Here is a 256772-nt window from a genome sequence, read left to right as displayed (position 1 = left end):
GGCTGGCCTCTTTCACCACAGGAGAGCTTGCAAACTTGACAAAAAACAGCTCAAGTGCTCCATTTTTTTAATACACAGAGTTCATTCAGTTAGGCATTTTCAGACATTTATCTAGAACAATAACAACCATCCTGCACTTTGTAAACATACAGCCCAAGGAGGGTGCCCTTCCAGGGTGACGGGCAGGTGACTAGGGCACAAATGCACAAGGGTGGCTGGGTGGCCCAGGACATGTGAGCATGCAGGGCAACACTGGACCCAAAGGAGGCCACTCCACTTTCTTCCAGGGCACTTGGTCCTCAGCCCTCATGAGCTTATAGCCTTTCTCTCCTGGGTGGTGCTGAGTGCATGAGGAGGGGCCAATCCACACCCAGGCTCAGGAGAGTTTAGGGCAGGGGGGCCCCGGCAGGTCACCTCATCCTAGAAGCAGTTGTGAGGGGTGGCAGAGGGGTGGGGGAGCGACCTGGCACAGCCCCACCACCTCTCAGGACCATGCAGCTGGGCAAGCAGCTGGCGTGTTCTGCATCTCCACATCTGCCTGCTCTGTCCTGTCAGGACTCCTGACACGGAGTCAGGTCCTGGGTGAACAAGCAGGTATTTACTGAGCCAGGATCCAGGCGAGTCACAAACCTTTGGGGTGTCGCGAAGGGCAGCTGGGGTGGCCACGGGGCTGGTGGGATGAAGGACCTCCCCATGAGGCCCCATCACAGCAGGTTCCGACTGTTCACGAGTGCCCGCCCCAGGACTGAGGCTCCTGTGTCTCCCCTGGTCCTGGACAGCTCATAGTGACCACCTCGGTCCTGGCTGTGGCTGTTCCTGAATCAAACACGGTGGGGGGCTTGGGAGGAAGAGGCCTTGTGGGGTCTCCAGCCCACGGGGGCTGCGTCTGCAGACACGTACAAGTGAGGCAGGTTTCGGAAGGAGGCCAAGGGCCGGGTGTGCCAGGTGTGCCAGGTGTGCCAGGCAGGTGAGAGCCTCGCTGGGCCTGGGTGGGCAATGGGGCAGGGGCTCCACCTCTTTCTCCCTCTTCCTTTTTCTCTTTGGATAAATAAGAATCTAAAACCTGAGGTTCTATATAAATCCCATGCAGGCCCATTCCCAAGGTCCTGTAGCCCCCTAGAGCCCTCGACTGGGCAAGGCTATGAACACAGGCTTATCATTTCCAGAAAGTTCTCAGCCCACCGTGCTAAGAGCCCCCAGCGTCCCCGTCCTGGTCCAGGCTGGGGTCAAGAGAAAAGCTTGGGGGGCAGGTGTGGAGGCCTCCCAAGCTTGGTGAGGGGTCTGCCTGCCAGAGACGCCCATGGTGAGTGTGGCTCCAGATGGACCCAGGGCAGATTCAGGGGACCCAGGGCCCCTGTCCCAGAGCTCCTTCAACCTGGGGAACTTGGCAACGTGCCCTCAGGTTGGGATGGGGCTCAGCCACCAGGCTGGGCTCTGTTGGTCCTGGGAGTGAGTCGGGAGGGACCCCCATGAGGCAGTGCCCTGCCCTCTGCAGCCCCTTCTCCTGGCTCAGTGTGGTCTGAGTGCAGTGGCAGCTGGGCAGGGCCTGGGGTCTCCAGATGTCTATCCCCCCATGTGCACGCCCCCACGGGGTCTTCTGCGGCTAGGTGGACAGAGGCCCTCCCCACGTAGGGGCAGCCACCAAAACGTGGCTGGCATGTGAGCAGAGGCTACCCGGTCACACCTAGGTTGCAGTTATTTCTATTAAAGTCACTCTTTTTTATTGCTAAACCTCAATGCATAAGAACTGGGAGAGGAAAATCAGACCCACCAGAAACCCCCCTTCTCGGCCTCCCCTGCCTTCTTCTTGGGGAGTACCCCACAACCTCACCCTGCCATGCTCACTCAAGGGTGTGTCTGGCATACTCCTGTCAGGTTTACAGTGGGCTTTAGCAGGGGTAGCATGCTTCATCCAATGGCCGTCTGTAGTTAGAGCCTTTGCTGTTGTACATGTGGAGATTTCCAGTTCCGCACTATAGAAGCAGCGCTGGAGAGAAGAGTCCTGTACACCGTCTTTTTCCACTCGTGCAATTGTCTTCCTAGGGAAGGGATCAAAGGGCCCATGTTGTAACTTAGGGATTTGTTACCAAGGTGCCACACACAAAGGTGGGCCAGTTTCCCTCCACCAGCAGGATGCATGTGTTTCCTACACCTCTCGCTGAGAACACCATCATACCTCTTGCTTTCTCTGGCTGTCTTGAGGGAGAATTGCACGTGTGTGTGTGTGTGTGTGTGTGTGTGTGTGTGTGTGTGTGTGTGTGTTATTCTGCACTTCTCTGATGGTTGGTAAAATCGAACATCTCTTTTTATATTTGCTACAGGATGCCTTTCCTCCTGTGTGAATCAAGTGTGTGCAGAATTCTCTTGTGCTGTTTATATTCTTACTGATTTGTGTGAGCTCTTTATTTATTGTAGTTTTATACTCGTGCCAAATTTACATTTTTTATGTGGCAAAACCTGCCTTGTAACTTTTTTTTTTAATAGCACCAAATGGGGTTTTAACACAGAAAACAGGGCCATGTTTCTCCTTTCAAATGCAAATTTTTACATTAGAATATGTTTACAAATCATAGTTGTTTTTCCTTTTGATTCATCCCTTCTCCCTCCAGTAACAGGAGCCCCAGGAACCTGGAGAGCGTGTGCATTACTAACCAGATACACAATCAAGCCGCCCCTCCAGACTGGAATCTGATTACTCATGGACTAGACTCAGGGCTGCCCCAAGGGAGCGGAAGCAGTAGTTACGCTCTCAGGAGAGTGGGCACTGAGGATGCCACCAGTCAGTTGAGTGTGGCGCACCGGGTCCAGGATGACCTGCACACCGTGCTCACCATGCAGTTTCCAACCACCACGGGCAGGACAATCTTGGAACACCAGTCTTACTCGGTGATGCCGCACGTCTGTGCTCACATCGAAAGCAAACAGGGTACATATCATTCCTGTGATGACTGGAAGGAAGGTGAAGTCAGCGGTGGTGACCTGCGGAGGCAGCAGGCTGGTCTATGCTGCTGTGAGTGTCTTCGTCCCGAATGGGAGGCTGCACTCCCCCCAAACGCTTGCTCTTTAACCTAAGGGACTGTTTTTGGACTTGAAGTTGAATTCCCATGTTGGTTCCTGTCTGTTCCCAACAAGCTTTCTGCACCAGAAAAGTAAGCATTTGGAATTCTTTAATGCGCTGGGAGTGCTCCCTGGAACGGCCGGAGGCTTGGAGTTTTGAGCAGCAAGCGGCTCACAGGTATGGTAGAGAGCAGATCACACGCACCCGAGACGGTGCAGCTTCTCCATCGACTCTGCTCGTAGGCGTGAAGGCAGAGAAGCATCCAGCGTGCGGTGCCTTGGGTACCACCTGGTCCAAAAGGCAGCAGTGCAAGTGACAGTCCAGGCATTCTTATAAGTCAGGGGAAAATTCACGATGTCCTCAGGATGGACGTAGCAGGACAGATATCCATGGGACCCCCCACTCCTCCAGCCCCGTCCGGGTCTTCTTTGTGCCTCTTGCTTTTGTTTTGTACTGGACACAGCTCAGCGCCCTCACGAACGCTTTCCTCCTGGGCGTCCATCTCGTCGCTGCTGTCTCATGCCACAGGGCTCGCCAGACCCAGAGAGAGCTTCCTCAGCAGGAGGCTGGGAGGCTTCCAAGCACAGAGAGATGTTACTTCCTGCTGAACAGTGTTGCTAACTGCTTTCTTGACCCGTCTAGACCTCACGACTGCCGGATCCGAGCTGGCATAATCCGCCTCGGTCACTCGACCGAAGCAGGGGTCGTGGGCCCGGAACGTGAGTCGCTTCCCTCTCTCGGGCATGGCGACTGTCAGGGCGAGGCCGGCCTAGCGGGCTGGGACCCCCCGGCCGCGTCTCGGGCCAAAGAGGTGGCCCTGGGAGCCACAGGACACTGGCTCCGTGGCTGTCCTGCACCCCGTCTTGTGACTTCTGATTGGACATTATGTTTAGAAAGATCTTCTCTACCCCCAAATTATAAAAATATTCTTCAGCACAGGTTCTGTTATTTTATTTTTAAGTTTAGCTCTGAGTTCAGGTGGAATTTATTGGGGCACGGCGTGAAATAACAATATAGACTTTAGTTTTTTTTACTGAGGCACGACGTGCACACAGTGAAATGTGCGGATCTCAAGGGCGCCGCACGGTGAGTTTGCACAAGTTCCTCCACCACGGAGCCCCCGGTCAGCACAGAGCGTCTCAGCCCAGGAAGGGCTCTTCCCTTCCCAGCCGGTCCCTGCCCCCAAGCAGCACCCTGCTCCGGTTTCTTTCACCGCAAATCAGCTGTGCCTGTTCCAGGACCTGGTGTGAGTGGGACTGTGCAGGGGTTATTCTCTCTGTGTCCGCCTCCCTGGCTCAGCCCCGTTTCCTCCTGTCTTGGAGCATATCGGAGATCAGTGCTTTCCTAGGGCCGAAGGGAATCGCGTGGTAGGAACATGCAAAGTCTAGTTATTCGTCATCCTGTGCGCCTGCGTTGCCGTTGTCCCGGCTTTTGGCTATTGTCAATACAGCAGCTCTGAGCACTTTTGTACAGGCCTTCTCGTGTCTGTACGTGTCTGTCTGTCTCGGGTGAGTTGCTACAAACGGACTTGCTGAGTCGTGTGCCCACTGTGCGGCCCTACTGTGTGCTGCACGCCCCAGCCACGGGCGAGTGCACAGCAGTCCTCACGACCTGTCCTCACGACCAAGTTCAATTTACCCTTTTTCCTCTTTTTTGATTAGTACTTTCTCTAGCCTAAGGTATCTTTGCTATAATGCTTTAGAAGATATTTCCCTGCTTTCTTCTAAAGCATTACAGTTTTAGATTTTATGTTTTGGTGTGTGATCCATCTTAAATCATTTTTGTCAAGATCGAGGGCTCAGATTCCTGTACTGGCCAGCTGCTAAATAATAATGATAATAATAAAATGCACTTTTGTGAATGCAGTTAGGTAGAGGTCAAGATACTTTTTCCCCACAGGCACCCGGTTCTTCCAGTCTCACATGTTGGTTTCTTAGAGACTTTTCTTTCCCCATCGAATTGCTTTGGCTCCTTACTGAAGTGTCATGTGAGCTCTTTATTTCTGGACTATTCTCTTCCACTGATCTATTATCTATATGTCAATACCATGCTGTCTTCATTACTGTAGCTTTATTTTAAGCATCAGAATCACGAGGATGGAAGCCCGCCAGCTTTGTTCTTACTCTCAAAGATGGTTAGTTGACTCTTTTGGCTATTCTAGATTCTTTATATTTTTATATACATTTTAGAATTGGCATGTTGATTCCTACAAAAGAGCCTGGTGGGATTTTTTAACCTTATAAGTCTGCTTCATTGAGGTCATTTATGTATCATCAATTGTACCCATTTTGAGTGTCTGACGGGTTTTGCGAATAGATATGCCCGTGTAACTACCACCACGATCTACACATAAAGAGCATCTTCATTACCCCGGGAAGTTCCCTGGTGTCTCCCACCCGTGAGCCCCAGGAGACCTGACCCACTCTCGTCTCTGTAAACACTTCCTGTTACAGAATTTCCTGTCATTGGAATCACACGGCTTGTCCTTCACGATCTCTGGCTTTGTGGCTTAACATGTGTTTTCAAATTGTGACACAATCTCACAATTACAGAAGAGACACAAGTGCAGAGGAGGGACAGACCGCCAGCCTGATGCCCGTCACTGCCGCATGCTCACGTGCGTGTTTCCCTCAGACAAGGGCCTGAGCTGTGCGACCGCGGCCGCCCTCGTCATCAGGGCCACCTGTCTCTGCCGTCCAGCCCCAGGCCCCAGGCAGCATCGTGCGTCGTGTTCAGTTGTCACGTCTCTTTGGTCGTCTTCAATCAGGAACAGTTCTCAGTCTCTCCTTCATTTTTACGCCCTTGACACTTGGAAGATGACCGGTCAGTTATCTCGTAGCACGTCCTCGGTGCGGGCTTGTCTGTTTCCTGGGGCCACAGTCAGGCCGGGCACCGCTGGCAGGAGCAGCCGTTTCTCCGGGTGCTCTGCTGGGTGGCCCACGTGCGGAGTGGGTCCGTTGACCGAAGACGTGGCCTTGGACCTTTTCCTCAGGACGGCGTGTGCTGTGTCAGTTCCCCGTGTCGTTAGTGAATCCTCTGTGGGGAAGAGCCCGTCCCTCACCGAGCCGTCCGTGCATCCGTGTGACCGTGGGCTCGTGGCTTTCTGTCTTATTCGACGGGTCACCCTCTGTTACTATCATTACTTATTTAGGTGCTGGAAACGTCAACGATTTGACGAGCGGGCACCTTCGAGACGACGCGTCTCCCTACTGTCCGGCCCGATGGAACGTTCCGGGCTCCTCTGCCCTCCTGGGCCCGGGGCCGGGGCTGGCGCGTTCCCCGGCGGCGGGTCCACGGGGCTGCGTTCGTCCCACCAGCTCTTCTCCTCCTCTCCTGCCGTCGTCTGTCCCGATGGAGCACGCGTCCATCAGCCGTTGTCCCTCCTCCGCTGGCTCATTAGCTGCAGCCTGGTTTTGTTTTCAGTGGTTGCTCTGGGATTTACAATGTGCGTCTTACCTACCACAGTCCACCCGCAGATGACACCACACACTTTACGTCGGATGTGAGAGCATCGCGACAGAACGCTCCCGTCCCCAGATGACATTGTGGTATACGTTACTCCACATGCTGGTATACCCCCAAGACATTGCCATTGTTTTTGCTTTAAATAGCTAATGATGGTTGTTATTTTAAATCTGGAGCTTGTCTACTCATTTCGTGGCCAGTTCCCTTCTTTTTTTTTTTTTTTGGGAACAGCTTTATTGAGATATAATCACACGTGCCACGGTTCACCCAGTTACATGGCGCCGCTCAGTGTTTTTAGTATATTCACAGTCATGTGCAGCCATCATCACAGCCAATTTTAGAACATTGTCATTGCCCCCAAAGAAATCCCGTACCCACTGGCAGGTGTTTCTCACCGAGCACCCCAGCCCTAAGCAGCTAGTCCTCTGTCCCTCTGGGTGCATCTGTCCCAGACGTTCTCTATAATACTGAGGTCTTTTGGGAGCAGCTTCTTCCACTTAGCATGTTTTTAGGTTTATCCATGTGGCTGCACATATCAGTACCTCATTTTTATGGCCAAATAATACTCCATTGAATGCACATATCACATCTTAATCCGTTCATCAGTCGACAGACATTGGGGTTGTCTCCTTCTTTGGGCCTTTATGAGTCATGCTGCTGTGAACGATCATACGCAGGTTTTCGTGTGGACACGTGTTTTTCTTTCTCTTGGACGTGTACACACCTAGAATTGGAATCGCTGGGTCCCAGGGCAGCTCTGGCCATAGCCGTTTGAGGAGCCGCCAGGGCATCGCCGGGCAGCGCGGCCGCGCCCGCAGCGTGGAAGTCGCCCTTCTCCACCCCTGACGCCGTCGCCGTTTGTCTTTTTGTTACAGCCGCCTCCTGGGTGTGACGTGTGTCTCGTTGTGGTTTTGACCTGCATTTCCTCGCTGATAGTGTTGTCAAGCATTTCTTTGTGCACTTATTGGCCATCGATATATTTTCTTTGGAGAAATGTCCGTTCAAGCCCCTCTCCCGTTTTTAAGTCTGGTTGTCTTCTCGTTGAGCTGTAAGACTCCTTATATGTCCCAGGTCCAGGTCTCTTAGGTATATGATGTGCAGACATTTTCTCCCATCCCATAGGTTGTCTTTTCACTTTTGATGGTGTCTTTTGAAGCACAAAAGATTTTAATTTTTATGAAGTCCGATTATCTATTTTCATCTTTTGTTGCTTGTGCTTATGGTGCCATGTTTAAGAAACCGTTGCCTAGCCCCAGGTCACACCTTAGTGTCCTCCTCAGGGTCTTACAGTTTTAGCTCTTACTACTGGTTTAGGTCTTCGGCCTGTTCCGAGGTCGTCCCCACGCACGGTGCGGGGCAGGCTCAGCCTCACCCTTTTGCGTGACTGGAGGTTCACTGGTGTCAGCACGTTGGGGGAGGTCCTGGCACCCTTGTGGAAAGTCACTTGGCCACACGATGAGCACGTGGAAGGATGTTCAGCATCGCCAGTTACCAGGGAAACGCAAATAAAAACTGCAGTGGGATCTTCCTCACACCCATGAGGACGGCTGCTGTAAAAACAAAGACAAAAGCAAGTGTTAGCGAGGATGTGAAGAAACTGGAGCCCGGGCACCGTTGGTGGGACTGCAGAATAGCTGCAGCCACATGGAAAACAGTGTGGCGGTTTGTCAAAAAATTAAAAATTGAATTACCGTATAATCCATCAAGTCCACTCTGGGTATACACCCGAAAGAATTGAGAGCAGATTCTCAGAGCTGTGTCCACCGCGCTTGCCCCCGCCTTGCTGCAGCCCCGCTCACAACGACGAATGGCGCGAACAGCCCACGTGTCCATCAGCAGAGGAACGGCAAGCGAAATGTGGCTACACACTCGGTGCAGTGTCACTCAGCCTTAAGAAGGAAGGGAACCCTGACACACGCGACAGCACGGGTAACCACGGGGGCTTTATGCTAAGTGAAATAAGCCAGTCACAAAAGGACAAACTGTATGATGCTTCCCGTGTGAGTTACTTGGAGCAGTCAAAACCGTAGAGACAGAAAGTAGGAGGGCGGGCGCCAGGGCCTGGGGCGCGTGGGGAGCTGGTGTTTCCTGGGAACAGAGTTTTCAGTCTTACCAGGTGAAGAGCATTCTGGAGGGGGCCGGTGGTGACGGCTGCACGTCATGAACGCACAGAGCACCACCACGTCGTTCACTGAAAACTGGCTGAGATGGCAAGTTTTCTGTTATGTGTATTTTAACACAATAAAAGTTTGGGAAAAAATAGTGAACTGGGTTTTCCAAATTTAAAACCAGTAACAAAGTGTCTCTTCACTTGTCCGTAAAACCACCTGGTCCTGACCCCTCTACAGCCATTTAGATTGTGTTTCGATTTAGAACGTGTGAACTGAGATTATGTTCTTGAGTTTGATCATGTAAAGCATGGTCTGAGTAAAAAGCCTTGTTTAAATATAAAAATAAATTAAACTTAGGAGAAGAAAAGAAAAGACAGTTGGCCACAGACGTTTATTTCTGGACTCTCAATTCTCTTCCGCTGGTTTCTGTGTGCGTGTCCCCAGCCAGAACCTTGTTGTTTTGATCATGTAGCTTTGAGGGTAGTTTGAAAGGGGCAAGTGCGAGTCCTCCATCTTTGCTACTAAAGATTCTTTTGGCTGCTCTGGTTCCCTTAGTTTCCATATGAATTTCAGGATCAGTTTGTCAGTTTGTACAAAGAAGCCAGCTGGGATTCTGATGGAAATTGTGTTGAATATGGCAAATCGCACTTTTTAAAATAGACTTTTTAAAAGAGTATTCTAGATTTACAGAAAAATTGAGATGATAGTGCAGAGAATTTCCACATGCCCCCCTCCCCTGTTAACGTCTTACTTTAGTGTGGTATATTAAATAAGTCATGAATAAATGTTGATACAGCATTATTAACTAAACCCCCTAGTTTGACCAGACTTCCTGAGATTTTACCTCGTTTCTTCTCCTTTCCAAGACGCCATCCAGGATGCCACACTGTGCTGAGCTGTCAGGTCCCTCAGGCTCCTGTGGCACTTTCTTGGACTTTGCTTATTTTCGATGGCCCTGACAGGTCAGGGGATGGTCAGATACTTCTTAGGATGCCCCCTGTTGGGATTTGTCTGGTGTTTTTCTCATCACGAGACTGGAGTTGTGGGTTGTCAGGAGGAAGACCACAGAGGCCATTGTCACATGTCCAGAAGAGAGACTCAATGTGATCTACTATGGCCGATGCTGACCTCGACCGCCCGGCCGCGGTGGCGTTTGTCAGTTTTCTCCGTCGTAAACTCACTCTGCCCCTTTCCACACTCGCTGGCACAGCGCCCTGCGGGGCGGGAGGCCTGCCACCCTCCTTTGGGTACAGCGTCTCCATACTTCATTTGGAATCCTTCTGCACTGGAGATCGGTCTTTCCTGCCCCACTTATCAACTTTGGTCATTTATTTTTATCATTACGGGCTCGTAAACGCGCATTTCACACTTTGGGTTATGATCCATGTACTTCTTTGCTCGTTTGTCTCCTTCCTCAAATCATTTGAGCTTTAGCCGTCAGGAGCTCTTTAGTTGGCTCCTGTGTCCCTTTGACACACCCGTCAACTTGCATGTGCGTGTGCACGTGTGTTGACACGTCCTTTCTTTCTGACACTTCAAGGTGCTCCAGGCTTGTTTTGTATGTTTCCTGACCCACTCCTCGAATCAGCCATTTCTCCAGGAGCCCTGGCTCCTTTCGTTGGAGAGTGGGCTAGAAACCAGGACCTGGGTGCTGGATGTGCTTGTCGATACTGAGGTGTCATTTCTTTGAGGCCCTCTTAGCTGACAGAGCAAATAAATACGTGTGTGTGCACATAACCCATGCACGTGCACACATCCCAGTGTGCCCGTCTGTGTCTGCATTAGGGTGCATGCAAGTTCCTACTGATGTCTTCAACCCTGGGCGTCAGCACACGGGTCGTTCTAGCCTCCTCTTCAGTAAATTATCTCTATGTTCCCACTCCGCTAGTGAGAGACCTGGCTCCACTATCTGCCATCTCTCTACTTAATTGCTCAGGTTAAGTCCACACTTAGCTGTAGAGAACCGCTGGCCCGCGCTCCTGTGGGAGACCCTTCCCTGACCAGAGCTCAGGGCTCCTGTGCGTGCCTTTTGCCTCGAGTCTTACAGCCCACGCGTTTCCACGGTCCCCTGGACCAGCATCTTCTCCCCCCTCGGCAAGGTTGCCTTCTGCACTGTCGCAGCCAGACTCTTGTCACTCTCTACGCTCCTTCTCGGGATCCCATCACTTCCTAAGTGATTTTCTTAATCACTTTCATATGGTAAGGCCCGCTCTAAGTGCTGTTCATTCTGTGGGTTTCGACAAGTGCACCATGGTAGGTATCAACCACCGCAGGACACAGAATAGTTTTACTGCCCTAAAAATCCTGTTACTCACCTGTTCTTCACCTCCCACTTGCCCTGAACCATCGGTCATTTTGCTGTGTCTGTAGTTTTGCATCTTCCAGAATGGAAATTGGAAAACTGGAATCACACAGGTGCAGGCTTTCACACGGCTTCTTTCATGTAGCAGTTTGCATTTAAGGTTCCTCTGTGTCTTTTTGTGGCTGGACAGCTCCTTTCCTTACTGTCCATTGTCTGGATCTGCCTTGGTCTGGTTTTCCACTCACCCACCGGAGGGCATCTGGGTTGTGTGCAGTTTTTACAGTAACGGATAGAGCTGCTGTGAACACTTGTGTAGACATAAATTTTCAAATCAGCTGGGGCAGTGCCTGGGAGTGTGAATGCGGGACCATGCGCTGCGCCTCTGCTCAGCTTTGGAAGGAACCGACAGACGGACTCTCAGAAGCCGCGTCCACCTGCTCTGCGCCCGCAGCTGCTGCCGTTCTCACCAGAGCTCGGAACGTCAGTTTTGCGTTTGTTTTTTAAGCTATTCTAACAGGTGCAGAGTGTTAGCTCGTTGTTTTAATTTACGATCCCTGATGACAAGCGATGCTGAAGACCTTTTCACCCGTGTATCTTCTTTGCTGAGGGATCTGTTCGGATCCGTTGCCATTTCTTCATTGTTTTCTTATTGCTGAGTTTTAAGAGTTCTTTGTACATTTTTGGGTGCGAGTCCTTCATCAGATATGTGGGTGGCAAATATTCTGTCCTAGTCTGTGACTTGCCTTTTGATTCTCTTAACAGTGTCTTTAGGGCTGGCCATTTGGCTCAGTTTGTTAGAGCACAGCCTTCTAACAGCAGGGTCGTGGGTTCGGGTCCTGGTACTGGCCAGCCGCCAAAAAGTAAATGAACAAACCCCAGTGTCTTGTAGAGCAGAAGTTCTCAGTTTTTAAAAATTGAATCGTAATTGATTATACAGAGTTGACTACCGATGCTGTGTATAATGTGTGATGATCAAATCAGGATAGTTAACATACCCATCACTACAAAACAACCATTCTTTGTATCTGAAGTTTTTGTTTTTTGTAATTCTGTGTGGTTTATTCTGACTTTTTTTGGTAGTTTTTTATTATTTTATCATTTTTTATTTTATTTTGTATTGAATCATAATTGATTATACATATTTTTGGGATTCAATGTTGACATCTGTTGATCAAATCAATATTACTAGCATATATATTGTTACAAATCGTACTTATTCTTTATGCCCCTTGTCCGATCTCTCCCCATCCCCCTCGCCCCTCCCCCTCTCCCCTCCCCCTCTAATTGCCCTAGATTTCTTCTCTCCTTCTGAAAGAGTAATGGTTACTCTGTTGATTTGTTGCCTAGATGATCTGTCCAATGCTGAGAGATGTGTTCATGTCCCCCAATATTACTATAGAGCAGATGCTTCTTCTGTCACTCTGGAATGGGCTTTGTAGAGAGAGACGTCCTTTCCTTTTCTTTGTCTCTGCTGGTGACTCTCCTTGTGTCAATGCACTCCAGTGGCTGGTGGGCCTTCTGCGTGGTGGTTGTGGTGTCTAGCCACTTTCACAGCAGCCATGGTTACTGTGGTGGCTGTGGTGGGCCACCCACATGGAGGTGATGTTTTTGGCATGCTCCTTGGTGCTGGTGGTGTGCCTGGTTGTGGGTGGGGGGTTCAGTCCCAGGCTCCATACCCTGGGCCCCTGGGCAGGCCCCAAGGCACTGGCAGTGTGCCTGGGTGTGGGCAGTGGGGTCTAGTCCCCAGCTCCGCACCTCAGGTCCCTTGGCGGCCTGAGGCACTGGTTCTGTGCCTGGGCTGGAATTTTTTGTCCTTTGCTTCTAACACGGGGGAATTCCCTGTGGGAACCAGTACTTGAGCTGTGTGGTTGTTTAAATTGCTGCTTTGCTGCTGTTTCCATAGGGAAGGCTTTTTGTGCAGCTCAGGGTTTAATGGTTGACCTTTTAGGTACTTCCGGCTCTCCAGATACTCGGCAGATCTGTGTTCTGTAGAATCTCTGATCTGGGCCTGAGTCTTTTCATCAAACTGCACCCCATGCAATTCTGCATTCCCGACCAATCTCCTCTGAATGGTCCTGTGCTGACTGGGGGGCAGATCAGCTGTCCTTCCTGTGTCCCTGTGTTCTCCTGGTGGGCCCGTCTCCCCCACTGCCCATGCTGCAAACACTTCCAATGGGAAGGGCCCTGCTCTGGTCCCTTGAAATGACTCCCTGGCCTCTGAATGGCTCCCCTTTTCCAGCTGTTCTGGCTCCTCGCTCCTGCATATGTCTATGGGAATCCTCTTAGTGGTCTTGCTGTCCTGGGGGCCACTGAGGCCCTCTTCTCCCCTGCTGCCTCCCAGCAACTCTGTCCAAAGGGCACAGCTGTGGCTTCTGCCGGCTTCTGCTGCATGCGCTCAGCAGCTCCAGCCTTACAGTGGCCACAGCCTGAAATGCTCCGAGCAGCTTTTTCATTCTCTCACCATGGGTTCTCCCACCTTCATGAACTCCGTAGGTCTCTCCTGCTCTTCCCCTGAGCTCCAGGAGCCCCAGCTTGGCTGATGTTACATTTTTATAGTTGTAAATTGGTTGATTTGTGGGAGAGAGTGACGCTGGGGACTGTCTATTTGCCATCTTGACTGGAACCATGTCTGAAGTTTTAAAAGTCTAATTTATCCCTTTTTTAATGTACTGTGTACTTGCTGCTATATGTAAAAATCTCATCACCAAACCCAAAGCCACATAGACTTTCTCCTATGTTCTTATCTAATCTAAATTAAATATTGTATGTTTCCTTCTAGAAGTTTTATAGGATTGCATTTTATATGTAGGTCTATGATCCATTGTGAGTTAATTTTGTGAAAGGTGTAAGATCTGTGTCTAGTTTGGCTTTGCTTTTGCTTACAGATGTCCAGTTCTTCCAGCACCGTTTGTTGAAAAGACTGCTGTTTCCGTCGAGTTGCCTTTGCTCCTTTGTCAGAGGTCAGTTGACTGTGTTTGTCTGAGTCTGTGTCTGGGCTCTCTGTTCTGTTCCACTGATTTGTGCATCGACGTTGCTCACTGTGGCTTTCCAGTAGATCTTAAAGTTGGGTAGGATCACTTCTTTGCTCTCCCTCAGTGTTATGTTGGCTATTCTGGCTCTTGCCTTTCCATAACTCTCGAATCAGTTTGAGAAGAATTGACATCTTAACTACATTGAGTCTTACAATCCACGAATGTGGAATATTTCATCATTTTAATTTCAAATTCCAGTCATTAATTACCCTTGTCCTGGGTTTCACTTCCCACAGTTTTGGGTCACCTGCAGTACAGTACAATAAGATAATTTGAGAGAGAAAGAGGAAGACCACATTCACGTGACTTTTATTACAGTGATTTGTTATAATTGTTCCATTTATTATTAGTTGTTGTTAATCTCTTACTGAGCCTAATTTATAAATTAAGCTTTATCATAGGTTTGTATGTGTAGGAAAAAGCATAGTGTATGTGGGCTTCAGTACTATCCACAGTTTCAGGCATCCACTGGGGGTCTTTGAATGTGTCCCCCCAGATGAGAGTGGACTCCCGTATATAGAAGAGTGATCGACTTTTGTATATTAACCTTGTGTCTTGCAACCTTGTTATAATCACTTATTAGTTCCAGGAGGGTTTTTTAAAAAAAATCTTTTGCTCAATTCTTTGGGATCTTTTACATAGAAAAATCACATCATCCGTGACAAAGACAGTTTTCATTTCTTTCTTTCTAATCTGTACAACTCCAACTTCCTTTCCTTTTCTTATTGAACTAGCTAAGACTTCCTGCAATGTTGAGTAAGAGGGGGAAGGGGACATCCTTGCCTTATTTCTCATTTTAGGGGGAAAGCTTTCAGTTTTTCATCATTGAGTATAATGTTAGCTATAGATTTTTTTTAGATGTCCTTTTCAAGTTGAGGAAGTTCTAAGTTCCCCTCTATTCTTACTTTCCTGAGAGTTTTTAAAATCATGAGTGTGTATGGGTGTTGGATTTTGTCAAATGCTTTTCTACACTAGTTGAGATGACACATGATTTTTCTTCTTTAGCTTGTTGATGTGGTGGATTACATTAATTGATTTTTGAATGTTGAGCAAGGCTTATATATCTGGACTAAATCCCACTTGACTATGGTGTGTGATTTTTTTATACAATGTTGGGTTCAATTTGCTAATATGTTATTGAGGATTTTTGCATGTGTATTCATGAGAGATGTTGGCCTGTAGTTTTACTTTCTTGTAATATCTTTACTGGTTTTGGTATTAGGTAATGTTGGCCTCATAGAATGATTTAGGAAGTGGTCCATCTGCTTCTATTCTCTGGATGAGATTGTAGAGACTTGGTATCATTACACACCAGCTTTTGGTTTTCTTAATTTTCTCCATTTCTTTCCTGCTTCCAATTTCATTCATTTCTGCTCTAAATTTTATTAATTCTGTTCTTCAGCTTGATTTAGGCTTAAAATGATCTTCTTTCTGTAGTTCCTAAGGTTAAAGCTTAGATAATTGATTTTAAATCTTATGCTACGTATTTTCCTGTGAGTACTACTTTTGTTGCATTCCACAGATTTTGGTAAGTTGTACTTTTATTTTCAGTTTGTTTAAAATAGTCTAAAATTTTACTTGAAACTTCTTTTTTGACCCAGGTGTTAGTGATGTGCTGTTTAATCTCCAAATATTTTGGGATTTCCCAGCTGTCTTTCTGTTATTGGTTTCTAGTTTAATTCTGTTGTAGCCTAAGAACATACTTTGTATGATTTTGATTCTTTTAAGTTCATTCAGGTGTGTTTTATATGGTCTACAATGGTGAATGTTCCATGTAAGCTGGAGAAGAACATGTGTTTTGCTGTTGTTGAATGAAGTGTTCTTCAGTGTCAACATAGTCAAGTTAACTGATGGTGGTGTTTGGGTTGACTGCTTGTGTGCCCTCACTGGTTTCTGCCTGCTGGATCTGTCAGTTACTGATAAGGGGTGTTGAAGTCTCCCACTATAATAGTTGGGTTGTCTATTTCTCCTTACAGTTCTATCATATTTTGCCTCACATATTTTTGATGTGTTGGTGTTAGGTGTGTACATGTTAGGGATTGTTATGTCACCTTGGAGAACTGACCCTTTTTTTCATTATGTAATGCTCCTCTTTTTTCCTGATATTTTTTTTCTTCCGAAGGCTGCTTTCTCTGAATTTACTATAGCTACTCCAGCTTTTTTTGATTGGTGTTAGCATGGTATATCTTTCTCCATTGGTTTACTTTTAAACTATCTGTCTTTGTATTTAAAATGGGTTTCTTGTAGACAACATATAGATGGGTCCTTTAAAAGTCCATCCTGGTAATCTGTATCTTTTAATTAGTGTATCTAGACTATTCACATTTGAAGTGATTGTCCTGTAACCGGATTAATACCTACTGTATCTGTAACTGTTTCTATTTGTTGTACTTGTTCTTTGTATTCCCCCCACCCCCACTGCCTTTCTGGTTTTAATTGAGCATGTTATATAATTCCATCTCTCCTCTCTGAGGATATCAATTATACTTCCTTTAACAAATTTTAGTGATTGCACTAGAGTTTTTTTTTTTTTTTTTTTTTTTTGTCGTTTTTTCGTGACTGGCACTCAGCCAGTGAGTGCACCGGTCATTCCTATATAGGATCTGAACCCGCGGCGGGAGCGTCGCCGCGCTCCCAGCGCAGCACTCTACCGAGTGTGCCACGGGCTCGGCCCTGCACTAGAGTTTTTAATATACACTTATAACTAATCTAAGTCCACTTTCATATAATACTGCTGCTTCACAGGTCATGCAGGTACCTTATAGCAGAGTATTCCCAACTTCATCTTCCCATTCCTTACTACTTTGCTGTTGTTCATTCATTTCACATACATTTCACTATTGTTTATTTGAACAGACATCCATCTACTATATCCATTAAGAATAAGGAAATGAAAAGATTTTATTTTCCCTCTGTTTATTCCTTCTCCTGCACTCTTCCTTTCTTTATGTAGATCTGAGTTTCTGATATGTATCATTTTCCTTCTCTCTGAAGAACTTCTTTTAATATTTATTGTATGAAGGTCTGCTGGTGATGAATTCCTTTTGTTTTTGTTTGTCTGAGAACTTTCTCCTTCACTTTTTCACTGGATGCAAAATTCTAGGTTGGTGGGTTTTTTCCCTTCAACACTCTAAATGTTTACTCTCCGTACTTGCATGATTTCTGATGAGAACTGTGATGTATTCTTGTATTTGTTCCTCTGTAGATATGGGGTTCCTCCCACCCCTCATATAGCTACTTTAAAATTTCTCTCTTTGTTTCATTTTCTGCAGTTAGATTATACCTAGATGTGGTTTTTTTGGCTTGTGTTCTCTGAGCTCCCTGGATCTGTGGTTTAGTGTCTGTCATTAATTTTGGAACATTCTCAGTCATCATCACTTCAAATTTTTCTTCTACTTTATTCTTGTTTCCTTGTTTTAGTTCCCTGTTGTCTTTGCATTCCCTTAAAATCTCCTTTTTTTTTTTTTTTTTTTTTTTTTACAATGTGGAGTATGAGTTTGAGGGCATGCAATGGGTTCAGGAGGGCATGGTAAAAATGTATTGCCACAATATAGGTGAGAGGTGGAGTTGCTGAGAGAATTGGTAGCAGGGTTTGGGGAGAAGATGAGCTCAAGAGATGTTTCAGAAATTGGAGGAACCATCAGGCTTCCCCCATATCCTTGGGCCTGACTCTTGGTCTCAGACAACTAATGTACCATACCAGAATTAACTATCAGCCCATCCGTAAAAGAGAGAAATCTGATGATCCTGTTCACACTAATATATCAATGACTGGTAACAGCTCAATGTCCTTTCTCAGAGGACTTTGAATTTAAAAGAGGATGCCTGGAATGGGCAATGAGGGTGTTGAATGATGGAATCTCAGATGCTTTGGATCTTGATAGGGAGGTAAATACTGGGTGGGGGGAAGTTAAGAAAAAAGAGACTTACTCCTTCCTCTAAATCAGTGGTTCTCCACTGGGGACAATTTTGTCCCCCCCCCCCCCCGGTGGACATTTGGCAATGTCTGAAGACACTTTTGGCTGTTATAACTTAGGGAGGAAGTGCTAGAGGTTGGAGATGAGTGATTCTGCTGAATGTCCTACAATGAGCAGGACAGCCCCCTGCCAGCAAAGAACTATCTAGCCCAATACAACAATAGTGATGAAGTTGAGAAGGCCTGTCTTAAATCATTACGTGAGTAGCTCTGCATGAAGTCTTGCCTTGTCTCTAAGTCTTAACCTGATTATTAGGTTGAACAATCATAACTTGAGGGATGAAACCATAAAGTAACTTCTATTCCGATCTTCAACTGTTCCTTTAAAACAGTTCTGTGGGGCTTGTTCTTGCCCTGTTCTTGGATGAAAACTTGTACAGACCTATGGATTTTCTGAACACTGTTATACAATGAAAAAAAGCCCTATATTCATTTTAAGCCACAGAGTACAATCTCAATTCAATAATTAAAATGTCTAGTCCCTTATAATAATCAAAACTCCAAACCTGATTTAAAGCTGAGCCTCTCCCTTTGCCTGGCCTGGGGATGAATCTTCTTAAATAGAATCTGCACCTTGTTGCTGTTTTAGCTGTAATCCAGTTATGACACTGGAGCCTCATTGACGTAGTGGTAATGTGTAGGAAAAGGGGAAGTATTCTGTAATCGTGTGATTAAGTGTCTTCTTGCAAGCCTGTGTTCCTGGGCTGTGTCAGCTTTTTCTCCCCCTTACATGAGATGGGAAGACTAAAAGGGGCTAGAGCTATGTAATTCCCTTCCCCCACATATGATACAGCTCTGATAACATCTTTTCCCTGCTGAGTGGGGCTTTGCTATAAAGAACATTCTGAGCATATTTTGAAATAGTTACTTTTCCCCTCCCCTTGCCAGAAACATGAGGGTTTTCTCTTGGCTCTTTAGTGTTAGATCTGGTGGCATTCCAGGATGTAAAACACACAGAAGTGTGTGGGGTCTTCCTAAACTGAGGCCCTCAGGAATTTGTCACTCTCATGGTAGTCCATACTCTGCCTCCGGCAATTTGTCAAAGTTACTGCTTTTGTGTTCCTACCAGTTCACAGCTCCAGCACCTTCTGCTCCAGGTAAGCTGGTCCCAGCTGTGATTCTCTGTTCTTGCCTGTCTTTCCATATTTTGAGGTGGCAGTTTGTCCTATGACCTCAATTCTCTGATAGGTCCAAGAAAAGTAATTGATTTTCAATTTGTTAAGATTTTTCTTATTGTAAATAATAGGAATGATGACTTCTGAACTCAAGAAATTAGAGAATGAGAAAAAAGGTATTTTATATTTATATACCTATTTACAATTTCTGGTGCTCTTTGTTCCTTTTTGTAGATCCAAATTTCCAACTTATTTCCTTTTTTCTTCAGCCCAGAGAACTTTTAAAAAATATTTCTTCAAGCACAGATTTCCTGGCAATGAATTATCTCATTTTTTTGTTTGTTCAAATGTATATTTGTTTCACCTTAATTTTTAAGGTTATTTAAAAATAGAATTCTAGGTTGACCATTTGTTTCCTTCTTTCAGCTTTAAAGATGTGGTTCCATTGCTTTTTGGACAGCCTCATTTCTGATGAGAAATCAATGGATGTTCTGCAGAGTCATATTTTCTATTAAACCCATCCAGTGAAGTTTTTTTTAGAAATAATAATTTTCAGGTCTAGACATTCCTTTTTTTTTTTTATAGCTTCAACTTCTCTTTTAAGAGTCACTGTCTGTTACTTCATTATGTTCATGTTTTCCTTTAAAATCTTTGAACATATTTCTAATAGCTCTTTTCATTCTTTGTATGTTCATCTGTCATCTCTGTCATATCTGGTTTTGTTTCTGTTGACTGCTTTTTCACTGATTATGTTATATTTTTCTACTTCTTTGCATGTCTAGCAATTTTTAATTGACTGCTGGACAGTATGAATGCCATGTGATTAAATGTCTGGACTTGGTTGTCTTCCTTTGAAGAGTATTGAGTTTTGTTTTGGCACATAGTTACTTGCAGATAAACTTGATCATTTCAAGTCTTCTTATAAAGCACTGTTAAGAAATGTCTAAAGGAACCTTTACTCTAGGGCTACTTTAGCTCTGCACTTAAGGCATGGCCTTTCTGCTGAATGGCCAGGGTATTCAACAAGGTTTCTCCGCTCTGGTTTGTCAGGACTCAGACGTCTCCCAGTCCTGTGTGAGCTCTGGTGACTGTTCAGGGCACAGCTCCTCTATAATTTTTCTTTGCTCCACTTTGTAGCATCTCACTTTACACATGCACAGCTTCATGTTTAGCCAAAGACTCAAAGGGGTTCCTTTGCAGATTTCTGGAGCTCTTTCACTGTGTGGCTCCTTCTTTCCTGGTACTTTGCTCCTGAAATTCCAGCATCCTTTGCTTCACCAAACTCTGGCCTCTGTCTTGTAATCTCAACAGGAGGACAAGGCTGTCCTTGGTTTCTTCCTCCTTATGCTATGGTTGGAAAGTTGTCCCCAGCTAGAGATCCAGACAGGGGACTGTGAACAAAATGTGTTTTGTTTTTCTTTTTTTAGGGATCAGTGTCTTAAATTTCCTGTTGTCCAATGCCTGAGAAGTTTCATATACTTCTGCCCAGTTTTATGGTTTATGGCAGGATGGTTATACAGTACCAACAAAAAATATATAATTTTATTTTCTTCCAAATCAAAAGCCAGTACCATTTGTGGAATAATTTTTCTTTTTCTTTTTTTTTTTTTTTCTGACCGGTAAGGATATCGCAACCCTTGGCATGGTGTCGTCTGCACCACGCTCAGCCAGTGAGTGCACCGGCCATCCCTATATGGGATCTGAACCCTCGGTGCTACCAGTGCCGCACTCTCCCGAGTGAGCCACGGGGCAGGCCCCTGTGGAATAATCTTTCTATTCCCCTCAAATCTTAAATCTCATCTACTAAATTTGTGTATACACACAGACACCCATTTTTCTGCACGATTCTATGGTTTATTCCTCTCATACATGTATCTTATTTCTTTATGATTTGATGTTTTAAATTTGAAAAGTCCATTGTATATACAATACAGAAAGGAAAAACTCCACTCATTTCCAATGCTTTCCTTAGATTAGTCACTGTTAAGTGTTTCATGAATACTCTTCCAAACATTTTATACAATAAGAACATTACCTAACATTTATTAAGCGCTTACTGTTTGTTTAACAAACATAGTGTCCGGGCAGTTCTAAGTGCTTTACAAATATGAGCTCCCTTAATTCTCACAATAACTCTACGTGGTGGGGATTATCCCCCCAACAGGCGATGACACACGTTAAGGGTATGTCCAGGGTCACGTGTGATTTGGACCCCAGGCACCCAGCCTCCCGCTGCCACACCACCCTCACCTGTGGCCTCACTGGGTACATAAAACGTCTAAGCTGCTGCCTTTCTGGAACGCTGTCTTGTTGTGTAACTGCCGTTCTCTCACCGTCGTGCAGGCCTTTCCCTGTAAGGCAACTTTTTATGCCCTTTGCCTATTTTCAGTTGAATTACTAATCTTTTTATTGCTGATCTTAAAGAGGTCTTTGAATATCAAGAAAATTTATTCATTGTCTTACGGATTGCTAATACTTCAAATGCATTTATTTACTTCATTTACCATGTTTTGTTTTGTTTGGTTTTTAAAGCTTTTGAGCACGTTTTTGCTCCTGCTTCAAGAGGTTCAACTTCTTCCGTCGTCCAGTCGATCGGTCTTTTCCATTTAGTGGCAGCTCCCAGCCCAGGCGTGGTCAGGAGAGGCGCTGGTCCCTTAGCAGCTGCCGGGTGTCCATTGCAGCCGCAGAGAGGGTGTGGGTTTGGTGTCTCACCTGGGCTTCCTCCACTTTGAGGTAATGAGATTATTAACCCTTTTTGCTCTCCGGGTGATTTTACTTAGCATTTGCATCAACCTGCCTAGAATTCCCATCGAGCGTCTGCGCAGCCCGCCCTGGTGACCGTGGGTCACGGCTCTTGGGAGTCTTGCGGCGTCAGTCCTCTCTTTACTGTTTCTTCCTGCGTCGTCCTCATCATTTCATTCCTCTGCTCTTCCAGATTAGCTTTGTTATAAATCTGTCAATTTCCTTCCACCCATCTTTTAAAAAATCCCCATTCTTCAGAGGGAAATGTCTAGAAACAAATGGATCCTCAGGACTCAGGAGAGAAACCTGCACTGGAGCTGTGGATTAGGAAACTCCCCGGACAGAGCAGTGGTTCTCAGCTTGGGACAGTTTAGCCCCCAGGAGACATTTGAAGGTTGGAGACAGTATTGGTTCTCACAACTGAGGGAATGCCATGGCCTCTGGTGACAGTGCACAGGCAGCCCCCACAGTTACCTGACCCCAATGTCAGTGGACCTGAGGTTGACAAGCCCTGGGACGAGCCTGTGGGCTGGGTGGGTGGCGGGAACGTCTGAGGGAGGCACCAGGGAGCACAGTGTCTAGGAGAGTCCCCAGTCAAGCCACCGATTCTGGGGAAGGGGTGGGAGAGGGGCTGACCTGCCGCACCTCACAAGCCTGTCCAGGGGCTGGGATTTGAGAGTGACCGGGAGAGAGATGTGGTCAGAGCTGCGCTTGGGAAAGTCCACTGTGGATGCCGAGGCCGGTGGTGCCGTGGCTGCGTGTGGAGAGGAGCGGGGGAAGGAGCGACTCTGAAGTCAGAACCCAGGACAGGGCAGTGAGCTGGACACAGGGAGGGAGCAGCGGCCAGCAGCCTGCAGGAACACCCCTCACAGGGTGCCGGTGCCCCGGTGCACTCGACACTCCCATCTCCTGGGCTCCTGCCAGGGTGCTAACCCCTGTGCCCTGGGAACGTGCACCTCCCCAGCGAACCCATCCAGCCTTGCACCTGGCCCCCTTGTCCTCTCAGTCTGATTCCAGGACCCTGTCTGGCTCCAGCTCGCTGTACCAGCTAGTTCTAGCAGTTGCCTGGCTGGATAGTCACTTTTTCCCCCTCCCCAGGTTCAGCAGCACACCCCAGCTGGTTTACAGTGGGGTCTGACCCCAGCTGTTGACCTGCCAGCCGGGTGTGCCAGCTCCTGAGAAGATGCCTTCTTCCTCATGAGGAGGGTGCTTCTGCAAAACCCTCCAGCACAGTAGACGTGCTTGTCTTTGGGGGTGGGGACACCTCTGCACTCCCAGAGGTTCCAGAGGGGCTTGTGGAGGCATGTCCCTGTGCCTTCGTCCCAGTGTTCAGAAGCCCTGGTCTCCCCATGGAATTCTGACCTCACAGAGCAGAAGCTGCCTTGGCTGCTTCCAGGCCGGGTAGCGAGAGCCCATGGTGCCCTGTCCTTGTAGGACTGGTCCCCCTCCCCAGGGAATTTCAAATGCCTGCATCACCCCACCCACCACAGCATCCCCTCCACTGGGATCTTCCCAGGCCACCACTCAGGGAGCCCCCACATTGTGACAGGGACTAATGCATCTTCTGCACCCATTGCTGGACTGGGCCAGCCAGTCCCAAGTCCTCTCTGGATGCCACTCATGTCAGTCCAGGTCTTCCAAGATGCAGAGGGGATTAAATGTATAAGGATCTTGTCAGAGTTTATCAGATGATAATCAGAGATTGTTATTAGTAGAGACAGAACAGGGAGGGAGCTGGGAAGGGCTGGGCGAGCCATCAACTCTGACTTCTAGTGTGGAAAAGGGAAGAAAGGTTGGGCAGGAGTGACCTCCATCGCTGAACAGTCGAGGAAGGTTCCAGAAAGCTGCCAGGGGCAGAAAAATATAACTGAACTAACACTGACTCAAGAGGAAATAGAGAACTTAAATAGTCATATAACTCTTAAAGAAATAGAATTAGTAATTAAATCACAAAGAAAACATCAGGCCCAGTCAGGGAGTTCCACTGAACTTTTGAAATATAAATTCCCTGTAGAATTTTTCCCTAATTGTTTACAAGGTAGCACAACCTGGATAAAAACAATGCAATACACAGCTGTAAAAACTCTAGACAGGTTATCAGTAAACCAGATCTTAATAGAAATAAAGACGATACTCAATCACACTCAAGTCTGATTTACCCCAGGAATGCGAGGTTGGCTCCACTTTAGGAAATCGGTCAATGTGAGCCGTCATCTTAGCATACAGAAGGAGAAAAGTCAGATGAATGTCTCAGTGTAGAGAGAGCATTCAACAGAATTTATCACCTATTCACGATAATTCCTAGAAATCAAGACAAGAAGCGAATTTTATAACCCAACAAAGGGTATCTATTTTTTAAAAGATCACAGCAAACATCACACTTAATGGCAAAAAGTTGAAAGTATTTTCTTGAAGTTGAGGAGCAGGGCAGGGCTCCCACCTTCACGTTGTGTACATCATTGTTCCAGTTAGCAGAGTAAATCCCAGTTCACACAGGAAGATAAGAAAAAGAAATAAAACATATAAGAATTGGGGAAAAACGAAACATTCTTCAATATATCTATGTAGAAAATGTAAACAAATCTAACAATATTCTAATTAATATTTAGCAATGTTTCTGTATATAAAATTAATATACAAAGAGAACTGCATTTCTAAATATGAGCAACACAGGGCTGGCCCGTGGCTCACGTGGGAGAGTGTGGTGCTGACGACAGCAAGGCCACGGGTTTGGATCCTGTATAGGGCCGGCCCGTGGCTCACGTGGGAGGGCGTGGTGCTGACGACACCAAGTCAAGGGTTGAGCTCCCCTTACCGGTCATCTTTTAAAAAAATAAGTATGAGGAACACAAAATGTAACTTTAGAAATGGAATTCTTTATTATATATGAAAGTATGTAAAATACCTGTGAATAAACATCTTCTAAATGTGCAGGACCTTGATGGAGAAAATTATAAAACTTCATTGAAATAAACTAAAAATGACCCTAATAAATGGACATACATATTGTTTATGGCTTGGAAACCTCAATATCAAAGAGATGTATATTTGCCCCAAATTGGTCTGTTGATTATACAATCCTGCCGAAAGCCCACTATGTATGTTTATAACCTGACAAGTTGATTCTAAAAATTATAAAGGCAAATAAAATTCTCCTGAAGAAGAAAGCCAGGTGGGGTGTTCACCTCTTCACAAAGGTTTAGTGACTAGCGTGGTGTGGAGCCAGCCCAGAGGTCGACAGCGGGCACCTGAGCAGCTGGGGAGCCAGACACCGGGGACCTTCCCATGGATGGTGATGTGACAATTTGGTTATAAATGAATCCCTGCCTCACATCACACAGAAAAATCAGTTGCAAGTGGTTTAAAATGGAGAAAGCAAAACTGCGTGCATTTTAGAAGAGGCTGTAGGAGGATATGTCCTCAACAGGCCGAAGAACAAGCAAAGGGTGTCTTCACGACAATGAGCCGAGGAAGAAATTCCTGGGGTGCAGAAAGCACAGAACATAAAGGAGAAGTTGGACATATTTCGATTACACTAGAGCACAGAACTCCTGTGTAACAGCAGAACCACGAACTAAGCAAGAGACAGACCACAGACCGACCGCGAACACCCGCGGCAGATTTGGACCCAGCACGTGAGAACCTCTGCACGTGCACGGGAAGGAGAGAAGTGGCTCAGTTGGGAAGTGGATGAAAGGCTTGAGCGGGCACCTGACAAAGCACGAGACGCAAATGGGTGGTAAATACACGAGAAGACGCTCAACTCCACCAGTCATCAGGGAAAAGCAGGTAAAAGCCAGAGCGAGGCGCTCGCAATACCCAGCAGGTCGACAAGAGCAGGGAGGTGGGCGATCCAGGCTGCCGGGCGGGCGCGAGACCGGCTGGGGCTGGCGTGGTGCGGTGGCGCCCGTCGGTGCACGCCGGGCCCCGCGGCGAGCTCTGCAGGAGCGCCCGTCACACGCTCATGGAGAACGGTTGGAAATAGCGGCAAAGGGGGAGCAGCACGAGTCCCACCAGAACAGTGGACAAACAGATCGTCACACAGCAGCCCGACACGCATGGTCTGATCCACAGTGGCACGCGGTGACATGGGGGCGTCGCAGCAGAGCGTGCAGCGTGGCCCTGTTCACGCGGGTTCACAGCCCGTGACGCTGCACAGTGTCCCCTGCATGCGCGGAGCAGGCGGTGGCCAGTGCGGGATTCAGGACAGCACTGGCCTCTGAGCCGCGGGGTCTGGGGTGGCCGCACAGTGTCTGCATGTGAAGGGGTGGCACAAGCTGGAGGTACAGGGACCCTCTGCCCCCTCCACAGAGCCACCAGCACCCTTTATTATTTTAAAAATTAGACGTTAATTATATACGAAACAAATCCTCATTTCTCCCTCTTCACCTCTTCATAAAGGGACCCGACACAGGGGCAGAGGCGGGACTGAGAAGGGGGAGACATCTGGGGATGCCGGAGCGTGCCAGGCCTGCAGGTGCAGCGGCGGAGTGGAGAGTGGCGGGGGCTGGGCTGTGAGGACAGAGGGCATGACGACGACCATCGTTGCCCAGCACAAGGGCAGTCACCAACTCGGGACCCCGGGAGGACTTCCTGGAGGACTGTGGGTGACATCAATCTTCCCAGCACGTGACTTTCTCCAGCGGCTGGAGCCTGGTGGGTGTGTCACTGGAGCTCCAAAGTGGGAACTGTGCCAGGTGAATAGGGCAGAGGGACCAAAGACACTGAGGTCACAAGAGGGAGGGTGGGGGGGGACGCGGGTCTGAGCGAGGGGAGGGTCGCGAGGTGCGAGGCCTCCTCTGGGTGTCCCGGTGACTGGCACCAGCCTCTGGCCCCGCTCACTTGCAGGGCCCCGGCCTCCCGCTCCCGGCCGCTCGGTGCCGCCTGTCAGCTCTGCCTGTCACACTCCTCTAGCGTTTAAAACCCTGTCCTCCCTCTGCCACCCTGCAATGTCCCCTCCTCAGCCTCAGTTGATTATCTTTTTTCTTGATTCACTGAGAAAGTAGAGCCGTTGAAAGAAAGTCCTCGTCCACCCACGCTGGCCTGCCAGCCCACCTGTGCCTGCAGGCCTGTGACCTGTCTTCCCTTCTGCTACAGTGGCGGAGCTGTCCTGAGCCCTGTGAGCACTTGCCTAGGCTGGCCAGTGGTCACCACGCAGAGCCCAGTGATATCCCCGTCTTTAAAGACACACACACGCCCTCAATGCTGCTTCTCTGTCTAGCTGTTGTCCCTTGTCTCTGCTCCCGTTTGCAGGAAAACTCGTTGAACAAGCTGTCTACACCTGCTGATGCACTTCCTCATGACTCAGTCTCCTTGATACACTCCTGTGTGGACACTGCCTTTGTCACGGTAACGGGCATCTGTCGTCCCGCTGTCATGGTTGGATGCTGGCCCCTCACTCACCTGCTTGGTTCTGGTGCCTCCAGCACCCTCTCTCTGTCCACACTTACTCCCTTGGTGGTGATGACTTCTGTCTCAGGCAGCGTGACGCACTTGTGGGGACTGTCTCCTGTGACTTGCACAGGGTGCAGCAAAACCTCAAGGGGTGACTCGTGATGCCTCAGTTGCCCCCCCAGGCCTGCAGAAACAAGGGGAAGGAGGCGGACTGGAACCTGGGGAGAGAGATGGAGGGTGGGGGGCTTGCTGATCAGGGCGCGGCCTTCCCTGGAGGCTCACATGCCCTGACCACACTCTTCTTCCCGCAAGTGACTATGGGTGCTCCCTTAGAACAAGCCCAACCAGGGGCCACAGGTCAAGGGCACAAGCTGACCTGGCCTGCATAGGTCCGCCCAATGGCACAGAGCAGAGTGCAGAGGGACAAACTGGAGGCGTGAACACAGCCTCACACCCACGTCTCCGGCTCTGGATCCTCTGGGCACCTTGAGGCATCCAGCTGCCTGCAGAACATCTCCGCTTCTGTGACAAATGTGTGACTCTTCACCTGTGACTAGCAAGTTCTCCCGTCTTCCCCATCTCAGTAAAGGGTACTAGCACCACAAAGTTGCTCAGGCCCCAAACTAAGAGCCTTGCTTTCTGTCTTTCTTTGAGCCTCACATCTGATGCGTCAGCAGCTCTAGAATGGAGCCGCCACTCACGACCCCCACCCAGCCCACCACCTCTACTGGCTGCTGGTAAAGCCCACCTGGTCTCCCTGTTTCTCTCCACAACTGACCCATCGGCAGCCTCCCCTATAGCCTTCCCCCTACTTCCCAGCTAAGTGACCCTGAGTTTGTTTGGGGTGACTGTGTGCCCCCCTCAGTGGCGATGGCAGTCCCGGTCCACTTTGCCATAGTTCACTTTCCATCCTCTTAAAGCCAGGAGAGGCCACACGGCCCAGGTCTGCCTGGTGGATGTCAGAGAAGTTTGCTGAGAAGCTTCTGAGAAACTTTCCTTTGTTATAAAAGGACGCTGTAAATTAATTTTAGAAACGGGTATCCCGTTTATGCCTGCCCCTTTCTGTCTGTCTGAGATGTGATGCTCTGTGCCTTGGCAGCCACCTTGGGCCAGAGGCAAAAAGCGTACCTGGTGGTCACGGGGCAAGGAGGGATGGAAACCGCACACTCCACGCCTTCTTACTAAGCAAGGCTAAGGCTGTGCGTCCAGGCTGCTGCCAGCTGGCGTTGGTTACTTGCATCTGAACGTGCCCCGAATGCTGCACGCGCTGGCCTGGTGCAGTCCGCGCTCCACACAGCAGCCAGAGGGGTCCTTCAGAGCATGAGTCAGGTGACAACAGGACGGCGCAGACCTCTCTGGAGCCCCGATGCCTGCTGAAGCCTCTGCACTGGCTGTCTCCTCTGCCTGGTCTCACTTTGCACCTCTCTACAACCTTCGGGTCCACTCGAGGACCCCTTGTCTCCGGACAGAGGTGTTCCCCGACCCTGGCGCAGAAGAGCCTCCTCCAGCATCGCTGACAACATCGTCTCCTTGTTTCGTGTCCCCGCACCGAGGGCGCCTGCCGCTGTGTGTGCCCCGTGTTTGCTCTCCGGGAGCTGGTGAGGGGCGCGGGGTTTGGGCCCTGAGTTCCGCCCCCTTTGCCTGTCACCAGGAGCGTGACCAGGGAAGGCCTCTTAGAAGGTTGTGCGGGTCGACGAGCAAACGGTGTGAACCGCAGCGCGTCGCACAAAGCAAGCGCTGTGCAAATGCTCGCTGTCCTGTGCGTAACACTGTCACCTCCGTGGGCCGGAGCTGCAGGCCGAGGCGTGACAGGTGCTCAGTGAGGGGTCCTTGGGTGGCTGGAAGGACGGCAGCGCGTGACAACATGTTGTCCTCAAACGTTATGGAATGCGTGGCGGGACAAAGGAATCTGAATTGAGAGCTTGGAGCTGATTCCGTGTGTGGTGACAGCGAGGTCCTGGGTGTGACCGGGGCCGCGGGGCCCCACGGCAGGGTGGTCCATCTGAAAACCCGAGAGGCCGGGGAGCGGGAAGCACCGTCCACCAAGACGGCAGGAGAGGGCCCGGGAGCCCGCACGTCCCCGGGGGGAGCGCGGTCCCCAGCGCGGGGAACCGGGGTGCTGACGTCCCGCTTTGCGCCGGAGCACCTCGCGGCTGCGGAGGTCTCCCGGCGGGAACGCGGGGTCCTGCAGGGCGGGCTCTGGGGACGGCCCCGCCCCGGCCCCTCCGCGGCAGGCGCGGCCGTCGGGGACCCCCGGGCGCGGCGTCCGGCGGCGCGCGGGGCGGGGCGCGCGGAGGGCGGGTGGCCGGGGCGGGGCCGGCGCGGGTTGGCTGCGCCGCGCCGCGTGACCGGCGCCTTATAGGGCGTGGCGCGGGGCCGCGGAGCCGGGTGCGGCGGCGGCCGGCCGGGGAGGTGCGGCGCGTCCCGGCTGCTCGGCGGCGGCTCCGCTCCGCGCCCTCCGTGCCGGGGCCGCCGGGCCGGGGATGCGCGCGGCGCCCGGGCGCCATGGTCCGCTTCGGGGACGAGCTGGGCGGCCGCTATGGGGGCGCCGGCGGCGGGGAGCGGGCTCGGGGCGGCGGGGCCGGCGGGGCGGGCGGCCCGGGCCCCGGGGGGCTGCCCGCGGGCCAGCGCGTGCTGTACAAGCAGTCGATCGCGCAGCGCGCGCGGACCATGGCGCTGTACAACCCCATCCCGGTCAAGCAGAACTGCTTCACCGTCAACCGCTCGCTCTTCGTCTTCAGCGAGGACAACGTCGTCCGCAAATACGCCAAGCGCATCACCGAGTGGCCATATCCTTCCCGGCGGAGGAGGGCGCGCCCGGGCGGAGGCGCTGGAGGGGGCGGGGCGGGGCCGCGGGCGCGCGCGGGTGTGCGCGTGCGTGCGGGTGCGCGCGCGCCTGTGTTAGCGTTAGTGCATGTGCATGTGCGTGTGTGTATGTTGGTGCATGTGCATGTGCATGTGCGTGTGTGTTGGTGCGTGTGCGTGTGTGTGTGTTGGTGCGTGTGCGTGTGTTAGTGCACGCGCGTGTGGTCGCGGCGGCCGCGGGGTAGACGCCGGGCGGGGCCCTCTGCCCAGGGCTCGTCTCCCCCCGGCTCTGTCTCGGGCGCCTGTCGCGGTGCGTCCCTGCGGGTGGGACCCCGTGTGGACGCCGCCCGCGCGGGCCTGGCTGCAGGTGCTGCGCGTGCGTGCGCGCTGGGTTCAGTACATGTATGTTCACGTGCCTGTGTAGGTGCATGTGGCTGCGTGTGCCCTTAGACACGAGTGTGCGCCTGCGCGGGGTCCTCGCTGCAGCCGGGCTCGGGGGGCGCAGCCACCGCCCCTGGGACACGGGAGCCGGGCGTGCGCTGTCCGCGGTGCTGACGGCCGCTCGGGCGTGCGGAGGGCGGGGACCCAGGGGGGAGGGGTGGGCGCAGGTCCCCGTCCTTGTCAGCCACTCCGGCGCCTCCCGGCCAGTCCTTAACCCGCGCACTCCGTTCGAGTACATGATTCTGGCCACCATCATCGCCAACTGCATCGTGCTGGCGCTGGAGCAGCACCTCCCCGATGGGGACAAGACGCCCATGTCCGAGCGGCTGGTGAGTGTGGGCGGCCCGGAGCCTGGGGCCGGGGCTGGGGCGGAGGCAGCCCTCGGAGTCCCCTCTGAGTCCCCTCTGAGTCCTCATCGGTGCCCGAGCTCTGCTTCCTCGGCAAGGAGACTTCAGCCGAGGAAAGGGATAGAGCTTGGGCCCCTGATGCTCCCCACAAGGGCTAGGACAGCTGGGGAGGCCGGCTCAGGCCCTGCTGCGAGGCCAGGTCAGCCCCCAGCTGGCCCGCCCTGTGCCAGGAGCCACCCTACACCCCAAACGGGCCACTGAGGCCTGTGTCGCTGGCCTCGGTCTAAGCGTTCATCACAGTGTAGTCAGGAATGTCAGGCTCTAGGAGTGCCCAGTGAGCGCTGGGCTGGCCGCCACCCTTGCCTGCAGGGCTTTGACAGCCTTTGGTTCCTGTGGTGCTGCCATGAATCTAGAGACCGTGAACCTCTCCTTTGGAGTTACCTTCTGTGGCCCTGCTTGAATCCCTTGCCCCATGGGGGCCATCCCTTCCCGTGGGGACCATTCCTTTGCAGACGTTCTGAATCATTCCTGCCCACCCTTAGCTTCCTGCCAAGGGCTCCCCAGGCCCCTGTGGTATCCCCTGTTGAAGCATAGAACCCGTGAGAGTGGGGGGGTCTCTGTAGGGTGGTGGGACCATGGTCCTCCTGGCCCAGAAGGAGGCAGACTTGAAGGACAACCGTGGGGTCTCTGGAGGGACTGGGTCAGAGGGAAAGGTGACATTTCAGGTGATGAGCACCATTTCAAAGCTGAGGCATGTACCCTGTCCCACACATCTCCCCTGCTGCTTTGGCCCCCTTGCCTGGGCTCAGTGTGGACTTAACATAGGCTGAGGAACAGCAAGCATGGGTGTCCAGTGAGCAGCCTGTGTCCTGAGGTCCCCGAGGACATGGCTTCTCTTGGGGGCATCCAGAGGCTGCTCCTTCTTGCCTTGAACCCTGACTCTGCTTCCCTAACTCCAACTGGAGATGAGGACTAATGAGATGAGGCCTGTTGGGTGCTTAGCACGGGACCTGGCCCAGTGGTGCAGAAGCGGTGATGGGTGAGGCTGACCTGGAGGTGCCTATGAGTGGGTGGGGCACTGGGAGTAGGCAGGGAAGTAGACAGCCAGGGTGGACAGCCAGGGGACAGGGAGGTTTCATGGAGCACAACCCAAAAGGCCACCTGGGGTTTGGGTCTTGGGAGTCAGGGGACGAGTGGTGTGAGGGACAGCCCAGCCAGCCACACCACAAAGTGAAAGGTGAGTCGTGGTCCCTGTGGGGGAATCGGGCATGGAGCCTGATGGGCTTGCTCGCCTTCTCTGGGCCTCAGGCTCCTACTGGTGATGTGGGTCCTCTGGCCACTTTGTCCCGGGAGTCAGCATCCACCCCAGAGCCTAGGAAGAGGGTGAAAGTGGGAGGAAACTGGGGTTACGGCAGGTGGCCTTGAATGTTAGGCCATAGGGTGCATGCATATCTCCAAGGACGTCTGGCAGGAGTAGGGACAGAGGGGCACACAGCCTAGGGGTCAGACCAGGGTTGGGGGCAGGGAGGCTGGTGTGCAGTGGTCAGGGTCAGGCCTGTGCTGCCCTGCTGGGTGGCAGGTGTGACGGAGGCATGGAGAAGCCTGATGTTTGGGCTCCTGCCTGGCAGATGTGGGAGGGTTTGCTTTGTGGCCATGGGTGGGAGGGATGCACTTTTAGGAGTTGGGGGCCAAGGTGTCGGGCCCTGGACCTGGCCTGAAGGTCTGAGGAGCTCTTGGCTCACCTCAGTCCAATGTGCAGGCGCAGCCCTCGAAGGCCCTTAGAATGGACGGAAGGTCGGCGGTGCTGCTGGGAGACAGGCCGAGGGCTGGCTGGTGCAGAGGCGTCTCTCAGCTGTTCGCTAGCCACACCCTAGGTGGGGCCTCCCTGGCTCCCTGGCTCTGGGGGCTCCACTCCCCACCCGCCCACCAACTTCCTGAGCTGCCTTTAGCAGGAACCCCCAGCTTGCAACACCACCCACTCCCGTGGCTGCGGCCACCCACCCCTGCCAGCCCGCCCTCAGCTGCCTGCCGGTCACGGGTGGGGCTGGGAGAAGGGTCTGGGTGGCGCCTCCGGCCCAGCTGCCGGCTCTGGAGTCTGGCCGGCTCCTCTCTTTTCTATCCAGAAACTTACTGTGAAAACCGGTGCTGGCCGGGGCTCAGCTGCTCCCCGGGGCAGGTGGTCGGCAGCCCCTTCCTTTGGGGAGAGGAGGCCCCTCAACTAAACTAGACCAAAAGGTTCAAGGCCAAGAGAGGCGCGTCCTCCTCAGGAGCCTCACCCGTCATGAGTCGGTGTCAGGACAGCAGGGTGAGGGGCCTGGCCCGACGGACACTCGGCTGCCCAGGCCCCCTGGGGAGGAAGGCACAGGCTGTGGGACAGGCACCCCCACCACGCCTGGTGGCTCTTCGGGGCCAGTCCCGGGCCCTGTTGCCCTGGCCGCTCCCTGGCAGGGCAGTGCAGCTTTCTGAAGGGCAGGTCCTCCTATGGCTTCCACGGTCGTGGGGGCAAACCCTCAGGGGAGGCCCTTGCAGCTGGCTGCCTCCAACCAGCCCTTCATCTGCTTCTTGAGACAGCAGTCCGAGGGCCCACCCTCCGGGCCCAGCTCCCCAGGGCTCGCCTGTGCCCAGAGGCTCTCTCTCGCCTCCCTCCCGCCGGCACTTGCCACGCCGCGTCTTCACGTGGCATCCTCCACCCCAAGCTCCACAGCACGTGCTCTCTGCTCAGCGCTGGAAGGGCCTGGCCCCACTCGGAGCTCAGTAACTGTTCGCTGCGGTGCAGCCTGGAGTGCAGGAAGGGACTTTTGTCTTCATTCCTCTGGTCACATCGTTACCTCCACCCTGAGCTCCTTTCCTCAAGCTCTAGCTGTGGAAGCCTTGCTCCCAGCTGGGCACCACGCGTCCCCGAGGCCTGGCGGCATCTTGGTCTAAGCTGGTGTTTGAGCCCGCCCCACGGGTCTCAGGCATGGCCCGGACTGTGCCGTGGCGCTGCCCTGGGGCCCTCACAGACGTGAGCCCTCATCGCTCCAGCACCCTCGGAGCTGCAGCTCTTGCTTCTCTGTTTCTGTTTTTCCAACATAAGCGCATAAGAGGAGTCCGGGAAGTTTGAGCTTTATCGAGGCCACCTTGCACTGTGGCCAGAGCCCAGGGTCAGACCCACAGGCTACGGGGTTTGAGCCCGGTTCTGCCACAGGTGAGCTGTGGTCTCTGCCCAGCTCCTCGGCTTCTCTGGGTCCTACCTCCTCCTTAGGATGGGATGACCCCACAGGGGTGTTAAAGGGTTACCTTTGTTAACACAGGAGCTTACGTTATAAACACCACAGTAGTACTGTCTTCCCATAAGCAAAGCCTGCTGTGCGCTTCTGGCAGGGAAGGTCTTGGCTGCTCTGTGAAGTGGGTCAGAGGCTGAGATACTGGGGTGGGCAGCAGAAGGCACGTTCCGGCGTTGCTGGGACCTTGCTGCTGTGTGAACAGTAGCACATACCGTTAGGGGAACGTGCACAGACCAGCAAACACAGTCTCAGTGATGCAAATGCTGAATTGGAGACATCTGCGGGTGTCGTGGCAGGGCCAGGAGGGTCAGACTCCGGACGGGGGCCGTGGCCATCACACAGGGAGGGTGGCGTCCCCACTGCCGTCCTGGCCACCGCTGCACTGGGTGGGGGAAGTAGTGACCGCTGTTCTGTGCTTCTAGGATGACACGGAACCCTATTTCATCGGGATCTTTTGCTTCGAGGCCGGCATCAAGATCATCGCTCTGGGCTTTGTTTTCCACAAGGGCTCATACCTGCGGAATGGCTGGAACGTCATGGACTTTGTGGTGGTCCTTACGGGGTAGGTGGCTGGGTTCTGGGGTGTACCTGTGCATGCAGGCTGTGGTGCGTGCTGTCTGCCCGGGTGCGGGACAGGCTGCAGTGTCCATGCTGGTGATCCCCCACGGCCCCGCCTGAGGTGGACGAGGGTAGGGAAGTCTCTGATTGCCATCCGTGTGCGATGGGGGATCGCTTCTCTCTGAGAGGTGTCTGTGCTGCATTCTTTGCTGAAAGGCAGACATGCAGTAATCTGTCCTCAGGGGAGTTTGCTTATAGGGCCCACAGGCAAGTGGCCACCAGGTCCCGGTGACCTGGCGTGAGCCAGCCAGCTGCCTCTGGATCGTGGTCTGCCTTGGTGAGGAACTTTCCCTGGAGGTGGGGCTCAGCCTGTGCCCTAGGAGGGTCCTTGGTACTTTGAGCCTCGTTCCCTGCTGAGGAGGTCGCCTGGAAACCTCTACCTCAGAGTGTGGGGCTGCCCTTGGGTGGGGCCCTGTGTGTTGCCTGTGTCCAGCTTCTAGCCCCTGGAAGGGGCTTACTCAGCATGTCCTCCCACCACTTTCCTCCTCAAATGGATCCTGGTGACTACCAGCTTGTGACTCCTAGAACAACCTAGAACAACCTGCAGGTGGGCGGGCGGGGCTGAGGCTGGAGTGCACCTGCCCTTCTGGGCCTCGTTTGCTGCAGCTGTCTGATGAGTGCTGGAGGCCCCTTCCCTGTTTCTCTGGCCAGAGGCTGACAGCTGGGGCTGGCTGCTCTGGGGGAGGGAGTGACAGCGTGGGGAGTTTGCTCCCACAGAACCTGTTTGCATGACCCAAATCCCAGAGGCCCCTTCCTGGGCCAAGGATGGCAGCCAGTTCTTCCCTGGGGGCCTTGTGGTCCCCAGGAGGCTCAGAGCCCAGATTGGGGAGGAGAGAGTGGGCCCCACTTCAGGCCAGAACACTGCTTCCCAGGGAGTGGTGCTAGTGGCCGGGGCCTCCATCTGCTACCCAGTGACCGCCCAGGGCTGCCTGGTGCATGTGTGGAGAGGGGCTTGGGGCTGATGGTACGGAGGAAGCAGGCAACTGTGGAAGCCTCTGGGTCAGGGGCTCAAGCCTCCATGGGCTCCCTGCATGTGGGGAAGAATCAGTCGGCTCAGTGGAGCTGGCCTCCTGAATACGGCCCTCAGAGTGAGTCCTGGGGGGCCTGCCCCCCACCTGCTCTTGCTGCTGAAGCAGCCTGTGGACCGGCCCCTGCTGGTGGGGGCAGTGCTCTCAGGACGAGGCTTGGGGAAGGGCCTTCCGAAGGCTGGGCCCGGAGCCGTCTGTGGCACACCCAGCATGCCAGCATCAGGCAGCTTCCGAGCCCTTCTGGGTGCAGCGATGCCGTCATATGTTTGGCATTGGGGCGGAATCTATGGAAAGCCCTCTGTGGCCCTGTGGAGACCTGTGTTCCACCCCACTGGTGACTCCCACCCGTGGGGGCTAGAGTGGGGGAGGCTGGTAGAGAGTGTCCCTCGGAGGATGGGCAGCTCCCTAGTTCCCCACTCCCAGGGGTGTCCAGGAGCCACTGTAGCTGTTTACATCTCTCTCCCTCTAGACTCAAGTCCCTGAGGACATGAACAGTGCCTTATTTTTCAGGGTGTCCCCAGAGCCTAGCTTGGGGCGGGCACCCAGGAGGGGGTGGTGAGCATCTGGTGAGTCAGTGGTTTGTTGACGCTTAAGTGGTGTCAACTGGACCCAATGGGAGCTGGTGGCGGAGGCGGGACCCTGCCTTGGGGGTGCTGTCCACGGTGCTGAGCGTCTGGGCCGCTTGGGGGCAGGGAGGGAAGGCGGCAGCAGCCCGCGCCAAGCCCTGGGCGGGGCCCTGGGTCTTTCAGCACCTGCCGGCTCCAGGTCCCCCACTGGGAGCAGGAGAGGCCTCATGAGGGTGGGCACGCTGGGCCGATGCCTCTGCCCGGCTGGTCACACTCCTGGGCAGAGGTGAGGTTAGGGTGGGCTCACCTCCCTGGGAGCCCCAGTGAGAGAATCCCAGGGGTCCCGAGACCTGCCTGTCTGTCTCCTTCCCGCTTCTCCAGCCCCCTGCCCTGTTGCTTCTGTCTTCTCTTCGTCGACGCTCGTGTCCCTTCCTCTCCGCTTCGTTCTCTGTCTCTCTGCCTCTCCACGTCTCTGTTTCTCTGCGTCTTTCTGCCTTGCCCTGTGTCTCTCTCTGTGTCTGCAGGAGGAGAGCTGGTGTTGGTGCTGAAGGTTTCCAGCCTCCTTCTCGCTCCGCATCTCACCCCTGGAGGTGACGCTGGGTTGTGAGGGGAACCTCCAGGTGGGGGAGACCTGCGTCCCCCGGGCTCACATGCAGGCCCGGAGTCACACAGGAGAGCCACTGTGCTGCTCCTGTGTGGGGCCCATGGGGACATGGGAACCTGTGAGTGTGCAAGGGGGAACCCAGGGAAGAGCCCTCGCCCTGACCCTCCTGAGCTGCGGTCCCAGGGGGAGCGGGCCGGGGTGGGGGTTGCTAGTTACTTTGTTGTTTTGAATCAGGATTTAATTGGTGCTCAGAGGGCTGGAGGCTGGGGTTGCGGGGGCAGGCGACACCCTGGCCTGTTGCCTGGTGAGGGCCAACTCCTCTGCAGAGGCTGGCAGGGCCCCTCTGCTGCTGAGGCCAGTGTGGGGGCAGTGGAGATGTGCAGGGCTGGACCCAGGCTCCGCCCTGCCCTGGGAAGCCCCTTCACCTCAGTAGGCTGGCCTGGGCACCCTCTTGTCTCTGCCCTGCCTGCTTAGGACTCAGGACCTGTATTAGTGAGTCTGGGGTGTGTCTGGGTCTGCGATCGGCTCTAACTTTGTGGGCACCTGCAGCCCTGGGGAGGCAGGTGTAAGGTATGGGGTGGGTCTTAACCGCCCGGGCTGGAGGGTCCTACACAAATCAGAGGGGTGCCTCTGAGGGACCCTGTAGACCTCTGAGAGATGTTGGCACTTCCTGGGGCATGGCAGCTGGTAGAGGTGTGCCTGCCCTCGTGGGCCCATCTGTGCCATGGGGGAGCCCAGACCCTCAGCTATGAACACTGCTCCCAGCTGGGTCAGTCCACGGGTGACCACCCAGGACTTTCTGTTGTTCTCTTGGGTCGGGGTGAGGTCCTGGCCCACTCCTGTGCCTCACAGGGTAGTTTGCCCAAGAGAGATTCTGGTCCCAGGAGTCGGGCTGTATGGGTCGGGGGCTTTGCCTGCTCCCCGCAGAGTGGGCCTGGGGTGCAGAGTGCTTTGATGTGGGGAGTCCCAGGGACTCACCCCAGCCTGAGCCCAGCTCACTGCTAGGACGAGGCTCAAAGGGTCTCAGGCCATGTAGAGAAGAAGGGTAGGGCGGCTGCTCATCCTGCCTGCCGTCCCTCTCTCCATCCTCCTACCCACGCACCTGCTGGCCCATCCGTCATCTGCCCTTCTGTGCATACGTCTGTCTGTACGTCTGTCTAGCCCTTCTTCCAAGGCTCCCTCCACTGACCCACTATTCGCTACTCGCTCATTTATTTGTTGAGCCTCTGCCAGGTGCTGAGGACACACGAGTGAACACACTGGCCCTGCCCCGGGCTGAGTTCTGCTGGGGACGCCTGGGCGGCTTCCCTGGCCCTCTGTCTCTTCTTCTGGTGGGTCCACACTTCACTCAGGTGTGCTGCTTGTTGCATGGTCCGTCCCTGTGTCCTACACAGCTGCACCGCGGGGCTGATCAGCATGGGGACCCGGCACGTGAGCGAGTGTGGCGATGAGCACTGGGATTTGCTTCCTGCATAGGAAACGGGGCGAGCAGTGCAGAGTGCGGCTTAGGGCGGCTGTGCTGCGTAGGGTGGTCAGAGAAGGCCTCAGCATTAAGTTTACTTTTGAGCGGGGGCCTGAAGGACGTGATCTCTGAGAAGAGGCCGTGGCTGGAGGTGCCGCTTGAGGGACACAGGAGTGTCGAGACCTTCAGGGCCTGAGACCAGACAGAACCCACAGGGTATGGGGAGAGTGGGAGAGAAGGTGCCCACGACTGAGCCCAGGGCACCCCGGAGTTGGCAGGTGGTGGCTAGCCAGCGAGCTGGGTGGGTCAGCAGCGTGCCCTCAGCGTAGACTGTGTTTCAGGAGGGAGGCGATGTCCCCCCACAGCAGCGACTTGAGCATGGACGGCAGCGGGGGTTGTGGCTGGGCGTGTGGCAGGGGACGTCTGGCGAGTACCTGCAGGCACCTCTTTCATCTTTTAGGGAGTTTCGCAGCAAAGTGGGTCAGAGAAATGGGACAGTGGCAGGAGGGAGGTGGAAGGCTGTTGTTTTAGTCCATTTCTGTTGCTTATAACAAAATGCACAGAGCTCAGTGTTTTATAAAGAAAAAATTTATTGCTTATAGTTTCTGAGGCTGGGAAGTCCAGAGTCCATCTGGTGGTGGTGACAGTGACCCAGAGGTCTCACATTGCAAGATGGTGGAAGCAGAGAGAGACATGACAGACTCTCTTCTTCTTTTAAAGCTCAGAACCACGCTCCTGAGCACCATTTTTAATCCATTCGCTACTGCACGGTCCTGCAACCCAATCACCTCTTCAAGGCTCCACCTTTCAATGACCATAATAGGATTTCCCACCTCTTAACAGTCACAGGGGGGCTAAGTTTCTAATATGTAAAACCTGGGGGACACAATTCAAGCTCCAGTGAGTTTTGTGGGGACATAATTCAATTCACTGCATTCTACCACTGGTCCCCCAAAACTCATGTCCCTTTTCACATGCAAATGCGTTCATTTCATCCCCAAAGTCTTAACTTGTTTCAACTTAAAATTTCAAAGTCCCATCTGTTACATCAATACAAGTTACCTACTTCTAAGACACAATGGTGGGACAAACGTAGGGTACGCATTCCCATTCCAAAAGAGAAATCGGCAAAAAGAAAGGGATGACAGGTCCCAAACAAGTCTGAAACCCAGCAGGGCAGGCATCAAATCCCAAAGCTGGTGAATCAGGTACCTTGACTCCATGTTCCATGTCCTCTGCAAACTGGTGTGAGGTGGGTCCTAAGTCCTTGGGCAGCTCTGCTCCTGTGGCTTTTCTGGTCTCAGGCCACACGTCACCTCTCCCAGGCTGGGGTTCCACTCTGGTAGCTCCACAGGTCTGGGGTCTCCATGGCGGTCCTGCTCTTACAGATCCACTAGACATGGCGCTTATGGGGTTTTTCTGCTGCAACTCTGACCCCACGTTTCCACTCGGCATTGCTCTAGTGAAGGCTGTCTGTGGTGACTCTGCACCTGTGACAGATCTCTTCCTGGGCCCCCAGACTTTTCCATACATCCTTTGAAATCTGGGTGGAGGCTCCCAAGCCTTCTGAGCTCTGGCATTCTGTGAGCCTAAAGACCTAACACCATGAGGACTCTGCCAAAGCTTCTGGCTTGTAGCTTCCCAAAGTGCAAGTCCAGCCACATCTGGGGCAATTTAGCCACAGCTAGGGCAGCGAAAGTAGCTGCGGTGGTGGTGCGAGGATCAGTTTCCTGAGGTGGCCCTGGGCAGTGAGCCCACGGAGGGTGCCTCAGGCCAGTTCCCCAAGACCATTCTGTCTCCCTAGGCCTTTGGGCCTGAAATGGAAGGGTTGGCCACAGAGGCTTCTGCAATGCCTTCAGGGCCTTTTCTCGTTCTCTTGATAATCCCTTTCCTTTTTACTAATCTTCTTAGCAGCATCGGATTTTTCTTCTGAAAATGCTCTCTGCTTCTCTACCACATGGCCAAACTGCAAATTTTCCAAGTCTTTACAGTCTGCTTCCCTTTTAAATTCTGGCTTTATGTTGTGCCTTTGCTGCCATAACTCAGCATAAGCTGTCACAAGTAGCCATGCAGCTTCCTGAATGCTTTGCTGCTTAGACATTTCCTCTGCCAAATACTCTGGTTCACAGCTCTTAAGTTCCAACTTCCACACAGTCCCAGGGCATGGACAAATGCAGCCAAGTTCTTTGCCAGTTCACAGCAAGGGTGAGCTTTGCCCCAGTTTCCAATAAACCTGCTCGCCACCATGTAACCAGTCTCTAAGACATTGCAAACTTTCCCTCATCTCTTTGTCTTCTTCTGAGTCCTCCAAACTCCTCCAACCTTCCCTCAACACTCAGTTCCAAAGCTGCTTCCACATTTTCAAGTATCTGTTATAAGCAACACCCCACTTCTCTGTTACCAGTTTTCTGTTTTAGTCCATTTCTGTTGCTTATAACAAAATATATGGAACTGGGTATTTTATAAAGAAAACAAAATTTATTGCTTACAGTTTCTGAGGCTGGGAAGTCCAAAGTCCATCTGATAGTGGTGACAGTGACCCACGGGTCTCACATTGCAAGATGGTGGAAGCAGAGAGAGCAGAGAGAGACAGACAGACTCTCCTTTCTCTTGTTTTAAAGCCCTCAGAACCATGCCCCTGACCACCATTTTTAACCCATTCCCTACTGCACGGTCCTACAGTCCAATCACCTCTTCAAGGCTCCGCCTTTCAATCACCATAACAGGATTTCCCACCTTTTACCAGTCACAGTGGGGGCTAAGTTTCTAATACATAAAACCCGGAGGACACAATTCAAGCTTCAGTGAGTTTTGTGGGGACATAATTCAATATACTACAGTTGTATTAGTCCATTTTCTGTTACTTACAATAGAATATATGAAACTGGATAATTTATAAAGAATGAAATTTATTTCTTACAGTTTGGAGGCTGGGAAGTCCACAGTCAGGGGCACATCTGGTGAGGGCCTTCTGGGTGGGAACTCTGCAGGGTCCCGGGGTGACCAGGGTGTCACGTGGCGAGAATGGGCTGAGCTGGTGAGCTAACCTTGTCACTTGCTCTCCTGCTAAAGCCATCAGAACCAACGCCCACTACTCCATGAATGGGTCAGTCCATTCACGAGGGCACAGTCCTCATGTTCCAGCCACTGCTTAAAGGCCCCACCTGTCAAATACCATAATTGGATTTCCCACCCTCTTAGCACTGTTACTATGAGGGTCAAGCTTCAATGAGTTTTGGGGGGACATTCAGTCCACAGCATTCTGCCCCTGGCCCTTTTCACATACACATGCATTCATTTCGTCCCTATAGCCCCAACATCTTAACTTGTCCCAGCAGCAACGCAATGTATCTACTTCCAAGATACAGTGGTGGGACAGGCATAGGGTACATATTTCCTTTCAAAAAGGGAGAAATATGCCAAAAAAAGGGATACAGGTCCTGAACAAGTCTGAAACCCAGTAGAGCAGGCATTAAATCTTAAAGCTGGAAAACAATCTTCCTTGACTCCATTTGTGGTGTCCTCCGCACACTGGAATAGGGGTTGGGTCCCCAAGTTCTCGGGCAGCTCTGCTTCTATGGCTTTCCTGGGCTCAGCCCATGCTTCAGCTGTCCCAGACTGGCGTTGCATGCTGGTAGCTCTACAGTTCTGGGGTCTCCATGGTGGTCCTGCTCCCACAGCTCCACTAGGCATGGCGCTGGTGGAGATTTCTTGTTGTGACCCCACATTTCTGTTTAGCATTGCTCTAGCAAAGGCTCCCTGCAGTGACTTCAACCATGTGACAAATCTTTTTTGAGTCTTCAGGCTTTCCATACATCTTTGGAATTGGGATTCTACAGCTCTGGCATTCTGTGAGCCTGCAGACTTAATACCATGTGGATGCCACCAAGGCTTCCAGCTTGTATCTTCCAAAGCACCAGGTCCAGTTGGCACCTGGCGCCAGTTCACCCATGGCTGGTGCTGCCTGAGTAGCCAAGGTGTGGGGAGCAGCATCCTGAGGTGGCCTTGAGCAGTGAGCCTGTGATGGGAGGGGATGCCTAGAAGAACTCTGAAATGTCCTCAGGGTCTTTCTTCCATGCTTTCGACGACCCCCTCCTTCTGTCCTGATCTCCTTAGCAACTGCTCACTGGGCTACACCCTTAGTTTCCTCTACTGAACATGCTTTTTTACTCTTTGAATGGCCAGGCTGAGAATTTTCCAGTTTTTTACCCTATGCTTCCCTTTTAATTTTAAGTTCTGGCTTTCTGTCATGCCTTTGCTGCTATAACTCAGCATAGGCTGTTACAAGTGGTCTTGTAGCTACCTGAATGCTTTGCTGCTTAAAAATTTCTTTCACCAAATACCCTGGATCATCACTTTTAAGTTCTACATTCCATAAAACTTGTGGGCATGAACAAATGCAGCCAAGTTCTTTGCAACTCTGTAACGAGGATGACTCTTGCTCTGGTTTCCAATAAGCTCTTCCTATTTCCATCTGAGACCTGCTCAGAATGGCATTTACTGTCCATATTTCTATCAGCATTCTGTTTACCACCATTTAACCAGTCTTTAAGAAGTTCCAATCTTTCCCTGTTCTTCTTGTCTTCTTAACTCTCCCCAGCTTCTAGGCTTTTCCTAGCCTGCTCCTCCGTATTCTTCCAGCCTCTGCCCATCACCCAGTTCCAAAGCTGCTTTCACATTTTCAGGTATTTGCTATAAGGAACACCCCACTCCTAGTACCAATTTTCTGTATTAGTCCATTTTCTGTTGCTAATAACAGAATACCTGAAACTGAATAACTTATAAAGAAATGAAATGTATTTCTTACAGTTTTGGAGACTGGGAAGTCCACAGTCTAGGGGGCACATCTGGTGAGGACCTTCTTCTGGGTGGGAACTCTCTAGAGAGTCCTGTGGCAACTTAGGTGTCACATGGCAAGATAAGTGGGCTGAGTAAGAGAGCTAACTTTCTCACTTGCTCTCCTTTTAAAGTCATCAGAACCACGCCCACTACTCCATGAATGGATCAATCCATTCACGAGGGCACAGTCCTTGCAATCCAATCACCTCTTAAAGGTCTCACCTTTCAAACACCCTATTGGATTTCACACCTTAAAACTGTTACAATGGGGTCAAGCTTCAATGAGTTTTGGGGGACATTCAATCCACAGCAAGGATTAAGAGGGTTTTCTTAAGTCTGGGTTCATAGCCTGACTGTGTGCTGGTGGGCCCAATCCAGGAGGGAAGGACACATGGATGAAGTAGGCAGAAAGGGGAAAGCACTGGAGTGATGAGGAAGATGGGGTCCAGGGCTGGGCATCCATAACAGGGAAACTGGGGCATGCATGTGAGTTTGCTTGGATCAGCTGAGTGGGGACAGACAGGGTGGAGGTCCTCCTCTGACTGTGTTTCCTTTGACTTTGGAGGCAAGTGCATCAGCTGAGGCATAGTGTGGGAAGAAGATGAGCCAGGAGAGAGTATGAGATAGAAATATAGGGGAGAGAGGTGGGGAGGGGGCAGTAGGGGAGAGGGAGAGGGTGCATGAGTGGATTGGGATCTCCTCTGGCCACTGTCCCAGCCTCTCACCTTCTCCCTGCTCCCCCCATACACCATCCCTCCTTCACCTGTTGGCCACCTGGTCTTCCAGTCACTTGTTCATCTGGAAGGAGTTTGTCGAGTGCACCTGCTACCTTCCAGTCACTGTTGTAGCTGCTGGGGACAAAAAACAGATATGTCCCTGCCCTCCTGGAGGCCACATCCTCAGGGGAGACAGACAGTGCACCGTGAAGGTAGTGAAGGTGCAGGGTGGTCAGAGGGAAGTGTGTCCTTTCACTAGGGTTGAGGAGGTCCCTGGGAAGCGGCTCCAGCAGATGAGCTGTGAGGACAGCGAGGGGCAGGTGCAGTCCCATTAGCTGGGAGGCCACAAAGAGCCTTGGCTCTGAGTGGGGGCAACCGGACTGGGCTCTCTGGGTACTGGGTGGAGAACAGGCAGTCAGAATGAGGGCGGAAGCTGCAGAGTGCGGTAGTTCAGGTGCAGGCGATGGGGACTTGGACCAGGGGTGGAGCCAGAGAGGACACACGTCCCACTGGACATCCTGAGAAGATGGATCCCACAGGAAACCCTCTGGCTCCTCCAGGGATTGGCACCCACTTCCCAGGCCGCCTTTTCCTTCCTGTGCCCTGGCTGTTCCTGTGACTATACCCACGTGTGTCTGTTCTCCTGTGCTGCCCCCATGTCACTGTCCCCAAGCCCCAGGTCCCTCAAGAAGCCTCCATCACACCCTTTGGCCCTGAGAAGTTGGTTTTATCTGGGGGTCAGGGCAGGGTCAGATGCTCAGGTCAGGGCCCCCAGAACCCCAAAGCCCTGCGAGTCCTCACCGTCATTGTGGCCCCCGCCTGGCACTTTCCTTCATGATCCTTGGGGACAGCAGAGGAATGTGTCCTGGCTCAGCAGGTGGATCCCCGAGGGGACATTTTCAACTACAGCTTCTCATTTTACTCCAAATTAAACTGGGATTTCTTTCTAAGACATGTAATTAGAGCTCAGATTCCTTCTTCCCTGGACTAAGGCCTCCTGTGGGAAGAGGAGCAGACCTGTGGCCGCTGCGCAGGGAGGGATGTCAGCGGAGCTCAGAGGTCATGGCCACCAGCCCAGGCCACCCTGACCCCGAGCCTCCTGAGCTTGGCCCTGGTGCTGGGTGCTGTTGCTGCCTCCTCTCTTTTTGGGCACAGGGACACAGGCCTGATGCAGGAGACGGCAGGTGCTTCCTGGGTGAGGGAGGCCTGGCTTAAAGAGAGATGGTGGAAGGAGGCCGAGAACAGGCCAGCAGATGGGCACTATGACGTCCCCCATGGGCAAGGGGGGCCACCCAGGTGAGCAGTGGCCCGTGTCCAAGTGCAGTGCCCAGGGACACTGAGCCTCCCCATGGTGACCCAAGACATTGTGTCTGAACACAGGTGACAGGAGACACTGTGCTAGAGAGACCAGTAACACTGGGTTTGAATGTGGGCTGACCAGTGTGTGTCTGAGCAGTGACCAGAACCAGCTCCACGATAGGCTGTTCCTCAGCCCTCAGGCCCTGCGACTATGGTCCTGCAGGGGGTCTCCGGTGCCCTGTCAGGTGGGGTTTGCTGGACTTCCTCTCCCTTTCTCCACCAGAGGGTGGAAATGGCCTTCACAGGCCCTGACCCCACCCATGCCCCCAGTGTGGCTGGAACCAGTGGGCTGGGGGCTGAGTTCTGACAAGTGGCCCCTGGTGCAGTGGAGGGAGGCCCCATGTTCTAGGGCCTGGGGTTAGGGTCCCTCCAGGCATCATCCATGGGCACAACCAGTGACTCAGCACGGGCCTGGCCCGTGGCTCTGCAGCCCCACTGGTCCTGTCGTATCACTGGGAACTCGCTGTGTGCATGCGGGGACCAGATTGGTGAGGGGGTGGCTGATCCAGGACCCTGCACCCAGTCCTCAGGCAGCGCCCCTGGCAGTGGCTGCCCACCGGGCCTCAGCATCCCTGGGGACAGGCCTGGTGCCCCGCGCTGGCTTATGTAACACCCAGGACGTGCCGCCCTGGCAGGGTGGAATCCCGGCCTCCATCTTCCCACACGCCCCCGTGCTGGGTATTTATGGAGGGCCCGGCTCAGCCCCTGCTCTCTGTCTGCCCCCCCAGTTCTCCTGTTTCAGGAGGCTTTGCACTCAGCTGCATTGGGGGACAGCAGCAGGCCCCTCCTGGCCACAGACCCCCGTCCGCACGTGTGGAGGGGCTCAAGCCCCTCTCGGAGCCCCAAAGGTCTCCTGATCCTGGGCAGGGCAGGGGCCTCAGTTCTGGTCCCAAAGAGTCCTCTCAGGTCTTGGTATCCCCATGCGTGGCGTGGGGTCAGGGAGGGGCCACCTGTCACATGCCTGTCGGACACAGCAGCCCCGAGGGACGACCAGTCCCTCTACAAACCTGCTGCCATGGGGCCCAGATGGGAGAAGGAGCCCAGGCCCTGGGCTGCCCTCAGATGTCACAGGCTTTCCCAGGGGACAGAGGTCTGGGCTGCTTGTCCTGAGCCAGGTGGGGTTGGACTGGGCCACAAGGTCGTGTGGCGTGTGGTCAGGCAGATCTGAGCTGCCCCGTCCTGGGCCTGAGGCTGGTGGGCTAAGGGGGCACGGCTGGAGTTTTGAGGTGGGGTCTAAATTAGTTGTCGACATTTAAGAAGAATGAGCTTTCACATAAAAGCCCACATTTCTATCTTGCTTGGGAGGAGTCCCCTGGAGCCTGTACTCCCTCAGGAAGAGCCACCTTTAGGTCTGGGCAGCCAGCCTGGAAGGCAGTGCCTGGCCGGCCCCCCGCAGAGCTGCCCCACTCCTTCTGTGGCCTCCTCTGCAGGCTCAGGCCTGGGGCTCTGTTCCCTGGGGCTGCTGCACTCTGTGCCCACAGGGGCCCAGGCCTGGTGTGCCTCAGCGCAGGCTGTAGCTGGTGTGGCCTGGTGGCAGAGGGGCACACTCCTGCCTCCTGTGTGGGTGCACCCACAGAGGTCACAGGAGTTCAAGTTCATGCCCAGTGAGGGTGGGGCCTTGCTCCTGCTGTTCGGGGAGCTGGTGTGTGTGGGTGCATGGGTGGTGGGTGCACCTGCAGCTGCCCTGCTCACACTGGAGCCTAGAGCTGCAAATGTGCACTGAGGTGGGAATGGCTGCTGATGGCTTCCCGTGTAGTAGGTCTGGAGCTGGTCCCTGGGCTGAGAAGGGGGTGGGAGAGCAGGTGCTGGACTGTAGCCTGGTTAGGGGGCTCCTGGGCCCTTCTCGGGCTGTGTGAGGGGCAGGGCCGCTGGGGAGTGCAGGGCAGGGCCTCCCTCTGCCAAGCTTGCAGCTTTGCTGGCTCCGAGCCTTTCTCCACTCCGACCTGCCGCTGGGTGTACAGTTCTAGAACACACATTGCCAGTAAGTCGCCTGTAGGCCTCTCCCACCAGCTCCACCCGGCCAGCCCCCTGCCGCTCAGTGCTGCTCTACTGTGAGAACTGGGGAGGCCATTCTGGGAGCCCCCATCACACCAGACAATGTCACCCTGTCTGTCTCCCCCAAGAGCACATAAGCCCCGTTGGAAAGGATCCTGCACCTTTGGTCCCCTGCATGCCAGCCTGGGAGCAGTGCTGGCCCAGTGGTCCTCGCTTTGTGTGTCTTCTCTCCACCTCCCACACCCTCCTGCCCAGGCTGGCCTCTCTTTGCCCTTCTCTCCCCAAGAGGCTTCCCTGCCTGGATCTCTTCACGTCATGAAGTCCTGTCTCTGTGGATGGGCTCGTTCCCTTGGACTGTGCGTGAGTCTGCTCCAGCTGCCATAACAAAGCGACAGAGATGGGGCAGCTTAAGCAACAGACACTTTCTCATCACAGTTCTGGAGGCAGGATGTCCAAGATCACAGTGTCAGCAGGGCTGGTTTCTGGTGAGATCTGTCCTCCTGGCTTGCAGACAGCCATCTTCTCGTGGTGGGCACAGAGTGCGATGTGATGGACGTGGACTCTAGGCCTTGGGGCAGTGGGGTGCAGGGCCAGGCCTCTAGGCATTGTGTGACGTCTACAACGCCCCCATGCTCAACCCCACAGCACCCCAGGCCCAAGTCTGCTGTTGCTGGTGCACCGTAGGCCCCGGCTAGATGTTTGTGGAATCCAGCAGCATTTCCCCCTCTGCTGGCCTTTCTCACACCTCCCTCTCCTAAGCTCCTGGGCCTGACAGCGCCACAGCAGCATGGAGCAGCAGGTACCCAGCGTGGGCCAAGGGCAGGACTCCCCTGCCCACTCCAGGGCCCTCCCCAGATGCAGGGATGGTGGGTACTGCTAAGACTGTAGGCGGTGGGGGGATCCCCTAGGTACAGTGCAGCCTCCTGTCTGAGGATGGGGATTCCTGCGGGAGCCTCCAGCACTGCCTCCTGCTCTGGCCGCAGGCCCCTGCTGCTCCTGCTGTCTCAGACCCTTGTTCTGGGAGTACCGTGGCAGGGGAGGGATGGCCTCCTGAGGAGCAGGAAGGAGAGCTTCCTTCTTCTGATCGCTGGCCTAGTTAATACTGGGGTGGAATTGAACCCTGCAGGCAGACAGGGAGAGACTGGAGACCGGAAGCGACAAGCAGGAGTGGCCACAGTGGGTGCCGTTGAGACTGACAAGCCCCCGCACCACCCAGACAGGTGCAGGGGCACAGGAGGGCAGCGCTGCTCTGTGTCTAGCCTGGTGCTGGCTGCACACGTCTCCAGTGAGGGAAAGGCCTGCTTGATGGTGGTCTGCTCCCTGTCCTGGCCGGGTCCCCAGCCTGCGAGTGCGGGCAGGACGGGTGCAGGCCTGGGCACGGCGCTGGTAGGAAGGGCAGTGTAGGCAGGGCGGGCTCCTGAGACATGAAAAGGTAAATAAGAAATAAAAGCTTACTGTTCCGTGAGGTTCCTTATGTACTGGCTGCTGCTCTAATATAATTCTACAGATCTCACGAGCTAGATGTTAATATTAACACCCCTTTTTAAAAAAAAATCAGAGTTTTTATTTTGAGCTAATTGTAGATTTGTAGTATGCAGTTGTCATAAACGATAGAGAGCGGTGTATCCTTTACCCGGTTCCCCAATGGTAACGTCTGATGAAACTATAGTACAGTGTCCCTGCCGGGATATCAATATCGACAGAGGCAGGACACAGAACATTCCATCACCACGAGGATCCCTCCTGAAAGCCGCACACACCTCTCTCCAGCCTCACCCCCTCCTTAACCTCTGGCAACCACTAATCCATTCTCCATTTCTATAATTTTGCCATTTCAAGAGTATTATATAAATGGAATCATGACTTTGCAATGGCTTTTTTTTCACTCAGAATAATTCTCTGAAGATGGAACCAGCCTGTTGTGCGTATCAACAATAGTTTGTTTCTTTTCGCCGTGGAGTCATCCTGCACCGTGTGGAGGCCCCGTGGCTTCCTTAACCATGTGCCTGTCAAAAGACATCTGGGTTGTTTTCAGTTTTTGAAATATTGTGAGCAAAGCTGCTACGCACATTCATGTCCAGGTTTTTGTGTGTACATAATTTTCATTTCTCTGGGATAAATGACCAAGAATACAATTATTAGGCTGTACTATAGTTGCGTGCTTAGTTTTCTAAGAAACTGCCAAACTTACCGCAAGTGGATGTGCCGCTGCGCATTTTTCACGTTCCCACCGGTGATGTCTCAGTGGTCCAGTTTCTCTGCGTCTTCACCAGCATTCCATGTGGTCACTATTTTTCATTTTAGCCATTCTGATAGGTGTATGGTGATATGCCACTGTGGTTCTGATTGCATTTCCAGTACGGCCAATGCTACTGGACGCATTTTTCTGTGCTTTCCTGCTGTCTGTATATCCCTTTTGGTGAAATGTCTCTTCATGTATTTTGCTCATATTCTAGTTGGATTGTTCAGCACTAGTCTACTGTTAGACATGTGTTTGTCAGATGTTTCCTCCCAGTCTGTAGCTTCCCCACCATGTTCTCAACAGGAACTTTTGCAGAGCAAAACGATGAGGTCCAGTCTATCCATTCCTCCTCCCGTGATTAGGCTGCGGTGTGAAGTGCAAGGACTCTCTGAAGCCCTACATCATGAAGATTTCCTCCTATAATATTTTTCTAAAAGTTTTCTTGTTGTACATTTTACATGTAAGTCTGTGATCCATTTTGAGTTAATTTCTGTATCGGGTGTGAGATTTGGGTTGAGGGTTTTGTTTTTTGTCGATGGACGTCCTCCAGTTGCTCCCGTGTCCTTTTTGAAAAGGCTGTGTGTTGTTTGTTAAACTGTTTTGTACCTTTGCCAAAAATCAATTGGGCATATTTGTATGGGTCTATTTCTGGATTCTTTGTTCTGTCCCATTGATATGTGTGTCTGTCCCTCCACCAGTACCACACAGTCTCGATTGCTGTGGTTGTGTAATAAGAATTGAAATTGGATGCACTTACTCCTCCCACTTTATTCTTTTTTCCCCCCAATTGTTTCAGCTATTCTAGTCTCTTTGCTTTCCGTATAAATTTTAGAACAATCTTGTTAATATATACCAAAAACTTGTGAGTAATTGTATAAGACCTGTGTGTTAACTTGGAGAGAGCTGACGTCTTTCCTGTGTTAAGTCTTCTAGTCTGTGAACGTAGCAGATCTCCCCGTTTATGTGCACCTTCTTTGATTTCTTTCAGCAGCATTTTGTAGTTTTCAGGACACAACTCCTGTGCATGTTTTGTTAGATTTACACCTAAGTATTTCTTTAATTTTTGCATGATTATAAATGGTATAGTATTTTTAATTTTGGTACTCTTATGTCCATTGCTAGTATATAGAAAAACCATAGATTTTTATTTTTTATTTTTTAAAAAGATGACTGGTAAGGGGATCCTAACCCTTGGCTTGGTGTTGTCAGCACACGCTCAGCCAGTGAGCTAACCGGCCATCCCTATATAGGATCTGAACCCGTGGCCTTGGTGTTATCAGCACCACACTCTCCCAAGTGAGCCACGGGCCGGCCCAGATTTTTATGTGTTTATATTTGAATCCTGCAACCTTGCTGAACTCACTCACTAGTTCTAGGAGATTTATTTATTTATTTATTTTGTAGATTCCCTGGAATTGTCTATGTGACAAACATGTCATCTGCAAATAGGGCCAGTTTTATTTCTTCCTTTCAAATCTGTATGCCTTTTCTTGCTTTGTTGCATTGACTAGAACTTCCAGTATTATGTTGAATGAGAGGGTGAGAGTGGACATGTTTGCTGTGCTCCTGATTTTAGGAGGAAAACATTCAGACTTTCACCATTAAGTGTAATACTAACTGTAGGTTTTTTAGATGCTCTTTGTTGAGCTGAGGCATTCCCCCTTTATTCCAGTTTCTGAGAGTTTTTATCATAAGTGGATGTTGGATTTTGTCAAATGTATTTTCTACATAGGTATGATCTTGTGATTTTTCTTCTTTAGGATATTAATATGGTGGATCACAATGATTGATTTTAGGGTGTTGAACCACCCTGCCTCCCTGGAATAGACATAGTCATGGTATATAATTCTTTTTATATTGCTGAATTCTATTTGCTAAAATTTTGCTAAGGATTTTTACATCTATATTCATAAGGGCTCTCGGTCTGCAGTTTTGTTTGTTTGTTTTTGTTTTTGGTACTGTCTTTGTCAGGTTTTGATACCAGAGTAATACAAGCTTCATAAAGTTAATTTGAAAATATTTTCCTTCTATTTTCTAAAAGCCGTTGTGTGGAAATGGTGTTAGTTCTTCTTTAAATGTTTTAGTAGAATTCTATGATAAAGCCGATCGGCCCTGGAGAGTTTTTTTGGTGGGGTGTGGGGGAGTTTGAATATTATGGATCCAATTTCCTTAATCGTGATGGATATGTCCAAATTAGCTGTTTAATGTTGGGTAAGGTGTGGTAGTTTGTGTTTTTGAGGAAGTGGTCATTTACTCCAAATTGTCAAATTTCCGTGCGCCGTGCTGTTCACAGTGTCCTCTCTTTACCCTTCTGGTGTCTGCAGGGTTCGTAAAGGTGTCCCTTGTTTCATTCCTTGTATTGGTATTTGTGTCTGTTCTTGTTTTCATTTTTGTCAGTCTTGCTAGAGGTTTGTCAATTTTATCAATCTTTTCAAAGAACCAGCTCTTTGTTTGATTGATTTTCTCTTTTTTTTGTTTTCAATTTTATTTCCTCCCTTATTTTATTATTTCCTTCATTCTGTTTGCTTTGCGTTCATTTTACTCTTTTTTCCCTCAGTCCTTATGGTAAGGGCTTAGATTAGTGATTTGAGACCCTTCCTCTCTTCTAACGTATGCATACAGTGCTATGAATTTGCCTCTAACTGCTGATTTATCTGTATACCACACATTTTAATACATTGTATTTTCAGTTTAATTCATTTCCATGTATTTTTAAATTTTACTTTAGACTCACTCTTCGATCTATGGATTGTTTAGAAGTGTGTTGTTTAGTTTCTGAGTGTTTAGGAATTTTCAAGTATCTTTTTGTTATTGATTTCTAGTTTGATTTCATTGTACTTAAGGAACACACTCTATGATTTTGATTACGTAAAAATGTTTAAGGTTTATTTTAGGCCCAGATTATGGTTTATCTTGGTATGCATTTCATGAGCACTTGAAAAGGGTGTACTTACTGCTGTTATTGTGTGGAGTGTTCTACAAATGTGGATTAGTTCCTATTTGCTGAAGGTGTTACAGAATTCTTCAATATCTTTGCTGATTTTTTGTCTACTTCTTTTACCAATTGTTGACATAGGGGTGTTGAAGTATCCAACTATACTTTGAGTTTGTCTATTTCTGCTTTCAGATCTATTAGTTTTTGCTTTACATATTTTGCAGCTCTGCTGTTTGGAATATACACTGCTGTGGTTTGAATGTTTGTATCCCTTCCAAAATTCATGCTAAAACTTTATCCCCAGTGCAACAGTATTAAGAGGTGGGACCTTTAGGTAGTGGTGAGGCCATGAGGGTTCCACGCTCATTGATGGGATTAGGGTGTTATAAAGGGTTGGAGGGAACTAGCTATGCCCTTTTGCCTTTCCATCTTCTTGCCCATGTGAGGACATAGCATTCTTTCCCTCCAGAGGACACGACAACTAGGCACCGTCTTGGAAGCAGAGACTAGGTTCTCACTGGACACTGAACTTGGCACCTTGATCTTGGACTTCCCAACCTCCAGAACTGTCAGGAATAAATTCCTATTATGTATAAATTACTCAGTCTCAGGTATTTTGTTATAGCAGCACAAAAGGACGAAGACATACACATATAGCATTGCTGTCTCCTCTTGAAATATTCATTTGCATATGTCCGTCTGTGTCTCTGGTAATTTTATTTGCTCTGAAGTCTACTTTATCTGATGTAAATATAGTCATTGCTGCTTTTCTTTGATTAATATTTGCATGATATATCTTTTTCCATCCTTGTAATTTTAACTTGCCCACATCATTATATTTGAAGTGAGTTTTTTGTAGACAGCATATAGTTGAATCATGTTTTGTAGTCCACTATACCAATTCTGTCTTTTATTTGGTTTATTTAGATCATTTTAATTTAATGTGATTATTGATGTGTTAGGACTTAGATCTGCTGTTTAATTTTTTGTTTTCTACTTGATCTCTGTTTTCATTTTCACTGGTTTCTTTTTCCTGCATTTCTGTGGGTTACTTGAACATATTTTAGAATTCTATTTCGATTTATCTATAGTATTTTTGATTATATATCTTGTACAGGATTTTTAGTGGTTGCTTATATATACATAATTATATATACATAACTATCCCCGTCTCCTGGTGTTGTTATTTTACCAGTTCAGGTGAAGTGTAGAGATCTTACTTACCTTATGCCCCATTATTCTCCTATTTGTGATGCAATTATTACATGTTTAAATATTTCCTTTGCATGTATTTAGAACCACATCAGAGTGTGCTGTAATTCTTGCTTTAACCATCAAACATAATTCAGAAAACTCAAAAGGAGAAAGAAATTGTATTATTTCTATCCATAGTTTTACTCTTTCCTTTGTTCTTTCTTCCTAATAGTCAATGATTTTTTTTTTTAATTATACTCTTTCTGTTTAGAGAAATTTCTTCTTTTGGGATAGGTCTGCTGGTGACAAATTCTCTTAGTATTTATTTACCTGAGAATGTCCTGTTTTTTCTTCATTCCTGAAAGGTGTTTTTGCTAGATGTCTGGGTTGACAATTCTTTTCTTTTCAGCACCTGAAAATGTTGTGCCACTTCCTTCCAGCCTCCTTGCTTTATGACGAGAAATCTGCTGTCGGATGAGTTGCTTTCCCTTACAGACAAGGTGTTGTGTTTCTCTGTCTGCTTTCAAGATTTTTTGCTCGTTTTAGTTTTCAGGAGTTTGACTATGGTGTATATTGTTTGAACATCTTTGAGCTGATCCTGTGTGGGCTTCACTCAGCTTCTTGATTCTGTAGGTTTATGTCTCTTACCAGATTTGAGGAGTTTCCACCATTGTATCACTAAGTGATGTCTCAGCCCTGCCTTCTCTCTCCTTTCCTTCTGGAACTCCAGTGATATCAACATGACACCTGTAGGCCCTTCAGGCTCTGTTGTTGTTGTTCTTTTTCTGTTTTCTTAAGTCTATTTTCTCTCTGTTCATGGTGGGCAGCTTCTATTTCTATCATTCATTCATTGATTCTTCCCTTTGTCCCTCTATTGTGCTGTCGAGCCCATCCACTTAGTTTTCCATTTTGATTATTATATTTTTCAGTGATATGATTTTCATTGGATTCTTCTTTTATCTTCTGTTTTGTTGATGATACTTCATAATTTTTGGTTTGTTTTAAGTATGTTTGTCATTGTTTGTGGAAGCATTTTAATCATAATTGCTTTAAAATCTTTGTCAGATAATTCTAATATGTCTGTGACCTCAGTGCTAGCATCTGTTGATTGTCTTCTTTAATTCAGGTTGAGATTTTCCTGGTTTTTTGCATGACGAGTAATTTTTCACTTAAACTTGGACATTTCTACACTATTTTCTGAAACTCTGGATCTTAAGCCTTCTGTTTTAGCTGGGCTTCTCTGAGCCTCATCTTAAAGGGGCAGGGTGTGCTGCCTCGTTACTGCCAGGTGGGGGTAGAACTCCAGGCCCTGGCATGACCTCCGTTGAAAGGGCTCCTTGTTACTACAAGGGAGTGGTGACACCCTATATACAGACTGGAACTGAGAGGAGGTCAGAAGTTGGCCCAATGTCATGCAGATAGAAAGTCACAAGCCAGAGTGGGTATTCCAGCTATACTGAGCTAGAGTCCATGCTCCTAACCACTAAGCTGCCCTGGTTCTCAGAGATGTAAGAATAGTAAATTTACCCTAAAAAGAGGGGTGTGGTGGAGAGCCATGGAGTGTCCTGGATCATGGTGACCTCACTGGTCAGAGCTACCAAAGTAGTAGGCCTCTTCCAGGCTGGACAGAGCACTCCAGCCTGGGTACACGGTGTTCTAGCAGAGGTGGGTGGCAAGAGTGAGGAGGTCAGCTGAGGGCTGGAGAGTGTGTCCCTGCAAGGGTCACCCAACTTGCCCTGGAGGAGTTACTTCGGGCATGGAGGCCACCTTGTCCATTCTGTGGAGTCCCCATTCTGTAGCCCCTTTCTAGGGGAGGGATGGGAGGAGGACTGCATGTGGCTGGAAACTTTTCTGTGCTCTGGGCAGGAACTGTGACACTGCTGTGTGGGGGGCTGACCTCAGGGGGTGTTGCCGTCTGGGGTGTGAGGAAGTAGGGTTGTGCCACTGCAGTTCTGGGACCTCCCGGGTCACAGATGCAGGTCCAGGCCCAGCTCCACCAGTTCCTAGTTGTGAGCCTGGATGCGTTGGATGTGCTCCTGAACCTCAGTTTCCTCCCCTGTAAGAAGAGTGTAGAGGCACCAACCTCTGAGGGTGTCATGAGAGCCCTGGGATGCAGTAGACAGCCCATGGTGTTTGTGTTTGAATGAGGTGCGAGTATTTTCTGTTGTCAGGTGTATTCTCAGGGACGGGGGTCTGCCTGTGCCAGGCCCATCTCTTCTTTTGGCCTCTCTGAGGTCTCCTGGGTTTGGAGCAGGCTAGAGACCTCTCGTGCAGGGAGGTGGGGCCTGGGGAGCCCTGTCGGAATAGGGATTGGGGCGGGGAGGCCGGGAGAAGGCGGCGTGTCTTTGTCTGTCTCCATGTCAACCGCCGGCAGCCTGTTGGGTGAGGACCGGCTCCTGGACAGTCAGTGACAAAGCAGTTCCTGGAGATGTTGCTGCCTGCTGTGCATCTGCCAGCTCAGCTCCCTTGTCAGTCCAGCCTTGGAACAGCAAGCTCTCTCCTGGGGTTGGGGCTTGACTGTCACCCTGCCTGCCCTGGCCTGGCGACCCCCTCACCTGCACAGTGTGAGCCAGCGCTGGGACCTGCAGGTGCAGACGGCTTCTCCTGGGCAGAGCACCCCTGACCTCCTGTGAGCTTCCGACACCTCCTTGTCCCTCACTTTGCTGGCGGCAGCAGTAACAGTTGTCAGGACATGGTGCTGGCACTTCTGTCACAGAGTGTGGAGGGTGCCATGCACATCTCAGGGCAGCCCCACTTCACACCATGGGCCCCTCACACTGGTCCCTCTGCATCAGAGATGAAGGGCTGGACACTCAGGCTAGGCGTCTTCCCTAAGTCCAACAGCCAAGAAGACACAAGCTCCAATGTGAATCCTGGTCACCTGGATCCCAGGGTTTTGGTTCTGGGAGCCCAGGGCTCAGGTTCCTCTGGGCATGGCCCGCTGAGCCTAGGGTGTGAGTCAGGTCAGGATAGAGAGGGTGTCCCTGGCCCCCTGGCCTTAGCAAGGCCTGAGCTTTCCAAAAGGGGCTGAGTAGTGCCCCTAAAATGTCCCCACCCTGGCCCCCAGCAGGGACAGGGGATTTGGCCGGAGTCACCGTTGCTGGAGTCTCAGCATGTCCGAGAGGGTGGAGTGGGCACCTGCTCTCCAGACCGTTCTTGCTATTTTATTGTCCAAACTGAGATGTTTTTGAGAGTCAGAGGGGATGCCTGTAACAATTGTGCTGGGACAGTTTAGAGCTATCCTGGGCAGCTGGGGACACATGGTCACCCTTTGTCTCTGCTCTCTCTGCTGGGATTGGACGGAATGGGAGCCTGGCTAGGCCAGGGTGGGGCAGAGGATAGCCCCCCTGCTGTAAATGGGGTGACAACTGCCCCTCTCCGAAGGGACAAGCATGAGGACTCAGTTGGCTCTGTGTGTGCCTAGCAGGGCAGGGGCCCCATTCAGACCATCCTTGCCATCCTTGCTGTGGCTTTGATGGCTGTCCCCAAACAGTGCTGGGGCATACGCACATGGGCTTGGGGACTACTGGCCATGTGTGCTGCCCCAGGCTCAGCACAGATCCTCTGGGGGGCTGCCACAGGTGGATGGGCAAGGGTAGGGCTCTGCCTCACGGGGAACAGCAATAAGCATGGACGGAGGTGTGGGACACGCAAGGGATGGCCATGCAGGTGCAGGGGCCTGGGCACTAGTAGTTTCTCATGGACAAACTATAGCTATGTGTTCCCAGGCACTTCTGGCAGCTCTTGGTGTTTTCAGAAAGGGGTGGCCCCGTGGGGTGTGGCTGGGCTGTGAAGGGTGGAGGTAGGTAGACCAGGTCTGGCCCAGATGTGTCCCAGACGCTCCTGCACAAGAAGCTGTCGAAAGACAGGGTAACCTCCTAGCCAGCGCTTAGGATATGTAGTGATAAAGGCTTAGCTGGGACCCCAGAGTCCGGAGGATTGGGGGTGAGTTCCTGGGTCAGGGTTAGGGGGCCCGGGCCAAGGCTGCAGCTGTGTGGTCCTGTCCCTCCACTCTGCTGTGGCTGGGAGCACGCCCCCACCTTGGGTGCCAGTGTGAGAGTGCGACTTTACAAGGGGGCTGCTGGTGTGTCCTTGTGTCCCTGTGTCTGTGCCATGTGTCCATGCATTGCCATGTCCACGCCTTGTCTGTCTGTGCTGCTGCTGATGCACATGCAGAGGAGGCCTGGGCCCAGGATGGCCCGGCGGCAGTCACAGCTGGGTGTGTGTGCTCTGAGGGCCTGCAGCCCTGTGTGTTTTATATAGTTGTAATCATAATTGACGTAAACATTTTCATTTTACCTTTTTCCTTTTTTATAACAACTTATTGAGGTAAATATGTTCACGCTTTTGCAGCGCACAAGGCAGTGGTTTTAGTCTGCTCGCGGAGTTGTGCGGCCATCGCCCGCCTACGTTTAGAATGTTTCCATCAGCCCCAAAAGAAACCTGTGCCTGTGAGCAGTCAGCCCTCGTCTCGCTCCCTCCGGGCCCCGGGCAACCCCTGATCTACCTTCTGTTGGATTTGTAGGTCTGGGACATTCCGTGTAAGGAAATCCCACAGTGTCTGGCCCTTTGCGTCTGACTGCTTTCACGTGGTGTGATGTGGTTTCATGCACGTCGCACACGTGTCAGTTCATCTCTCTCTTTCACGGCACATCACAGACGCGCTTGGTTCTGCATGTTGTTGCTGTTCCGTGGCTGCACCCGTTCCCTGCTGCTTGCCCCTGAAATGGTCTGGTTGGGGTTAGCGATCACCGTACTGTGATGAGCGTCTTTGTGACTGAAACTTCTTAAGTTTGCGTTATTTCCATGGGACGGACTCCCAGAGTGGCCTTGGTGCAAGTGTTTTTAACACTTCATGGCTCCTCATACATTCTGCCGAGTTGTTTTCCAAACGGAATGTATGGGTTTATTGACATCTCCACCAGTTCTGTTTAAATCATTAGTTTGAACGTCGACTTTGCCACCACTGGGTACTACATTTTCAAAGCTCTTGCTCATTTATCGGGTGCAGACCTGTGCCTTGTAGCTGTTTTCCTTCTCAGTTTTCATTACCTGTAAGCTTGAGCCTGTTCGCACGTGACTAAGTTGCTTTTTCTTTGATAAGTTATCTGGGGGCTGCTTTGTTGTTTAGCTGCGGGATCTCAGTGCGTCACCAACACTGGTTGAGGGTGTACCAGGCACCGTACTGGGAAGGAAGACACTGGCCCATCCCGGAGAAGGGGAAGTGGGGTGAAGTGAGGGACCCCACTGACTCCCGAGGCTCCCCCGACCCTCCTGCCCAAGGCTGCTGTCTCCTTAGGTTCCAGAAGGATTCCTCTAGAGCCTGAGACTTCAGGACACAGAAGTACACGGAGGTGCTCGTCGGGCGCATGGGTGTGCGCTGTGATTACTTCTTGTTATTGCTGTTAATATAAACCTTCAAAGTTCCTCAAAGTTGTCCTTTGTATTTTTTTATTTCAGTGGAAGATAAAGTTTTCTTTTCTGTATAACTAAGAAAATATTGATTTTTTGACTTTCAAATCCTCGTCATAGGAAGGAGTAAAAAACAACGACCCACCATCCTGGGATAACCACAGTTACTGGTGTGAGCTGCTCCCTTTCTTCCAAGCTCTCTTTCTGTGCAGGTTTTTAAATACACCATCGGCGTCTTACCCCAGGGATCCTGGAGGCAGCCTGCTCCTGTCCTGGGCTTGCTGACAGGATGCGTGTGAGGGTCACCCCGCTGCACACAGAGGCCCCGTGTGAGGGTCACCCCACAGTACCGAGTGTCCTCGGATGAGACCGTGGTGCCGTGGGGCAGACCTCAGTCATATCCCTACCGTCAAGATTTGGCTTATTTCCGAGTTTGCTTTTATAGGTAAAACCAGAAAACGTACATATATCTTTGCCACACCTCTGATTATTTCCTAGGGACAAATGGGGCCTAGAAGTTGGATGACCTTTTACTTACTCTGTAAATTATAACATTAAAACCTCTTTACCTTCCCATCGTGTGGTTACGCTGCCTTACAACACATGCGAGTGGTTTTGGGTATAACAATCTCCGTTTCTGTGTTTTGATTTGGACCCATGGGTGGTCTCTCCCAGTGCTGGTCCTTGTGACCTCGTTGCTTAGCTCAAAGTAATGGTTTAATATCTGAACCCTCCTTTAATGTTTTGACTACTTAGTTTTCCAGGTAATTTTGAGATAATTTTGTTGTAGTCCCCAGAATTCCTATGGGAATATTTTTCATTTATCAGAATCTATAAATTTGATTTGGGGAGAACCAAGTTTAGAAATATACATTTGATCTGTTCTTCCAGGAATACAGTTTATTATGTCTTAACATTTATTCAGTTCTCCCCCTTTTGTAGATAAGATTTTGTAGTTCTCTCTCTCTCTCTTTCTCTTTTTTTTTTTTTTTTTACTTTGTGTAAACAGCTCTTTAAAAAAATGTTTACTCTGTCGTTTTCTTTATAAAGGTCACCTGTACTTTTAAAGTTATTCCTAAATGGTTATATTCACCTATCCATTGTGATTGAATTGTTTTTATCTCGTGTTTCTAACTGGTCATATCTGGCATCACCGTTCACTTTTGATCCTTTGTTTGCACTTGTCACCTACTGGGCTTGGTGCGCGCTTTTGAGCAGAGCTTCACAGCTCTTTGCTGATGACGGGTGTGGAGCTAAGTTTTGATGTTTTATTTCAGCCCAAATGTCTTAGTGCACGTGTAATTACCGTACCTAAAGGTTTTGCTTTTTTTGCCTGTTTTGTTTGTTTGTTTGTTGCCTTTCATTGCTTTGTTCTCATGGCGCTGGGCTTCTCTTTTGAGCTTTTTGCTGCTTCCTGTCTTTGGTGGATGTGACTGGGTGCGCAGCAAACCGGTGCAGGCTATTCAGGGTTGTGCTCTGGACTCGGCCTCAGGACTTGAGCGTGCGTCAGAATCCCCAGCAGGGTGCAGGTGCAGGGCATGTTAAAGTCGGGGTGCTGCGCCCCACCCTCAGAAATTCTGATTTGGAAGGTGTGGGAGTGGCTGAGAATTTGCATTTCTTTTTTTTTTTTTTTTTTTTTTTAAATTTTTTTTTTTTTTAAAAGATGACCGGTAAGGGGATCTTAACCCTTGACTTGGTGTTGTGAGCACCACGCTCAGCCAGTGAGCGAACCGGCCATCCGTATATGGGATCCGAACCCGGGGCCTTGGTGTTCTCAGCACCACACTCTACCGAGTGAGCCACGGGCCAGCCCCAGAATTTGCATTTCTAATAATTTCCCAGGTGCTGCTGAGGCTGCTGGTCCGAGGACACCACCTGAGAACTTCTGTTCTTCACAAGTTCCTGGGAGTTTTCTCATTGCGTGCCAGCAGGAATTGTGTCTGTTCCTTTCCTCATTTCTTATTTGTGTTCAAGTATATTGGTCAGAACTGTTGAAACAATATTAGATGAGAATTATAGTGGCAATTCTTATTTTGTTATCTGATTTTAAGGAAAATCCTTCATGATAAAGGTGGTGGGTCTGTTGGCACTCTTGAGAGTGCATTTTGTGCCTAGAAAGATTTTTCAGGAACTAGTTTCTAAAACTCAATATTCAAATTATTAATGTTAGAAATCCAAAAATTTAATTCTTTTTAAAACTTTAGATTCAGTTTATGAAAAATTCTATTTATACATTTAGCAATTTTTAATGATCACTTTGAAAGAGACTCAGTAATGTTTTATCCCATTTTGTTTCCAGCTTGCCCTCTTGCACTAAACAAATGAGCTGAAAGTCCAAAAGTTGGTTCAAGGATTGGAAGGTTTGTTCAGATAACTGGCATCTGGGGGATGACCAGGCTAAAATCACACGACCTTCTGATGCCTGTTCCTGGGTTATAAAGGGGAAGAGGCGGGAAGGTGAGGTAAGGGTTTTGTCCTGCTGGCAAAGGGCGAGGCTGGTCATGGGATCAGCAGAGGGTCTGAGCCAGACGTCAGGGTCCCATGATGGACTGGGTGCTTTGGTGTTGCGGAGTCTGCAGTTGGTGGACTGGTCAGCCTCAAACCCTTGGTGTTATTTCGGGGCTGGAGTCCTCATCTCCTAGGGAGAGCTCAAAGACAACCTCAGGCAAGCACCACTGGAACAGCAAAATACCTGACTCTAACTAATGTCTACCTCTAATTAATAAGAAACTACCCCTAACTAATGTGGATGCAGTTTTCCCTTAAGGAAGGAGGTGAGTTAATAATCAATTAGGGTGCTTTGCTTTTCTCTTGGAATTCGTTTGTTTGCAGTTGATTAGGAAAGTTAAGGAAAACAAGAAAACTTAGTTTCATTTCTTAATTTCAGGTGCACAACATCTAAAGTAAATCAACACAAGAGGGTGTAATGGGAGATAAACAGAAATAACCTTTTGAGAGAGATTCTTTTGGGGCATGATTTCATCCCTGGGCAGTTTCAGCCATACGGTCATTCCCTCAATTCCTTTGCTAACCTCAAGGAATTGATATTATCAGTTCCTAAGTTAGGGGCTGACTGAAATTTTCTGCTTGGTCTTAGTTACCCCAAAGAGGGTCATTTTCTGGCTAAGGTCCCTTTCAATTTTATAAGCATACTTCATGTCAAACATTTAAAATTCCATTTATAAATTTTCTATAGCCAGACATTCCTAAGAACTTAAATATTATATATTGAGTGAATCAAAGTGTAAATATGTTTGTCTTAGCCTATTTCTGTTGCTTATAACAAAATACCTGGAATTTGGTGATTTATAAGAAAGCGAAATTTATTGCTTACAGTTTTGGAGGCTAGGGAGTCCAAAGTCCAGGGAACACCTCTGGTGAGGGTCTTTGGTGGTGGCTCTACAGCAGTGCAGGGGTGTCACATGGCAGAAAATGACAGGGGGGGGAGAGAGAGAGACAAGAGAGAGAGAGAGAGAGAGAGAGAGAGAGAGAGAGAGATATCCCCATGCTCTCTCCTTTCTAAGCCCTCAGAACCACACCCATGGTCCTACAGTCCAATTATCTCTTCAAAGGCCCTGCCTTTCAATTACCTATTCAATTAAGTAATAAGACTTCCCACCCTCTTTACACTGGCACAGTGAGGACTAAGTTTTGGGGGAACATTCAACCCCAGGCACTGGTGAATCATAAAGTTGCTTAAATGTCCTAATGCTTGTTACGAACTTATTAAGTTTTCAACTTAAAATCACACATCTAAATCAATTATTTTATTACATATTTTAAATTTGAATCACAGTGCTAACGTGTTGCTAAATGTGGTTGCATGTGTTCTGGTAAATTCTCTTAATCATAACTCAAAAAATATTATGGGTGGATTTTGTGTTTTTATGGTTTGTAAAACTGTAGATATATGCATTTCAGTCTGGGTGTAAACACCTTCGAATCCCTGTCCCAGAGGACCACAGCAGCCCTTACGTGTTCAAATGAATTTCTGTATATTCTGTGTCTTTGCTCGCAGCACAACTTTTAAGGCCATTTTACAGACATCTCAGGGTTTCTCAGTGTCATGATTCTTGGTAGAAAGGAAGGCTGTAAGGTGAAGGAAGAAATTGCTTTATCCTTGTGTGTGATTTGTCTCTTTTTGGAAATGGCATTGGAGCCTTTCAGGAGCCCATTCACTGTCTGGATCATGTGGGTCTTACGTGGTCTAGATTTTGCCAACTGCTGCCGTGTGTTATTTTAACATTCTGGTCCCCTCACTTGTATTTCCCTGTAAATTGGCAGTTAGCTTGGGAGCTTTTTCTTAGAGAAATAAACATTACAGATATGGTTAAAGTCTTCTGAATACAATTCCTAATCAAATTCTCTCTCTTTCTCTTTGACCTTCCAGTGGTCGTAACGTTTCCAATCTGTGTTTATCCTTCCGGCGTGTGTGCATTGGGGGTGTTCCAACTTTCACCATATATGTCTGTATCAATAAATAATACACATTATCGTTTGCATGGCTTTGAACTGTATCGGTGTGCATGTGTATTTACACATGGATATACAATTATTTCATAACTTGCCTTTTTACCTCTCAGCATTGTTTTGAGCGTTTTCCCATTTAGTGTGTAGACGTATTTAGTTTCACACGCTCACCCATTTCTCACCGTAGAGTGCTGTTCCATTGTACGTGTAGACCACGATTCATCTTCCCTCTCTCCTTTTGATGAGCAGCAGGTTATCTCCAGTTTTCACCGTAACAAACGGTGCTGTGAACATGCCTGTGCGCGTTGTCCAGCACGTAGTCAGAAGCGGTTTCTCGATCACAGGGATGCTCGTGACACTGTTTGCTACACTGAGGATGCAAAGTGGCCTCTCTTTGTTATTTTAACCTGAATTTCCCTGACTGGCAGTGCTTTCGAGCAGCGGCTTTCCTCTTGTGATCTGTGGATTTTTCTGATGGGTTATTTGTACTTTTCATATGAATCTGTAGGAATTCTCTATATATCATGGAAGCAAATTCTTTGTCAGTTACGTGCATTGCAAATATCTTCTTTCCGTTTCCTCTGCAATATCTTTTGTGGCATAGTTTAAATTTCATTGCAGTCGGGTTTATCAATCCGTTACTTTATGGCTTGTGATATTTATGTCTTCTTCAGACATCCTTCCCTTCTTTACGATCATAGAGCTGTTTCCTTGTGTTTTTTCAAAGTTCTTTTATCTTCCCTTTTCTTTCTTTCTTCTTTCTTTCCCCCCCCCAAAGCTTTTAAGTTTGCTTTCCATACGTCGGTCTTGGGGTCTTGGATCCACCTGGAAGGTTTTTGTGAGCGGAGCTTTATCTTTGTGCACGTGGATGTCCAGGTTAGCGACATGTTTGGAAGCTGCGTCATCTGCGACCCCTGGTGTGTGGTGGCTCTTCCACCTTTGTCAAGTACCAGGTTTCTGTATAATTCACATGCCATGCAATTTTCCCATTTAAAGTGTACAAGTCAATGGTTTTTGGCGTATTACATTATTAACTTTTTAAAATTGTGGCAAAATATTTGTAACCTGAAATTTGCCATTTCAGCTGTTTCAAGTGTGCCATTGAATGCGTTAACTACATTCACAAGGTAATTCACCCCAAACAGAAGCCCTGTTCTCTTCCCTCACCTCAGCCTTTTGTAACTTCTAATCCACTTTCTGCCTCTCTGAATTTGCACACTCTAGGGACCTCAAGAGTGGAGTTATACGCTGTTCGTCCTTTCGTGTCTGAATTATGTCATTTGGAATAATATTTCCAAAGTTCATCCATGTTGTAGCAAATGTAGCGTTAGAACGTTATTCCTTTTTATGGCCGAGTGATAGTCCCTTGCGTGTATATGCCACGTGTTGTTTGTCCACTAGTGTATTGATGGCCATTTGGGCCGTTTCCGTCTTTGGCTGTTGTGAGCGGTGCTGCTGCGAGCATTGCTGCCCTCGGCTGTCCTGGGTAAACACCTAGCAGTGGAATTGCCGTGTCATGCGGTGCTCTGGGTCAGCTTGGTGAGGAACTGTGAGACTGTCCTCCACAGACGCTGCACGGCTTTACATTCCCACCAGCAGGGGACAAGGGTTCCAGTGGCTCCACATTCCTGCCAGCATTGGTGGTTTTCTGTTTACTTTTGATCGTAGCCGGCCTTGTGGGTAGGAAGTGGAGTGTCATTGTGGCTTTGACCTGCATTTCCCTAACGATCAGTGGTGTTTAGCATCTTTCCATGTACTGAGGGGCCATTTGTATATCTTCTTTGGAGAAATGTCCATTCGAGTCCTTTGCCCGTTTTCAAATTGGGTTGTTGTTATTGTTTTTGAGTTTTAGGAGTTCCTTATATTTTCTGGATATTAATCCCTTATTAGATATATGATTTGCAAATATTTCTCCCACTTAGTAGGTTGTCTTTTCACTCTGTGTTAGTGTTCTTTGATGCACAAAAGTTTTACATTTTGATGAAGTTCAATTTATTTTTTCTTTTGTTGCCTGTGCTTTTGGGTTATATCCAAGAAATCATTGCCAAATCCAATGTCATGAATATTTTCTCCTATTTTTTTAAAAGAGTTTTTTATTTTTAGGTCTTAAATTTAGATATTTGATCCATTTTGAGTTACTTTTTATATGTGATGTAAGGTAAGGATATCTAGGTTTGCGTGTGGATCTCTAGGTTTCCCAGCATGATTTGTTGCAAAGACTATTCTTTGCCCATTCAATGGTTTTGGTACCCTTGTAGAAAACCAATTGACCATACATATGAAGGTTTATTTCTGGGATATTATTCTATTCCATTGGTCTATCTGTCTGTGCTTTTGCCAGTCCCACACTGTTTTGATAACTGTAGCTTTTTAGTGGGTTTTGAAATCAGGAAGTGTGCGTCTTTCAACTTTGTTCTTTTTCAAAATTGTTTTGGCTATTCGGGGACCCTTGGGATTCCATATGAATTTTAGGATGGGTTTTTCTATTTGTGTAAAAAACGCAGCCGGGATTTTGATAATGAGTGCATTAAATCTATAAATCATTTTGAGTAGTGTTGTCATCTTAGCAATATTAAGTTTTCCAATCCACAAACCTGTGATACCTTTCCGTTTGTTCTTTAATTTCTGTCAGCAATGTTTCACAGTTTGTAGTATATGGGTCTTTTGCCTTCTTGGCTAATTTGTTCCTAAGTATTTTATTCTCTTTTTATGCTATTGTAAATTGATTTAGAAAAATGTCCTTTTGGATTGTTCATTGCAACTGTTGCGAAGTACGACTTATTTTTTGTGTTGATTTTGTATGCTGTGACTTGCTGAATTCATTAGTTCTAGCATATAGTGTATGTGTGTGTATGTGTGTGTGGACATTTTAGGGTTTTCTGCATATAAGATCTGTTGAGACTTTGATTGGAATTGCATTGAATTTATAGGTAAATTTGAGAAAAAGGATGTCTGCATGATACTGAGCTGTCCATCTGTTAACATGCTTGTCTCTCTCATGTCCTTGTCCTTTAGGATTGCTTTATGGTTTTCATCTCAAGGTGTTGCACTTGTTTTATTGCATTTCTTTCTAGAGGTGTCATAAATTTTGTTGCTATTATAAATAATATTTTTGTAATAGCTTTCATTGGGATATAATTTATCCACCATAAAATTCACCCTTTTAAAGTATACAATTCAGTAATTTACTTTCATTATATTCATGGACTTGCGTAACCATTACCACCATCTAAATTTTGAACATTTTCATCACCCCAGAAGGGAATCCCATAGTCATTAGAACAATATCTTTTTTGGGCCGAGCCTGTGGCGCACTCGGGAGAGTGCGGCACTGGGAGCGCAGCGATGCTCCCACCGTGGGTTCAGATCCTATATAGGAATGGCCGGTGCGCTCACTGGCTGAGTACCAGTCATGAAGAAGACAAAAAAAAAAAAAAAAAAAAAGAACAATATCTTTTTAAAAACGTATTTTCTAATTGAAAATAAAAACAATTTATTTTTGTCTATTTATTTGGAATTACATAACCTTGCTGAACTTTCTATTTAGTTCTAATAGTTTGTGTATAATTTTGGGTTCTCTATGTAAAAATCACATTATCTGTGAAGAAGACCATTTGTTTCCTTCTTTATAATCTTTATATATTTTATTTCTTTTTCTTGTCTTATTGCCTTGGCTAGAATCTTCATATCGTATAATTTGTATGTGTGTATTATCTCTAAATTTAAAGAGAAATGCTCTAAATGGTTTTTAGTAGATACTGTTTCTCAGTTTTAGGAATTTTTCTTCTATTTCTGGTTCTTTTGATTATGAATGATATTGAAATTGAAATTTTATTACATATGTTTTCTGCACTTCTGATCATATATATAGTTGCTATTTTAATGTTTTCATGTGGTGAACTACATTAACAGTCATTCTAATATTGAACACAAGGCTGAAATCAAGGTGTCAACCAGTTACATCCTTATCTGGAGGTGAAACTAGGGAAAGAGGTACTTTCCCGCCCCCCTTGGGTTGTCTGCAGAATTCATTTCCTTGCAGTAGGAATGGGGTCCCATTGTCTTGCCATCATCTGGGGACTTTCCTCAGCTCTTAGAGGGCACTTTCAGGTCCTTGCTACCAGGGCCCCACAATAGTACCTCTTAAACTTCCAAACTTTCTGACTTCTGAAGGGCCCAGTTCCTTTAAGGGGTTCACCTGGTTTGTTTCAGGTATGTCTTTTGTAAGTAGCATACAGTTGGACTTTTAAAAAACCCAATGTAATAATCTTTATCCTTTATTAGGAGATTAAAATTGATTTATATTTCTTGTGATTACTGGTATATTTGGACTTAATTCTATAATCCTAGTGTATTCTCTATATCCTTTCTTTGCCTGTTTTTTGGGTCTTTTCCTGACTTCTGTAGATCGACAAAATGGTCTGTATTACCTGTTTCCCACACACATTTTTCCTTTCTTCTGGTTTTTAAATACATTATATTTACATCTATTTACTGGATATCCTTAACATTTTAAACATATATCTGTAACTATGCATTTGTCTAACACAGCAGTCAGCAGACTCTAGGCCATTCTACTGGCTACCTGTTTTTGTAAATAAAGTTTTATTGGAACACAGCCTTACCAATTCATGCACATATTAGCCGTGGCTATTTTAGTGCTACAACAGCAGAGCTGAGTGGTTATGATAGAGACCTTATGGCCCACAAAGCCTAAATATTTACTAACTGGCCCCTCACAGAAAATACTTGCCGTCTTCTGGTCTCGCACAATGAAGAGCGACTTAGCCGTTCTAACATAATTTGGTGAAACGACACGCAGAACCATCCCTCTGTGAATATTTTTATTATTGACTAGCTTGTTAGTTTAATATGAAAAAAATAAACACCCACACAAAATGCTGAAGAATTGAATAGCATCATTTTTAAAAACAAGCAATGATTAATTGAAGTTAACTACTTAAAAATTATTTTCTGCCTACCATTATTTTTCTTGTATGCTATGCATTATGTTTGGGTTTAGTTTCCTGTTGTTTTTTTGAGGTTCTGGGATGGTGACTCATTTTTCACCTAAAAATATGTTTATTTTGCCCTCAGTCTTCACTGACAGTTTAGCTGGATATGATGTTCTAAGATGACTTATTTTCCTGCTGCTCTTTGAATGTGTTACTCAATTATCCTCTAGAATATATGTTTGCAAAGGTGAAGTTTCCTCTTCTTTTAAGTGTTTTATTTTTCCCCCTGGATATTCTGTCTTTTCTTTCTGGTAGTTTTTAAGACTTTCTTTTTGTGTTTGGTGTTCTGCAGTTCCTCACACTGTTTCTAGCTATGGGTTGATTTTATCTATCAGATTGGTGCTTGAAGCATACTTTTAGTCTGAGAATTGATGTCTTTAATTCTGGAAATGTTTCATCTGGAAATTATATCTTTTACTGCTGCTTCTTCACCATTCCTTCTATGGTCTTTTTCTGAAACTCACATCTGATGTGTGTTAGAGCAGAGATCTATACACACGTATGACATTGCACACTCTACTCTGTATCGCTAACTCGTCTCTCATTTTTTCCCTTTGTTCTGATGTCTCTGGGTGGATTCCTTAGTTCTAGCCTGAGTGCGGTCTTCTAAATCACCTCCAAGTGTTAAACCGTCTCCAACCTAAACTATGATTTATTGATTATTATTATTGATATTATTTCAATAATTACGTTAATAATTGCTTATTGCCAGGACTTCTAACTAGTTTTTAAATTTTTCTACCTGTTTCTACCTATTTTTGATGAATAATTTGTTGATTTCGTCTGAACAAAGTTCATCTCTCAATAGTTGATTCTGCTGAATGTCTCTCTTAGCACTGGATTTCCTCACATGCTATGGCATTCTGGTTTCAATAGGAGGATTTCTTGTTTCCCTTCTTTTCTTTTCCTTTGAGAGATTTATCTTATTACTATTATTTTTGACCGGTAAGGGGATTGCAACAGTGTGGTCTGCACCACGCTCAGCCAGTGAGAGCACCAGCCATCCCTATATAGGATCTGAACCTGTGGCCTTGGCACTACCAGCACCGCACTCTCCCGAGTGAGCCACGGGGCTGGCCCAAGGTTTATCTTATTTTTGACTGCAGCTCTGTCTCAAATTTTGTCTCTCACTGCCATGTATGTGAAGTGGGAAGACACAAAGTCTTCTTTACCAGGAATTCAACAGGATTGTTGGTCGACTGGATGTGAACTAAGAAAGAAAGAGAGAGGAGTTAGGGATAAAGCCTTGGTTTTGATTTAAACAGGAAACTAGTGCTATTTACTGAGGGGGATGAGTGTGGGGGAAGGAGCAAGATTGGGAGTGAAAATCAAAAGTTCTTCAATCACCATGATATAACAATTCCAAACAAAAGAAAGTACATGTTTTAATACTCATGTTAAGGTTAAAAAAATAAAGATCTTTAGTTGTATAATGTTGGATATATTTCATTGTTTAATGTTTTGATACACACACGCACACATGCACACGCAGGCACACGCACACACGTGTGCACACGCACACGCACACACAGATATATAGCCAAATGGAACTGTTAGAGAATACAGTTGGCTATATGAGCTTGGAGCTCCAGGTCTGGATTAAAGATATTAACTTGGGAGTAATAGGCATAGGATGGTATTCAAAGCTATTGGGTACGTCCTTTATGGGATGAGCCCTGGGGCATCCAAGTTTTGACTTTGGTAGAAGAGGCAAAGCTGGCAAAAGGGACCTAGAAGGAGCACCCAGGGCGTTGGAGGAAAACAGGAAAGGGGTGACCAAAGGGCAGGAGATGACACATTTAAAGGAGACTTGACCATTAAAATTGACAAGAGACAGGCTCGACACAGCATTTCAGTGGAGAGATGGGCGTGAGAACCTGGTTGGAGAAGGCTGAAGAGAGACTGAAAGGTAAGGAAGTGGGGAGACGGAGGACTGACACTTTCAGTGAGTGTTGATGTGAAGGGAGGAGGTGCATGTGGGATCTTTAGTTTTGTTTTGCTTTTAAGATGGGAGACATTGGGGTATGTGTTTATGGTGATGGAACTGACCATGATGGCTTTTCTGAGTTCCCTGTCCCCCTATTCCACCTCCTGAGTGTGCCACTTCCCTGTCCTCTGAGATGAGATGAAGGGTGGACTGTGGTGCTGGCTCAGGAGTCCCTCAGGCTCCATCTTACTCCTGCTCTCAGTCACTGCCACCTCTCTGGAGGCAGCTTGGAGTGTAGTTGGGGTTGGTTTGGGGATATAGTTCAGGCTGGGACTCAGTTGGAGGATCGATTGACTGGCAGGCCCGGGGCCTGGTGTCCACTCAGAGATGGCATCTTTGAACTGGAGGGATGGTTATGCGGGTAAAAGTCATTGCCCTTATTTCCATGAGCGCTTCTGGATTCTGTTCCTGCTTCCCCTTGTGTGGCAAGCCCCGCTCCCTGTGCTGGCTCTGTGGGTGTACAGTGGAGGACACAGGCATGAAGTGGTCACTGTTCTTGGGAAAAGGACGTAGGTGCTGGGAGGAGTATATTCTCCTCCAGACTCAATGCGGAAACCCTTGCTTCCTTTGTTTCTGCCAGGATTCTTGCCACAGCTGGAACTGACTTCGACCTGCGAACACTGAGGGCGGTGCGTGTGCTGAGGCCCCTGAAGCTGGTGTCTGGTATTCCAAGTAAGTCCCGCTGAGACAGCCAGGCCCAAGCCTACCAGGAACATCACCCGCCCCACCACAGCCACAGCCACAGCCACAGCCACGCCCCTGACTAGTGGGCCCTTTGGTTTTGGTGACTCTGAGCTTGTCACTTTTGACCCTAGGGAACCAGATGGGAGGAGGGGAGGAATGGGCCTTTTCCAGCCTGTCCCACTCGCCACAAAAGCCCACAGGGTGGCCCTGTCATTTTGTTCTGACTTGGCTTCCCTAGTTGGAAGCTTTGTTCCTTTTCACACACTCTGGTGTATTTCCAGCTCTTTGCTTCTTTTTCTGGTGTTAAAGAATGGCCGGGCAGGATGCCTGAGAAAGTAGTCAAAGGCTGCAAAGAGCCACCAGTCTTGACTGAGGCTGGGCAGGGCCACTGGGGACTGAGACTGGCCTTAATACATGCTCCTGGAGTGGGCTGCTCGAGGAGTCAACCACGGGCAGGAGAATGGCCAGGACGACCTTGCGAGCGAGTGACAACCCCGGCCCATTTCTCCAGTCCAGCGGAAGTTTGGTTTTAGGTTTCCCAAGGGCCCGAGTGGGCAGGCACCTGGAGGTTTTCCTGTGCCCGCTACAGGAAGACCATCGTTTGGCTCCCTGTTCTGCCCTGAGACCCTGGCAGACAAGGAGCTGGGGCCAGGCTGGAAGTGGGGAGGTCATGGGGATACAGCTTCTTGACGAACTCGTGCCCTATGGCCAGTGGCAGAACACGCCCCAGGGGCAGAACCTCCTGCCTCACTTTCCCCAAGGAGTTGGGTCTGTTAGGAACCCCTGTTCATCCCTCCCTGGATTTCCTGCTCTCTCCTCCCGGGATCCCTTGTTCCCTGCTCTCAGTGTTCCCTGCTCTTCGCTCCCAGCATTCTCTGCTGCTCCTTCCCTGGATTCCCTGTTCTTCCCTCCGTCAGGACTCTGTGCTCTTGCCCACCTGGCGCCCTCCAGGTCCACGGGTGGCGCCAGCCTCCCCCTCCTCAGACTTCCTGCTCTGACACCCTTGGTCCTGCTCCTATCCCAGAGCCCCTGCCCTGGACACTCTATGCTTTGTCCCTGAGAACTCTCAGCTCTGCCCCACAGAAGCTTTCCCTGCTCTGTCCTCCTTGAGGGTCATCGGCTCTGCCCCGTGGTCCCATAAACCCTCATGCTCGGCGCCTTGGCCGGGACTCTCGGTGTCGCCCCTCCCGGGCTCTTGCCACTCCCTCGTGCCCCGCCACTCCCTCGTGCCCCGCCACTCCCTCGTGCCCCGCCACTCCCTCGTGCCCCGCCACTCCCTCGTGCCCCGCCACTCCCTCGTGCCCCGCCACTCCCTCGTGCCCCGCCCCCACCCGCTCTGCTTTCCGCCCCGCCCCCACCCGCTCTGCTTTCCGCCCCGCCCCCACCCGCTCTGCTCTCCGCCCCGCCCCCACCCGCTCTGCTCTCCACCCCGCCCCCACCCGCTCTGCTCTCCACCCCGCCCCCACCCGCTCTGCTCTCCACCCCGCCCCCACCCGCTCTGCTCTCCACCCCGCCCCTGCCCTGCTCTCTGCCCGATCCCTGTCCCACCCACTCTGCTCTCCGCCCCGCCCGCTCTGCTCCGCTCTCCGCCCCGCCCACTCTGCTCTCTGCCCCGCCCCCTCTGCTCCGCTCTCCGCCCCGCCCACTCTGCTCTCCATCCCGCCCACTCTGCTCTCTGCCCCGCCCCCTCTGCTCCGCTCTCCACCCCTCCCGCTCTGCTCTCCATCCCGCCCACTCTACTCTCCGCCCCGCCCGCTCTGCTCTCTGCCCCTCCCGCTCTGCTCTCTGCCCCGCCCGCTCTGCTCTCTGCCCCGCCCCCTCTGCTCCGCTCTCCACCCCGCCCGCTCTGCTCTCCACCCCGCCCGCTCTGCTCTCCATCCCGCCCGCTCTGCTCTCCGCCCCGCCCGCTCTGCTCTCCGCCCCGCCCGCTCTGCTCTCTGCCCCGCCTGCTCCGCTCTGCTCTCCGCCCCGCCTGCTCCGCTCTGCTCTCCGCCCCGCCCGCTCCGCCCTGCGCCCCGCCCACTCCGCCCTGCGCCCCGCCCACTCCGCTCTCCGCCCCGCCCACTCCGCTTTCTGACCTGCCCCGCCCGCCCTGCTCTCCGCCCCGCCCACTCCGCTCTCCACCCCGCCCACTCCGCTCTCTGACCCGCCCCGCCCACTCTGCTCTCCGCCCCGCCCGCTCTGCTCTCCGCCCCGCCCACTCCGCTCTCCGCCCCGCCCACTCCGCTCTCTGACCCGCCTGCCCCGCCTGCTCTGGCCCCAGGTTTGCAGGTGGTGCTCAAGTCCATCATGAAGGCCATGGTTCCGCTGCTGCAGATCGGGCTGCTTCTCTTCTTCGCCATCCTCATGTTCGCCATCATCGGCCTCGAGTTCTACATGGGCAAATTCCACAAGGCCTGTTTTCCCAACAGCACAGGTGAGGCCCGGCAGCACCCCTGGAGCTCAGACGAGGACCGCAGATTCGTTCATGCAGGACACAGGCACTGTTTTAGGTGCTAGAGGGGCCTTCGAGGTGCCGGGCGAATGAGGTGGGCACGTGTTCGAGTGGCGGACACAGGCAATAAACAAACACATGCATAAAACGATTACAGATTAGGGTGACTTCTAGGAAGGAAACAAAAAATGTACGTGAGGTAGAATAATTTGGGGCCTGCTTTGCAGCGGGCGGCCAGGGGAGGCCTCGTGCTAAGGCGGCCATTGAACACTGATCTGAGTGCGGTGAGAAGCAGGGCCGTGTGGCCGCCTGGCCCGAGGGTTTCGGGGACAGGGAGCAGCCAGGACACAGAGAAAGCAGGCGGGTTTCCTGGCCGTGGAGAGAACTCCGAGTCTGACTCCGGGAGAAACGGGAAGACCGTGGAGGTGTGAGCAAGGCGTGACACGGTCCGGTCCGTGCGGCTGCTCGAAGGAGGCAAAGGCAGGAACAGGGTCGAGGAGGAGACTGCCTCAGTCCAGGGAGATGATGGTGCCGAGGGCCGGGCTGTTTTGGTAGAAAACCCATATCATTATCCCTCAGACGCAGAAAACGTTTTTACTCAAGCTTAAATCATTCAAGATCTTTAAAACTTTTTTTATCAGACTGGAAATAAAAGGGAATCTTCTTAAATTCCCTAAAATTTCCTGCAAGCGTCATACTTCATTGTAAGTCTTGAGAGCTTACCCTTTAAAGTCGAGAACAGAATAAGGACACACGGTCACTCCTGACCCGCGCAGCACTGTAGCCGTGACCCGTGCTATGAGACAAGTGAAAGAAGAAATCCCGTATTGATCCATCACTGAAGAGAGGAAATAAAACTGTCGCTGTGCACCGAGATCGCCGCCAGCTGCACACTGGCCAGCGGCGGCTCCTGATCTTCTTTACCAGCATTTTCCGAGATACTTGCAGGGAGGCGGACAAACCCCTGTGGCCGGTTTCACCTTCTAAACCTGGCAGCAGCTGCTTCCCATCCTAGCAATTCCTCAAAACTTCTCCTATGTCGATAGGAGGGATCTTCACTGTGCTACATTTAAAAAAAAATTTTCTCTGCCCTTTCATTGGGATTTTCGGAGCGGAGCGAGTAAACGTGCTGCTCGCCGTCCTGCTCTGGAGACCAGCAGTGGTTTCCGGTGCTGCTTTCCCCCGTGTGGTCCCCGGCTGCGCCAGGCTGCAGGCCAGTGGAAGGGTGTCCACTCTGCAGGGGCCGGTGCAGCGACGCCCAGGCCAGGAGGTCCGGCCACTCTCTGGGCACATGCTGGGTTTGCTGCAGGTTGTCCGGCCTGCGAGCACTCGACGGTGTAGTGGCTGAGTCCAGTTTGGTGCTGACCAAGGGCCTTGCTGGCTGCAGAGTGACAGTCAGATCTGCACGTCAGGAGAATCTTGCTGGCAGCCTGGCTGTGAGGGAGGAGAAATTAGGGCAGTAGTGCTAAGGATTGGAGGTTAGGAGTTCATCATTTTTGATTTTAAGGTTAATGGATCCCGAGCATGTTTAAAAGATGACGGGCAGGTTCCAGGAGAGAAGGAGAGGGTGACCAGTGGCTCCTGAGAGGGCAGGTCCTGAGCACAGGTGGAGGCAAGTGGGGGGTGGGGAGAGGCCCGTGCAGGTGCAAGGAGGGGCGCTGGAAGCTGGCGGAGGGTCTCTGCGGGTGACTGGCTCCTGGCCCCCGTGGTGAGTTCTCTGGAGCACGGGCATCCCAGTGCAGGTCGCAGGGCTTGGTGTTTCTGAGCTCAGGGTCTGCTTCCTTCTCCTCTTCACAGAGGCAGAGCCTGTGGGCGACTTCCCCTGTGGCAAGGAGGCCCCAGCCCGGCTGTGTGAGGGGGACACTGAGTGCCGGGAGTACTGGCCAGGACCCAACTTTGGTATCACCAACTTTGACAACATCCTGTTTGCCATCTTGACAGTGTTCCAGTGCATCACCATGGAGGGCTGGACCGACATCCTCTACAATGTGAGTCGCATCTTGTCCCTGGGCCTGGTGGGGCTGGAGCTCCTGGGCTGGAACCTCTGGGGGTCCATTTAGGGGGGCATCTGTGACCTAGGAGCCACGGCCCAGCCCTAGGCTCCTTTCTCCAGAAGCTCCACCCAAGGGCCCACCACGGTCGATCTCAAGTCATACTCTTGACCTGGGTCCTGCTGGGGTCTCCACGGCAGTCTCCCTTATGAAAGTGCAAAGGGCTGTGTGGTAAAAGTTGGAAGAAAAACCCCAGAGAAGATGCTACCGCTGCTGATGGGGAAGGAGGCCATGGCACTGCCAGTTACGCTCACTGCACGCTTGCTCCAAGTTAGGCCCCGTGTGAAGCATTTTATCCCTGTTAACTCATTGAATCGTCTCGGGAACCCCACTGTACAGATGATGAAACTGAGCCATGAAAGAGCTAGTTCATTTGCCCAAGCCCTGCGCTGGTAGGCGGCTCACTGCTCACTGCTAGCTACGCCATCCCTGCTGGGGTCTGCTGGACGGCGTCAAGGGACAGGGAGGCCTGCCAGGCCTCTTCTGGCCCCCATCCTTCCCAGTGGAGATGGTGAGGAGCAGGGCAGGGGTTTCTGGCTGCAGTGAGCCGAGGCCCAGGAAGACTTCCCTGGTTGCGCCGGGTTCCTGGGCAGGGAGCCTGGATCTCGTGCGTTCGTTCCCTTCACGCCGAGCCTGTCTGGTACTGTTTCCCCTGTGGTCTCCCTGCTCTCCCTGGGATGCCAGCCCGTCTCAGCAGTTCAGGGCAGTCTGGATTCGTTGGCCATGACAGAAGTCGATTATGAGGCCCTCGGGGGTGCCTGGTGACCAGCTCACCCCCATTTTCCCTCCATCTGGGGCTCTTCTTGGTGGACTCTATCATTGACCGCTGAACGGACCTTAGTCTCTCTTTTTTTAATATGAAGCTTCCTCCTGCTACCTTCTGTCCCCCTCTGTAAGTGTCCTGTGAGCCACCAGGACATGAGAACTGTTAAATTAGTGCCTCAGGAGCTTTGGGAAGTGGAGGAGGAAGGTGCACACGAGCTAGGAATCAGGGAAGTTGTGACTGGTGGACTGTCAAATTTTGGGTCACCACAGGCTGTGTTCTGCTCAGGTGCAGAGGGGGTAGGGCGGCTGTAGCACGAGGTTCTGCCACCTGGGGCCTGTCATTAGTGCATTGAGGGTGGGCCTCGGGCCACATGTCTCTGGGACCCTTCACCTCCTCCCCAGCCCCTAGAAGCTGTGTCCATAAGTACTGGTGGCATGATGGTGGACAGAAGGAAAGGGAGAGACTGGGACCCTCTGCTCTGAGCCTCCCCCATCGGTTCATGGGGACCCAGGCCAAGCACAGGGCTAAGCATTGAGCAGGTGCTCGATACTTGCTCGTTGAGCTGGCAGGTGGCAGATGAGGAGTTAAGGAAAAGCTGGCCAAGGGTCTGTTGAGCCGCATTCCTCCCTGAGTGGGAGTTGTGTCTGATGGCAGGCGCTGTTTGATCGAGGGAACACAAGGCGGTGATGAGGAGCTTGGCTGTCCTCTCCCTGTAGCCAATCAAGGAACAGTGTCCACAAAGACAAACACTGAAAATAGCTCTGAGCTGGCCACATTCCTGCCAGCACCACCACATGAAGGGCCGTGTGACCAGGGCTCTGCAGCCCTCAGTGTCCCTGGGGAGGGCGTGGGCAGGAAGCAGACCCCGGGGAGGGAGGTGCTGCTGAGGAAGGGCCATAGAGGTAACCCGCTGGGCTCTGGGCACTGCTCATGCAGTGGTGAGCAGGAGGCAGCAATGGTGAGGATCGTGACACCTGCTGTGAAGAAAACGAGGGACGAGGAGTATGGAGTGGCGAGTCAGAGGACACTGGGAGCACAAGGCCTGGCAAGGTCTAGAAAGCAGGTGCTGTGGGATGCTGCCTTGGAAGTTTGGCTGGGGCACCAGGGTGCAATAGCAGCAGTGAGTTGTGAGGCTGGTACCAGGAAGACCCCAGGGCAGGGGGCCGAGTACCGGCAGGACCCACTCTCCACACTACGGGCATACAGGACCGGTCACTGGAGATTAGACAGAATTTTTTAAAAGGGTTCTTTGGGGAGAGAGCATGCTCCTCAGTGCCAACCCAGTGAAAGGGGCTTTTGTGGCACCCTCAGATGTATGTTCCTTTAAGTGACAAACAGAAGCCATTGGCCTGCAGCAGGGGTGGAGGCGGGGAGTTGGGAGCAGGGGGAGGATGCGTGCGAGTGTCTCGTGTACCAGCCATAGTCAGGCAAGAGTGGGCAGCCAGGACCAGGGCTGAGGATGGGGTCTCAACAGAGAGCCTCTGTTCAGAGTGGACTGCTGCAAAGCTGGTGGCAGTGGGCAGGGACGGGGGAGGCTCTCCAACTGGAGGAGAAATGCTGGCCTGTTTTGTGGAAAGTGTGTGGAGTTGAGCAGAGCTGCAGAAGAGCACACACAAGGTCTGTGAGACATGAGTCAGCAGTAAATTCCCGTCCAGCCCAGAGAGATGAGGTGATCTCAGGACAGTGGCACACAAGGAGGAGCCTGTCTGCCCCCTTCCTTCCCCTCCTCTGCTTTGACAGTGTCAGGGTCAGCAGCCTCCACAGCAGCTGACGAAGGAGGAGCAGTGCTAGGTGTGGAGGACACCGAGGGGCCACGCCTTCCTCCCCCACTGACAGCAGCCAGCTGTGGCAGGGCAGATTAGGGCAGTGGGCATTGCTGGCATGGAGCATGTCAGTTCGATTACCAGCTGGGACTGGACACTTGATTACTGAATTAAGGCTGTTTTTAACTTGAAGTAATTGTAGAACTTTCTGTTACCCGAGAGTTATTAGAAAGCCATGGTGTGTGTGTGTGTGTGTGTGTGTGTGTGTGTGTGTGTGTGTCCAAATTGTCATCTGTGGGCATGGGAACGGTTGTTCCACTGACCATATTCAAAGGAACAGTGGGAGGTAAATAATGTTGGTTTATGGTTATACACATATGATTTTGCTGATGTTCATTGTACTAGTTACATGCAGATGTTAGGAAAGAGTGGTCAGATAGTATGGGTGCAAAGGCCATACTCTGCGATTAACACCAACAGGACCTGCTCATAGATTGCGAGAGGAAAAGAAGAATCAAAGGTATGACTCGAACCACTGGGGAAAGTGGTGCCATTTACTTAGAAGGGCAAAGTCAGGGGCAAGGTGTTTGCTTAGTTCTGTTTTAGTGGAGGATGGTGGTGGAAATCAAGAATTGTGTTTTGGCTCTGTAGACAACTATCTTCATCCAAGTGGAGATGTTGGATATGCAGTTGGGTATATGAGAGAGACGTCAGAGGGGACAGCAGGGCTGAGGATTATGTTTGAAGACAGCGATGCAGAGATGTGTTTAAAATTCAACAGGTCTCGGTTCTGTTCAAGATGGCAGAATAGACAGTTCCTAGCATCACTCTCTCCCACAAATCAACCAATTTACAACTATTAAAAAGCAACAACAGGAGGCCCAAGAGCCATGCCCGAACAGGCAGGAGTCATGTGCCTCAGGATCCCCAATCCAGGCCAGTCCTTGCCACTCAGAGAGACCTGAGAGCTGCTGGGACCACATGTCCTGAGTCAGCCAGGCCAGAACAGGCAGGTGCTCTGAGACCCCCCAGCTCAGGCTAGCCCCACCACCCAGAATTGGCAGTCCCTTCAGGATCCAGGCCAGACATCAGGGTGGAATGAGTGGACTGTGATACCCCCTGCCACAATGACAAAATACCAAAGGAAAGATACCAGAAATATGAAAAATCAAGAAAGTATGACACCACCAAAGGAAAATAATAACTCTCAAGCTCTAGATCTTATAGAACAGGAAGTCCTTGAAATGACTGACAAGGAATTTCGACCAACAATTCCAAGGAAACTAAATGAGATACAAGAAAGCTCAGTTAGAAAACACAATGAAATGAGAAAAAATATACAGGACCTGAAAGAAGAAATGTACAAAGAAATCAGTGCTCTGAAAAAGAATGTAGCAGAGCTTGTGGAGCTGAAGGATTCATTCAACAAAATAAAAAACACAACAGAGAGTTTAACCAGCAGGCTAGAACAAGCAGACTAGAAAATTTCTGACCTTGAAGATGGGCTGTTTGAATTAACACAGGTGGACCAAAAAAAAAAAAAAAAAAAAAAAGGATTTAAAAAATTGAAGAAAATCTGAGAGATAACAGACAACCTTAAGCACTCACATATCCAAATCATGGGTATTCCAGAAGGGGAAGAAAAAGGAAATGGCATTGAAAACATATTTAATGAAATAATAGCAGAAAACTTTCCAGGTGTAGAGAAAGTCACAGATCTCCAGATTCAGGAGTCCCAAAGATCCCCAAACATATTCAACCCAAAAAGGTCCTCTCCAAGACATCTTACAATCAAACCGGCAAAACTCAAAGACAAAGAGAGAATCTTAAAAGCTGCAACAGAGAAGCATCAAGTCACTTATAAAGGAGCCCCAATCAGACTAACATCAGACTTTTCATCAGAAACACTAAAATCCAGAAAAGAATGGGATGATATATTCAAAATATTAAAACACAAAATTTGCCAGCCAAGAATACTTTACTCAGCAAGGCTATCCTTCTGAAATGAAGGACAGATAGTATATTTCTCAAACAAAAACTACAGGAGTTCACTACCACATGACCAGCCTTACAAGAAATTCTCAAGGGAATACTGGGTTTGGTACCTGAAAAACAGCCATCACTGCCATGAATACACAAGAAAGAACAAAACCCGCCAAAAATGCTAACAATAAAGAGAAAAAATAGTTTATCTACCACCTCAAGAAACCAACAAACACAGAAGACAAATGGAAAATCAGAAAGAAAGGAACAAAAGATACTTAAGACATCTAAACAAAAATGAATAAAATTCTAGGAGTAAACCAACACCTTTCAATAATAACTCTAAATGTAAAAGGATTAAATTCCTCCCTCAAAAGATGCAGATTGACTGACTGGATTAAAAAGATGAACCCAAAAATATACTCCTTCAAGAGACACACCTCACCTGTAAAGACACACATAGACTAAATGTGAAAGGACGGAAAAAGGTATACAGTAGAAATGAAAAACGAGCTGGAGTAGCTATTCTTATATCAGAAAAAATAGACTTTAAACCAAAAACCATAAAAAGAGATAAAGAAGGCCACTGTATAATGATAAAAGGGTCTATCCATCAAGAAGACATAACAATCATAAATATATATGCACCCAACATTGGAGCAGTCAGATTTATAAAGCAAACACTATTAGATGTAAAAAATGAGATAGACACTAATACCATAATAGTGGGGGACCTGAACACCCCACTCTCAACATTGGACAGATCATCTAGGCAAAAAATCAATAGAGAAACACAAGATCTAAACAGCACTTTAGACCAATTGGACTTCACAGATGTCTACAGAACATTCCATCCAACAACCTCAGCATATTCATTCTTCTCATCACCACATGGAACATTCTCCAGGATAGACCACATGTTAGGTCACAAATCATGTCTCAACAAATTCAAAAAAATTGGACTTATTCCATGTATTTTTTCAAATCACAATGGATTAAAATTAGAAATTAATAACAAACAAAACTCTGGAAACTATACAAACACATGTAAATTAAACAATATTCTACTTAATGACATATGGGCCCAAGAAGAAATTAAACAGGAAATCAAAAAAATTATTGAAACTAATGAAAATAATACTTCATACCAAAACCTGTGGGATACTGCAAAAGCAGTACTAAGGAGGAAATTTATCACATTAAATGCTTACTTCAGAAGAAAGGAAAGATGGCAAGTAAACAACCTAATACTTCACCTTAAAGAACTAGAAAACCAAGAACAATCTAAACTTAAAGTGAGTAGATGGAAGAAATAATTAAGATCAGAGCAGAACTAAATGAAATAGAAACCTGAAAGATGGTACTAAAGATCAAGGAAACAAAAAGTTGGTTTTTTGAAAAGATAAATAAAATTTACAAACCTTTAGCAAGGCAAATTATGAAAAGGAGAGAGAAGATCCAAATAACAAAAATTAGAAATGAAAAAAGTGATATTACAACTGATACCTCAGAAATACAAAGAATCATTAGAGACTACAATAAATAACTATATGCCAACAAATTTGAAAATCTGGAGGAAATGGATAAATTTCTGGACACATACAAACTACCAAAACTGAGTCAAGAAGATATAGTAAATCTGAACAGACCAATAACAATAAAAGAGATTGAAGCTGTTATCAGAAGTCTCCCAACAAAGAAAAGCCCAAGACCAGATGGATTCACTGCAGAATTCCACCAAATCTTCAAAGAGGAATTGATACCAATTCTCTACAAACTATTCCAAAAGATTGAAACAGAGGCCATTCTCCCAAACTCATTCTGTGAGGCAAACATCACTCTGATACCAAAACCAGACAAAGATACAGCAAAAAAGAAAATTACAGGCCAATATCCTTGATGGATATAGATGCAAAAATCCTCAATAACATACTAGCTAACAGAATACAGCAACACATACACAAAATTATACACCATGATCAAGTGGGATTCATCCCAGGGATGCAAGGTTGGTTCAACAAATGCAAATCAATAAATGTGATACACCACATCAATAAAATCAAAGACAAAAACCATATGATCATCTTTATAGATTTTGAAAAGCATTTGAAAAAATTCAACATCGTTCGTGATAAAGACTCTCTACAAGTTAGGTATAGAAGGAAAGTATCTCAGCAGAATTAAAGCCATATATATTAAGCCAACTGCCAGTATCAACCTGAATGGGGAAAAGCTTTTAGCTATTCCCTTAAGAACAGGAACTAGACAAGGATGCCCACTCTCACCACTCCTATTCAACATAGTGTTGCAAGTACTAGCCAGAGCAATCAGAGAAGAGAAGGAAATAAAGGGCATCCAGATTGGAAAAGATGAGGTCAAACTGTCCCTGTTTGCAGATGACATGATCCTATATGTCAAACAGCCTAAAGCCTCTACAAAAAACCTCTTAGAGTTGATAAATGATTTCAGCAAATTAGCAGGATACAAAATCAACACACAAAAATCAGTAGCATTTCTATACTCCAACAGTGAATGTACAGAAAAAGAAATCAAGAAAGCTAGCCTATTTGCAATAGCCACCAAAAAAAAAAAAAAAAAAAAAAAATTTAGGAATAAAGTTAACCAAGGATGTGAAAAATCTTCCTGAAGAGAATTACAAACCACTGTTGAGAGAAATTAGAGAGGACACAAGAGGATGGAAAGATATCCCATGCTCTTGGATCAGAAGAATTAATATTGTGAAAATGTCCATATTACCAAAAGGAATCTACAGATTCAATGCAATCCCCATCAAAATTCCAATGACAGTTTTCTCAGAAATGGAAAAAAATTATCCAGACACTGATATGGAATAACAAAAGACCACGCATAGCCAAAGCAATCCTGAGCAAAAAAAATAAAAGCTGGAGGCATAACACTACCTGACTTTAAACTATACTACAAAGCTAGAGTAACCAAAACAGCATTAAAACAGACACACGGATCAATGGAATAGAATAGAGAATCCAGAAATCAACCCACACACCTACAGCCATCTGATCTTTGACAAAGACACCAAGTCTACACACTGGGGAAGAGACTGCTTCTTCAGAAAATGGTGCTGAGATAACTGGATATCCATATGCAGGAGAATGAAACTAGACCCATACCTCTCACCATATACCAAAATCAATTCAAAATGGATTAAAGAATTAAATATACATCCTGAAACAATAAAACTCCTTCAAGAAAACATAGGGAAAACACTCCAGGAAGTAGGAGTGGGTACAGAATTCATGAATATGACCCAAAAAGCATAGGCAACCAAAGGAAAAATAAACAAATGGGATTATATCAAATTAAAAAGCTTCTCCACAGCAAAAGAAACAATCAACAGAGTGAAAAGACAACCAACAGAGTGGGAGAAAATATTTGCAAAATAAACATCTGACAAAGGATTAATATCCAGAATATACAAGGAACTCAAACAACTTTACAGCAAAAAAACAAATAACCCGATTAAAAAATGGGCAAAGGAACTGAATAGGCATTTCTCAAAGGAAGATACACGAATGGGCAACAGACACATGAAAGAATGCTCAACATCACTCAGCATTCGGGAAATGCAAATCAAAACCACACTGAGATACCATCTCACCCCAGTTAGAATGGCTAAAATCCAAAAGACTCTGAATGATAAATGCTGGCGAGGTTGTGGAGAAAAAGGAACTCTCATACCCTGTTGGTGGGACTGCAAAATGATGCAGCCTTTATGGAAAATTATATGGAAATTCCTCAAACAATTACAGGTAGATCTACCATATGACCCAGCTATGCCACTGTTGGGAATATACCCAGAGGAATGGAAATCATCATGCCAAAGAGATACCTGTACTCCCCTGTTTATTGCAGCACTATTTACAATAGCCAAGAGTTGGAACCAGCCCAAATGTCCATCATCAGATGAGTGGATAAGGAAACTGTGGTACATCTACACAATGGAATACTACTCAGCTATAAAAAAGAATGAAATACTGCCATTCGCAGCAATATAGATGGACTTAGAGAAAATTATATTAAGTGAAACAAGTCAGGCACAGAAAGAGAAATACCACGTGTTCTCACTTATTTGTGGGAGCTAAAAATAAATAAATAAATATACAAACAAATAAATGTGGGGGTGGAAAGAAGACACAACAATCACAACAATTCCTTGAACTTGTTAAGACAAGTGACCAGACATGATAATATGATGTAAATAGGGGGTAGGGAGAGGGAGGGGGAAAGAAGAGCGGGTAAAGGGACATGAAAATCAACTACATTGTATATTGAGAAGTTCAAATAAAAATAAATAAATAAAATAAATAAATAAAATTCAACGGGTGAGTGGTTCAATAAACTGTAGTGCGTCCATCCATAGAGTACTACTCAGTGATGAAAAGGGACAGACTGCTGACACTCAGTAATCTGGATGAGTCTCCAGAGAATGGTACTTCAGTGAAAACAGCCAGTACCAAAAGGTTACGTACGGTATGGTTTCATCTGTATGACATTCTTGAAATTACTAAAGTATAGATATGGCAAACAGATTAGTGGTTGCCAGGTATTAGGAGGGGTGAGGTTGAGGGAAGTGGGTATGACTAGAAAAGGGCAGCATGAGGGATCCTCATGGTGATGGAATGTTCTGTGTCAATATCAATATCCCATTTGTGATTCTGATTATAGGTTTGCTGGTTGTTACCATTGGGAGAAACAGGGTAAAGGATACATGTGATATTTCTGTATTATTTCTTACAACTGCATGTGAATCTACAATTATCTCAAGATAAAAAGTCTACTTAAGAAAAAAAGCCAGTTCCCTTTACCCCATATCTCCCTGCAGTTACTTCCCACTTCTCTGCTCCTTGAAGGACTAGTCCATCCTTGCTGCGCTCACTTCCTTACCTCTTTCTCCCTGTAACCCACACATTCCAGTGTTTTCTCCCCACCCCCGAGACTGCTCTTGTCAAGGTTACCAACAGCTTTCTTCTTACCGACTGCAACGGTCAGGGTTTCTCTTCTCATCTTCCTTGACCTCTCAGCAACATCTGGCCTGGTTGATCACTTTCTTGAAACTCTTCACTCTGCTTCTCAGGCACAGTACGCTCGTGGTGTTGGAGGACATCTGGTTGTTTCCAGTCTTGTGTTATGTATAAACTTGCATTTGTCTGGGATAAATGCCCAAGAGTGCCAATTTCTGGGTTGTATGGTAGTTGCATGTTTACTTTTTAAGAAACTAAAACTTTTCCAGTTTTATATTCCCATTAGCAGTGTATGAATAACAAGTTTTTCTGCATCCTTGTCAGCACTTGGTGATGTCACTGTTTTTGAACTTTAGCCATTCTGATAGATACATAGTGATATGCCATTGTGGTTTTGATCTGCATATCCTTATGGCTAATGATGTCGAGCATCTTTTCATGTTTATTTGCCGTCTGTATATCTTCTTCAGTAAAATGTCTCTTCATATCTTTTGCTTGTGTTCTGTTTAGATTGTTCTTTCACTGTAGAATTTTTAGAGTTCTTTATATATTCTAGGTACTAGTTCTTTGTCAGGCATTTGCTTCCAAATATTTTATCCCAGTCAGTAGCTTGTCTTTTCATACTCTTTACTTGGTCTTTTGCAGAACATTTTTAATTTTGATGGAGTCCAGTTTATCAATTTTTCCTTTTGCTGACTGGGCTTTTGTGACAATCCTTTCCATCCCATGTCCCCTCCGTTCTGTTGTTGTACCTTTCCATTGAGGTTTTTATTTTTAGTATTGTATTTTTCAGTTCTAAATTTTCCATTTGGTTATTCTTTATATCTTCTACTTATTTGCTGAGGCTGTTTCTTTATTGAGACTTTCTATTTTTTCATCTGTTTCCAATGGTGTTCAGAATTGCTTATTGATGCATTTTGTGATGGCTGATTTAAAATCTTTATAACATACTTCTGTCATCTCTTATCTTAGTGTTGGCATCTGTATTAGTCAGTGTTATCCAGACAAACAGAAACAATAGGGTGTGTGTGTGTGTGTGTGTGTGTGTGTGTGTGTGTGTTTATCATAGGGATTGGCTGACATGATTATAGAGGCTGGCAAGTCCAAGTCTGCAGTTTAGGCCAGCAAGCTGGAGACCCAGGAGAGCCAGGGGTGCAGTTACGGTTCAAGGCCAGCCGGCAGAGATGAAACCCAAAAGCAGTCTGTTGGGAAATTTCCTCTTCCTTGGAGGAGGGTTGGTCTTTTTGCTTTATTCAACACTGCAACTAGTCGGAAGGCCCACCCGCATTGTGGAGAGCAATCTGCTTAATTCTATCAATTAAAATGTTCATCTTATCCCAAAACACTGTTTCAGAAACACCCAGAATAATTTCTAACCAAATATCTGGGCGCCCCATTGGCCCCATCAAGCTGACACACAAAATTAGCCGTCACAGCATGTGTATGGGTTGTCTTTTCTCGATCAGTTTGTGCTTTCTCTGGTTCCTGGTGTGATGAATGAGTTTCAGTTGAAAACTGGACATTTCTGGTATTATGTCATGAGGCCCTGGATCCCAAACTTCTGTTTTATCTGGCTTCCTCTGTCACTACTGTCAGGGGAAGGGGGATACTGTCTGGTTACAGGTGAGTATAGGAGTCTGGGTTCCCCACTTGGCCTCCATTGATTCATGGAAGGGGCCTTTTCCTTAGCACCGGGCAGGGGTGGCAGGTCCAGTTCTCCACTGTACCTCCAGGAAACTTCCCTGGTTGGGAGGATCAGGTGTGCCTGATCCACCCTCCTTCCTGCTGGATGGTGGTAAAAGCCTGGTTCTCCCTGCTCCCCTCTGACAGCACCCTAGCAGGGCCGGGGGGGGGGCCCCACTGCTGAGTGTGGGGGTAGAAGTCTAGGCCTTCCACGTGATCTCCACTAATACCACGGACATGGGCTGGGATGAGGAGGCCTCATTAACCCCTTGTTGAGGAGAGAACTTCCAGCTCCCTACTAGGCCTTTTCTGACAGCATCCCAGTTTGGGGGGTGGGTGGGTTGGGCGCCTCACCGCAGTCTAGGCCCTTTACTGGGTCTTTGCTGGGAGGGCGGAGGCGGCATCACGGTCTTCCGTGGTGCTCAGCTGGAGCAGTGTGATGACTGTCTACGCTTTCTGTCTTGCTAGGCTGCTGCTCTCCTGCCCCTTTGGTTAGACAGCTGGCTTTTGCATTTTTTGTCTGTACCTGTTTTTGCATTTCCAAGTTGCAGGCTTCTTCAGCTCCAAGTCTGGGATGTATGAGGCAGAAATAAAACCCAGGGACCCTTAGGTCCTAGCTGGTCTGCCTTCTTTTCTCCACCTTTCAGAGTCTTCTTACGTTTGCTTTACATATAATGTTCAGAATATTAATTATATTTAGCGGGAGGTATAGAGAAGAGTGTGTTTACTCCATCTTCACAGAAGTGGAAGTCCTTGCTTGCTTCGTCTTTGTTTTTTAAGATGAGAGCAGTTCGGGTGACGTGGCTGCGATGGGAATGACCCCTCAGAGACGGGAGATTGCAGGAGCCAAGAGCTCTAGTGGGGGAGGGCCTGAGACTGCAGCAGTGACTTCTCGCCTTCTTCCCAAGAAGGAAGCACACTTTGAGGGTGCACTTGCAGGCAGGTTGGTGGCCTTGGTGGCCATCTAGTCTACAGGTCTGAGTTGCATGTGAGACTGAGCAAGGTGTGGTCAGGGAACGTGAACCGCAGTTAGAGTTGGGATTCTGAAGGTCATTCCTGGGTTAGGGTCCAGGGATCTCAGGGGCCAGCCTGGAATCAGTGTCTAGGGATCAGAAGCCACAAGCTGCAGTCCATCCACGAGACCCAGGACTTTCCAGGGGTTGTGTCTGCAAATCTTGCCAGGGCTGGCAGATACTGGAGCGCAGGAATACTGACAACAGCACCTAGAGATTGGCACCAGCTGCACGGCAGTTCCCAGGTCATCCTCCGGCCTCTGTCCTACTTGGGGCCCTGGCCTGTGACGTATGAACTACCTTTGGAGAGCAAAGTGAAGGGGCCGTCTCCCTCCTGGCCTGCCTGTAGCACTGGACTTGCATGGAGAGTGAGTTTCTCCACCCCTTAGTCAAGTCTACTGGGGACCCATAAGAATAAAACAACTGTGGAATTAAATTATATTCAAAGGAGCTCACCCTTTTGTGGGCTGTGCTATAAAAAGCACAAGACCTGGGGGAGATGGCCCGTCTTTGCTTTCAGATACTCAGGTAACACCTGAGTGCTGGGTTCTGTCTTGGCAAGGCTGGTGGTGAGAACTGTCCGCTGGGGACAAGTGGAGAAGGCGCAGCACAGAGGCCCCCTGCTGCTGCTGCGCGGTGGGAGCTGCTGCTGCGCGGTGGGAGCTGCTGCTGAACAAGGTTAGACATGAAGCTTGGGGCCTGTGGGGTTCCATTCAGGAGGAAATGTCTCTGGAGCTGCTCAGGGTACCTGGCAGCCTGGGGAGGGCTGAGTGTCCCTGCCCCTCTGGAGCCATAGCCCGGAGAGAGCTCTGCTGTGCAAGGCTCAGGTGTGCTTGGACCTCTGGCTCCACCTGGATTCCCCCAGACTGGCCTCGCCCTGCCTGGACCCTGCCAGGTGTTTGCTTCTGAAAAGAAGCTTGATCGGGGCTGTGTGTCTTGTCTGTCTGTCTTAACCCCTTCCTTCTTGCTTCCAGACAAACGATGCGGCTGGCAACACCTGGAACTGGCTGTACTTCATCCCCCTCATCATCATTGGCTCCTTCTTCATGCTCAACCTGGTGCTGGGTGTGCTCTCGGGGTAAGAGGCCACGCGGGCCTGACCTGGGCACCCTCTGTGTTCTCAGGCTGAGGCGCAGCAGGCTGTGGAGACAGACGTGGGTCCATGTGACATGGCGGGTGGGCTGGGCCTGGCTCATGGGCCTCGCTCGGTGGCAGTTGCTCCCAATGTCCTCGGCTCTGGTGGCCTTTCCTCTGGGCCACTGTCCTGACCTGTCCCTTGACCATCCCCTGGCCTCCTTCCTCTGTCACCCCCTTAGCCTTTGCCCTGGCCTCTGCCACGGAAGGGGCTGCTGCAGATCGTGTCTGGTGTGGCCTGTGCTGGGGTTTCTGGGCAGCCTCAGAGAGCAGCTCTGCTACTGCAGTGAACGAGTGGAATGACCCTCTGAGTCTTGGCTCCAGTGACCACTAGGCTCTTTACCCCAGCCCTGACCCCTGTGTGCCCTCTCCTGTCAGGTCAGCTCTTTGTGCCAGGCTACTCCAGAGCGAGGGTGCAGGGCTGGGAGTCCCTCACAGAGCAGGATTCTTCCTGAGCCCTCGGGGGAGTAAGATGTCGCAGGCTAGCGTGGCCAGGCCTAGCCTGGGGACAGCAGCACTCTCCTGTGCTGCCCTGTGGCTGAGAGCTGAGGAAGTGCAGTGTGCTGAGGGGCACAGTTTGGCCCCCCTTCCACAGAGCTGAGGAGGCTGTGCTGGAAGGAGGCAGAGAGTGTTAGACTTGGCCTGCCCCTGTGCCCCCACCTTGGCATCCAGCTCCCTGTGAAGCTGGAGGGGAATCCATTCTGCCCACCCTGAAGATTCCTGCTCAGGCCCAGGAATCCTGCGGTGAGCTGGGGACAGCGTCTTTGATACAGTCTGGTGGACCCAAGGGGTGGCTGCCACACTGGCCTGAAAAGGAGCAGCCACAGAGAGGACAGTGGCTGGGGGCCATGGCTTCTGTGCTCTGGATGGAGTCCTTAGCCTTGGTCCCCTCCTGTAAGGGATATGATTATCACTAGCATGTCATTCCTAGCGTTTCCAAAGGGACCAGGTAGGGCCATAGCACAGGGGATGGACGTAGAACTCCTGGTCTGGTGGAGAAGCCAGGGGAGGCTTGGGGCTCAGAGAAGGCAGCTGGGGGTGGAGCCAGGCGAAAGAGGACAGAGAACCTTCCAGGAAGAGGACAGGCGGGTGGAGACTCAGCGGTGCGGAGGGGCGTGGCGTGTGTGCCGCAGGGATGCTCAGAGCTGGAGCCGGAGGGTGCAGTGCAGAGGGGGTGCCCGGACTGGCAGGGGGCTGGCGGTAACCAGACTTGTGAGGAGTGTAGGCTCTGTGCTGAGGACAATGCACAGTGGCAAGACTGGCAGAAACACGGGTGGGTTCCCAGGGAGGCAAGAGAGCAGCCTGCTCAGGGTTGCTTTGTGGGTCTTGCTCTGGAGAACGTGCAGACAGGACTCGGGGCAGGAGAGGGGCTGGAGGGCAGGGGCTGCATGATGGGGTCATGGGCCTCGTGTCTCCCCGGCTCCTCCCTCAGCTGTGAGCATCCTGGCCCTTGGGTGCAGGAGGATATGGGGTGATTTCCTAATGAGCCCAGCCGAGCCCTCCGTTAGGCACCCTGGCAGGCACGGTCCATGAGCTTGGGGTCAGTCCCGGTCAGAGCCAAGCTTTCCCTCTCACTGTGGCTGTGTGTGCAGGAGTCAGGCCTCTGAGACCCACTCCTCTGGGAAGCTTGTTTCATGTATGTGTGCCTGCGTGCGTGTGTGGACTTGTGCGTGTGTGGACTCGTGTGTGCGTGTGCGTGTGCGTGTGTGGACTCGTGTGTCCGTGTGCGTGTGCGTGTGTGTGTGAGTGTGTGTGAGTGATGGCTTCCTTCTGGCACCGTGAGCCGAAAAGCTCAGCTGGAAGCCTGGGGCCGGGGTGGGTGCTGGCTGGAAGGGCAGGTGTTCTCTGCAGGTCACCACATGTGTGCAGTGTCAGGAGGGGCCGGGGTGGGTGCTGGCTGGAAGGGCAATAGGTCTCTTCTTTCCTGCTCCTCATGAGCCTCAGAGGTTTGGTTGAGGCTCCATGGACCCTACGATGTTTTCCTTCTGCCTCTGGCCTGCCCGGATCAGTCCCTTCTTCCCCCGTTCCAGTCTGTCCTTTTTCCTTCTAGCAATGGTTTTGCATCTGAACTAAGTGAACATATTTCTCTGGCGAATTCCTGCCCAGAAGCTCTTTGTAGGACAGCAGATAACAGGCCTGGCACTTGGTGGGCTGCATGCCTAGGCCTGCTCTGTGAGCCGCACGGTGCTCTGTGGCGCTCGGGCTAGAAGAGCCAGGTGGTAGGAGCCCAGCCGGAGGGGCGGCCTGGGCCCGCGTGTCCCCTCCCGGCCTTGTCCCGGTCGCGTGGTCGCGGGTGTGCGTGCCCTCGCCTGACGTCGCGTTTCTGGCCCTGCTGGCACAGAGAGTTCGCCAAGGAGCGGGAGCGGGTGGAGAGCAGGCGCGCCTTCCTGAAGCTGCGCCGGCAGCAGCAGATCGAGCGCGAGCTCAACGGCTACCTCGAGTGGATCTTCAAAGCCGGTGAGCGGGGGCGGCGGCCACCTCTGTCGCCTGTCCCCAAGTCCCCTCTGCTGCCGGCCGGGGTCCTGGGGCTCTGGGGGAGTTGAAGAGGGGATCGCTGAGCCGGCCTGGAGGGGCCCTGTAGTGAAAAGGGCCCAGGCTCCTGGCACCGGTGGCCATGTGCCTCTGAGGACGGTGGCCTTTGTACTTGAGGGTTCCACGTGGCCCGGCCTAACTCGTGCCCGTCCCCGTTAGATCCAAGCAGCCTGGCTCTGCCTGGCTCCCCTCCCGCAGCCCAGCCCGGTGGTCCCCTCCACGCGGGACCGCGTTGGCCTGCAGAGGTTTCACAGGTGCCTCGTCTGTGACGGATTCACCCAGAGGGACCACGGCTATCAGGGCAGGGTGGTGTGTGCATGGGGCACAGGAGACGGGGGCAGCGGGGCCTCTTCACGGGGCACTGCCAGCTTCTGGAGGCGCAAGAGCTGAGAGGCGGCGTCCCCCAGACAGAGGCGCCCTTGTCCGGGCTTTTCCTGGGGATGGGCCTGTCGGGGACGGGGAGAGGAAGGCTCTGACCTGAGGCTGTGTCCCCTCACAGAGGAGGTCATGCTGGCAGAAGAGGACAAGAATGCAGAGGAGAAGTCCCCCTTGGATGGTAGGTGACTCTTGGTGGCAGTCCTCGTGGGGTGAGAGAGCTCGGCTGGCCACGGGGACAGTGACACGCGTGCACACCCGCGTGCTTCTCTCTGCGGTGCCGGGCACCTGCACACCTGCCACTTTAACACAGACCTGGGGCTGTAGAGGCCAGCCCTAGACTTTGTGACACATGCACACTTGTCACCGTAGGAAGCTCCGTCGAGCAGTGCTGCTTCTAGAAGCTTTAAAACTGTGGGTTCAAACCCAGCTGTATCTGTCCCCAGGGCTTCGGGTAATGCTGCTCCCAAAGCTGTGGAAAGACTCCTGGCACAGCCGGGGGCCACCGAGGTGAGGGTGAGGGCCACCACTCCTGTGGGCTCAGCTGTCCCACACCCGAGGCTCTGAGCAGGCTTGTGCCGGCTCCTCTCTGCAGCCCTGGCCGTGCCCCAGATGGATGTTTCCTGGTCTCTCCGGTGGCCCTGTCTCTCCACTGACCTCATTTTGGAGGGAAAGAAAAGTGGAGACCCCCCTCCAAATTCCTGTCCCTTTTGCTCTGAGAACTGAGGGGTCCCAAGGGGACCAGGTGTTGTCCTGCCTCAGCCTTAGCTCCAGCTTCAGGGTAGGAGCTCAGGAATGTCACTAGTTCCAGGGGAAGGGTGATCCCTGTGCGGCTGGAGGAAACCCCGAGCCCTGAGCAGGTTGCCCGAGGGCTGCAGCTCACGGGCTGTCTCCCACCCTTTGTTTAAAGCAGTGTTGAAGCGAGCGGCCACCAAGAAGAGCAGAAACGACCTGATCCACGCAGAGGAGGGGGATGACCGGTTTGCAGACCTCTGTGCTGTCGGTGAGTCTCACGGGTCCTGGCTCTGTGAGCTTGTGACTGGACAGACAGTGTGCCCCCAGCTTCCTCCTGGGCACCGAGCCACTCCTGGAGCCTTGTCCTTGCCCAAACGCCTGCTCATTCATCTCAGTGCGCTCTGCTGGCTGCTGGCTGCTGTGGGGTGTGCCATCCCCATGTGGACACAGAGTCCTCAGCCATCTCCCAAGGCTGGAGGGCTGTGTGTGTCTCTCTCCATAGCCCCTGACTATCTTCTGCCTTCCTGGGGCTGCTGCCTTTGAGCCCCTTGCTGCATCTCCTTCTTCTCAAACAGTAAAAGGGAAATTCTGTTTAATTTTAGTTCCGTTCCTCTTGGTCTGGTACCAGACTTCTGGGCGCGTCCCCACCAGATGGCCAGTCATTGTGCATTCTCGTGTGAAGGAGGACTCAGCCCTGGTCTCCACCTTTAGCTGCGTGGGAGAGGCACAGGCACTTGGCAGTGACAGCTTTTCATTTCGAAATACAAAGTCGAATCCAATGTGCACTTCATTGCTCTCGATCAGTCTGTGCGTGGACCAGCGTTGAAGGCCTGTTTCCCATCACACGGTTACATCCATGAGCTGGAATGCTTTAATTAAATGGCATGCACATACATTTATGCTTCCCCTCTTCTGTCCTCACCCAGGCCCAGGAAACCCATGTTAACCACTTACAGTGTGCCCTTCCTTACTGCTCCGTGCTCCTCTGGGATAGCACATGTAGGCACACACATACACATGCATGCACATGCGCACGTTCAAATGTGTGTGTGTGTAGAACTTCGGTGGGCTTTTCCTGTTACAAGGTGATTTCATACAAACTGTTCTCATCAATATGTTTTGGAAACCCCTCCCCATAAATGAGTGTAATTCTGATTCACTCTTGTCAGTGGCTACACGGGTTCCGTGGTGTGCACTCACCATAATTTGCTCAGCTGCTCCCCCACTGATGGCCTCACTTACTTCTAGTGTCCCCCATCCTTGTAAACACCTGCCCTTCCGTGTCAGTGCTTCTGTCTCTTTGGGGTACGTTTCCAGGAGCAGGTTGCTGGGGCTAAAGTGTGTTTGCACTTTTAGGGCCGGCCCGTGGCCCACTTGGGAGAGCGTGGTGCTGACAACACCAAGTCAAGGGTTAAGATCCCCTTACTGGTCACCTTTAAAAAAAAAAAAAAAAGTGTGTTTGCACTTTTCATGGTTCTGTGACTTCACATTCCATCAACAGCCAAGAAAGACGTGTGCCCGTCCCCTTGGCTAGGTGTCACAGCTGATTTTGATTTTTGCCAGTTTAATGCTAGTTTGATGAGTACAAAGAAATGTTTCATGGGAACTATGATTCCCACTTTACTTGCTACTGTCGATTTTGAATCTCTTTTTAAATATTTGTTTCCCATTTGGATTGGATTTGGGAGACTCTTCACATATCCTACCCATTTTTTCTATTGGGTTTATTTATTGTAAATTACTTTGTATTTATTTTGTCAATAATAAGAGACCAATGTATATGACAGGTCTGAGTCCTTTGTCATCTCATTATAGTTTTTAAAAAGTTATCATATGACTCTTATATTTAAGTAGTTTCCTTCTATTCCTATTTTACCTAGGCCTTTTATTATGATTTTGTAAAATGAATTAAAGAATTGGAGAGTTTTTAAATAGTCTTTTTCTATGGCTTGGAATCATTTAAATAGCCACAACTAGGTGAGATAAAACTGTGAAACTATATGGTACGAAAATTTTAAAGAAGAACTCAGAGCAGATTTGTAATTTATACCTTGTTAGGAAGTCTTTCATTTCCTCGGGCGTTGGAGCTTGTCTCTGCAGAGCTGCGTGTGTACTTTCTAACAGCTCTTTTAACCTCTCCTGCATTCAGTCCCTAGTTTATTCATTCATTCAACAAATACTTACTAAGTCCCAGTGCATGGCAGTAACCGACTGAGGCATCGGGGCTGCCCAGTGGGCAAAACAATGAAGGCCTCATCTTTTGGAGTGTCCGTTCCAGACAGCAAATGAGATAATAAGTAAAATACCCTTGTACGGCACGTCAGGTAGAGTCCCTTGAGAAGGAGGAGACAGGAGGGAAGGCAGGGCGTCTGAAGGGTCTGGGAGGTTAGGGTTTGGCCATAGAAGGCCTCAGGCAAAGGCTGCCGTTGAGTGAAGAGCTGGGGGAAGGGAGGGGATCAGCCTAAGGGACACCTGGGAAAAGAACAACATGGGTGACAGGTGCCAAGATCGGGAGGCAGGAATGTGCCTGGCCTGTGTAAGGAGCATTAAGGAGGCCAGTGTGGCGGGAGTGGAGCGATGAGGGCCTGGGGGAGCAGGAAGGGGGTCGTGGCAGGCAGGTCCCAGCAAGGACTCCGGGCAGTGGTGGAGGGGTTTGCAGAGGGGTGACATCAATCATCTGGCTGTCCTTGTGTCGGGATCCCTCTGGCTGCTGTGCTGGGGATACACCGAAGTGGAAAAGGGCAGTGTGGAAAAGGGCAGAAGCAGGAGACCAGTGTGGAGGCTGCTGTAAAAATCCAACAGATGGCGGCTCAGACCTGGAGGTCGCCACGAAGGGGATGTTAAGTGGTTGGATTCCAGGTCTGTTTTGAAGATAAGGCCACAGGATTTCCTGATCAACTGGACATGGGTGGGAGAGAGAGACATTAAGGACAGCTGCATAGGTTTCGCCTGAGCTGTTGGAAGGACAGGGCAGCTCTGACTGCGAGGACAGGACTGTGGAATAAGTGGGTTCCGTGGGCGGTGATGCCCAGCTCTGGTTTGGGACGTGCTGAGTTTGCGGTGTGCATGGGAGACCCAGTGCACACGTCGCAGGCATTTCGTATGCTGAGATCTGGTGTCCGGGCCAAAGACAAAACAGCGTTACTGTCGTGGAAGATACGGAGCCTCTGAGACGAGTAGAGGCCGTGCTAACTTTATTTTGCCTTTTCTAGTTCTTAGTATGTTCATCTTTGCTTTCTCTGTATTTTCTTAATTAGGATCATATGGGGTTAATGTGTATATTAATGATCACTTTAAATAACCAGATTTTAGATTTCCTTCTATTTTTTTTCAATTTTATTATTTTTATTTTTATTAAGTTTATCTTTCTACATTTTTTGTTTTACTTTATGATTTTTCTAATTTCTTAGAATGTGTGACTTGTTCCTCTTTTTTTTCTTTCACAGTGAAGGCATTTTAGGCCACACACTTTCCTGCAATATACATTGCAGTGGATCTTCGTGTCCCTTTACCCGTTCCTCTTCTCCCCACCCCCCACTACATCATATCTGCTCACTTGTCTTAACAAGTTCAAGGAATTGTGATTGTTGTATGTTCTTCCCCCACCTTTTTTGTTTGTATATTTATTTATATTTAGCTCCCACAAATAAGTGAGAACATGTGGTATTTCTCTTTCTGAGCCTGACTCGTTTCACTTAATATAATTCTCTCTAGGTCCATCCACGTTGTTGCAAATGGCAGTATTTCATTCGTTTTTATAGCTGAGTAGTATTCCATTGTGTAGATGTACCACATTTTCCGTATCCACTCATCTGATGATGGACATTTGGGCTGGTTCCAACTCTTGGCTATTGTAAAGAGTGCTGCGATGAGCATTGGGGAACAGGTATACCTTCGACTTGATGATTTCCATTCCTCTGGGTATATTCCCAGCTGTGGGATAGCTGGGTCGTATGGTAGATCTATCTGCAATTGTTTGAGGAACCTCCATACCATTTTCCATAGAGGCTGCACCGTTTTGCAGTCCCACCAACAATGTATGAGAGTTTCTTTTTCTCCGCAACCTCGCCAGCATTTATCATTCAGAGTCTTTTGGATTTTAGCCATCCTAACTGGGGTCAGATGGTATCTCAGTGTGGTTTTGATTTGTATTTCCTGAATGCTGAGTGATGTTGAGCATTTTTTCATATGTCTGTTGGCCATTCATATATCTTCTTTTGAGAAATGCCTATTCAGTTCCTTTGCCCATTTTTAAATTGGGTTATTTGTTTTTTTGCTGTAAAGTTGTTTGAGTTCCTTGTTTAATCTTGTTATTAATCCTTTGTCAGATGTATATTTTGCAAATATTTTTTCCCACCTGTTGGTTGTCTTTTAACTCTGTTAATTGTTTCTTTTGCTGTGCAGAAGCTTTTTAGTTTGATATAATCCCATTTGTTTATTTTTCCTTTGGTTGCCCGTGCTTTTAGGGTCATATTCATGAAGTCTGTGTCCAGTCCTACTTCCTGAAGTGTTTCTCCTCTGTTTTCTTTGAGAAATTTTATTGCTTCAGGGTGTATATCTAGTTCTTTAATCCATTTTGAGTTGACTTTAGTGTATGGTGAAAGGTATGGGTCTAGTTTCATTCTCCTGCATGTTGATATCCAGTTCTCCCAGCACTATTTGCTGAAGAGGCAGTCCCTTCCCCAGTGTGTAGAGTTGGTGCCTTTGTCAAAGATCAGATGGCTGTAGGTGTGTGGGTTGATTTCTGGATTCTCTATTCTATTCCATTGATCAGTGTGTCTGTTTTTATGCCAATACCATGCTGTTTTGGTTATTATAGCTTTGTAGTATAGTTTAAAGTCAGTTATGCCTCCAGCTTTATTTATTTATTTATTTTTTGCTCAAGATTGCTTTGGCTATGCGTGGTCTTTTGTTATTCCATATCAGTGTCTGGATAATTTTTTTCCATTTCTGAGAAAACCATCATTGGAATTTTGATGGGGATTGCATTGAATCTGTAGATCACTTTGGGTAGTATGGGCATTTTTCACAACATTAATTCTTCCGATCCAAGAGCATGAGATATCTTTCCATTTCTTGTTTCCTCTTTAATTTCTCTCAACAGTGGTTTGTAATTCTCATTGTAGAGATCTTTCACATCCTTGGTTAACTTTATTCTAAGTATTTTATTTTTTTGGTGGCTATTGTAAATGAGCAAGCTTTCTTGATTTCTTTTCTGTACATTCACTGTTGGAGTATAGAAATGCTACTGATTTTTGTGTGTTGATTTTGTATCCTGCTAATTTGCTGAAATCATTAATTAACTCTAAGAGTTTTTTTGTAGAGGCTTTAGGCTATTTGATATATTGGATCATGTCATCTGCAAACAGGGACAGTTTGACTTCATCTTTTCCAATCTGGATGCCCTTTATTTCCTTCTCTTCTCTGATTGCTCTGGCTAGTACTTCCAACACTATGTTGAATAGGAGTGGTGAGAGTGGGCATCCTTGTCTGGTTCCTGTTCTTAAAGGAAAAGCTTTCAGCTTTTCCCCATTCGATGATATTGGCAGTGGGTTTATCATATATGGCTTTTATTATTTTGAGATACTTTTCATGTGTACCTAACTTGTAGAGAGTCTTCAAATTCTAAGCTCATGACTGATTTTAAAAAGTGTCATTAACATAAACAAAAAGTGTATGTCCTATATTTGAGAGATATCAGATTGTAGGTACAATTTTTAAAATCAATTTTATTGATCATATTTTCTGGTTCTTTATGTCTTTGTTTTTCATCTACTACATTTTTCCAGTTCTGGAAGAGATATTCTGAACATTCCTGGTTCATTTTATTTTTTATGAATTTCCTCTTGAATTTCCAGTGGCTTTTGTTTATATATTTAGCTACTAAGTAGTTTGGTCAATATAAAATTTACAATTGTTATGTCTTCTTTATAACTTATGCTTTATTTCCTCACGCAGTGTGTTTTTTTTTCCAATCTGCTTTGTCCCTCTGTTGGATGGTTCCGCCTTGTCTGACATGAAGCACAGCTACTACTCTTTGCTGCCATCGTTGTTTTTTGTTTTAGTTGGCATTTGCCTGGTGCCTTCTTTCCCTTTCATTTTCAGTTCTTCATCATTTTAAATGTTCTCATAAATCATATTTATCTGGGTTTTGCTTTTTTCTTTTTAAACCCGGCCTTACGGTTTCTGTTTCTAGAGGGAGAATTCTGTCTGTCTGTATTTAGCATTGTGTTTGACATACCTGATTTTGTCCCTTCCTCATTACTCCATATTTATTATTTATGTTCCATTACCGTTGTCTTTACTCCTCATCCTTACTTTGCTGCTTTGGTGAAGTCGCCATCTGTCGTTCCTCTCTGACTTGTTACTTTCCAGTCCCCAGTTCATCTGTTCCACATATTATCTTCCCTTCCCTGCTCTCATCATTAGAAACATACCTCTTTACTATTTCAGTTTGTTTCTTTACCATCAAGGTGCATTATTTCCATCACTAAATTGCTCGACTTCCCTTTATTCTGCCCCGTACCCAAACCCCAAAAGACGTGACCATCACAGTATTGCCCCCTCTCCTCCATTCCCACTCCTGGCTTGAGACTGTGGAGTGCTTTTAGTTGTGGACGTATCAGTCCCTCCAGTTGCCTGCACCTGCCGGGGCTCAGGCGCCGGCTCGGCCCTTCCGTCCACACTCCCGGAGGCCCACCCTTGCCCACTCAGGTTTCCTTTAAGATTTTCTCTCCTCTCCAGTCATTGCTCCCCACAGGACTGTTCCTCGGTTTCACCTCTGCTCTGCCGGCTGGTTAATTTCCCCTCAGACGGGGCACGTAGGTGGCAGACCTCCAGTTCTCGCGTTCATCCAAGTATCCCTCCTTGGTTCTCACCAGCGAATGACACCTCGGCTGCTGCGGACGTTTTCTGTGTCTTCTGGTTCCCTGTTGCAGCCGAAGCTCAGGACAGGGTCGGGTTCCTGTCCTTTGTCAGGAACCCGTTCTCTGCTTGTCTAGTGCGGGCTCGGGCCTGCCTTCGGTGAGGAACGTTTTCTTGCACTTGTCTAACTATTGCATCTCCTTTACTTGTTCTCTGCGCCCTGGAGCTCCTGCCTCTTGTGTGACAGCTGTGCGTTGCTCCTGTCGGTCTCTCACCCTCTCCTCGTGACTTCCCTGCTTACGTTGTCCCTCGGTGTTGGGGATATTGCTTGGGCTTCACTTCCAGCTGCCAGTTTGGGTTTCAAGAGTGAGTTTCCCCTCCTTTCACCTGCTTAGTGGTATCAGAAAGGAATTTTGTTTTTTCTCTGAAAAGTTTCTCTCTCTCTCTCTCTCTGTTTTGTTTTATTTTGATTTGTTTGGTGTTCTACCTGAATCCTTGGAACTTTGTTGACTTTTACTCCTGGGTCCCCAGCAGAGCCTAGGCGTTCACTTGCACTCAGGTCCCACAGTGCTCAGCAGTTGTTGGTTCAGGGCTGGATTGGGGCTTGGGATAGTTCCAGGTTCACGGTCCCCAGCAGAGCCTAGGCGTTCACTTGCACTCAGGTCCCACAGTGCTCAGCAGTTGTTGGTTCAGGGCTGGATTGGGGCTTGGGATAGTTCCAGGTTCCCAGCACCCCGCGGCCCCCCTCGCTGCTGAGGTCGGGCTGTGTCCCTGGCCCTGGACTTGCACGTAGCCATTGTCCTCCCTACATTTACTCTGCACTCATCAAGCTGTTGGTCGAGCCCTGATGTGCTAGGCTGTGCGTTGTTCCACTTAATGCCGCACAACGCTGTGGGGCACGGGTCACCTGTGCTCTATGTTCAAGTGAGGAATGTCCAGACTATGTGACATGTGCAGGGCCACGCCCCTAGGACAAGGGTGATGACATCTTGGGTCTATATCTGCTTGTTCCTTAGCCCCACATCAGTTTGTCACTCCGCTCAGGTGAGTGCAACAGCTAAGCCAGAAGGAAACTCACACTTTCTTTTCTGTCCCCTCACCGGCCGTAGGAAGGGTCGTTGAGGGACGGGGTCCTCGTCATCCTGTGTTGTCTGTGCCCTGTTCAGGGCCTGGCACCAACAGTCTGCACACGTTTGTTTAACAAATGGTATTAACCAGGACTAGCGAAGACGTTCTGTTTACCAGTGAGCCCTCCTCAGGTCACGGCACGGATAAATCCAAACACCCGATGCAGCCGCACATCCTTCTCACTAATACTCAACTCCATTCTCATTCGTAGGTTAATTTAATTCCTGATTTTCCCCTCGCCTGATGATGCATTTTTTTTTTATTGAAATAAGCTTTTTCATTATGAAGACTATATGCTGATTAAGCTAAATCTGGAAAATGCAGAAAGCTGAGAAGAAGTAGTCCCAGTCTCTCATGGTTCCCCCACCCGAAGCTGTGATTCTGGACGTGACATGTTTCTACACTGACTGCAGAATCCACAGTAAATTTCTACATGGACTGTAGCTTTTACCAGAGAGCTGGTCTGAAGCCACTGTCCAGAGCAGATGTGAGCACAGGGCAGCTGTTGCTGGGAATTGCTGTCCTCGGCGACCTACGCTCCTGCCTCCAGAGATCCAGGGCCCAGAATGCCCCAGAGGCCCTGGGTGCTCTGCTGAAATGTTGGCCTGGCTGTCCCTGTTTCCTGAGTGGGCTGAGGAGGCTGGCAAGTCTCTGTCCATGGTGCTGCTGGGCTGCTGCCCTGCGCTGTGAGTGGAAGCGCCCAGCCCTCCTCCAGGGCCTGAGGAGCTGGAGTCCCAGGGCTTCAGCCCCCCTGGCATCCCTCGGAGTGCATGTTTGCAGCTAGGAGTTGGTGGGGCTTTAAGGACCACATGGGGAAAGTGTGGTTTTGTGCAAGTATGGCTGTTGGTGCGATTTTGTGGTTGCACCTGTGACAGGTGAGGCTGTGTGCGGCTGTGTGTGTGTCGTGTGGTCACACGGACAGTTGTGAAAGTCAGCATCTGTGAGGCCTTTCTCTCTGCAGGGCTGACTGGCTCTCACCTGCATGGCCAGTGAGCCAGCTGGGGACAGTCATGGAGTCTCCCTGGGAGAACTGGCTGCTTATCTCACTGGCCATGTGTTTGTGCACATACGGCTTACGTGAGTCACATGTCCTCTTTACCCTTCTTCCCAGAGTGGCCCTGTGTGTGTCCATGGGTGTGTGCTGGTATGTGTGCCGAGGAGCATGTCTGTGCGAGCTTCTGGCTTGGTCTTCAAGAGTGAGCATGGTCAGGGCTGATGTATGCTGCTGAGCTTGTGTGTGTGTGATGCTGATGTTTCTAAGTGACTGTGTCAGTGTGTGGGATCACTCCACGGGTCTGCGTGGCTCTGCATGCGTGTCTCCCTCCAGTCCTTCCTCCCTGCCCCACTCTGTGTGTCTGCACACGGCTCTGGGTGTGCATTGCACGGGTGCCTCCCTCCCTGCCCCATCGGCAGGTGTGTGCACGGCTCTGGGTGTGCATTGCACGGGTGCCTCCCTCCCTGCCCCATCAGCAGGTGTGTGCACGGCTCTGGATGTGCACTGCGTGCTTGCCTCCCTTCCTGCCTCACCTGCTGTCACTTGGGAGATAGGGGGTGTGCCTGACAGTGGTACTGGTAGTTCTCAGCCTTCAGCAGGGCTGGCCAAGAGGTTTCGCTGTGTGATCCAGCTCTGACTAATTGGCAGGGCTGCCTGAGTGGTGTCTAGACATGGACTGTGAGTCTATGTCCCTGCTTAGTGGGAAGGAGGGCTGTGATGCAGTCATCCATGGGTGTGGGTGGGTGTGGTGTCCAGAGTGCCATAAATTTGCTAGTAGGCCCTGCGACATCATCCACTGGCTGACAGATGCTCTTCTTTGGACCCCCGTTGGGCCCTGGGGCTGTGTGTGGCAGCGTCTCCCTGTCTGTCTGATGCAGCTGCTCAGCTTGAAGACCAGTCCCTCCAAAGGCCTCAGGGACCTGTCTTCATCCCAGTGAATCCAAGAGGACACCAGCCTGATGATGCTGTTAGTGTGCCACTGAGAGCCTGGGTGTGCACATGCATGCCTATGTGTGCAAACATGCAAAAAGTGCACATAACATACATGCTCACACACACTCCACATCCCTACACATGGGCCTCATGCCCAAGCCCAGAGGTTCAAAGCCCACTGAGAGACCCATGGTGGGGGCACAGCTGTGCCCTCTCTCCAAGGACACACTCAGAGAGGGACACACATGCCCAGGTCCTTATCATACAACCTAGAGAAACTCTTACACAGGCACAGGTGTGCAGTCCTGCAGAGATACAGGGATGTCTCATAGACATGGATGCGGCCTGGTCCTGTGCAGATACATGCATACCCGGCACCTCCACGCTCCCATGAAGACCTCTCACTCATTCGTCAAGCATTTTTGGCTGCTCTCAGTGTGAGGGGCTCAGTGCTAAAGAAGACAGAACAGCTCCTGTCTTCACGGAGTTTATCACCTGGTCTGGGAGCTGGGCGCAGAGCAGATCAACAAACACAGTGACAGATGGTGATGAGGTTATGATTATTGTTGGGGGGTGGGCTGAGGACCCGATTTTAAGTGAAGTGCCCCTAGCAGAGTGCTCTGTGTAAGTGACATTGAAGCCAAGGCCTGAAGCTGAGAAGGAGCTGGCCTGGAAAGGAGCCTGAGGGGACACTTCCCGCCCGGGAGACCATGTGAAGGGCTGGGCAGGGCAGAAGCGGTGTGTGCACGGAGGCCAGAGAAGGCGCTTGGTCTGGGTGGTGTGTGGGGTGAGAAGCAGGGTCAGGTCAGTGCCAAGCTGGCACTTTCCAGAGACTGAGTGTTGTGGGCTTTGTAGCAGGACAGTGGGCACGGAGTGCGCACAGATGAACGAGCTTGGCCGCGTTCTAGGGAAACAGCTTCACAGACTGGTGGCAATGGTTGCTGACCCTGTGTCAGCGAGGGAGGGTGGGCGGATGCCATGGGACTCCCCAGGTCACCCTGAGGAGGAGGCATTGTGAAGGCACTGACTCGGTCAGACTTATATCTTTGGGACAAAGCTCGGAGTGGCTTGGGAGCATCAAGACTGTGCTCCTGGAAGGTGGCTGAGGTGCTGGGGACCGGAGACAGTGAGGACGGGTCATCCATTTCCAGTCCAGCACTCCCATCTGGCACCCAGTCACCATGGAGACCACTAAGGCCTTTGGTTCCCTCATCCGTGACATGGAGGTGGAGCCAGAACCCACTGCACGGGGTAGCAGGGGTGATGGGCACAATTGCCTGTGACTGGCTGTGCTGCAGGCAAGTGTCCCTGAGGGTGTGTCCAGGGCTGGGGGTGCATCCATGGGGGAGTGTCCGAGGGTGGGGTGGGCTTGTGTCCTGGAGGCCCTCTGCTCCCTGCGCCCTCAGAAAGCCCCCTGTCCCCCCAGGATCCCCCTTTGCCCGCGCCAGCCTCAAGAGTGGAAAGGCAGAGAGCTCGTCATACTTCCGGAGGAAGGAGAAGCTGTTCCGGTTCTTCGTCCGGCGCATGGTGAAGGCGCAGAGCTTCTACTGGGTGGTGCTGTGCGTGGTGGCCCTGAACACGCTGTGCGTGGCCATGGTGCACCACAACCAGCCGCAGCGGCTCACCACGGCGCTGTGTACGTACCGCGAGCCCAGGCCTCCCCCGCCCCACTCCACCACCTCTGCTCTGCAGCCTGGAAACCCTGGCCCGTGCCCCTTTCTGCCTTGGGACACCCTGGGTGGGACCCCATGCTTCCCAAAGTGCCCACAGACCTGGTCAGTCCCCGTGGGGCTCTTCTGGGGGCCTGGGCTGTGTCCAGGGCCTGAGGGTGGCCCAGGCCCTGTGGACCTCGGCCCGGGTTCAGGAGGCCCAGCTGACCCGGGTAGATCCGTATCTGTCAGTGTAGCATGAAGTGAGTTGAGGGGTCCTGGGAGCTCAGGGGAGGAAGTGTGTGGGATGACAAGAGCAGGCCAGCCCAGATGGACCCCTGTCCTCCCGGTGAGGACCTCAGACCCACAGACCAGGGGACTTAGCTCCATGCCTCTTTCTGCCACGAGGGCTGCTGCTCCTGCCCTGGATTCCTGAAGAGAAAGAGCCTTGGCTTCTAGCACTCTCCCAGGGCTTTCCTGGTCGTTTTTGTTTTTCTTTACAATTGGTTGCATCTGGGTGTGTCCAGGACCATCCGTGACCACAGCCGACCTGCAATCCTGCGTCCATGAGCCTCGGGACAGGTCACAGGGATCTGAGTGGTGACTTGTCTTGGCCCTGTCTACAGTTCAGCGGAGGCAAAGAGGAAGATAACCGGGTGGTTGGGGCTTCACCAGGGACTGTCCTTCATCTCCTAGGACTCTGCGGGTCGTGTGGAACGTACAGTCTTGGTCTGTCGTTGGACCTCACAAAGAGGATTAAAAACAAAGAATCCACGAATGTTTTCTGTCCCGCATAAGTGATTTGGCCTTTGCATTCCCCAGGGGTCAGCTGCACTCACCCTGCTTGGTGTCTGCAGCTGATCTGGGGGACAGGGTCTGCTTTGGGCTCCCATGGGGGCCCTGTGTGGCAAGAGCCACCCAAGGCACCCGGGAGAGCCTTTCCTGACTCCAGAGAAGAACCTTCCTGGCTCCTAGTCCTGGCCGGCTGTCAGCGTGTTTTGCTGTGATAGTGGCCTCACCAGGGCCCCAGTGGGCTGGCCACGCTCCCCTTCTGCGGACCTCTGAGCTTGCTCAGCTCCTGAAGTGTGTTTGTGCACTGCAGACTGACAGCTCCACAGCAGGAGGGCCAGGGCCACAGGTCACCTGAAAACATAGGGGCAGGAGGCTGTGTTGGGGACGGGATTCTAGGCTGCAGTGTCCCAAGTTTTTATAGTGAATCTGTTACTCGCATGACTCGGGTGGGGTGAAGAGGCAGCAGAAGCAGGAGCCAGGGAGCTTCCAGCAGACAGCCTGGCTCAGGTCCCCGGGGGCACAGGGGAGGAGCAGTCCCTGTGCCTCGAGCTGCCTGCTCCGGCCCCTGATCTGTGTGTCTTGGGCCAGCAGTTTGGTATCTTGGGACTTTGCTCGAGACTAAGTCCCGTGTCTCCCTTGAGTCCTCAGGCCACAGATTCCCCACCCTTGGGGGTTGGGTGGTGTCCGGTTCAAATCGGAGGTGGTGAGTAACAAGGGGAGCCCGGCAGTGGGTTCGAGGCGGGCTTTAATGGGGGCGCTCCCGGGCAAGGTCCCGCGGCCTGCAAGGGAGTGAGGCCGGGGAAGGCGCGCCCAGGGTGGACACGAGCGGGTATTTACAGGGAGGCTGCTGGTGGGTTTTTTGCCCATACATGGTGTGGAATTGAGCGGGGCTCGGTTTCCAGTTCCCACCTGTCGGGGGTGATGTGGCCCTGGGCCGTTACCCCGCGGCGGGTCCAGGTGGCGGGGAGTCACACGTTGGAGGCTCCATTGCCACTTGGTTGCCGCTTTCCGGTCCTCCTGATCCCGCTGGCCCACCATTCCGACCTGTTTTTGTTGTAGGGCAGCGGCTCGGATCTGGCTACTTCCTGCTGAATGCGGGGCATCGTGGGGCTGTCGGAAGTGGGCGTGGGAGGCGTGGGGCAGGAGCTGCTTGACGGTGCCCGAGACACCTCTCGAGTTTGTTCGTGAATGAAGGGAAGGAGACACGGCCGCGGTCAGCAGGAGCCCGAGGATCAGGAGGGGGCTTAGTGGGGGGGGCCGTGTGGTTAGTGGCTTTGCCACCACCGATGTGAGGTGGGGTCTCCCGGGCAGTACCGGGTCTGAAGGGACTCACGGACTTTGGCGAGTGTGGAGGTTGGTTTCGACCACACCTGTTGCGTTGATGTAGCGACAGCGTTCCTCGTTGAGGAACGTGCAGGCGCCGCCGCTGTCTGCAGTGAGGGGTCCAGGGTGCGTCGGCTTTGGAGGGCTACCTGGGCTGCTGAGGTGATCTGGTGCTGCAGGGAGGCCAGAGACTCCTCTGAGGCCTTGATAGCCACCCAGAGCCTTTTGGAAAGGTCTCTGGTGGAGTCTACAGAGTAAGTAAGTGTCCCTGTGCCCAGCCCTGTGGCCAACAGGGAGGAGGTCAGGGAGACCCCAAGGGCTAGGGGGAGAAAAGCTGTACGTTTTTGTTTTTCTGGGGGATTAACTAGGGCAATAATTTTGGCCTGGCTATAAATGGTAAGCTGGGGGACCAATGAAACAGGCAGGCAGAGGAGGGAGGCAGAGGTGTTGAGAGACTTGGAGAGGGTGCCATTGCACCAAAAGAAACCTCCAACGGGGGCGTGTTGGCTGGTGGCCTTGGTTGGGTTGTATTGCAAAGAGAGGAATTGGAGAAAAGTAGCAGAAGGGCAATATTGGAACTTGGGGGTTAGTAACAAGGCAGTGTTTTGGAGAAAGGGCAAAACCCCTGAGGAGTTGGAGCAGGGGTGGATAGACTAAGTTGGCCAGGAAGGGGGACAGCCATCAATGGGGACTTACCTAAGGCAGCACACAGAAAGCAGTGGGACAAGTTACCCATGCCGGAGAGGCTGGCGATGGTGGCGCCCTGCCAAATGAGTTTTACCCAGGAGAAGGCTCATTCATGACCTAGATGGGAGCCGATCTGCAGGTGTTCTTGGAGGAGCTGCTCCTGTGCCTGGATAACACTAGTCTGGTCACTGAGAACAGGAAAGACCTGAGGGATGGCCCGTGTGTGGGCCCTGTTCATGTTAAGGGAAGCAGCGGGGTAAAACTGGAAGGGCCAGCCGTACAGTTTGGCATCGACTCTAGTGGCCCAGCGGTCGTCCCAGGGGTCTGGGTTAAGTAATAAGTGTTTTTTCCATTAGAGGTGAGGCGGTATTGGGCCTGTTTGGTGCCTGCAGTATCTAACTGGGTGGTGTGCAGTATACAATAATGATAAGGGCAACTGCTGTTAGTTGAACCCAGTAAGTGCGGCAGTTGTAATGTGTGTGGTCATAAACAAAACAGATAGTGGGGTTTGAGCTTCCTCGCAGGGCAGAGTTAAAAACGGGGATAGAGAAAGTAACTGAGGCCTGGCATCCCTGCGGTTGGCAATCGGTGGTAGAAATAAGTCTGGCATGGGTTTGATGATTGGTTGTCCAGGTTTCTGTTAACTAAAATCTCCATCTGTATCCTGAATCAGCAGCGGTGGGACTACGAGACAGAGTCAGGAGAATGGTGACGTGAGAGCTGAACCCGGGTAGGCCCCAAGGGCTGTGCCGTCCACCTGGGCTGTAGGGTTTTCGGATGTAGTTCTTTCAGTAAGATGCTATCCTCTGGGGTTAAAGCCTGGGGAGTATCCGCGGTGGGGTCCTCGGGGGTGGGGGTAACAGAGTCAGCATGGACCCAGAAAAGGACCCTTAAAAGGGTTAGGTAGGGTAGGTAGGATAAAAGGGGAGGGGGTGAGGTTGGAAAGTTGTGGGTCAGCAGGAAGGGCCATCCGTAGAGGAGCTCAAAAGGGCTGAGGCCTGATGGTCCCCTAGGGGTGGCCCTAAGCTTTGTAAGTGCCAACGGGAGGAGGGTTGGCCAAGATAAGTGGATCTCGAGGGAAAGTTTAGTAAGATGTTCCTTGAGGAGGCCATTGGCTCACTCAACCTTACCCAAGGATTGGGGCTGGTAAGGGATGTGGAGTTTCCAGGTGACGTTCAGACTTTTGCAGACCTGCTGGGTGACACTGGAGGTGAAGGCTGGGCCATTGTCAGATTGTCGGGTCCATGGGAGGCCAAACCTTGGGATGATATATGTTCAATGAATACAGTGGCCACCACATCTGCTGTTTCTCGAGCTGTGGGGTAAGCCTCATCCATCCTGTAAAGGTGTCCACCAAAGTTAGTAAGTAAGGATAGGTTTTGTGACGTGGCATGTGGGTGAAATCAAGCTGCCAGTCCTCCCCCGGTTGATGGCCTCGGAGTTGATGGTTATGTCCTACCCTGCGAATTCCCCCTTGAGAGTGAACAGCAGAACAGGTATTGCAAGACTGATGAACCTCCTCAATGAGCTTTCAGAGGTGTGGGTTATGGACAAGGGGCTCTAGGAACCGATATAAAGCTTTTGGGCCAGTGTGGAGGGATTGGCGGACATCTGTAATGATGCTGCGGGCTAGGTGGCCCGGGAGGACGACCTTATTTTGGATAAAAGCCCAACCCTTGTCCCTGATAATTCCCCCCAACGTTTGAGGGTCTGAGTTTCTTCTTTGGTATATGAGGGGGAACAGGGTGTGTTGAGGAAAAGGAGAGGAGCTGGGGTGGAGCCTAGAGCCGTAGCCTGGGCTGTGGAATCGGCTTTGTCATTGCCCTTAGATATAGGGTCTTTAGAGGACTGGCGGCCACAGCAGTGAACGATAGCCACCTCAGTTGGGAGGCTAAGGGCCTCAAGTAGCTTTGAGATGAGGGGCCCACTGATTATTGGGGTCCCTTTAGAAGTGAGGAATCCTCATTCTTGCTAGAGGACAGAATGAGTATGGGTGATGAGGAAAGCATACCTGGAATCTGTGTATACAGTGACCCGTTGTCCCTTGGACAGGTGGAGGGCCTGAGTGAGGGCTATCAGATCCGCCTTTTGAGAGGTTGTTCCGAGGGGAAGGGGCACAGCCTCTAAGGTGGCGTCTAGAGTAATGACAGCAGAAGCTGCATGCCTTTGGCCATCCGGGGCAATGAAAAAACTACCATCTCTGAAAAGCACACGGTCAGGATTAGATAGGGGCTGGTCAGAGAGCCCTGGATGTGAGGGAATAAAGTCCTCTAAAAGTTGAGGACAGGAATGTAAAGGGTCAGGAGTAGGCAGAAGGGTCGTGGGGTTTAAGCGGGGGGGAGGTGGATAAAGAAATCGGGGGATTTTCAACAAAAAGGAGGTGGTACAGTTTGATTCTGGAAGGAGTCAAATGGGCGAGGGATTTGTGGCTGAGCAGGTCCCCCAAGTAATGGGAGGAAAAGATAGTGAGAGGTTGGCCCAAAGTAAGCTTGAGAGCTTCCTTGGTCAGGGAGGCAGCAGCTGCTAATGCCCTGAGACATGGCTGCCATCCCTGGACCATGACATCTAGCTGTTTTGATAGGTATGCCACTGCCCAATAGGCTGGTCGTGCAGGCTGGGCCAGGAGGCCAGTAGCCAAGCCAGAATGCTCATCCATAAATAGATGAAAGGGCTTTGAAGGATCCGGGAGATCCAGAGTGGGTCCTGCCGTGAGACAATCCTGTAGCCTAGAGAAAAGGTGTTTAACAGTGGTGGGGTCAGTTAATGGTCTGTGCGGGGTGTCCTTAGCTGCCTTGTATAGGGGTCACACTAGGAGGGTGAAGTTGGGGATCCACTGTCGGAAGAAACCCGCAAGGCCCAGAAAGGAGAGGATGTCATCGGCACTCTGGGGAGGTTGGAGAGCCCAGAGGAGGTGGATACTGTCCCCTGTAAGGGACTTGGAAGTGGGGGTTAGGGATATGCCTAGGTAAGTAACTGTGGGGGTGCAAAGTTGAGCCTTGGAAGGAGTGACCCGATAACCCCTAGACCCAAGGAAATTGAGAAGGGTGGCATTATCCTCTTGGGAAGAGGATCATGAGGGACTGCAAAGAAGGAGGTCGTCCACATATTGGAGGAGGGTGCTGTACTTTAGAGTGCAAAGATTAAGATCTTTGGCTAAAGTCTGGCCAAAAAGGTGGGGACTATCTCTAAAGCCTTGTGGCAAAACAGTCCAGGTAAGTTGTTGCAAAGTATGTGTGGCAGGGTCCTCTCAAGTGAAGGCAAAAGGAAATAAGAGTCTGGATGAAGGGGGACAGAGAAGAAAGCATCTTTGAGGTTCAAAATGGAAAAGTGGGAAGTGGTAGGGGGAACACTGGAGAGCAGGGTATATGGGTTGGAAACAACTGGATGGAGTGGGACGATGGCGTCATTAATAAGTCTTAAATCCTGCACTAGGCGGTAGGCTCTGGTGGGCTTTTTTACAGGGAGGATGGGGGTGTTGAAGGGGGAGCTAATGGGTATAAGGAGTCCCTGCCGGCGGAGCCGATCTGTGATGGGTTTGAGTCCTCGTTGGTGGGTTTCTGAAATGGGGAATTGAGGACAGGAAGGAAAGGTGGTTTGATCTTTTAATTGTATTTTTGCTGGGGAACAGTGAGAAGCTACTATTGGCTTAGAACCTGGGGGTCCACCGACAATGGGAAGTGGGGCGGTTGGGAAAGGTCGGGTGAAACTAGGGCCAAAATCAGGTGGGTGGAAACAGTGGGTGACGGGGAAAGACGAATGGTGGCCTGGAGCTTGTGAAGGATATCCCGGCTGACGAGGGGGATGGGGCAGGAGGAGATTATTAGGAAAGAATGAGAGAAGGGAAACCCATCCAGGCTACAGGAAAGGGGTGGGGTGGTCCGTGGATTAGAAGAGGTGCCATCAATTCCCATGACCACCACTGGGCAGGGGAAGCTCGTGCCCAAGTAGGAAGGCAGAACAGAGTAGGTAGCTCCCGTGTCCAACAGGAAGGAAATGGACTTACCTGCTACCTGGAGCATGACCCTGGGCTCGGCGTGGGTGAGAGGGGATTCTGAGTCTGGGCCCCGTCAGTCGTCATCCAGGCCAAGGAGCTGGAAGGCGGGACTTACTGGCTCGGAGTTTCCTCTGCATGGAGGCACCAGGGACCCTCCGATGCTGGGGCAGTCAGACCTCCAGTGGCCCCTCCTCTGACATTGAGGACATGGGTGTGTTGGTACCCTGGGATTTGGACATTGGTGGGCCCAGTGTCCGTCAGTGCCACACCTGAAGCAGGCCCCTGGGGGGGTGCGCTGGGTTACCCCTTTCCATGGGCTCCTGGAGCCAGCTGGCCGCAGGGCTGTTACCAAGGCTTGGGTTTGGAGTTGGACCTTCTGCTGGACCTGGGCTTGATGTTTAAGTTCGGCCGTTTCCTCCCGGGCATTAAAAACTTTAAATGCCAGTCTCACCAGGTCGGGAATGGGAGTTTGAGGGCCCGGCTCAGCCTTTTTCATTTTTTTGTGAATATTGGGGGCTGACTGGTAGATGAAATGTGTGGGCAGGACAGTGGCTCCTGCTGGGGTGGAGGGGTGTAGGCGGGTATACTGGAGTAGGACCCCAGTGAGTCTATTAAGACAAACAGTGGGATTTGTGTCCGGATTTTGGGTGATTTCCTGCAGTTTGTCATAACTGACAGCCTTATTAGCAGCTGCCCGCATTCCGGTGATGAGGCACTGAACCATGCGGTCGTGGCGTCAGTGGCCATCTTGGCCACTCTGATAGTCCCCCCCAGGGTCTGCAGCAGGAACCACCTGAGCCCCTATTGGCATGGTTGGGTCAGTTAAATGGACCTGAGCTGCGTGTTCTCGGGCAGCAGCCTGGATGTGTTCCCTTTCCTCTGCTGTGAGGGTTGTAGTCTGGACAACATGTAAGTCATGCCATGTTAGGTCATATGCTTGGGCTAAATATCAGAGCTCTTTGGTATAGTTTCCCAGGTTGGCAGAGTAGGGACCCAGCTGCTTTTCAATTTGGGAGAGGTCCTGGAGCGAGAAGGGGGCATGAACTCACCCACTCCCTCGGTGCCAGCGACCTCCCTTAAGGGGCAGACCAGGTCGGGGGGAGGTGGGATTACTCAGGACTGTGTCCAGGCAGAGATGGGAGGTGAGCCAGGGGCGAAGGTGCCGGGGGTGAAGGTGCTGGGGTGAAGGTGTTGGGGGTGAAGGGGTTGGGGGTGAAGGTGCTGGGGGTGAAGGTGCTGGGTCAGTGTGAGGCACCGGGGCAGGTGCTGGAGGAGCAGGGCAAGGGGTGAAGAGGCTCTGGATAGGGAAGGGAAGTTGCCCCCGAGCCGGCGGGCTGGCCAGGTTTTCAGGGGGTTCGGACAGAGGGGAAGGGGGGAAGGATTCAGGAGTTTTAGGGGCAGATGGAGCCGGCATGGTCCGAGTGAGGACAACTTGGGAAATGGAGCAGCGGGTGTGGAGGGAGGGGCGAGAGCACAGGTACCAAGAAGCCTGTCCGTCAGGGACTTTGGACCATCTGCCTTGGCATCTGCAAAAGTTGTCCAAATCTGTGAGGACCTGATAGTCAAAGGTGCCCTCGAGAGGCGATCGACACTGACTGTCCATTGGTATTGGGGTCAGGCCACCAAATAGTGATGGGTAAGGTAGCATGTTCTCAGGTCTAGTGAGAGCCCCAAAGCCTGGAGATCGGCCAGCAGGCAGCCCAGAGGGGGTTTGGGGTCTGATTCGGACTGGGCAGTTCCCACGATTCCTGCCGGGCAGTCCGGGGATTCAAGCAGGCGTCCACGTTTGGAATCCCGGGCTGGCGTCGGATTAAAAGAGGCTGCCGTGAGGGTGTAGGCATCTCCCGATCCTCAGGTGCCCAACGAGAGTCACCTGGTGACTCGGTGGCGTCGCCCTGACGTGGCCACGTTTTTAGGCAGGACCACCTGGATCGGGGCGTGGAATCGGGGGAACTCACCCGGTGTCTCGAGGCGTGGGGTTCAGATGAGGTCCTGGTAATGAGAGGACGGAGGCTCCTACCGGAGCGGGTTTCGGCACCAGGTGTCCGGTTCGAATCGGTGGTGGTGAAGGAGGAGCCCGGCAGTGGGTTCGAGGTGGGCTTTAATGGGGGCGCTCCAGGGCGAGGTCCCACGGCCCACAAGGGAGTGAGGCCGGGAAAGGCCACCCAGGGTGGACACAAGCGGGTATTTACAGGGGAGGCTGCTGGTGGCTTTTGCCCATATATGGCAGTGGACTTGAGCAGGGCTCGGTTTCCGGTTCCCGCCTGTCGGGGGTGGCGTGGATCCGGGGCGGGTACGGGGGGTGGAGCTCACGCGCGGAAGGCTCGTCGCCGCTCTGGGGCCGCTTTCCGGTCCTCCTGACCCCGCTGGCCCCCCGCTGGCCCAGCAGGTGGGGACTGAAGCGCTGGGCTTGCCCGACTCAGCTTTGCAGGCCTGTCCTCCTCATGAGAGAGGCGTCTCCCGGGGTCCGCTTCCTCAGCCGGTGTACGTGGCCGTGCGTGCCTGCCGCGTGGGACCGCGGGCTGGAAGTGCACAGGCGCCCGGCCAGGAGTCGGCCCCTGGCTGCCTTGTCTTCTCTGTGGTTTCCTGGAGCTCCCAGCTTCACTGGCATCACCAGTGAAGGGAACGTGGCTGGAGGCAGAGGGAGGCCTTTGCTGGGTCTGAGCATCTCTGCTCAGTGTCCCAGCTCTGTCCTTGATGGCTGGGCCGGGCCTGAGCGGGAGGGCAGGCTTGCTAGAGGCCCAGGGGTGCCGGCGCCCAGCATGGGCCAGCCTCACTGAGGCTGCTGCAGGGCCCCAGCCTGAGGCCGGCCACCCTGCAGACAGTGGCTTCTGTGCACCTCAGCTGCCTGGCCTCTGAGGACCCTCTCTGATGTGCTACCAGGACATTCAGACCAGGCTTGAACAGAGAAGGGGGCTGTTAGAGCCCCTCATCCTGTGAGCCCCCACGAGGCCTGTAAACCTCATGAGCCAGACTTGACCACCCTCCCCTCCACTCCCCGAGCAGGCTGCCCTCTTGTGATATAAAACACTGCATGACGATGTGCTTTGTGTCCCTTAGCTTGTGAAATCCTGCCCAGAAGGGCGAGCTCTGTCTCTTGCCAGTGCTTAGCAGCAGCAGCGACTGCTGGTTGAATGAATGGCTCAGGGGTGAACAAATGGACGCCCTTGGCCTAGAGGGAGGCAGAGTGTCTGAGGCTGAGGGCATCTCCCCCCTGGGGACAGTAAAAGTGCACAGTAAGCCCCTTCTCTGAAAAGCTTCACCTCTGGCAATTCTTGCACTTGTTGCTTGCAGGGTTCCTTCTCTTTGGCCTTGGGGAGTGAGGTGAGTGCTGGAGCAGCCTCACCCCACCGTCCAGCTTGTGGGTGGCGAGCAGTCCCGTCTCGGTGGCCTCTCCTCCAGGACCCGAGCCCCTTGGCACAGGCAGGGGGCCTTTTTGACATGTGCAGAGGGGCTTTGTGGCTTTGTGGCCAGGAGCATTGGGTCGTTTAAGCTACTGTATGTTCCACAGAGCCTGCTGGGACGTTCCAACCTGGATTGGGGGAGGCACAGCTTTCCTGTTGCATCTCACACCTGCAGATGAGAACAGCCTCCTCCAGGCGCCAGTCATCTGGGCATTGTCAGGTCTGGTTGGGGTCAGTGGGCACCATGCCTCTGACGCTGTCCTCATGGCTTTTCGGGGGAAGCTGCTCAGCCTTCTTGTTGTCAACCCTGCTTGCCTTGGGAATCTGGTGATTTTCTGGCTGGCTTTGGAGGCCAGGCCTGCTGTGAGTGAGTTGCTCCCAGGAGTTGCTCCATGTTTTCAGGCCGTAGACGGGGGAGTCCCCTCCCCAGACCTTCTGTCTGTTTCCATGGTGCCCAGGAGGGCTGTGGAGCCAGCATCTGTGATGGTCTGGGGTCTGGGCTGCTGTTGACCTGCCCCCTTCTGAAGCCATTTGGACCCATGCAGCACAGCCTTTGGTGGACGGCTGCAGGTGAAAGGAGATTCCAGATGCGTTGGGATGGGAGGAGGTGTGTGGCTCCCTCTTCCATCATCTGTTTTATCAGGACCTGTGTTTGCTTAAGGTCTTGTGTCCCCTCAGAGGCCCTGGTTCAGTGGCCCAGGAAGGCTGGGCTGGGCTCTTCCCGGTGACTGGAATCTCAGGGGCTTACCCTTTGCTCTTCCTCGTGGTCTTGTTCTCTGTGGGCTCTGCCCTGGTCACTCCTGTATGAAGTAATGAGCTGATTTAGCTCTGTGCTTTGGGGGACAAGTGGCCTTGTCCTGACATCTGGGATTCTCAGTTCAGCAAGTGGCTGAGTGTGGCTGCGTCTCCTGCTGTCTGTGGCCTCGCACGGTTTCTAGGGCAACCACTTTTTCTTGCTCTGACTCCCTCCTTCTGCCTGGGTTGGGTTTGCAGTGTCTGTGTGCCTTGAATTTCCAGTACAGCCCTTCATTCCTGAGGCCACTGAACGTCAGCAGGGCTATTGGAGGGACTTGTGGGCTGAGGCAGACCCCACCTCACTGCTGCTGTGCCCACAGGAGTCTCTGTGCAACTTGCTGACACAGCCAGGGTGGCATTACCGAGGCCCCTACAAGTGCCGGTTCCTCCTGGGAGCCTTGTAGTGGATACACCTGGGATGCTTGGGTGGTAGAGTTCTCTGTTTACTGGGGCAGAAACAGGACAAAAAGTTAAAATCAAATTTTGATTTTTATGGTGCTTTGGGGGTTTTGAGAACGGCATCAGGGTAATCCTTGTAGAAAGGGACATTCTGACAGGGAGGTTGAGGGACCCCACCTGAGCGACCAGCTGTGGAGCAATTAGGTAGAAACACCAGCTGGAGGCTGTAGCCCAGCTTCTCTTTGGAAGGGATGGGGGTCCTTTGTCTCATAGCCCCAGGCCTGTCTCTGGGAGAAGCGATCCTGTGACCCCAGAACTCCTGAGCCAGTTCAGGAGCTCACCTGTGTGTCCCATAGACCCTGCACTCGGCACCTTTCCAGCTGGAACGGGTACCTCCCTGGGTCCCTCTCCATCCATCATTCCTGTCCTGGGCTGAGATTTCAGAGCAAACGGGCCACAGACCAGGCCTGGAAGGCTCAGCCCTGGAGAGGCCCTGAGGCCTGGTGTCCTCCAGTCTGGGCTGGAGCCAGGGTGGGAGGAAGCCTTGAGCTAATTTCCTCTTCTCCGGCTTCTCCTAGACTTTGCAGAGTTTGTTTTCCTGGGTCTCTTCCTCACAGAGATGTCCCTGAAGATGTATGGCCTGGGGCCCAGAAGCTACTTCCGATCTTCCTTTAACTGCTTCGACTTTGGGGTGAGTGAGACGCCTCATCAGGGATGCAGGCCAGGGTCCAGGCGGGTCTGAGCTGCATCCCTGCCTGTGAATGCACACAGTGCCCTCCCATACGTGTGCCCAGGATGGGCTGGGGTCTGTAATCGTGTGTGGGTGATGAAGGCCGCCTACAGACAGGAAGGTGCAGGGAGTCGGCGAGGGAGGCCCGCAGGGCCAGGCCTGACTGATGGGGGTGCCAGCTGCAGCTGCTCCTGCCTGCAGAGCGTCGTCTTTCCTCCACTAACCCTGTCTGTAGACTCAGGATCAGCTGGAGGCCCTGCAGCTCCCTCCATGCTCAGGATCTCGCTAACCAGTGCGGGGCTCAGTCTCTCCCCAGCAGAGCTCGGGGCTGTGGTCCTGATCCCCTGTCATCTTCTGGATCGGGCTCTGGGCAGGCGTGGCATGCGCTCCTGTGCTTCAGGGGGAGGAAATGACAGGCCGTGACCGTCTTGCCCTCCTCGTGGGGATGGGCAGTAGTGGGCCTGGCGTGGGCCTTTTCACCAGCCTTGGTAGGTCAGGGAAGCCTCTAAGGCAGGACGTTTCTGTGCCTAGTGGTGCGAGTACAGACCAGAGCGCAGGGCAGGAGCAGCATAAGAGTCACCTCACCCAGGCCCAGCAGAGTGCACAGGACACTTCTCTGGCACTGAGTCCAGAGCCCTGGGACGTGGCACTGTTGGCACCTGCTGAGAGGCTGAGCTCTGACCTGCTGGAGGCTCTGAGTGACAACTGGAAGTGCCACAGCCCTGAGCTCTGTAGAGCTCTGCAGCCACCAGGGAGGGGACCTGGAACTAGGCAGAAGTGAAACTTTAGCTCAACAACTCAGCTTCACTTGAACTCTTTCTCTCAGCAGCTCTGCACTTCTGTAGTTGGCAGAACATTGTGCCCATGACCTTGTTAATCCTCACAACGACCCTCACTTTACAGACAGGTGACTGGAGACGTGTGACTGGCCCAAGGCTGCTCAGCCGGTCTTGGGCAGTCAGTGCTTGGGCCCAACTCTCTGACCTCAGGGCAGTGGTTTCGCACCAGAACGTGCTGCCTCATCTCTGAGGAAGGGAAGATGGGGGTGCTCTGTGGGACATGCACACCTGTGATTTTCCTAGGTGGCTGGGAAGGGACAAACGCTTCTTATCCTTTGCCTTCTTGGTCACAAAGAAAGGCTGGAGTGTGTACAGGCAGAGGGAACCCGAGAGGCAAAGAGATATCAGAGATACTTTGATCTTTTAAATGTATTTCAGTCTTCTTAGCTGAACTAACTGGATCCCAGGACATGGGGATAATTCGCACATAAGCTAACACATTATTCTAAAACTTAGCGACTTAAAGCCACAAAAAATTTATCTCACATTCCTATGGGTGGGGAATCCAGGCATGGCTTTACTGGGTGACTCCTGCCTAGGGTCCCTCATGAGGTTTCAGTCCACTGGAAGGCCGGGGATGCAGCCATTCCCAGTCTTGATTGGCACTGGAAAACTTGCTGTCACGCTCACTCACGTGGCTGCTGGCAGGCTTTGGCTCTGCTCATGTGGCCTCTCCATAGGCTGCCCAAATGTCCTCACAGCACGGCAGCTTGTGATCTGAGAGAGAGAAGTGACAGTACTCAAGATGGAAGCTACAGAAACCCAGTCTGAAGAGGGATCCCATAAGTTCTGCCACTTTTTGTTGGGAGTGAGTCACTAGGCACAGCCCACACTTTAGAGGGTGGGTGTTACACAGGATGTGAATACTGGGAGGTGAGGATCATTGGGGACCTTCTCAGAAGCTGTCTGCCACAGACTGTTCTCTGGCCCCCAATGACTCATATTCCTCCCAGTATAAAATACACCCAGCCCTCCCAATTCCCCGAAGTCTCATCCCATTACAGCATCAGCTCAAAATCCAGAATCTCATCATTAATTAGGTCTAGGTGTGGTTGAGGCTCCTTGGTTGTAGTTCCTTAAGTACAGTTCCCGAAGTGTCTTTCAATCTGCCGATCTGTGAAACTGGAGACAATTTATGTACCCCCCACATCCAGTGTATAATGGTGGGACAGGCACAGGATAACTGCTGTAGACATTACTGTTCACAAGGGGGACAGCAGGAAGCACATGAGAGTCACTGGTCCATAGCAATTCTGAAATCCAGCTGGGCAAATGTTGGAAATTCTGTGATTAGTTTTTATGGCCTGGGAAGCCCTCTGGGCTCTTGGTTCTGCTCCAAGACGCCTTTCCTTGAAAGGGTATGAAGGGTAGTGCATGTTTTCAGGTGAACAGTTTTCTCAGCCTGCTTCCTACTAGTAGAATTATTTTTGTTTTGTGCTGTCTTGGTCCCTTTCAGTCCAAGCTGGTGATGTCTCTGCATGTTTAAGTCTTTTAAGAACTGTATGGATAAGTTATGAACCTTCCTGTGGTTGACTTCAGCAGACAAAACTCTTGCAGATGAGCCCTTCTCTGCCTGCATTCCTGTTGAGATGACTGCACATCAGGGTCTGCAGGAAACTGAGGAGAATCCTACAGGAAACTAAAGGATGGGGGTCCTGTTGCATATTGGCAGAAAGTTTAGCCACATCGCTGCCTGCAGTTATGTGAAAAATAGAAAACGTGCCCAGGGAACTGGGAGATCTACCTCAGGAGATCTCCAGGCTGAGTGCTGAAGGGGCTACCTGGTGCCTCTAGTGTCCTGGAGGACTTACTGCTTGCTTGGCCTGATTTATTAGGCCTGAAAGTGTGACTGAATCGTTCTCTGAGGCACCACCTTTGATCTTTTTGGGATCTCAAGTAGAGGTCACAGTCTTGCCCTTGGCTTCACCTTTAGACCATGCCATTTCTTAATGTTGGCATCTTCTGTTATCTGGAGAGGCTGCACATTTTCAAAACTAGCAAGTCCTGGTTTCTTTTTGTTTAATGACACTTTCCTCAGTTTAGCTCTGTCCTCTCACATTTGACTGTCAGTAGCAAGTGAGAAAACATCTGGATGATCTGCTAGTGCTGAGAAAAATCGGCAGTGATGGTCGAGGGCCAACGTGGTCACCAAGGACAGATTTGGGCAAGCTCTCCGTTTGTGGTATTGGTAGGGCGATCACTGGTGCTGTGGATATGGGTGTATTTGAATGTTGGCAGGACATCCGATCTCTGAATGATGTGTTCATGGACACGGTAGAGAAATGTGCAGCAGGTGACCGTGCGTTGGAGCTGGCTCATAAACAGGGCACTACCTGTACCCAGGCACGCTGTTCACAGATCAGTGCTAACCTGTGGGGAGGTCCCTAGGGATGCACCCCAGGACTCTGTCCTGGCACGCTCACCATTCTCTCAGTGACTTGGTGAGGTTTGTAGTTGATGTGAAATTGGTGGAAATGACTGAAACCTTGGAAAATATATGAGCTAAGTACAATAGGATGGACTTTAAGAGGTTAAATTTGAGTTTTCCACACCAATTGCAGAAGTGTAGGCTAGAGGAAGTGAGAGTCACACACATGGAGAGGACACAGGTACTCACGCTGACCTTGAGCCCAGAGTGTGTCCCTTGAGGTGTGGTGGCCTGGGAGGGAATTCAGCCTGGGCCCCTGCAATGTCCTGTGCAGAGGAGAGGTAGTGAGTGTTCTGCTGTGCTGCAGCCCCACTGCTCAGTCCTTTTTGAGTCCCTTGCACCAGGCATGGACCAGGATGGCCCTTCTCATAGTTCATCTGAGGAGCATCTGGAAGGAGGGCCTGGCCCCGCTCACAAGTCCCAGTCCAGCAACACCGACAGAGCCTGAGATAACCCTGTCAGTAAAGCAAATGGCCAGGCTTGCCACAGTCTGTCCTTCATGGCCTGTGCTGGCTCTTGCTCATCAGGAGAAGAAAAGACTCAAGATGCAATTTACGAATGTGAATATCTTGGAGCAGTGGCGGGATGGACAGGTGTCAGGACCCTTGGGACTTAGCAGTCTTGTGTTGCCTTATCTGACATAAGCTACGGGCAGGGAGGCAGGGCAGGTGCTTGCAGAGAGGTGAGCCTGCAGCTGCACGTGAGCGGAACAAGCGCACACATCCATCAACGTGCGCGTGCACACACACACGGGTACGGATGCATGCCCTGAGGCTGATGCCACCCCTGTTGCAGGTCATTGTGGGGAGCATCTTTGAAGTGGTTTGGGCTGCCATCAAGCCAGGAGCCTCCTTTGGGATCAGCGTGCTGCGGGCCCTCCGCTTGCTGAGGATCTTCAAAGTCACCAAGTATGTCATCCATGCGCTTCTGGGTGAGGGGACTGCAGGGTGGAGGCAGCGTGCTGGACTGGCTGGCGTGGGGTGCTTGTCCCTGGGAAACTCTTTTTGTGGCTTATAATTGGTTTATTGGTTTAATACAAAAGAAAGTTATGAACAGCACGTGCTAGGGCACCAGCCCAGCAAGACTTCACCTCAGCCTTGTTGGGGCCACATCCATCCCCAGGGTCGCTCCTGAGGGCCCTCAGTGCTGCCAGCTTGCTTTCTAGTGCCCTTATTAGCTGTACCCGCAACGTCATGCCATGTCCTCTCAGAACCACCAGCTCCATTTTCCCAACCTTCCAAGGTGGCTTTGCCTAAGAGTTAATAGAGAAAATGGAAGTTACCAGACGGAAGGTTTTCAAGTCTGTCTACCTGCTCCGCAGCCCCAGCCCACCCTCCTCTCCCCGGAGCCCACCTGGCACCTACACAGCTCCCACTCCCAGGCCTGCTTTCTCCACCCTCGTGCCTGAACCTGCCCTGTCTGCATCTTAGTGACGATGACAGTGACAAAACCATGTTTTTAGTCATGTCCCACTTGAATCTTGACTCTGGAAATTAGTTCCATTTTCCCTGTGAGGAGCTGAGACCCAGGGAGGTGAGGTGTGTGTGCAGCTGCTGAGAGGACAGCGGGGCTGAAGCTCTCTCCACGGCCAGAGCTGCAGTGGCGGGAGGAGGGAAACCCTGTGCTTCAGTCGCACACCTGGTCCCAAGTCACTGAGGCTCCTGTGCTCTGGGAAGCTGGGGCAGGCGGGCTCCACGCTGCTTGCTCCACAGGGCTCTGTGCGCAGCATCCCGGCAGCCTGGGTCATGGCAGCTGGGGACGCAAGGAGAAGAACCGTCCACGCTGAGCCCTCCAGTGATGGAGACAACTTCTCAGAACCCCACTGATCTCCCCAGAGTAGACCGAAGTTCTGTTGGTCATTTCCAATCTAAGTCCAAACCCAAGACCTTTGAGGATACGAAGGTGTCAATGCAGAGGACGTGTGGGCAGCTCAGTCCAGCTCGGTCCACGTACATTTGCTGAGCCCGGTGTGTGGCCTGTCCTCAGGTCTCTGTGGCTCCCCCATGACGTGCTGGTGAGAGGGGCTCCAGGAAGGGGCCGCAGGGGCTGCCTTCATGTCAGCCTCGGGCCTGGCGTCTCAGGACTCTGGTTCCTCCCAGGAGCAGCTGCCCCTTGTCCTGAGGCAGGCGGGCCTAGACCCTTGCAGTCCTAGCAGAAGGCTGGACTCCTCTTCCAGAGTCTTCCATCCGATCTGCCATTAACGCTTATGTACCTTGTAAGAGAATCCACGGTGGATATCTGGGCTCTGATGCAGGCACCAGGGGGAGGGGACAGTTTTAGGGCCCAGAGATGTTCAGTGACAAGGTGACTGTGGGGGAGACCAAGGTCTGCCTGCTGTCCCCCTATTGCAGGGCAAAGGCACAGCACGTGCAAGGGCACAGAGGCATGCGGTGTGTCTCCCTGGGGAGCTGGGGTGATTCTGGATGCCTGAAGGGAAAACTGGACTGGGGCAGCCCTGGGAAGAGCCCTCCAGAGACTGGGGATGCAGCTGGAGGGTGCCAGTCACTAGGCAAACTGTTGGCAGCAGCGAGGCACTAGCAGGCTTGCTCGGGCCCTCTGTGCCTCAAGGCTGGCGCTGCGGATGAGGGGTCATGGTCTCTGCCCTCCAGGAGTGTCCGTGGCGGGGTGGGTGAGGGGTGTTGAGGGATGCCAGGTAAATAGAGGCTGTGCTATGCTGCTCCACACGTTCCACACCTGTGTCCCTGTCCCTGATGAGAGGGGTGCTGGGGCCAGGCCTCGTGCCCCTGATCGTGCACTGGTGGATGACCTGCTCACTCGGGAGCGGTGCTGGTGTGTGCTCTGGGGCTGCGCCTCCTCCCACCATGGGCCGATGACAAACAGTGTGCTCCTCCTGTCACACAGCACAGATCTGAGGCATTTGGTGGCTGACTGGGTGTGTGTGCTGGTGCGAGGGTGGGTGGCTAAGGATGAAGTCCAGGATTGGGCTTGGCCCTCAGCGTTCAGAAGGTCACAAAGCCATGGGTGTGGCTGCAGAGAGCCCGGGGGTTGTGGAGCCAGGCCTGGAGCTGGTGTCCCCTCGCAGGGCACAGACCAGGGCTCGAACCACACCCTGCCCGGCCCCCAACAGGTACTGGAACTCCTTGAGGAACTTGGTGGTGTCTCTGCTCAACTCCATGAAGTCCATCATCAGCCTCCTCTTCCTGCTCTTCCTGTTCATCGTGGTCTTTGCTCTGCTGGGGATGCAGCTGTTTGGGGGACAGTAAGTGGACCCAGAAGGGGGGAGTCCAGCGCTGGTGCCCACCAGGAGGCAGAGCTCGGAGCACCGTCCCTCTCCGAAAGCCCTCGGGGGTGGGTGGTGCTGAGGAAGCAGCCCGTCACAGCCCCATTGTGGCCCCATCCTGGCCCACTCGCAGCCCCTCTGCGGCCCACCCACTCACAGCCCATCGCAGCCCCATTGCGGCCCCATCATGACCCACTCGCAGCCCCTCTGCGGCCCACCCACTCACAGCCCATCACAGCCCCATTGCAGCCCCATCCTGGCCCACTCGCAGCCCCTCTGCGGCCCACCCACTCACAGCCCATTGCAGCCCCATTGCAGCCCCATCGTGACCCACTCGCGGCCCACCCAGTCACAGCCCATCGCAGCCCCATTGCGGCCCCATCATGACCCTCTCGCGGCCCACCCAGTCACAGCCCATCGCAGCCCCATTGCGGCCCCATTGTGGCCCACTCGCGGCCCACCCAGTCACAGCCCATCGCAGCCCCATTGCGGCCCCATTGTGGCCCACTCGCAGCCCACCCACTCGCAGCCCATCGCAGCCCATCTGCTGCCCGCAGCGAGCACATGTGTGCTCCACGCATGCTCCCGCAGTCTCCCTGCTCCCCTGGGGCCACCTCTGCCCAAAGTTGCTCGTTTTCCTCAGGTTCAACTTTAAAGATGAGACTCCGACAACCAACTTTGACACCTTCCCTGCTGCCATCCTCACCGTCTTCCAGGTAGGGCTCCCAGCTGGCTCACTCCCAGCTGCCCCTGCAGTCCCCGGACAGTGGGCAGTTCACACAGAACCTCCCATGACCCAGAAGAGAAGCACAGGAGCCTCCCGTGTGCGTGTGCAGGGCTCCCGGGAGCCTGGCCAGGATGGCGAGGGAAGCTGGATGCTGTGACACTGTCCTGAGGAGCAAGGGCTGCTTCCTGGGGACCCAAGTGTCCAGCAGCCACTGGGCTTCAGCCACCAGTTTCTCTCTCGGCCCCCGGGACCTGGAATCACTTTGTCTTTTGAGAGTGAAAAGACAAAGCACTCCTTAAACTTCTCCCTCTAGTGTGTCAGGCTCCAGGGGCCCCTCAGTTCTCCTTCGTGTCTAGAAACCTGCCCACGACAGCTCCTTGGGACGCTGAGGCTGTGGGCCCGTCTTCTGTAGGACGGGGCCTGTCGGTGCGGGCAGCCTCTGCCCTCTGGAGGGCTTCCTCTTCCAGATGCTCTTGGTCGAGCACCTTCCCTGTTCACGGGGCTGTGGCTCCCAAGTGCCGCCCATGACTGGCCTCGCTGACAAGATAATGCTGTGCATTCCTGTCCTGTGAAACCCACTTGGATCCCGTGTCTGAGAACAAGTACCACGATGACTCTTAGGGAGGCCTGACAGGCCGTGTGTGCCCCCAGCTAGGGGCTCAGCTTAAGCCCCTGGACTTGGGGGCTGCCGACCCTACCCCTGACCCAAGCTGGAGCCCACGACACGTGTGAGAACCGGGACCTTTGGGCCCCTGCTCTCAAAGGGAGGGAGACTTTCTAACGACTGTTCAAACCAAGCCAGATGATTGGGTCAAGGAGCATTTGCTCCGAATGACATGTGCCCACAGCCCTCCGTGACTGTCCCTTCTCACGTCTTCGCACTCCCTCCCTGTGTCACTGGGCTGCAGCCCTGTGGCCCTTCGGCTCCCGGTCACAGCCGTGCTCTGAGCCCATCAGGACCTTCCTCCTTCTTGTCCCTTCCTCCTCTCTGGCCTCAACTGGAGTCACTCTGTGTCATTCACCCCCGATTCCTTAAGTGTGGGGGTGCCTGTAGCCTCCTCTGTTCTCCCTTTCCCTGACGGACGCCTTGAAAGCTTTGGCTTGCTCACACACCCGTGACTTCCAAAATTTGTTCTCCCAAATGTTTTGAGCACGTCGTGGGAGACAGTCTTTGGGGACGAATGTGAGTGGCTTCCAAGCTGGGGGCCTCCAGCAGAGGGCGGCCACAGCCTTTCCTGGTGACCGTGGCCTGCTCAGTGATGGGACGCGTCTTCTTCCCCTGGGGTCATGGGATCAGGGTCACCCAGGAGGGCCTTGAATTCCCGGCAGGAGAAATGGGGAGGAGCGTGTTCCAAGCAAAGCCATGAGAATGGTGAGGGCAGACCGGGTGGCAAGCGTGCAGGTGTGCGGTGCGGGGCTCTAGGGCTGGCGGGGCCGGGGTGGGTGGCCCCACGTGACAAGACGAGATGCTTCCCCAGCGGAAATCCTCCCAGGGGTTCCCAAGCAGGGAGGTGAGTGACTGAGGGGCAGAGGCTGCTGCGTTGTGTTTGTTCCAGGGAAGGGCCTGAGCACGGCGAGGGCTCAAGAGGAGGTCGGAGTTAGGAGAAGCGGCGTTTTCTTCCGCGCAGATGATGCTGTGCTTTGACCTTAGGTCCCCTCTGCTCTGAACACAGCAATAAGATAACAAATACACTTAGAAATTAAAAGGACCTAGCCAAGCAAAAGCCACAATCTCTGTGGACTAGAAGTGGAACAGAAGCCCGCAGGGGTGACAGACGGCAGAGGCAGGCACCGGGCACGGTCTGGGTGGCGGCGTGTGGGGCCTTGAGCGCCACGGGTGTCAGCAGCGTGCACCGTGAGTGCTGGGTGGGGGGCCTGCGGCCCCTGGAAGGAGGCTGAGAAGAGCCAAGGGCTGTCATGGCTGGAGGAGGCCGAGAAGGTTGCAAGGGCAGGACCGGGGCAGACGGCTGACCAGGCTAGGCCTGCGATTCCCCCGGGATGACCCTGAACCGGGAGCCTGAGGTCCCGGGGGGGAGTGGGGGCAGGGAGGGCATGTGAAGAGGGAGAAGACACTTCGACTTTGCCCTGGTGACGCTGTAACTAAAACACAGTGAAAAGTGACACGCAGAAGAGGACTGACAACATCCCCGGTCAGAGGTGAGGTCGCTCCTGAAGGGGAGGAGGTGACAGCACAAATGCAGGTGGCTTCACGGCCTCAAAGGGGTCAAGGGAGAACCCATAAAAACACCGTATTATGAGAAAAGGCACCCAAGAGAGGCAAGCTGGAAGACGGGGCGGGCTGAGCCAGCTGCGCCGTGCAGGCCAAGCCACGGGACACGCTGCCGAGAAGGTGGGCGCAGGCCAGGATGGGTGTCTCAGAGGTGCCGTGCAGAAGTGTGACGCCAGTGTCCTCCCAGAACGAGTCCTAGAGATGCGCACTCAGAGGGCCGAGCAGGAGGAGCAGGAATAACCTCCAGACCTAGACACACTGGGATAAAGAGAGAATCTTAAAAGCCACCCTAGAAAGAAAGATTTCCTATGAAGGAATGGCACGAACTCTGACGACAGACTTCTCACGAGCCACACATGCCAGAAGGTCATGGAAAAGTAACTCTGACATATGGGTGCACACTTAATGTCAGCCTAGAGTTCTGCGTCCAGAGCTGCGACTCTGGCGTGAGAGTGGAACTGGAGGCACTTTCAGGTGTAAGTAACACGCCGAGTCACCAGTCCTCAGATCACGGCCGAAAGCACTGGACACACTCGTATGTCTAGTAAAGTGGATGATTTAGAAGAAAAAATACATCAAATTAACATAAGTTAAAAATACATTAAGTAGAAAAGTTGAACCACTTCAGAAAGTGAATAATTAAAAATATCCTACCGAAGCCCCCAAATTCAGATAGTTTTATAAGTGAATCCCATTAAATATTTAAGAAGTTATTATAATTTTATACAGACTACTTCAGAGAATATAAAATGGAAAGCTCCACACTCATTTTATGAGGCTAAAATAGCCTTGATATGAAAAACTAAATAAGACCAATATCAAAAGAAAAAGAGATTATTATCACAAAGGCAAAAAAAATCCAAACATCCAGAGGCAAATAATCATTAATCAAATCTAGATATATTGTACTTAAAAGCTATCTTTGTAATGAACTAGAATTTCTCCTAGAAATGCAAGATAAATTTTATTTTTTTTAAAAAGATGACCAGTGAGGGGATCTTAACCCTTGACTTGGTGTTGTCAGCACCACACTCTCCCAGTGAGCCACGGGCCGGCCCTAAAATGCAAAATAATTTAACATTACAAAATGTATTAGTGTAGTTCATCATATTAACAGATTAAGGAAGAAAAAGCCCTGTGCGATCAGAGCATCTGAAGTCTAGCAAAAGCACAGCAGCCAGAAGCGTGAGGAGAGAGGGCACGAGGCTGGCAGTGCCCGCTGCTGAACCGGGGCTGTGAGCGCGTCGGGCTCGTCGCACTTTCTGCTGTGTGTCTGTTTGAAATGTTCATATCAAGTATTTTTTCTGAAAAATCATATGAAAGCCTGACACTCCTTCCAAATAAGAACTCTTAGCAGACTATGCTAATGTCAGTGGTCTTAGCGCAGTAGAAGAAGTGAAATAAAAATCCTTAGGATTGACAAAGAAGAAAGAACAATGTCGTTATTCACAGATGAAGTATTTCTATACGTAGAAAGCCCAAGTGCTGTCATTGCAGATGGTGTGGGACAATTTGGCTATCAGAAAAAGATGAAATTGGATGTGTGAAAAAGAAACCTCAAATTTTAGAAGAACGTACACGAGCGTATTGTCATTAACTGAAGGCAGGGAAAGCCTTCTTAAAGAAGACATAAAAAGCACAGATCATAAAGGAAACAATGGACAAATCTGATTATGTTGAAAATTTCTGTGCATCAGAAGACATTCTAAAAAGATAAAAAAACAAGTCACAGATAGACTGGGAGCAAACATTTCCAGTGTCAGCAAGTAACCAGCAAAGGGTTAGTGTCCAGAATGCATCATAAACTTCCACAAATCAAAAAGAACAGACAAATAAAGTACTAGGAAAGGGCAAAGGCTACGAGCAAGTAACTCACAAGAAGGGAAACGGCAGATGAAAACACCTGAGGAGCCGTGGCCAGCTCCGCTGCGGTCAAGGCAGCGCGGACCAAACCCCCATGTGGCCTCCTCCCCACCTGCCAGCTGAGCCAAAGTGAAGTCTGATAGCACCGAGTTTTAGAATGCGGAGAAACGAAGACTCCTTTCCACTGCTGGGTTGGTAGAACCACTTTGGAGAGAATTTCATAAACCCCTGTCCACTAGAATTTGCACGTGAGCGGTGTCTGTGCTAAGTGTATGCTCTGGAAAGTGTTTCGCCCAAGTGCACAAAGAGGCGCGTGTGAGGCCATCCCAGCAACCTTATTTGTAGCCACAAAAATGGGAGATCACCTGAGTGTTCATCACCAGGGGACTGGACTTAAAAAGTGTGTTGTGCTTGTACAGCAGGGAAAGTGGACGGCCTAGAACTAAATGTATAAACCTGGATGAGTTCCACAAACACAGTGTTGAGGGAAAAAAAGCGATTTTCAGAATAATACATAGCATGTGACACTATTTGACTAAGGATGACAAACATGCAAAACTCTCTATATAGTTTGTATATACACGCAGTCCAAGTATAGCAGCTTGCACGGAATGATAAACACCAAATGTAGGACACTGTTTGGGTGGTGGTGGTGGGAGTTAGGGAGAGAGATGAGACGGGAGTTCTAGTCGAGGAACTTCAGTGACTTTGAAGTTTGGTTTCTTAAGCTGGGTGATGGGTGCACAGAGGTTTGTTAAATTATTCATCGTATCTTTCTGAATGTTTAAAATATTACATAATCTTTGAAAAAGGGATACAAAGGGATAAACTAAGTCAACCTTGGCCAAAAGAAAGCTGGTGTAGTAATAGTAATATCGTCCAAAATAGAAGTTAAAGTAAAAAACAGACTAATGAGAATAAAGCAGCTCGTTACATAGTGAGAAGAGAAGTCTCCACCCAGAAGACCCTGTAATCCTGAACCCGCATGACCCAACGTGGCCTCAGATCACGTCAGACACAAACTGACGGAATTACAAGGAGAAATAAAAACTTCAGCGTCTTATAAGAGATTTACAACATCTCTGTCAATCTGAAGGATGAAGCTGACAGAAGATTAGGATGTGAAAGAGTCCATGAACACAATACACAAGCCCATCGACATACAGAACCACACCCGACAGGCGGTGAATAGAATATTCATTATTTGGGGCATGTAGAACATTCACTGAAATCGAGCATTTGTTACATCACCCAGGAAATTCCTACGAATATTAAACAATTGCTATCCTACAGAGCAAATTCTTGGTACATTAAATAAATAGACACTGTTAATAGAAAGTCATTTAAAATCTTCCCCATATTTATAAGTCGAAGGTTTGGGTTAAAGAGGAAATCACAGAGAACGTCACAAAATATTTGGAACTGAGAAACAGTAACAAAAGTTAACAGGATGAAGCTGAAGTAATACTTAGAGGAAAATCTATCACTTAAATGCTGTTATCAAAACAAAAGAAGGGCCGACCCCGTGGCTCACTCGGGAGAGCGCGGCACTGGGAGCGCCGAGGCTGCAGGTTCGGATCCTATATATGGACGGCCGGTGCGCTCACTGGCTGAGTGTGGTGTGGGCGACGCCAAGCCGAGGGTTGCGATCCCCTTACCGGTCACAAAAAAAACCCCCACAAAAAAACCTAAAAATAAACAAGTAATCATCTTAGGAATCTAGGAAAAAATAATAAAGGAAAATTGAGAGCAGAAAATGATGGTAAGAGAAGACATTTGTGAAACAGAAAACTAAATCGCCGAAATAACAATACCATAAAAAGCTAGTTCTTGAGAAGACTAATGAAGTAGATAATTTTATAGCAAGACTAACAAAGAAAAAAAAAAAAGCACAAGTAAAAAATATAACCCCAAAGGGAGTCATAACTGTAGAAAAATGAGATACCTTTTAAAATCCCAGAAGAATATTATGGTAACTTTATGCTAATAGATTTGAAAACTTAGATGAAATATGCATTTTATTTGAAAACATAAATTACTTAAATTGGCTCAAGAAGAAATGTAAACACCTGGACGTTTCCTAACCATTGAAAGCAATTGGGTGGAGGGTCAGAGCTCTCTTCCTGTCTTCCTGCCCCTGCCTGGGCCCAGTCGGTTGTAAGGTGAGTCTCACCAAGCCTTCAGGGAACAGATAACATGTCACTCAAGGCATTTCACAGACGGTGAGAGAGCATTTCATGAGGCTGGTACCACCTCGTCACCAAAGCAGCGCAAGGAGAACGTGAGACAAGCAAAGAGCAGCCCAAACTGCGAGCTCCTGAGGCAGCCTCTGTGTCGCCCACCGGCAGCCCTGAGCGCTGCATGTCGCCTGACACTGCAGGACTTGCTCAGCGGAAGGAGGTCCCGATAATCCAAAATAAAATATTCAAAAATCAAATCCAACTGTGTAATGAAAAAATAGAACCTCACAGCTAAACCGTGTCTATCCCAGTATTGCAGGAATTTGTTAACGTTAATTCCTTATCTCTATAGGTTAAAAAAGAAAAATAATCATGTCAATAGATGCAGAAAGATGAAACACTGAATAAAAGTCAACTTTCATTCATGGTAAAAGCATCATACTAAGAACTGATAGGACTTTTAAAAAGAAAAACCTGATCTACCAAAAATTCATAGCCAGGGTGGGTGATGGCCAGTGCGCACGGGTTTTGTTCTGAAGGGAAGAGAATGCTTTAAAACTGGGGTAATGGCGGCACATATTTGCGAATATACTAAAAACCATTCAATTATATACTTTAAGTGGGTGAATTATGTATGTGATTTATATCTCAGTAAAGCTGTTATTTAGAAGAGACTATAGCAAGTATAACAGGTAACAGTAAAAGATGACAAGTATTATTAAAGGAAAAACAAGGATGCCCAGTATTTAGGCATTGAAAGCCAACGGAATAAGATAGAAAGAAGTAGAAAGACTGGAAAGGAATAGAAAAAATTGTCATTATTTGCAAATGATGTGATGACTTACACAGAAAATCCAAGAGACTCTACTAGAAATAATAGAATTCACTAGTGTTGCTGGACGTATGATCAGTGTTCAAAGTACAGCGTTTCCATATAACAACATCATTCAACTAGAAAGTTCAATTAAAAAGGAGGGTCTCACTCACGGTAGTAACAAGAGCTGTCAGGCAGCCAGAAATGCATCTAACGGTAGGCAAGACCTCTGTGGGAGAAATGACAGAATGTTTATTAAAGAGCTGAGTACACAGAGAGATGTATTTATAAATGGGAAACCTTAAAATGGTAAAGGTATCCGTTCTCCCAAATTTAATTTATGAATTAAATGCAATCCTGATCTAAATTCCGACAGGCCAGCTTTCGAAATTCAGCATATTGATTACGTGGAAGAGTCAGTATCTAAAAATTGCCAGGACAATTCAGGAAAGAGAGACCTGCCCCACCAAATATCAAGACTTTTTATAAAGCTCCAGTAAGAACAGACTGGAGAGCCCAGAAACGTGCCCAAGCAAATATATGAAATTGGCTATGTGAGAAAGATGGCATTCTAAATTAATGGGGGAAAGACGGATTATTCAAAAATCTGGGAAAATTGGCTTTCCATATGAAAAATAAATTAGATTGTCATCTCCATGCATACACAGAACTCCAGTTGGATTAGAAATCTAAATGTGAAAAATCAAACTTAAAAACAGTTCAAAGAAAATGTCTTTATGCCCTTGCGATGGAGAGAAATTTCTTAAACAAGGTGCAAAAAGTAGAAACCATAGAGGAAAAGACTGATAAATTTGACTGCATTAAACTTCCTTATAATACAAAAATAAGTTAAAAGCAAATGGACTAAAAGAAGGTGTTTCCAATGGGTATTACAGACAGAGGATTCGTACATACAGGAATACATGAGGAAGTCTCATGAGTCAGTGGGAAAGGAGGAGTCATTGGAAATAGGGACCAGGTTGTTGGGAGCAGGGCACAGAGAGATGGAAGGGCCCCTGGCCAGGAGAGACGACGCTCAGCCTCATCCTCCTGCCCTCCACCCCTGCCCGACTGGAGCCATCAAAGCGTGGGACAACACCAAGTGTGGCGTGGGGACGTGGGGACACCCCTGCGCTGCTGGCGCAGGTATGATTTGGGATGCCACTCTGGAAACGTGACAACATTGAAGATGTGCACGGTCTACTGTCCAGCAGTCTCAGCTCTAGACAAACTCACGTGTGCACAAAGAGACGTGGGAGAGAGCAAAACCCTGGCAGCCTCTGAAAGTGCCTGTCAGGAGGAAAACTATGGAGGGGTTTACACGGATAAGTAGATGTTCCATGAGCCAACGTGGATGAACTTCAGAGACGCAAGACTGAATGGAAACGTCAGCTGAAGAATGACTTGTCACCACCCTGTGCGTGCTCAGCACACGTGCTGCATTGTCTGTGGACACGTGTGTGTGGAACGGTAGAGGCTCGGGTGGTCACGGGCAGTGCGACCCATGCAAATCGGACAGAATGTTAACTGTTTCCATTTTGGGTGGTGCGTACACGAGTGTCTTTTATTTTAGCCTCTTGTACTTCTCCAAAAGTCAAAGTGGAAAAGGGAGACGTGGGCTTCCTGATGGGCAGGGCTTTCATTCAGCCAGGTGTGAGGGTGACAGGAACCTGGAGGGTCAGAGGCCTGGCTGCTGCTGTGTGGCCTGGAGCAGCTGGCGCCCCAGCGCTGTGTCCTCCCCGGCCCCGCTGCACCTGCCCCTGCCGAGCTGGCCGTCTCCCCCAGCGCTGCTCACCTTCTGCTCAGAGCTCCCTTTCCACTCGTGGCTGGAAACCTAAGCATACTCTTCACTTAAGGCTGACCCAGCTCGGCAGCCATGTCCTTCTGGAAGGTTTCTGGAGGCCCCTGGGCCGCCACCCGTGGACTGCATGCGTGGCCCGGGCTGTGGCGTGCACCACGGGAGGGAAGGCTGCAGCTGCGGCGCTGCTGTCCCTGCAGATCCTGACCGGAGAGGACTGGAATGCAGTCATGTATCATGGCATCGAATCCCAGGGGGGTGTCAGCAAAGGCATGTTTTCATCCTTCTACTTCATTGTCCTGACGCTGTTTGGAAACTGTATCCTTCTGTGGGGCTGGGTGCAGGCGCGAGTGCCTGGCACTCTCTCGCGGTGGCCATCTCTCGGCCTCCTCCAGGAGCGCTGGATGTTTCAGCCACGAGCATGAGAGGCACCTTCTCAGAGTTAAGTCCGGATGGTGGAAGTTCTCGAGTGGCCCGAGCACGAGGGTCTGGAGGCTGCAGGGGCTCAGGGTGACAGAAGCATGAGCTGCATGTGGGGGGCCCAGAGGTGGGGGTGGGGGTGTGTGGCCAGCAGCGGGCTCAGGAAGGGCTGGGCGGCAGTCTTGGGATTTCGCAGGAAGATGGGGACGTCCGCATGGGTGCAGCAAGTTTTCTTTTTCACTTTGAGTTAATTCAGTAATTAAGTTTTGGCACTGGGCTTTACAAAATACTAATTTTTTTTTTTTTCCTGAAAATGTAGCCCTTGCAGAGAAATATCAGAGGCCTTCTGTGGGGATGACAGGTGGGCTTTACTTCGGGACCTCGTGTCAGAGGTGGGGCTGGGGCTGGGGGTAGCGCGGCAGCAGTGACAAGCTCAGCCTCGGGCAGGGGCCGTAACGGGAAAGGGTTGGGGTCCAGGAAAATCCAGAAGGGCTCATGGTGCAGGGTGGGCGAGGGCCCGGAGAAGCCCGGTGGGAGTGTGGGCGTATCTGGTTCTCAACTCACCCGGGCATCAGAGGCCCTGGAGGGCTGTTAGAGCCCGGAGCCCGCCCTGGCCCAACCTGTCGGAGGCCTGAGCGTGCATATTCTAACGGGCTCCAGGAGGGGCTGGCGCTGCTGGTCTGGACATGTCACTGAGAACCGCTGTGAGGAATGTCCTGCAGAGCCCAGCAGCAAGGGCTGAGCTGTTGTCCCACAGGCGACCTGCCTGCTCCACCTTCTCTCACGTGGCCCAGTTTCTCGTAGCGGCCACTTCACGCTGTCTATCCTCATGTCTCCGTCCATCGAGGACCTTCCGTACCTCAGGCATTGTCTCCCTTGGCTTTGGTCTCCCTCTTTCCTCTTCCCTCACACTGTCTCTCCTGGGCTGGCCCCAGCAGGGACTCGCCAGGTCTCAGCCCCATGTGCAGCCATGGAGGGGTCCTTCAGGTTGCAGCTTAGGTCCTGGATCCCAGGTGGGAGAATCCAACCTTCGCGGGAAACTGAGTGTGAGGCCTAGGAAGGGGGAATTGGGGGCTTGGGGGGCAACATTCGCTTTGGAGGTGGGTGTGCCTGGGGTTGACATGGCAGGCAATGAGGAAGTGCAGCCATGGCTGTCAGGGACGGAGGCTGCAGCGTTGGCCACAAACTGGACGGCTGGTGTCCAGAAGGCGTGCTGTGCCTGGGACAGCACTGATGCTTGTGTCAGCCTTCAGGCGTCCCCCTTGCCATCCAGTGCCACTCTGTCTGTGCTCATGTGTCCCTCTGGCTGGATTCCAAGGGGCATGGCCCTTAGTCCTGCTCTCTGGGCATGCAAAGGCCTCCAAGGATATCCATGGCTGTGGTTAGTGCCTGGAGGTGTCCTGCTTGGGGTCAGCCTGGCTTCAGGATCCTGTCCTGTGGGCTCTGCTGGGACCCTGAGCAGACTTGCCTATGAGGCAGTGCCGCGGTTACAGGCTCCTCTGAGTCCCAGGGAGGGGGCACCTGTCCTGCAGAGAGGGGCCTGACTTACCAGGGTCCTCGCTGTTGGACTCATACAGAGCCAGCTGCTACCTGGGCCTGGCAGAGGCCAAGCCACAGGGAGAGCAGCTGTAGCCTGGGCCGGGTGAATCCCCGGGCCTGCCTGAAAGGGGCTTAATTGCCTGGAGCACAGGGTTCCAACAAGGGCAACTCTGCCCCCGGAGGACATGTGGCAGCCTGAGACATTTTTGGATGTCAGAACTGAGCAGAGGGGCTGCTGGCATCGAGTGGACACAGGCCAGGGTTCTGTAGCCCGGGATGTCCACCGTGCCAGGGTGGGGAAGGGCAGAGTGAAGAGATAACCTCGGAGGGCCACCCTGGGCAAATGGGTCTGGCAGGAACAGCGCTGAGTCACGCCAGGAGGCCGGCCGTGTGGCAGGCGCAGGTCTGGAGATGCGCTGCTTGGCGGTGGGTTGAACTGACTGGAAAGGTGGCTTCCAGTCTAGGAGAGATCCTCTTGCAAGGAAGAGCTCAGTGACTCGGGTCAGTGACAGAGCCTGCACTGCACCGGGACCTGGATGGTGACTCACCCTCTGTGGCCTCGGTTTCCTCACTGGTAGAGGGTGTGGGGCTGCTGGGTGCGCAGCTGTGCTGCCTTCCGTGCTCTCGGCTTGCACGTGGTTCCTGTGGCTCTAGACGGGGAGCACATCATGGGAGAGGAGCCCAGGACTCCCTCTGGAAAAGGAAGGGGCAGGACAGCACTGGGCAGGTGTCTGTGAGCCTTGCCTCAGACCTGGGGCCCAGAGTGTGCCGGTCACGGCTGGTTTGTGTGTGTACGGCCTGTCTCAGGTGGCCTCTGCTCACAGGACACAGAAGGTGGTGGGCCCCATCCAGAGCCTGTGAGGTCTGGAGGTGTGTGTTGGGGCATGGTGGGGACAGAAGCAGGAGACTGTGCCTCTCTAGGAGGCGGAGGGAATGGATCCAACGGCCTCTGAGCTTTGGGCACAGAAAGTCTGCCCCGAGCAGCTGGGCTGTGGGAGTGGGTCATGTGGACGTCTGGGGAGGTTGGTGACGTGAGACTGAGTGGAGGAGGACTGGGCGGGGAGGTGGCAGTGAGCAGGGGCCAGGGTGAGAGAGGGCCCTGGAGGCTGGGCTGGGGGGCATCTGGGGATGACAGGGACCTGCGCGGTACCCAGGGAAGGAGACTGGGGGCTGGTCAGGATCTGGGGAGATGATGGTGTGGTGTAGTGTGGGGGCACGAGGGTTTCCTTCCTTAGCTGGAGCCAACCAGACACCCTGCTGAATGTCTTCCTGGCCATCGCCGTGGACAACCTCGCCAATGCCCAGGAGCTGACCAAGGTATGTGGGGACACTGCCTGCAGCCTGGGTGCAGGGAGGGGCTGGGGTCGGTCCATGTGGCTCTGGATGAAGTCACGGAATCACGAGGAGGGCCAGGTCCTGGGTTAGGGCCCCGTGTGACCAATGCCCAGGGGAGTGGACAGGCAGAGGTTGGGCTGCTCTCAGGTGTGTGGGGGATTGAGCTGAGGAAGCAGGACATGTGGGCAGGCCTGGGCAGCATGGCCTGGATGGGCAGGGTGGGGTGTGGGAGCAGGAGGCGCAGCCTGGAGAGCTGCGGCCGCAGGAGCGAGGGGCACGGGATGCATTGGTCAGTGCAGGTTGTGATGCAGGGGAGGTGACAGCAGGACATACCTCAGGTGCATGTCCTGCTCTGAAGACTCTGAAGGGCTGTGGGGGACACTACAGTGCTGCCCTCAGATGCTGGGCCTGGCTGGTGCCTGAGACGCAGCTGGTGGCCCTGTCTCAGCGAGTCTGTGCCACAGCAGGGCCGCTTCCTCTCTAGGCAGCACCCAGCAGGTGCCGCTCAATACTCGTCTCATCCCTGAGCCCAGAGGGGGACATGATGACACACGTCTCCCTCTGTGGTTTCCCCCTAGATGACACAGCCCTGTCCCTGGTCACCCTCACCCCACAGCCCTGGACACGGTGCGGCCAGGCCACCTGCTGTCTCAGCCTCAGCCTTGCCTTCTTACTCGAGCCCCAGCTCCTGGTGTGGAAGGCACTGCTGCCTGGCTCAGTGTGTACAATGTTGTCAGTGTCCCACGTGCATGCTCTGTGTGTCGGCACACACCTGCTCTGAGCAGGGTTGTCACGGTGCTTCTAACAGAGTGTAAGCTGTGCAGGTGTCCCTGCCCCAGCCCCCGCCAGCTCTGGGCAGGAGGGTGTGGCCCGTGCAGTGGCCTGCCACAGCCTGAGCCTCCTCGGCTTCTGCTCAGCCTCCTTTCTCCCATGTCCAGGCCTGGGCTGTGGCTGTCCCGGTGGGTCTAGGCTCCTCCCTAGCTCTGTCCTCAGCCTGGGCATGGACTGAGTCTCGCCATCCAGGAGTGGTCGGAGAATAGCCTGAGGCTGCGGCCAGGCTGGGGGACCCATGTGTACACAGAGCCATTCCTGGTGTTAGGATTTCTGGGACCGCGTGAACTTGAGGTGCTCAGTAGTGTTGGTGACCTGAGCACCAGCTGTCCCGGGGCAGGGGTGAACTTGAGCTCTGAAGTCCCCACTGTCTTTTCAGGTTCTGCTCTGAGTGAGGGTACAATGGGAAAAGTGTGTCCTCGGGGACCTGTCTGTGTACACACACCCTCAGTGCTTGCCCCTCTGGGGTAGCTGCCCTAATCTAGGAATTCCCTTGCCTTAGGAGCTGGGGCCACTGGAGGCCTGTCTGTGCGGCTATGGGTCATTCTCCGGGTTGTCCAGAGCTCCAGAGGGGAGGACTGGACTCTGTCCTCCTTCGTGCCCCCACGGATGTGTTACAGCATTGTTTACTTTCTGAAGTGGGAACACAGTCACGTCGACCCTGTTTGTAGACTTTGGGGGGCTCTAGAGCACTCCCTGGAGAGATCGGCCACATCCCCGCCTCAGAGGGCTGTAAACCAGGGTGGACCCAGCTCTCTGAGGAAGGGCCTGGGTGTGGCTGTTTTGTGGTAGATCCAGCTTTGCCTCCTCTCTGGGCCTGAAGCTTAAAGGCCTCTTCTCTAGGGTAAGGAATTTGCAGGCAGCTAACAGGGGATTTAGTTTTTGCCATTATCGTGCCCCTAAAAGCAGACTTAAGGACATTTTGGACAATGTTGGGAGCATCAGCTTGCCAGGGAACCAGGCGGGCCTGGGGTTGGGGTTTTTGAGGAAACTGGTGACCCCAGTAGTTGGATGGATGATGTGGGGTCTTAGCCTCTCATCTGGGGCTTGTGGACTTGACCTGGAGCTATTTATCTGGAACCCAGGAGCACAGAATGTTGGTTTTGCTTAGTGACTGGGGGTCAGGGCTGGGCAGAGGCTGGGCAGGGTGTCTGCACCCATGTCTGCTCGCATGTGCACATGTCTGGCCCGGTGGCAGACAGCCATGTGGAGCACAGGACCAGGCACTTCCAGGGGCCATCCAGGTGTGGGGGAGACAGGCAGGGGCTTCTCACAGTCACAGCTGGGGACAGGTGGACAGACCTGATCTGATGGGTCCAGGTAGAAATGCTCAAGATGGCGCATGGTCCCCCTGGACATACTCCTGGTGATAGCTCTTGAGGGCAGTGCTGGGCCAGGACCCAGCCACAAGGTGCAGGGCTCTGCCCCTTGCCCTTGCTCGTGGCTTTGCAGAGAGGCTGGCTTTGTTCAAGTGTGACAGGTGCTCCTGGGAGATGGGCTGGAGGCAGGGACAGATTTGCATTGTGATGGGTAAGTCGAGGTGTCACGGTACAAACAAGCAGAAGTGCCCAGGCAGTGGCTGGTGCTTGGGACAGGGTGCAGCATAGTTGTGGAGTCATCAGCATGTGAGCACCCTGGGAGGTGGCACCAGCGAGGGGTTCCGAGGCAGGAGCCTTGGGGACTGTCACCTTTGAGCTGTAGACATAGAAAGGGGGGGTCCTGAAGAGCGCCAGAGAGAGCTCGTGTGGACGGGGTGCTCAGCTGGGCCCAGGGTGGGCCATGCTCACGCAGGGACAGGCTGCCAGACCCACGGGACAGAGGGCGGGAGGGTCGTGGCCCCCAGCAGGAAGAGCTGACAGTGTCAGAGGGGCCACCGCACTCTGAGGGGAACTGGACGCTTCTGTTGTTCAAACAGGATGAAGAGGAGATGGAGGAAGCAGCCAATCAGAAGCTCGCTCTGCAGAAGGCCAAGGAGGTGGCTGAAGTCAGCCCCATGTCTGCTGCAAACATCTCCATTGCTGCGTAAGGCTCTTGGGAGCGGGTGGTGGGGTGGCCATGGGCTGCGGCAGAGGCTGTGGCTGGGCCTTCACCAGGGTCCCCCTTCCGGAGGCTTCCTCGGGGGCCCCTCCCCCAGAACTGCGAGGAGAGGATGGGGCTCCCCTGTTCTGCAGGAGCCGTGGAGCAGAGCTGCACCGCAGCTTTCTCCCAGTGTGAGCACGGCAGGGCACGGCCAGGCACAGCCCTCATGTTGTGCGTGGCATCGGCTCAGCCCTGGAGTTTACTCCCGGGGCCTCGGGGTGGTTCCAGGGCCCTTCCCTAGGAAAAACCTGTGAGTCAGTCAGGGTGAGAAGTCAATATGTTGATTTTACACACAGCTTTTCAGAAATGTTTTTTTGTGAGGCAAGAGATTCTAGGTGGTACCTCAGCAGCCCAAGAGACTTGATGCAGCTTCCAAAAACGTCTGTGCAAGTGTTCGGTGTTGGGACGGAGGTTGGGGAGCTTCTGTGATGAGAAAAGGTGGGGGGCCAGGCTCCCGTGGACAGGTGAGCCTCAGGCATGTGGAAGAAGCACGTTTGGAGGCGTTAGCGATCGCAGAGGTTGGGCAAAGTGCCCAGCCCAGGGCTAAAGGCTGCAGTGGGCAGGGGAAGGTCAGCCCCTGGGGAGGGAGGCAGGAGAGCCTGGCCCCTGGCCCGGTCACAGGGCGGACCACGAGAGAGCAGACACGCTCCCGTGCTCTCCGTGTCAGACCGAGCCTGGCTCGCTTCCCGCCTCCTGTCTCCTGTGCAGATGAGCGGGCCGCTGGCTGTGTAGGGCCCTCCCTTTCTGCAGGCACCGTGGCCATGGCAGTAGGCACAGCCGTGGCACATCTGTGCTGATGAGTGTGTCTGCACTGCTGAGCGTGTGTGTGTGCGTGCAGTGCACGCCTGTGTGTGAGCGCACGTGCCATGTGAGTGTGCACCCTTGTCGCGGTCATGTTCCTGCCTGGAGGTCACCAGAGAGATGGCACTTGTAGAGGACCTGTCTCTAAGCCAAGCAAAGGGTGCTGGTCTTTGGGGAAGAAGCAGCTAGAAGAGGTTCGGCCCCTTGGGGGACCCAGGCAGGGATGGGAGGGGCCTGCGGGGGCGGCATAAGGGATAAAGAAATGGGCAGAGCGGACATGAGTGGACACGGCAGTTGTCACTCAGACGGCTGTGGGAGGTTCCACGCTTAGCAGTTTAGGTGTCTCGATGTCTCAATGTCTGGCCAGTTAGTTATTCCGTCAGTGTGACTTGGTTTCTTGGTCCTGGAGTTGCCGTGACTCAGCTTCCCTCCCATGCCCTTCGCCGCGCTCTGCAGGCTGGTGGCAGGTGGTCTGCTGTAGGGGGGTGGTGGGTGAGCCCTCGTGGGCCTGGTGTTTCTGTTCAGCACTTGCCTTCTCTGCTGTTCCCGGAGGCTCCGTGGGGGTGTGTGGGAGGGTGTCCACTGCCATTTGGGCCTCACACCTCGGGGAAGAGGGTGCCGGGACCGTCAGCACAGCCACGGAGAGAGCTTCAGGATGCTCAGAAAGGAGGCCTGGCACTCTTCCTCCTCTGCCACCCTGTCCCTGTTTGGAGATGCTGCTTTGCAGGAACAAGGCTGTAGACTGGCTCCCCTGGGAACAGGGCACACAGGACAGCAGCCTCTGGCCTTAGCACCACATCGGTTCCTAAGTGGGAAAAGTACTTCCTTTCTCCTGGAGGATCCCCAGGTGTGTGCCTCCCGGCAGGTCCCAAGCAAGGTGTCAGTGCTGGCTGTGGCGCTGGCATCCTCAGGGGCTGGCTCTTCCGTGTCGCGGCCCTCACACTTGGGAAGGGGCGGCCGCCCAAGCCAGCCTGGGTGTGTCTAGGCCTCATCCCCTGTGTGTTCCCCTCTTGGGTTGGCGGCGGGTCCTGCAGGCCGTGCGTGGGGTGCAGGTTGCTATTCATCCTCTGGTGAGGCCTCAGCACACCTGTCGGGTGCGAACTCAGTCTGGCTTGACTGTAGGATGCCCTGTGGCAATCAGCCTCCCACGAGAATCAGTGCACGGGAGGACCCCATGCAGGAGGTGAGGCCAGGCCCCTGAGTGTGTGCAAGAGTGTGTGTGTGTGTGAATTGTGTGTGACTGTGTGTGTGTCTGTGTGCGTGTGAGTGTGGCTATATGTGATAGTGTGTGCTTGTACACGTGTGACTGAGTGTGTGTGTGTGAATTTGTGTGTGTGTGTCTATATGTGATGGTGAGTGAGTGTGTACTTGTACACGCGCGTGTGTGCATGTGAGTGTATATGTGTGTGCGTGTGAGCGTGTGTGCGAGTGTGCGCATGTGAGTGTGAGCATGTGTAAAGTGTGCGAGTGTGTGCGTGTGTGTAAGAGTGTGAGTGTGTGTATGTGAATGTGTGTGTGTGTTGTATGTGAATGTGTGTGACTGTGTACGTGTGTGTATGTGTGTGTGTGTATGTGTGAGTGTGTATGTGTATGTGTGAGAGTGTGTGTGATTGAGTGTATGTGTGAGAGTGTGTGTACATGAGTGTGTGTGTGAATGTGTGTGAGTGTGTGTGCATTTGCCTGCCTGGGTCATGCTGAGACCTCTGAGGGCCGAGAGCTGTCTGTCTGTCATCTGTCCCCCCACCCCCCCGTTTCCTGTTCTCCTGGTGGGCTGGGTGACAGTGAGGCCTCTGAGTGCCCCTCGCCTGCCCTGCTGCACACAGCCGCGCATGCGGTCTGTGGAACAGAGCACTGCTGAGGTGCTGCGTGTGCACCGTGTGCATAGAGGACATGTGGTGTCTTTGGCATGTGGGAGGCTCTTGGTGTGCTCTGCTAGCTTGACACCATGGTGCTGGAATCCCACCTCAGAGGGGCAGCCCTCATCCCTGGGAGGTCGGTTGAGGTGGTGAGTGTCTTGGCCTCAGGTGACAGCTACCTCAGGCTCCCAGGAGGCGGGGAAGCTGAGCTTAGCCTCGTCCTCCTGGTTTTCTCTGCTGTGTCACCCTGTCCTCACCCGGACTTCTGAAGGCTGGCCGCACCCTTGCTCACACGCACACACGCCTGTTTCCACCCAGGGCCTGTGGGCAGCTGAGCTGCTCTGAGCTCCTCACAAATGTACAGAGACCCTGGCCTTGAGGAGGAGGAGCTGGAAGCTCACCTGGCCCTGCCCTGCGGGGAGTTAATGGAAAGGGACAAGCTGTAAAGGGAGCTCTGGTTTCTTTCTCATGGTTTTGTAAAAAGCTTCTGGAACGTCACATAGACATATCTGGACACCCAAAGGGGGTGTGGGTTGGTGATGTAACCCGATTTGCCCCTGCAGGGGTCATGGTGAGCTGTAAGCACCTGGGTTAGAGCTGAGGGGCTGGGGTGGGCTGTGGGTGGTGTGGGGACCAGGTGCTCCCCAGGAAGTCAGGTGGGTCAGGCAGCAGCGCAGGCCAGGGCACTGCCTCCTGTGTTGGCCGGCTCTGCTCCACTTGAGGGCCAGGAGGCAGCATGGTCAGCCCTTCCAGCAGCAGTGTGCGCTGAGCTGTGGCAGGTGCGCCCCGAGATAAAGGCCCCCATCCTCCAGCCACTCTGGGGTGCACTGTGTCCACTTTAGCGTCACTTCTCTGCATGTGGAATTGGCTCTCAACCTCTCTTTTGCCCCAGGGTCTCAGCCAGTGCCTGTCTGGTGGGTGCGTCCTGGCCTCCTGCCCAGATGCACACTGCAGCCCGCGCCTACACTGACGCAGCTCACGGGTGCCGCCAGTGTCTCTCAGGACTTTCTCTCTGTTTTTCTCACTTCTGTTTTATTCTGTTTTTTGCATGTGCAGTTTTGTAAAGCAAACTCGAGGTACTGTATCTCGCAACTCATCTGTCTCCAGCATAAACTCACCGTGAGTCGCTCTGCTACAATATTCCACCCATGGCTTCATGATAACTACATGCAGACACCTTCCCTCCACTCCTGACTCTGCTTTCCCACCTCAAGTCATCTGCTTCATGGGGCAGCTCCAGGCGAGCCTTCAGTGGCCTGGGCAGGATGGTGGGCACGCTCCTCAATGTGGCCAAGTCCTGCCCATGGGGTCAGACCTATCTGAGCTCAGCCCCTCCTCTCCTCCTGGTCTCTGTCCTCTTGTCTGCATCTGTCTGTGTGTGGCCACTCTGGTGTCTCGAGTGTGTCTCCTTCCCGAGTGGACTGGCCACTGGGCTCACGTCTCCTTGTGGTTAGTGCGCAGTCAGGGCGCTGGAAGAAGGGATGGCAGAGGGCTCCCCAGGGGTCCTCCCAGCCCCTTACTAGGGAAGGAATGCGTCTGTGATTCTTAGGAAGTCCTTGGTCCAGCAAGAGCACAGCTCTTGTTCAGTTGGGATGCTTGTGGTGGACCAGCCGGAGCCCTAGGTAGAGCCAATGGAAACCCCAGAGTGACCCTTCTGGGGGCGACACCAGCCTAACTGGCTGACTGCTGCTTGGGCAGCTCCTCCTGGGGAAGTGTTCCCGGGTGGCTTGTCCCCAGGGCCTTCCTCTCAAGGGTGAGGCCAGGCCCTGCAAGTAAGGGGTCCCTGAAGTGGTCAGGTATAGTCGGGCCACCTGGATGGAGGTGGCCAGGTGCCTACTCTGCGTTCTGGTGATGATGACGCTCCTGCTGTCCCCCCCATGGCAGCCAGCATAGAGCTGGGCTCAGTCTTCCCAGGATCTCTGGCTGCTTGCTGGCTCTTGTCTCATGGGGCAAGAAAACTTGTAGGGACTGATGGTGTCACACCAGGGCTGTTTCACATTTCACAGCTGTTTCACAGCTGTTGTGGGCCTCTGGCTGTCTCAGCCTGGAGACCTCAGAGCAGGGCCACAGAGACCCTCAAGGCTTCTTTCTGAGTCCTGCAGTCGCCCACAGCACTTGGGTTGGGTGTGACTGAGCTGTTCCCTGGCACAGCGGGGTTGCACCTACAAGCTGAGCCAGGACATCATGGGAAGGGGTCCTCCATGTGGTTCCTCAAAGAGCCCTTTTAAATAAGGGCTTTGCCTGGATGAGTGTCACCAGCCACACTGCACTTTGGGTCAGTGGGGTGTTGTGCCAGCAGAGCAAGGACAGAGATAGTGGACGGGGCATGTGTGGGCCGACTCAGATACCAAGGAGGAACCTGGCATGCAGATTCAGAGATGCAGGGGACACATCCAGAGAGGAGCCAAGTGGTAGCGGCTGCGTTGTGGGCAGATGCAGAGAGTCTCTGGTGATGTTGGGGCCCACAGTGGCAGACAGACCCAGCAGGAGCAGGCCAGGTGGTGCCACAGGGGGCCGACGTGGGGTGTGCAGATGGCCCGTGCACAGGCCGCTCAGTGTCTTGCTCCACCTGGGAAGTCATGGGGGAGCCTGTCCACCCAATGGCACCTTTCAGTCCAGCAGATAACCTGGACTCTCCGCGTGCTTTAGTTGGCTCCTGGGGAGAAGGGGCTGCAGCCGAGGGCAAGGTGAGGCAGGGCGTGTGTGTGCAGCTCATCTGCACCCACACACAGCTCCTGAGCCCGCAGCCGCCGCACGTTCCCATGGTCTTCACGGCTTGTCTTTCCTGACAGAACCGTGATGCCCCCAGACTTGTGGCTTCATCAGAGTGGGCCACTCACTGCTGACCAAATGGCTCAGAGCCAGGCCCATCTCGGGCTCCTGGACTGCTTGAGAGGACTGAGGCAGTGAGTGGCCGTCGGCCCTCACGGGGCTCCTATGCCTGGTGGACACCCGTCATGGCTGTCTTCCACTTTACACCATTCAGCACGGTGGAGAGTCGGGCCCCTTGTTTTGGTCCCGGCTGGGAGTGGGCAGGTCCTCTGTGGGTCTGTTGCAGGGCGTCCTTGGGAGTGGAGGCAGCACGGCTTCGACGCCTTAGGGGAGACAGGTCAGGGCCAGGGGTGGCAGCCAAGGCTGTGGGTCAGCAGGTGGCCCTCCGCGTTGCCTGGCCTGCCCCCTGCCCCGGGTGCCAGGTGAGGCACTGTGCTCCTCTGCACTCACACTCGCAAGGCCTTGCACCCGGAAATGGCTCCCCACACTGGAACGTGGACTTCTCCTGCAAAGGGACAGCGTTTCTTGTTTGTCCACCTTGGACAGGCTGACTGCAGGGACTGGGCTTTTCCCACACCTGTCCTTGCAGCTCAGAGTGGTGCTTTGAGTGGCCCAGGGTCCTGGAGCTGGGAGCAGGCTGGCCTGAGCCTTTGCAGGCTGCGGCTGTTAGTGCAGTTGGGGTGTGGCCAAGGCCTTACACCTTGTTCACTGTTTTCCCTTTTGCCCTTGCCTGAGTCTGATCCTGGCTCCATCAGTGACTCACTGTGGGGCCCCTAGCAAGTTACAGCCTCTCTCCAGGCTCAGCATCCTCATCTGTGAAACTGGGAAAAGAGTAGCTCTTGATTCTCGAGGTGGCTGCAGGGCTGGATGAGGCGGCACTGAGCCCAGATGCGGTTTCCGCTTGGTGAAGGTGGGACTGGGGTTGCCTACTTTGGTGGTCTTACTCAGCAAAAAGCCTAGAAAGCAAAGGGCTTTCTGTGCACCCTGGGCTGTGGAGTCCAACGTGAGATGTGTGAATAGAGGAGGTGCCTGGGTCCTGAGGTCGGAGGGTGGATCAAGGACTTCGGTAGTCTGGGCAGCGAGGACCAAGCCTGGACCACCAGCCAGCCCTGGTGCTGGGGGTATCTGAGGGTTGTGGCCCTGCTGGGAGGTGGGGCTCTCCATGGAGTTGAGAGAGAAGGACATTGGTGACCATGGTAGGGGTGTCTGCAGCCCCAGGCCTGCCTTCTGGGCTCCTGGTCATTCAGCCAAGTGGCAGCTGCCTGGCCAGGGCTGATCACCTTGGGGAGGGGCTGAGGCTCTGTGTCTGCTCCTGAGAAGGCCGGATGCTCCGTCCGCTGCTGTCTGCTCCTGGCAGCACCTGCCTCTTCCTGGGTTCCCTTGTAAACAGCTCCTTTCCTCCCGGGAGGTGGCGATGGGTGGGGGCCTCTGGAGGAACGGCTGCTTGTCGTGCACCTCCTGTGGCAGGCCGCGCTGCTCTGGTGCTGGAGCAGGGCCCAGCTCCCCAGGGAGGCGGCAGGGGCTCCCCGAGTCCTGCCTTTCCATCGTTCCTGCCTGGTTTGGACGATGCCCCGTCTTGCCCTTCCTGGCCAGTCGTCCCCCGTCCTGGAAGCATCTGAACATTCTTGCTGGTGCCCACTGTTCCCAATGCCCTGCACCCCTTGGCCTCGGGCTGCCGTCCACCTGCTCAAGAGTGGCCTCGAGCCCCCCGTGGGTCCTCCTGACAGGCTGGTGCTGTCACAGTCTGCAGGGTCCTGAGGGAGACCAAGGGGGGGTGCTGAATCCTGCTCCCCGGGTGTCCCCCCGACCGACCTCTTCTGCTTCCACTCTGCCATCCCGCCATTGCTGTGTGTCCATCTGTGGCTCCCCCAGGCAGAGAGGTGGGCGGGCGGGCGGGCACTCACTGCCAGTGTCCCCACAGCAGGCAGCAGAGCTCGGCCAAGGCGCGCTCGGTGTGGGAGCAGCGGGCCGGCCAGCTGCGGCTGCAGACCCTGCGGGCCAGCTGCGAGGCGCTGTACGGCGAGATGGAGCCCGAGGAGCGGCTGCGCTTCGCCACCGCGCGCCACCTGCGGCCCGACGTGAAGACGCACCTGGACCGGCCGCTGGTGGTGGAGCCGGCCCGGGACGGCCCCCGGGGCCCCGCGGCGAGCAAGGCCCGGCCGGAGGGCGCCGAGGCTCCCGAGGGCGCGGACGCGCCGCGCAGGCACCACCGGCACCGCGACAAGGACAGGGCCCCGGGCCCGGCTCCCGCAGCGGGAGAGCAGGACCGGGCGGACGCCCCGACGGCCGACAGCGCGGAGCCCGGGGCCCGGGAGGAGCGGGCGAGGCCGCGCCGCAGCCGCAGCAAGGAGGCCCCCGAGGCGCGCAGCGGGCCAGGCCGGGGCCCGGGGCCCGAGGGCGGCCGGCGCCACCACCGGCGCGGCTCCCCGGAGGAGGCGGCCGAGCGCGAGCCCCGGCGCCACCGCGGCCACCGGCACGCGCCCGACCAGGGCAGGGACGGCGCTGCGGCCGCGCCCAGGGCGGAGCGGGCAGAGCGGGCGGAGCGGCGCGCGCGGCACCGCGGGGGCCCCCGGGCTGGCCCCAGGGACGCGGAGAGCGGGGAGGAGCCAGCGCGGCGCCACCGGGCCCGGCACAAGGCGCCACCTGCGCACGAGGCCGCCGAGAAGGACGCCGCGGACGAGGCGGCCGAGGACGCCCAGGGGACCCAGGACGCCCAGGACAAGGAGCTCCGGAGCCACCAGCCCGAGTGAGCGAGCGGTTGCGCGGCCGTGGAGGGACAGGGGTCGCCTGGGCCCGGTGTCCTGGCCGGGCGGGGTCCACGGGGTTGGGCAGCGGACCTGGCCAGGCTGCCCCGTTCACCCTCACCCTGCCCGGCAAGGTGGCCCTTCAATTGCTTAAAGCTGCTTGGCGGGGACTGTGCACACGAGTGTCGGCCGCTATTTTAAGAGACCCCAGGAGAAAGGGCTCAGGGGTCAGCACTGCTGTGGGACGTAAGGGCTTGGGAGGAATGAAGGGGCCCCCCAGGAAGAGAAAACTGGGGGACACTGTGGAGGGAGGACAGGCTGGAGAGCATGAGGGAGCCCGAGGGGGACAGTGCTGGCTGGCGGGGCCAGGGGCCAGGCTGTGTGGCCACTGACAGAAAGGACCCACAGGCTGGTGTGGCCGTCTCCTTGGCTGCCGTGGGACCTGCCTTGACTCCGAGAGGCCTGAAGTAACAGGAGCCTGGAGGCTGGCACTAGCAGTCTCCATGCTTGCCGACTGGCCACAAGCCACCCAGAGCACAGACAGCTGGAGGCCACGGCTCAGGACCAGCCAGCGGTGGCACTGTCTGTGTGTGCAGAGCTCCGTGCAGGCCTTTGGCCTGGGGGGGGGGGACACTGGGTGGAGTGGCTTAGGGACACATCCTGCTCCAGTGTCCTTCATTCTGCAAACAGTTCTATTTCACATAAACATTCCGATGCCAGCTGTGCCAGGTTCTGTGCCAGGGGCAGGCAGGTGAGTCAGCCTCATCCCTAACATTCAGATCTAAAGACGAAGAAGCATACAGGGTGATAAAAACCATACAAAATGCCAGAGTAGCAGAGGAGGTGGTCAGAGATTTATTTGGTCTGGGCAGAGGCTTAGGAGCTGGGTTTTCCAGACTGAATAGGAGCCTGGGGCTGCATCAGACTCTGATGTGCATTCTTCATTGCAGGGAGCCACACTGTGACCTGGAAGCGCAGGGTGTGGGCCCTGTGCATGCACTGCCCAGCACCTGTCTCCAGAAGGTGGAAGAACAGCCAGAGGACGCAGACAATCAGCGGAACGTTACTCGGATGGGCAGTCAACCCTCGGACCCAAGCACCACTGTGCACATCCCAGTGACGCTGACAGGACCTCCTGGGGAGACCACGGTAGTTTCCAGTGAGTATCTTCCTGTACCAGTAGGGCAAGGCCCAGCCCGTGCAGGTCCACCTCTCTCTGTCCCTCCTGCTGCACCGCAGCTGCTTGGGGATCCAGCTTTTCTCTGTGCATTGTTCTCCCAGCTGGAGAGAAAGCCCTTTGCTGTCAGCATCTGTCCCTTGATATCCCTTTGCTTTTTAGTGCACCAGAGGTAACTGAAGGGTAAGCTCCATTCTCCCCACTTCCAAAATTTGGAAGTTGCCAGCTAAGTGTCAGGCACTGTGTTAGGGTGCTGCAAGCACAGCAGAGGGGAGCCAGTCTTGTAGGAAGACAGAGCACAAAACGGTCACGACTCTCTGTAGTTGCACAAAAGCTGCTAAAGACTGTGGCCACGGCCTTGACTGGGGCTGAGAACTAGCGGGTGAGGAGGAGGAGGTTCTCGGTAGGTGTCTTCTCACCTGCCCACGTGCTCACGTGGTCCCTGCTCCGAGGTTTCCCCGAGGCCCCCGCTGAGCTGCCTCCTTTCTTCCGCCCACTCCCTCACGCACAGTTCGTAAGACCTGAGTGAGCAGCCTCTCCATGCCTGACTGTGTGTGGGCACAGATGTCATTCCCGTCCCCAAGCCTGTCTAGTAGGGAGAAACTTGCAGGTGACAGATACAGACCCTCACACAGTGGGGAGGATGCGCGGGCATCTCACGAGCACCGTGGAGCTGCTTTCCCTTCTCAGGTACAGAGAGCATTTTGAGGGAAGAGGGGAGAAGCCGCAGAAGCAGGCTCATGTGGGATGCCAGGTGAAGCATCCAGGCTTCAAACGGGGACCCGGTCAGGATACTGTCATCCCGGGGATGACAGTGGGGGCGGCAGGCTCAGCTTCCCCTCCCTCTTTGTGTCCTTGGAGGAAAGCTATCCCTGGTCCGTTGTCTTGTTTCGCTTCCCATGGGCGCAAGTAAGTCTTTGTCTTCCCAGCCCTGCTCCCCACAGTCTGATTCTCTCTGGACTAGCTTGAGGACAAGCCCAGGGTCCCCACCTGGTGTTTGCCCAAAGGAGTCTGGACGTGACCCCCTCCCCACCCTTCTTACCCGTAGCTGCTGCAGGCAGCCCCTGAGCTTTGCACTGTCTCTATAGTCTTGCCTTTTCCTGAACGTCACAGAGTTGGAATCACACAGTGTGCAGCCCTTTCAGACTGGCTTCTGTCACTTAGTGACATGCACTTGAGGTTCCTGCCTGTCGTTTTGTGGTTCGATAGCTCATTTCTTTTTAGCACTGAATTAACACTCCATTGTCTGGAGGTACCTCAGTGTGTTTAGCCACTCACCTACTGAAGGGCATCGCAGTTGCTTCCGATTTTTGGCAATTATGAGTAAAGCTGCTGTTAACATTCACGTTCAGGGTTTTGGGAGCATAAGTTTTCAGGTCATTTGGGTAAATGGGCAAGAGTGTGATTGCTGGGTTGTATGGTAAGACTAGGTTTATCTTTGTAGAAACTCAAACTGTCTTCCGAAGCGAAGCGGCTGTACCGTTTTGCATTCCCATCGGCAATGAACAAGAGTTCCTGTTTTCCACAGCCTCGCCGACTTTTGGTGGTGTCAGTATTTTGGATTTTAGCCATTCGGATTGAGTGTGTAGTGGTGTCTTGTTTTAATTTGCACTTCCCTGGTGACATATGGCGTTGAGCATCTTTCAATACGCTTATTTGCCATCTGTGTATCTTCTTTGGTGAGGTTTCTGTTCAGACCTTTTGCCTGCTTCTGAATTGGCTTGTTTTTGTTTTCTAATTGTTGAGTTTTAAGAGTTTTTGTATATTTTGGACACACGTCTTTTATCAGGTTTGTGTTTTAGAGCATTTTCTCCTGGTTTGTGGCTCAGCTTTTCATTCTCTGGATACCTTGTGGTTTTGGTTGTTACTGCTGGGGCGGGGGGGTTACCTGGTCCCTGTTGTTACGTCTGTTAGACGTAGAAATCTAGGCTATTGATTTTTAAATGTTAATTAAGCATCCTGCGACTTTTCTGAATCCTCAGATTGCTGAGTGGTAGTGTTGGTTCTTTTTGTCTTTTCTTCTATCAGGACTTCTGCATTATAGCTCTACCACTTCCTTTCCAGGTTCTAGGCCCCCCATTATTATTGTTTTTTGCCTGATTGCACTGGCCTGGACGCTGACAAGTGGGAGTGGAGTCGTAGCGCCTTTGCTTTGTTCCTGCCTGTACTGAGTCAGATTCTGGTTTGGGGCATGAGGAGTGTGTGTGCGTGTAAAATCATGATGTGAAATCACGTGTGTAACTTCATGTTATAGTATCCATTAATTCCCATTTCAATAAGTGTTTTTATCTGGAATAGATGTTGAATTTTGTTGAGGAACTTTTAAGCATCCATAGAGATAATGTATTTTTTTCTCCTTAAATATAGGGATTTATAGTAATGAATTTCCTAATATGGCATGATCTTTGCAATCTTAAAGTAAACCCTGCTCGTTTATTATATTTATTTTTAATGTGACGTTAGGTTGTGTTTCATATTTTGTGTAGGATTTTTGGATCGGTACTTTTACGTGAGATGTGTTCTACAGCTTTCTTGTGTTATGTTAAGCATCATAAGGGTTAGGCATCAGGGCCGTACAGTTATCTCTTGCTTAAGTCCACAGCTTCACTGCTCTGTTCCTGGAAGTGAAACGTTCTGAACGAGGCTCCCGTTCCCGTTATTTTAAATGATGAAAAATTATAATGCGCTACATGTCAACTCAAAATCCCCAACCAACTTCCTAAAATATAACTAATGCACAGCTAAATAGTAAAAAGTAACAAACTATCACACTGGGACATAAAATACTTAGCATGTTGTCTCCTGATCACCAGTTGAAATAGCTGTTAATAAACAATTGCTTTGGACACTTCCTTTAAATGAAACTTCTTGCACTTTTCAAAAATATCCACACATGATTCTGATACTCTATCAAGTAAATTTGAAATCTTTCCTGAGAGTTACCTGCACATTATTTTGTTTAAAGGGTTGTACTGAGTTTTGGGGATGTATACGATGTATACATTTTTTCCACATAAACGTCAGCCCCAAAATCCAGCAATGAGAGACGTGTATGTTTTCCTGAAGTGTGGGCGTTTCACAGTCAGAGGTGCTCTGTTAGGAAATTTTACCTGAGGAGATATTCTGTGGGATATACCTATTATTGGTTCATAAAAAGAATTAAAATGTTTTCTTCTTTTCTTGTGCTCTGGGATGGTTCAAATAGCATTGACATTATGTGGTCTTTAAACATTTGGTAGAATTCCCTTGTGAAACCATGTGTCTGGTCTTTTTTTGTAGGGTAGTTTGTTGATAATTTCTCTATCTCTGTGTGGATATTGATCTGTTTAAATATTGTCTCCTGACATGAGTTTGGTAAAGTATATTTTCCTTAGAAAGTATCCATTTAATCACTTACTAGCTCTGTGAATTAAGAAAAAAAAAAGCAATTATCCACTTTAGGCTTTTCAATTTATTTACATAGACTTATGCAAAGGAGTGGCTTAAGTAATTTGTTTTGTTTTGTTTTTAATTTCCTTCTCATTCAGCATTTTCCCCCCCTTGTCATTTTTTGTCCTGCGTATTTGAATATTTTCCTTTTTTTCTTGATTAGATTAGTTAATGGTCTATCCATTTTGTAGATTTTCATAAAAAGAAGACCAGCATTTTAATTTATTTGTTAGTTCTGCTACAGTTTTGTACTTAAAACCTTTACTTTTCAATTTTATCTTTATTATTTCCTTTCTGCTTTCGTTTGTTTTAATTTGTCATTCCTTTTCTAGCTTCTTGAGTTGAATATTTTATTTTATTATTTAATTTTTGTTATGTCATTATTTAAAGCTATGAACTTTCCTCCAATTTCTAATTTAATTGTATCCTATAGATTCTGATATTTGGTATCTTCATTTTCACCAAATTTTACGATAAATTATGTAATTGTGGCTTATATTTGCCCTCGGTGTATGTTTGTAGATTCCTTGGGATTTTGCACACAGAATCAAGTCATCTGCAAATGAACGTGTGATTTTTTTCCTTCCTGACACACGTGCCTTTTATTTCCTTTGCTTCCCTTGTCACACGGGCTGGGGCTGACAGTGCCGTGTGCAACAGCTGTGGTGAGAACCGACGCTGTTCCCACGTTGCCGGCTTGTTCAGTAGGAAGCATCAGTCTTTCACCACTGAGTATGACGGTAGCTGTAAGGTTTTTTATTTTATTTTATTTTATTTTTTGAGATGTTCTTTTTCAAGTTGAGGAAATTTCTCTCTATTCCTTTTTTCCCCCATTTTTATTATGCATGGATGTTGAGTTTTATCAAATGTTTTTCTGCATCAATTGATATGATCATGTGGTTTTTCTTCTGTTAATATAGTGGTTTATATTAATTGATTTTTAAATATTAACTTGACGTTGGATACCTGGGATCAACCCTACTGGTTGTTGTGGATACTTATTCTATATATTGCTGAATATTTGAATATTTTGTTGAGTTTTGCCTCTATATGCATGAGGGATATTGGTCTGTAGTTTTCTGTGCTGTCTTTGTCTGGTTTTGGTATCACAGTAATACAGGATTCATAAAACGTTTTGGACTGGATGAAATTGTTCCTCCTTCTGTTTTTCAGAGGAGATTGTGTTGAACTAGTGTTAATTCTCCTTTAAATGTTTGGTAGAGTTTTCTTTTTTTTTTTATTTTATTTTATTTTATTTTTTTAATTTATTTCTTTTTTTTTTATTTTTTTTTTAAATTTTATTTTGTCGATATACATTGTAGCTGATTATTGCTCCCCATCACCAACACCTCCCTCCCTTCTCCCTCCCCCCCTCCCCCCCAACAATGTCCTTTCTGTTTGCTTGTTGTATCAACTTCAAATAATTGTGGTTGTTATATCTTCTTCCCCACCTTTGGTAGAGTTTTCTGATGAAACATTTCTCTTTGGGAATTTTTACATTACATAAATTTTCTTAATAGTTATAGGGCTGTTATTTATTTCATACTGGGTGAGTTGTCGTAGTTTGTGCTTTTTAAGGAATTGGTCCATTTCAAATAAGTTGTCAAATTTCTGCATGTCCAGTTGTTTGTAGTATTTCCTTGGTATCCTTTTGATGTATCTGCATGATCTGCAGTGACAGCTTGTCTGATTTCTAATATTGGTAACTTGTTGTCTTCTCTCTTTTTTCTTTGTCAGTTTTGCTGGATGTATGTTAATTTTACTGCTCTTTTCAAAGAACCAGATTCTTGTTTCATTGATTTTCTCTATTTTTCTGTTTTCCATTTCGTTTGATTTCTGCTCTTTATTATTTTCACTTTTCTATTTTTTGGGCTTACTTTGTTCTTTTTTAGTTTCTTGAAGTGGGAGCTTAGATTATTGATTTGAGTCTTCTTTTCTAAAGTAAACATTTAGTACTATAAATTTCCTTCTTTGCATTTCTTCAGCTGCATCCTACAGGTATTCATATTGTATATTTTCTTGTTTGTACAGTTCCATTTAAAATTTTTCCCCTAAGACTTCCTGCTTGACTCGAGGATTTGTTTCCATGTATTTGACGATTTTCCTGTTATCTTTCTGTTCCTGACTTCTAGTTTGATTACTTTGTGGTCATTGAGTACAATTTGTATTGTTTCAGTTCTTTTTAGTTTGTTAAAGTTTGTTTTATGGTCCAGGATATGGCATATTTTTTTTTTTTTTTTTTTTTTTTTTAAAAAGATGACCGGTAAGGGGATCTTAACCCTTGACTTAGTGTTGTCAGCACCACACTCAGCCAGTGAGCGAACCGGCCATCCGTATATGGGAACCGAACCCGGGGCCTTGGTGTTATCAGCACCGCACTCTACCGAGTGAGCCACGGGCCGGCCCTGGCATATTTTGATATACGTTCTGTGCGTGTTTGTAAAGAACACGCATTCTGCTATTTTTGGGTGGAACGTTCTGTAAGTGTCAATTAGATCCTGTCGGTTGGTAGTGCCATTGAGTTTTTCTGTATGTATGCTGATTTTCTGTGTAGACCTATCAATTGTTGAGGTTCAAGTCTGCAACTATAAATGTGGATTTATCTGTTTCTCTTTTCAGTACCATGAGTTTTTGCTTCTTGTATTTGCAGTTCTGTTGTTGGGTACATACACATTTAGGATTTTTATGTATTCTTGGTGGATTGTCCCTTTTATCATTGTGTAACGTCCTTATCTTTACCTGGCACTTTTCTTTGATATGACGTCTACTTTATCTTATATAAATATATCCACTCTTGCTTTCTTTTGATTAATATTTGCATGATATGCCTTTTTTTATCCTTTTACTTTTAACCTAGGTATATTATATTTGAAATGAGTTTCCTGTAGACAGTGTATAGTTGGGTCATGTTTTTAGTCCACCCTGTCAATTCTGCCTTTTACTTGGCCTATTTAGACCACTTACATGTAATTATTGATAGATTAGGGCTTAAGTCTGGGGTTTTTTTTTTTGGTTTGTTTTCTGTTTGTTCTGTCTGCTTCTCATTTCTCTGTTTTTTTCCTGTCTTCCTGTGAGTTATCTGAACATATTTTAGAATTCCATTTTGATATGTCTATGGTATTTTTGAATGTATCTCTCATATAGGATTTTTAGTGGTATTACATTACATATTTGCAACTTACCCCAGTTTACTGGTGTTGTCATTTTACCAGTTTGAGTGAAATATAGAAACTTTACTTCTCTTTACATCTCTTTTTTTTCTACCCCATTTATAATATAATTGTCTTAAATATTTCCTCTACATCCCTTTAGAACCACATTTTTTGCTTCAACTGTCAAACATGATTTAGAAAATTCAAGAGGAGAAGGCAAGTGTGTTGGGTTTACCCCATTTTTACTCCTGTTATTCTTCCTTCCTTCCTGATGTCTCAGTATCTCTTCTTTCATAATTTACTTTTTGTTTGGAGGAACTTTGTTAGCCATTCTTTTATTTTAGGTCTGCTGGTGACAGATTCTCTTAGTTTTCCTTCATCTGAGAATGTCTTGATTTTCCCTTCATTCCTGAAGGATATTTTCACTGGGTATAGAATTCTGGGTTGACAGTTCTTTTTTTTTCAGCACTTGAAAAAACGTGTGCCTCTTCCTTCTGATCTCCATGGTTTCTGATGAGAAATCCACTGTCATTCGAATTGTTTTCTTCTTCTAGGTAAGATGTTTCTCTCTCGCTGCTTTCAAGATTTTTTTCCTTGTCTTTATATTTCAGAAGTTTAATTATGATGTGTTTTGGCATGGGTTTCTTTAAGTTTATTCTGTTTGGGTTTCACTTGACTTCTTGAATCTGTAAGTTTATGTCTTTTGCCAAATTTGGAAGTTTTTCATCCATGATGTCTTTGAATACTTCTTCAGCTTTGCCCTTTTCTTTTTCTTTGCAGGCCACTGATGACATTAATGTTTGATTTTTTGTTATAATCTGAAAGGCCCCTGAGTTCTATTCACTTTTTACAGTCTGTTTTCTCTCTGTTGTTCAGATTGGGTAATTCCTGTTGTTCTATCTTCCAGGTCACTGATTCTTTCCTCTGTGCCCTTCATTCTGCTGTTGAGCCCATCTATTGAGATTTTAATTTTAGTTGTTATATTTTTCAGTTCTAAAGTTTCCATTTGGTTCTTTATATCTTCTATTTCTTTGCTGAGGCTTTCTGTTTCTTTGGTGAGGTTTTCTATTTTTTATTTGTTTCAAGCGTGCTTTTAATTGTCTGAGCATTTTTACAGTGGGTGCTTCTAAAATCTTTGTCAGATAATTCTAACATCTGTTTCATCCTGGTGTCTATTGATTGTCTTTTCTCATTCATGTTGAGATTTTCCTGGTTTTTGGTGTGATTTTTGGTTGAAACCTAGATACTTTGATATTATGTTATGAGCCTCTGAGTCTTATTTAAATCTTCTGTTTTGCTGGTCTATGGTGACACCACTCTGGCAGGAAGAGGGTTGGTAGTAGTGTCATTACTGACAGATGAGGGTGAAAGTACAGGTTCTTCATTTGACCTCCTCTGACCCCCAGTGGGAGGAGGGGGCTCCTCATTACTGCTGGGCTAGGGTGGGAATTTCAGCTCCCCTTGAAGACTCCACTTATACTGACCTGGCTGGGAGAGTTAGGAGTGACTTGTGACTGACTGCTCCCCACATGGCTGCCATGACACAATGGAGCCTGACCTCATTACCTCCAGTGGTAGTGAAAATCCAGTCTTTCCTAGGACTCCCTCTAGGAACAAGGGGGAAGGGATGCCTCATTCCTGCTGGGTGAGGCTCAGAGTCCAGCTCCCCATGTGATCTTTCTGGCATTGTATGGGTTGGGGGGTCTTGTTACCACTGGGTGGTGATGAAAGTCCCTCCTCTCCACTTGGCTTTCTCCGACAGCACCCAGCACGGCCTTTGGGAGGCTTTGTTACACTCAGTGAGGCTGGAAGTCCAGGCTCCCCCCTCAACCTCTGCTGGTTTGAGTGGAGGTAGGGCCGTATTTTTTCTGCGGAGATTGGTTGTAGTATAGTGATTATTGTCTGCACGTTCTCCGTCTTGCTAGGTTGGCCCCTTTCTTAGTCCTTTCACTAGGGAGAGCTGGATTTTGTGGGGGCTTTTAAAAATTTGCGCCTGTTGGCATTGCTGGCTTCTCTAGCACCAAGTCTGGGATATGTGGGGCATAGAACAGAACCCCGAAAAAGAAAACTTATTGGTATGTCATTCCTTGGGTCCCCAGGTCCCACACACGCAGTAGTTCCCCCTCATCTGTGGTTTCAGATACCTGCAGTCAACAGCCGTCCAAAAATCACTGCCCTTATGCTTTGGGGCCATTGTTGAGTAAAAGAAGAGTTACTTGAACACAAGCACTGAGACACCATGACAGCTGATCTGAAAACTGAGGTGGACACTAAGTGACTAATGGCCACCCGAGCAGGATGGAGTGGATTGGTGGAAGACGTCACCATGCAACTCAGGACAGTGTGCAGTTTAAAACTTAAAAGTTACTTATTTCTGGAATTTTCCACTTATGTTACAATGCCTGTGCCATTTACCTCACTTCCTTTCATCGCGTGGGCATTTCATCTTCTCACATCATCGCAAGACGAAGGATGAGTGTGGTACAAGACGCTTGCAGAGAGAGGGCGGCGCATTCGTGCGACCTGTGTTACAGGATGTTATATGATTGCCCTATTTTATCATTGGTTGTTCTTAAAGTAAAAAAATACACAGAGGTAGATCTCTAAGATAATGTTTAATTTGGGAAAACAGGATTGGAATCTGGGGCACACACGGAGAGTGGGGCGGTCTCTGGTGTGTCCAAAGAACAGAGAAAAGTCTGGGAATTTTATTAGAGGAATGTTACATACTGTTTTGAAAGAAAGCTGTTTGGCACTAGTAGAGTTTTGGGAGTTGGCAGGCGTTGATTGGTGAGTGACGGCAGTAGATTAAATCAGTCTCGGAGTCGTGGCAGGTTGTTTCAGCAGCTACAAGGTACAACTAGTCTTCGTGTTGCGGCAGGCCGTGTTGACAGCCGGATTTGTAGAAGATTCTTCTTGCAGCAGGTGCTATGTGCCCTGAGTGCTTTTTTCTCCTGGCCCTTTGACTCCAATTTTAGTTTGGGTATAACCAGAATGACCCAATCGTTAATCTCTCACTGAGCCTAATTTATAAATTAAGCTTTATCATAGGTATGTATGTGTAGGAAAAAATATACTGTATCTACGTTTCAGTGCTATCCCCAGTTTCAGGCGTCCACTGGGGGGGGGGTCTTGGAACTTGTCCCCCATGGATAAGGGGACACTGCTGTAGTTAGTTGTGCTTAGTGCGATAGGTGGGGGAAGTATTTCTGCCTCATCCTTCTAGAAGCTGAATTCTTGAGTTAATTTTTATACGTGGTATGAGATAAGGGTTGTGTTTTTTTTTCCTCCCTATGATTTTCAATCATTCTATTTGTTGAGAAGAGTATCCTTTTCCCACTGAATTACTTTGACACTTTTCTCAAAAATCTGTTGATAACTGTTATTTTATTTCAGGAAAAACTTCTGGGATTATAGTTTTAATTGTTAGTTCTGTTATACTGGTTTTTTTTTTTTTTTCAGACATTCCAGTTACAGACATCTTGGATCTACTTTGCTTGTCTTCTGTATAACTTTCTTTTTAATCCTTTTCACAACTCATCTGTTATTTCATATCTTTTTCTTCTGGCTCATTTTACTCCTGTCTGCTTTTCCCCTTCCTGCGCTTTCAGTCGTGTCTGTTTCCCTTGCACTCCTTCTGATTTCTGAGATGCTTTTGTCTTTTTCTTCAGTTTCTCTCCTGAGTTTGGTCAGCTCTTATCTCACGTCGCCTAGTTGTCCCTCTGTTTGTTATTTTGCACTTTTGAATCTGATTTGTCGTGTTCTTTCCTATTAGCAATTGCTTGTTTAATTATATTTAATTTATGCTGAAAAGCCGTGTTAGTTTTTCTCTGCTTTGCGGCTTCTTTGTGTCTGGAATATTGCCGTTAGCTGAACGGTTTTCCTCCTTACTTTGTATTTTCTTCTTACAGAATCTCAGTATGGATGTTGGGTTCTTTTTTCAGATGATGATAAAGTGTTTGATTTCCCTGGACCAGCAATTACATGTGATTTTGTGGAGTGTGGGGAGGGGCCTGGACGGCTTTACTTGCTTTCCTGCTTCTATTAGTGCAATGAGAGTTCTTTGTCTGGACTGGGGCGGGGGGTCTGTCTAGCTCAGATCCTTTGATAATATCATGCCTCTGTGGGCTCCTTGACTCGGCTACTTGCATCTCATCACTAAGCTACCAAAGTACACATTTCCCTTTGAAGAATTTCTTTGTCCTAGAAAAGCAGTGTCCAGGTTGCTACCTGCAGTCCCGTGTACTTTCCAGGCCCCTTCCTGTCAAGTCCCCAGACCCAGTGTTCTTCTGATCGCCCAGGTCTCAGACCTGCTCTTCGTGTCTCTCTGCCTGAGGTGGGCCCTCTCTTCCAAGGAGGACTCCAGCTGGTGTCCAGACTCCACTGTCACGAGGGTCCTGGTGCCCTCTCCTGCCCTCCATGCCATCTCTGCCTGATTCTGCAGGTCGCAGGTGTTTATTTCCCCGCTTGGATGTGAATTCAAGTCTGTAGTCTTCTTATTTCCCTTACGCTGTAGCTGTGGACTGTGGATGATTTTGTTCTCTCTCCTTATTGACCATACAGTTTATGGAGGATCTGGGGAGACGTTTGCGTGTAGGTCATGCCATCCTCTATAGGAACCAGCTTCTTACTAGCTTTTTAGTGTCTGCTAGATTAGTAGTCGTGGCACTTTCACGTTTCTAATGTCCTTCACTTCCTCTGTCCCTCCATCCCCCCTTCCTTTGATAAACCCTTCTTTCCCTAAAGGTCTGTCGATCTAAACAGTCTATCAAGGCCTCAATCTTTGTCTTTCTCGATCTTCTGTATGTATTGTTTTCTGTTTCATTAATTTCTGTTGTTATTCATTATTTCCTTTCTTCTACTTTCTTTACCTGTATTGTAACGTTCTTTCTCCAATTTATTTTTTTGTATTTTCAGTTCATGACATTTGAGCTTTTCTACTTTGCTAGTGTGTTTAAGGCATTAAGTTTTGCTCTACGAATTATTTTAGTTGTATATTACAAGTTTTGATTCGTGAGTTGTTTATTAATATGGTTTTGAATTTCCAAATGGCAGAGGTTACTTTATGTCGTATTGGGATTTTTTCCCTTTTTTTTTTTGCTGTTGATTTGATAATTTCTTCTTGTAATTCATCACTCTTTATATTTCAGATCAAGAAGAAGCCAGTCGTTAGTCTAAATTGTGGTCCCTTTGTATGGCTCTGTCTTCTCTCTATGGCTGCATAAATAAAACCTTTTTTATTATGAAAAACTGAAGCACGTGGGAAAGCGTAGACAAGTGTAACGAACCCCCATGTCCTGCCCCCGCCCTCAGCAGTTACCCACGTTTTGCCAGTCTCACCTCACGTGTGTCTCCTGCTTCCTTGTGTATTATTTCAGGTATTAAAATGCCGGTGAGCATCTCTGACAATGAAGGATTCAGCATAGTCGTAGTAGCATTATTACACTCAGCAATGTTCATAATAATTCCTTAATGTTATCTGATACCTATTCCACATTCAAATTTTACCCGTTATCTCAAAAATAACTTCTTACAGGCGGTTTGAGTTAGAATCCAGAAAAGTCTTTCCCACTTGACTTGACTTAATCTAAGTCTCTTTTACTCTATAAAAAGTCTCCCCCTTTTCTTTTTATTCATGCCGTTTATTTGCTGAAGAAACCATGTCGTTTATCCTGTAGTCTCTCCCACGTTCCGGGTTTGGTTGATTGCATCGTGGTGTCCCTTAGTACATACCTCTGTCTTCAGTGTGTCCTGTTAACTGGTAATTAGACCTGGCAGAGGGCTTTTGACCCCTGGCACTGTTGTGATGTTAGTGTCATAGGCTGTCTTGTGCGTTTCATGCCTCTTGCCACTAGATACCAGTACCACCCTCAAGTAGTGACAACAAAAAGATGTCTCTAGACATGGCCACAGTTACCCCTGTTTGTGGACCACAGATCTAGGGCCTTGGTTAGAAAGAAGCAAGTTCAGTTCTTTTGGAAAGCATTGTCACTGGTGCTGTCACTTCCTGATGCATTGTGTCAGGAGCCGCGACGTCTGGTTTCTCTCTGGGCAACGTGAAGACAGGTCCATCGGTTCAGCCTGACCCTCCCATTGAAAAGTTCTTCATGGGCCTTTCCCTGATGGCTCTAGTGACACCGTTGATTATTACCCGTCTACGGTTCAGTAAGAGTCACTAAATGGTGAATTTATAATTTTCTTATTCTTTGTGTGTTTATTATTCTAGCTTTTTCTGTAGGGAAGGATGGTAAGATCTTATGAACTGTTTGGTTGCTCTGCAATGCAGTTTGTGTCTGTATTGAGAAAGATGCGTGCTTGATTCTGTCCCTTTATTTATGAATTTTCAAAGTAATGAATCAGGGTGCCCTAGCAATTCCAAACGTGACCAGTGAGAGATTTAAGAAAACTATTATTATGAAATTTTGGTTTTAATGTATTTGATGTGTGTTAGTCCTTTGGAATCACTACCTGTATTACTTTTGACGCTTAAATTGTCCCATCTTGTCCAGTGGGAGACCCTTAAAGTTGGCTTTTTTGTTTTTCTCACATGCCTGTAATAGTTTTTGACAGCAGTTTTCTTGTTTTCATCTATGACATGTTCCAGGATCATTTTGTACATTTCCTGCCTCAGACCTGGAACTGGCCGTCTCTCCGGAAAGACTTGTACCCTGGGCTCTGCTGTCCCTCCTGTGGGTCTCCCTTCCCTTTCCTCAGTGTATCTTTGCCTCCCGTGGCTGAACACCTTCTGCTCCTCTTCGGAGGACTTGCCCTTGGACTGCAGAGCTACTGCAGTTCAGGACCATTTACATCCCCTGGGTGGCCCTCGGCCAATGAGAGGAAGGTGCCCGGTGCTGTGGCTTCAGGTCAGGACAACTCTGAAGTTTAGTTGGGAGCCCAGAGTGCCCCTATGGGGGCTCAGGCTCCCTTTTGCAGGACATCCCCTGGGATTGCACTCCTGCTCGGCTTTGTCACGTCCTGGTCCTTCTCTCGTCCCGTGTGGTCTCTTCTGGGAGCACATCCTTCATCAGGCACATCTCACGGTCTGCTTTGGTAGAGCCTGGCCCAGATGGTGCCTTTGATAAGAAACATGTTTGAAGACCATCACCTGTGGTCATTGCTACTGGGTTTTTTTATTGACTTCAGGCTTTTTGGTGGACTTTTTAAAAGAGAAAAGTATGTCCTGAATTTTATGGCACTTGTAATTCAGATTGAAAATTGTAGGATTTTTACCTGATTTCTTGGATTTTATATTTGTGTCTCTTTTCTCCTGTGCTGAAAATGTTGTCTTTTTGTCTTTTTGCTTTGCTTATTCTGTTTTTTTAATGGTATTATTTTTAAAAATTCTACTTTCTAATTATTTGCTCCTACTGTATAAAAATACAGTTTTTATCTGTTGATTTTGTGGTCAGCCACAGAGTTGCCAAATAGACTCTCTTGTTACTACTCTAAATAGTTTTTCTGTAGATTATTTTTAGGTGGACACAGTTGTACCATCTGTGAATATGTCATTTTTGACCCATTAATTCTTTAAAGTCTGTTTTTCAATTTCCAAGTATAAAATTAAAATTTTAATTAATCTTTTTGTTTCTGATTACTACCTCAATTTCTAACCTAATTGTGCTGTGATTAGAGAACATGACCTGTATGATAGTTCATTTGAGATGTATTTACAATTGCTTTATGGCTTGGCTTTATGGTCAATTATTTTATGGTCAAATTTTTGTAAATGCTCTGGGTGTACTTAAGAAAAATATGTTTTCTCTAATTTCGGGAGCACTGGAATTTATATATATACATATATATCTGCTAAATCAAGTCTGCTAGTCATGTTGCTCAAATATTCTATATACTGTTTACTAATATTTTGCCTGATTGGCCTATCAATAATTGAGACAGGTGTATTGAAATCTCTTTCTCTCTATGGATCTGTCAGCTCTTGCTTTATGTTTTTATTTATGTGTTCAGTGCAATTATTTTGAATAGTTTGAAGTGTGCAGCGTAGTATAAAAAATGATCTAACAGATTACTAACTAACTATTACATACATTTCTAAAATAGTAACTATGGGTTTCTGAATTTCTTTTGTGGGCACTTTTTCTTTTATTTCTTCCTTTAAAAAATAATTTCTATTAAAATACATAAGTAGTTATCCTCTTTAATAATAGTTTTTGCCTTAAAGTGTATTTTTCAGTTGTGAATGTAGCTCCCTGAGTTGTTTTGTTTGTTTGTTTGTTTATGAGCATTTGCCAGTTATATCTTTTTCCATCTTTTGACTTTCAACCTTTATGTGGCCTTATATTTTAGGCTTGTTTCTAGGAAACTACATATAACTGTATTTTTAAAAATCTAGCTGGATAATCTCTGTCATTTAATTGCCAAGTTTAGTCTGCTTATATTTATTGTGACTATTAACTTACTTGAACTTGCTAGATCCATCTTAGATTGTGACACTTGTTCTATTTTTCCTATGCTTTCTTTTTTCCCTTCCTTTTTAATATTGAAAAATGGATTGTTTTGACTGTTTATTTGCTTACATATCTCATTTGTCCCTCTACTAGTTTAAAAATTGTAAATTCTATTTCTCTTCTTTCACGTGTGTACCCCACGTGTATAACAAAATCTATAGTTATTTTATGTATTAACTTCCCTTTCAACAGTGTTAAGACCTTAGAACAGCAGCTTCAATCACATTTCTCTCAACTTCCTGGATATTGTTAGTACTTTTTAAAAAAATCCCACAAAATAGGTATTATTATTGTTTTGACTTTAGAGAGACTTTTTTTTTTTTCAGATTTACCGATTTATTGGCTTACTAAGTTTTTGGCTTACCTTTCATTCTTTCATCTCTGACCTTTGTATGCTTTTCTTTCATTCCTGCTATAACATGATATATGCATTTCTGAAAATGCTGTGCACTGACAATAGTAGGCCTACAGAAAAAATAGCATTGGGCAAATGATTCAAGAGCTGTGTAACTCTGAACAAGAACACTGACAAAAGCAAGAAAAATCCTAATAAAAAGAATAGCAAATTCAAATCTCTACTGGCATTCACACCCTGTATCAAAATCAATCCTTTGCAGCCTTAATCTCGGAGGCTTAACCCACGTTCTCTTGTGAGATGAGGACCCTTCTGGGCATTTGCTTCTGGGTGTGACTGTTGCTTTGTGTTGCTTTGCCCCCCATAGATTTGTCATCCCACTTCCCCTGGGTGATGGAGATGCAAAGGATTACTCAAAGCCCATCTCTTCTGAGCAGTGAGAGGCCCTGAAGTGGTTAATCCCCTGCTGGAAATTAACGCTGAATTGGGGTTCTCTTCCTACATTTATTTTCCAGACCAGGAAGTTATAGGAAGAGACATAGGTGGGGTCATAGTTTAACAGTATAGGCTGGTAACTTTCAGTGAAACAAGCCAGATGACATTCCAGTAGATAATTAAGTGATCTTATCAACACAAGCCTGATCTTAGCAAACATTTCTTCTTACAGCATTTCTCAGTATCTTTACATAACAATCAGTAACTAGTCTGTCTATGAGCCATCAACCTGCTTTGCCACAGTTCTTATCTTGCACCAGAGACTTATAGCCTGAGGAAAATTTCCAGTCCTTGCAAGGTCAATATCTGAAACTGCAAGACTTTGGAAAACCAGGCCCTGTGAGGTACATTTGCTATATAGTTTATTCCACAGGAGACCATCCTCTGGGCAACCTGCACTCCACGAATTGAGGAGTCTGTGTGCTGGTTGAGGGACTTGCTGTTCTCTTTGGGGTTTCACCCCTCGAGATCTAGACCCCTTGTTGTCTTCAACCTCCGATCTTTTTCTTCTGCCACAGTCACAGGGTTGCTTTCTGCTTGGCTTCTGTTTCCTTGCACTACAAACAGGAATCTGGGCTGAACGTCAGATCGCTCGCTGCACTTCCCTTCTCCTGAGGGTTGTTGCTCCTTGGGTTCTGTCTGTGTTGATGGGTTTCCAGTGCTTTTAAACAGATATCTTGTGTATTTTGTTCAGCTCTGGTACTTGTTTTCAGTAAGAGGATTAGTCCAAGCTTTCCTGTCATGGGCTATTGAAGTGCTGGCTCAATTAAAAAAAAATTGATTAATTTTTTTTTGAATCATAATTGATTATACATATTTTTGGGATTCAGTGTTAACATATGTTGATCAAATCAGTATTACTAGTATGTATATGTTACAAATGATACTTACTCTTTATGACCCTTGTCCAACCTCTCCCCTTCCCTCTCTAAGTGCCCTAGATTTCTTCTCTCCCTCCAAAAGAGTAATGGTTACTCTGTTGATTTGTTGCCTAGATGATCTGTCCAATGCTGAGACCTGTGAGCAGGTCCCCCAATATTATCATAGAGCAGATGCTTCTTCTGTCACTCTGGAATGGGCTTTGTGGAGAGAGACATCCTCTTCTTTTCTTTATCTCTGCTGGTGACTCTCCTTGTGTCAATGCACTCCAGTGGCTGGCGGACCATCTGCATGGTGGTTGTGATGTCTAGCCACTTTTGCGGCAGCTGTGATTACTGTGGTGGGCGACCCACATGGAGGTGATGTTTTTGGCATGCTCCTTGGTGCTGGTGGTGTGCCTAGTTGTGGGCAGGGGGGTCCGGTCCCCGGTCCATGCCCTGGGACCCTGGGTAGGGCCCTGAGGCACTGGTGGTGTGCCTGGTTGCGGATGGGGGGGGGGATCCGGTCCCTGGCTTGTTGCCTGGGCCCCTAGGAGGGCCCCTGAGGTGCTGGCAGTGTGCCTGCTTGTGGGCAGGGGGGTCTGGTCCCCAGCTCGATTCCCCTGACCCTCGGGCAGGGCCCCAGGGCACTGGTGCTGTGCCTGGTTGTGGATGGGGGTGGGCCAAATTTATAGACTTTTATTGCTTGTTCATTTTTTTAACCTACATTTTTCTCTTAAGTATTTTATGTATATCACCTGAAATTCCCAGATTGAAGTCCTTGGGAGTATAAATCTATTGCTTGTTGTTCCTGCTGTCTTTCACTCATGGTGACCTTGCTTGCTTGTGTGTTTGGCAATATTTTTTACTTTGAGTTCGTATGCAATTGATCTTAATTCTCCTTTTCTCAACTGGGGTTTTGTGAGATAATTAATCCCTACAGAAAATGAATTGACTGCTTTTCCAGTTCTCCCGAGGATGTGACTTAGCTAATACCATTCTAGATGTATAGGAGATACATTCTTTCTATCCTATGGATGTCTTCGGAAAATAGGGTGTAAATTCTCTCCAAATTCCCCTTATCTGAGGGGATTCTGTGAGCCAAATGAGGAACGTTTTTGTCAGAGAGGATTCGCATTTGCTTTTTCCGGAAACCCAGGGTACCACCAGGCTAGACTCACTTCAGCCCCCGTTAGAGATGTGTTGTAATGCAGGCATCTCATTTAGGTTTCCTACCTTGCAGCGAGCTCAGGGCTCTGACCCCAGCATTAGTAGACCATTTTCCACAAGGTAATGCCTCAGTTCCATCTTAGTCTCTTAATCTCGAAAAGGGATCACACATGCAAATGTGTGCTGTTACGGGGAACAGGGCACCTGGGCCATGCCTGGCGTGCTGCTGTTTTTGAGACTTTTCTCTTCTTTCTTTAGTCCCCTCTGTAGGTAGCCATCTCACTTGACTGAGTGTCTTCTATTTCAGGGGTTCAATTTTGGTTACTGAGTCTTTTTTTTTTTAATACCCTGTTTCCATCGGTGAATTTACTTGATCTGTTGCAGTTTTCATTTTCATCCTTTCTCTTTTTTCTTGTTCTGCTTTGCTTTAATGTATGTTTTTTCCTATGGTTTTTTTGTAGTAAATATATTTCAAAGAAGAAGAGCCTGTTCCAGGCGCTGGCATCTTTGTTCTGTTTCTTTTGAGCAGCAAAACACTTCATAGAGTCCAGATTTGGTTCTTTTTTCCCAGTTTGCTTATTCTTGGGTTTGCTTTATTGCTATTGTGGAGGAGTCTGAAAAGGTATGGTTTTAAGTAATAAATGCTTCTTACTTTAAAGTAATATATGCTCATCATGGAAACATTTCTTAAATGTTAAAGGTACAGTGAAAAAATTTAAAGTTACTGTCAGAAAGCCATTCTGAGATCACCATGGTCACCACTTTGTTGTTTTTCTCCCTGTATGTTTGCTGTTTTCTGTAGTTGAGTTCATCTGGGATGCACAAATATGTAGCCTGTCCTTTTTAAAAAAAATTTTTTTTAACTTACCATATCATAAGTCTCTTATTATGTCATTTAAACTCTGCAGGCATTTGTAACATCCATAGTATGGTGCTTCATGTAAATATTGCATATTTTATTCAGTTGATCTGTGGTAGTGTGTTTTATAACTTTTTTGTTACTGTAACTTATGGAAAATATATAATTTGTTCTAAGATCTTATAACTTGTTATGAGAACTTATAACAAACACTTTTGTGAATATAGATTTTTGTGTGCATGCTTGACTTTCTTAAGAGCTAATGTCTTGTAACTTAATAGAATTTTTTTAGGATTTTAAATACATAATGGCAAACTGCTTTCTCAGGAGGTTATACGAATTGCATTTTCAGCAGGGAAATTTAATGGTGCCCATTTCAAAAGTGGTCACTTTAGGTAAGACCACTTGCACTAGTGTGTGAGGATAGGTTGTCTTAGCTCGGAGCTAACAACCCTGGTGGTGTAGAACTTTAGCTATTTTCATGTTCAGCTCGAGGCTTTTTCCTTTGGCCCAGCCATCCTCGGCAGGACTTGGAAATGGCCAGTGGTTGAGGGGGTGGCTGAGAGCCTTGGTCTCTGTGGCAGGCTCTGGGATAAGTACCCTCATTCCAGTTGCTCTTTAACATCCTCTGTGCTCGTGTTTCTCTAAAGAAGTAAAAATGAGATGCAGCCGTGGGAGGCGGTCCCAGTCATTGCACCATCTTCCCTGGAGTCCTGAGGTCTCAGGAACTGTCACCCACAAAATTGAAATATATATTAGGATACTTAAAAAAAAAGAATCTTTGTGAGAAAAATTCTATACAAGGACAACAAAATTTACCTAAAATAGAACAAAGGCCCTTTTAACCCTGGAAAGTTTGATTCGTGGGAGCAGAGCTGTGGGGTGCTAAGAGAGCAGAGATGGGCATTGGGGGTGATGCATGGGGGCCACAGGGAGAATGGCTGTGAGCAGAGGGGCTGCAGGTCCTCCCTCGGCCAGAATGTCCTTCTGAACTCCCTGGCATGGCAGGGCCCTTCTCCAGGGTCACGAGGGAGAAAATCCCAGGCCAGGCAAGACAGGATGACGAGGTCCAGGGGAGCATCTGCAGGTCTGGGGGTCCAAGGCCAGCCCTGTTCCTCTCGTCCTGCCAGCCCAAGATCCCTGCAGAGGCTGCGGGAAGTTGTCACCAGGCTTTGCCCACGTGGAGGCAGAGAGGCCCAGGTGCAGGACCAGGCTTGGTGCTGTCCCCCACAACCCTGGCAAAGCAAGAGGTGAGGAAGGGTGTGTTAGGGTCTCCGCGGCAGGCGGCGCCAGACCCCTGGTTCTGGCTGTGGTCATGGCCGTCACTCACCTCCGACATGCTCTGACCACATGAAGCTGTGTTCTCAGCCACACACCCTCCCCTGGGAAGTCATGAAGACCTGCCTCACTCACCCACGGCGATGGAACTGGGAGAGACCACGTGACAGGGGCTTCAGGTGCAGCACACCCTGACTTGGTGGCCCCTGTCCTTGTAGGTGGTAACGTGGACCTGGAAAGCCAAGCAGAGGGGAAGAAGGAGGTGGAAGCAGATGCTGTGCTGAGGAGTGGCCCCCGGCCTATCGTCCCGTACAACTCCCTGTTCTGCCTAAGCCCTGCCAACCTGTGAGTCTCCTTCCCCTGCCCGTGCTCATGGGGGTCCTGTTCACCCATTTGTCACAACCATCATGAACACATTAGCCAGAAGCACTGGATACGCACCCTAGCAGGGACTAGTTCTATGTACTTCATAGGTGTGAACATCTCCAGTCTTCACAGCAGTCCCATGAGGGACACCCTCACGACCTCATGTGCAGACACAGGAAGTTCTGTGACTCGTGCACAGTCACGCAGCTGTCCGTCTTAGTGGTGGCTCTGGGGCTCGGATGCTGACGGTGAGCTCCAGAGCCTGTGCTCTTCGCTGCCCCGCGGGCCTGTTCGTCTCTGCACACATGGACCCCCTTTATCCCCACCGTGCACACGTGTGCGTGTCATCTTTGTTTGTGTGTCTGTTCGTGCACGCTCTCTAGTATCTGTCTGTCACGCATCCATCATCACTCGTCAGTCCAGGTGCTTCCATTAATCCAACCAGTATTGATGTGGCAGGTGACACTCTAGGTGCTGGAATGCACAGGAGTGAACAAGACAGACAAACCCCTGTCCTTACTATGCTGACATGCTTGTAGGAGAGACAGACAACAAACAAGACAAGTTAGTAAAAGACGTAAGATAAGTTAGCTGTGGGAGGGGAGGGGCGTGTCCCGGACGATGTCCAGTTTCTGCTGGACGTTCGGGTGGAAGGTGGTACAGTCACCAGGACCAGCAGTGCTGCTGGGGGCCCAGCCTGCAGCTCCTGCAGAGCCCAGGCAGCTGGCGCTTCTCATGGCCAGGTGACTCAGGGGCCTGAGCCGGGGTCGAGCCAAGTGGGGGGACCAGCCACCGGCTGGACTGGGTGGCTGTTGAATTAGAAGGAAAGGAGTCTCTTTTAAGGAGAGAGACGTGTCCAGGCATGAAGAGTCAGCGGGCCACTGGTGGGCCCGGGAAGAGCAGCTCTGCAGACGTGGGGGCAGAGCCAGGTGACAGAGGTTGGCAGATGAGAAATGAGCATGCGGTCCCTTCAGGGAAGGAAGAGAAGTGGGAGGTCGTCTGAGATGGAAGGTCCTTGGACACGTGTGGGTGTTGGTGAGAGGAAGAGCTTGGAGGATCTGGTGGGCAGTGGATGTGCCACGAAGGCAGGGGAGCAGGGGGCAGAGGTCGCGCTGTGCGTGCGCGTCCCTTGTGAGGGTGGGAGGGCTGGCCGGCTCACCTGCTCCGCCAGCGGCTCTGTCCTCCTGGTCACGACCTCCTGGTCACCATTTGCTGCTGCGCTGCAGCACTGGTCAGCATCTGAGAGTCTCCTGTGTCTGTTTCCTGGGGTCTTGCCTGCTGGAGTGGAGCTTCGTGAGGCCAGCGACTCACTTGTCCTGTTCACCTCTGTGTCCCCAGTGCCCAGCACATGCCTGGATAGAACAGATGCTCAGTAGTGTTGGCCAAGCGAGCCAGGTGAACAGGCGACTGGAGCAGGCGGTGGGCGTGTCTAGTGTGTTTGCACCCAGTCCCGCGAGCTCGCACCGCCATGCGCCCAGCAAGGGCCCCGGAGAGCCTCCTCGCACAGGGAGGCCTGCTCTCTGCCGGGGTGTTCCTGCTTAGTGACTTCCCTCTGAACAACAGCCTCCATCCTGCCAGCAGCAAGCCTTTCCCGTAAAGGGCCGGCAGCCAATACTGTCAGCTTCGGGACTGTGAGGTCTCCGTGGCCTTGCTCGACTCTGCTGCGGATGGCAGAGGACTGACAGGCGCAGCCATGTGCCAGCAAGTCTCCTCTCACGAGAGGCTCCGCACAACTTGGCCTGTGAGCTGCAGTTTGCTGAGCCTGCTGGAGGTTTCTGCTGCTTTCCCACCCCTTCTCCTGGGATGCCCCTCAAGAGCCTCAGCCCCATCGGTTACCCGGCCACTGTCCCCCAAATGCAGGGACAGGCAGCCAGTGAGGGCTCTTTCTGCAGGGAGGGGCCAAGCAAAGCCCCACTCGTCATGGCCACCTGTTTGTCCCCACAGGCTCCGCCGCTTCTGCCACTACATTGTGACGATGCAGTACTTCGAGATGGTCATTCTCGTGGTCATTGCCCTGAGCAGCATTGCCCTGGCTGCCGAGGACCCCGTGCGCACAGACTCGCCCAGGAACAACGTGAGTGGCTCTGGTGGCCGGGCCACCATCGGGCTGTGGTGGTGCCAGTGGGCGCACTCCTGAGCGGTTGGGTGGTGCTGGGATCTTGTCTTCTCCCCAACACCCCTCCTCCTTCTGTCTGTCCTTCCCTCTGGGAGTGTGGGACCAAAGGCCTGGCGAAGCCACCTCATCCAGCCCCCGAGTTGCAGATGGGCAGAACTAGGACATCCCAGGGCCAGAGTGAGGGCTGTGGCCAGAGGGGGCCATTCCCAGAGTGATACTTGCCTGAGTCTTCTCTCCCCAAACTGTTGCCTGGAGGAAAAACTTGGAGCCACTGAGGTTGCCCTGGCCCTGGCCCTGGCCCAGGCTTCCAGCTTAGCCTTTGAGAATAACCTTCCTTTTGGTCCTAGGCTCTGAAATACATGGATTACATCTTCACAGGCGTCTTCACCTTTGAGATGGTGATAAAGGTGAGATGCATGGCCCTGGTGACCCTGGTGCTTCTCACTCTCCCTTGCGACCGAGATGGGTGCACAGGCATGTGAGGACATGTGGGCATTGCACATATGTGACATGTTCCGGAGAGTGTACCTGTGCCTCAGCCCTCTCCCAGGAGTGTCTTGTGACACAAAGAGGGGCCAGGGACATAGGGTGCAGGAGAACGAGACCTTGGGGAAAGGGATCTATTGCTTGTCTGATGCTATAGTAAGAGTCTACCATTTCTTTGCAACCTTAACCTTCCGTTTCTAATTACTGACACGAGGTGATCCTTTATTGATGTCTAAGCGTGGTCCTTGTGTGTATTTGCACACACACACGCACGTTCATGACTTCAGTGCACCTTAGGGTGTGTGTGGCCCACATGCATGCACTCAGGGTAGCTTTTACATCTACAGCACTTACAACTGGGGCGTGAATGTATTATCTCTGCTATTTCATGTACTCTTGCAAAATTCTGTGAGGTAGGCGTCATCAGCCCCATTTTAAAGATCAGGAAGCCGAGGCTTAGAGAGGTTATGGTACGTGCCCAAAATCACAGCACAAAGAGTGGCAGAGCCAGGATGTGAGTGAAGGCCCATGTCCCCCACCAGCTTTGCTTCCCGCTGCACTGAGCCGTCCCTCTGAGGGTCTGGACAGCGTGCGAGCTCCCTGGGGTTGTGTGTGGGCCTGTAGCCCAGCGATGGAGGAGCAGATGGGGATAGAGGAAGTTGGGAGCCCCGGCAGGATCTCAGCCAGACATGAGCCGGCTATGGCATTGAGGTCCGGAGGCCCACTGAGGTCACAGGTGTGCACATACGTGTGCACAATAAATTGCACTGAGCCGCTGGTGGGCGGGGTGTGACCTAGAGCCCTGTTCTCCCTCATGACTCTGGGGCCTGGCCCTGCTCTCTTTTCTGGAATATTATGCACCCTAAAGTGTGTTTCTCCTCTGAAGATGATCGACTTGGGGCTGCTGCTGCACCCTGGAGCCTACTTCCGGGACCTGTGGAACATTCTGGACTTCATCGTGGTCAGTGGGGCCCTGGTGGCATTTGCCTTCTCGTAAGTAACCACATCTGCTCTGGGTCTAACTGGGTGCAGCCCCCAGAACTGTGATAGAATGTGGGGGGTGTGAGAAGGACAGAGAGGCTCCCCCATCCGCCTCCCTGGGCTCTCTGTGGCTCGGTAACTGCCCAGACAGGACCATCCCTGCCTGCTTGGGCCTGGGCTGCATGGGGTTAAGAGGACGAGAGGTCCATCTGTCCCTGATGAGCCCTGTGGTTCTTCGATTGGGTGTGCAGTCTCTGGCGTATTTGGCTCTGCCTTGTGGGGTCCTTCGGAGGGACTTTACCTGCTTTGAAGCAAGTGCCTGACCCAAGGACACCTCCGTGTTTTCCGCCCCAGCCAGAGCTGGGGGCATCTTGCCCTACTGGGGTGTTGGATCGGCCCTCCTGCGGCTGGGTCTGGAGTTGTCTTCCTCACACCCTACGTGGAGGGTGTCAGGGGCTGGGGCTGGGGAGGTGGAGAGGAGTTGTGGGGTGCGATCCAGAGACGCGGAAGACCCCTGGTCTTCCCCTGCTGAGCCCACTGGGAGGGCAGTGCCGGGATGGGGGCCGGCGCTCCGTCCGCAGGCGCCACTGACTCTGTTCTCTTTGTCTCCCGGTTGCTGGACTCCCGGTAGGAGCTTCATGGGGTAATGCGTCTCCTCCCTCCCCTCGCATGGCCCCCGACATCACAGCACAGCTATGGCTCCACCTCCTGCTCACCCACCTCCACCCTGTCCATCTGGGCTGCATGCTGCCCGGAGCCATGTCCCCAGGCCACATGTTCCTACCATGCCTTTGGGGACCGGGTTGGGGGCCGGGTTGGGAGCCGGGGCTGGGCATAGTCAGCCCTTGGTGAGCAGTTCCTGGCGAGCAGGGTATCCCAGCGAGTGCTGGAGGCTGAGAACGTCAATCTGGAGGGCAGTGAGGGCTCTAGGCAGGAGCCACCATTGGTGACCAAGGCCTCAGGATGCTGGACGTCCCAACGTGCTTCCCCATGTGGCTCCTGTCTGGAAATGTGGCTTGCTTTCCTCTCTCTCCCCTTCATGCTGGACCCCAGCAACTCCCAGCATTTCCTGTTCGTGTCTTAGTCTATGATGAAGGAAGTGACAGCTTTGCCAGAGTATCAGCAAGGGCCTTGGGAGTGAGGACGCTGTAGCTAGGGTTGTCAGAGATGTCCCCAGTTAGGAGGAGGGGAAGGGGCAAGGTCCAGAGACGCAGCTTCAGAGCAAGAGGCAGCAGTGGGCCCTGAGCAGCTGCTCCCTCCGCACAAACACCGAAGCTGCCTCCCAGGGGGACAGCAGTGTCCCTTCCCTCCCACCTCTGCCTGCCCTGGGGAGGGTCTGCAGCCCCCACTGTCCCCTCTTCTCCTGGTGTTTCTGGACTTTGGTCCGACTTGAGTGGAGGCCACGGCTGGGGGCAAGGGAAGGGGCTGCGGTGTCTGAGCCCGGCTCTCACCATGACAATGGCCTGGGCTTGGGCTGTCCCTCTCACTGACCCCTTCACCCCAGAGCTGAGCTGGAGCCCAAGGAAGACGATGGTGGCAGGGCCGTGCCCCATGTGCAGGGCACTCCCCAGGGAGCTTGGTGGGAAGGTCCCTCTGAGCACAGCGAGTCCCACCCAATCCTGAGGCCTCAGCTCCCACCCCACCAAGCAGGGTGTGGCTTTGCTTCTGAGAATGGGCGTCCTTAGCAAGGAGCCTCCCCTTGACACCGGTGGGAGGACTATCCCCCGAGACAGGCCGAGGCAGCCATGGGTCTGCTCTGGCTTCTTCTGTGAGGGGCGCTGATGTGGGCCCCTGGTCCTGCGCTTCGGAGCTTGCTTCCAGTGCCTGGAGTTTTCTTTACCTGATTTCTTGTCTTATGTCCCCTCCCCTGCCTGAGTTCTTCTGTCTGCTGCTTTCTTGATCATGCTGGTGCCTCGGTCTGCTTCTCTCTCTCTCTCTCTCTCTCTCGCTGGCTCTTTCCCCCTCTTCTCTCCGCAGCTCACCCCGTCCCCGTATGCGCCCCCATGCTTTATCTTTCTTTCTCTGTCCACCCTCTCTCTCGAGCCGCCTCTGTGTTTGTCTGACTTTGCCTCTTTCTTACTCTCCTTTCTCCTGTCCCTTTTCCTTTCTGTCACCGGGAAGAGTGTCAAGGCAGCTGAGGAAGGACAGGCGGGGAAGTCTATAGGGCAGAGGCCTGACCAGTCCCCCTTACTTCCTCTACCAGGAGAGAAAAGCAGGAACAAACATCCTTTCCAGAAGATTCTAACACTAAAGGATAGGCTTGTGTACTTCCCCTATCAGGTCTGCAGTCCTTGTGCAGGCGCCATTGTGTCCTCTTTATTCCTGGAGGCTGATTTAGGGGTGGGTGTCGGGAGCGCTGGGGTGATGCATGGTCTGGGAGAATGGGTTCTTCCCATCTGCAGGCTCAGCTCTCTCTGTACACCAGGAGGCCCTGGCCTCCACCCCAGCCCGTCCTCAGATGAGACCCAAGCCAGGCAGTCCATGGGAAGAGATGCAGTGGCCTGGTGCTTGCAGGACAAGGACTCTCTGCCCCTGGGTCCTCTACCCTGGGGCCTGAGACAACGTGGGCAGGGAGTGTGACCCCGACCCCGGTGGGCTGCACGGGAGCCAGGCCTTCTTCGCCTCCTGCCTGTCTGCATCTGTGGCTTCTCCTTCTAGAGGATCCAAAGGGAAAGACATCAGCACCATCAAGTCCCTGAGAGTCCTGCGCGTCCTGCGGCCCCTCAAGACCATCAAACGGCTGCCCAAGCTCAAGGTTGGAGCCAGGAGTTGGGGCTTGAGTGGTGTGCTGTGCATGAGTGCACGCATGTGTGTGCACGTGTGTGTGTGTGCACGCAGGCATGAGCGTGTGCATTCGTGTGCAGATGTGCACATGTGCAGTACATGTGCGTGTGTCTTCTCAGATCACACACCTTTGGGGCTGGGGGGAACAGGCTCGCTCAGCTATAAGCCCCCCTCTGCCAAGGAGAGCTTGTTCCCAGCTCCTGTGAGAATCTTCTTCCTTTGCCAGGGGCACCAGATGGGACAGGGTGTTTCCTTCAGCAGCTGCAGTATAGGGAGGAAGGTGCTGCTGGGAGAGGCGGAGGGTTGTGAAGGGAAGATACCATCAAGGCAGGGGCTCCAGGAAGTTGGCTGCTGGGCTGGGCCCTGGCGTACGGGCATGGCTGAAGTCCTGGATAAAGGAAGAATGTCACCCCAACCACTTAGCATTGTGCTAAAATCTAATAATTGTTGAGCTTGTGCTGAGCACTGTGCAAAATGCTTTTTATGCTTTAACTCTAATACTTTAAACCTTTATGCAGTAAGTACTGTTATTAACAGCTTGGACATTCCTGCCTTGGAGACATTAGGCAATATGGGAATTACAGAGAAAAGTTTGCTTAGAAGCCGTGTGTGAAGGGAGGGCTGGGAGATGGCCTGGAAAGGCATCCAGAGGTCCTCTGGGTCCAGGTGCGGAGCTGCGCCTTGTGTGGCAGGTAGAGGGTGCTGTGCAAGCAGGCAGTGGCTGCATTTGCTGAGGCAGCTGCTGGCATCTGGAGTGTGCCAGGCAGTGTCTGTCATAGCTAGAACAGGACAGCTTGCAAGGCATCTCAACTCTGAGAGCCATACTGAGGACACAGGGAATGCTGAGCTTCCAGGCAGGGAAGAACCTGAGAGAAAACCAGGGGGCAGTGGTAACACAATGGTCATCCCAGGGCCACAGGACACCTGAAAGTCCCTGTCCTGGAGCTGGGCCACACCATTTAGTCTGTCCCACATCAGTTCCCTCTGATGGGCAGGGGCAAAGTGCGACCTTCTGGCAGGGCCCAGGTGCAGGGCAGGAGGCTGGCCCCGCCCGCAGCAGCTCAGCCTGGTCATCCAAACTGAAAGGCCGGTTGCCCTAAGCATCCATCACGGCCAAGGAAACTCCGCTCATGAGAGAGAGACAGTGCCTGTCAGCTTTCTGTGTCGAGGCAGCTGGCCTGAGGGCCTTGCAGGATCCTGGAGTGAGCCCTTAAGGGTGGTCTGGGCCTTAGTGGTACCGAGGTTCTGAGACTGTAGGTGCCCTGCCTTGCCCTGTTCTCTCTCCTGGTCCCATTCTTGCTTCTGCGCCTCCCTGGCTCTGCCCCTGCTGTGGCCACGCCCCTTTCTCATGGCTCTGCCCCTCCTGTGACTCTGCCCCCACGTGGCTCTGCCCCTCCTGTGGCCCCGCCCTTTCTCATGGCTCTGCCCCTCCTGTGGCTCCACCCCCTTCTCGTGGCTCTGCCCCTCCTGTGGCCCCACCCCCTTCTTGTGGCCCTGCCCCTCCTGTGGCTCCACCCCTTTCACGTGGCCCCGCCCCTCCTGTGGCTCCACCCATTTCTCTGGCTCTGCCCCTCATGTGGCTCCGCCCATTTCTCGTGGCTCTGCCCCTCCTGTGGCTCCACCCCCTTCTTGTGGCCCTGCCCCTCCTGTGGCCCTGCCTCTTTCTCGTGGCTCTGCCCCTCCTGTGGCCCCACCCATTTCTCGTGGCTCTGCCCCCTTGTGGCCCCGCCCATTTCTCATGGCTCTACCCCTCCTGTGACTCTGCCCCCACGTGGCTCTGCCCCTCCTGTGGCCCCGCCCTTTCTCATGGCTCTGCCCCTCCTGTGGCTCCACCCCTTTCACGTGGCCCCGCCCCTCCTGTGGCTCCACCCATTTCTCTGGCTCTGCCCCTCCTGTGGCTCCACCCATTTCTCGTGGCTCTGCCCCTCCTGTGGCTCCACCCCTTTCACGTGGCCCCGCCCCTCCTGTGGCTCCACCCCTTTCACGTGGCCCCGCCCCTCCTGTGGCTCCACCCATTTCTCTGGCTCTGCCCCTCCTGTGGCTCCACCCATTTCTCTGGCTCTGCCCCTCCTGTGGCCCCGCCCTTTCTCATGGCTCTGCCCCTCCTGTGGCTCCACCCCTTTCACGTGGCCCCGCCCCTCCTGTGGCTCCACCCATTTCTCTGGCTCTGCCCCTCCTGTGGCTCCGCCCATTTCTCGTGGCTCTGCCCCTCCTGTGGCTCCACCCCCTTCTCGTGGCTCTGCCCCTCCTGTGGCTCTGCCCCCCACGTGGCTCCTCCCCATGACGCCACCCCTCCCACGTGGCTCTGCTCCCATTGCCCCGCCCCCTCCCTTATGGCTCCGCCCTCTTCCCACAGGCTGTGTTTGACTGTGTGGTGAACTCCCTGAAGAATGTCCTCAACATCCTGATTGTCTACATGCTCTTCATGTTCATATTTGCCGTCATTGCGGTGCAGCTCTTCAAAGGGAAGTTTTTCTATTGCACTGATGAATCCAAGGAGCTGGAGAGGGACTGCAGGTAAACTGAGGCAGGGTGGGGTCTGTGCACGCAGCCCCATGATCCAGAGAACACCTGGAGTTCTCAGGACCAGGTGGGGCTGGTCGCGTGGCTCTGGAGACTCCACTGCACAGCAGGAGGGACTGAGGGCTGACTGAGGGCTGGGGAGGGGCCTGCTCGGGCTGTGCCAGTGATACCACCGAAGAGAGAAGAGTGTGCCTGTCTCAGTGCCACAGCAGGGGCTCCCATCACTTCCTGCTCAGCAAGGTCAGGGGCCAGCCATTTTTTCAGGGATCTGGAGCTCATGGTGGGCACTGAGGCATTGCCAGGAGTTCTGAAAACCCTAGAGATCCAGAGTGGCCCATAAGGTAAGAAGGCTGCCCAGGGTCGGAGCTGCAGTCACTGTTCACGCAAGGCCTCGGATCTTCCTGGGTCCAGTCCTACCCTCAGCAGGCAGGAGAGGCACCCTTGGGGAGGGACTAGGGGAAGCAGAGGTGGCCACCTCTGTGGACCCTGAGCAGGGCAGTGGGGACAGCTCCTTCCTGCCTGCACAGCGATGGTCCCAGTCGTCTCTGGTGTGTAATAGTCTCTGTGTGAATATCCCACAGCTTATTTATCCAGTCTACGACTCATGGCATTTGGGCTGTTTCCAGTTTGGCACTGTCATGAGCAGTGCTGCTGTGACGTTCCGTGTGCACTGTCTATTGTGAGCAGTGTGCACATTTCCGGGACGTGTGTCAGTCTGAGAGTAGAATCTCTGGGTCGTGGACTGCGCTGTATTCAGCTTTAGTCGATGCGCCAAATGCTCGTGTGAAATCATATTCTCTCCAGCGTGGAGGAAGGCTCTAGTCACTCCACATCCCTGCTGACGTCTGTGTGTTCTGTCTCGCTTTTCGGCCTTGCTGGATGCAGTGGTATTTCAGTTGTCTAATTTGCACTTGTGTGAGGACCAGCAAGGTCGAGCCCCTGTCCTAGGTGGACTGGCCACTTAGATGTCCTTTTCTGGGATGTGTCTATTCAAGTCTTTGCCCATTTTCCTGTGTGGGTTATCGCTCTTTCTGTTTGATTAGTAGGAATTCTTTAATTCTTTAATGTCCTTGATAGGAGTCCTTTACCATATCTTATGGATTCTAGACATCTCTCTCTTTGTAGAGTGCTTTGTACTCTTTTAATGTTGTCTTTTAAAGGTCAAAGTTCCTGATTTTAATATAGCCCAACTTATCTTTTTTATTCTTTTGTATTTAGCACTCTTCGTATCCTGTCTAAGAACCTATCCCAAGATCAGGGATGTTTTATTATGTTTTCTTCTAAAAGCTTTATTTTTGCCTTTCACATCAATATCTGCAATCTGCCTGGAGTTGGTTTTTGCATGTTGGGTGAGGTGTGGATAAAGATAACTTTTCTAAAGATGGTATTGACCCAGGACCATTTATTTGCAAATGTCATCCTTTCCCCACTGGAATGGGCTCCATTAAAAACAAACAAACAAACAAAAAAACAGCTTTATTGAGATATAATTCACATATCATACAATTTATTCATGCAATCCATTTAAAGTGTTATAATTTAGTGGTTTTTAGTATATTCACAGATGCATGCAACCATCACCACAGTCAATTTTGAACATTTGAACATCACCCCCACCCCAAAAAACCCTCATATCTTTTAGCGATCACCTCCCATGTCCCCATCCCTGGCCCTAAGCAACAACTAATCTGCTTTGTCCATATACGTTTCCCTGCTCTGGACATTTTGCGTAAAGGGAATCGTGATGTGTGGTCTTTCGTGCCTGGCTTCTGTCACTCAGGGCAGCACTTGCAAGGTGCATCCATGCTGTAGCACGTGTCGGCGAGTCCTTCCCTCTCATGGCTGAATGTTCTGTGCTATGCCACATTTTATTCACTCATCGATCAGTGGATATTTGGGTTGTTTCTACCTTATGGTTCTTATGAATAAGGCTTCTGTGAACGTTTGTGGACAAGTGTTCGTGTGGACCTGTGCTTTCATGTCTCTTGGGTAAACACCCGGAAGGGGAATTGATGGGTGATATGGGGACTCTGTTTATCTATTTGAGGAAATGCCAGACTGTTTCCAAAGTGGGTGACCCCTTCTACGTTCCCCCAGCAGTGCATGAGGGCTCCGGTCTCCCCACATCCTCGCCAACACTTGTTATTTTCCATTTTTTGTTTGTTTGTTTGAAATTATAGCCATTCTAGTAGGGTGTGGAGCGATATCTTGCGGTTTCAGTGTGCTTTCCCCTGATGACTAATGATGCTAAGCAGCTTCTCATGTGCTTAATGGCCATCTGTGTATCTTCCTTGGAGAGATGTATCGAGATCCTTTGCCCATTTTTAATTGGGTTATTTGTCTTTTTATTTTTGGTTGCAATAGTTCTTTTTATACTCTAATAAAAGTCCCTCATCAGGTAGAAGACTAGCAAATATTTTCTCCCATTCTGTGGGCTGTTGTCACTTTCTTGATGGTGTCCTTTGAAGCACAAAAGTTTTTAAATTTTGATGAACTCCCATTTATCTGTTGTTTTCTTTTGTTGCTCATGATTTTGGTATCATATCTAAGAATCCATTCCAAAATGAAGATTTGCCCCTCTGATTTCTTCTTAGAGTTTAACAGTTTTAGCTCTGGCGTTTAGGTCTTTAATCCACTTTGAGTTCATTTTCGTCTGTGGGTGTGGCAGGCGTCCACATTCATTCTTTTGCATGTGGATTTCGGTCATCGCGGCACCGTCTGCTGAGGAGACTGTTCTTTCTCTACGAGTGGTCTCAGCATCCTTGTCGGAACTAAGCTGACTGTAGTCACGTGGGCTGTTTGGATCCTTGTCTTTACCCTCTGACCTACCCTGTGCTTCCATCCCCAGGGGTCAGTATCTGGATTATGAGAAAGAGGAAGTGGAGGCTCAGCCACGGCAGTGGAAGAAATACGACTTTCACTACGACAACGTGCTCTGGGCTCTGCTGACCCTGTTCACGGTGTCCACGGGAGAGGGGTGGCCCGTGTGAGTGCTGGCGCAGCTCGTGGCGGTGGGTCGGGCTGGAGAAGAGGGCTGGCTGAGGTGGGGAGCCCCGCGCCCTGGGCTCTGCTATGGAAGTGGACCCTGGGCCCCGTGCCCGTGACGCAGTTCCTGAGGTCCTGGGGGCAGTGTCCTCTGCGGGCTGCCTGACACTTGGCGGTCGCTCTCCTCTCGGCCCAGAGTGCTGAAACACTCCGTGGACGCCACCTACGAGGAGCAGGGCCCGAGCCCTGGGTACCGCATGGAGCTGTCCATCTTCTACGTGGTCTACTTCGTGGTGTTCCCCTTCTTCTTTGTCAACATATTTGTGGCCTTGATCATCATCACGTTCCAGGAGCAGGGGGACAAGGGGATGTCTGAGTGCAGCCTGGAGAAGAACGAGGTGGGTGGACGCTCTGCGAGCTCCCGTGACGGCCAGCGCGGGCACGGCTGTCGGGCCTGCCTTCTGAGCGCGCAGCCCTCTTTGGGCCAGCTCTGCCTGCCACCGTCTACTGGCACAGGGCCAGGGTCCGGGCCCCTCACCCGCAGAGAGAGGCCTCGCCTGGCTGGTCAGGGCCTGCTTGGAGGACGTAGTGTTTGGCCTGTTTGCCGTCTCTCAGGGATCCCGAGAGGGTGGGTGGCACTAGTGCAGTGTGCAGCAGAGGTGCAGGGCTGGGGGTCCCCTCTGAGCCCCTGGTGTTCCTTCTCCCCATGCAGAGGGCTTGCATTGACTTCGCCATCAGCGCCAAACCCCTGACACGGTACATGCCCCAGAACAAGCAGTCATTCCAGTATAAGACGTGGACATTCGTGGTCTCTCCACCCTTCGAGTATTTCATCATGGCCATGATAGCCCTCAACACAGTGGTGCTGATGATGAAGGTGTGTGGGGACCCATCACCGTGGGCGGCTGGTGCCTGCTGGGGGTCGGAGTCTACCTCTGAGGCTGATGGGGGCTCAGCCTTCTTCTGCCGGCCTGTGTCGGGACTACAGGCGCCTCTCACCCTGGTCAGCTCAGACGTCCCGTCCCCTCTCCCCTCGTTGTCTGTGGTCTAGGACAGTGGGGAGCTTCTAGGGGAACTCAGGGGCAGAGCGAGGAGGGGTGTCCCAGGCCCAGGCAGGCATGGAGTTCCATCTGCGTACTGTGCTCGGATGGGAGGTCATAGTTGTCCCAGATGGGACAGGTGGGGCGTCTGGGGCTGCTGAGCCTGTGGCCAATGGCGCTCACTCCCTGGCAGTTCTACGACGCGCCCTACGAGTACGAGTTGATGCTGAAATGCCTGAATGTCGTGTTCACGTCCATGTTCTCCCTGGAATGTGTGCTGAAGATCATCGCCTTTGGGGTGCTGGTACGTGCCTTGGTCCTTCTGGCTCCCTCTGTGCAAGGCAGCTTGGAGCTGGGGATTCTCCGAGCCCTCGGGGCACCCCAGGAGGGGCTGCTCTGGCCCTCTCCGCCATCTGGGTTCTGCTCCCAGTCCAGGTCCTGGGAGGCAGGCAGGGCTGGGCTCCTCCCCCTGGGCACGCAGACATCTGTCCTGTGCTGAGTCTGTTGGTCTCACCCCTTTCTTGCTTAGGGGCGACCAGCTGTAGGTTCTGGCCCAACAGCCTTCACCTGTCACTGGCACTAACTGCCCTTCTTTTTTTTTTTAGAACTATTTCAGAGATGCCTGGAATGTCTTCGACTTTGTCACTGTGTTGGGAAGTATTACTGATATTTTAGTAACGGAGATTGCGGTAAGTCACATTTCCTGACCCCCGTCCAGGGCCCCATGGTAGTTTCCTTCTAGAGGGCGCTCCCTTGGTGGTCTTCAGGCCCTGACGGTGTCAGCCCCCTCCTGGCTTCCCCAGGAGCCCCTGGACAGATGGAGGCTCCTCTCCAGAGGTGGAGCTTGGACATTGTGTGTTGTCTGCAAATGTTCTTTCTTGGTTAAGAAAGTGGTTCCCAGAGATCTTCCAGGATGGTGACCTGAGAGTCATTTGGAGCTCTGTGGCAACAACTGGCTAAAAAGACAAGAATCTTTTAAATTTATATGTGTCTAACTTGTTATCAAAAATATATAAACTAGGACCAGTACGAATTTATATTTCAAAATATCAGGTCTATTATATATACTTACACATATATGTCTATGTCTCTACCTCTGTGTGTATCTGGAGATACTCATTTGCATCAAACATAGGTGGATTATACATGAAAATTGACCAGTGCTGGGACGTAAACTCATCTCAACAAATTTCAGAGAATCTGAATCATAAAGCAGCGTTGTCTGAGCACACTGCATTAAGATGGACATAAATGACAGAAAACCTCAGCTATTTGGTCTTAGGCTGAATTCTCTAGGAGCAGACACTGAAATGAGGATTCGTGTAACAGTTATTTCTTAAGAAGTGTCCCTAGGAAAAGCAGTAGAGGAGCATGGGACATGGGGAAGAGGAGGAGGACCAGAAGTTCTGCGTCTCCAGCCAAGTCCTGGGCGGTGAATTTGGTCATCCCCCAGGGGACCCTGGAGAGAGGCTGGGTCACACCTCAGGGCTGTCTTTATGGAGAAAGGAGGCTTCAGAGGTTCTGTCAATCCTCAGACACCTGCAGCTCCCCGAGTGCATCCCACCTGCTGGCCAAGCAGGCTCTGGTGGCCAAAGCAGTTGGGCTGAAGGGCGCCGGGTGCTGTGGTGACGGGACCGCGCTGGAGGCCAGGGCTTCTGCCGGCCCTTGCTGTGCTCTGCCCACACCTTGTGCTGGGCTCACTCTGCTCATCCCCTAGGACGGTACCGGCCGTGATCCTGCGGAGAAGCTTCCATGGTGGTGTTGGTCTGGTTGAGCTGATGTTCACCATCTCACTCCTCCACCTCCTTTCTAGAGCCCCCAGGCTGTGGCCAGCCTCCTGCTGCTCTGGCTGCCGTCCTGCGGAGGTGACCTGGGCCCTCACTGTGTATGGCCCAAGCCCCTGCTTGCCATTCCCTTGTCTGGCCCTGGCTGCTGTAACAGTCCAGTCATGGTTAGGACTGGCCACAGGAGCATCCAGGTGGGCCCCAGTGAGCCCCTGGTTCCCAGTCTTCCCTGTCCCATCGCACAGTGGCGGGCCTGCCCTCCACAATGGTCAGGGTCAGGTACCCTGGCTAGTATGGAAACTCTGCAGTGCCTTCTGGTCTTCTGGCATGAGGAGCCACAAGTGACCAGATGGCCACCATGGCTTTTGGTGTCCCCTGGTGGAAGCTTTCTCCACCCCCCTTGAGCCAGGACCTCTGGATTCACCCCGCCTGAAGCTGTGGGGAAGAGGAGCACAAAGTCCACACTGGGTCTCTGCAGCAAGGTGGATCCATGCATTTACTGACTGGGCACCCGGTACCATCTAGTGGTCATTGGATCATCTTGAAGCACAGCACGCAACCCCATAAGGGACATCACCAAGCCAGTGTTTTATCCCTGCCTTTGAGGTGCTCTTTCAATACGTCATCAGGCCGGTGCCTCTGAGTCGTGCAGTATTTGATGCACGGTGGATTCTGTGGTCATCTGCCTCCCGTGCACCTCCTTTGCTTGCTCTGAGTTGATACCACGTGGACTCCCGCCTGGGTCGATCTCTGATACTAGCCCTCACATCCTAGTGCAGGCCAAGATACTACCGTTGGAAAGGCAAACCCACACCTGGGATAGGGTGATCCCGGCTGAGACAAACCACTGCCCTTTCCAGGTGAGGGAGTTCCCATGTAATCAACGTCCCACTAAGTGGCTGGTTGACAGCCTCCAGGCACGGTAGCATACACAGGCCTAGGGCTGATCTCTGCTCTTTGTGGGCTAGACAGTCAGCAGTGGCCGTGGCTTGGTCAGCTTTGCTGAGAGGATCCTGGCCACCATGGTCACTTCTGTCATGGGTCTACTCTAGGAATGCTGGGACTGGGGAGGACAGAGGCTGGCCAACGTCTGTTGGTCGACTTACAACACTCAAGTGTTGGCACTTGGTTTTTAGGCTACTGCATCTATGGGTGCCCACTGTCGGGTACCCATTCCCAAGCCCAACCACAGGCAACTCACAGTGGCTTGACCAGGGCGCAGCCCAGAGCTCGGCCTCGCCACTGTCTCTCAGGCTGTTCCCGTGTGCGGCTCTCACGAGGGCTTCACCAGTCAGTTGAGCCAACCCACCTGTAAGTTCTGGTAAGGTCTGAGTTTTTTATCCTAGTCGTAGTGAAGCCCCCGTGAGGCGATGGTGGAGGTGAGCTGAGGAAGACACTGGAGCGGCAGAGCACGTGGCGTGGGGCCTGGGTCACCTGTCACAGGCTGTGCCCTCTAGACCTGCTTGGGTTTGGTCCGAGATGTCCCACTCCCCTTGTTCACTGGGTTGTTGGTGGGTCTGAGCAGCATATCCCTGTGAGGACAGGCCTTGATGTCACAGGCACTGATGTCTCGTGGTGACACACGCAGTTGCTACAAGGCCAGGAGCTAGGAGTGGCACTGAGCCTGGAAAAGAGCGCATTGTGAGTTCTGCAGATGACATGGCCTGCTCTAGAATGTCTGCACTGACTTTTCTGTGCAGGCTTTCCCGGGACTCCACACAGTCTTCATCTAGCACACGTACCTCCAGCACCATGGGAGCTGCTGGGTCTGGTGGGCCAAGTGGTAGGGCCACTGACGACACAGCCTGGATCTGCCAGAGAGCCCTCTCTTACTCTGAAACACCGACCCTGGCAGCTTCTCGAGTCAGCAGTATTTCTCAAGTGGTATATACTGTCTTCAAAACCCAAAGAAGCCTACCAGCAGTCGGAAGTGCAAGGTGCAATCACTAACTCTTGTCTTATTTTAGAGTTCATGTCCTGGGATAGCCCAGACCACTGGACCCCTCAGAACTTCACTGCTGAGGCAGTCCACGAATCCTTGTAAGATTTGTTACCTTTCCTGGAGTGTATGCAACCTATCAGGGCATCCAATCCGAGTAACACAATATCCATATTGTGTGTCAGTGTGGTGTTCTGAAGGACGTCGAGGGGTCAGGCAGGGCCCCTGGACCACGCGTGGCAGAGGGTAAGACGGTGAGAGTCTGCAGTGGGTGCAACCTGCGCCTGGGCCTTCTGAGGGATGCGTGCTGAGAAGGACGTGCTCCCTGGGTCGCAGCTGTGTGCCGACTGCCAGAGGCTGGGTAGCTTCATCCTACTGCAGATTCCGAATCTCACATAGCGGCAGGTACTGGGTCCCGGTCTGTTCTGGGGTATTCATTCCACCAGGACCTGGTTTTCTTGCACAAGCCACGCTAACTAGTGAATCAAATTGGGACGAGATGTGGACCACCACCCCTGTATCTTTTAAATCTTTGGGGTGGCGCTAATCTCTGCATTCTGTACAGGGGACAGTGCTCTGAGTTATTGTTTCACTAGGGGGTGTCGGTGCTGAGGATTTCCACTTGGTCTCTCCTGTTCTCACAGCTTTTAATCCACATGTCAAGCAGCTAGTATAGCAGATTCCATCAGTTACTGCGCATATCAGTCCCTGAGTAAGTAGTACTGGGCAGATGAACGCGAGCTGTGTCTGTGGGCACGTTGGACCCCCTGAGAGATGGACCTGGACCAGGGATTCATTTGTGACCTGGCCTCTGCCCATGCTCTGACAAGGAGCCATGATAGCACATTAGTCGCCTGGTATCAATGTCAGCTCGACCTTATATGCAACAGCCTTCAAAATCCCAGGGAGTCTTCTTTCTTCATGGTGCAGTTTCTCGAGTACATGAGTTAGATTTTCCTAAAATATAAGGAAAGATCATTCTAATTTTGTGAGACTAGTATGATCTTGACACCAAAAATTTAAAAAAGAATATAAGAAAGGAAGATCCCAATTCACACTCACTTGTTAGTAAGTGATGCAAAATTCCAAACAATCTATAACCAAACCAAATCCAACAGTGTACCTAAGAGCAAATGGAAGTCAGGTTTATTCCAGGAATGCGAGGTTCAACGTCAGGAAATCTGTACTGTAACTTACATTACCAGATCCAAGGAGACTGCAAATGTGATCTTCATGGAAGGAGAGACGACATTCAATTCAAATTTTATTTATGATAAAATTTATTAGCAATCTATCTAGGAATTATTAACTCGATAAAGAGTATCTGCAAAAAAGCCCTATGCAGATGTCACATGTAATGGTGGAACTTAGAAAGAATTCCCCTTGACATCACAGAAGAGCAGCAGTGCTCGCTGTCACCAGTGCCTCAGCACCGAGCGTCAGATCCTGGCCAGGTCAACAAATCAAGTGTCAGCTCCACAGGGTGGAGGCTCCTGTCTGTCTGTCCACTGCCATTTTCCAGTTTGTGGAATAATGCCTGACACATAGTAGGTGTTCAATAAGTGCTTATTGAATGAATAAAACAAGAAAAATAAAATTTGTAAAGATTAGAAGAGGAAGAAGCAAAACTGTCATTGTACACAGATAACTATTACCTATGGGTACAACCTAACACAACCTAAGACTAGTTAGTGTGTTCAGCAAGGTTGCCAACTAGGAGATGGCTCAGGTAAGTCAGCTGCGTTTCTTTTCAACGTCAGCAATCCTGACAGTGAATGTATGGAAGAACGTGTTCAAGATCTTTGTGTAGAAAAGCATTAAGCTTTGTTGAAAGACATTGACGAAGACTTAGGTTGATGGCGTTGCATATCGTGTTTATTGATTGGTGTCACTTTGTGGAATTATTGATTTCCCCCAAATTGATCTGCGGATGTTTCTGTTCATTTGTTTTGGAACCTTACAGGCTGCTTCTAAAATTTATGGGACAGAGCACAGGCCTCCAAACCATGAAGATACTTGAGGAATGAAGATGGGGTGATGTGGGCGGGAGGCTGTTCCCACCAGGAGCAGGATTACTGTAAAGCTGTGGTGATTAGGGCCATGCTGTGGTGCATCAAGGACAGGAGAATAAGCAGTGAGAAGAATCAGGAGCCAGAGTCAAAGCTCACTTGTCTCTAGAAATGGGACGTGTGACGGACCTGGCTCTGCAGCTTCGTGAGGGGACGGTTCAGCAGTCGATATGGGAGTTAACTGGTGATCAGTATGGGAACAGCAGAAATTAGGTCTTGGTTCACACCACTCACAAAAAATCAGTTTCCGGTAGATAAAAGAGGTAAAACTTTAAAACTCTGGGAGGAAAACACAGGAGACTATCTTTAAAGACCTTGGGATAGGGACTGATCTGTAAAGCATAATGTATAAAGCACCAGCCATAATGAAAAAAGAAATCTATAAAGTTAAGAGTTTCTGTTCGTCACGCCGCCCTGAGCCTGCATGTGTGTGGGCGACATGGGGGAGGGGAGGGCGTGAGGCTGAGCGGCCTGAACAGGGTGTGGAGCAGCAGCTGTGGGCAGGGGTGGCCAGGGGCACGGAAGGCTTTGCAGTCGGAGTGAGACTTTGGCTTTTGCTCTGAGTATTGGAGGGCTTGTGAAGAGGCATGACATGACCTGCCTTCTAAGACATACATGTGGCTACTCTGTTGAGAATGCAGGTTGGGACCACAGGCAGGGGCAGCTAGACCAGTTAGGGGCTGTCTTCACTGGGCTCTCCCAGAAACAGAGCCTGAGACAAGAATTCGATGCGACTCATTCATTTGGAAGGTGATCTCAGGAATGCTGATAGGGGAATGGCAAAGTGAGAGAAGGAAGGGAGGCCACCAACACAAGGTGTGTCATCCACCATCGCAGGCAGCTGGCGCTCAGTCCCAACAGGGAACTTGGCCAGGGTAGAACACAAGCCTCAGTCCTTCCATCGAGTGACAAGGGAGCTGGGGATTTTTCACCAGCTGCTTACAGTCACTAGCTGAGGGTTGCTGGGGAAGGGGGCCAGGGAATGTGAAATCTCTTGCCCTGCTGGCCAGGCTTGGGAAAGCCCTCAGGAAAGCAGATGTGGATGCTGCTGGTGGGTGTTGGGCCCTGCAGTGCAAGACTGAGGGGACAGGGTACGCAGAGCACTATTGCCGTGAGCAGGCCGCGGGGCTGGGCGCTTGGACCGTGGGTGAGAACCTTGAGTTCTGGACGTAACATGAAGGTGGAGCCACTGATGGGCAGATGGGGGTGTGAAAGATGAGACGTGGTGACAGCAAGCTCTTTGGCCGAGCACTTGGAAAGATGGGCCACCACTGATTGAAATGGGAAGAATTTGGGTGGAAAAGGTTTGTTAGGGAAGGTCAAGTGCAATTTGGGTGTGTCAGGCTTGAGTTTCCTGTTAGACTCTCAGAGGAATCACCCAGCAAGCAGCTGGACAGATGCGCCTGGAGTTTGGAGGAGAGATCCAGGCCAGTGACATAAAGTTGGGAACCATGAGCATATAAAACAGTATCAGATCCACGAGACTGGGTGAGATTGATAAGGACGAGTGACTGAGTTCTGGGACCCCCCAACATTTAGTGACTGCGAGATGAGCAGACGTCCGCAGGAGGCATGGCCAGGCTGGGTGGGAGGCTTTCCAAATGGCTAGCACAGGTCAGTGTCCAGGATGTGCAAGGTTCTTCTGTGAACCCACAAAGCAACACAAACACAGGCAGGTGGGAAGATGAGAAGGTGTGTGGCACGTGTGGGCCAGGAAGCAGCAGCCCGTTAACACAGGGAAAGCTGCTCAGCCTCGTCTGTGCTCGGAGAAAGACAGACTGAAACGACACTGAGATGCCACGTTACACGTGCCAGTTTGTCAAACATTGGAAATTTTAACAGTGCCAAGTGCCAACAAGGAGTGGGGCCATCAGAACTTCCCCACGGTGCTGGTGGGGTGCCAGCTGGTACAGTGTGTGGGAAAAGTGTGGCAGTACCTGGAGAGTTGAACGTGTGCTCACCGGCATCTCAGCAACTTTAGTCCCAGGTGTGTGTCCCAGATGGTGTATGCACAGATGACCCTAAAGACATTTTCACCCAGATGTTTGTGGCAGCATTATTCCCAATAACCAAACACAAGACACCTAAGTGCCCATCGGATGCATCGATTGCTGGGCATGTTAATAAAGTGAAGTGCCACACAGCAGGGACAATACGTAAACAGTAGCCACATCTGCTCACTGCCGGAGCACAAGCTTGCACGCGCCAGAGAGCTGCATGCAGTAGGATCCCATCACAAAGGTTAAGAACAGGCAAATGTTCAAGCATTTTAAGAGTTTATTGTAAAACTATAGAGACAAGCAATCAGTTGCAAGAACTGAGGACGGCTGCTGTATCTGGAGAGCGGGAGGAAGACAGGCAGGAAGGACTTCAGCGGTGGTGGTGGTTGTCTGTTTTTTAAGCTGGGTGATGAATATATGGGTATTTGCTTTATTACTTTTCTTTAAAATATTTACATGTATTCTTTTGTTAATGTGATATGTTTCATGGTTTTAAAAAGTTAATGATCTGAGTAATCCAGGCGAAAAAGCCAAAACCTGCCACTTGAATAGAAAAACCAAGCTTGTTTTGTTCCAGCAGCCCTTGGTGCTGTGGCATTTACCAGGTGGCCTCCCCTTCAGTGCGTGTGCACCTCACCTGCAAGTAGTCCCGTGTGAGTGCTGGGAGGAGCAGGCTGGCTGCGTTTCTGATTCCTGTGGGCCTCCTCCTCGGAGGCAGGAATCTCTGCTCACCCAGATAAAGTCATCCAAACACGGAGCTGGCAGCTACGAGGACACAGCCTTGGGGGTTTCTGCACGTGTGGGCCTCTGTTCTAGGACAGGGGCCCAGACTCCTGACTGCTGAGGGGCGCGAAGAAGAGGCGCACAGGCAGGGGGTACAGGCTAACATTGCAGATGTGAAGAGACACCACTGCCCTGCTGTGTTCTAGGGAAACTTCCCTCCCCAGAGAGGCCCCGATGTAAGACAGAGGTCTCCTTGGGCAATGCAGGTGGCCAACACAAGCTGCTGGACAGTCAAGGCCAGGGCTGCTGTGGATGTGAGGCTTTATTGCAAACAAGTCCTCTCTGGTAGCCACGGTCCACCCTGATGCCCAGCAGGGCTGGTGGACGGGCTGAGAAGCTGCCCAGTGTAAGAGCCCAGCTGTCCCCTGTCCACCGTTGCTCTTGGAGCTCAGGCCACCATAACTGTTCTTCCTGGAGGAGAAAAATGAAAGGAGAGCTGTCCTGTGGATTGGTGGCATATTGTGTTGTTTGTTTGTTTTTTATTTGGAGCCACTTCATACATTTACTTTGTGAATGCACTTTTTTTTCTTAGGCAAAAATATGAGTGTCAGTTTCCATCACCAGCTTAAAAATCGAGATAGAGCAGTGGTCTCAGCAAGGGCACCTGGAGAGAGGGCTCCAAGCTCTCCTAAAGCTGACATTGATGTCTTTGCCTGGAATAAAAAAATAAGTGTCTGTGAGTCATCTCTGAATTTGCATTACAAACAGCAATGCAAATAAATGCCACCCTGTCCGCATAACCTGCAGATTCAAAAATGTGTTTCGATTGGTGCCTTTTAAGAAAAATATGTTTACCAAAATCCTGAAATTGTCTAATTAAGTATTCAGTTTGAGTTTTTGCTTGTGTTGATGACTCGTTTTCTCTTTTGTTTTCTGTTTTTGTTCTTGGTTTACCTTAACCTACCTGCTGACTCACGCCATCCAACCAACATGCAATGCGAAAACCCATGTCTCCGTCTGTATGTTGCACACCTGCTGCTCAAACCACCCCACTTTGTAAATAATACGCAAATATCCATCCTTGACAACACACATAGGAAACGGTTGGTTTCGTGACTTTGAACGGTTCTTCCACTCCTTGCTTTGCTTGCTCTGCCCGCTGTCTTCTGCTCCTGGGGACTCCATGCCCACTGCCCTCTGAGGCATGTGGTGGATTCGGCTGTGCCCATGCACCTCTGGCCTCTTGTGCACTCTCCCCAGGCTCCTGGGGGCCCAGTAAGGGTTTCTGAGGGCCCTCCCAGGAGCTCTTTGATTCTGGGAACTGGCCTTGGGCAGGGCTGCCCAGGGACCTGGCCAAGGAGGGGAGGTAGGGGTTTCTGGAGTGGGTGGTGGGTGGGTGCCTAGGGCAGTTTTTCCTGTTGGGACCGGCTCAGACTTGGGGAGGTTTTGCAGGACATGAGTTTGGTCCTGATCCCTCCAAGTCCATGGTGTCTGCTGCACAATCATCTCCTCTCTGCTATGTCTCCATCACGCCATCTGACAAGAAGTCTCAGCTGTCCCCAGGCAGCCTCCGGTGAGGTCCCCTGTAACGTCTGCTCTTCCTGGACAGACTCTTCCTTGGGGGGTCGGGCCTGGGGCACCAGGGCTGGAGTGGAGTGTTTGTTGATTTTGTCTTCATGATTCAGAAGGGGTCATGTTGGGCTTGAGTAGAAGAGGGGGCTCTGTCTCAGGCGAAGGAGGAGGACAGGGCGCCCCGTTCTCGCATTACGCATGTGTACGTGTGCCCCGCTCAGCGAGCCTGCCACAGTGCGGGTGCAACTGGGGCTTCCTTCCTGGTCTTTGGGAAGCTTGAGAGGAGAGCAAAGGTATCTGGTAGCAGACTCAGCTTCAGCCGTGACTGGAGATTCATCTAAAGTAGCAGATACTTTAGAGTCCTGTTGCAGAAAGTGAGTGAGTGTGACACAGTGTTTGACAACTGGAGCAGAAAATCTTGACTTTTGGGAAAATGTCATTTGATGCTGCAGAAATATCCAGTCAATGTCATCTGCATGGCGTCCAGCTCACGTCACTCAGGCTCAGATAAGGCTTTGTCACCTCACTGGAGAGTCCTCTATCTGTCCCCTGTCCTCGTTCCCATAGCACACATCACCGTCTAACGTATCGTGTGTATATATGCATATTTTTCTTTCCTTTCTTTAATCATCAGTCCCCATTAGAATGAAGGTGAATGTGGGAGCAGTTCATTTACAGCTGCCAGACCTTGTCCCCTGGCGTGATGCGTGGCCCACAGCACGTGTCCACAGACCTGGGCTGATGCTTGAGAGCAAGCCCTCACTTTCCTGTGACTGGCCAGAGGCTGTGGTGGGCTTGGATGCAAGGGGCACCGTCATGGTCTGGGGTCACTTGGTCCTCTTTGTGGGCAGTGTCTTACTGTGCTCTCTGCACTTCTAAATTCTTTTTCTCCATTACTCCTCACTGCCTGGGCATGGATGTCCCCAAGGCCTCCACTTTGTGGAGAAGGAAGTTAACAGTTAGGGACCAGCATCCCCTTGAAGTGAGTCAGGCACCACATTGAGGGGTGCGTGATGTGCCTTTTGGATGCTCTAAGACCTTTCCTGAGTCAGAGTTAGGTGGCAACAAGAAAGGGCCTGGCCTTGTGGTGGGTGTCATTGCTTCCTGGTGCAGCAGAAACCATGGACTCTGGGTGGACGGGGCTGGCATAGGCACCCCAGGGGTTGGCTGAGGCCAGAGGTGATGGTGCACAGCCGTGGGAGGCTGCCATGCGCTCGCTGTCCCTGCTGTCCTGCATGCAGTTGGCACATGGTGCCTGCCCGCCACGCTGAGCTGGGGCATTTGTGGCTGCTGTCACCCTCGTCTTTACGGCTCTCAGGCTGTCTGTCTGCTGGGAACCCACTAGAGCCCCAAGAGAGGAGCCTGGGAGAAGGGAGGGGCAGAGTCTCCACAGGAACAGTGCGTGACTATGGCTGAGTTTTGCATTCGTGCATTGAGTGGTTTGGATGGACCATTATTCTCCACGATGCCTTTTCGCCTGCCCCGTTGTCTTCCATCCCTTCTTTCTTACCTGGGAACCTTTATTTTCCCCAGTAACTTCATGAAATCCTGCCCATGCCAGCTGTCTGCCAGTTGCTTTGAGCTGGGCAGGTGCTGTGTTGTCACGGTCCTAGCCCCTCCAGACCCACTGGAGCGGGTGGTTTCAAAGTGGGACGGACCCCCAGCAGGCCAGGCACGTGGGAGCCCCCCTCCCCGGCTTTGCTCCATCATCTTGTACAAGAGATCTCCTGACTCTGGAGACAGTGTCCCCTCCCACCCCACACCCGCCCTCGTCGGGTGGCTGGCTCATCCGCGAGTCCTCAGAGCGGTAAGTGGGCAGCTCTGGCCCACCTTGTGGACCACAGAGATTGTTTCCCTGGCACCAGCAAGTTAGGGAGCTGCAGGCACACCTCGGAGAGTGGACCTCCGAGGTCTGCTTCTGTCTTCTTGCTGCTGTAGACCACGGTTGGCCCCTTTGTTCCCACTGATCCCTGTGGGTATTGTCCCAAACTGGTCCTGTTCAAAAGGTGGCTCCAGCGTCCTGCCCATGGTCCAGTTCCTCAGTATAGCTGTAGGTCTCCTGCCAGCAGAGACAGTCCAGAGTCCTCAGCCACCCTGGTGGGAACCAAAGAAATCTGCCCTGAGCGTGGAAGCAGCCAACAGGTCAGAGATGTCCTTTGAATGTGGTTTGGGCTGCTGTCCCACCCTGCCACCGAGTTCCTCGTCAGGGAAGACGGGCTGCTTGGTGAGCTCGGTGCCCTGCTGCCCCCGGGCCTGCACACGACCCCCAGTGCTGCCGTCTCTCACTCAATATCCGTGTTCTCTTTTCTCCTTATTTGATGACTGAATCCGACAACACAAACATGTCTGAGCCTGAGCTGCTTGCATATTTAAAAATACAAAAATGGCAGGAAGCTGCTCTCAGGCTGTGTGCAGGTACCTGGTCTCTAAGTAGACGGAAGGTGGAAAGCCACTTGGGTCCACAAGCACCCCACCTATGCCTGGACACTGCCCCAGAGCCATGCTTCCCGGAAAGGGATGTACCAGCGATTCACAGTGCCCTGGGGCCAAGTGGAAGCCTCACTCCCAGGTAGTCTGTGGAGTACAGTGTTCACGGGTTTAATCCGTGCTTGATTTCAAGCCCCTTGGATGAGGGAGCGGCACTAGGCATCCCGAGTTCTCTAGAGCAGAGACCTGTTTGTGGATTGTAGAGGTGGCTTATGTGGTGTGAGCAGAATACGTCCACCTTCCATGGCCTGTCTGCAAACACCTGGAACAGTCCCAGAGGAAGTGTTTGCTCCTCTGCTGAGTCCCAGCTTGGGTCCCAGGCAGGCAGGGGCTTCGCTGGCTATGCAGGAAGGGGAGGGCGTGGCCACCGTGCGTGCGTGCGTGCGTGTGCGTGTGCGTGCGCGTGCGTGCGTGTGCGTGTGCGCGCGCGCGTGTGCGTGTGTGTGTGAGCGCGTGCGTGCGTGCGTGTGCGTGCGTGCGTGTGCGCGTGTGCGTGCGTGCGTGTGTGTGCGTGTGTGCGCGTGTGTGCGCGTGCGTGTGCGTGCGTGTGTGTGTGCGCGCGCGTGTGCGTGTGTGTGTGTGTGCGCGTGTGCGCGCGCTTGTGTGTGTTGGGGGCCTTCAGGGGTACTTGGTGGAGAAGCAGCCATGCCCAGCACCTGGGTGGCTTGGCTGTGCCCTGCGGGAGGTGGTCACTGTTGGAGGCCCAGCTGCAGGTGATCTCCTCCCAGCTCCACGTGCCAGCAGGAAGCTGCTTCAGAGAACTTTTCTCTCTGTCCCTCACTGTTGGGGGTGGGAAGGGGCCCTGGAAGGGAAGGAGGTTTTTTCTGATTTGCTGCATGAGAAGTGACCTGCAACGACAAGCTTTACTTTTGGAAGGTTTTCTGGTGGCCGATTGCTGCTTAGACTGTGAAGTGGAGACTTTTTTCTTTTAACCTCTCTTTTAACCACTTTTCTTTGGGGCCATAGGGACTTGGGGGGAGGTCATGGGGTGGGAGCAGCTTGCCTGCACTTTTGGGGGCTGATTTCCAAAGCTCAGAGAACAGTCATTCTTCTCTGCAGAACAACTTCATCAACCTCAGCTTCCTCCGCCTGTTCCGCGCTGCGCGACTGGTCAAGCTGCTCCGCCAGGGCTACACCATCCGCATCCTGCTGTGGACCTTCGTCCAGTCCTTCAAGGTGAAGCCGGGGCCCTGCGCTGGGGTCCTCTGTCATGCTTCCCCTGAGCCCTGCCAGAGTTGTCCCCTCCCCTGGAAGGCTGAGGGACAGGAGCAAGCCCAGGCGGGTGAGAGCAAGGCATGCACCTGTGTTGGCACTGGTGGTCCTGGTGTAACACGTTTATAGAGATGCTATAAGTTATCTATAGATTATCTTGTTAATGCTCACAGGAACTCTGAGGTGAGTTTTTTGGCCCCAGTTTCTAGACGTAGAAATGAGGCAGTCACGTGGTGGAGGGGCAGGTGGAGCTGGGGTAGGCTGAGGTCTGAGCGAGGTCCACGTGTCTCTGCAGGCTCTGCCCTACGTGTGCCTGCTGATCGCCATGCTGTTCTTCATCTATGCCATCATTGGCATGCAGGTGGGTGCCACTGCCCGGGCCAAGGGTGCACACGGGGCTCCTGCCTGCTGGGGCAAAAGGGCGTTGATCATGACCATTAAATGAGGATAATAATAAGCTGACACTTAGTGAAAGTTACTGAAAAACTTAATCCTCAGAAAGACTGTTTTACAGGGGAGGACACTGAGGCACCACAGGTTTGGGCTGCTTGCCCAGGGTCACCATGGTGAGGGGCGGCTCCAGCTCTTTGCCCACTGCAGTCTCTCCAGGCACATGCACTGCGGCACTTGTGAGGGCTGGTGGCCTGCAGGCCCAGCAGTGTTAGGGTGTCGGGCACATGTTGGATCAGGTGCTGGCATGCATGTGGCAAGGTGTCTGAGCACACCTGCCTTATGCTGAGTGCCTGCCGAGCAGCGGTCGGTCATTCTGTCAGTCTGGCAGCAGTTCTGAGGCACCTCCTGATCCTTGACAGGAGATTGTGTGTTACTGAAGGAAACGCGCCTGCGAAGTTGGGCAGGATCACGCCAGATCACTGCACTTGATAACTGAGCTTGCATAATTTAGGTTTTCCTCATTTTGCCAAAGAACATTTTGTCAGCTATTTGGGGAAAAACGTTTAACAGATATGAAGCAGTGTCCCAGTTATCAACCTTTGGCATCTGGCACTTTCCAATAGCAGAACTGGGAGATGGACCCAAGTGTTAATTTATGATGGGAGGTGCCATTGTTCTAAAGGCTACCTGAAAACTGATTTTCAGACTCTATTTCAGGGATTGAAAAGTTCTCTTGCTTTAAAATTTGCTGTGATCTGATGCTATTTAAAACAAATATGTATTTTTTCCTGCTTTGGTCTGTGAATGTGCAAGATCGTATACTTGGATGTTGCTGATATTTGTGGAAATGTGATAGTTCATAAATTTTTAGCCAAGTTCCAGATTTTAGGCTAAACACAATTACTGACTGATTTGCATTTTTTACCCTGAAAAAAAAAATCAGTTAAAATGTACAAAAAGCCCATTGTGTTATTTGCACAGAAGTTCCAAGGGAAATTTTCCAGTGACCTGCCAGAGCTGTTACCAACGTAATTATTGTTTTGGAAGCCTTGGCGGGAGTGTGAACTCGAGAATGCTCCTGTTGTGAACTCAGCTTCAGGCCCCATCCTTCCTAGTCATTCCTGCTTGAGTGCTTGGAGAGGCTCAGAGCTGGAGCCAGCACATGCTGGGCTGTGGGACATGCGTGTGTCCAGCTGAGGCTGGGAGTGCACAGTGGCCCCTCCAGGGTGGACTCTCCTGCTGAGGGCAGCCTCCTGTCCCTTGTGAGGTCCCCTGCATTGCATACACACTTGCTCCTGCCTTGTGCACCTGCCGCAGCTCCCGGAGGCCCCGCAGCATTGGCATGCTGCTGTTCTTTGCTATTTCAGGTTTTTGGAAACATTGCGCTGGACGATGATACCAGTATCAACCGGCACAACAACTTCCGGACGTTTTTACAGGCCTTGATGCTGCTGTTCAGGTGCGTTGGTCCCCCTAGGCTGGCATGCACGCTCTGATCAGGGGCCCCTGAGGAGGGAGGAGGGAGGGTGCCACCTGTGAGGGCTTCCTCCGTCCAGCCCCAGGCCGCGCTGGCTCCCCTCAGTGGACTTTTCCAGTTCTTCCTTTCTCTCTGCTCCTCCTTTCCAAAGGCTCTTGAGTGTTGCCCCCAACTCAGGACAGACTGAAGGGAAGTCCCTAAGGGAGGTCACCTGGTGATCCCTGGGCCAAGCAGCCCCCACCACTTTGTCTGGTGACAGCCAGAAGGCCTCCAGTGACTGCAGCCTGGAGGTCTGGGAAGATGGAAGATGCTTAGCAGGGTCTCTCCTGAGGTGCTGGCCTCTAGCTTCCCTTCCACGGGGACGGATGGCATCAGGAGAAGCAGGCAGCAGAGGGAGCGGCTTCTGATGGCTTGTAGCTGCTCAGTGCTGCAAGGAGCCCGGCTGGCCAGAGCTGCTGGTCTGAGCACACCTCCCCCTTCCGCTATCTGTCATGGGAGCCACAGTTCCCCAGGCCCCGGCACACAGCGAGGTGGAACCTGGAGGGGCCAAGAGGACTCCTTGCCGGCGGTGTGCCTGGGAGAGGGCTCAGCACAGTGCTGTTCTTGGCGTGGCCTACCTCTGGTGACCATCCTGGTTTGACAGTGAGTGCAGGGGCAGAGGAGAAAGTGATGAATGTGTTTCCCTGCCTCCTGGGTCTCCCTCATTTAACCACCCGTGACCCTAGGGCAGAAGAAAAGAGTTCTTTGTAGAGATTTATGGTGGAGAGGGTCCTGACATCAGACCCTGCCTTGGTGCTCCTTCATGGGGTTTCAGCACTTCTGTTCATTGATGCAAATACATCAGGCTGCTGCAAGGGGGATGCACAACACAGCCCACCATGCCTGCAGGTGTGCTCTGGGCTCCCGGCAGTTCCCTGTGAGGAGGGTTAGCTCAGACCCAGACCTGCTTTGCTGGGCTGCCTAGAGAGAATTTTCTGACACTTCTTTCATTGCATAAGGCTTAGGCTTACACTTTTCCCAAGTAATGTTCTTTCTCTGGGCATTAACTGTTACATTAATTTTCTTTCTTCATTTATTTATATTCTGCCTCATGCACAAAAGATTAGAGGCAAACCTATGAAGCTAGCGTTAGTTTTAAGCCTTTGGTCTCAAAGATTTCTGTTGCTCCCTGAGCTTTATATCATATGGGAGCCCCCTCACCAGTCAGGCCTGGCACAGGCTGAAGTGGCAGCCCTGCAGGAAGCCCCCTGCCCCCCCCATCAGTGGGGAGTGGGCCCAGCTTCTGCCCGGGGCTGGCCACACACAGGCACACAGAGGTGGGACCCAAGTCTCTGCCCCTTGCAAGCCGCTGGTGCTGGCTCTGTGCCCGGGAGCAAAAGTCCATGCAGAAGGGTCCCCCAGGCAGCTCTTAAGGTGGGGTGGGGGTGTTCTTGAGGCCTTCAAGGAACAGTAGAGGCTGGTGTGGCTGGAGTGGACCGAGCAGGCACTGAGGTAGCGGTAAAGTCAGGTAAAGAGTGGGTAGCAGGTCCCATGGGGCTGTGGGCAGTCATGTGAATTTTGGCTTTTGTAGTGAGGGAGGGGAGTCATTGGAGGGTTCTGGAAGCAGCAACGTGGTATGTGGTAGACGCGTGGGGCTGCTGTCAGGCTGGATTTAGGAGCCCGTCTCAGCAACCTGGGGATATCATACTTGCTTGGCCCAGAGTGCTGAGGAGTGCTGAGGGCCAGGCTGCCGTTTGAAGGTAGACGAGCTGATGGACAGGATGCAGGGCGAGAGAGGGGAGGCGAGGGTGGCACCAGTGTTTTTGGCCTGAGCCACTGGAAGGCCAGAGTCACCGTTTCTTGAAATGAAGAAGACTGGGGTGGCACGTGCCTGGGGGAGGTCAGGAGTGCAGCTGGGCTGGGCTGTGCTGTGTCCACAGAGGGGTCCCCTGTGGTGCGACTCCTGTGCAGTGAGTGATTTTTAGTTACTACTGATTTCTCAGCTCATGGTCAATGTTGAAATCTAGTGCCAGGGGGTTCTTTTGTAGATGCAGCCATCTGGTATCCAGGCTTTGCACGTGTACAGGCTCCCCTGAGGGCTCTGCTGGAGCTGGAGGCTTCCCTCTCCAGGCCTTCCTCTGTGGGCCTCACAGCTCTGCCCTTCTTCTCAGGAGTGCCACTGGGGAGGCCTGGCACGAGATCATGCTGTCTTGTCTCAGCAACCAGGCCTGTGACGCGCAGGCCAACGCCAGTGTGTGTGGGAGTGACTTTGCCTACTTTTACTTCGTCTCCTTCATCTTCCTGTGCTCCTTTCTGGTAAGTCCTGGTCACCGTGCCCACCCAGCTCTCACGTCTGCCTGTCTCAGTCCATCTCAGGCCCCCACATCCCCTGCTGACCCCTGACTTTGATCCCTGCTTCATCCAGGCTGATTCTGTGTTGATGGCCCTTGTTACCCCAGAGGTGACAACCTCATGAGTCCTAGAAAGGACCCCCTGCTTGTGAGCTCCCAAGGCCATGCCTGGACTTCCAGGAAAGGGTTTAAGTTCCCAGGGGCACTTGTCCCTGAGTTCTCAGCTTCTCAGAGGACGTGCGCCGCGGTGATGGTGTTTGGAGCAGCAGCAGTGCAGCCAGCATGTCTGGCGTGCATAAGCAGAGGCAGTGGTGGCGCAGGTGGAGAGGAGGCAGCCTGGGTCATCCCAGGTCAGCAGAAGCCTCTGGGAGCCTTGGAGCAGGGCGTGCCAAGGTCTGCTTGGTGTTTTACAGCTTGGCTCTGGTTTCTGTGTGGATGGTGAGGAGAGGGGCCGTGGAGAGAGCAGGAGACAGTTGGGGTGACAGTGACCTAGAGAAGGGTTGAGGGATTGGGTGGGGTTGGGCTGCACTTTAAAGGTAGAGCTGACATGACTGATCATTGGATATGGGCATGAGAGAAAAGAGAAAAGCAAGTCGCATCCTGGGGTGTTCTGGGGTGGTGCGGCGAGTGCTTTCCCTCTGAGATGGGAAGATTGGGGGGCTGTAGTGTGGGATTAAGGAGGGAGGGAGCAGAGATGTCTGGACCTCTGGCTGGAAGTGTATGTCCGTTGTCATTAGTGTCTGGTGCATTTATGGGGCTGGATGGTACACTAGTACTCCAGGTTCATGCCACGCGAGGCGTAGTCCAGTGGCCTTAAGCGTCACCTGAGTACTTGTTAGAAATGCAGATCCCTGGGCCTCTCCCCAGACTTACTGTGTCAGTATCTCTGGGAGGAAGATCCGGGAATCTGAGTTTTAACAGCTCTCATGGCGATTCTGTGCGCTCAACCTTGAAGTGTGTTGACATAGAGGGAGGATGTGGACTGAGAAGACTCTGCCCTGGGGACATGCAGGGGACAGAGAAGAGCACTGGACCCAGAAGCTGGAAGAGCAGTCAGCGAGGCAGGTGGACAGCCAGCAGGGGACAGAGCCCCAAAGCCCAGGGGGACGTGTCTCAAGAGGGAGGGAACGACGAGCCGCGTGAAGCGCTGTCAGGAGGAGTGAGATGGTGCCTGAGACTTGTCTGTGGGCTGTGGAAAGGCAGAGGCCACCGGCGCCTTTGGTGAGGTGACACCCAAGCCCTGTTGCCATGGGCTGGAAGAGAGAATGGGGTGAGGGCAGCGCCGAGGGGGCACTGAGGTCTGTGGTCGCAGCTCCCACGTGGGACCAGCCGCACCGTGTGTTCCTCTCCAGCCACGCTCGCTTCTCGGCACGTGGCAGAGAAGTGCATTGTCCGGGGTCGGGTTTCCCAGACTAGTGTGAGGAGGGCGGGGAGGGGGTACGTGGACTGTGGCGATGGTGCTGGATGTGGGGTCAAGGCTGGGGACAGCGGGAGGGAGAGAGGGCGGGGACCCTGGATTGGAGGTTCTCGTGTGGACAGAGGGGTTGGGATGCGGGTGTCAGCAGAGGTGGGCTGGAAGGACAGGAGGTGCGGGCAGAGAGCGGGACGTGTGAAGTGAGGACTCGGGGGCAGCGGTGGGGCTGTTGGTGGTGGCCGGAGATGACCAGGGTACCTGTGGTCACAGGAGTGAGCAGCTAAGATGGGGGGTGAGAAGGTCAAGGGATGCAGAGGCCAGGCTGTGGTCGGTCCCCTCTCTGTGGACCTTTTTTTCCCCTGCGGGTCTTAAAAGCAACAGGAGTGAGGGTAAGAGTAGAAGCGTGGAAGCCAGCAGGCCAGGTGCTGGTCTCCCACGGAGGAATGGAGAGGTCGGGGGCGCCGTGAGCATCGAAGAGCGGGTCCGTGCTGCAGCTGAGTGGGGACGAACGGAGCGCGCTTGGGGATGGGGACGTCAGCGTGACCGACGGGGGCGGTAGGAGGTGGGGCGGTCAGGAAAGGTGGGCACCGCAGACAGGTGAGCTTGCACATGGATAGAGGAATAGCAGAAAAATCGACAGCACTGTGTCTCACTAGGGGGCAGAAACCAAGGGAAGGATTTGCATGGTGGGGTCATCTCCTGATTCCTCAGCAGAGCCCCGTGGACCGCCGGGAGGGTGGGCTTTCTGGAGAATCACTGTCCTGTAGGCAGGGGAGGCGTCGGTCTATGCTGCTCAAAGACATCAGGTGCTGCAAGAGCCAGCCCCATGGGCACGAAGGCAGCCCACCAGCCTGGCCTCACTGCGTGCCTGGCTGCAGAGACAGGGCTCCATAGAGAGCCACACTCACAATGCCACACCACCCTAAACATGTCTAGGGGCCAGGCTCCCTGGGGTGAGGGAGTCCTGAGGTCCCAGTGCAAGGCCTGTGGGAGAGCAGGTCTGAGCAGGCGTTGCTGGGGCAGAGGGACCTCTGCTGTGCCGACAGCTTCCCACACAGACCCTGGCTGAGGGCACAGGCCAGAGGGCAGGCTGAGGTCTGTCCACGTCACCTCTTCTCCTTCCTGTCCTGCAGATGTTGAACCTCTTTGTGGCTGTGATCATGGACAATTTTGAGTACCTTACGCGGGACTCTTCCATCCTAGGGCCTCACCATCTGGACGAGTTCATCCGGGTCTGGGCCGAGTATGACCCAGCTGCGTGGTGAGTGGGCCCCGGTGCTCTGTGGTCCTCAGGTTTTGGTGAGGGGCCCGGGGGTCCACCCTGCTTCACGTCGGATGGGGCTCAGAGGTGCCCTTCCTGGGGGCGCTTCCTTTTCAGGCTTGTGTGCCTTCATAGCTCCCTGGGCTCAGAAACGGTCTTTTGAGACCCTCTGTTTGGCCCGTAGGAAGGTGCCTGGGGTCATGGAAGGGTTTTAGGAGATTTGTGAGGCTTGGGGCTCTTTCTGAACAGGAATTTACTGTCTTCTCCCCAGGCCTGTCACTGAGGTCGTGGAGGGCTTGGCGGGAGGGGGTGGGGGAGGTGACAGCATGGCCACACTCTCCCCATGAAGCTCAGAGGGCTTTGAGGACAGAAAAGATGGGGGTTTCAGGACATTACCCCTGAGGGACTCAGGGGTCTCCCTCCCTGCCATTCCCTAGGCTTCATGTGGGGTCGCTTGGTGAATTTCCATTGGAATCAGAGGAGCTATTGGGAAAGTGTCAGTGTTTCAGACTCTCTGGTCATGGTGAAAGGGTTACTGTGTTGTACAAGTGAGGGGTGACTTGTTTCTGGACAGTGCAAGGGTCTCAGGAAGGGAGTGGTCTGGGGTCAGAAGTGCAGCGGGCAGTCCTGCACACCGCAGCAGTCTCCCTCGGGGCTGGGCTCCCACGCAGGAAGGACGGCAGGCGCAGCAGCCCAGATCCTCCCCGTCCATTCCTGTACTCACTCGCTCACTAGCTCTCAGGCTGTGGCTGCTGAGGACTGCTCTCTGCAAGGCAGAGCACAGGAGGCGGAGGGGCCCAGGGACCTTGCTCTTGGGTAGGACACAGGCCTGCCCAGTGCCTTGCTCACGGTGAGTGCTCAGGCGGCTGGGAAGAGCAGCTCTGGTGGGAGGGTGGATGCCTGCGCCTCCCCGGCCCCGGGGCTGGGAAGCTGTGGGGCCGGTGCAGCTGCTGCCATCTCCTCTCTTGAGCTTCCTGGCCCACCGTGTCCTCCTCACACAGCTCTGCGTTCAGCACCCTTGCTGTGGGAGACACCTGGAGGGGGCAGTCAGACTCCTCGTGGTGAGGATCCAGAAGGTGCTGCATGAGGCCCTTCCCGGTCTGGGCAGCATCAGGGACCCTGGGGTGTAGGCCCCTCCTGTCCAGGCCTTCCAGGCCCACAGTGCCTCTGTGTGTGTTTTCCATTTTGGTGAGAAGTTTACAAGTCTACACAGTGTAGAATGAGCATAGCAGTTATTTATATTCATGGTGTTTGAGGACGTTTTCATGGCCTTGGAGAGGCCTTTCCGGTCTGGGGCATCAACACGTTTGCCCTGTGATACCCAGTGCTCCTTCCAGATGCCCAGCTCAGGGATATTCACACAGAGTCTGTGGTCAGGAAGGCCCATCAGGTTGGAGGGAGACTGACCACACCTAAGGCCTAGACCTTGTCGGGCAAAGGGCAGGAGAGACTCCAAGTAAGGACTTGGCTGAGTTCCAGGACAAAGTTGCTGCTGCTTCCAGGAATGTTTCTCTATTGTGAGGAGACCGTATTGCAGAAAAGAGGATGTAATTGTACTAAAAAGCAAAAGCAGGTGGTAATGGCCAGTGAGAAGGAGATGACATCTCCCAGTCTTTGTGAACAGTACCCAGGTTTTTCACAGGTGGCTGCAGGCAAGAGCAGCACAGGATGCGCAGGATGCGGACTTGGGCCAGACTGCAGCTTTGCTGTCATGCAGAGAGGGTTCAGACTGTTTCCCAAATTCCAGAGTTTGAGAACTGGTGCCTCTAGAAGGTGTAGGCAGTTGGAGATATGATAAAGAAAGTGCTTATCAAAGATGGCAGAATATAAGCTTCACCCCAGAGGTGGCATGTACAAGATCACACACAGGGCCTGTGCTTGCCTTGAAGTGGAAGGTACCTGATCTTAAGCAGCACACACTACTGTGCTCCCATGAGTTGCCTAGGCTGAAACATAGCTTGCCTCCAGACGGGTAGAAGAAGCAGAGGAGACTCAGCAAAGGCAGGCAAACAGATTGGGTCTGGACGCCACATCCTTGGCAGAACAGAGGGCACCTTGAGTCTTTCAGTAGCCTCCATGACAGATGCAGGGACGTGGTCATCTCTGTTTCTCAGGTGACCACTCAGATGCTTCCTCATTCTTTGGAGAAACTTTGAAACACCAACAACAAAACTTTGTGAAATTTCCTGTTTTGTGTATGTTTGTGTGTGCATGTGTGTGGCTGTGTATGTGTGCACAAGCATAGACGTGTGTGTATGTGTGTGCACATGCATGGGTGTATTTGTGTGCATGTGTGCATTATGCACACACACATGTACATGCATATATGCGTATACATGTGTGCTGCGTGTGGATATGCACATGCAGGTGTGTGCATGTGTGTGTGTGCTTTTGTGCATGTGTGTGCATGCACGTTTGTGTGTGTGTACACTTGATAGTGTGCATACATGTGTGTATGTGTGTGTATGCGAGTGAACTGCATGTTTGTCTGCATGCCTGTGTGTGCTTGTGTGGGCTAGTGTGCACACGTATGCATTGCGAGTATGCACGTACGTGCATTTGTGTGTGTACATACCATGTGTCATGTGTGCTTGTGTGTGTGTGAGCGTGGAAGGCATGGAGTTGGTTTCTGGAGCAGCCTTCCCCAGCCTCCCTTTGCTGTTGCTTTAGCACTCTGTGGTCCAGTGTGGAGACTTGACAGGAGACTTGCAGTCACGCTTCTTGGAGCAATCTGCTCATCTTCATGTCCATTTCTCTGTCCAATAAGCACTTCCTGAGCGTCCGTCATGTGCTGGGGGCAGGGTCTGAAAGTGAGAGTAGGCAGCGATGGGACAACAGTGTGGCCGTAGCTCAAGGCCAGGGCTTGTCTGAGGTGGGAGAGGCCAGACTGGCCTGGTGAGCCACGGGAGGCATCTGAGCTGGACTTAGACAGCAGGATGGAGGGACTGCTAGAGAAGGTGGGGGCAGGGTGCAGAGATGTGGGGAGGCCAGGCGGGCTGTGTGAGGCTGCAGGGACCCCACTGCAGAGTGGCTGGAAGGAAGCCTGAGATAGGTGAGAAAGGCCTCAAGATGTGGGTCAGACAAGCAGCTTTGACTTTATTTTATAGAGAGTTGGGACGGTTTTGAATCAGGGAGTGACAGTGTTGGGCCACACTTCTCATTTGGTGGTATCTGCTCCCAGATGGGCGGGGTGGTCGTGGAGGCTGGGGGGCCCCACATGCGTCCAGCCCCCCTGGTGGTCCCTCGGGTCCAAGCTTAGCAAGCAAGCACCTTGAGTGAGGCCAAAGTGGGGCTTTCTCTTTCCTCCCTTTTTCCCAGAAGTAAATTCAACATGATTTGGAGCTGATTGGACTGAGGGAGCTTCAGTGTAGGAGAGGGCAGTGTCAGTGGTGCCCCCAGGGTGCTCGCCTGGGGTGAGGGGCCCCTAGGTGGACCAGTGGGCTCCACGGGAGGACATGGTGTGCTCAGGGGGACAGGGCAGTCAGGAGGCAAGTGGCGTGGGCCTCTGAGGCTGCTGTGATGGACAATCAGGGTGGGTCATGGTGGTGAGAGAACTGAAGTCAGAGGAAAGCTCGTGGAGAGGAGGCCCAGGGAGCAGGAGGAGAGGCTGACCGTGGTGGAGGTGGGGCGCAGGCTGTGGGCAGGCCCCGGCACGGTGTGTGCAGCTGGGGGCTTGACGTGGGGCTGGCAGGTGCAGATGTGTGTTCTACCTTGTGGAGCACACAGGTATCTGTATGGAGTGTCTCCTTGTCCGTGGGGCACTTAGAATTATCTGGAGATGGCCACGCCTCCTGGGGAGCTCCAAACCCCAGGCCCCCAGCAAGAGCTGCCTGTCTGGCTGCTCCCCTCACCTCCACTACCATGACCATGCAAGGCCATATCTTCCCACTGCAGGCTGGGAGGGCAGGTGGGACGGGCTCCACCGTGCCTTTGTTGCCATAACCTGTGACGTTTCCTTTCCAGTTGCCGGATTCATTATAAGGATATGTACAGTTTGTTGCGTTGTATTGCGCCACCCGTTGGCTTAGGGAAGAACTGCCCTCGTAGGTTGGCCTACAAGGTTTGCAACTTCAGAGCCTCCATCTGACATACTTCCCTGCCCGAAATGCAGACATAGCACACACTCCCTGCCTGGTTTGGGAATGACGACACCTCACCTCTCTTTCCTCCTGCCCCGCCCCACACTCCAGCCTCCTGGATGCTTTGGTTCCCTGTCTAATCTCCCCTGACCCCTCCAGCTGGCTGGGGACAAGCAGCCTATGAGACAGTGCACAGAAAGCTTTCTGGCTGGGACGTGATGGTCAGGACCAGCAGGCTGGGTGGGGGTGGGGACCAGATCCCACCTGCACCAAGGAAGCAGCTGTCTCACCCCGTTTGTACTCCGAGCTCTCGAGGGTGGGCTGATAGGCCAGAGGCTAGGGGCCCCAGAGGAGGGAGCATGGCAGAAGAGAGCCAGGGCAGCTGCCTCTCCGTGGCACAAGAGCCCAATAACCCAGTGGCTTCCCAGTCCCTGGGGGAAGAGAGGGCAGAGGCAGAGGGGGCCCAAAGCCGAGCCTTCCTTTTTTGCCTCTGGGTTGATCCACTCAGCTCAGCCGGGAGTCCCCTGTCCTGGAACTGTGGGGGGAAGGCAAGGTCCCGGGGCAGATTCACCTGCCAGGAAAAGGCTGTCTCCTTCCTCTCCTGCACAACCTCAACCCAGCTGTGTCTTTGGGACCTCAAGCCCACAGGCAAGGTGTCCCAGGGGTGGAAATCATCCCCAGGCCTAGTGGCCTGTCCACTTCAGGAAAACTCAGTCATTGGCCCCAGACACCTCCCTGGATCTGGAGGCTTTGGGTTCTCAGCCCCCTCTGGAGGCCCGTCCCGTGAGTTGGTCCCAACCTGCCCCTGTGCTACCAGAGCGGGTGCAAGAGTGGCAGGTGCCACGCCCTGCCCCAGCTCCTCCCCTCCCTGCAGTCTCCCATTTCCCGCCCGGCCCTGACCCCCAGCAGCAGCCCTGCCCTGGGCCGGCCTCGGGCGTCTCTGGGCTTGGAGCAGGACTTGCCCCATGGTCAAGTTTGGCTCTAGAGCTTCGGGGCTCCATCTCTAGTTTTGTGCTTGTTTTAGATTTCTATCCACTTGTTTAGCCTCTTGCCTCACTTGGAAGCAAGTCTGACCGTTAAAGAAGCCGATGTTTCTGCCGTGGTTCTCAACCACAGCCTCATCTGCCACGTAGCTCTCGCCCACCCGTCTGCTGGCACGGGGAAACAGCTCTTTACTGATCTGGCATTACCTGTGGTTTCAAAAAGAGTACTATCAGAAATTAACAACCCAAAGCCGCCCCGATGCAGCCCTTCCTCACCCCTCCATGTTCATTAGCTCAGACATCACCCCTGCCACTGCCCTGCGTGGGGCTGGAGTGAGGTGCGGCTCCGGGGGTGGGGGCAAGGAGGGGTCAGTCCGGCCGAGAAGTCCCTCATTTTCCTTATTTTGATTCTGGGCACTTAACCCGGCACGTGGATTAACTGGACCTGTTTTCTTGTCTGCTTCCTCCCGCCCGCCCCGCCCCACCCCTCCCGCTGCTGCCTCCTGTGGACACCCCACTGTGCCTTGGCCTCTCTGGGACGGGTCTCCAGTGGGCGCATCAGTTACAATGACATGTTTGAGATGCTGAAACACATGTCCCCGCCTCTGGGGCTGGGGAAGAAATGCCCTGCTCGCGTTGCATACAAGGTAGACCCTGACCCTGCACGCCCACCCCAAGAGGCTGTCTGTGCCGGGGCTGGGCCCGCCTGGGTCTTGGCTTGGCTGCAGGGTGTCTCTGGGCTCCCCGTCTCCTTCTGCAGGGCTTGTCCGGCTGTCGGTCGGTCACTGTTGCCCGTGCCTGGCCGCCTTGTTGTTTCTTCCTTTTTTTCACCCTCGCCTCATCTCTGCTACCTTCCTAGACAGAGGGACATGGCCACTGGGATGTCTCTGCACAGGCCCCTTGTTGCCTGCCTGGGCTGCCTCCTCTGAGAGCCCCAGAGGCACAGGAAGATGGAGCCAGAGCCCCACCGTTCTCCTTCCCTTCCTGGGAAGGAGGGGATAGACCTTTATTTTTTTTTTTTTTTGACAGAGGTTTTTGTTCTGGGTTCAGGGCCACACCCAGGCAGCTCTGTCTCCTAAGCCCCTAGTATGGGTGGAGTCATCCAGCCCTCAGGGTCTGGGGCCTGCAGGGGCTCTGGTGCTTCTGTGCCCCGGCCCCAATACTCACACAGCTCAATAAGTGCAGAGGTTCCCTGGGCCTGGGCTGCAGTCTCCAGGGCCTTCCTAGGCTCCACAGTGGGAGGAAGGCCCTAAGAAAGAAGGGGTGGAAGAGATAGGCATCTTGCTGTCATTCCTGGGGCTTCAGAGAGCCACTGCAGGATGGGGACAGCCTCAGGGGCCCAGAGGTCACAGGAGGCTGAGCCTCAAGGAAGGGAGTAAACCAAGGGACGCCTCCAGAGCTCCCTCCTGGGTGGGTGACCAGGTCACATGGCCCTAGCCCTAAGTCTGCCCACCTGCCTGTGCCATGGCGTGTAAGCACCTGCTGCACCTCCAGCACCCCCCACCTGAGGGCCCTCCCATGGCCCCAGTGCTGCCCAGAAAACAGCTGGGTCCACAGCTTGTGTCCCAGCCAGCACTGTCCAGGATCTTCCTGCACCTCCCTCTGTCTGAGAGAACTTCCTGCCAGAGCTTTCATCTCTATGGTTCTGTGGGTGTCTCTTGTCCATGCTGTCATCTCTGTGCCCCAGTTCTAGGTCCTCGTCTGTCACCTGACAGCACAGCCTGTGGGAGCTGAGCAACTCCTCCAAGCCATACCTGGATGCCTCCTGCATCTTCCTCGGCCCTGCCCCTGCCCCATGTGCATGCATGTTGTGCCTGCCTGGAGGCCCTGCATGCAAGGCTATAGCTTTGTCCCCAAGAAGGAGAGTTCTGTCCACACCAGCACTTGGGGCTAGGGCAGGTGGCAGGGCCGTAAGGAGGTAGCCTTTGGAACCCCTTCCCAGCCGTGCTGGCTGACTCTAAGGTTCTGGACATGAAGAGACCAAGGGAGGCCTCAGGTGGGGAGTGAATGGTCTGGGGTGAACTGGGGACAGTCCAGGAGATACTTGGAGTGTCCAGGCCCCAGCATGGAGACACCTGTCTGCCTGCCCCAGCCTTGCCCCTCTGTCTCTACCTTAGACTCTTGCCTTGGGGGCCTGGGGCAGACAGACGGGAGCCTCTGGTGAGGGCAGCCCTCAAGTGTGCTGGATGGAGCTCTCCTCTTAGAAGTCCCCTGTTGCCCTCCTGCACTCCTGTCTTGACTTCACTCCCTAGGAAAGGAGTCCCTTGGCCTCTCCTGCTGCCATTGGTGCAGGGCTGTAGGGACGCCATGCTCTGGGAAGCCAGTTTTTCCCAGTGTGTGGCACGTGAGGTGTGAGGTGCTGGGACCATGACTGGACCTGCCACATGGGGCTTTGCCAGCATTTGGGGGACAGGATTTGGCTCGTGTCTCCAGCCCCCATCCTGCATCCCCCCCAGGACTGAGGAGTCTGGGTTTGAGTCGAGGATGTTGGGAGTAGGGCTGCACGGCCTTCCCCAGGGAGGGGCTGACGGACTGCCCTGCTACAGGGTGCAGCCTGAGAGAGGGTCGGCAGAGCCCAGGGAGGGGCTCCTGTCTCCAGCTCCCATCCTGTGGCAGAGGACAACAAGGACAGAGCTTCTGGGGCTCCACTTGGCCAGCCAAGTGCTTCCTGTGTGTAGGATGCTCCGGACACAGCTGAGACGCTTTCCCTTCTCGAGGCCTCATAGGCTATCAGAGCCTGAGGTTCTGGGCAGCGGCTGGCTGTGCCTGGAGGATGGGTGCAGACACACGCCTGTCTCCAGCTGTTCTTTCCCTGAAAACAGAGAGGAACGGTGGGGGGTGCAGAGCTGCAGGGCACTGTCCCTCCCCTGTTGCTGGCTGAGCCCGAGGCCCTGTGCAGTCCCATCTGTTGTGAGCTGGTTTCTAGGGCTTCTCCTGCTGCCTTGAGTTGAGATGGGCTCTGCCTTCGAGTGGCAGTGAGTGTCTCTTTCTGGCCCCTTGGCTGCGTGGTGAGAGGCAGAAGCCTTGCTGGGAGCTGGACCTCAGATTGGTGCATTGACCACCCGTCAAAGCTGCAAGTGGAGGAGGCAAGGCTGGGCAGATCATAAGGACAGGGTGCTTCCCCTTGTTTGTGGCAGAGGAGCCTCACCTTGGACCCTCCCTCCTCAGCCAAGGCCACATACCCTTCTTTCAGCGACTGGCAGTGGGCAGGGGTCCCTCTAGCTGAGGATGTGTTGTTCCTTCAGAGGGACCAAGACTCCTGGCCTGGCCCTATGCTCCAGTCTTCACCTGGATTTCCACTTTTCTGTAGCCAGGGGAATCCTCAGCTCAGAAAAGGGTGAGGGTCCAGGGGAGGGGGTGAATGCTGGCAAAGCTCCCATCTATTCAACCTCACTTGGGCTCAGGCACCTCCAGGGGCCACACCCCCTGTGCAGTCCTGGGGTGGGGGGTGGCCCTGTCAGGCCTGTCCCTGACCTGCTCCTGCTCATCCCCAGCGTCTGGTCCGCATGAACATGCCCATCTCCAATGAGGACATGACTGTCCACTTCACGTCCACGCTGATGGCCCTCATCCGGACTGCACTGGAGATCAAGCTGGCCCCAGGTGAGCAAGGTGGCCTTGGGGGAGGAAGGGCACCAAGCGTGGGGCTGTACACCACCTCCCTCAAGAGCCAGCCCCAGGCAGGCATGCAGGGAGGAGACTGAGGGGCTGGCTCTGTCCGGAGGGGTTTGAAGTCAGCTGCACAGAGCTTCTGCTCTGCTGGGCACGCGCCAGCTTTCTCCCCTGCTAACCACGCACATGTCAGCACTGTAATGACCCCATTTTCAGATAAGGACACTGAGGCGCAGTGAAATTTAACACCTTGTCCAGGCAAAGAGTCTTCGTGCCCTCTGCTCGCTCCCCGTAGTGAGCCTAACCCCCATCAGGTCCTCTCCTGATAAGACATACGGGACCTAAGAGCTGTGCCGAAGCAAGGAGAGAATGAACCTCCAGCACATCCTCCCCAGCCCTCCCCTTCCCCCTTTATGGAGAACCTTCCAGCCACCAGCAGGGGACCTGCCCTGCCCCCATCGCCGTCCTCCCCGCCTGCCCTGGGGCCTGGCCAGCATCTCCACCAGCAGTTCCATGCTCTGCTTCTTGCCCTGTCTAGTTTTCTCTCTTTTGGATTATTCGTATCAACTTATAAACACCTTATTATTTCTCACATCCCTTCCCCCTCCACTGATTTCCTATTTTTCTTCTCTCCTTCATACCAACCAGCTCCTTGAGAGGCTGATCTCCACTGTCTCTGATTTCTCTTTCCCAGCCTCCAGCTGGGCTCCTGCCCTGAGATGTCACTGGAACTGCTCTTGCTGATATCTCCAGTGGCCTCCACATCCACCTTGTTGACCTGTCTGCAGCCTTTTCCCAGTCCTCCCTTTTTGAAAGCTTTTTATGTCTCTTTTTCTGGTTTCTCTTATCTCCCAAACTCTGAATGTGTACCATCTTACCTGTTCTCGTGTCTTTAAATGTCATGAATTCATGAATATGTCATGAATTCCAATTTTGTATTTTTAATCTGGGCTTCCCTTCTGAGCTCCAGACTCATGTGTCCCACGAGCTATTCACCATCTCCACCTGGAGGCCCCGTAAACATTCCAAAGTCGATCTGCCAAACGCGTGTTCCAGACTCCCCTGCAGTCGTTCCCATCTCCATCAGTGGGAGCCGCGTCTTCCCAGCTCCTCAAGACAAAACCTCTGGAGCTGTCCTTGTCCTCTTCATTATCTCACCCATTTCTGATCCACACTCGATCCATTATCATATCTTCTTGACTTTACCTTCAGAATACATCCAGAATGTGATCACCTGCCTGCCTTCCCTGCTGCACTCCCTGGTTGCAGCCTCTGCCAGCTCTGGGCTGCAGCAGCCGCCTCCCTCACTTGCTCCTGCGCTTCAGCCCACGTCCAGCACAGCAGCCAGAAGGAGCAGGTTAAAAATCAGACCCATAAAACTGATAAGCCTCTAGCTAGATTGATCAAGAAAAAAGAGAGAAGATACAAATAACCAGGCTGAGGAACAAAGGAGGGGCATCACTGCAGATCCTGCTGACACTAAAAGGATAGCAAAGGAGTATTATGAATGGTTTAATGATGTCAAAAAATTCAACAACTTAAGTGAAATGGAAAAATTCCTTGAAAAACACAAACTACCAAGCTCATTCAAGATTAGATAACCTCAGTAATACTATATTTGCTAAATAATCAAATTCACAGCAAAAATCCTCTCCATAATGAAACTCCATAATGAAAATTTCAGGTGCAGATGGCCTCATTGGTGAAATCCACCAACATTTAAGGATGAAATAATGACAGTTCTATACACACTCTTCCAGAAAATAGAAAAAGAGAATATTTCCAAACTCATTTTATGAAGGCAAGCTTTACTCTAATACCAAAATCAGATAAAGATATGACAAGAAAAGAAAAACTACAGATCAATATCCCTTATGAACATAAATACAGAAATCTTCAACACAATTTTAGCAAACTGAATTTGGCAATATATAAGAAAATATAATACATGATGACAGAAGTGGTGTTTATCCCAGGAATGCAAAGTTGACTCAGTGTTTGAAAATCAGTGAATGCAATTTACTGTATCAAAGAAGAAAAACTATATAATGATCTCAATAGACGCAAAAAAAAATTGACAATATTCAACATCCATTTGTGTTAAAAAAAAAAAAAAGAACTTTCTACATAAACTAGGAATTAAGGGAAAGTTCCTCAATCATATCATATCATATGGATATGATAAAAGATATCTATTAAAATCTACAGCTAATGCCGTACTTAACAAAGAAAGACTGACCCATTCTTTTCCTAAGATCGGGAACAGAGCAAGGACGTCAGCACTGTTACCACTCCTGTTCAGCATCATGCTTGAGGTCCTAGCCAGTGCAATAAAGCAAGAAAAAAGAAATAAGAGGTGTCCAAGTGGAAAAGAAGACATGAAACTGCATCTTTTAGAATTGACATGATTATCTATGTAAAAAATCCAAAGATTTACTTTAAAAGTTACTAAAGGTCACAGAATACAAGGCCAATGTATTAGTCTATTTCTGTTGCTTATAACTGGGTAATTTATAAGGAAGGAAATTTATTGCTCACAGTTTCTGAGGCTGGGAAGTCTAAAGTCCAGGGAACACATCTGGTGAAGGCCTTGGTGGTTGCAACAGAGATGGCAGTGACATTGCAAAATGGCAGAGCAGAGAGAGACTAACCTTTCATGTGCTCTTCTTTTAAAGCCCTCAGGACCTGCCCATGTCCACCATTTTTAATCCATTCACTATGGCATGGTCCTACAATCTAATCACCTCTTCAAGGCCTCACCTTTCAATTACCTTAATAGGATTTCCCATTCTCAACAGTAACAGTGGGAATTAAGCTTCCAACATAGGAAATTTGGGGACACAATTCAATCAATCCACTACATTCCACTCCGAAACTTATGTCCTTTTCACATGCAAATACATTCATTTCATCCCCAAAGTCTTAACTTGTTTCAACTCAAAAGTCCAAAGTTCAAAGTCCTATCTGTGAAATCAAAACAAGTTATCTACTTCCAAGATATAATGATGGGGCAAACATAGGGTACATATTCCCATTCAAAAAGGGAGAAATAGGCCAAAAGAAAGGTGTAACAGGTCCCAAACAAGTCCAAAACCCAGTAGGGCAGGTATTAAATCTCAAAGCTCTTAAGTCAGGTACCTTGAGTCCATGTTTGACCTCCTCTGCATGCTGGTGTGGAGGTTGGGTCCCCAAGTCCTCAGGCAGCTCCAATCCTATGGCTTTCCTGGTCTCAAGCCATACTTCAGCTCTCCCAGGCTGGTGTTCCACTCTGGTAGCTCCACAAGTCTGGGGTCTCCATGGTGGTACCGCTCTCATGGCTCCACTAGGCATGGCTGTGTTGTGGTTTTTCTGCTGCAACTCTGACCCCACATTTCCACTCTGCGGTGAATCTGGCCCTACAACAGATCTCTTCCTGGGCCCCCAGGCTTTTCCATACAGCCTTTGAAATCAAGGTGGAGGCTCTCAAGCCTTCAGAGCTCTGCCATTCTGCAAGCCTGCAAACTTAACACCACATAGATGCTGCCAAGGCTTATGGCTTATATCTTCCAAAGTTGTGGGTCTAGCCACACCTGGGCCAATTTAGCCATGGCTGGAGCAACCAAAGCACCTGGGGTGCTGGTGCTGGAAGCAGCTTCCCGAGCTGGCCCTGGGCAGCAAGACCGTGGGGGACGCCTCAGGTCTGTTCTCTGAGACCATTCTGTCGCCCTAGTCCTCTGGACCTATAATGGAAGGGTTGGCCACAGAGGCTTCTGCAATGCCTTCAGGGCATTTTACCCCTTCTCTTGATAATCCCTTTCTTTTGTACTCATCTTCTTAGCACCATTGCATTTTTTTCTCTTGAAAATGCCTTCTGCTTTTCTACCACATGGCCACTCTGCGGATTTTCTAAATCTTTATGCTCTGCTTCCCTTTTAAATTCTGTCTTTATGTCATGCCTTTGCCACCATAACTCAGAGTAGGCTGTTACAAGTAGCTCTGAAGCTTCCTTAATACTTTGTTGCTTAGAAACTTCTTCCATCAAATATCCTGGGTCAGCACCTTGAAGTTCCACTTTCCATAAAGCTTTTGGGCATGAATAGAATGCAGCCAAGTTCCTTGCCAGTTCATAGCAAGGATGATCTTTGCCCCAGTTTCCAAGAAGTCCCTTCTCATTTACATTGAGATCTTCTCAGAATGGCCTTTACTGTCCATATTTCTTTTTCTTTTTAAAAGATGACTGGTAAGGGGATCTTAACCCTTGGTTTGCTGTTGTCAGCACCACGCTCACCCAGTGAGCGAACCGGCCATCCCTATATAGGATCCGAACCCATGACCTTGGTGTTATCAGCACCACACTCTCCCGAGTCAGCCATGGGCCGGCCCTACTGTCCATATTTCTATCAGCATTCTGGTCACTACCATTTAACCAGTCAGTTTAACAGTTTAAACTTTCCCCAGTCCTCTTGTCTTCTAAACTTTCACCAGCATCTCAGCTTTTTCTAGCCTGTTCCTCCAAATTCTTCTAGCCTTTGCCCATTACCCAGTTCCAAAGCTGATTCCACATTTTCAAGTGTCTGTTATAAGCAACACCCCACTCTTAGTACCAATTTTCTGTATTAGTATGTCTCTGTTGCCTATAGTAAAATACCTGAAACTGGGTAATTTATAAGAAAATGAAATTTATTGCTTACAGTTTCAGAGGCTAGGAAGTCCAAAGTCCAGGGAACACATTTCGTGAAGGCCTTGGTGGCGGCAACAGTGACGGAAGGGTATCACATTGCAAAATGGCAGAGCAGAGAGAGACTAACATTTCATGTGCTCTTCTTTTAAAGTCCTCAGGACCATGCCCCTGACCATAATTATTAATCTGTTTACTATGGTATGATCCTACAATCTAATCACATCTTCAAGGCCCCACCTTTCAATTGCCATAAAAAGATTTCTCACCCTCAACAGTAATAGTGGGAATTAAGCCTCTAACATATGAAATTGGGGGACACAGTTCAATCACAGCAGCCAATATACAAAAAGCAATTGTAGTTCTATATACTAGCAATTAACAATTGAAATTAGAAAAAAAAAAGTTCCATTAAAATAGCACCAAAAACATAAAATATTTATGTATTGCTGTATAACTCTGAAAACTATATATGCAAGACTTGTATGCTGTAAATTAAAAAAAAAAAAATTCATGAGAGGAATGAAAGAAGACCTAAATAAATCATGCACTATATCAAGTTCATGGACCGGAAGACTAAATGTTGTTAAGATATCGATTGTCCCCATACTGATTGTTAGAATCAATACTATCCCAATCAAAATCTCAACAGGCTTGTTGGGTAGAAATTTACAAACCAATTCTGAAATTTATGTAGAAAAGGAAAAGAACCCTAATAACAGTTTTGAAAAAGAAGAACAAAGTTGGAAAACTCTCCCTCCCTAACTTTCTATAAAGCTGCACTGATCAAGGTGTTGGTAAAAGGATAGAGACATAAATCAATGGAACAGAATAGAGACTCCAGATATAGACTCTCACTTACACGGCCAGCTGATTTTCAGCAAAGTTGCAAGGGCAATTATGGAGAAAGGTAATCTTTCCAACAAATGGTGCTGGAAAAATTTAGACAACCATATGCAAAAAGGAAAAAATTCTTGACTCATGCTGAGTCGACTCAGGCTGCAATAACAAAATACCACAGTCTGGGTGGCTTAAAGACCAGAAATTTATTTCTCACAGTTCTGAAGGCCTGGGAAGTCCAAGATCAAGGTGCTGGCGAGGCAGGTCTCACTCTGGGGTCTCTTCTCTTGGCTACAGATGGCCTCCTTCCTTCTTGCTGTGTCCTCATGTGGCCTTTCCTCTGGTGGTGCAAGGGGAGAGAGCAAGTTCTCTGGTGTCTCTTGTAAGGAAACTAATCCTATGGATCAGGGCCCCACCCTTATGACCTCACTTAATCTTATTTATCTCCTTATAGGCCCTGTCTCCAAATATAGCCACATCGGGGGTTAGGGCTTCTACATATGAATTATGGGTGTGTGTGTGCGCACAATACAATCCATAGCACACACCTTTCATGGTCCACAAATATTAACTTGAAATGGATCATAGACATAAATGTAAAATCTAAATTTATAAAACCTCTAGAAGAAAACACAGAAGAAAAATGTTGGTAACTTTAGGTTAGGCAAAGATTTCTTAAGACACAAAAAGTATAAACCATAAAAGAAAAAAATGATAAATTGAACTTTATCAGAATGAAAACTTTTGCTGTTCAAAAAGTATTTAAGAAAATGAAAAGACAAGGTAGGACTTGGAGAAAATATTTGCTAAACACATATATGATGTAGTAGTGTCTATAATGTATAAAGGACTGTCACAACTTCACAATAAGAAAATAAACAACCCAATCAAAATGGGCAAAAGATTTGGATGGACATGTCACCAGAGAAGATATATCGAAGGCAAATTAAGCACATGTGAAGATGCTCATATCAGTAATCACCAGAGAAATCCAAAGCAAAACCACAGCGAGATAATGCTACACACCATTATGGCCAGAACACGTTTTAAAATGCCAACGTCTTGTGCTGGTGAGAATGCAGGGCGGCTGAACTCTTATGTGTTCCTGTGGGTGTACAGAACGGTCTTTCATAGAGCAGTTTACACTTAGTTTTATGGCCCGACATCCCACTTAGAAAATGAAAGGAGACATCCACACAAAAACCCGCCTACAAATGTTCATAACTTCCCCAAACTATAAAGAACTCATATGTCCATCAGCTGGTGATGGACAAACTGTGGTACATTCATTCAGTGCAACAGTGCTCAGCAGGAGACAGAACAGACCGCCAATACATGCAACAACACAGCTGCGTCTCAATGTATCGGGCTGAGGGAAAGAAGTCAGACCCAAAAGCCAACACGCCGTGTGTGTCATTTGTATGACAGTCTGTAGGCTACAAAACCACAGAGACAAAAACACACCAGTGATTGCAGGGGCTGGGAGTAGGTCTGGGGATTGACCCATGAAGGGATGCGAAGGATTTGGGGGCGATGCAGCTATCCCATATCTTCATTGTGGTGGTTATGCAATCATGTGCATTTACCAAAACACATAGTATAACTAAAAAGGGTAAATTTTACTCTGTGAATTATGCCTTCATAAATTCGATGTTTAAAAAAGTTATTTTATTCCTCTGCTCAAGCCCCCCGCCCCGCTTCCCTAACCCTAACCCTTCCCTCTGCACCCCCACACCACCTTCCTGCTCCTTGTTTGTGTGATGCACCAAGGCCTTTGCCCTCTCTGGTCCCTTTCTGCCTTCAGGGTCTCACCCATGTGCCACCTTCCTCATGAGACCTTTCCTGACACCCATCCAAAACTGCAGTCATCTTGGCGTTTCTCATCCACCCCCTGATGTGCTCTTCGTCTCCCTGTCGGTCCTCACTAGCCAACATACTGGATTAGTTCTCTTTTGTATTTATCGCGACTTTATTGTAGAGTAAAGTACCGTAACCCCCAGAAGGGCAGCTTTTTACCTCTTTGTTCGTGTCCCATCACCTAGGACAGTGCCCGACGTTCAGTGGGTGCTCCGTCAATACTGTTGAGTGAATGGGCGAATGACTGGGATGCTACCGTTTTCCTTCCGCATGCCCGCCGCCACTCCCGGGGCACACACACATGGCACACGTCCGCACGTGCACGTGCACACAGTGCTCACTCACGCACGCACACGAACGCACTCATGCACCTGTGTGCTGCTGGACAGACACGTGCACCTGCCAGCTGGATGCTCGGCTTGCTGGCCGCCTCCTCCAGGCAGACTCCCGCAGGGAGAGCTCTGACCGGCCTCCAGCCCGTGTCCTTCCCGCTGCACTGTCTCCACCCATCTTCCCCTCACACCATGCCTGTCCCCACCTGCCCAGCTCTGCCCCAGCGGGGACTGCAGGAGTGCCCCTAATGTCCATCTCTTCCCTTCTCTGCCTTCGTCCTACCCAGCCGGGACAAAGCAGCATCAGTGTGATGCGGAGCTGAGGAAGGAGATTTCCTCCGTGTGGGCCAATCTCCCCCAGAAGACCCTGGACTTACTGGTACCACCCCATAAACGTAAGTGGGAGGCAAGGAGTGCCCCGCCCCACCTTCCCTGTCCCACGTGAGGCAGAGCAGAGAGGCTGCAGGAGAGGCTGGGGGCACGTGGCAGTGAAGACAAGGGGCGAGGGGTGACTGCCTTGAGAGGCCGGCTCACCTCCCCATTGGGGTGCACTTCGGCCCGACCCGTGGGGAGCACTGCACGGTGCGGGAGCCGCGAGAGGTGATCTGGGGCTCATTCAGTTGAGCAAAATCACTCATACTCTTAGCGTGGGGAGTTTATTTTTAGAAGTCCAGAGGAAAGGTGGGAGGGAACCCTATAGCTAGGGATGTGAGAAAAGATGAGGTGCCCAAGCTGGTTTCTCCTTCTTGGGAGGGGATGGAGGGACCCTGCCTGAGGCACAGGTGGGATGGCACCACCCAGTCCTGGGGGCCTCGGGAGGAATCAGAGCAGCTCGAGGTGGGACTAGCTCAGCATCGGGAGGAGCCATGGGGAGGCTGCGCCCCGTGTCCCGCCAGAGAGCCCCTCTGTCCTGGGGTGTTTCCAGGGGGCCTTGTGGTGGGTGAGGGAGTGGAGGCCATGTCCCCTCTTCACTGTGCCCTGCATTTCCTGTGGCCTCTGCCCCTCTCTCCTCCCTACTCCCTCCTTGGCCTGCTCTTCCCGGTAGCTGACGAGATGACGGTGGGGAAAGTCTACGCGGCTCTTATGATATTCGACTTCTACAAACAGAACAAAACCACCAGAGACCAGATTCACCAAGCTCCTGGAGGCCTGTCCCAGGTACTGGGTTCCAGGCGCCTCTGGGCTTCTGAGATGCTGGCGTCCTCGGTGGTTGGACAGTGTGGGGGACTCAGACCCTTCCTGGAGGAAGTGGGGCGGGGGGAAGGAAGAGCCTTGGAGCCGCCTCTCTGGCCCCAAGGCAGGAGCCCCGCACAGCCGCATGCTTCCCACGTGCTGGCTGCTGGGGACATCAGGGAGCCCCCGGCTTGGAGAGCTAGTGTTCAGGGGCAGAAGACAAGGGGGCTGAGGACAGAGGCCCTGGGCAATATCCCCTTTTTTAAGTGGTGGAAGAGAGGAAGAGGATTGTGGAATATTTGAGGACTGGTTTGGGGGTGGAAGGGTCACTATTCCTTCTGCTCAGGACTCTGACTGGGGTAGTTGGGGTCTGTTTTCCTGATGTCCTTCAAAGATAGTGTCTTTCCTGCGTAACGCATCTTTGTGACTGTGTGTAGCTCTGTCTAGAAAGTTGTACAGATTTCCAGAGCTTCCTGGGACAGGCGCCCAGCCCTGGGATGAGAAATGTCTGGTGCTCAGGCCACCCTCTCCTGCCCCAGGTCTGGGGCAGGCACCACTCAACCCAATCAACCTCAGCAGTCTCCCCCCCAGCCCTGGAACCTGCAGGCAGCCCCTGCTGCTCCCACATGACCGATTCAAGTTGGTGATGGGATGAAATCTCTTTTCCATCTGTAATCTGGTCCAGTCCCCTAATTGTACAGACAGGGAAACTGAGGTTCTGGAAGTGACAGGCTCTCCTGAAGTCACCTACACACATGTTTGTGAGGAGATGCTGTAGGGGCCCCTGGCCAGCCTCAGTATTCTGGTCTCACACTCACAGTTAGGGACAGGGTGGGCACAGGGGAAGCATGTGGCCCCTTGCTGAGGGATAAGGAGCTCCAGTGCTGGGCTTGGACAAGAACCGGCCTCTGTCTCATGCCGTGTGGTCAGAGGAGGTCACTGAGGCCACATCGCAAGTCCATTGGGGGCCTGCCTCCCCAGCCCTCAGAGTGCTTTCCCTCTGCCCCTTTTGCAGATGGGCCCTGTGTCCCTGTTCCACCCACTGAAGGCCACCCTGGAGCAGACACAGCCGGCAGTGCTCCGAGGAGCCCGGGTTTTCCTTCGGCAGAAGAGCTCCACCTCGCTCAGCAATGGTGGGGCTGTGTGAGTACCCAGCTGCAGGATGGGGCTGGGGGAAGGGACCCAGAGCCAGTGAGGGGAGCAGGAACCCCATATCTTCAATGACCCTGGCCCTCACCACTGGCTTCTGAGTTCACCAGCCTGGGACCCCTGGAGCCTTGGGCAGTCATCCAAGGACAGGGAGCCCTCAGGGATTGGCTCTGCGGTCGACCTCCCACACACCTCCACCTGTGAGGTGCAGCCACGTGTAGTCCCTGTCTGCGCTTCCTGGAAGCTAGTCAAGGTTTGCTACTGCGAGTGGTTTTTCATTTTCTGGGTTTATGTGGCAGACTTTAAACTTAATTCCTGTCCCATTGGAGACGTGCTCGTCTAGCTCTCCTCTCCAGCAGCGCTGAGACAAGTTTGGATGGTGTCATCCTCCCAAGTGGCACTGCCCACTGAGTGCACCTGCTCCTTCAGCGCACACTTCTGCTGCTGCTTTGCCATGGCCTTTGGTGCCTGCAGACCATTAAGAAATTGTTTCCACCCCAAATTCTCACCCCTTTCTGTTAATAATGGCCTGTTTGGGTTCTAATCTCCTAACTCCTTTAAGACACTTTTCCTCTCAGATCTCCATTTTTATTGATTTCTGAATCTTTTGTATTTTGTAGACAAATTACTAAGGCCTGTCTATCTCACTTAACTCTCGCCACGGTATTTCTTGGTAACCTCCCAAAACAAAGTGACTTAAAACAATGATCATTTCTTCTCACTGTGGGTTGGCTGAGGGGTGGTGGGTGGGGACTGGGCTGGGTTTGGTTCCTCGTGGAGGGCATGGTTCTCCCAGACATCCAAGACCAGTGGCTCCCAGGGCATGAGGCACCATCTGCATGGTGCTGGCCCCAAGAACTGCAGGAGAGGGGCCTGGGCGCAGACCCTCTTCAGATCTCTGCTTGTGCGCCACCAACCAACATCCAATCGGCCAGAGCAAGTTGCACAGCCAGGCCCATGTCAAGGGGTGGGAAGTGGATGCTGCAGAGGGAGAATGTGGCCAGAACTACTGATGCTGTCTTGTGAAAGGTGTGCTCCCAACTCTAGGAACCAGGTCCTGGAAGCCAGCCTTATTCTCAAAGTCCTTTCTGTGTGTTGGTTAAGATGCCATGTTTGCATTTAAAGTTGAACAGTTGATCCTGAGAGTGTGTGTGAGCGTGTTGGAGGGGATGGGAAGGTGTCTCTTGGAGGAGCCCCTGGGGGAGGAAGCCCGGGAGGGGCCTCAGTCACAGCCTCTCCTGCTCTGACAGGCAGGATTCCTCTGGCAGCTCTCCACTCATGTGAGGCCCGTCCCTTCCCATCATGGTCTTGTGCAGTGGGGATGATCATGTTCCCGTCTCACAGATGGGCCCTGTTCAGGGACAAGGAACTTGCCACATGTCCCCAGGAAGTGAGGGGCCCAGGCTTCCTTCAGACTGAGGCTGTGAGCTGCTGCTCGCTAGGCTACTGGCGACCTCTCTCCTGTCCAGCTCTGACCCTGTATGCGGGCCAAGTCCTCTGATGTGCCTTTGCTTGGGTCCAACGTGCATGGACCATGTTGAAGCTCTTGCGCTCGAGGGGGGGGCCGTTCAACCCCACAGGGTGACTGGGGTTCCTGACCTTTGCTGAGGGTTTGGCTGGTGGAGATTCCTGGTGGGTTCTCAGAGCACCAGGTTCCTGGGTGGACATCTGTGGCCCACGGGCCTCTGACCAGACAAGACAGCCCTCTCCTTTCTTCCACAGACAAACCCAAGAAGGTGGCATCAAGGAATCTGTTTCCTGGGGCACGCGGAGGACCCAGGATGCACACTATGAGGTCAGGACTCCCCTGGAGCGTGGCCACTCAGCGGAGATCCCAGTGGGGCAGCCAGGAGCTCTGGTAAGTGCTCCCAGGCCTGGGGAATGAGATGGCATTGGGGGGCAGTGAGACCCGGATGGGATGGGGGTGTGACATCTGGATGGGATGGGGGGTGAGATCGGGATGGAAAGATGCTGGGGGTGCTTTGTGAAGTGTGACTGGGGGGCTGCTGTCCCCACAGGCTGTGGATGTCCAGATGCAGAACATGGCCTTGAGGGGCCCTGATGAGGAGCCCCAGCCCGGGCTGGAGAGCCAGGGCCGTGCTGCCTCTATGCCCCGCCTGGCGGCAGAGACACAGGTGGGTGGTCTGGCCGGCTCCAGGCCATGGGATGAGGGAGTGGTGGGCACCACCTGAGGGTGCGGGACCCAGAGTGGAGAGGAGTAGGGAAGCAGGCACCCCTGGAGCTGCCCTGACAGCCGGTGTAGCCTGGACACTGTCAGCCCCGTGGGCTTCCCAGGACATGGCGCTGGTCTCACAGGCGCTGCCTCCTCAGTCTGTGTGGAGCCTCTTCCTCCTTGTGTTTGATTCTCTGGTGGCTGTGGGTAAGCTTGACGTGAAGCTCACAGGTCCTGATTTCAGCCTTGGGGGGCAGCCTTGTGGACCAGCCCACTGCAGCTGGTGGGGCACCTATGGGCCCCACTCAGGATTCTTCCAGCCAAGATATCAGCTTCCCTCTTCCTGGCAGGACCCACAGGCTGGGGCAGACCGCCCACCTAGGGACCGCCTAGGCACAGCGTCAGGCAGCCAGGACTCCCCGCCTGTCCTGTTTGGGGAGATGCCCCAGCTGTGTGGGTTCCTTGCCTAGGCCTCACTCTAAGGCCGTGGGCCCACTCAACCCCCCATGCTTCACCCACAGCCTGCCCCAGATGCCAGCCCCATGAAACGCTCCGTCTCCACCCTGGCCCAGCGCCCCCACGGCGCTCATCTCTGCAATGCTATCCTGGACCGCCCTGCCCCCAGCCAGGCTCCCCACCACCACCACCACCGCTGCCATCGCCGCAGGGACAAGAAGCAGAGGCCCCTGGAGAAAGGGCCCAGCCTGTCTGCAGACACGGATGGTGGTGTGTGCACAGGGGTCCGGGGAGCCTCTCGAGGGGCTGTGACCTGAGCCCTTGGGGGATCTTCTTCTTTTGTGTCCCTCAGGGCCCATAACCAGCTTGGAGCAGTGGGGAGGGTGAGCTACAGTTCTGGGGACCAGGCAGAGCACCTACCCCCCCTGCTTCCCCTGGCCCTGCCCGAGGTCTGTGCTGCTGGCCCTGGGGGGATCAGGCTTGGGGTCTGGGGTTGGGGCTCTCACCCAACTGCGCTGACTTCTCCTCTTCCTGGGACAGCACCAAGCAGCACTGCGGGGATGGGGCTGTCCCCGGCAGAGGGGCCCACAGGATGCCGGCGGGAGCGGGAGCGCAGGCAGGAGCGGGGCCGGTCCCAGGAGCGGAGGCAGCCCTCCTCCTCCTCCTCGGAGAAGCAGCGCTTCTATTCCTGTGACCGTTTTGGGGGCCGTGAGCCTCTGCAGCCCAAGCCCTCCCTCAGCAGCCACCCCACGTCGCCAACAGCTGGGCAGCAGCCAGGACCCCACCCACAGGTGAGCAGGGTGGCAGGGGGGTTGGCCTGCTTCTTCTCCTTCCCACCCCAGGGCCTCCCCAGCCAGCTTAACCCTCAGGGGCTCCCTTTGTGGCCTGCTCCCGCAGCCCCCATCTGTGTCCCCAGCCTGGCTGTGTCCTTGTCAGGCTCCCTCGGTGGTCATGTTCCTCTGTTCTTGTCTGCCCCTCTCTCCCAATTGCTTCATCACTTTCCTTGCCCAACTGTGAGTGTCTGGCCTTTGGTCTGTTCTCTTCCCTGGCCCCTGTGCCTGTCCCTGACCAGCACCCTCTGCGTCCCCTGCACATGCATGCCTTGAGCACTGTGCTTTGTCTGTTTGGTTTGTTTTTTATTCTTGCTGTGCTCTGTTCCATTTTCATGTAGGGAAGTGGTTCAGTTAATGGGAGCCCCTTGCTGTCAACATCTGGTGCTAGCACCCCCGGCCGTGGTGGGCGGAGGCAGCTCCCCCAGACCCCCCTGACCCCCCGCCCCAGCATCACCTACAAGACCGCCAACTCCTCGCCTGTTCACTTCGCCGGGGCTCAGACCAGCCTCCCCACCTTCTCCCCTGGCCGGCTCAGCCGTGGCCTTTCTGAACATAATGCCCTGCTCCAGAGAGACCCCCTCAGCCAGCCCCTGGCCCCCAGCTCTCGCATTGGCTCCGACCCTTACCTGGGGCAGCGTGTGGACAGTGAGGCCTCTGCCCACTCTCTGCCTGAGGACACTCTCACCTTCGAGGAGGCGGTGGCCACCAACTCAGGCCGCTCCTCCAGGACTTCCTACGTCTCATCCCTGACCTCCCAGTCCCACCCACTCCGCCGTGTGCCCAATGGCTACCACTGCACTCTGGGACTGGGCTCGGGCAGCCGGGCGCGGTACAGCTACCACCACCCGGACCAAGACCACTGGTGCTAGCTGCACCGTGACCGCCCACGCACCTGCATGTAGCGGGCGTGTGTTCCAGTTGATGAGTTTTATCATCCACGCTGGCTCCTGAGGATGTTCGGGGTCAGGGGCAGCAGCCCCTGGGAAAAGGGGCCTTGCCTCCTGGGCTGCCTTGGTGGGGACTCCTGCTGCGCCTCTCCCCCTCCCCCCTCCTCTTTTACACTGGACGGATTAATAAAGCCCTTTTGTAGAGGGACATGGCTCTCTATCCCCCTCATGTGCTGCTTCCTGGTTCTCACCACACATCAGATCCTAGACAGGAAGTGGCTGTGTGTGGCTGGGAAGTCCTGGCAGGTCCACATGCTGTGCTGTGGACTCAAGCATCCGGGGTGGGTGCTTGGAACCTTTCTAGGTCGAAATCTTGTGGGGGAGCATCCTTTATGCAGGTGTGTGGTGTAGAAGGTAGGGCATGTCTGGAAGTGTGGGGAGAGCTCAGGACGGAGCTGCTGGTGATAAGGGCAGCCTCGGGTCCAGCCGTCCTCGGTATCGATAAACACACACGCATACCCGTTGTCGCTCTCCATACTGGAACAGCACATGTATGCTGGAAATACACTCAACTGCTCTCTGTCCTTCCCTGGACACCATCAACCCTGACAGGGACCAAATCTGGAAGAGGTTCTTGCTGTTGATTTTGGTTTTTAATTGCAACACCCTTCACATTTTTGTCATTTCTATATACTTGATTTAGAAAAAATAGAAAACCAGAAAAATGGGGAAAGAAACTTTAAAAAATCAAAACTGTAGAAAGAGCTCAACTTTTCGTTGCGTGTTTCTGTGACTTGAGTGGGGAGATGCTCCTGCATGGACTGTCCAGTCCAGGCAGCCCCAGACGACCCCTTGCTACTGCCGCTCTCGACCAAGTGCCTGCCCTGGGCCCTCACACACCGGGCTCCTGGGCATCGCGGCATGAGACCTTGCGAACCATCATGGGTGGGGTTTGTGAAAACTACTGAAAACCACAGCCAGGTAGAAAGCTGTTGTCAGAGGTGGATAATGGGTGACATCCGGTGACATGTTATCGCTGGAAACAAGGCAGCCATTCCCTTCTTTCTTCCACCAGCGGGAGGGATTCCAGGAAGCCACTAGCAGCAGCATGTGTGCTTGTGTGAGGCATTTTCAATCTGTTCTCTGTCTGATTCTCAGGGACTGGTGCCTGCCATGTAGGGCATGATCTCTTCTGTGTGTGAAATAAGTTTCTTTTCACATGAGGCTGAAGAATAGGAAGGTGGGTGGGGACAGGGGTTGGATGTGGGTCCATCAGGGCAGGAGGGAGGGAAGCTCTAGCTGACGTGAGGCCAAGGCTCTGAGCAGGCGATGGTGCAGGCAGTAAAATGAAATCCAGCCTCATGGCTACTCTCAAAGGGAAGAGCATACTCAGGACGTCGTTCAGGGTGCACAGAATGCTGGGAGACCCTTTGTTTCGTGAAGAGAGGGAGCATTAGATGAGTTGATTCTGTTGTGTCCTGTTTTGAAATTTCAGATGATCTCTTTGTTGGATTATTGGCTTCTGCCCTGTGACTGTCCTCAAGGAAACTGCGTGTGGTATGTGTGTGTCTGTGCTCACAGGAGGTGCGGCGTATGTGCAGGTGTGTGCAGTGAGTGGCTGTCATCTATAGGGCTATGCAACAAAAGGCACACGTTTGATAGAAACAAATCACACAAGACCGCCACCTGGTCTAGGGCTTCAGCATGATTGTGACCAAACCTTTTTATAGAATTTCCTTATGTGAAGGCACAACACTCTGAGACTTTAAAGATAACAGAGTATTTTATTCCAGTAGGATAAAATTAAACAGGAATCTCGACAGTGCATGTGATTGCTGTGCTCATGTTGCAAAGCAGAAGGATGTGTATTCTGTTGCTGACGTTTGTCTCTTGTTCCCCCATCCCAGCCCATGTTTTCTTGGGTGACGAATGTATCCGTTCTGTGCAGAACCAACCACAGCCGTTTCCCCAGGCCATACTGGGTCCAGAATCCTCTTTTCTAGACCCACACAGCCTGGCTGGCTTGTCTGGATTCTTCGAGGCATTGGAATGGATGAAAATTACAGGGAGAAGGGAAAGGAGACATTATGTCTTGTCTTCCTGACTGGGTTTTGTTTCTGTACTGTCTCTTCTCAAGTTATCATGTTTCCCCTTAAATCTCATAGTGAGTTGCCAAATTTGAAATGCATTAACCAGTTGTCTGCATCTGGAACCAGTCAAGCAGTGGCTGTAGTTTGAACAAGTTATGTGTGCATGTAAAATATATACATATATACATATATACAAGTATGTGCATGAAAATGTATATCTTCATACTTTTTGATACATTGTATTCATTTGTTAATTTTTAATTATATTTGATATAAATTGAAGGTTTGTTGCAAAACTTTATATTTAAGAACAGTGTTAAAAAAAAAAAAAAAAGAAGTCCCAACCATGCAACACACCTGGGACTTACTTTAAAAAAAAAAATTCTGTGATTGACTAGTTTGCTGCTTGAGTAATATTTATCAGCCAAACTTTGGATTCTGCTGTTGTTTCTACAATGATATTTTGTATGAAGCAAAGTCCTTGGATTAAAATAAAAACTTAGAAAAAATCAAAACAAAACCACATCATGTTGCTGGGTGATATATGCAAGGGGATGGGGCTGCATGTCTCAGGGTGCCACATGAACTGGGGGTACCCTGCCAGGAGGGCTCAGAGAAAATAAGAACTTTTACAACTTGCCTTTGGGTCCTGATTACAACCCAAATGTAGGATTAGGTTGAGAATCCAGGTGAGGATCAGGGTGGACACTTGGCTGGATGAGGCTTGGGGCTGGGTTAGGATTACAGCAGTGGATGGGTTAAGGTTGGAGTTGGGTAGATGTTGGGTGAGGTTTGGGGAGGCTGGAAGTGTCTGGGGCAGGTTTGGAGATTACTAGTTAGAGTTAGGACAAAAGGTTAATTTAGGGTTAGGTTTGGGGTTGAGGTTGGATTTGAAATTAGAATTTAAGATTAGGGTTAAACAAAGTGTTAGACTATAAATGCGGAGATAATGGTAGGTTAAGGTGGGTGTTAAGAATTAGGGTTTGGATGAGGTTTAAGTTAGGGAGTAGTTGAGAAGTAGGGTAGAACGAAACTGGTTTAGGGTTTGAATGAAGATATGAATTATGGTTTTGACTACCCTTGAAAATGGGTTCAAGGTTAAGATACAAATTTAGGAATGAGTTCAAGTTTGGGATACAGTTGGAATTTTGTCAGGATCAGGTTAGAGTGAGGGTTAGGATTAGGGTAGGTATGGGATACAGGGTCTAGGTTGGAGTCAGGTCAGATCAGATTAAGAGTTAGGGCTAGAGCTAGGGCTAGGGGCTTGGGCTCAGGTAAGGGTTAAGGTTAGGCGTTAGGTTAGGACTAGGTTTAACGATTAGGGTTTGGGGTTAGGGTTAGGGTTGGGTTTAGGGCTTGGGGTTAGGGATAGGCATTAGGGCTCAGGGTTAGGGTTTAGGGTTAGAATGTTAGGGTTATGGTTAGGGTTAGGGTTGATGCATTAGGGAATTAGGTGAAAAAAATTGATCTAATAAATGGAAAGATATCCCATGTTCATGGGTTGGAAGAATTAACATCATCAAAATGTCCATTTTACTGAAAGCAACCTGCACATTCAATGCAATCCCTATTAAAATACCAATGGCATTCTTCACAGAAATAGAAAAAACCATTTTAAAATTTGTATGTGACCACAGAAGATCTCATATTGTTAAAGCAATACTTAACCAAAACAAACAAATTGGAGGCATCAATGTTCCTTGGATCAAAATATACTATAAAGGTACAGTAACTAAAACAGCATGGCATTGGCATAAAAACAGACAAATAGACCAATGGAACAGAATAGAGAGTCCTGAAGTAAACGCACACTGTTATAGCCAACTGATTTTCTACAAAGGTGCCAAGAATATACACTGTGGAAAGGACAGCTTCTGGGAAAACTGGATATTGAGATGTAGAAGATGGAAACTAGACCCCTATCTCTCACTGTACATAAATATCAACTCAAAATGGACTAAAGAGCTAAATTTAAGACCTGAAATTATGAAACTACTAGAAGAAGACACTGGGAAAACACTAAAAGAAATGGGAGTGGGCAGCGGGTTTTTGGGTGAGCCTATGAAGGCACAGGCAACTAAGCAAAATAGAAAAAGGGGACTACATCAAACTGAAAAGTTTCTACACAGCAAGGGATACTATCAACAAACTAAAGAGACAACGTACAGAATGGGAGAAAGTATTTGCAAATTACACATTAGACAAAGGGCTAATATCCAGAATATATAAGGAACTTAACAGAAAAAACAAAAAACAAACCAAAAAAAAAAACCCCAATTGAAAAATGGGCAAGGACGTGAAAAAACATTTCTCAGAAGAAGACATACAACTGGCCAACAAGCACATGAAAAAATTTTAACACAAATTAAAACCACGAGATTTCATCTCATCCCAGTTAGAATGACTACTAAGAACAAGACAGAAAATAAATGCTGGAAAGGATGCAGAGAAAAGGGAACTCTTTTACACTGTTGATGGGAATGTAAATTGGCACAGTCATTGTGGAAAACAGTATGGGGATTCCTCAGAGAACTAAAACTAGATCTACCTTATGGTCCAGCTATCTCGCTACTGGGTATATACCCAAAGGAAATGAAATCAATATATCAAACAGATGCCTGCACTCCTATGTTCACTGCAGTGCTATTCACAATAGCCAAGAGATGGAATCAACCTAAGTGCCCATCAACAGATAAATGGATTTAAAAAACTGTGGTATATATACACAATAGAATACTATTTAGCTATTAAAAGAAATAATATCCTATCATTTGCAGCAAGATGGATGGAACGGGAAACCATCATGTTAAGTGAAGTCAGACACAGAATGCCATATAATCTCACTTACATGTGGAATCTAAAAAAAAAAAAAAAGTGGTTCTCAAAGAAGTGGAGAGAAGAATAATGGTTACCAGAGGCCTGGAGGGGAGAGGACTGGATGGAAGAGAACTGGACTAATGGGTACAAAACTGTGCTATCTGCTCTAAGTGAATCATTGTGCAGTATGCGCATGTATTAAAACAACACAGTGTACCCCACAAATATGTACAAATAAATGTTAAAATTAAAAGAAAAACCTTGTTCTTATGGCATACAAGATAAATATTAAGAAAAAAATGAAAATATCACCATCTATAGAAAGCTTCTGGAAATACTTATGCAAATAAAGAATTCCCTTAAGCACAGGGAAAAAAGAGATAAGAAAAAATCATGACAAGCTGGTAGTCAGCTCATGTGATTTCTGTGAATGAATAATAATAAAATCCATTCTTAAGTAGAAATGTATACTATGTTGTACTTATTATTTACTCATTCACTTATTTATGTATAACATTATACTTACATATTTTGCATTAGTATATTAAAACAAAAGTGAATATTAAAAAAATTTTTTTTTTACCTATCCTTGGTTATGTAAATCACATACTACTTTCTGAATGGCAAACCAATTCTTTATAATCGAGAAAGATTTGGAGAAACTTCTATTAACTTAAATAAAATTTTTTTAAAGGATCAGCCACAAAATGAGCATTTAATTAAAATAAACACAGGCATGCACTTTCTTTAGGCTACTGAAATATCAACTCTTTAATTCCCCATTAGGAAAAAGCAAAACCCTGATTATATGACTTCAAATCATTTGAAGATGTGAAAAGATCATCTGTCTGCATTTCAGGCTAGTTCAAAGACAGCAAAGAAATAATTTCTTCTTCCAACTCAAAGCACATTTAGGAGAAGGACATCTGATAGAAGTGGTGATGCCAATCTAATCAATTTTAAAATACAAAGTGCTTCTAGCAATATTTGGATACATATAATTTGACAAGAAAATTTTATAAACCTAAGATTTGAAAAATAGAACCTATAAGCCCCAACAAAAAAGCTTCATTTGTAATTGAAAAAAAATTTTTAAAAAAAATGTCCTTCCAAAAAGAGACAAAAATCACTTTTATTTCTCAAGAGCACTAATAAATAAATTTGTACAGCAAAATTACAGTTACTACAAATCGCTTTCAACAATTCCATTGCTTCTTCCTTTGACCAGCTGAAAATCAAAATTCTTTCAGATTATACATATAACTTTTTATAACTCTGTTATTACTTACTGTGAACAGGGAAAGGGGGTCAATCTTGTGGCCATAATGTCGAACAGCCTCTCCGATGTAGCTGGGCTGGATGGGTTGGCTGTGAGCTTCAACACCACAGGTCTGCTCTGCGACAGAAAAACACATAAATTGTCACTAAATCAAAAACGCAATAGAACTACAGTGTATACAATATGAAAATAAACCTTTATAAAATGGATCATTTTTCCCTTAGGATGCACATCACTGCTGCCATATACTACATCTCTAAACAAAAAAAGTTCCATGAACAAATCAAAGATAACTTTTACATGACCCCTTCCTAGCAGACCTACTAAATGCATGTATGTCCACAATATTTCACCTAAGCCTGCATGTCAAGGTACAAAAGAATACAGCCACTTGTGTGCAGATGAAAAGTGTCAAGGGAGCTTGTTGAAAGAACTGCAGGAAGCTATTTGTTCTAGAAACATTTAAACATGTATTATTAATGTTCTTGGGAGCTTCTCGGGCATAATTCTGAAATACCTGGAGGGTCATCAATTTAAGACAAGAAATGTAAACTTGCTATACATTTATTTATGATACCAGGGACTGTTATAAAACACCATTTCAACTTGGTTCCTAATTTTCTGGGTGTCCTCAAACAAAACAAAAACAAAAAAGTTTGTATTTTCATCTGCCTCATTTGTAAAAGGCAGGTTTGAAAGGACAAAAAGACACAAGAAATCGAAAGATTATTTGCAATGAGAGTATGAATATCAACTCAAGAAACGGTAGATGTGTGTAACATGATTTTTCAAAAAAATTAAAATGCTCCACAGGGACAGGATAGTCTCATGGTTCAGTTACAAGTGCTAGCTTCCCAACTACGTAGAGTCCAGATCCCAGCTCTGTCAAGTTACATAGTATCTCTAGGCCTCAGTTTCCTCATCTGTAAATTGAGATAAAAATTATAATTGCTTTGTATAATTGTGAAAATTTAAGGAGTTAAAATATATGAACTAGACCCGGGGCATGGAGAAGGGAACGGGACCCTCTCGCACAACCAGGCACATCACGCCTGCATCTCGGGGCCCACCCGGGGACCCGAGGTATGCAGAAGGGGACTGGACCTCTCTCCCACAACCAGGCACACCAAGCCAGTGCCTCATGTCCCGCCCAGTGACCTGAGGATAGAACTGGGGACTGGACCCTCCCACACCAGGCACAAAATGCCAGCACCTCGGGGCCCACCTGGGTACCCAAGGCACAGAGAAGGGGACCGGCCACCTCTCCCACAACCAGGCACATGGCGCCAGTGCCTTGGGGCCTGCCCAGGGTCCAGAGGCATGGAGAAGGGGACCAAACACACCCCACAACCAGGCATACTGCCAGTGCCAAGGAGCACGCCCAAAACAGCAGCTCCATGTGGGTGGCCCACCACAGCCACCACAATAACCATGGCTACTGTGAGTGTGGCTAGTTGTCACAACCACCACACAGATGGTCCGCCAACCACTGGAGTGCATTGACACAAGAAGAGTGACCAGCAGAGACAAAGAAAAGAAGAGGATGTCTTTCTCCACAAAGCCCATTCCAGAGTGACAGAAGAAGCATCTGTTCTGTGATAATATTGGGGGACCTGATCACATCCCTCAGCATTGGACAGATCATCTAGGCAACAAGTTAACAGAGTAACCATTATTCTTTCAGAAGGAGAGAAGAAATCTAGGGCAATTAGAGGGGGGAGGGGGAGGAAATGGGGGAAGGGCCATAAAGAATAATTACGATTTGTAACAATATATATGCTAGTAATACTGATTTAATCAACATATCTCAATTTCAACCCCAAAGTATGTATAATCAATTTAAATTCAATAAATAAAATAAATTTTAAAAAAATATATGAACTACTTCGAACAGTGCCTATCATGTGTTAGCTATTAATAGTATTAGGTTATTATTTAAATGAAGTCTTAAAAAGGAAACTCCATGTTCTTTAAATGGTCAGCTAATTGCCTTTAATAAAGCACAGTAGGTACCAGATGACAAGTTATTAACCTTGAAGAATCAAGAGAAAGAAATATTCATCACGGGCATTAACTGTGGCCTAGAAGTTATTCATAATCATATAATTAATAGTATTTGTTTTTCTGATAATTGCTACAATTTTTATGGAGTACTATAATTTTCACTCTCAGATTTCTTTGTAGGAAATATAACTGGATAGCAGCCTGTACGGATAGCAGTTTCATTTATCCTGCAAATATATTACACAGGTGCAAACCAATATATTACTATATGAAAGGAAAATTAGAATAACCTCAATTTTGCTTAAATTATTAATATATGCATAGGCACAGAAAATCAGTGATGATGTTCTGTCAAAGTAGGACAAAACAAAACAAAAAAAAGTCTTTCAAACGAGACTCCTGTACCCAGGAAAAGTGTCCTTCAAACACGGGGAGATAAAATCGTGTCCCAGACAAAGGCGGGCCGCGGGGACTCGTCACACAGACGCGCTTACACAGCGCTGGAGCTCTTCTGTCTGACAGACGGTGTGACAGGGACCGCCACCAGCCCTGACGGCACAAAAGCCACTGGAGAGGCAAGCGTCACAACAAACTAGGAGACACTCGAACTGTGGGGACGATGAGGGAACCGCTCCCCGCCCCCGCTCAGCAGGACCCGGACCGGAGGCCACAGCCCCGCGACCCCGAGGCGCAGCCCCGCCGCCCTTGCTCCCCCGGCCCGGCCCCAGCCCCGCCTCCGGCCGCTCCGCAGCAGCCGCGGGGAAGGCGAGCGCGGCGCAGGGAGGGACGGCGGCGGCTCGCCTGTCCCCGCCAGCGCCGGGCTCCCGCCGTCTCCGTCCCCTCCCTCCACACTCGGGGCTCGGGGACCCTCCCCAGGCACTCGCGCCGCCCTCTCAGCCCGGCGCTCCCTCCCCTGCCTCGGTCGGGAGTCACAGCCCCTCACCCGGGCCTGCCTGCTCCGCCGGCCGCGCTGTCGTCCGCACTCTGCGGATCTGAAGAGTCTGTAGAGCTACCGCTAACGCCTCGAGAGCGGGGAACATCCGGGCTCCAGCCTCCCGGCAGAGGGACGGGGCTCCGAGGGAGAAGCGCCGACGCCGGAGTGGGCGGGACTGGCCGGCCGGGGGCGGGGACTAACCCCCGGCTCCGCCTACTCCGGGGTCTCCACCCCCCATCAGAGCCCCGCCCCTCTGCCGGGAGGCGGGAGCCCGGATGTTTCCCCGCTCTCGGGCGTTAGCGGGCGGCGCTCCAGAGACTGTTCAGATCCGCAGAGCGCGGACGGGAGCGCGGGCAGTGGGCTGAGGAGGCTGCGAGGGGAGCGGCTGGCGGAGCAGGCAGGCCCGGGTGGGGAGCTGTGACTCTCGACCGAGGCAGGGGAGGGAGCGCCGGGCTGAGAGGGAGGCGCGGGTGCCTGGGGAGGGTCCCCGAGCCCCGAGTGTGGACGGAGGGGGACGGAGACGGCGGGAGCCCGGCGCTGGCGGGGACAGGAGAGCCGGAGCCGCCGCCGTCCCTCCCCGCGCCGCGCTCGCCTTCTCCGCGGCTGCTGCGGAGCGGCCGGAGGCGGGGCTGGGGCCGGGCCGGGGGAGCAGGGGCGGCGGGTTAGGGTTAGGGGTTAGGGCTAGGGGGTGAGGGTGAGGGTTAGAGGATTAGGTTTGGGATTGGAGGTTGGGTTTGGATTAGGGGTTACAGTTAGTGGGGTAGAGGGTTGGGGTTGGGGTTAGGGGTTTGGTTCTGGTTTCGGGTTGGTGTTTGGGGTTTAGGGTTTATGGTTAGGGATTGGGTGTTGGGGTTAGGGTTAGGGATGTTAGGTTTAGGGATAGGGTTAGATGGTTAGGTATTGGATTAGAGAGTTAGGGATAGGGTTAGAGGGTTAGGGATAGGGTTAGAGGGTTAGGGATAGGGTTAGAGGGTTAGGGATAGGGTTAGAAGGTTAGTGTTCTATTTCCTCTAAACACTTGGTCTTGATTCCAATACAATGCATGAAATTGGAAAAATTTAAGAAGGGTCCCTGCAGGCTCGGTCTGAAAGTTGTTTTTGTTCGTTCGCTTTTAAATAAATTGTGCTTACTGAATCTCCTTGTATGCTATTCTGTCAATTGGTCCAAGTCAGTTACCCCATTCCTAACCCTTGCTTTATTTGGAGAAAATAAATGGAGAGAAGTGTTTAGGCCTAATGTCACACACTGAGGTAGGTTATCAAGATTAAAATTGAGGAACAGAAGTCGCTAATTCATAAATATTGGGCATTTGTAAGAGATTAATATATGTTCAAGTATGTTAACTTTTAATCTCTAGGGTAAGTATAATTCATACAGATGAGGTTCAGAGAGGTTAATGAACTTATTCAAATTCACCCTCTCTGAGAAGCCTTCCCAGAATGCTTCTGTTCATTCGGTCCTCTGGAAGACTGTACATTTGACAAGAGTCAACGAGTGTCTTATTTCTATTCCTAGCATGCAGGATGTATTACCTGCCATAGAGTAAGTGTGAATACATATTGAGTAACTGCATGAATGAATGCGTGCTGGTGGAATAGGAATTTAAGCCATTTAAAGCAGTTCCTTTTGTCTTAAATTATTTGCTTTTCTAAGAAATGTTCTGTTTTGTTTTGTTTGTTTTTTTGTTATCTTTAGCGTTCCTCTGAGTGAACACAAATTGCTTGCTTGTGATATGCAGCAACTTTTCATAGCAGTTACAATTCATGCTTGCAGTTCCTCAGGCTCACAAAATTTCAGGGTGATTAAAGACCTTACTGTACTGCTTGGATATCTTCAAAATAGCAAAAACAAGAGGACACAAAGTAAGATTTAATTTTTATGGATTTTGGAGGGAGTTATATAGTAGCCAAACATGCATTTTGCATCAGCAAAACAAGTATTTGATCCTTCTTGGAAACTTTTTAATGAAAGTATAACCTTAATTTTGTGATTATATCAATAAGCTTTAAAAAGAAGCCTTTCTGAGTGGTAAAAATAAAGTGGTTCTTTGATGTAATTAGTAACTGGCAACACATTATTGAATGAAGTCACTAATTTTTCTTACCAAGTAGAATTAAAAAGTTTACATTGAATAATATGCCGTTTAGTTTTGTTAATGGCAAATACTAAAGTAAATATGAAACAGAAAAATGTGAGAATTTCTAGTTATACTTTTGCCTTACGTACAAAAAAGTCTGTTCTTTGAAATAATTATATAAAATGAAATAAATTTGTAAGCTGATATTTTTCCATGGAAATTTTTATAGTAATCACTTGGAAATTTGATTTAACATTGCTTTTAAAGACAGTTAAAAAATATTTACTACCATCAAAAACCCATGTTGATCAAAAATTTAAAATTTATGTCTAGTAAATCATGATGGACAGCTTAGATATTGCATGATATATAAAAATCAGTTCAATAAAAAATTCATAATCACATAGCTTGAAAACATTCTAGTATCTTCTGTGTTTAGATATGGCTGTTGCACTACAGCTTAGAGTTCTCCAGGCTGCTATGGAATCTGTAAGGACCACCACAGATCACAACTCTGAAAATGTTATAGATCCTTTCCAGTCACCTTCTGCTCCCCATTCTGCAGTGTTTCAGAAATGGAAAAGCATTGTTGGTGAGTATCAAGGTAATGTTTTAATAATTATAAATTGAAGGTAGCTAGACTTTCCTCTGTTCTGATGACATTCACATTTTAAAAATATTAGCTTAAAAAGGAGGACCCAACTATATGCTGCCTACAAGAGACCCACCTCACCCATAAAGATTCACATAGACTAAGAGTGAAAGGTTGGAAAAAGATTTACCGTGCAAACAGAAAAGAAAAACGAGCTGGAGTAGCTATTCTTATATCTGACAAAATAGACTTTAAACTAAAAACCATAAAAAGAGACAATGAGGGACACTACTTAATGATAAAAGGACTGATCCATCAAGAAGACATAACAATCATAAATATGTACGTACCCAATGTTGGAGCAGCCAGATTTATAAAACAAACTCTATTAGACCTAAAGAAGGAAATAGACACTAATACCATAATAGCAGGGGACCTGAACACCCCACTGTCAATATTAGACAGATCATCTAGGCAAAGAATCAGCAGAGAAACACAAGATCTAAACAATACTCTAGACCAATTGCACTTGGCAGATATCTACAGAACATTCCATCCAACAACCTCAGAATATTCATTCTTCTCATCAGCACATGGATCATTCTCCAGGATAGATGACATAATAGGTCACAAATCAAGTCTCAATAAATTCAAAAAAATTGGAATTATCCCATGTATTTTCTCAGACCACAATGGATTAAAACTAGAAATTAATAACAAATGAAACTCTGGAAACTATACAAACACATGGAAATTAAACAGCATTCTACTTAATGACATATGGGTCCAAGAAGAAATCAAGCAGGAAATCAAAAAAATTATTGAAACTAATGAAAACAATGATACATATACCAAAACCTGTGGGATACTGCAAAAGCAGTATTAAGGGGGAAATTTATTGCATTAAATGCTCACCTCAGAAGAACGGAAAGATGGCAAGTGAACAACCTAACACTTAACCTTAAAGAACTAGAAAAATAAGAACAATCCAAACCTAAAGTTAGCAGACGGAAAGAAATCATTAAGATCAGAGCAGAACTGAATGAAATTGAAACCCAAAAAACAATTCAAAAGATCAATGAATCAAAAAGTTGGTTTTTTGAAAAGATAAATAAAATTGACAAACCATTAGCATGGCTAACAAAAAAAAAAAAAAGAAGAGAGAAGACTCAAATAACAAAAATTAGAAATGAAAAAGGCAATATTACAACTGATTCATCTGAAATACAAGGAATCACTCGAGACTACTATAAACAACTATATGCTAATAAATTTGAAAATATGGAGGAAATGGATAAATTTCTGGACACACACAAGCTTCCAAAACTGAACCATGAAGACATAGAAAATTTGAACAGACCAATAACAATAAAGGAGATTGAAGCTGTTATCAGAAGGCTCCCAACAAAGAAAAGCCCAGGACCAGATGGATTCACAGCAGAATTTTACCAAACATTCAAAGAGGAATTGACACCAATTCTTTACAAACTATTCCAAAAGATTGAAACAGACGCAAATCTCCCAAACTCATTCTATGAAGCAAACATCATCCTGATACCAAAACCAGGTAAAGATATAACCAAAAAAGAAAACTACAGGCCGATAGCCTTGATGGATATAGATGCAAAAATCCTCACTAAAATACTAGCAAACAGAATACAGCAACACATACGTAAAATTATTCACCACGATCAAGTGGGATTCATCCCAGGGATGCAAGGTTGGTTCAACATACGCAAATCAATAAATGTGATACATCATATTAATAAAGTCAAACACAAGGACCATATGATCATCTCTATAGATGCTGAAAAAGCATTTGATAAAGTTCAGCACTCATTCTTGACAAAGACCCTCTATAAGTTAGGTATAGGGAAAGTATCTCAACATAATTAAAGCCATATATGCCAAACCCACTGCCAATATCATCCTGAATGGGGAAAAGCTGAAAGCTTTTCCTTTAAGAACAGGAACTAGACAAGGATGCCCACTCTCACCACTCCTATTCAACATAGTGTTGGAAGTACTAGCCAGAGCAATCAGAGAAGAGAAGGAAATAAAGGGCATCCAGATTGGAAAAGATAAAGTCAAACTGTCCCTGTTTGCAGATGACATGATCCTATATATCGAACAGCCTAAAACCTCTACAAAAAAACTGCTGGAATTGATAAATGATTTCAGCACAGTAGCAGGATACAAAATCAACACACAAAAATCAGTAGCATTTCTTTTCTCCAATAGTGAACATGCAGAACGAGAAATCAAGAAAGCCTGCCCATTTACAATAGCCACCAAAAAAATAAAATACTTAGGAATTGAGTTAACCAAGGAGGTGAAAAATCTCTATAATGAGAACTACAAACCACTGCTGAGAGAAATTAGAGAGGATACAAGAAGATGGAAAGATATTCCATGCTCTTGGATTGGAAGAATCAACATAGTGAAAATGTCCATACTACCCAAAGTGATATACAAATTCCATGCAATCCCCATCAAAATTCCAAAGACCTTTTTCTCAGAAATGGAAAGAACTATCCAGACATTTATATGGAACAATAAAAGACCACGCATAGCCAAAGCAATGCTGAGCAAAAAAAAATAAAGCTGGAGGCATAACACTACCTGACTTTAAGCTATACTACAAAGTTATAATAACCAGAACAGTATGGTACTGGCATAAAAACAGACACCGTGATCAATGTAATAGAATAGAGAATCCAGAAATCAACCCACACACCTACAGCCATCTGATCTTTGACAAAGGCACCAAGCCTACTCATGGGGGAAGAGACTGCCTCTTCAGCAAATGGTGCTGGGATAACTGGATATCCATATGCAGGAGAATGAAACTAGATCCATACATCTCACTGTATACTAAAATCAAAAATAAACAAATGGGATTATATCAAACTAAAAAGCTTCTGCACAGCAAAAGAAACAATTAACAGAGTTAAAAGACAACCAACAGAGTGGGAGAAAATATTTGCAGAATATACATCTGACAAAGGATTAATATCCAGAATATACAAGGAACTCAAACAACTTTACAAGAAAAAAACAAGCAACCCAATTAAAAAATGGGCAATAGAGCTAAGTAGGCATTTCTCTAAGGAAGATGTACAAATGGCCAACAGACATCTGAAAAAATGCTCAACATCACTGAGCATCCGGGAAATGCAAATCAAAACCACACTGAGATACCATCTCACCCCAGTTAGAATGGCTAAAATCCAAAAGACTCTGAACGATAAATGCTGGCGAGGTTGCGGAGAAAAAGGAACTCTCATACATTGTTGGTGGGACTGCAAAATGGTGCAGCCTCTATGGAAAATGGTATGGAGGTTCCTCAAACAATTGCAGATAGATCTACCATACGACCCAGCTATCCCACTGTTGGGAATATACCCAGAGGAATGGAAATCATCAAGTCGAAGGTATACCTGCTCCCCAATGTTCATCGCAGCACTCTTTACAATAGCCAAGAGTTGGAACCAGCCCAAATGTCTATCATCAGATGAGTGGATATGGAAAATGTGGTACATCTACACAATGGAATACTACTCAGCTATAAAAACCAATGAAATACTGCCATTTGCAACAACATGGATGGACCTTGAGAGAATTATATTAAGTGAAACAAGTCAGGCACAGAAAGAGAAATATCACATGTTCTCACTTATTGGTGGGAGCTAAAAATTAATATATAATTCACACACACACACACACACACACACACACACACACACACACACACACACACACACACACACACACACACAAACCGGGGGGTGGGAGAAGATATAACAACCACAATTACTTGAAGTTGAGATGACAAGCAAACAGAAAGGACATTGTTGGGGGGAGGGGGGGAGGGAGGAGGGAGGGAGGTTTTGGTGATGGGCAACAATAACCAGCCACAATGTATATCGACATAATAAAATTAAAAAAAAAATTAGCTTAAAAAGTTAAGCTGTAAAATTTGAGAAAGTATTCCTTTTTAAAAAAAATTTATTTTATTTTTTGAATCAAAATCGATTGTACGTATTTTTTGGGTTGAACATTGAGATATGTTGATTAAATCAACATTACTAGCATATATATTGTTATAAATCGTAATTATTCTTTATGCCCCTTGTCCAATCCCTCCCCATCCCCCATTCCCTCCCTCTCCCCGCCTAATTGCCCTAGATTTCTTCTCTCCTTCTGAAAGAATAATGGTTACTCTGTTAATTTGTTGCCTAGATGATCTGTCCAATGCTGAGAGATGTGATCAGGTCCCCCAATATTATCATAGAGCAGATGCTTCTTCTGTCACTCTGAAATGGGTTTTGTGGAAAGAGACATCCTCTTCTTTTCTTTGTCTCTGCTGGTGACTCTTCTTGTGTCAATGCACTCCAGTGGTTGGCGAACCATCTGTGTGGTTGTGGCATCTAGCCACTTTTGCGGCAGCCATGGTTGTTGTGGTGGCTGGAGTGGGCCTCCCACGTGGAGGTTTTTGGCATGCTCCTTGGCACTGGCGGTATGCCTGGTTGTGGGGTGTGTTTGGTCCTCTTCTCCATACCTCTGGACCCTGGGCAGGCCCCAAGGCACTGGCACCATGTGCCTGGTTGTGGGAGAGGTGGCCGGTCCCCTTCTCTGTGCCTTGGGTACCCAGGTGGGCCCCGAGGTGCTTTCATTTTGTGCCTGGTGTGGGAGGAGGGTCCGGTCCCTGGCTCCATAACTCAGGTCACTGGGTGGGACCTGAGGCACTGGCTTGGTGTGCCTGGTTGTGGGAGAGAGATCCGGTCCCCTTCTGCATACCTCAGGTCCCTGGGTGGGCCCTGAGGCACTGGCGAGAAAGTATTCCTTCTGAATGAAAGTATTCTGCTGCTTTCTTTTCAGTGCTGTTCTCATTTAATTATTTCTTGAGCACTTCCCATGTGCCGAGCTCTGTGTTAAATGTTGGAGATACAATGATGACAGAAACAAAAGAGTCTGCTCTTGCAGAGATTATGAAATAGTAGGGAAATGTATAGATTAAGAATAGAGATTATAGCAGGGCAGCCAGATTTACATCAGAATTTAGGGAGATCTCTGAGGAAGTAAGATTTCCATATGGACATAAAGGATAAAGGGAGAGTTAGCAAGGTCGGGAGTCAGAGGAAGAGTGTTAACAGGCAGAGTGGCCGGTTTGTGTGGAGGTCCTGTGTCAGGGAAAGCTGCACTTGTGCAAAACTGAATGAATGTGGCAGTTGATGAGAGTGACCCAGACAGGACTTTGCACTGTGGCATGGGCCAGTTCATTTATAATAACACAGGCCACGTTGAGGAAGTTAGATTTTATCTAATGGGAAGTCATCAAAGGTTTTAAGTAGGTGGCATGATATAACCAGATTTTCATTTTGAGAAGATCACTCTGTCCTCTGTGTAGAGAGTGGGTTAGAGGAGAGCAAGAGAAGTAGCAGGAGTCCAGGTGGAGGCCACTGCAGCAGTCCAGGCAGAGGGTGGTGGTGTGGATATGGTTAGAATGCGCCGGACGTCAGGGCCTGCTGCAAATTAGTACATATCACCAAATGATAAGTATTCATATTGTAAGTCTTCCTTATTTTTTCCACAAAATCTGCTATGACCCTTATATAAGCACAGCCCAGAAAGATAACGTAAACACCACATATAGAGGATACATACACACACACACAGGATACACACACACACATACCTGTATGGATATGTATTGGACAAATGTGCACACACACACATGCACATGCATGTATCTCCAAACAGAGTACTTGGCAGTAAATTGTTTGAAGTTTAATCACCCCCACAGTCTTGAAGGCTTTGAAATCTAATTCTTTCTTTCACATGTGTTAAGCTATTTCATTGTGTTCAATGCAATGAGAAATTTTTAAACCATGTGAAAAACTCACCTATAAAGACAAGCTACTAAATACACACTGTTTTGCAATAGTATAAATTTAAATTATGCTACGTAAAACTTCAGTAAATAAAACTTCTAAAACATCCATGTAACCTGCTCCTACCCGTCCTTCCTTACTATCTGAACACAGTCTCTCCTCTTGACTTGCCTTCCCTGCCGTGTCTCTCTTTCATCCTGGGCAGAATTGTGTCCTTTACCAAGTCTAGTAATGCTCAGCTTCCTACACACTAGAGGTGACTTTGGATACTTTTCCTTTGCAGGACTCCTCATGCAGTCAGTGACTGCTTGGAGGAGTATCCTTTACTACTCCTGCTGCTGCTTTCCTGTTGGTATTTCTCATCCTCAGATCCATTCCTTCTCTGTTCCCATACCTAGGTTCCTGGTTTAGTGACTGATCATCTTAATGCCTGGACCCTAACACAGTAACCGTCTTGCTGTTTTCTTTTTGGTAATAATTTCCCTAACAGTCTGTCATCTCTCTCCTTAGATACCACCACCATTATCACCTTGAGCCTCAGGGCCCTGCATATCTCCAAGTTTGTTATTGTTTGTTTTTTTGTTTGAGTCATTTTAAAACAGATCATGGACTTTTGGACTTTTACTACAGTGCTCTCCTTTCTTTTTTCTGACTCCCCTAGCCTCTTATTATACTTGGGCTTAAACTTTTCACTCAAAGTAAATGCAGTTGCTGTAAGCCATAATGAGGCTTATAGAATCCTACAAATTTTGAGCTTGATAAAAGACCTTAAAAGTCATTGTGTTTTACATCCATTGTTTTATTTAATCCACAAAACAACCTTCTTTATCCATTCATTCAACCATCAAATATTTATTGAACATGAGCCATGTTCCTGCCTTCATGGAACTTATATTTTACTGGAAGAAATGGTCAATAAGCATATAAATAAATATGTTTAATATAGTGTCAGTGTAAATATCTACCTGTGAGGTAGGCTCTGTTTTACTTTCTAATTCACATCTTATGTATGAGGAAGCAAGGCTTAGAAAGAAGTGTGCTTAAGGCTACACCAGCTCTATATGGCTTCACGGCATGAGTGCTGAAATACTTCCCACTTATTCAAGTACGCAGACTAGCAAAGACCTGGTGTTTCCTTTTTTCAGCATATTGCCTTACCTCTTAATTATGGTTGTCAGCTGTGTATACAGCATGAAAGCTGTCAGAGATGCAGACATCAGGAAGAATCTGCTTAAACTTAGGACATTGTCTGACAATATCATTCTTCAGTATATCCAGGATATGAATTTTTTTTCTATTTCTTTTTTGCCTCAAAGGTGACCTACCCACTAGACAATTTAAAATACTATTAAAATATTTAAATGTCTTGCAGGATAAGTCATTAAAACCTGTTACATAATTTAGTCACATATAAGTAATTTTTATAATGGTTACTTATAGAAATTGATATATGTTTTCATAATTTAAAACAAAGGTTCAATTCCAATGAAGGGTTCCATTATTTCTCACCTACCAAGATGTCATTTTGGTTCTTATGGTCAACTTCCCATGCCTTTCTCTTCCAGTTCATTAAATCAAGACTCCCCCTTCGAGTTTTCTCCTGGCTGCACTATCTGTGTGGTACCTCCTGGAGCAGGTGCAGTAAGGATGTAGGAACACCAGTCCTGTCTGTTTGATCTGAGGAAACATTTCTCAGGAAATTCTTTTGTAGGATTGAATTTCAAATAGTGCGTATGCCCCAAATCATCTGAATAGCAAATCACTGGAATTACATTCACCTTTCTGATCTCTTTACTTTTATTTGCCTGATTTCTACTTTGTTACTATATACACTTTTCAGAGCTACTTTATAAAATTCAGAAATGATTAGTATCCAGAAATAATAATGTTCTTACTAAAACACGGTGTGCTTTAAATATCTGATGATGATTTTGGAATACAAAGAAGTGAAACAGTACTTGAAAATATTTAGTCAAAACATTTTGAACTACTGTTATAAAGAAAAATGTAACTTTAACCTGCACAAATTGTTCCTGTAAGCACTTACTAAAAATGAGGAAAACATATCTAAAGGTATTTTAAGTGAAGCAGCTTTTTAGAGGTCAAAGCAGAACTAGACACACATTCCAGGGGCCAGCCGGTCTCAAGGACTAACCAGCCCTCTTATCTTCAGGACACCTGGCAGAGTCCAAGTGAGTAAAAAAATCAAACAGTCCCTTATCGGGGTGCTAGCCTGTTAAGCCTGACCACGAATAAAGTCTTTGTCCAAAGAAAGGGTATAAAAACTCCAACGTAAAGGGGGTGGCGCTTTTCTGAAAGGCAAAGGGCCCCAGCTAGCTGGAAAATAAAATACCTCTTGCCTGATTGCAGCGTCTCTTGTCTTGTGGTCTTTGTGAAGTGAGCCACTCCGGCATGTGGGATTTGTGCTTGGTGCACGGGTCTTACACTACTTACACCCATCTAGTGCTTTGAGTTTTTCAGAAGACTCAAACTTTGCCAAATGATATCCATCTTACCAAGTTTGTCACTAGCTTTAACACTGTTATTTAGGACTTTGGAGCCAGAAGTACTGTTGCACTTCTTCAAAGAGGGAGAAACGTCACTTTTTCTTAATCACTCTTCTTCCTTTGTATAAATTAACACTGTAGTAAATAAGGCTCTTCTTTCATAGTCTGGTAATCAACGTTGCAGCAAAATAGTTTCTTGATTCTTGTTAACAGTGGCATTTGAAGTTTTAATTTATATACTTAAAGGTCCTCAAAAACTTCCCCTTGCTCAAACTGAATCTCTTCTGATGAAAATGCGTTTGGTGGCAAGTGATGAGCTTTATGTGATGATGCAGCAGAGGATGAGCCAGGAGAGTCCCAGGCAGGCCATGGAAACAGAGCTTGCACAGACGCTGCCGAGGCTCACTGTCCCAGCAGTCAACAGGATTGTTCATCATGGTAGGACTGTAGAGTGAGTGTGTTCTTCTTCCTCAAACAGAAATAATTTAAAAGGAAACTGATTAGGTTTCAAAATTTTAAATAGTGATTTTTTTATTTCTTAACATCAACATTATGAAAGGAATTTCTAAGTTGGAACTGATAGTCTTGAATAAAAGTCTGCTTTTTAATGTGTTAAATGCTGGCCTACATTTATAACAGTATGGCACCTCTGATATCTCTTTTAAGCTTTTGAGGAAATTGTAGATTCACATGCAGTTGTTAAGAAATAATACAGAGAGATTTCTTTACCCAGTTTCCCCAATGAACCTTGCAAAACTATAGTGCAATATCACTGCTAGGATATTGACACTGATATAATCAAGAAACATAACATTTCATTACCACAGGATCCCTTATGTTGCCCTTTCATAGCCACGTGCTCTAGCCTTCCACCACCAGCCCCGGCAACCTCTAATCTGTCCTCCATTTCTATATTTTTGTCATTTCAAGAATGTTATATAAATGGAACCATACAGTGTGTAGCCTTTCAGGACTGGCTTTTTCTATGCAGCATCATTATCTGGAAAGTCATCTTGGTTGTTGTATGCATTTATCAAAAGTTTGATCCTTTTTTTTTTTTTTTTTTTTTGCTGAGTAGTATTCCATAGCATGGATGCACCAGTTTGTTTAATCATTTTGCCTGTTGAAAGTCCATCTGTATTTCTTCCAGGTTTTGCCTATTACAAATAAAGCTGCTATAAACATTCATGTATAGGTTTTTGGGTGGGGATAAGTCTTCATTTTGAGGGGATAAATGTCCAGAAGTGCAAATACTTGGTCATATGGTAGTTGCATATTTAGGTTTTTAAGAAACTGCCAGACTTTTTCAGAGTGGCTGTACAGTTTTACCTTCCCACCAGCAGTATGAATGATCTGAGTTTCTTTGCATCCTCACCAGTATTTGGACTTGTCACTATTTTTTATTTTAGCCATTCTGATGGGCATGTAGTGATATCTCATTGTGGTTTTAATTTGCATTTCTATAGTGACTAATGATTATATATTTATGTATGTATATGCAGTAATACCTGGAGTAACCACTAAGAAAGCTATGCAAAGAAATACACTGGAAAACACTATAGATAATATTTTCACCACACATTAAAAAAAAAACCTATGTAAGGTGATAGATGTATTAATTAGCTTGATTGTGGTGATAATTTCATAATGTATACGTGTATCAAAACATCAAGTTACACACCTTAAATATTCATGGTCTTATTTGTCAACTATACCCCAATAAAGCTGAAAAAATTTTAAAAAAGCACTACAGATTAGTCAAAATGGAATTCTAAAAGATGTTCAGGTAACCCTAAGGCAGGGAAAAGAAAACAGTCATTGTTAATCACTAGAAAAACATGATAAACCCAAGGTATTTTTGTGGGTTTTTTTTTTTTTTACTTTTGTGATTTATATTTGGGCTAACAGGCTTCTGGACTAAAACTCTGAAACTGAGCCATGTTTATTGCACGCTCAGCATTTGACTGAACAGCGCATCCGATGAAACAGCTCTGCAGATCTATCTAACGCAAAATATGATGTGGTCTTAATGTTTGGTTTCTACAAGGAGCTCGTGGTTTTAATAATTTTGAAGTTTAACTCATCTTCATTTCATTAGTAAATTGAATCATTTATACTTGCATGACTTACGTATTTTTTAATTTCTACATTGTTTTAGGTGAATTCGCTTTTTCTAGTATTTTGTATCTACTACATGTAGTACATTTATATTGGATAACTGAATTGATAATTACATTGAACATTTTTACCAGCAAAATTACAATTTGTAATGGCTTGCTATTAGTGATCTAATTTTAAAATTTTTTTAATACAGAGAATTTAATCCAGACATTATTGACATTTTGAATACTCCAGAAAATGTAACTCAAAGCAAGACCTCAGTTTCCCAAACTGAAATTTCTGAGGAAAATATTCAGTATGAACAACCTGTTTTCAATCCATTTCAGAAAGAAATGTTCACATATCTGGTAGAAGGATTCAAAGTATCTTTTGTAAGTAAATCAATTACATGGCAAATGTTTCTTCGCACAAAAGTAGTAGAGGTTTTACGTGTCTGTACTATGTTTTAAAAATCATATCTCTTTGTGCCTTTCAGAGTTTTTTGAAACTCAGACTTGTATTTTAATAATAGAGTAATATATGTTGCTAATTTACCCTTTCCAAAAGGATTAACTATGTGCAGCATTGGTTTTTAAGTCTATACCCTGAAAGCCCTTTTCTAATCTTGTAGTTTTTATCATAAAAGAGGAGATCTTTGATGATTACTAGTGTTATAAAAAATTGTAACTCTAACCTGCACTATTGCCTATATAGCCTTAGCCTGGACAAATTGTAACAGAAAAGTAACAGAGAAATATGACTTTAGCTTAACCTGCACAAATTATTCCTGTAAGCACTTACTAAAAACGGGGAAAACATATCTAAAGGTATTTTAAGTACAGAAGCTTTTAAGAGGTCAGGCAGAAGTCAAGGCAGAACCAGGCACACATTCCAGGAGACAGCCGGTCCCAAGGCCTGAACCAGCCCCCCCTTATCCTCTGAACACCTGGCTGGACCAGGGAAGATAAACATGTAACATCTTTTATCGGGGTGCTAGCGGTGTGAGCCTGTTGAGTCTAACCATAAATCTCAAGGCGCCACAGCTAATTAACAACTCAGCCTGTTATGAGAATCTGTCTAAAATAAACTGTATAAAAAGCCTTGGTATTGTAAGTTCGGGCCGCGCGACCCAGCATGCTGATGAATAAACGCCTCTTGCTTGATTGCAGCGGACTCTTGTCTCATGGGCTTTGTGAAGCGAGCTACTCCAGTGTGTGTGGGATTTGTGCCTAGTGCACGGGCCTTACATCTTGGGGGCTCGTCCGGGATTTTACTTGCTCTTCCTGGGACCAGAGACTAGAGGATGGAGGATCACTTGAGTAGGTACCGCGGTTGTCTGTCTGACTCTGTCTGTTTCCTTCGCTGTCTGCTGTGAGTTGTCTGTTGTCATTTGGTTACGGTGGTTCAAAGAGGTAATCACCGGTCCGATTTCAGGTTTCTGGGGCTCCGTAGGGGAGCCATCTGGAGTGGTTAAGCAGTGGGGCAGACGTGCCGGACGCCGCAGCCACAGGAGTTCTGGAGGACGCTCCGAATTCCTCTGTAGGAGACTGAGACTCCTTCCGAGTATTCTGATAATCTGGTGTTAGCAGTGCTTGTGGCAGGGGTGCATCGGTGTTTTGTTTCTTGTCTGTCTGGTTGCGTGTGCTCGTGGCAGGGGTGCATCGGTGTTTTGTTTATTGTTTGTCTGGTTGTGTGTGCTCGTGGCAGGGGCACATCGGTGTTTTGTTTCTTGTCTGTCTGGTTGTGTGTGTGTGAACTGACGAGTTTCTGGGGTGACATGGGGCAAACTGTCTCAACCCCTTTGAGTCTGACTTTGAAACACTGGACTGATGTGAAATCCAGAGCTGATGGTTTGTCTGTGCCAATTAGAAAGAATAAATGGGTAACACTTTGTTCTGAGGAGTGGCTGGCTTTCAACTCGGATGGCCTGCGGGAGGTGCCTTCTCTCTGCTGCTGATCACGGCAGTGAAAAGGAAAATTTTCAATTCTGATCATCTCCCAGAACAGACATTTTATATTACTGTCTGGGAAGACTTAGCCACAGATCCTCCTTCCTGGGTTTGTCCCTTCGTTCCTTTAACAGGTCCAATGGCTGTGTTTACTCTCCGAGGAGCAAAAAAGAAACCAGAGATATTGCCGTCCACCGACCCAGACTGGCTTCTTTCTGACCCCCCTCCCCACCCTCCTCCTTTCAGATCGCAGGCAGCCCGACCATCTGCTCCATCGGAGGAAGGCCCATCAGAGAACGAAGCAGAGGGGGGGCCTGCTCAAGGGACATGCAGTAAACAAGTGGCCCCTCCAGATGCTGTTCCTATCTTCCCCCTGCGGGCTTACGGCCCCCCTGATGAAGAAGGCAACCAGCCCTTACAGTATTGGCTTCTCTTCCTCTGATCTTTACAATTGGAAATCTCAGAATCCCCCTTTCTCTGAAAACCCTCAAGGTCTCACTAACCTTGTAGAATCTCTCCTCTTTACTCATCAGCCCACCTGGGATGATTGCCAGCAGCTTCTCCAGGTCCTGTTCCCCACCGAGGAGAGACAACGAATCCTCCTGGAAGCTCGAAAGAATGTTCCAGGAGAGGATGGGTGACCTACCCTCCTCCCTGATGTTATAGATGCAGGGTTCCCGTTGATCAGACCAAACTGGGATTTTAACTCGGCAGAAGGTAGGGAGCACCTGAAGGTCTATCGCTGGGCTCTAATGGCAGGTCTCAGAGGGGCAGCAAAACGCCCCACCAATTTGACTAAGGTGAGAGAAATAACGCAGGGGTCCGATGAGTCTCTGTCAGCATTTCTAGAAAGACTCATGGAGGCATTCCGTCGGTTTACCCCATATGACCCTGGTAGTGAAGAGCATAAGGCTACAGTGACGGTTGCCTTTATTGATCAGTCTAGCAGGGACATCAGAAAGAAATTGCAAAGGCTCGAAGGGCTGCAAAATAAGTCATTAAGAGAATTAGTACAGGTGGCTGAAAAGGTTTATTATAACAGAGAGTCAGAAGAAGCTAAAGAAATAAAGAGAGAAAAGTGCCAAGAGAAAAATTTTCACAGACTTCTGGCCACTGTAGTCAGGGAAACCAGAGAGCCTAATAATATGGTGCCAAGCAATAAGAAGGGACCCCTGGCAAAGGATCAGTGTGCTTACTGCAGGGAGAGGGGGCACTGGGTGCGAAATTGCCCTAAGAAAAAGAAAGAGCCTCGGGACTAGGAGCAATTGGAAAGCCATTTCCAAATCTCAGAATGAACTCTAAAATGTACTGATTCCAGTCTTAAGCCGTATCCTGGTGATTTGATCAGGGTTAGGCTAGCCTGAGTGGGACCACAGCTGAAACATCTTATGTGGTTATTTGTTAGGGAGTGTTGATGGCCAACTTACATGCAGTTATTACTCTGTGACTGTCCTACTCAAATCGTGGTCCTAGTTCAAGTCTTCATTATGAATTATTTTCTCTTTTATATCACAAGATCATGTGGATTTATCCACTGTTGTTCTTTGACAGTTTTTTTTTAAATTTGCAATTTCTAAACCCTTGATAATATTTTAAATGGCATAGGGCTTTAGCTTCTTCATTCTTCTTCTTTTTTTTAATAATCGCAGTAAAATACACATAATATAAAATTTATCTCTTTAACCATTTTTAAGGGTGCACTTTAGTAGCATGAAGTACATTCATATTGTTGTGCCACCATCTCGGCTGTGTGTGTCCAGAACTTTCTCGTTATCCCAAACTGAAACTCTGCACCCATTAAACAATAACTCCACATTACTCTCCCCCAACCCCTGATAACTACGGTTCTACTTCCTGTCCCAATGAGTTTGCCTGTTCTAGAAACCTCATGTAAGTGGAATCACACAACATTTGTCCTTTTGTGTGTGGCTTCTTTCGTTTAGCATGATGCTTCCAAGGTTCATCCATGTTGAACATGTATCAGAACTTCATTGCTTTTTAAGACTGAATGACAGCGCATTGTATGTGTACATCACATTTAGTTCATCCATCCATCCACCGATAGATCCTGCGTTGTTTCTGCCTTTCAGCTGTGTTGAATGATTCTGCTGTAAAAACTGTTGTACATCCGTGTCTTCTCAATTCTCATTTTCGTGGATGTGTATATATCTTTCTACTTTTGACTGTTAAAACAAATGTAGAATAAAACATGTTCCATAATTATCTTTAGGGCTGAATTGGGGGTTAATATATTATTGCTTAAAAAGTATGTTTCTAATTCATTTCTATTTTGATTTGAGGGTTCAAGTAAAACCAGTGGTTCTAAGCAGCAGTGGACTAAAATCCTACGGTCGTGTAAGGAAACCTTCCGAGTGCAGCGTGGGAGACTATCAGTGCACATTTTGTCACCAACCCACACCACACAAGAAAGAAAGCAAATTTTTGAAATGGTTCATGAACCAAATCATTAGGAAATACTACAAGACTGTTTCAGCCCATCCCTGCAAGTAGGTATCTCAACATTTGATAAGTGAAAATTCTTGGTAAAATATAAAATTTATCAAAACTGAAATTAAACTGTATTTTCATGCCTAATGCCATTAATATAATTTTCTTATCAAACACATGTAACCTGAGGCCTTCTTCAGATACTCTTATGCAGGCTCAATTTGACCTCTGTGTTTATTTCCCGTTCCTTTTTCCAGTTATTAAATTAACTTCTGTATCTGAGTTCTTATAAGATCCTTTGTAGTTACTATATCTTGAAGTATTTTCTTTAAGAACTATTTGGAGGCTTTTTATTAAGAAGTATATTATCCATGAAACATCTATACTGAATATCAAACAACAGTACATATAACACATTTCAAAAAATATTTACGGTCAGTTAAAATAGAAAAAAATTGATGATCATTTGAAATGATCAAAACCAAAATATTGAAAAGGAATTCAGAGTCTATAAATTCTGTTACTTCAAGAGTGATAAATGGGGGGGTTTAAGTGGTGCATTAAACCATTTTGGAGAGCTATTTAGCAGTTTTTTATAAAATTAACCATATACTTGGTGACTGTATTATTCCATTCTTTAAGGGTATTTTCCCCTAAAGAAATTTAAACATATGTCCATGAAAAGACTTGTACAAGAATATCCATGGCCTTTTAAATAATAGCCCCAAACTGGAAATAACCCAAACATCTAACAGGAGAATGTATAAATGAATTGTGGTGTATCTATGATAGACTGTTACAGAGCAGTACAAGGAACAGACTTGATATACCCCCATTATGGATGAATCTCAAAAACATTGAAATGGCAAAAGCAGCATAGTTTCCTTCTAGGGAGAATTTGAAGTGGTGTTTTTTCTTTCCTATATAGTCAGCAAAGTTGCCATCCATCAAAACCCACCCCTGGTGTGAACAGTTCTCCCCACATCAGCTTCCCTTCTCCACCACTTGTCTATCAGTGGCGTCATTGTTGATGGCAGCTTGCAACATCGAACTACTGTTGACTTTTCTTCTCTCTCAAGTCCATTTCATCTCCACACCCAGTCGTTTTTTCACCTGAGTCTTTCTGATTGGTCCCTTTCCCTGGAGTCTACCTGCCCTATTCTAGTTCAGACTTTAACTGCTTATGATTGGATCACTACAGTAACCTCCTGTCCACCTCAAGACCAAATCACTGTACTTGATTTTTTAAAAGTTTATGATGAAAATTTCAAACACACCTAAAACATGGGAGAATCGAAAAAGGATCCCACATGACCATTACCTGCCTTTAATTTTTTTTTGTAGTATCTTGAAACAAATCTCAGGTATCAAATTATTTCACCTATAAATACTTCAATATGTATCTCTAACCAATAAGAACTGTTTTTAACATTATAACACTCAATGATATTAACAACAATTCTTTATTAGCATCTAATACTCCATCAATATTTAAATTTTTCCAATTTTCTTATGATTTTTATTTTTATTTATTGAAACATAATTCTCTTATTTTCAATGGAACTCACCTTAATGCTTTTACTCTTATGGTTTTTTGTTATTTGGACACAATTACACTGCCACACATCGACCTTTATGAGCATGATTACTTTTCTATGAAAAGGAAGTACATGGTCACTGAGGTTTTGTTAATTATATTACGGCTTTGAGAGATAGTTATTATTTTGTTAATTTTATTCCTCGTGTTTATTATTTTTATTATTTTTGGTGCTGTTGTGAATGCATAAAATGTTTCTTCATTGATTTAGTTCTTTCATTTCTCTCAGCAGTCTTTTGTAGTTTACAGTATACATGTCTTGTATTTCTTTTATTAAATGTGTTCCTGTGTGTTTTATTCTTTATGACACTTTTATAAATAAAATTGCTTCTGTAATTAAGAAAAAAGAAACATAATTGATTGTACATATCTGTGGGGTTCAGTGTTGAATATCAATACCTGTGTACAAGATGTGATGCTTGAGTCAGGATAATTAGTATATTCAACATTACACAATGTAATCATTTTTGTGGCCCTTTACCAATTTCTCGGTAATCCCCCTTCATCTCTGCCTTTCCTACATCTGCTGGCCTCAGATCTGTTCTCTCCTTTTGAAAGTTCAACAAATTATTGTGATTGTTGTGTCTTTCTTTCCTATTTATTTGTTTTTTTGGTTTTTGATTTTTTAGGGGTCTTTTGTTTTTTGGTTTTTTTAGCTCCCACTATGAGTGAGGACATGCGGTATTTCTCTTTCTGTGCCTGGCTTATTTCACTTACCATAATTTTCTTTAAGTTCATCCATGTTAGTGCAAATGGCAGAATTTCATTCATTTTCTTATGTCTGACTAGTATTCCATCATGTAAATATACCACATTTTCCTTATCCATTTGTCTGTCTATGGACAGTTAGGTTGGTTCCAACTCTTGGCTACTGTAAATAAAGCTGTGATAAACATGAGAGTGCAAGTATCCCTTCAACGTGATGATTTCCATTCCTTTGGATATTCACCCAGCAGTGGGATTGCTACATCATATAGCAGTTCTGTCTGTAGTTGTTGAGGAACCTCCATACTGTTCCATAATGGCTGCACTACTTTACAGTCCCACCAACAGTATAAGAGGGTTCTCCCTTCTCTGTACCCTCACCAGCATTTGTTTGTCTCTGTCTTTTTGATAATGGCCAGTCTAAGTGGGATGACATGATATCTCAATGTGATTTTAATTTGCATTTTCTGATGCTTAGTGATGTTGAGCATTTTTTGCATAGGTCTGTTGGCCATTTGTGTATCTTCCTTTGAGAAATGCCTGTTTAGCTCCTTTGCCCATTTTAAAATTGGGTTACTTGTGTTTTTACTGTTGAGTTCCTTGTATATTAATCCCTTGTTGGATGCATGGTTTGCAAAAATTTTCTCCTATTCTGTAGATTGTCTTTTTGCTGTGTTGATTGTTTCCTTTGCTACGCAGAAGGTTTTTAGTTTGATATAATCCCATCTTTTTATTTTTTCTTTTGTTGCCTGTGCTTTTGGGGTCTTATTCATAAAGTCTTTGCCCAGTTCTACTTCCTGAAGTGTTTCCCCTATATTCTATTTTAGAAGTGGTAGAGTTTCAGGTCTTATATTTAAATGTTTAATCAATTTTCAGTTGATTTTGGTATAGGGCTAGAGATCAGGTCTAGTTTCATTCTTCTACATATGGATGTCCAGTTTTTCCAGCTCCATTTATTGAAGAGGCAGTCTTTTCCCCAATGTATATGTTCTTGGTGCCTTTGTCAAAGATGACTTGGCTGTAAGTATGTGGGTTGATTTCTGGGTTCTCTCTTCTGTTCCATTGGTTCCATGTGTCTGTTTTTATGCCAGTTCTGTGCTGTTTTGGTTACCATAGCTTTGTAGTATAATTTCTAGTCAGGAGGTGCAATGCCTCCCTCTTCACTCTTTTTGCTCAGGACAGCTGTGGCTATTTGAGGTCGTTTGTTGTTCCATGTGAATGTTAGGATTGTTTTTTTGTTTCTGTAGAGAATGCCATTGGTATTTTGGGGGGGATTGCATAGAATCTGTAGATCACACTGGGTAGTATGGACATTTTCACAACATTAATTCTTCCAATCCACAAACATGGAATGTCTTTCCATTTTTTGGTATCCTCTTTAATTTCTTTCATCAGTCTTTTGTAGTTTTCATTGTAGAGATCTTTCACTTCCTTGGTTAAACTAATTCCTAGGTATTTTATTTTTTTGGTAGCTATTATAAATGGGCTTGCTTTCTTGATTTCTTTTTCTGCTAGTTTGTTTTTGGTGTGTAAAAATGCTGACTTTTATGTGTTGATTTTGTATCCTGTAACTTTACTGAAATGATTTATCAGCTCCAGGAGTTTTTTGGTGGAGTCTTTAGGTTTTTCTGTATATAGAATCATGTCATCTGCAAACAGGGACAATTTGACTTCATCTTTTCCAATTTCAGTGCCCTTTATTTCTTTCTCTTGCCTGATTGCTCTGGCTAGTACTTCCAACACTATGTTGAATAGGAGTGGTGAGAGTGGGCATCCTTGTCTAGTTCCCATTCTTAAAGGAAATGCTTTCAGCTTTTCCCCATTCAGGATGGTGTTGACTGTGTGTTTGTCATATTTGGCTTTTATTGTGTTGAGATATTTTTCTTCTGTACCTAATTTGTTGAGAGCCTTTATCATGAAGAGATGTTGAATTTTGTCAAATGCTTTTTCTGCACCTATTGAGGTGGTCATATGGTTTTTGTCCTTGATTTTATTGATGTGTATTACATTTATTTGTTGATGTGTATTACACTTATTGATTTGCGTATGTTGAACCATCCTGGCATCTCTAGGATGAATTGCACTTGATTGTAGTGTATAATCTTTTTGATGTGCTGTTGAATTCTGTTTGCTAATATTTTGAGAATTTTTGCATTTGTGTTCATCAAGGATATTGGCCTGTAGTTTTCTTTTTTTGCTATGTCTTTGTCTGATTTGGGTATCAGGGTGATGCTGGCCTTATAGAATGAGATTGGGAGAATGGCCTCTGTTATGATTTTCTGGAAGAGTTTGAAAAGGATTGGTATTAATTCTTCTTTAAAGGTTTGGAGGAATTCAGCAGTGAAGCCATCTGGCCCTGAGCTTTTCTTTGTTGGGAGACTGCTGATTACTGCTTCAATCTTGTTGCTCATTATTGTTTTGTTCAGGTTTTCTATTTCTTCCTGGTTCAGTCTTGATAGTTTGTATTTGTCTAGAAATTTATCCATTTCAGATTTGTCGATATATAGTTGTTTATAATAATCTCTAATGATTCTTTGTATTTCTGTGGTATCAGTTGTAATGTCTCCTTTTTTATTTCTGATTTTTGTTATTTGGGTTATCTCTGTATTTCATTTAGATCTCAAATCTTTATTATTTTTTTCCATCTATTAATTTGGGGATTGGATTGTTCTTGTTTTTCTAGTTCTTTGAGGTGTAACGTTAGGTTGTTAATTTTGAATTTTTTCTGTTC

The 256772-nt window shown here is 50.0% G+C and overlaps 1 protein-coding gene and 1 pseudogene across 2 annotated transcripts; one reads left to right on the top strand and one right to left on the bottom strand.

The window, feature by feature from the left end:
* Window positions 1–2749: 2749 nt before the first annotated feature.
* On the bottom strand, window positions 2750–3837 carry LOC134366130 (transmembrane protein 183A-like; annotated as a pseudogene).
* Window positions 3838–29700: 25863 nt separating this feature from the next.
* CACNA1B (calcium voltage-gated channel subunit alpha1 B) lies at window positions 29701–225030 on the top strand. 2 transcript variants are annotated; one of them, XM_063081919.1, is made up of 47 exons: window positions 29701–29984; window positions 30665–30770; window positions 34477–34616; window positions 71077–71168; window positions 73444–73596; window positions 75412–75602; window positions 88848–88951; window positions 91349–91464; window positions 92039–92095; window positions 92828–92917; window positions 103995–104204; window positions 116190–116302; window positions 120404–120516; window positions 122697–122828; window positions 123493–123565; window positions 132662–132779; window positions 135670–135737; window positions 138502–138608; window positions 146016–146840; window positions 147789–147997; window positions 168294–168420; window positions 170386–170515; window positions 170905–170964; window positions 171930–172036; window positions 174683–174779; window positions 177165–177325; window positions 180180–180317; window positions 180513–180714; window positions 181029–181193; window positions 181550–181660; window positions 181962–182045; window positions 190969–190974; window positions 194990–195106; window positions 195438–195503; window positions 196903–196994; window positions 199163–199307; window positions 201890–202017; window positions 207630–207726; window positions 210574–210682; window positions 218665–218772; window positions 219423–219535; window positions 220566–220693; window positions 222422–222557; window positions 222718–222834; window positions 223394–223598; window positions 223869–224119; window positions 224500–225030. In XM_063081919.1, the coding sequence occupies exons 1-47, from the start codon at window positions 29701–29703 to the stop codon at window positions 225028–225030; spliced, it is 7032 nt and encodes a 2343-aa protein (XP_062937989.1). The 2 variants fall into 2 exon arrangements, with proteins under 2 accessions (XP_062937989.1, XP_062937990.1); XM_063081920.1 differs by having other exon boundaries at window positions 223869–224118; window positions 224686–224911.
* The last annotated feature ends 31742 nt before the right edge of the window (window positions 225031–256772 follow it).

Source organism: Cynocephalus volans, chromosome 17, assembly GCF_027409185.1.
Source record: "Cynocephalus volans isolate mCynVol1 chromosome 17, mCynVol1.pri, whole genome shotgun sequence".
NCBI classification, from domain to species: domain Eukaryota; kingdom Metazoa; phylum Chordata; class Mammalia; order Dermoptera; family Cynocephalidae; genus Cynocephalus; species Cynocephalus volans.
Note: the sequence above shows the minus strand (reverse complement) of the source record. Positions and strands in the feature narration are given on the sequence as shown.

Bases quoted from the DNA above. Each gene is read 5' to 3' on its own strand.
- CACNA1B (XM_063081919.1), top strand. From the start codon at position 29,701: ATGGTCCGCTTCGGGGACGAGCTGGGCGGCCGCTATGGGGGCGCCGGC. The intron at 210,683-218,664 runs GTGAGCAAGGTG...CGTCCTACCCAG, and splicing joins GGAGATCAAGCTGGCCCCAG to CCGGGACAAAGCAGCATCAG. The intron at 218,773-219,422 runs GTAAGTGGGAGG...TCTTCCCGGTAG, and splicing joins ACTGGTACCACCCCATAAAC to CTGACGAGATGACGGTGGGG.